The 276,786-nt window shown below is 54.9% G+C and overlaps 1 protein-coding gene across 2 annotated transcripts; it reads right to left on the bottom strand.

The window, feature by feature from the left end:
- Window positions 1-37,508: 37,508 nt before the first annotated feature.
- On the bottom strand, window positions 37,509-275,199 carry CTIF (cap binding complex dependent translation initiation factor; the record flags this gene model as incomplete). 2 transcript variants are annotated; one of them, XM_081096536.1, is made up of 14 exons in its annotated part: window positions 37,509-38,739; window positions 40,350-40,403; window positions 72,260-72,415; window positions 115,567-115,866; window positions 117,306-117,798; window positions 151,249-151,325; window positions 184,655-184,730; window positions 189,765-189,869; window positions 190,730-190,803; window positions 200,462-200,533; window positions 205,029-205,076; window positions 207,752-207,957; window positions 274,505-274,678; window positions 275,108-275,199. In XM_081096536.1, 12 exons carry the CDS (start codon window positions 207,929-207,931, stop codon window positions 38,524-38,526), a joined length of 1,851 nt encoding a protein of 616 aa, XP_080952662.1. In that variant the 3' UTR covers window positions 37,509-38,523. The 2 variants fall into 2 exon arrangements, with proteins under 2 accessions (XP_080952662.1, XP_080952663.1); XM_081096537.1 differs by lacking the exons at window positions 274,505-274,678; window positions 275,108-275,199 and having other exon boundaries at window positions 200,426-200,533; window positions 207,752-207,931.
- Window positions 275,200-276,786: the final 1,587 nt, after the last annotated feature.

Genomic DNA, 276,786 nt, shown 5'->3' with positions numbered 1-276,786 from the left:
CTCTATGTGACACGGCCCCAGAGTTAAGTTAGGGTTTTTCAAAATGCTGACACGCCGAGCTCAAAAGGTTCGCCATCACTGACCCTATTGAGTGCTTTCCTGGGTGCCAGGCAGGGTGCTCCCCGTGGGGGGGAACTATTTCTCAGAGGACCCTCTGCAAAAATGGAGGCTGCTTTGAGAGGTTAAAGACTTGCCCAAGGACGCTCAGGAGGAAATGCTTGGGCAGGCCACGGTCTGACGCTCCGTCCACGCCCTGTAGACATGGTTATTGGTGGAATCGGGGTGGTGCCAGTCCCACAGCTCCTCAAAATCAGGGTAACATGAGCCACCACACTGCCGCCTGGCCCGCTGTTTGGGTGGGGCCTTGGGTTTGGAGGCCAGAGCCTTCAAGCCCTCCTGTTACCTGGATTTGGGATTTGACATTCAGCCTCAAGAGGTCAGAATTGGGGTGCAGGTGTGTGGATCCCGGGGGGTGGCTGGCTGTGGGTGGGCAGGGAAAGAGGACCGTTTAGGAAAAGCCAGGTGTGGCTGGAGGCCGACACGCCTCACCTGGCCAGAGGGACTTCACCTGAACGCCTTCCATGTGCCAGGACTGCGCTGCGGGGCAGCCTGCCCTCGGTGGCCTGGAGGACAGGACGCCCACACCCAGGATGGTCCCCAGCAGCACAGGGAGAGGGGGTGTGCCCAGGCGTCACGGAGGAGGCGGCCCCCAGCCCAGGTGGAGTTTGGATTAGTGAGGGGAGAGAAGGTGCCCAGAGTTTTCCTGCCACCTGGCTCTCCCCCTTCGTATTTCAGCTCACCCTTTTATTTGGGGGTGTCCCTGGGCAGCCGGCATCACTCAGGTGGCTGATCTCCCCTCACCTGGGGGTGTCTCAGCTGCCCCAACAAGAAACTTGGATTCTCCCATCTCTGCCTCACCCCCAGTCATAACATAGAAAACCAAATCCTGGCCACCCTGCCTCGTTTGGTCCCCAGTTATGACATTGCAATATCGCCTCCATGTTTCCTTTCTCCATCCCACTAGGATGATTTCTTCCAGGGACTTCTAGCATCTCCTTGACTCTCCTCTACTCCCAGTGGCCTTTCAGCCCCTGCCTCTGCCAACCTCACCCTTTAACTCCACCCCCCCCCCCTCCGCCCACCTTGCACATGCAGACCCTCGGTCCCAGGCACGTAGGGTGACTTCACTTCCCCGCCCTGAGCACGCCTTGATCACGTGCTTCCAAGCAAGTGCTTTCTGGCTCCTTTAATCGGCTGTCTCCTTACCCTTCAGGTGGCAACTTGGGCCACACCTCCGCCAGGGAGCCTCCCAGCTTTAAAAAAATGCCTGCCCTGTAGAGATATCAATGGTGTAGGACTCTGCCTCCCCTACTGAATTCTAAGTTCTTGGTACTCTGGGGTCTCAGCTGGGGCCCCAGGTAGGATCTGCTGGCACAGTGCTCACTCAGACAGGGCTTGTCCCATAAAGGAGTGGGGTGGGCAGCCCTGTGGGCTTAGATTAGGCTGGGAATAATAATAATGACCAGCACTGGTTGTTTTATGACTTTGTGCTGGGAAGGGTCCCAAGCCCTTTGCCGTGGGCTGGTCCATTTAAACCTTACAACCACCCTAAAGCAAATAGCATTGTCCTTAGCCCCATTCTACAGATAAAGAAACTGAGGTGAAAAGAGTTGCCGGAGGTCCCCCAGCCGGTAGCATCAGATTTCATCACCTCTGTGCAATCTCATCTCCATGGGCGGGCCTGGGTCACGGGCTGACTTTGTTGGGCACATGTTTTCTCTAAAACAAGTTCTGGTTAGGAAAGACCAAGCTGGTCTGATTGCTGAACCGCTGAAGCAACGCCCGACATCTGTGCAGTCTGGGCACCAAGGGCCTCCCAAGGGTTTGCAGCCCGGGGCCCCCGCTGCAGCAGGAAGCAGGCAGGACGAAGCAGGCCCTCCGATAGGTGAGGGACTGACCCAGGACAGCCGCACCCAGTCTGCGCACCAGGCCCAAGTTGCACCCAAGTCCACAGCAAACACAGACGCCCCGAAGGGTCGGTCAGACCCCTCACCCAGCCCGCTTGTGTCAGTCTGTGTGTCGGTGCCACAGTGTCACAACAGCCAGGGACTGACCAGTGTTGGGCAGGGGGCCGAGGGTCTGACATGACAGAGGACATGAGACGGACACTGTGTGGGTTTTGCAGTCACACAGACCAGGGTTTGAGCACTGTAGTCTCCTGGGGAAGTCAACTAACCTCTCTGAACCTCAATTTCTGCAACATAAAATGGGCATTACACCTGCCTCATGGGACCAAGAGAGGGTTTAGTGAGAAAATACATCTGGAGAGCTGGCCGGAGGAGAATGGGGTAGGACTGCTAACGCCGGACCACCCTGACTACAAAGATGGCCTGTCACTGTTTAATCTTCTAGAGCAGTGGTTCTCAACCTGCCTAATGCCGCGACCCTTTAATACAGTTCCTCATGTTGTGGTGACTCCCAACCATAAAATTATTTTCGTTGCTACTTCATAACTGTAATTTTTGCTACTGTTATGAATCGTCATATAAATATCTGATACGCAGGATGTATTTTCATTGTTATAAATTGAACATAACTAAAGCATAGTGATTAATCACAAAAACAATATGTAATTATATATGTGTTTTCTGATGGTCTTAGGTGCCCCCTGTGAAAGGGTCGTTTGACCCCTGAAGGGGTCGCGACCCACAGGTTGAGAACCGCTGTTCTAGAGGCTCATTCAGGCATGGGGGGGTTAGGGATCTCCCACTTTCTTTCCCCTTATAGGGCAGTCAGGAGCACACAGTGTCTCCCCCCCTCACCCCCGCCCCCGTGTTGGTAAGTGAGCTACAAGAAGAGTCAATGAAGCCAATTGGCAGTGGGGGGAGATCTATATTGGGGTGACCCTTTCCTGCTCAGAATGCCAAAAAATCACTGAGACCAGACCAGAGAGGAAGTTGAGGCCACCAGTGTTGTAAGAACCAGGAGTCTGACCCAAGGGGTCAGACCAAACCTGGGTTCAGCAACCTTGGTATTTGGGTTCTGGCTCGGAAAGAATTCAGAGCCAAGACCCAAATGTAAGAGAACATTTATGTGGTAAGTTACAGAGGTAGAAGAAGTAATTCCTAGAAGAAATGGGCTTTGCAAACAAGTTCTGTAAAGGAAGGCCTTGGAGCTGGGGAGTGAGGAGCTGATGGGAAGGTTCCTGGGGAGGAGGAGGGAGAAGGGAAAGGCACGGGCGTGCCCCCGAAGGGAGAGCCCCTGGGTCCTCTGTCCTAAGGGCTTTAAGGGGGAGAGTTTAGGGTGGTCCCAGGGGGAGATCTCAGGAGACGATGCTGCTGCCGTTGTCCAGGTGTGTCCTTTCGGGGTTGGGTCTCCACTGATTGACTGGCAGGCGCCAGGGCAGGGGGTCATGATTCCACTCAGCTGGCCCTGACATCAGCGGTGGCTGGTTTTGTTGCTGATCTGGGCCTGGAGCTGAAATACAACCGAGGCCTGGATGTTATCTCTAGGGAGGAAAGGTCCGGGGTCCAAACCACATGACTGGCAATAGCTCGGGGGGATCAGTCACCCCGGGGGCGAGGTCCCACCCTACAGCTGAGTGTCCACTAGGCCCCTGGGGCTGTCCACCTGGTGACCTTCCGTACCTGGCCCATCGTCCTTGCTCCGCTCACGTCTGTCTCACTGCCTGCAGCAGCAGTAACCAGGACAGGAGGACTGGGGAACCCGGGCCAGGGAGGACGGGGCGTGCCACTGCGCGGGGAGCAGCCTGCAGAGCCTGGGGTTCCTGGCGCTGGAGCAGCAGGCCCGAGCTGCCAACTCAGCAGTTTTTCCGACCAGAAGTGCCCCCTCTCTTTCTGAAAGTAATGATTTTCTAAAAATGGATTCCTTCCCCTCCCCCAGCTGCAATTAATCTCCTAGAACACAAAGTGGCTGCTGGAGGAGGCCCTTGTGAATTTGGACCTGTGCAAGCCTTTGATTAATTCAGGGACGATTTACTGGCTTTGGGGCGAGGGGGGGGCGGCGGTGGGCGAGGGCACACGGCCTGCACACAGGGCCAGGCTCACCGCTGGGTCTGCTTGGTGCCCATCAGAGCCTCAGGGACCAGGAGAGCTGGGAGCCTCCTTCCAGGGAGCCTGTCTGATGAGCCCTCCTCAGGATGGAGAGTGCAGGGTCTCAGACCCCAGCGCCACGGTCACCCCGTGGACATGTGTGTCCTGGGCCTTTATTTACACTCTGGGAACTGCCCTTTTAGTAGAAGCCGCGGGGGAGAAAGAATATGATTGCTTTATCCTGAGACAAGCCTATGTCGATGTTAGGTAGTAGATGCAAACTGGAATTGTCCCCTTGGAGGCTGTGTCCTGGCGCCCAGCGCTGCTCTCGGCGTGGTCCCAGGCCATGTGGGCACTCTGGTGGAAAAGTCTGAGATGCAATCTGTGCCTTGGTTTACAGGTGGGACACAGAGGCATGGAGGTAGACATAGAGGGTCTCTTAAGGCTGCATTGAACCAGAAAGAAATATGGCTCATTGGTAGCTAACAGTGTTACATCAGATCCCAGCGCCGCAGAGAGTCCGTTCACACACACTTTCCTATTGAGTCTGGATGGAGCTCTGATGATCCCATTCTAGAAGAAACTCCTCAAAGAGGTCCAAGACTTACTTGAGTACCTAGCCAAGCAGTGGCCAAGCCACACCTGGCAGCCCTCCTTAAGCCTGCACCGGGGTTTTTAAACCCAAAGCATGGCTCCTCTGCTCTGTCCAATGACGCTTTCAAACCCCTCTTCCTCCACGTGGAATTTCAGATCCTGGCAACACTGTCTGTGGCAGAGGCATTTCAGCCTCAGGGAGTTGCCACGTGTGCCTGCCATTCCCCAGCCTCCATTGCGTTTTGTTCAGGGTTATATGACTAGTTCTGGCCAATGGGCTTTGAGTCGAGGTTGCACCTGGCCCCTCTGGGCTAACGCGTTGAAGAACGGGTGAGCACAGTGACCCAGCTCCCTCTCCCTCTGCCACAGGGACCTGGGAGATGTGTTGAAATGATGAAAGCAGCCTGGATCCCGCATCACCGCCCTGGAAAGCTGCTGGGTCCGCAGCAGACTTTGTGTGAACGTCCACCTTGTGTGTTACCAGGCTGAGATGTGGTGGCTCGTCCCTCCAGCTGCATCCCTGGCCCATTCCACACACTCGGGTGCTTGACCCGATCTGCCTTGCTTTCTCCTTTTTATGGAGCTTGGTCTGGTATCTCCAGCAGGACTGGAGCTCCCTGCGGTCAGCCACCAGCTCTCATACCTGCGTCTTTCACAGCACAGAGCCCAGCTCTGGCTCAGAGCAGGTGCCTAGTAAACACCTGCTGGAATGGCCAGAAACCAAATGCAGCCCCGGGAGGCTTGCTGGGTGCCCTCCAAGGGCACAGCCTCCCCTCTCTCACCTCCTACGAGGCACTAGCAGCCCCTCCCCAAACTCCTTCTCCAACCACCCGTCTCCACAGCAGCAAGTCACAGCCACAGCCCAGCAGTGTCAGCTGAGACCCAGCCAAGGCCAGTGTCCCCCAGGCTTCTCCCTCGGCCAAGGAGAGATGTCCAGGGCACAGCTCTGGCTCTGCTGAACACGTCCGTGCCCGTCATCAGATGACATTCCCAGAACATCTCTCCTCTTATCCTGCTGGGTTTCCCTGTAGCACTGTTTGACTTTATATGAATTATATTATATACACATTTTTAAAAAACGATTTTTTTGTATTGATTTCAGAGAGGAAAAGAGACGGAGAGATTGAAACGTCAATGATGAGAGAGAATCATTGATCGGCTGCCTCCTGCACGCTCCTACACTGGGGATTGAGCCCACAATCTGGGCACGTGCCGTGACCAGGAATCTAACCACAACCTCCTGGTTCATAGGTCGATGCTCAACCACTGAGACATGCTGGCCGGGCGTATTGTATACACATTTAACATTTTATTGTACACTAGAGGCCCAGTGCATGAAAATTCATGCACACGGGGCGGGGGGGGGGGGGTCCCCTCACAGTCTGGGACCCTTGGGGGATGCCCACCTGCTGGCTTAGGCCTGCTCCCTGAGAACAGATGATCTAAAAGAAATAAGCATATCCTTTAGTAAGGATTTTTAAAAAAGGTAATGGTTGCATGAAAATTCACTGCCGGCGGGGCTGAGGGGACTGGGCACCACCATCTTGTGGCTGTGGGTGCCACCATCTTGTGAGGGTGTGATGGTCAATTAGCATATTATCTCTTTATTATATGGGACTAGAGGCCCAATGCACGAAATTTGTGCAAGAGTAGACCTTCCTTCCCCCAGCTACCGGCACCGGCTTCCCTCCAGCCACTGGGACCCAGGCTTTCCTCACTGAGGGAGGCCCCGCCCACCTGTCACAGCCCACCAACAGTCGGTGGCCTGGGCCTCCCTCTGCGGTGCGATCATGGAGTGATGGCCAGGCCCCCGACCAATCGCATCGCACCTGCCTTGGCTGGCCTGCCGCAAGTGGGTGTCAAAGCATGGCCCTGGATGGTCATCCGGATGGTCGTCTGGATGGTCGTCCCACTGTTTGGCTGTTCAGTCAATTTGCATATTACGCCTTTATTATACAGGATCTCCTTGGTCGTTCAATTTGCATATTACGCCTTTATTATACAGGATCTCCTTGGTCATTCAATTTGCATATTACGCCTTTATTATACAGGATCTCCTTGGTTGTTCAGTCAATTTGCATATTACGCCTTTATTATACAGGATCTCCTTGGTCATTCAATTTGCATATTACACCTTTATTATACAGGATCTCCTTGGTTGTTCAGTCAATTTGCATATTACGCCTTTATTATACAGGATCTCCTTGGTTGTTCAGTCAATTTGCATATTACGCCTTTATTATACAGGATCTCCTTGGTTGTTCAGTCAATTTGCATATTACGCCTTTATTATATAGGACCTCTTTGTTAGTCTGGCTATTGCCTGACTCCTCCAGCACAGGGCGAGCGTTGATAGCAGGGACTCCGCTCCGGTCACTGCTGTATCCCAGGATCTAGAATAGTCCCCAGCACATAGCAGACACTGGACAAATATTTCTGGGATGAATCCATGTTGAATGATTACTTAGCTTTCCAACTGAAATATACGCATTCAAGTTCCAAGTGAATTCATGTTTCCCCAAGAAAAGTGAGTCTGTACTTTCTTTGTAATATTTGTGAAAAGACAGAGTGCATTCTTACCTTTCAACCCCAGAAGGTGAATTTAAAATCTTGTCTCTCAGGTGATAGCAGCAACAAAACCACCACCACAGTCATAACAATTCAATGCCTGCGTGTACTGCAGACGAAGTAAGCCAGGCACTCTGCAAGGCCTTTGGTGTTGTCTCTAAGGTCAGGGTTGCCATTAGCCCATTTTACAGGTGGGGAAGCGGAGGCCCAGAAAGGGGGGCAGAGCGGGAGCCAGGTCTGCCTAACGCTGCAGCTCTGGCTCAGACCCGTGAGCCCCCGTGGGCAGCTTCATAGGAACAGATTCTGTTCCAGGGTTGAGATGTAGCCCAGGGCCCAGGACCCACTAAGGCCAAGTTGTCTTTGCCCGGAGACTGGCTCTGTGCCAGGCTGTCCTTTCCTTTGGGGTCTGGAATCTGTGCTACGTCTGAGCCTTGTGTCACCAGCATCAGATCTTCCACTGACACCCGGCAGCCCGGGAAACGACAGTGCCCGGGAGACCTGTCCGGGAGGCTTGTCCCGGAGGCCCTGCTCGGGGTAATTCCAGAGCTGGAAAGAATTCTGGGAATAAAAACAAAGACAGGAGCAGGATGCCAGCCCGAGGGAATGGAATGGTGTGGGGTGAGAGTGGGGCATTCAGGACGGAGAATTGTATTTTATTTATACAGGGTTTTTTCTTTTCAAATTAAAAAAAAAATACTGAAAGTAAAAATCAAAAGTAAAAGTTATCCTTCATATCATTGTTGTAGGCGGGGAGAAGGGCACCAGGAGTCTGACCCACGGGGTCAGGCCAAACCTGGGTTCAGCCACCTCGGACCTGGGGTTCTGGCTCGAAAAAATTCGGGCCAGAGCCGAATGCCGTGCCCTAAGCATTTTATTGACATAATACAATGACGTGCCGAACCCAAAGCCCCTCTGTGCCCGTGCTCACGTGTGGTAGTCCGAGCAGGGATTGGGATAAACAAGGACCTGGAGGCGGCAGAATGCCATCAACAGGACGTCTGTTGATGCTGACTTGCCTGTGTGTCGCCTGGACTCTACCTGACTCGGGGAATTCTTTTTACTTAACTCTGCCGAGAGGTGGGCTGAAGAGCGAGAGGCCTGCTCCCCGAGCCTCCCTCGTGACCAGGTACAGGCGTGCGACCCGGGGCTGGCCCGTCGATGCCCTCGCTCTGGTCTTACAGGCAGGAGGTGGCAACAGAAGGCCAGGGATGCAGGAGCTCCTTCTGGGGGTGGGCAGTGGCCACACCCCATGTCTGCGGAGCCGCGGAGCCCAGGGTTTGGTGTCCAGGCCTGATGTCCGTGGGGGTGAGGGGGAGAGCCATGGGGGCTGGTGGGTTCGCAAGAGGCCAGCTCTGGGGAGTGGCTCTGGCAGCCACCCTGCCACAGAGCTCTCTGGCTCGCTGCTGACTCTGACTTGCCCAGGACCCCGTCAGGACACTTCTCCTGTGCTTAACTCAGCCAGAATAATTTTCTGTAGTCACAGCTATGGAGACTGACCATGGGTGAGAGAGGCCAGGAGGGGCAGAGGGTATGGATGCTGCTAAGCCAGCCCACTGGGGCCTGGGAGTCTCTGTCCCTGTCGATGGTGATGATGGCCATGGGATCACCCCCACCTCATGGTCACTCGGGTCCTAAGCAGGTGGAGGCCACCCAGCAGGGGCAGAGTGCTACTTACAGAAGCCCTTGGGGATGCCGAGGGAGGACCCAGGAATGCAGGAGGCAGTCACGAGATGTCCCTCCGTCCTGAGAGGATGCAGGTTTTTAAAAAATAATTCTTTATTGTTTAAAGTATTACAGAAGTACCCCCCCCCCCCATTGACCCCCTCCAGTACGCCCCCCTCCGCCTCCCCCCCACCCTGCCCTAGGCCTTCAGCCATGCATATCTGCATACAAGGTCTTTGGTTGATTACCTCCCCCCCTCCCCCCCCTTCCCTCTGAGATTCGCACTCTGTTCCATGCTTCCATGTCTCTGGATCCACTCCGTTCACCAGTTTATTTTGTTACTTAGATTCCACATAGCAATGCGATCATGTGATACTTGTCTTCCTCTGACTGGCTTATTTCACTTAGCATGATGCCTGAGAGCATGCAGTTTTAAAGCCAGGCCGCCTTTTGGGGCAGCCGGGGTCTGGTCCACGGTGGGGAGGATGAGTTCTTACTTGGAGGCAAACAAGGATCTGTGTGGCTTGGGCAAGTCATTCCTCTTTTCGGGGCCTCAGCATCCTCGCCTGGTTCTCTGGGGTGTGGCCAGACACACTGAAAGGCCTGCTCCTGTCCTAGGACTTCCTGTATGACAGCAGGTCCTTGCCCGACGCGTAGTAGGTGCTCAGAAAGTGTGGTTGACATCGCCAGGGAATGGCTGGCCCAGTGGAGGGTGTGGCTGGGGTCTGGGGAGCTTCTCCCGGGGACTCAAGGTCTTCCTCTCCTTGGTCTCCACAGGGGGGTGGGGGAGGCCCAGCAGTGCCCTGAGGCGCGCAGCAGGCGCTTTCTGGGAAGCCATCCCGAGCCTCGCGCCTCGCCCCAGCTGGCTAGAGGAGGCCCCATCTCCAGCCCCTGTCCCTTGAACTGGAGCCAGGAGGTCCTCACGCATTACTCACTGGCGGGGCAGCCCTGGCCCAGGGCCAAGGCAAACAGGCCTCCAGCCGGCCCGGGGGGCTGGTCTGCCAGGCTTGGGAGCGGGAGGCACCCATCCATGCCCAGCCCCTGCTTGGGCCAGCCTGCTCTGCCCCCTGCCAGCCCAGCACCAGCCCAGCCCAGCCAAGAGGTCAGGCCTTGGCCCAGCCTCCGCCAGCGTTGGGTCCGGCAGTCCCTGTGGGGCTGGAGCTGCCGAGGGCCTCGCTCTCTGCCGGGGAGAAGCCACCAGTGCTTCCCCTGTGGCCACTGCAGTGGCTTCACCTGCCCCGACCAGCCCCCGGGACAGCAGAGGAGGAGGAGGGAGCTAAGGCCCCCAGACCTGCATCTCAGGGCAGCCCCAGCGACAGAAAGTGACTGGTGATCGATAATGTGTTACGTCCAGCAAATGTGGTGCATTAGAAGGAGTGCAGGGAAGGGGCAGGCCACAGGGGCCAGGGAGACTTGCTGGAGGAAGTGGGGCCTGACAAGGCCTTGTACAGCCTTGATGGAGGCTTGTACAGTGGGTGTGGGTCTCAGAATGTGATGGGCCTGAGGACGGTGTGTGTGTGTGTGTGTGTGTGTGTGTGTGTGTGTGTGTGTGTGGAGCATGCGAGTGTGGGGGGGGGGGGTAGCTAGGTTAGGGGGATGTGGGCAGGTGCTAGTGGTCCTGGGCAGGCCACCTTGTCTAGAAGCCACCTTTCCACCTGTCCCTCCTTCTTTCCTTCCATCCAAAGTGCGAAGATCTATTATTGAACACCCACTATGAGCCAAGACCTCTAAGAGATACTTTCCCTGACTCTCACACATGGGCCTGGCTTATAGAAGCAGGCTCAATAAATATTTGTTTAAATACAGAAATGGCAACCACAAGAGGCATATTCTTGCCCTCAAGGAGCTTATCTTCTTGTGGAACAAAAAATATAAAATTACAAATTGTGAGAAGTGCTATAAAGGAAAACACCAGAGCGCCAAGAGGAGGGGCGGGGGTGGTGAAAAGTGTGGGCTTGTAGACTGCTGGTCCTGGGCAAGTCATCTGACATCTCCACGCCTCCCTTTCTGCCTTTGTAAGATGGGAGTGAAGATACTGCCTACTTTACAGAGTCGCCCATTAATGTTTTCCAATGGTCAAAATTAGAAAGTTTTAATATTGACACAATTTTCTAATCCGCAATCTATATTTAGTTTCAACAGTCTTAGTAATGTTTTTTTTTAAAAAAAAACACAAAAAAAAAACCCCAGCTTTGAGATATAGTTCATATACTCTACAGGCCATCCATTTAGAGTGTGCAGCTCCATGGTGTCTAATATCGTCACCGATGTGTGACTGTCCCCACTGTCGATTTTAGAACATTTTCATCTCCCGAAAAAGAAACCCTGTGTACACTTTGGCTATCGCCCACTTACTTCCCACCCCAGCCCTAGGGAACCAGCAATCTGTTTTTTTGTCTATAGATTTCCTTGTTCTGGATATTTCATAGAAGTGGAATCATAATATAGGCTTTTGTAACTGGCTCCTTTCACTTAACATAATATTTTCAAGGCTCATCCCTGTTGATGCATCAACACGTCTTTTTTAAGAAAACTTTTCAAAAAGAGCAGTTGTAAACTCACAGCAGAAGTGAATGGAAAGTACAGAGTTCCTCCACACTCCTTCCCCTCAACCACAGCCGGAGTCCCCCCCAGACCCCGACACCCGCTGCCAGGAAGGTAGGTACAGTGTGACACCAGACTGTTCCAGCCCAACACGGACACATCAGCCACGGTCCATAGTTTACCGTCAGGTTCACACACACTGGCCAGAGAATGGCCCACGATATGGATATGCCACATTTCGTTTATCGTATTAAGACTCCGTAGGGGGCCTGCAGGGGCCTGGCGGAGGGCCCAGGGGAGCCTGTCTTCCCAAAAGGGGTGCCTGCAGGGAGCAGCCTCGCTCCCACCCTGGCTGGGCTTCCTTCTCCATGGGATTTCTGCTTTCACCTGCGGCTTCCCTCGTTTTCACATCCCTTTGACGATCTCCTTTGGCTCTGGCCTGTGTCTCCTTGGCCACGGTTGCTTCCCTCCCCCGCCTTGCAGGGGTGGGCAGCAGGGGATCTTGGGGACCCTTGGATTGTGCCAGGCCCTGCTCATCAGACCGGGTGGGGAGAGGGAAGGGTGCCTCCCTCCCTGTGACCTTTCCCCCAGAACAACGGGCCATCCAGTGGGGAGCTTTCTCGCTGCCCCCGCGGGCTTCCTCTGCGCCTGGTTCCAGCCTGGGGCCTCCCCTGGCCAACTGTCGCACAGGCGGTAGCGCGGCTGGAGGCCTGGCCAAGCGGCCTGGTCCAGAGACAGCCAGTGCCAGCCCTGGCCTCTCCCTCCTCTGCGCAGGGCCTCTTCCTCCTGCCTGCTGTCTGGAGGGCCCCTGCAGGTTCCTCATTTCCACCTCCGCTCCCTCTCCAGCGCGGGCCCCATGGCGCCTAGAGGCAAAGCCTCAGCTCTGATCATCCCCATCTTCATCGCTACCAGAACCTCTGTACCCACTCCTTTGTCAGAGGGCAGACTGCACAGGGATGAGTAAGGCTCACCTGCGGGTTCAGGGCCCTGGGCCTGGTGAGATGGAGATGTAGGAGGAGGTATGGCCCCTGCCCCTCCCACCTTCCTACCCTCCGCACAGGTCCCTGCATGTGAGATGGACAGGCATCAGGCATGGGCTGTGGCCCCGTTCAGAGAAGGGAGGTCAGCGTGGGCTGCAAGGCTGGGGCAGGCGTGGACTCGGATGGACCAGGTTCTCCGAGGTGGTGGATGTGGCTACACGCTCTGGGATCTCAGCTGAGGGTCCCAGAGTGTGTAGCCACATCCTCCCTCGGACTGAGGGGGGACTTCCGTGCTGTGGTGGGCAGAGAGCTCCCCACAAGGAAGGGGATCCTGGCCGCAGGGTTAAGTGAGATGCCACAAACTGAGGCCAAAAGCATGGGCTGGGGCCCAGGCTGCTTGGGTTAAAAACGCCTGCTGTGTGACCTTGGGAAAGTTACTTAACTTCTCTGGGCCCCAGTTTTTCGGTGGTGCAATAGATGGTGATCGCAGACAGTGTCTTAGACTCAGGCTTAGAGCAAGGCTTTCCACACTCCACACTATTGATATTTGGGGCCGGATGCGGCTCTGTTGTGAGGAGCTGTCCTGTGTGCACTGTAGTCTCTCTCCTCATGAGACCCCATTAGCACAGCCTGACCCTAGTGTGACAACCAAAAGCATCTCAGACGTGGCCCAGTGTCCCCTGGGGCAAACCCGGCCCGACTGAGGGCGCCTGGCTCAGAGGCTCACACAGGACGTCGGGGAGCTGAAGTCTGCACGGCACTTAGAACAGGGCGTGGCCCAGAGGAAGCGCGGATCCTGCTTATCTGCTGTTATTATTTCAACCAGGCAGCAGAGGCAAAACCAAAATAGAACACGGAGCCAAAGACAGAAGAGCATGTCTAACCCACGGTGACTGCCGAGGAGAGCCGGAGACTAAGGCGGGGAAAGGCTGTGCATTAAAAAAATTCAATTATTGGCTTGACCAAACCTTCCCATTATTGGATCTGTTAACCAGAATGCACATGCAGAGGCCCTATGGGTGCTCTCGGGGTGCTGGGTTCCCCTGTGACAGAGGGGGAGGGAGACAGACCCCCTCCCCCCCTCAGCTTGACTCAGAGACAAGCTCCGAAACGTAAACTTTCTCCACCAGGGCCCAGAGGACAGAGCCACCAGCGACAGCGATGGCAGGGCCCGTCGGCCGGGCGTTTGTAGGCGCAGCCACTCACCTGTCCATGGGCAATGCTCACCGATGCCCCGCGTGCCAGACATTCGTGTCAGGAGGCAGGAGTGTGAGTGGCGCTGTGACCAGTGGCCAAGCTTCAGAGAGAGGAGGAGGAGGAGGAATGGCGATGACCACGGCCGGGAGATGGTGGTGGGGACTGGGAAGGCGAAGGCCCTGAGAAGGTGAATTCCGGGGAAGGGCGGTGTGGTTCTGTGGTCGGCGGCAGGACGGGCAGCAGGCGTCTGACCCGTGGGGTCGGACCAAACCGGGGTTCAGCAACCTCGGTACTTGGGTTCTGGCTGGGAAAGAATTCAGAGCAAGACCCAAACTGTAGGCGCCTGCAAGAAATGGGCTTAGGAAACAAGTTGTAGAGGCCAGGAGAGCGCCCTGGGAGCTGGGAGTGAGGAAGGTGAAGGTGACACGCCTGGGGCCTCGCAGGAGGGGAAGGGAAAGGCGTGCTGCTGGGAGGGAGCGCCACTGGGCCCTCCTTCCTAAGGGTTTTAAGAGGGAGTTGGGGGGGGGGGTCCCACAGGGAAAATCTCAATAGATTATTCAGCAGTTGTCCAGGTGGGTCCTTTCAGGCTCTAGGCCTCCACTGACTGATTCCTTGGTGCCAGGCAGGGGGTCATTATTCCACCCAGCTGATTCTGAGGTCAGCTGGGGCTGCTTTGGTGGCTTATCTGGGCCTGGAGCTGAAATACAACTGAAGTGCAGATGTTATCTCCAGGGAGGAAAGGTCAGGGGTCCAACCCCACTGGGAACAGAGCCATCTGGGCGTGCTGGCGGGGAAGCGTCACCCCGGGTGCACCTGGGGCTGTCACCCTGGCGACCTTCTGTACCTGGCCCGTCGCCCCTGCTGTGCTCGTGTCTAACTGCCTACCGCGGTGAGAGGGTGGATCGGGGTCCGCTTGTGCACGAGGGGCCTAGAGCTGGAGGGTAAAGGCAGAGCAGCCCTCTACTCTGGAGCCTGAGGATTTGAACGGAGGTTGGGGGAACCCAGGTCCGCAGCGAGGAGAGAAGGGGCTTGGTTTTGTCTCAGCCCCACCGGCCTCCCCAGGCAGGGGGTCTGGGGCGGACCCCTCAGGCAGGGATGGGGCTTGGGCTCCAACTCCTGCCTGTGGCCCCGGGAGGCAGACAGAGGCTCCACGGGACTGCCCAGGCTGGGCCCTGGCCTGAGTCATTGCTTGCCTCTGAGTAACGCTCCACCTCTGTCTCCCCAGCTGAGAAATGGGACCGTCCATCTGCCTCCCAGGGCCCTCCCCCCACTTGGGCATAATTGAATGTTGCCTCCAATTGCTTTGAACTCCATGGCAGTCCGACAGCTCAGCAGGAGGAACAGTTTAGAGGCCCCTCTGCCCGTGGAGCAAACCCCAGGCCTGACCTTCAGGGTGCAAGGTCACTGGGAGACCCAAGGGAGAACCCCCACGGGCTGGGCAGGGCTGGGCAGCAGGAGGCCAGCCCAGTGTGAGCACCTCCTCTTCGCTGCCATCTCAGCCCCCTCTGGTGCTCTTTGCTCTTGCCTGGGGCGCCAGGAGGCAGCCGCCTGGGCAGGACCACGCCCTCAGGGTTGTTAAAGCACCTGGGCCAGGCGTGGCCCCGGGGAATGAGCTCACCAAGTCATTGTCCTGTGAGGGGCCAGGTTCAGGCAGCATAAACATGACTGGCCTGCCACGAAGTTCAGGTGCAGAGCCAGGCACAGAGAGGCTGGCCCGGGGCGAGCCCAAGGTTGCCCTTGGGACCTCAGACTTCTCGTCATCCCTGCAGGCACTGTGTCTCTTTGGCTCAAAAGGGAATTTGGAAAATGTGAACCAGGTTTCGGAACCCTGCCTGCCTCTTGGCCCCGGGCACAGGTTGGCCTGGAGGGGGTGAGGGTCCCATGGAGGCTGGGAGGAGGCCCAGGCAGAGGACCAGGATTCCATCCAAGGCTGTCACTCACCCGTGTCACCTGCGCAGGCCCCCTCTCCATGAGCCGTTTCCACTGGGGCTAGTGGGAGTCGGAGGTTTGCCCTCCCTCCCTTCAGGGCGGTTGTGAGGATCAAATGAGATCACAGAGATAAAAGAGAATAGAAAAGAAGAAGCTCACACACATAAATGGTTGTTATTGTCACGGCTGTTATTATTAGCTCCTCGCCAACCCCACTCGGAACAGAGCCCTCTGGGCAGGTTCAGTCCTCCCTGGGAGTCCCAGGGGGTGCAGGGCTGACCTGGGCCCTGCCGAGCCCCAAAGCTCTCTTGAGGGGCACCTTGGGGATCCAGAGCCTACCCTGGCCCTCTGTCTCTCAGCGCAGCCCCCTGGGGGTGGAGGAGGGAGAGGAGAGGGCCGCAGCCTCTCGCGGGGGCGTTGGTCCCTCTGGGCACTGCTGATGTTACATGGAAACCACACACTCCAGTGTACACACGTGCTCACATGCGGAGACATCGAACACGCACAAACCAGCCCCTGTAAGCACCCCCAGATCTACACTGGCACACACACACACACACACACACACACACACACCCCTCCTGCGGCCGGAGGCCCCTGGGTCTGGCAGGGGTATGATTACCTGGGAGCTGCTGTTGTTAGATGGTCTTTAGGAAAGTCTCAGCTCGGCAGAAAACATCAAACAGCGGCCAGCGCCTCAGATAGCAGAGGCGACAGGCCCTTTGGGGCCCTTTCCAGTGCAGACCTGCCTCCTCGTTTGCAAAAACGACTTATTATTAATCTGCGATTGAAACTGTAATTATGCCATCGCCGTGTCAACAAGCTGGAACATGGCGAGGATGGCAGTGCCGTCTGGAAACGTGCTCCTACCTCCACCGTGACCATGCTGGCATCCTCCCGTCCCCTGGCTGGGCCAGCACCACCTGCCAAAGCCAGGCCCACCTCTCTCAGGGTTCCCGGCAGTGTGTGTGAGTGTGTGTGTGTGTGTGAGTGTGAGTGAGTGTGTGAGTGTGTGTGTCAGGGTGTGTGTGTGAGTGTGTGAGTGAGTGTGTGTGTGAGTGTGTGTGTGTCAGTGTGTGCCAGTGTGTGTGTGTGTCAGGGTGTGTGTGTCAGTGTGTGAGTGTGTGTGTCAGTGTGTGAGTGTGTGTGTGTCAGGGTGTGTGTGTGTCAGTGTGTGTGTGTATGTGAGTGTGTGTGAGCATGTTTGTGTGTGTGTGCATGTGTGTGCGTGTGTGTGAGTGTATGTGTGTGAGAGAGTATGTGTATGTGTGTGTGAGTGTGTGTGAATGTGTGCGTGCGTGTGTGTGTGCATGTGTGTGTGAGTGAGTCTGGCCAGCTGTGGTCCAGGTGGGCTCCTGAGGTGAGAGCAGCCCCAAGAGAGCCCAGGGAGCTCCAGGGCCCCAGCTGGTGGACGCAGTGGGGACTGGGAGGTGTGCTTAGCAGATTAGGGGGGCGGCAGGCCCCCCAGCTGTGGCTTTCTCAGCGTGCCCGCCTGGTGGGCCTGTCCTCAGAGCACTTCTCAGACAGGTGCTTCCAGCCCTGCCCCTGCGCCTGATGGGCCTGGGGTGTGGCCAGGCAAAGGCGGCTCCTCAGCCGTGTTCACCTGCTAATGACCAGCCTTCCCTGACCACTCACTGCGCACCTGTCTGGTGCAAAATGCTTCATGTTCAATATCTCATTTAACCTTCTGAAGCCATTTAAGCCCAGAATGCAGTAAATACAAGGATTGGCTTCACAGATGAGAAAAATGGAGTTAGGTGGCCACCAAGTCCTGCAGAGCGGGGCTCAGAGCCAGGGGCTCTGACTGCCAGCCCCTCCCCGGCCTCTGATGCAGCCAGCCCACGCCCTCCACCGGATCCCCAGGCACCGCCCTGCCTGCGCTGCTCTGCCCACAGCCTGCAGCCTGGCACCCAGCAGGAAGGAATGAGGTAAAGGTCAATGTTCAACACGGGCTATTCAGGACGGGCCTGGAGACGGGACGTTTCCAGAACCTCCGGTCCTCCCTGGGGGCGCTCCGCGTGCTGGCACAGGCTGAGCCTTCTGGTCTCGGGGGCTCCTCTTTGGTCACATTGTGGGCCCCAGGTGGGCAACGAAAGAAACAACAACCCCAACTAGCCCAGAGGGAAAGGTGTGTGTGTGTGCACGTGTGTGAGTGTGTGTGCATGTGTGTGTGCGCGCACGTGTGTGAGTGTGTGCATGTGTGTGCACATGTGTGTGTGTGTGTGTGTGTGTGTGTGCACGTGTGTGAGTGGGCCAGCATGGTCACTTGTGTGATTTCAAGAGACAGCTGAGACGTGACCTCAGGGCTCCCAGCTTCTACCCAGGGATCTTCTAAGCATCAGCCTGGGAGGGTCACGGGCCTGTGGCCACATACACGCGCCTCTCACTACCTCCAGGGCCATAGGTAGGAACCACAAGTAAATGGACGATACTTGAGGCAAAGGGCAAGGCTGGCCAGAGGAAGGGAGCGGGGGCTTTGGCGTGAGATGGGGTCTGGGTTCAAATCCTGGCTCACCCTGAGTGCTTGTGGTTGGTCAATTTCCTGAGCCTGTAAATTTTCTTCGTCTGTAAAATGGGGCTGGTCAGGCCGGCCTCACCCGGTTCTGGTGGGATAAAATGAAGCCATCCATTTATTTTGATGAACAAAATAGATCCAGAGACATAGAAGCATGCAACAGACAGACATATTTCAGAGGGGGGTGGGGAGGCAGTGAGAAGAGATTAACTAAATAACATATGCATATATGCACAGCCCATGGACACAGACAATAGTGTGGTGAAGGCCTGAGGGTGGGGGTGCGGGGAGTGCAGGGTGGAGGGGGCCAATGGGGGAAAAAGGGGACATCTGAAATACTTTCAACAACAAAGATACCTTTATTTTTATTTATTGTTTTAAAATATATTTTATTGGTTTTTTCAGAGAGAGGAAGGGAGAGGGAGAGAGAGTTAGAAACATTGATGGGAGAGAAACATCGATCAGCTGCCTCCTGCACACCTCCCACTGGGGATGTGCTCACAACCAAGGTACATGCCCTTGACCAGAATCAAACCTGGGACCTCTCGGTCTGCAGGCCGACGCTCTATCCACTGAGCCAAACCGGTTAGGGCCAAAGATACCTTTAAAAGAAGAAATCATATAATATGAGATGCTGGAAGGGACCTACCCTCCCAGGGTCCTGCATGAAGACAGGTGCACTGCCACTGTGGCTGTTTGGGGCCACACTCCACATAGACTCAGAACTTCTGAAGCTTAAGCTGGGTGCTCAACTGCAAGGTGGCTTTTGGTCTGGGCGCCGAGTACCTGGGCACTGATGCCCACTCCCCCAGAAGACCACTGCTCCCCACTGCATGCCTCACAAGTGTCTCGGGCATACGCCGTCCCCACCCCCACCCCAATTCCTTGGTGTTTCATTATTTGACTTAAGACTTAATGCAGTCCCTAGGCAGTGTGCCAAAACTTTGTAGATGTAAATGTCTCCATACATTCATTTACTCATTCATTCATTCAATGGGCCTCAGGCAGACCCTGGGGAAACGGAGATCAGCTGGGTGTCTGGGGTCTGATAGAGGGTGGAGAGGGGAGGCCCACAGCAGAGGGACTGGAGGTGGCTGGGAGGGAGGGGCAGGAAAGGGGCAGGGGAGCACCCTGAAAGCAGCCTTCACTGGGCTGGCTTGACCCCCTGTTAACGCGGCTGCAGTGGTCGGGGGTGAGCAGAAGGAAGCAGCCAGGCTGCTGAGGTGTTTCCGAGGGAACAAAGCCATCTTTGGGGGCATTTAAAAATACAACAGGGAGAACCACGGAAAGTCCAGGGGTGAAACCACCGTGGCTGTTGAAGGCCCACATTTTCTGCGTGGGGTGAAGGGGGTGGGCATGACCCTGGTGGCCCAGGAAATAGGCAGCGAGGGCTCCCTCTGTGGGGTGGGCCAGCTGGAGCAGAGCTCCCGGTGAGGCGCATCTGGGACTCAGGGCAGGCCGGAGGGGGCGTGCCCTCCCCGCCTGTGAGTTCATGGAGGGCGAGAGAGGGGAGGGGAGGCCTGGAGATGGATGGACCAGCCCCGCTGGCCTGAGAACCGACCTGGGGTTGTGTCCACGTGGGCCCAGGGAGCCCGGGTCAGTGGGGAAAGGCAAGAGGGGAGGTTCTCAGCTCCTCTCGTCCAGCCCCTCCCTCGCCTGCACGTGGGCAAACATTTTGGAGAGATGGGGCCACTCTTCCCCAGCCCCGGGCCCTGGGGCGTCAGGGGGACGGCCCCTGCCCAGTGTGCTGCTTCCCCCGCGGTGCCCAGGCCTCAGATCGCCGCCCAGCCCTGCTCACCTGCTCTGCGTGAACGTGCGTGCAGAGAGCAGCCGGGAGCACTTACGCAGGCTCACGAGGCAGAGCAGACGGGCGATAAGCTTAATTAATAGAATCAGGACACACAAATAGTCTCTCCCCGCCCCCACACAGCAGGCTGTGCGGAGGGCCGCTTGCATTCTGGGGAATTGCTCACCAATCCAGGGACGCCTGCGTGCTCAGCCTGTGCAGACGGCGGCAGGCGGGGGCAGGACGGCCTCTCGGGAGCTCCGCGAGGAGACCTTGAAGCCATTCAGGTCTTTCTGGGCGGTGGGAGTCTGAGAGGCGAGGGAATTCCAAGGAGGAGGGAGAGGGCTGGGTGGTTGGATGCCAGGAAGGCTCAGGGAGGCTCTGATAGGACGTGGCGAGGATGGGGGGAGAGGAAGGGGAGAGAGTGAGGGGAGTCTGTGTGTCTGTTGCCAGCAGGAGTGGGCCCTGGGTGGGCTGGCTTCTTTCCCTGGCTGCGAACCCCTGTGGCAGCCTCCGGGGTGGGGGTACCCCCGCGCTCACGACCAGGCCCGGCTAGTTGCTGCCCAGGAGTAACACTCGCACCGCTTTCCCGAGGTGGGGGCTCCACAAACAAGGACACGCAGGTACAGAGAAGCCGCGCATGCCTGTGGCCCCTCAGGAAAGAGGAGGGGGTTCGGGGTGGATGAGGGCCTCTGACTCTAGGCCTCGGACCACGGGAGCCGGGCCGACCCAGGCACTGGGGGCTGCTCCCAGCCAGGCAGGGACCCCGAGGCAGGCCAGTTGCTGGGAGATGTGTGACCCCCAGGGGTGGCTTTGGCTCTGGGACCCTGGGCGGCCTGGCTGACCTTGACGTGGACGCTGCCACCCAACCCTTCCTACGCATCTCCCTGGCGTCTGCGCTCGAGCACCTGACCCATGGGCTCCCACACGGCCCGCTTTCTTCCCCTTTTTGGCTTATGCACAAGCCTGTGGTGGGACCGGACACCCAGGACAGTGACTCACCGCTGGGGAGATGGGGCCCGGCCCTCTGGCTCTCTCTCCAGCCACTGAAAGACACGCCTGGCCACCCTGTTGGTAGCAGCACATTCCGCCCACTTTACAGACGAGGCCAGAGAGGAGCAGAGGGCTGTCCCCGTGCAGATGCACAGGTGGTGGGACCTGGGAAGGGGCCCTCTCACCTGTCCCCTCTCCCTCACCTCCCTGCCCTCAGCTCTCACATCGGAGGAGTGGAAGGGTGAGAGGTGGTGGCAGCTGAGGGAGGGTCCAGAAGGCTGGGGTTTCCATGGAGCCCAGCCCCACCTCAGCCTCCCTGACCAAGCCCGGCTGCTTCTCCTTATAAAAGCTAAATTTACTCTTTTAACAAGTCCAACACTGCAGTAAAGTACGAGGAATGCTGGGGAAGGGGGTGTGGCCGGGGCCAGTGAGTCAGGACCGCCATGCGCAGTCTCCTTGGGGCCAACCGGCCTCCTGGAGAGAGGGGAGGCCCCCCCTGCCTCCTCCTCTGGGGAGGTGGGCCCTGCCCTGCTTCCAGGCCCTGGGCTATGTCTGCTCCCAGGGGCTGCTGCAGGCCTCACGTCTTTCCCGCTCCTGGTGCCCGGAGGACTCCGTGGCCTGGAAGTGGTGCCCGAAGGAGCCAGTGGTGATGACTCAGGCTGCCCACCCCCAGGCAGCCGACCCTCATGAGCCCCTGCCTGCGCTGGACCTGGACTCAGGTTGGGATTTTGGGACATGAATTGAGGCTCCTTCCCTCCCGTTTCCTCGCACCCCTCTCTCTCCATCCTGAAAGCAGGCCAGCCCTCCAGGACCACGCCTGTCCACCAGACTCTTGCTCTGCTGTCACCCCTGACCTGACAGCCCCTGCGACTCGAAGCCTCTGTGCACACACTTAGGTCTCCCGAGCCTCCGTCATGTGACTGTCCCGGCTCCCTGGGACTCTGCTTCCCAGAGCGGGGCTCGCTGGGCGCCTCACAGACCCCCAGGGGCTCAGCTTCTCTCTCCTCCGCATCCGTCTCAGAGGTGCCGGGTTCGCCCCCATCTCTCCTTCCTCCTCCTCCTCCTGAAACCCAGCTCTTTCTGACGCTCACCTCCTGGGTCACCACTCTCTCTGCCACCTCCTGGCTGTGCCCTGTGGACTGCGGGTCCTGGGCACTCCCTTTCATTCCTTGGGATTCTGGCTCCGTCACCAGCCTCTGGGGCGTTCCACGTGGGTGACCATTGCCCAAGTCTCAGTTCCACGAGTTACTCGCCGTCAGTCCTCATCCGCCCTGATGGGCACGGGCCGGCCCTTGTCACCACCAAAGACCAAAGACGGAGGCCCGATCCTAAGGATCGCTCTCTCTATGACCCCTCCCATCCCCTGGGTCTGTGCCTACCCACGGACCCTCATTCCTTCACCATCATTTCTAGCTTCTCTCTCCCTTTCTCCTGTCTGTTTGGAGAATCCCAGCCTTAGCTGAACCCACTGTTTCCACAAGAGTTGAACTTGGCTGGGAAGAGGCTAGAGCCGGGCTCTCTGGCTCACAGACCTCCAGGGGACTCATTGCGGCCTGGAAAGCCCGGGGCGCTTCCCGGGAAATTTGCTGTCCCCCAAGACTTCGTACTTCCCTCAGACCTCCCACCCCTGCCCACTCTGGTGGATGACTGGGCCTCACCCTCACGGGGGAAAGAGAAGCAGAACCTTCTCGCCTCCACCACCTCCTCAGAAGCCCCAGTTTCTGTCTTCCCACCCTGAGGCCAGTGGATGCCGACGGCTCCTTTCACCCTCCATGCGCCCTCCTGGCACTCACCACAGTACGGGACCCGTGTCGCTGACTTGTTATCTATTCGTCCATTACTGCTAGGAACCTACCCTCAGAGTGCCTGGCACAGAGTGGGCGTCAGTGCCCACCGAGGCACAAATAAATATGTATTTGGGAGAGTTAGGTGGACCTAATACCATTTTCAAATGACAAAATTAGTATGGAATGCACTCGATGCAACCAAACTCGAGGCAGCAGGAAAGTAAAAGGAAGAAAAAACAACCATCAGCCATGATTCTCATTCATTAATAAATGCTGTCAATATTTTGGTACTTAGGCCTCTGAAGGTTTCTATACAGTGGGGCCTTGACTTACAAGTTTAATTCGTTTCGTGACGGAGCTCGTAACTCAAATTACTCGTATGTCAAATCATTAAAGTGAACAAGCTAGGCTGATGTTGTGGCGTTCACTGTGACGTTCGCTGCGCCAACTAGCGGTGGGGTATCTGAACCCGAATTTTAGCTCCCAACTCAAAGCAAAAAATCGGCCAAGAGACGGCTCATATCTTGAAAAACTCGTTAGTTGGGACACTCGTAAGTCAAGGCCCCACCGAACTTGTTTTTCTTCACAACATGGCCCTCGAATAGCTGTAGATGATGAGTCAACACATGGTGATGAACGTCTCCTACATCTCCCCATGCCCTTCTGAGTATTTTAGTAACCGCAGTGTTCCAAAGTATAGATGGCCTCAATTTACTTCCCCACTCCCCCGGCTTGAACACTCATATTGCTTCCATATTTCTTCTTTTCCCTAGTCAGTATCCTTGTACATAAATATATGTGTTCATTCTTTTTCCTGTGGCTGAATTCCTAAGTGGACTTGTGGGTCAGAGGGTTTGCATAGTTTAAGGCTTTTGATTTATATTATTAACTCACAAGAGACAATTTGCTTTGGAAACCAAGTAAGCACAAACACAGCCTCCTACTTAGCCAAGCATAACAACCCTTCTCTGGAGTTCTGGAGGCTCATCCCCACCCGCCGCGGCCGGTGCCGTCTTCCTTCAGCGTTTCGCTGGATGCCACCTTGCCAGAAAGGTCTGGGTGCCTTCCTCAGACACAATGGCATCTCCCCTTCGCTTTCTGCATTCCCTTCGTCTTGTCCTCACCTCCACTCGGCACCCCCACAGGGTCTGCGTTGGTTTGTGTCTGTGTCTTCCCAGATCCATGAAGGCAGGGACTTTGTCTTATGTTGCTCATCCTGTACCTCTGTGCCCAGCACCGGGTAGGTGCTCATTAAACATTCTGTGAGTGAATGAATGAAGGTTGACCCTTCTAGTCTGAGACGAATCGTGAGGATAAGATTCGGGGCTCCTTAAGAACTGTGTTAAGCCATAGACTCAGTTTGTAGACAAGAGATAAGAACATAGACAAGTGAAGTGGCTTCTAAATATAGTCATTGTTCTGAAGGGGGACCTGAGTACGACAGGACCCTCAGGGAAGGCCCCTGTGAGAGGTGATACTTGGTCTGAAGGATGAGCAGGAGTAGGATGTGAGAAGGGTGTGTATGAGCACATCCGGCACCGGACCAGCGTGTACAAAGACCATGAGGTGGGGAAGAGGTCGGTAGGGTACAGAACTGAAAGAAGACTGGTGACTGCTCAGAGTGGGAGGTGGGGTGAGAGCCACACATGGGGGTGGGGAGATCGCCCACGTGCTGTGAGTCAAGGACCATGAGGACAGGTCCCCTCCCTGCACTGCTCCTTCTGCAAGCAAACACTCCATCATGGCCTTGCAAGGTGTAAATGAATACAGCAGATGCCTCTGGGGGGCGGGGGGAGCTGAGAGTTTTTGTTTTTGTTTTGACTGCGCTGGGGTGGGGACGTGAAGTCCAGCGCCAGCTCCTGTGCTGGGGAGAGATCCAAGAGACGTCAGCTCCTGACCGTTAGGCAAAGCCCTTTGTCAGTCTCTCACGTCTGAAGTGCTTGCTGGGTGCCATGCACAATGCTGTCTTCTTTAATCCTCACGGCAGCCCAGCACCATTTTCATGGATGACAAAGCCTCAGAGCGGTTGGGTGCTTGTGGCTGGGGCCTGCACGTTAGAAAGAGACAGAGGCGGGGTCCAGGCAGCAGCCCCCAAGCCCAGGCTCTGCCCAGGCCGACCCACCAGGGGGTCTCTTCAAGGTCATGTTTAACGCACGGCACTTCCAGCTTCTTGTCTTACATGCAATTAAATGTCGTAACTGACTTCTACATGTGCACTCTTTACGACATGCTGCCCATTAGCATATGTTACCCACACACATGAATACTACGCTACAGGACAGTGATTTTCAACCTTTTTCATCTCAGGGCACACAGAAACTAATATATATATATATATATATATATATATATATACACACATACATACATACTAATACAAGGGTAATATGCTAATTAGACTGGGAGACCTTCTAGGGGACCTTGCGGACGTTCTTCTGGACAAAGCCACGGTGGCGGGGCCAAGGTAGGGGTGGTTAGGGGCCAAGAGGGGAGGGCAGTTGGGGGCGATCAGGCCAGCGGGGGACCAGTTGGGGGTGAGCAGGCCATCAGTGAGGGTCAGTTGGGGGCGATCAGGCTGGTGAGGGGGGGCAGTTGGAGGTGATCAGGCAGGCAGGCAGGTGAGCGGTTAGGAGCCAGCAGTCCCGGATTGCGAGAGGGATCCCAGATTGGAGAAAGTGCAGGCTGGGCTGAGGGACACCCCCCCCCCCCCCGCACGAATTTCGTGCACCGGACCACTAATATATATATATATATATATATATATATATATATATATATATATATATATATAAAATGAGAAAATAGGTATAATTTGATTCATTCACACTGGACGAGTATTGTTGTGTTGGCTGCTGTCACCTTTTCACTTGACAGTCAGAAGGAAAAGAGGTCATGGCCCTGACTGATGGTCAGGCGTCACATGTTTTAGAAATTCCTGTGGCCCCCGTTGAAGATCGCTGCTCATACACGCCGTGTGGGCTCTCCATGGGGCTTGACTGCTGCCTCACGATGCTCACGACCACAGGCTGCCTCCAGGCTGGCTGCCGGGGCTGCCAGGAGGGTACCGGTCTGGTCCCTGCAGAGCTCTGTCCCCACAGGAGGCACGCCTGCTGCTCTCTGCTGACCAGCGCCACCCACAAGTCTCCACCGACGAGAGCGAGCCTCGCGTGCCAGGCTCGGCGTTCAGTGTGTAGCACTGGCTCTTACTTCTTCCCCTGGGCAACACCAGCGAGAAGCTAGAGCTGCCTCCGTTCCACCGACAAGGAGGCGAAGCTCCAGAGGACTCGCCAGAACCCGTGCCCACCTCCTAAGAGCACATGTTTATCTCTGTGCCCAGCTGTTAACGTTCTCGTGCCCCGCGGACTCGAAGCCACATGAGGGTGGGGAGCCTGCCGTATGTCGGTGCTATTCCACACTGAGGCTCCTGCTTGCACAGAGTGGGGAGGCGACGGCAAACCTGAAGGAGGAAACAAAGCCTCAGGTGCCTAAGCTGTTCATGGTGGAGGCCAGAGCTCCAGGCCCTGACCCCAGTCCCCCAGGCCCTGACCCCAGTCCCCCAGGCCCTGACCCCAGTCCCCCATGCCCCTGACCCCAGTCCCCCAGGCCCTGACCCCAGGCCCCATGCCTGCCAACCCTCACAGCCAGGTGGGGCGCGTGCTCCCCATCGCCGGGCTATCCATCGGCCGTCTCTGGGTTCAGATGCTAGTTGATTCCCTGCCATATGAGACCATGGGGGCTGCCTGGATGCCAGGGGCTCCGGTGCCCTCAACCAGGGCCCGGGGACCCATAGGGCACTGAGGCATGGGCTTGAAGGACTTGTGAAATGAGAGTAGAAATCTACAAGCATGTGATTGTTTTTCTAGAAAAAGACATTCCGGGTATCCCTCGGATTCTCAGAGAGGTCTGGGGCCCCCAAAAGGTCAAAAGATCTTGGGCACGGAGGTTGGTGCCTTGTCTGTCCCCCAACATTTCTACCCCTTGCCAGGGAGAGGCTTCCTGAAGCCACCTACAGATGGTTGGGGCGACTGGAGAAGTGGCCAGGATATGAAGCTGAACAGGTGGACGGAGCAGTGCCCAGCGGGCCTCCTCAAACCCCCCAGGGTTGGGGGGGTCACTTGCCAAAGGACTGTGAATAATGGAGGTGTCTCCTTCTGCCAGGAAAGCAGTCCCACCGGCTGAGCGGCATATTTGAGCTCCTGGTTCTGAGGCACCCGCCCTGTGAGGCTGGGGGTGCGGGGGTGGGTGTGTGGGAATTCCCAGGCCCAGCTCACCACTTTGAAGTCTGTGGGAGGAGAAGGAGGAGGAGGAAGAGGAGGAGGAGGAGGAGGAGGGGGAGACCTGACTCCCTGATGGAGTCGGGACAGGATGGAGTCGCAGGCACCTTCCTGGCTCAGCTTGGCTGGGCCTCCCAGGCCTGGGGTCCAGAGGGCCTTCTGCTTGGATGGAACAAACGAGGAGTAAGAGCGTTTGGGCCTCTTTGGGGCCTCAGGAGAGGGGTTTCGGACGAGGTCGCCTCAGAGCCGGGCTCTGAGGAGGAGGACTTGGGTGCACGACCACGTGGTGGGATGACGAGGAGCCGCCTGCTCCCGGCCCCTCTGCGATGATCACAAGGGTAAACAGTAAAACCCGAAACGATGAATACTGACAGGAGGGCAGTAATAACTGTATTTTACATTCAGCTGGTGGGTGAGGGCTGTAAATCTCTCTCGGAGACCGAATCGATACCGCCGGGAGCCTGACCCAACTCCCCGGCCCGGGAGGTGCGTGTGGGCGGCGTGGCTGGGACTCCGGAGGCCGCTCTGGCACTGGAGACCAGCCCTCAGCGGAGCCCTGCCGGGGCTGCCTGCCGCCCTCTCTGGCTCCTTCTGCTCACTGTGAAGCAGCAGGCTCCAGTGTGCTCGGACCCCAAACCCCCCCCACCCCACCAGATTCTCAGGATCCCTAGGTTCCTGCCCCTTTAGGAGGAGGCGGCCTCCACTGGCCTTGGAGGAGGCCCGGAGTGGGGTGAACGAGGGTCCTGCCAAGGCCCCTGCCCAGCCAGTGACAGGAAGGCAGCGGCTCACGGCACAGGGAGCGATTTTACTGGAAAGATGAAAGGAAATTGCATCTTTAATAATTCACCGCGCCGGTTTGGAGGGAGGCAGGTTGGCGGCCGCGGAGCCGCTGGGCGATCCCAGCCTGTGTTCCTGGAAGCCCACTGGCTCCGGAGCCTGCCCGAGAGACCGGCCTCCATCTCCTCCGGCCCAGGACAGCGGGAGCCGCTGGAGTCTAGACCAGGGTGAGAGGTTAAAAGGCAGCCATCCCGGGAACCTGCTGAATTGATATCCCCAGCAAAAAGGGAGTCGAAATAATCGATACGGCAGCCCAGGAAAGCAGCCAAGCCCAGGCCCAGTGTGGCACAGGGGCTGCAGGCACGGAGGCTGGGGCTCTGCACATCGTGTGTGTGTGTGTGTGTGTGGGGGGGGGGGGCGCTCCAGCAAGCAGCCGGCCTCTGCCTGCTCCTGCCCAGCTGGGGAGGGGCCCGCAAGCAGGGGCCACCGGAGCCCGGCAGCCTGGCAGCTGTGGGGATGCGGGGACACGCAGCCTGGTGTCAGCAGCCATCGCGTCGCCCTCCGTCCGGGTCCCTCCGAAGTGGGAATGCTTTCTTCGGGTTCACAGGGACAGGCAGGACCCACCTCCGCTTCCCTTCCCGGGACCATCCTGGGCTCCTGGGAGCCTCCAGTGCCGGACGGGAGAGAAGTGGATGGAAGCCAGAGGAGCTGGCCCAGGGCATAAGGTGCCAAAGACAAAAGCAGCGAAAGAATCATTGATTCTGGAGCCCAGCGACGCTGGGTTCACTCCCAGCCCAGTCCCTCGGGCGAGCCCCTCCCGCGAATGGGGCGATAACCCGGTGGCAGGGCCTTGCTCCCGGAGAGCTTGGCAGCCGAGGCTGTCAGTAGCGGCAGGCCTTTCCCCGAGGCCTGGAGAGTCCTCGTTGACTAATCGGAAATTTAAAAGCTCTCCCAGTGGGTCAGCTTCTGTATAAACTAGATTGGGGAGAGGGTGCATCATAAGGGAGATGAAACCAGGGGATGGGGGCCTCTGGGGGGCCCCGGCGGGGCCCAGGCAGAGACGCTGCTGGTTAGCAAAGACAACTCAAGAATCATAGAGAGGCCACTTTAAGAACAAATGTACTCATCCTTCTCTTACAGATGGGGAAACTGAGGCCCGAGAGAGAAACGCCTCCACGGACACCCAGCTGACGAGTGTGGGATCAGGATTCGAATTCAGACCTGCTGACGCCCTTGGTGCTGCTTTTCCCAGGAGTCCAGGGGCCTCTGCTTCTCCTCCACACGCAGAGGGTGGCAGGGCTGCGTGCCCTGGGGGCCAGGTGCCCAAGCCAGGGGCCGCGGGACTCATCCTGACTCACTGATTTGGGGTCACCCCAGCCCTCAGGCTCAGCTTTCCTCCCGGAAAACAAGGGTCAGACCCACCCCCTCAGCCTCGTGGGGGTGTCACGTGATCTAACACAACTTTCACTCTAGGTTGGCAAAACCTTACTTACCCGGGGATGCACCACTTTGGAAGCCATCGGGGGACAGAAAGTCCGCAAAAATGGTTTCGGAGTGGGTGGGACGGTTGCTGTCAGCATCCACCATGCAGTAGAGCTTATGCTCTTTGCTTATAAAAATGCCCGGGGCCCTCACGCAGGGCCTACTGGCTCCTAGGTGACCAACAGCTCTGACCATCGGTGGTCTGATTGCTCCGCCACCTCAGGCCTGCTGACGTAGGGAGAAGAGTTCACGATAAGAGAGGGGCAGACAGCCTGTAAAAGGCACAGGCGGTAATTAGAAAGCCAAGGGGACTGGATCTACCTGCATAATCCCCGAGGGTAACCCAGAATTACAGTCCTGCCTCCTCATTAGTGGGTCGAAATGAGCGAGTCATCAGGAAGGGGCGAGACACCTTGCCCTCTGCCCGAGAACTCAGGATGCGTAGGAGCCCCTGTAGGAAGATTTCTATCGAAAACTGTTTAAAAGGATTTTTCTGTTAAAGGAGGTAAGTTACAGCCACAGAAAATGGATGCTCCTGACGCTGCTGCCGGGGCCTGGGAGGGGGAGGGCTGGCCTTGTGTGGAAATCAGACCCTGGGTTTTAGATCCTGGTTAGTCCCCTCCCCCACTGAGGTGTCTCCCACCTGCATAATTCACTGGTTTTCTTGCAAGGCCTTTGGAGGCAGAGGGGACCCTGTTAGATTGCTGTCCCGCCACCCCCCCCCCCCCCATCCTTCTAGGGATGTGACCTGGGGCAAATCAGCCTCTCTCAGTCCCTGAAATGGAGATGGTGCCCTCAGGTGCACTGAGAGGCCGGGAAGTGCTCAGTTGGGGGCCTGGTTTAACATAGCCCCTAAGTGCCAGTTACCACTGTGACTTTGGGCAAGTCCCTTTCCTGTGAGGGCCTCAGTATCCTCATCTGTAAAATGGGAGGGTGGGCTCTCAATGCCCCCACGCCCTGGTAGCCTGGAGCATTTGGAGCCGGGAAAAGGACAGTGGTTTCCAGGGATTGAGGGCAATGCGTTTCCTGGAAGGGAGGCCCCCAGGAGGCCCTGCTTCCCCTGCAGACCTCCGAGCTGAAGGGGTCTGTGGGGGTTTCTGGCCCACGCGTGCACCACACGGATTCCTCAGACACCCCTGCGGGGGCCCCCGGCTTCTGCTGGGATTGTCCTGTGTGTGTATGGTGGGGTCTCTCTCCCTTATGTGGCCCCTCAGCCACCCGGTGGCACACCATCTGCTGGCCCCACATTGTCCTGCAGTTCACGCTCGATGCTCAGCCCCATCCTTTCTTCTCTGTGACGGCACATCAGGCCCCTGAAGACAGATGTGCCCCTGGCGTTCTCAGGCGGGAAGCTGTGGCTCCTCGCTGTGGGCGCCAGCGCCCTCCGGCCTGCTCATGGCCCTTGCCGGGTGCCTCATAAATCTGAGTCCCAAGGGAATGCAATATTCCTGGTGCAGCAAGAGCTCCCCGCTGGGTGTTTTTGGAGGAGCCCTTCCTCCCTAACCAGTGTCAGTTAGGGACCCAGCTCAGCCGGGGTGTCCAGAGCCTAGCCGGCCACGGGCGAGGGCAGAGCCTGTCGGGAAGGCCCCCTGAACCCTGTGGCCAGGCCTTGGACTCACTGGGAGAGACAAGACACAGCCTTGCAGTTCCTTCTCTGAGGCCTCAGTTTCCGGAGATGTTTGCCTCCGAGCCTCTGACTGGGCAGGAGGGGGTGGTCGTGGCTGGTGAAGGGAGGAGGGGGTGGGGGTGGTCGCGGCTGGTGAAGGGAGGAGGGGGTGGGGGTGGGGGTGGTCGCGGCTGGTGAAGGGAGGAGGGGGTGGGGGTGGTCGCGGCTGGTGAAGGGAGGCCTGCTGCCCAGGGGCTGAGCCAGGTTCACAGAGACCATGGGGGTGGAGTTCTTGCTTTGGTGGCCCTCTTGTCACCCCTTGCTGTCCTGCTACTGAGGGTGCCCCTCCCTCAGACAAATCAGGCCTCTCTGAGGCTGTACCTCCTACTCCGTGGCCAGAGGCCCTGGTCTCCCCACAGGCTCCAACAGCCGTGCCCGGACACCGTGGGACCCGCATCAGCCTTGTGACCTCCTCTGAGAGACACCCTGTGTTTCTGACTCTGGGGTGCGGGACCTTCACACCTCTGCTCCCACCCCTCATTGCTCAGAGCCCAGCCAGCAGGGAGATTTAGAAGCTGTAGCACAAATTCACACACATCATATACACCCATACCCCCCTCTACCCCCCCCCCCCGCCCCCGCCATGCACACAACCCCATACACCCGAGAACACACACAAGGAACCCAGCTGAGGGGTCCTGGCCAGGGTGGGGGTTCCGGAGAGGGGAAGTGGCAGTAAGTGAAGGTGCTTGTCTGAATCTCCAACCATGGTCCAGAGACTGGGCTTGGGTCCCCTGCCAGCCAGCCAAGATCGCCAAACCCCCACCCATCAGCACACCCCTAAACAAGGGAGGATTTGTCGCTGTTTCTCTAAGCCTGTTTCCTCCATCTTTGCAATGGAGTAAGAAATGTCTGTCACCTGGCAGGGCTGTTGTGAGGGTCCAACAAGATCATATATTTGGAAGTTAGAGAGTTCCACTCAAGCAGGTGGCATGGTTCTCTAAGCCTCAGTCTCCCCAGACATTAAATGGGTCTGAGAACGTTCTTTACTTCCTTCCCAGGGCTCTGGTGAGACGAACCAGATACTGTGTGTGTGAGCTGTGGAGAGGAGCCCTCTGGGCGGAGCGTGCCTGGCCAGGCAGACACAGCTGCTCGCCACACTCCCGCTGCCTGGCCTGCAGCCAGTGTCAGGCAGAAGTTGCTACTGCATTTGTTTGCAGAGTGGGCCAACTGCTTCTCGGAAGACGGCAGCATGAGCTGCCCCTCGGATCTCCCACCCTGGGTCGCCCAGAGATCAGGTGGGCAGCAGGGAAGGCAGGCCTCCTTCCTGGCCCAGGTACCGTGCCCATGCCGGCCGACGTCCCCACCAGCCTAGCACCCAGGGCACAACATACTTCCAGGGCCCACGAAATGGATTCATCTCTTTTAAAATCAGAACCAAGAAATGAACTTCTATGTTGAAAAGGTGCTTTAATTAGCAATATCAATATATTTGCCTTTATACCGATGTAGTCATACAATTTTTATATTATTTGAAGGAGAAAGGGCCTACAAAGGCCTAAATGACCATGGCCCATGAAAGTCATAACATTGCCTTGAGTTCATGGTATAGATATCACCCAAGGGTATTTTCCCATTGACTTTTGGAGAGAGTGGAAGGATGGGGGAGAGACAGAGAGAGAGAGAAACATCGATGTGAGGGAAACACATTGACTGGTTGCCTCCCGCACGTGCCCCACCAGGCCCCGGGAATTGAACCTGCAACCGAGGCATGCGTTCTTGACCAGAATCGAACCTGGAACCCTTCAGTCCACAGGCTGGCCCTCTATCCACTGAGCCAAACCCGTCAGGGCCATGGTACAGGTTTTGTCCCACCCTCAAGCAACTTACCAGAACCCTCCCCGCTCAGTGCAGCCGGGACAACAAATCCCAGCATCACCCCAACGTCGCACACACAAGAGCAGACGCAGCAACCGGCCGCTGTTTCCAGACATCAGCTCCGTGTCTCTGTAGCAGCCCTTCGCGCTATGTTCTTGAGGTGGTGGGTGGCGGCCTCCACCATCTTTTCTCCCATGGCCCACAGGGAGCACGCACACGGGTACCCACCAGGAAGAGGGCTCCCTAAGGCCCGGATGCTGAACACGTTGGTGCCTTGTGTGTCCTCTTCCGGCATGTCGTCAGGAGCGGTTCCCGTGCAGTTTGCATGTTGATGCCACCTTTGATATGCCTCTAGGAGGTCTCCCTCACCTCCCGCCCACCCGAGCACAGTTGCACATTCAGCAACGGGTCCTTTTACAGACCAGCGTGGAACTTTGCAACTTCGCTCCTCCTCCTCACCCCACCGAAATCCCTCGATTGGGGTATTTCATCACGCTCCTACTTTCACTGACTCGGGGGAGCACCAAGCAGCCGGCCATGGCGGTCTCAGGGGGCAGCTGGCTGCTCGGTCCGTCTGGTTGGCAGGACTGGCCGGCTCCCTGGGGAGCGGCCGGAGGGGAGAGGCTGAGGACACGCTCACCTTCTGGGCTGGGGGAAGGGGCACTTGGCTGTCCGGCCGGACGCTTCCAGGGACCGGCCTTCGGCTCTGGGTCGGTCGTGTCTGTTTTCTCATTTGTGAAACGGGAATCAAAGGTACGCATCTGCCTCCATTGAACCGGCAGCGTCTAGACGGCCCGAGGCCACGGGGGAGCTGAGGGGAGGAGGCCGTTCATTCTCGCCAGGAGCTCTCTCCCTTCACTTTCTCAACCCCTCCTTTTTCTGCTGTGTCTGCCGTGGGACGAAGGCCCTTACAAGGCGTGTGTTTGAGCACACGTGTGTGTACTTCCTAGTTTATTCATTCAAAACACGCTTCCCCTCCCTCCGACAGACCCCCGTGCAAATCTAACCCGTCCTCAGAAGGACAGGCAACTCGTGTCAGCAGAGGTGGCAGTGAAAGGAAGGAGAGAAACATTGTCCTTTGGATGGTATAGTTCGTTTTCAGTACTTTAGAACCTTCTGGAACCAGGACTAAGCCACCCAGAAAAACCTCCTCTCTCCTTTGGTGAGTACTGTTTGGTAAGATTTCCCCCTCCCCACCTTCTCGCTTACCTTTAAACACCTTTCATTTTCACCGCTGCTTTCTGCTCCTCCTCTGCATTTTGTAAAAAACTGTCTTGACAAAATATCTCAAATGTTTAATTTAAATGTCTATCAACCTGTGCATTCTTTTTTTTTAAAAAAAAATTGATTTTTTTAGAGAGGGAGAGAGAGAGAAACATGGATGAGAGAAATATCTATCGTCTACTTCCTGCATGATCCTGGGAATCGAAGCCACGACTTGGGTATGTGCCCTGACCGGCAATCAAACCAGAGACCTGGGTTCACAGATGATGCCCAACGCGCTGGGCCACACCAGCCAGGGCCTAACCGGTGGTCTCTGCTCAGTGTCATGGGACTCAGTGCTGTGACCAATCTCAAGGTGCCCTCGCCAGCTCCTGGGCTGACCTGGCTGCCACCTGGGCCAGGTAACTGTAAAGGGGAGAGGCTCTGGTTGCCACCTGAGGAGGGAAAGCCTGGCACCTTCTAGCCAGAACGAACCCCCGAGGGGGATGTGTTCCCAGGCGGCAGTGTCCCGTGTCTCACCCTGGGAGGGATGGTGCAAAACAAGGGACATGTCATCACAGGGAAATGAACCACTGGGCCCCTTCGGTGGAAGACTGATTGAGCCCCCGGGACAGGACAGCCACTTGCTGCTGACTTTCAGACGCCACTGGCCCCGTCTTAACGAGTCACTGCCAAATGCACGGTGACATTCCAAGGAAGGGAGGTGTTGGGGGGGCTGGTTAAAGAGGCAGCAAACCAGATCGCTGTTTTCTGCAGGACTGGCCTCAGCCTGCCCCTTAGACAGGCCACAGTTCCCAGTATGGGAGCCCTTGTCTCCTCCCCCATGTTCTCCGCGGTCCCTCCTTCACAGCCTTCCCCAGGCCCCAGACCCCGCCCCTGCTCCCCAAGGAGGCCAAACGGGGAACCGTCCTATTAGCTCACCACCCAGGTAGAGGCTCCCTTGGAGAGGCACCATCGCCTCTGGGAGAGATTTCCTTTGCCCAACTCACAAAGAACACGGACTCCGGGCATTCTTGTTTTTCGGTGCCGTTTATTTGTTAAACCCACTCGTAGTTTGGGTTCAGCTGGAAAGCAAGGCGACCGAGGGAGGGGAGGTGTTGCGTGAGCAGGATCCGCCGCAGCGTTGGCGGAAGCCCAGGCCCCACCCAGGGCGGCAGGTCCCACCGCCCAGGCTCCCGCCGGCTCCCACGAGGCGGGCAGCCCTCTGCGCACCCGTCCCCAGTGGAGGAAGGCCGTCTCCTCTCGGGTCTGCACCCTCACAGGCCCTGCCAGAGGTTGCCCAGCAGCTGGGAGCCAGGCCTCCACGGGGCCCCGAACCTGCCATCCGAGGAGCCTGGGCTGGTGTCTGAGGCCAGAGGAGACGGGGGGCTTGGTGTCCGGGGCGGCCTCCAGGGGCGACTCCTCTGGCGGCCTGGCCCTCTGGGCCCGCCCCCTGCAGCTGCCCAGGGCGTGATCAGTGGTACATTTCCCACACCCCCTCCCCATGCCCCCGGAGAAAAATAAAATAAAAATTAGAATAAATACCGATTCGGCCAACATTTACATTTACATGGATGGACAGGACGATCCCCAGACCTTGAAGGTTTACAGACGAACAGACGGAACTGGGTTTGGAGGTGCACTCCTCACCGAGGATGGTGGGTCCAGGGCGGGGGGTGAGGAGCCGTCTCCGGGCAGCGGTCCCAGAGCTCAGCAAAGCCACACGGCCTAGGGGAGCAAGGCTGCGGCGAGCAGGCTGGCTGCCCGAGAGGCAACAATGACAGCCTCGCCTTGATGGCAGGGGAGACGGACAGAATCCACACCGGACGGCCAGACTCTGCCTCTGAGTCCCAAGAAAGCCACGGGCCCATGGGGAGAACCGCGCAAGCCCTAGAAATGCAATACCCAGTGTTGCCCCTTCAAATACATTCAGAGGTCAACTTGGATATGGCCTTCTCACTCAGCAGAGGGGGGGCCTGGCCTGGGGAGGGGCGTCTGTGGGGTGCCCACGTGGCCCCCCAGTTCCCGTCTGAATTGTCTCTCCTGGGAAGCTGCTTCGGAGCCTCAGGTTTTAGCCTTTAATGTTATTTCCTTAAAAAAATGATTCCTTTTTTAAACGTTTTCCTTCCACGTCTGAAAAAAGTAGCAGCAACCTGTTTTTGAAAAAACAGCTGAAACTGTTTCTCGGATTGGCCAGGAAGCGCTTTCGAGCAATGGGATAAACTAGGCAAACCACGCCTGGAGCCACCGTGACACGACACGTAATTAAAAATATATTTATATATGTATACATATTTATATCTCACTTCACACTCTGGTCCTAACAGTCAGGGAGGGGTTGGCCCTCGGGCAAGACCACCAGGAGGGCCCCTAGGAGGAAGGGCAGGAGGCCCGCAGTGCCCAGGATGCCACCTGTCCCGGCTTTCCCCGGAACAGCAGCCGCTGCACGCACGGTATCTGGGGCCCTGCATGAAGCTTGCTCTCTGAGCTGGGGAGCAGGTGGGGGACCCCACTCTCCTGCCTTCTAGACTTGCACCCCCACTCCTAGGCCTCTCCCTTCCTCCTGTTTTCTTTTCAGCAGATGCACCCACACCCATACCCATGTGCACACACACGTCTGCACACACACACCCACCCACACACCCACACACACACACATGCACATACACTTCAAGGAAGCAAGACCCATGTCAGCACAGGTGTGTCTGAGGCCTGGCGGGAGCGGCTGCTGGCCAGGCGGGGCCGCCTGACTCCTCCAGATCCCGATTTTCCCCGTGTCCTCTCTGAGCCTGACATCAGCCCCCCCTCTTCCCTCGAGGCCTCCTGGGGGCCTCCGGCGTCCCGGCCCAGGCTGGGCTAAAGGCGCAGGCTGAGGAGGAAAGGCGGGAGGAGGTGTGAGGAAGCCTGGGAAGCAGGAGAAGGCAAAGGCTGGGCCACGAGGGTGCGGGCTCCGACAGAGGCGCCCGGCCGGCTGCAGGTAACCCTCTGCCCCCCACAGGCGCTTTTTGGGGGACTGGCACAAGCTCCCATCCCGGCCGGAAGGCAGGTTGCAGCTGGTGGGAAAGCCAGGGAGTACTGGGGAACCTGCCTCCCGCCCCCTCCCCGCTTGCCTGCTTTCCCAGACTCGGGGTCAGCAAGGGGAAGGCTCCTCCAGCCCTCACCTCGTGCCAGCCTGACCGGACCGGGCAGCCAGGCCGCCTCCAGGGACCCAGAGTGACTGGCCTTGGCAAAGGAGGAGATAAGGAAGCTGCTGGGCCGAGGTCATTTTCTGGGGCTCATCACAGTGTGAGCTCCGGACCCGGAGGTGTGTGTGTGGGGTGCTGTGCGGGTGCCGGTGACAACAGCCCAGAGCCCGATCCCATCTCCCTCCACAGAGAAAGCTCCGAGGAACCAACTCCTGCAGGAGCCCTGCCTTGCTCGCAGCCTGGCACCCCTGCCCGGTCACCTGACTGTCCTGCTCATGACTCAGTGAGCAGCCCAGGGGCGGCAGTGCCCGAGCCCCCTGGGCATGGGGACCTGGGCTGTGGGAGGGCTGGGTCCTGGGTCTTGCTTGGGTTGAGATTAGGCCCATGTAGTTACATTCTGAGCAGCCCCCCTCCCCGCCCCACCCCCACCCCCCACCCCGAGGTTGGGACAGGACCTGTGTGTGGAGCAGAAAACATCCCCTAGCGTTTTGGTTTTCGTTTGCCAGCCTGTGCTGTGCCTGGTTCACCGCCAGGCCCAGGGCCTTGCACCCCAGTGTGAGGTGTCAGCCCTTTGAGAGCATCGAGAAGAGCAGGGAGGTGCCCAGGTTCCGGAGAGACCCCCACGGGCAGACGTTTCCAATGACCCTAACTGGCTACTGGCAAGCTGTCTGTGGCTGGGGGCCTTCAGCCACAGGGGGTGGTGTGATGTCCCTCATCGTGTCGCCTGTGGGATCCCATCACGGCTCTTTCATTGAGAGAGGAGACTTCAAAGCAGCTGACTTTTGAAAAACATAACACAATGAAACAAAAGAGCGCAAGGAGAGCTACAATCCCCAGCTCCCCGCCTGCTCCCAGCCCAGGCCCCAGGCGTGGGGTCTGGGAGAAGGACTTGGAAGTTGGGGTGGGGGTGGGGGGGCGGACAGAGCGCGAAGGTTGGAAGAGAAGGGATGCCTCTGTCCCCAGCTCAACCCCGTGGACAAAGGCCGTCCATGACGGGCGGCTGGTGGGGACCGTGCCTGCCTTTGTCCTCCCGGACATCTGCTACACGTCGCCTGCTGCCAGTTGGCGACTGCGGCTGACAGCATGCGGGAACAATGCACCCTCTCCGACCCACTTTCCAGCCTCTGAGGTCCTTTCCGACCCACGCGGTGCCCGGGTGCGCCGGCTGCCCGCCGGAGGAGGAGTCAGGGGATGAAACCCCTGCACAAAGGCCTGCGGGCTCCTTGCTGGGAGGGGCAGGAGGAGCAGGAGTGAAGGGGGAGGGCCGGGCCACCGTGAAAAAGCAACATGCTCCCCTGACCGTGCCGCTGCCGCACGCCGGGGCTGGGGCTCGGATGGGGGGCATCCTGGGATTCGATCCCTTCCCGCCAGGCTCCAGACGGGCCTCCGGCTCTGCCTGCCTTCCTCCCGTTTGTTTCTTTCTCCAGGGCCACCCCTGTCTGCCTGCCTGTCCATCTGGCCCGTGCACCGGGGCCCAGCTGCCTGCGGGCCGCCCGCCAGGCCCCTGGCTGTCAGGCTGTCAGTTTCTGGATGGTTCTGTTGTAGTACTGCGTGATGGGGGGCGTCAGGGGGTTCCAGCTGTTGGCGTGGAGCTCGATGACCTCCAGGAGCAGCGACCGGGTCAGCATCGACTCCGAGGGGCACAGCATCTTGTCTCGGGCGCTGGCCAGGAGCTCGGTCATCATCTCGGGCAGCTGCTCCTCCAGCAGCCGGCCCGTGCTCTGCAGCTGTGGGCAGAGAAGGGGGCGCGGTTAGGACAGGACGTGGGCCTGGCAGCGGTCCCGACCCACCTTGGGTGGGTGAACTGGGGCAGGGACAAGAACCAGCTGGATCATCTCAGGAAGGTGCAGGCCCAGGCCTCTGGGACACAGGGAGGGCGGAGTGCGGCAACGGCCAGCTGCGAGAGCCCACATTTAACCACCAATCTGTTGGCAGACGTACGAGGGATCGGAATATTGCCTGCTGCCCAGGAGCACACACATCTCCCTGTCACCCCAGAGCTTTCCTCCTACAGGAAGCCTGCCCTGACTGCCGCCCACACCCTCACTGGCTGTGTGACCTGCTCCCTTCACAGGCGACCAGGCTGCACCCGGTTAATTTTCACTTGCTGGGCGGCGTCTCTGGAAACGAGCTTAGTCACTGTTACCTGTGTGTGTCCATGTGGAACCTGAGAGCGGAGAGCAGGATGTCTCCTATTTCCCTCCTCCCTCCTCGCTGCCCCAGCCCCACCTCCCCACCCGCAGCACTGACCTCTGCCCACACCAGTGACACGAGGGAAGAGAAACACGAACCGGGGAGAAGGCCAGCCAGAGGGCTTCCCCTCCAGGGAGGCCCCCAAGCACCTAGAAAAGCCCCTATTGGGAAGGCGCCCCAACCTTCTGAGCTGTGCACCCCTGGCCAGCAGCCCCTGCCGTTCTCTCCATATAACCTCACCCCCAGCCTCATCCCACCCAGTGTGCAGGCCTCTACCTTCTTCACAAAAGCTTTCTTCACCTCGTGGGCCCACCCTGACCTCTCTCCTGGGACTCTTCCAGGAGGCGTGCTCTGTACCCACACCTTTTCCCCCCACTGCCCATCCAGTGGGGTGTGTGCGTGCGTGTGCATGTGTGTGTGTGTGTGATCTAGTCTCGCCAGTCTTGCCGGAGCAGAAGCTGTCTGAGGGCAGGGAACATGCCTTCTCCTTCTCCCCGCTCTCCCTGCAGTCACGCAGCCGGAGCCCGACCGTGACCGGAGTGACTGTCCCTTACACCTAAGCTGTGGTCCGGGCTCCCGCACTCTAGCCTCCGAGATTCTCGGGAGCAGCCTTGGCAGCGGGCAGCGGCCGCCTGAGAGGTGAGCTCAGCCCGCCTGGCGCGTCCTCGGTGCCCAGGATGGACGCCCCTCCCTCACTGTGCTCCACTCGGAATGGCTCTGGGCTGTCTTCCGAGGGCAAAGGTCTGTCCCCGTGACTAGGCCAGAGCCCAGTGCCTGCGGGCAGATCCCAGAGGGAGAGTTTCCACGAGCAGCGGCCACACTTGGGGGACAGGCCTGGCACCTCCCGAGGGCTGTTCTGTGACACTGGGATGCAAGCCTCAGGCGCCTTCCCCAAGCTCCACAGCACCAAGGCCCAGGTTGATAACGGGGGACGGGATCACCCAGAATCTCTTACGTCACTTAGGTGTGTGCCTGGTGCGAGGAGAGGGCGGCCCTGGGGACAGGGAGGGTGACGATGCCAGCCCTCGTGTGACCCTCTCCAGGGCCAGCAGTCCTCCGCCCCTCCGGCCCGCGGCGGGCAGTCTCCCTGTGAACATCCACATTCCACAGGAAGCCGCTCCCCACCAGCCCGCGCGCTGCTTACCTCCATGGAGCAGCACAGCACGGCGTCTTCCTTCACGTCCTGGGACTGCAGGAGCTGTGGGGGCGAGACCATCTCAGTGCCGGGCTGCCGAAGCGAGCACCAGGGACCACGGCTCAGGGCGCCCGCTCCAGTCCCCCGCAGCCGGGCCCCCGCCCAGCCCCGGGGCAGCCTGGAGTGAGCATCTCCAAGGGTCAGAGGGTACCAGGAAGCCGGGCCTTCTCGGGCGGGAGCTGAGCCCCTGGAGGACTGCTGTGGACACAGCCTGGGCGCCCCGGCCAGGTCAGAGGCCACGGCAAAGCAAGGTACAGGTGGGCTTGAAGAGGCAGCAAGGATGCCGGGATCACTGGCGGTTACAACTGGCCAGCGAAAATCCTTAGAGAAATTAGCTTAAAGACTTCCTGATTGGTGAGCGGGGGCTTGGCTGTGGTCTTGGGTGCTCCTGGGCCCTGGCTATGGGAGGACTCTGGACACCAAAGTGCTCTGCTGCCAAACCACAGGCCTACCGGCTTCCCCAAGGCTGGACCCGCTTCCCGGCCAAGGCCCCGGCCGGCAGCCCAGCACTGGACCTGGCCACACCCCAACCCAGGCTTCCTTCTACTGCCTCGTCTCTTCTCTCAATCTCTCTTTTGCTTTTCTAATTGATGTGGAATTCAGGTAACACCAAATTCACCATTTTTAAGTATACAAGCCAGTGACTTAGCATATTCATAAAGTCCCGCAGCCATCCCCACTAAGTCCAGAATATCTTCATCGCCCCCAAAAGAAACCCGTGCCCATTAGCAGTTAGTCCCGACCCCCATCCCCTGGCAACCGCTCAGCTCCTTGGTCTCTGTGGATCCGCCTGTTCTGGACATTCCAGGTAAACGGAATCACACGATAGAGCAGTCTCTGTGGGTGGCTTCCACTCGACGTAACGCTGTGGAAGTTCATCCATGCTGGGTGAACCTTGCGGACATTGTGCTCCGTGAAACAAGCCAGTCACAGAAGAACAACTACCGGAGAACAGTATGGAGTTTCCTCAAAAAAACTAAAAATGGAACTCCCATTTGGCCCAGTGATCCCACTTCTGGGAATATATCCCAAGAAACCAGAAACACCCATCAGAAAGGACATATGCACCCCCATGGTCATAGCAGCACAACTTACAATAGCTAACATTTGGAAACAGCCTAAGTGCCCATCAGCAGATGAGTGGGTTAAAAACTGTGATACATCTACACAATGGAATACTACGCTGCGGTAAAAAAGAAGGAATTCTTACCATTTGCCACAGCATGGATGGAACTGGAGAGCATTATGCTAAGTGAAATAAGCCAGTCGGAGAAAGATAAATATCCCACGATCTCACTCATTTGTGGAATGTAACGAACAACATAAACTGATAAACAAAAACAGACCCAGAGACAGAGAAGCATCGATCAGATCGTCAAACCTCAGAGGGAATGTAGGGGAGGGTGGGGGTAAGGGGGAGAGATCAACCAAAGGACTTGTATGCAAGCATAGAGACCTAACCAATGGATACAGACACCAGGGGGGTGAGGGCATGAGTGTGTGTGTGGGGTAATGTGAGGATAAGGACACATATGTAATATCTTAATCAATAAAGAAATTAAAAAAAAGAACAACTACCACCATAGGGTCCCACCTCCAGGAGGTGTCGTGTTCATGGGGACAGAAGTAGACTGGTGGGTGGCCGGGGCTGGCGGGAGGAGTCCTGGGAGCTGTTGTGCGATGGCCCAGGGTTTCAGGTTGGGGAGATGGAAAGCCCTGGGGATGGGTGGTGGGGATGGTTGCCTGACAACAGTAACGTACTTCATGCCCTGAACGGTACACGCAAGAACGGCTGAAACAACCCATCTTACGTTATGTACAGTTTACGACAAGAAAGTGTTTTAAAAAGGCGGTGGCAGGCGCGGGCACTCTGGGTGGGCAGCCGCCCCGTCTCTGCCACCGCTCTCGGGAAGAAAAGCCTTCCGTCCGCTGGGGACGGCAGGGTTGCCGGCCCTGGGGGCTGAGGACCCTGGGGTGGGGGAAGGAGCAGCCTGCTTGTCGAAGTCTCTGGCGCAGAGAGGGGAGTGGGCGGGCTGGGGCAGGCCAGCCACCCTCGCCCTCGAACAGCGAACTGTGTTTCTTGGACGGGAATCCAAGGCAATTGTGCGAGCCCACACAGTGTTTGTTCGGAAGCTAGTGCATTCCTGTCCTATTGTCTCTGCCGGAGACTTGTTGTGGGCACACCCATCACATCCTCCCGCGGGGAGAGGCCAAGGTGCTCGGAGTCAGGCTGTGGGAGGCCCGACAGCGACTGGGGAGAAGGGCGGCCTGGTGGGAGCGTCCCAGCGTCCCCGACGGAAGGTCCACAGGGCATGGGCATGCTGCCCAAGGCATGCCCAGGATGGAGCCGGGCTGGTTGCTTGGGATGCCACCCCGTGGAGAGGGAAAGAGGGTGCTGACGGAAGGGCCCACGGGGCTGCCTTCGTGTGTGGGAGGCAAGGGAGCGCTGGAGACGACAGCTTCTTCTCTTCCCAGTGAGGAGTGAGGGCTGACCTGAGGCAGGTGGGGTAGCCCACCCTGACCACGCAGCTCACCAACAGCATGATTTCAGCCTCGCAGAACCAGTCCAGCAGCCTAGCATGGCCGCCGTAAAAGCACGGCTCGGGGGTAGCCCAGGGTGGGCTGGGGCAGCAACCAAGGAGCAAAAGTGAGGAGATTTCAGAGTGCATGTCATGGGCTGGTGTCTGGGGAACAATCCAGAGCTCTGATCGCCTGGCTGAGCCTGCAGAAGGGCCAAGGCCGAGGCAGGACCAGCTGAGTGTGGGAGAAGTCGCAGGAAGAGGAGAGGGAAGGAAGAGACGGGAGTGGGAGGCGGAGGACTGCACTGGCCCAGGAGGCCACAGCGATGGGCAGCAAGGCTGATGGAGAGCAAGAGGAGGGAGGATAGCGCGGCGGAGGCACAGGAGATGCCCGATGCACGGCACGCGGTTTGGCACGGGGCTGGGGTGGGAGCTGCACAGGGCCACCTGCCTCTCAGGAGCGCCCTCACGTATGAGCCTGGGCCCCTCCCCGCTGCTCCCCTGCGGCACCTGGATCGGCGTCTACAGCTACATCTAGAGGAACCGAACCGACACCGGGCTTGAGTCGGCAAGAAGAGGGCCAGGAGTGCCCGGGGCTCTTCAGGAGGCAGAGAAGCGGGGAGTCTATCTGAAATAGGCTGCCAGCCAAGCGTGCAGCAGGCTCCGAGCCAGCAGGCCCGCTGCTCACCGACGGGAACCCGGTCACTTCGTCACCCTGCACCTCAGTCTCCTCGCTTGAGAATGGGGACAACACCTGCCCAGAACTGTTTTGAGAGCCTATTGAGATAACGTACGTGAAAGAGCTTTGAAGAGTACAAAGCCTGATTCAAATACAAGGTGTGATTATTGTTATTAAATGTGCATCTTCATAAGCACGGACCTTCCCCGAAGGCCTTGCCACGCTTTGTATGCACCGTCCCGCCCGCCCCCCCCCCCCCCCCCCCCGTGACTCTCGCAGAGATAGCGAAAGGCCACAGGCACTGCTATCTCTACTTAATCACGTAGAGAATCCGAGGCTCAGCAGTTCCGTGTCTTGAACAAGCCAGACAGACAGCAAGTCTGAGGAGATCTAAAAGGTGCACAGAAGTCCTGGGTCAGCATCCTCTTTCTTGGGGAATTATTTCCCATTCCTCCCACATTAGCTAACTCCTGTTTTCCTGGTCGGAGCTCGTAAGTCTTACTTTTGTTGACTGGTGACAATAATCAACCGGGGTCTTCACAAAAGTGAAATGAGTTTTACCTATTTTGTGGCTGCATTGGCCACTATCTATCCATTCACCCATTTATCCACCTACCCATCTGTACACCCACTTACGCACCCACCAAGTTATTCATCCATCTTTTCACCCACCCATGCAACCATTTGTCCACCAATGCATCCACTTATCTGCCCATCCTTCTGTCTACCCACACATCATAGATCCAACCTTCCATCCCCCATCCATTCTTTTTTCAAAAACATTTTATTTACCGATTTATTTTAGAAAGAGAGAGGGAGGAGAGACATCGATTTGTTGTTCCACTTATTTACGCATTCACTGGTTGATTCTTGTATGTGCCCTGACTGGGGACCGAACCTGCAGCTTTGGTGTATCAGGACGATGCTCAAACCAACAGAGCGACCCAGCCAGGGCTCATTGTCCATTCTTTCATTCATCTAGCTATCCATCCATCCATCCACATACTTCATCCATCCATCCATCGCTCCATCCTTCCAACAACATTTATGCAACACCTACTATGTGCTAAATACTGTATAAGTATAGGGATTAACAAGACTATAAGACTTGCAACGTACAGTCTAGTAGGGGGAAATCAAGAGAGTGTGCTAGGCATGTGGCGTTGGAACACAGGAGGGCTGCTGGTGGTGGAGAACACGCCAGGCATAAGGCATAAGAAGCAACATATGGCATATGCACAAAAGCTAAAAATGTGGACTAGCAGAGTGCACTGGTGAATAACAAGTACTTCAAGATGCTGAAATACATGGTGCTGGGGGGGAGAGAGAGAACATGATGGTAAAGAGTGCAAGGGCCACACCCTAAAAGGCTCTAGATGCCGTGCTACTAGTTTGAATTTTATCCTAAGGGACTAGAGAGCCACTGAGAGATTTTAAACCGGAGAGTAGGAAGATAATTGCATTCTCAAAACATCCTTTCCTGCACAGCGTGGAGAATGGACTGGAGCTGGTAGGGTGGAGGTGGGACTGGCAGCAAGGAGACCAGGAAGGCTGCTGCAATGAGAAATTATGAATTGATGCTTGAATTGAGGAGGTGTGTTTAGGGGGCAAAAGTGAGGGTGAGGACAAGGACGATCTTGAAGATGGACAGCCCCCAGGTTTAGGGCTTGGTCAACTGGATAAATGGCAATATCACCAAGGATACTAGGAAGGCAGGAGGCGTTGGTTTGGAGGAGGGCAAATAAGTTCAGTGTCAGAAATACTGAGTCTACGGTCCCCGAGGATATCAGGGAAGATGACTAGTGGGGGGCTGGCTATTTGTGATCACCAGTGCCCAGGCGTTAGTCAAGGCCATGGGTGTGAGTGAGATGTCCTGGGGGAAGACAGAATAGATGAGAAGGGAAGAGGATAAAGGCTCCAAACTGGGAAAGGGGGGAGAGGAGGAGGAACCCCCAGAGGTGAAGGAGAATGGTCAGAAAGCCCAGAGCAACAGGAAGAAGCGATGTCACAGAAACCAAGAAAGTTCTAAGAAGGACAAGGTCAATGGTGTCAAGTTCTCCGCGAGGTCAAGGAAGATGGACGATGACCAGGGCTCTCTGGATATGGTGATTAGGAGACCACGGGTGACCTTTACCATGAGGACATCAGTGCAGGGGGAGGGGCAGGTGGAACCCTGGGTGAGGTGGGGTTGGAGGGTGAGGGTGGTCAGGAAATGGAGACTGAAAGAATCCACCATTTCTTTCTTTTTCTTTGGGGTTTCTGTTCTTCTCTGTTTCTCCCTCTCTTTTTCTTTCTTTTTTGGGAACTTGCCTATGGAAGAGAAGAGGGTAAGATGCTAGGAGAAAGACTGGCAAAGGGTCAAGGTGAGTGGTGGTTAACGTGGGAGACACCTGAGCATGTTTGAAGGCTAGAGGCAGAGATGAGTGGGCAGAATGCAGGAGAGAGGGGGTTACTCAGAGAGGGGAGGCCAAGTCTGGAATGGCCAGGAGGGGCGGTGAACACAGTACATGTGTGATGCTCAGGCTACGCAGCCTGCAGCTGAACAACAGAATTAGTGTTGCTTTACGTTCATTATTACCATCACTCCGTGCCAGGAGAGGAAAATCTGCCCCAAATGTCACTTTTCCACTAGCCTAATAGGCCCCAGTGCGGTGGCCATGGTCAGATGTCAAGGAAATTCATGGCTGTGACCTGGACTTCGGTCCAAGCTGTGCCCTGTGGCCTGGCTGCCAGCCCATCTCACTAGGGCGGGCAGGCGGGCAGGCACCCTAACTGCGGACCAGGCGCCCCGGCGGCAATAATTAGCCTCCTTCCTGCCGAGCTTGCAAACCGCCGCGGACAAAGTGGCCACAGTAAATGTCACATGGGGGAATGCTTCAGCCCACAGCTGGCCCTGGGGGCGGGGGGTGGTGGTGGTGGAAACGTAATCCGGGGATCAGAGAAGACACTGAATCCTGCAGATACTGGAGCCAGAGGACCCCGGCTCCAGTGGCTCTTCTTCGGGGCCAAGCCCTGGCCAGGAGCCTGGACAGGAGGCCAGTTCCGTTCACAGAGTCCCTACAGCCATGAGCTCCCAGGACCTTGGGTTGAGTTTGAAACCCTGGGGCCGTTGTCCGTGACACAGTCAACACCTCCCGGCCTCCCTGAGGGAAATCTTCCTGTCGGCTCGCTCTGTGCCCACTGCCCCCATCTGCTCGAACCTCTCCCAAAGGGCAAGCAGAACACTCCCGAGGTAGCCCCTAGGCCTTACCTGGCACTCAGAGTCTCCTGCCCAGCTGGTGTGGCTCAGTGGTTGAGTGTCAACCTATGGACCAGGAGGTTATGGTTCGATTCCCAGTCAGGGCACATGCCCGGGTTGCATGCTGGATCCCCAGTAGGGGCTGTGTAGGAGGCAGCCAATCAATGATCCTCTCCCATCATTGACATTTCTATCTCTCTCTCCCTCTCCCTTTCTCTCTGAAATCCATAAAAATACATTATTTTTTTAAAAAGCGGGGCCTCCTGAGGACTGACATTCTGAGTGTTTGCTCTAGCTCGTGTGCTGAGCTGTATGCGCACGTCCAGATCCGTGTCACCTTCTACCAGTGCACCTGAGTCCCACGCCACGGTAGGGTCTTCATGCCACAGCTGCAGGCATGAGGCGCGGCGGGACATGACTTCCCCACGGACACACGGGAAAGGAAAACCAGGAGTGGAACCCAGGTCTCATCTGCCTCCACAGTCAGGTGGCAGGACCGCTGCCTCATGAGGGAGGCCCACATGATCAAGGCCAGTGGGGAGAGGAGAGAGAAAGGCAGTGACCACACCCCCACCCCGGGTTGCCTGGGATGATTCTGGTTGTCACCCCGCATCCCAAAGTGACTAGGACTAGGGTTCCTCGTGCTCCCCAAAGTGGTGTTTATGTAGTCACCTCGACAAGGGAAGGGGCGGTGAGGAGTTGGGAGATCTTACCCCAGGTACCATCTGACGGCTCGGGAGACCTCCAGCCCGGTCCCTCTCCCCTCCTCCTGCCGCAGGGCCCCCATGTATGCGGGGGGTCAGGGCTCTTGCCTCTCTGCGGGTTTCGCAGGTGGGGTGGCAGGGCTCTGAAGGTGACAAAGCAGCCCTACAGATCCTGGCGAGAGGTGGTCAACATGGCAGGAGACCGTGCCACCTGCCGCTAAGCCTGGCGTGAGCCTGAGCGTTAACTGCTCCCCAGGGACGGGAGCCAGGAACAGGACGGTTACGGTACCGGGCACACTGTCCGTTGCTCTCGGCTGCAGCAGCGGGGCCCGGGGGAGAGCAGTTATTTTCTACGCTTCCCTGGGGAGCTCGGCCAGCAGTGCCCAGCCCGGAGGTACTGGGTGTCCGGTGGCACCTGGGACCAGCAGCCCCCTCACAGTACCCTCTGGACACCCCTCTGAAGGAATGACTGCCTTCTGTGTCTGACTCAGCACAAAACAGCTCCCCGAGACAGGGGAGGGCTTTGGGCTGGCTGGGAGCCAGACCTGGGGCGCAGGTGGTGGGCAGATGGCCCACAACAGGCAGTTTCTGAACTCACAGGTCACTGGGCTGGGACCCTCGGCTGGCACCAGGAGAGGGCAGGGCAGGGGAGGGGGCCCCAGGCTGCCATCTGCTCTTACATGTGCCGCCCCCCACCCCTGGTCCCTGGTCCCACCCCCTGGCTCCCCACCTCCGCCCACTGAGTCCTGGACTTGACCTTGCTGGTGTGGGGGAGGGCGTGATAAGCGTCTTGGTGGAGGGAGCGAGCTGCCTGCAAAGGCATTTTCCGCTCTCTAAAGTAAACAATCAAACAGGAAATTAATCTAGAAACCCACATCAACGGAAGGTTCAGGCTGTGATTTTCACAGCCCCAGAGCCAGGAAATTCAAAGTTATAGTCCCCATAGCAACTGGCCCCGTAGAAGTCAGCCACAGGGGGCTTGGATGAGCCCTTGAGGGGTCAACGGGGCCAGCCTTCTGCCTCCGGGAAGCACAGCCCCCAGAGCAAGCCTGCGTGCCTGAGGCAGACGGCTCTCCTCGCCCGAGGAGGACACCAAGCCTCGGACAGAGTCAGGCGTCGCAAGGCTGGGGTCTGCTTTCAGTTCTCACAGCGATGAGCCCCGGAAGCCGGGCCACCAGTTGACACTCCAGGGCTTCAGTTGTCCACATTCCCACCTCCCCACGACTACCCCCCAGGTCCCATGTTCCATGAAATGGCAATTCTCAGGCCTGCAAGACGCTCAGGGGTGGGGCCGTGCCTGCGCTCACTCTTATTCCCACCCCACTCCTCTTAGCCCCCGAAGGGCCCCCCTCTCTATCCCAGTTGCCCTTGAACCTAGCGATTGGCCTTTGGCCCACCCCCTGCTTGTGTTTCCTCCAAGAAATATCTCAATTGATTGACAGGTCCAAGAGCTTTCACAGCAGACACCAAGGCGACTCCGATTTTTGGACGCCCTTCTCAACCTGCCCCCTTCTGGATCAAATTTATAATATTATCTCAATGCGCACTTCCTGCTCCCCCCGACCGATAGGTTGAATGGAGCCAGGGGCCAGCCCTCCCCCTGCAAGGATGTGGAGCTGTCTGTCTGGGGTCCGGGGTAGGGTTTTCATTTATGTGCGACTAGTGAGGGGTCCCCGCCTGGCAGGAAAGGAGATAAGGACAGTGACGCTCAACCCAGAAGGAAGTCGTCTGGAATCCTTCCCCGAGGGTCTGGGAGATGGCCACCGCGCCGGCTGGTCTTATCAGCATGAGTCTGCAGTCTCGGCCGGGGCGCTTGTGACAACACGAGCCGAGGCAAGAGCAGGCGCTCCCAGGCACCAGGCCTGTGGCAGAGGATGCCCGCCTGCCCGCCCACCGCCAGCCTGGCCCCGGAGCCAGGCCGTGAGTTGAGCAAAGCAGTGGAAAAAGAAGTGGCGCCTGCTGGAAAGCAGACAGAGCGGCTCCTTGATTTCCTAACAGGCCCTGCGCATGCCAGGGGCCTGCGGGCCAGCTCCGAGCGCCCAGCTCGCTTGCGCAACAGCCCTTTCCTCCTCTGGGTAAGCTTTCCCGGGCAGCCGAGCCGCTGTCCAGCCACCCGAGTCCCTGGACGAGGCCTCCCCTCCCCACCGCCTCCCTGCCTTCTCCTGTGGTTGCGTTCATCAGAGCAGGGTGGGCAGCTCAGGGAAGACGGGACGCCTCCCGGGGGTGCAAGATGTTTCCTTTCATGGAGCAGACCCAGAAGCGTCCTTAGGAGGAAGAAGGCTGGTGGGGAGGTCACTGCGGACAGATGACGGGCTTCTCTGCAGTCTCGGGGGGCACTTGAGGAGGGCAGAGCCCAGAGGGTGAGCCACCGGCTTCAGAGGAAGGACCTGATCCGAGAGCCCGGGGCGCCCCCTGCTCACTCATCAGGGCACGTGGTTATCTGCAGGGCTGTGCCAGCCACCCTCCTCGAGCCTGGGAAGAAACTTCTTAGGCTCCTCATGGTATGCCAAGTCTGTGTGTGTGTGTGAGCGGGGAGGGCTCAGTAACCACAAAGGGCTGTGAGGGGCGGGAGAAGGGGCACACCGGCTCCTTGCTGTGCTACCGAGCATGGCATGCTGAAGAAGCTTTTGCTTAAACCGTGTCCTCTTCAACACGGTCGTCTTGGCACGCCCGACTGAAGACGATTCAATGCCTGCACCACCCGGGGACGCGACACAGGTGCCAGTCTCCGGGGTGGGGGGTGGCGTGTGAGGCCACACCGCAGAAGCTGGGCTGGACGTCTGTCCCTTGGCCGAGGGAGCGCTGCTGGTTCTGCGGTGAGTCTGGGTGGAAAGCAGTGACCAAGGGCCATCTGGGCAGGGGCCGCGGGGCCGGGGACAGTGAAGCAGAGAACACCAGGGCTGTGCTGAAGGCATCATTAGCATCTGTCCTCAGAGCAGCAGCCACCAGCAGAGGGGCAGGCAGGCCTGGGCGGAGAAAAGGGCCTGGGCGGCGGGGGGGCGGGCAGAAGGGATTTGGTTAAGTGCTGTCTGCCGAGGCGAAGGCGGAGATAAGAGTATTTAGCTGGCACCTGGAAGTGTGTTTGGCCCGAGAGCCATTCCTTAGCAGAACACATCTTTCCATAACGCGGCGTCCCTTTATCTAAGTTGAGAGGATCTTCTCGAATGAGTGAGCGTGTGAGTCAGTATTCTGTGGTCCCCATGCACGTGGACCACCAGGATGCAAGAGGAGAAAGGGCTTAGCCTGCACTCAGGCGCTCGCTGGCCCACTTCCCGCCTGGGGCCCCACATCCCTCCCCCTCCCGGCCACAGATCTCCAGTCCAGCCACATTCATCCGCTCCCATCTACCTCCAGCTTTTGCTCCTCGTTGTCTCCCACCTTGGCTCCATTTACTGGCTCACTCAAGACTGACTGCAAAGCCCTCCTCCTCCGAGAAGCCTTCCCTGACCTCCTCCTCTAAACTTTGTGGCCAGAAGTTCTCTATTCACAGCCCCGTTTGGTTTTACTAAGTTCTAAGTGGAATGGAGGGTCTCCTTCGACTAGCTTTTCCTCACACAGGACCTTGTGCCCAGCTGTCTCTCTCAGAAGACCTGTGGATGGACTGGGAGGAAAGTGTGTGCTGGGACACAGTCACTTAGAAGGGCCTCTCTGTCCCCTGGGATGCAGCCTCCCCAGTGACAAATAGACCTGCAGTACGGCAGGCCCTGCACCCCCTCTCCTCACCCCCTGCCAGGGAGTCAGAAGGGATGGAAATAATTTCATTCATTCATTCATGCATTCATTCATTCATGCATTCAACAAGGAGGCATGGATCCTGTCCTCCTAGATCAGTGATTCTCAACCTTCCTAATGCCGCGACCCTTTAATACAGTTCCTCATGTTGTGGTGACCCCCAATTTCATTGTTATAAATTGAACATAATTAAAGCATAGTGACTAATCACAAAACAATATGTAATTATATATGTGTTTTCCGATGGTCTTAGGCGACCCCTGTGAAAGGGTTGTTCGACTCCCAAAGGGGTCGCGACCCACAGGTTGAGAACCGCTGTCCTAGATCCACTAGTCTGTTGGGGACACGGACATTGCACAAGCAGGTCAGTGACGGAAACTGACCAGTGAAACTGCCTGGACTCTCATCCGACTCAGTCACCCACCAATCTCACTGCACAGCTACCCATTCTGTCTAGGTTTCCTGAGAGAGACAGCGTGTGGGGTGACAATTCTTGTGAAAACACTGGCTGTACATTATTCACAACAGCCAAGACCTGGAAACAAGCTAAGGGTCTTTCACTAAATAACTGGGGGACATAACGGAGTTCTCTGAAAAAATTAAAAATGGAACTGCCATTTGGCCCAGTGATCCCACTTCTAGGAATATATCTACAAAACCCGAAGCACCCATCAGAAAGAATGTGTGCACCCCTGTGTTCACAGCAGCACAATTTACAATAGCGAAGATCTGGAAACAGCCCAAGTGCCCATCGGTAGATGAGTGGATAAAAAGCGGTGATACATTTACACCATGGAATGCTATGCAGCAGCAAAAAAGAAGAACCCCTTACCCCTTGAGACAACATGGAGGGACCTGGAGAGCATCATGCTAAGTGAAATAAGTCAGAGAAAGACAAGCATCACGTGAAATAAGTCAGAGAAAGACAAGCATCACATGATCTCATATGCGGAATCTAAGTAACAAAATAAACTGATGAACAGAGTGGATCCAGAGACATGGAAGCATGGAACAGAGTGCAGAACCTCAGAGGGAAGGCAGGGGAGGGTGGGTGGATGGGTGGGTGGGAGGTAATCAAACAAAGACCTTGTATGCAGATATGCATGACCCATGGACACAGACAACAGGGTGGTGAGGGCCTGGGGTGGGAGGTGGGGGTGGCCTGGTGAGGTCAATGGGGGGAGAAGGGGACATATGTAATACTTTCAACAATAAAGAAGTATTTAAAAAAATAAATAAAACCACTTTGCTTAAAAAAAAAAGATGTAGTACATAGAGGGTGGGGCAAAAGTAGTTTACAGTTGTATGTGAAAAACAGAGTTTATCCTTGTATTATTATCTATTAACTAGAGGCCTAGTGCACGAATGTGTGCACAGGTGGGGTTTAGCCGGCCTGCCCAGATCAGGGGCGATTGGGGTCGGGCTAGCTGGGGGGAGGGGACGCGGGAGGTTGGCCGGCCGGCCATCCCCGTCCCTGATTGGGCCGGCTAGCCAGCTGCAGTGAGTGTCATAGCAACCCGTTGTTCTGGTCGTTCCAGTCACTTGCCTTTTATATATATAGATTATTGCATTATTTTCCATATGAACAACTGCAACCCCACTTTTCGTCCCACACCGGATACACAATGGAATACTACTCAGCCATAGAAAGGACAAAATACTGCCTTTTGCAACAACATGGATGGATCTTGAGACTACCACGCTAAGTGAAATAAGTCAGATGGAAAAGAACAAGAACTGTATGATTTCACTCATGTCGGGTATAAAACAGAAAATAACAAAAGAACATACAAAACAAACTCATAGACATAGATAACAGTGTGGTGGTTACCAGAGGGGAAGGGGGTTGGGGGGGAGGATGAAGAAGATAAAGGGGGTCAAATATATGGTAATGGAAGGAGGCTAGAGTTTGGGTGGTGAGCATACAATGGCATACACAGATATTGCATCGTAAATTTGTACACCTGAAACTTACATAATGATATTAACCAATGTTACCCAATAAATTGAATTAAACTTTAAAAAGAAAAAGAAAAGAAAAAGAAAACACTGCCTCTAAAGGGAAGAAAAAAAAAAAAAAAAAAAAGCTCGGCCGGTCTGGCTTAGTGGTTGAGCATTGACCTAAGAACCAGGAGGTCATGGTTCGATTCTGGGTCAGGGCACATGCCCGGGTTGTGGGCTTGATCCCCAGTGTGGGACATGTAGGAGGCAGCTGATCAATGATTGAAATCAATAAAAAAATATTTTAATAAAAAAGGGGCAGAGAGAAATGGGATGGTTCCTGGAGGGGACTGTGGGGTCAAGGGAAGTTTAGGATGGTGTGTTTGCGGGGCTGATGAGAAGAAACCTCAGGACAGTGGGACGCCTGTGAAGCGGGAAGGAAGCCTCGCAGGAGAGGGGATGGGACGCAGCACTCCGGGCTCAGGGGTGTGCTGAGCAGAGCCACCGCCCTGGCGGATGGGCTACCCAAAATAGGCCAGACCCAGGCAGGTCCCTCACGGCTGTGCAGAGGCCCGAGACAGCCTGTGGGCCCTGGGAGATAATTAAAGAAAGCCAACGTTATGTAAGTAGACTGAGACAGCAGTTTGGGTTAAGAAGAAAGATACTTAAATCTGGCCTTTGGATTATTTTAAAATCTTACTCTGTTATTTGTGTTTATATATAAATTACTCTTTCTTCAAGCTGTGTGCTAACTTCACTGCAAAATTATATAGAAAAATCCCCAACGAGCTGATTTTACCTCATTTTCCCACTTTCCTCAGCTGAAGGTGTTTTGAGGAAACTTCCTGTTGGAGCATCATATGCGCAAACCCCCAGCATCCAGTGAGATGTTTTCACAAAGGGGATAGGCTCGTGCTGCCAGCTCCCTGCCAAGACCTGGAACTTGGGCTGCACCTCCACAGACACCTTTGATCATGACTCTCCCCGCGGGGCACCACGGTCCTGCTCATCACCACAGCTTAATCTCACCCATTTTATTTATTTTTTACTTATATATTTTAAAAATATATTTTTATTGATTTCAGAGAGGAAGGGAGAGGGAGAGAGACACAGAAACATCAATGATGAGAGAGAATCACTGGCTGCCTCCTGCATGCCCCACACTGGGGATCAAGCCTGCACAACCCGGCACGTGCCTTGACTGGGACTCGAACCATGACTTCCTGGTTCATAGGTCGACGCTCAACCACTGAGCCAGGCCGGCCAGGCAATGTCATGCACTTTAAACCCCCATGTATTTAAACTGGAAGCAAACACACTGACCCTGCAGGGTGGTCCCTGCAAGGCCCTTTGCTGGCCTGGTGGCCGTTTTGAGAGCCCCGCCCATCCTTGGCTGCCCTACTCCGGGCTTCCTCCATAGGATGTTGACTCCGGACTGGTGGGCGAGGCATGCCACAGTTCTCATCAGTGAAGAATGGAAGGCCAGATCTGAATCAGATGCTGTGCAATGTGCCCAATACATCAGGATCAGGGAGCTGATCCCCAAACCCAGGACTCTGTCCCAAAGTTTGGTGCTTCCTTATGCCTTGGCTTTAGGGATACGCGTCCTTCAGTTTTTGGAACACTGAACCCTTTGATTTGAGGAAAACCCTGGTGTCTTTCCCAGAAAAATGCACATCTGCATTTTCAGATGCTGGCGTACGATTTCAGTGGGTTCCCAGGTCCTGAGGGCCACCCAAGGGTCCCAGGTACAGGCTCTGACATGGCCTTCCACACTCCAACCTAAACCGATGGGAATGTCATAGGAGCAAAGGACAGTGACTACCTTTGTAAGGACAACACGACAGCCAGGATCTCATGTGTCACCAGGAGGATCATGGAGCCTGCGCTGTGGCTGCCCAGGCTGTGGCTGGGTATCTGTGGTTACGTCAGAATGCCCGGGTGGCTAATAAAGATACCACAGAAGTTCTGTACTCTGTGCCGGGCACTGGACAAAGGTGATCACTAATCCTTATGGCAACTCTGCAGAGGTAAGAGTGGTTTCCCATTTTTCTGATGAATAAACTGAGGCTCAAAGAGGTTAAGTAACTCGCCTCTGGTCCCAGCTAGTCCCAATAGTGATATTCGAAATGATGGAAGTCTGCCATCCAAGCCCCCCTTCTTCCCCTTCCCCTTCTCACGACGGGGCTTTCAGCTTCCCTCTCGCCTTGCTGTACGGATCCTGAAGCCAGGCAGGGAGTTTCTCTAGAGCACAGCGGGGAGGTTGGGGGGGGAGGGGGATCTGGGTGACAGCACAGGGTTGCCTCAGTGCACACGTCTGCACTCCTGGGAAATGACTCACTGGAGCCCTGCCGCTCTGGCCTCCAGGGGACACACGCACATTTCCTGTGTCTGGGCGAGAGGCTCGGTGGGTGTGGGCTGGCAGATCTCCGAAAGCAGCCAGAGACACAAAACCACCCTGCTCTGTATCCTAGGACGAAGCAGCCTCTCCCTGGGTTCAGATGACAGAGCTATGGCACCTCTGGGACTCAGTTTTGTCAGCTGTAAAATGGGGGTAAAGGTCAGACTCGATCAGTGCTACTTAGTGTGTGGTCCTCCTACCGGCAGCAGCACCACCTGGGAAACTGCAGGTCCCTCTATGACAGGGTTTCTCAAATTTAACGCGCATCCACATGGCCTGGGTGTTAATTTCCCGGCTGAGAACCAGAGATCTAGTACAGGGCGCAGTACACGACAGCCCACTAGCCAGATCTGGTCCACAGCCTGCTTTTTACAGGCCCATGAGCCAGGAATAGTTTTTACATTTTTAAATAGCGGGGGGGGGGGGGGGGGAAATCAAAATAATAATATTAGGTGGCACATAAAAAAGCTATAAAATTCAAATGTCAGTGCCCATAAATAAGGCTGTGCTGGAACACAACCGCTCTCGTCATTTGCATCTTGCCTGTGCTCTCCCACCACGAGGCAGAGTGGGGTAGTTTCCACAGAAACTGCTCTGGGCGCTGCCCACTGCTGCCCGGTGCTGCACAAGTCACAGGGATGTGGTTACACTTGATTCTGCCTTCTGGCCTGCAGAGCGAAAATACTGATTATCTGGCCTTTATAGAAGTTTGCTGAAGAGGGTGGAGGGGAGCAGAGGAGAGGGGAGGGCTGGGGGCACAAAGTGAGCTGCCAGGGGCGTTTGGGATCCGTGGGAGTCTAATCTGGCCCGGTCAGCCACGAAAGCCTTTACACAATTGCTTTGAGGGTGGCCTGGTTGGCAGCGCTGACCATTTCCCTGTATGGGGACCCCAAAGTCCACCCCAGAGCAGGGGCTCCTAACTGGGAAGCTCCCCAGACAGAGCACTGGCTCCAGGGACCCTGCCAGCTTTACCTGTGGGCGTTGTCGGGGGAGAGGGTTCCCCGCGGCGGTCAGTCATGTCTCCAACCTCCCAAACCCCGCACCTTGTACCCTTTGGGGAAATGTGAAAGTCTCTGGCAGGGTAACACCCGCATACATGCCACTCACCCAGGCAAGGGGAGGTTATCTGAGGGCACAGGCAGGCCTTAGGAAGGTCCTAGGAGACAGGAAATGGTCATCCATCGGGCACGGGGCCTCTTTCCTAGAGGGCTGCCCCCCAACTCCCCCCTGAGTCCCCCCACACTCTAGAATCCACTTCTCCCCATCATTCAGAGGCAAAAAGGCTTGCGGCCCAGTGGGCCAGGGGCAGCCACCCTCACCAGTGGGGGCCTCCTCTCCCCAGAGCCTCTTGCCTGTGGCATCACCCAAGCAAGTCTCAACCCTGGCCCTGGGATTCCAGGTATTTTCCCAGCCTGCCCCACCTCATCTAATTGCTTTCCAGTCAGCTAATCCTTGGCCCACGCCCTCAGCTCCAGCCGGGCAAGCCACCTCAGTGTGGCCAGCAGTAGCTTCGGAGACTTCCCATGGCCTGCGTCCAAGCCTGGGGCAGCCTCTCGACTCCCCTTGCCCAAACCACATCCGCCTAGCTCTTCCCCACACCTCAGACGCTCCTCTGACTAACACTTCCAAACCCTGCAGGGCACGGTCCAGTCCAGGCCCAAAGCAGCCCACGGATTCCTCCCCTGCTGTCCCCCTGGGCCCCCGACTGGCCACATCCCGCCTATCGGGGAAGAACAATTAGCAAAAAGTGGAGTCGTACCTACTGTTCAATTCCCAGAGCTAATTGTTTGAAGCAGGGCTTTGGCCTTAATTAAAGGACAATTAGTTAGTGAATGTGTGTTTGCACTTCCTCGGTCTGGCTTTTAACCCTGGGAAACCAGATTCAGCAAATACGTTCATGTTTCAGTACCTCTGAGTAAGGGACAAAGTCTTCATTACAGAAATGGCAGTCCTGACAACAACAGTGCAATCAAAGGGTCATGAGAGAATGAGCTAATTGTGCCTTCCAGGCCTGAGCCATGATCTCTGCTCAGCCGTGGTGAGGAGCTGGGAGCTGCCTGTGTGCCCCCCCTCGGTGTGTGGGTTCTGTTCTTAGCTCTGTCATGCAGCCTGTCACCCCTGCCCCCCACAGCCCCCCTCCTACATTTTTCTTCTCTCTTACCTTTTCTGGCCCCTCCTTTTCCATCTCCCCACCTTTCTCCATTCTGGGGTCAAAAGGATTGCCTTTTTCAGACCCTGCCAGGGGGCTCCAAGCAACCAGCCAGCACCAGCACACGGGCCATGGACTTGAGTGTGTCAGCTCACACCGCTTTCCTTTGCTTCTGGGTGCTCCGAAAGAAGCTATGAAAAATTCTTTTGGGGAAAAAAAAATTCTTTTGAGACTCTGAGGATGCAGATACTTTTGGGATCCAGAACTGTTCCAGCAGCCGAAGCCTAAGGATTCCAGAAGCTAGCCTCCAGACCTCCACTGTCCAGGCAGCAGCCACCAGCCACGTGTGGTTTTGAGCAGTCCAAACACGCCGTCAGAATGGAGAGGTGCTTTAAGTGTAAAATACATACTGGATTTCAAAACCGAGGGGGCGAGGTGGAATATATCCTATATAATAAAAGCCTAATATGCAAACTGTCCCCTCAACCGGGAGTTCGACCGGGAGTTCGGCTGCTTGCTATGACGTGTGCTGACTACCAGGGGGTGGTGCGGAACATGGCGGGTGTCAGCGACGTGGTGCTGGCAGCAGGCGGCAGTGGAGGCACTGCCGGCTCCCATAAGCCCTGATGAGAGCAGGACCACAGCAGGATGGTGGAGCAGGTAAGCGGGAGGTGCCAGGCTAAGGCAGATGCGAGCGGGGCCCAATTGCCCCACCGGTCGCCCCATAGACGGCAACCAGCGTCCATTACAGAGAAAGGGAAAATAGCAATATTAAAATATTTCTTCTAATTATTTTCCTTTCCTTTCAACGAATCCATGCACCGGGCCACTAGTACAGTGGTCGGCAAACCACGGCTCGCGAGCCACATGCAGCTCTTCGGCCCCGTGGCATGGGCCACGAAGTTTCAATTGTACTGTACATGCGCGCCCACATGTGGTATTCTGTGGAAGAGCCACACTCAAGGGGCCAGTTTGCCGACCACGGCACTAGTATATATCTAACAAGCTCATTGCCTTGGCCGGTGTGTCTCAGTTGGTTGGGCATTGTCCTGAGCACTAAAAGGTTGCCAGTTCGATTCTGGTCAAGGGCACGTGCCCCGGTTGCGGGCTCAATCCCCGGTGGGGGGGCGTGCAGGAGGCAACTGATCAATGTTTCACTCTCCCATTGATGTTTCTCTCTCTCTCTCCCTCTCCCTTCCTCTCTCTCGAAATCAATAAAAATATTCTTAAAAATCTCATTGATCTTTTTAGTGTTGATTACATGTTGAAATAATGCTTTGGATATATTGGATAACATAAAAGATACTAAAATTATTTTCGCCTGTTCTCTTTTAACAAAATGCAGCTAATAGAAAATATACGACACAGTGGCTCCCCAGCTGGAATTGTGCTGAGATTGTTCAGGGCTAAGAGGTTTCCATTGTCCTCAATGTTTGTCCTCCCCCGCCTGCTCCACTCTCCCACCTCCTGTGCCAGGCTGTCACCTACTTCCCCACCCTCACAGCACCTCGTGTGTCCTGCGCATCCTCCTGCCGCCTCCCTCCTCATGGGAGAGGCAGGAGAGGAAGGCCCTGCTACTCCGCCTGCATCTCCAGGCCGACATGGAACACAGCAGGTGCGCACTCGGCAGCCCCCTCAGGAACCCCCTCCACGCGGCTCTCCATCCAGCTGTGCCAGAAGCCCACCTTGAGCCTGATTGTGGCTCATGGGGTTCGGACCGTGGGCAGACTAACATCATACGAAGCTGGCAAACCAAAGTCGAGAAAAGACTCCTCAGCCAGAGTGAAATGCGGGGATAGAACACAGGCAGCTTCGCTGGCTGACAGCAATTCTGCACGGGTTCACTGGGCCTGTGAGCAGATTACTTCTTTTGAGTTTGATTTGGGAGTGTCTCTCTTCTCTCTTCCATTCTAGCTCATCTCCAAAGACCACTACCAGCCAGCCCCAACCTGCTCACACACCTTGCCTCTTTAAGGATTCTGGATTTATCTCCTAAGACAGTGGTTGGCAAACTGCGGCTTGCAAGCCACCTGCGGCTCTTTGGCCCCTTGAGTGTGGCTCTTCCACAAAACACCGACTTCTGCGCATGGGCCACGAAGTTTCGATCACACTGTATGTGCGCGCCCGCACGTGGTATTCTGTGGAAGAGCCACACTCAAGGGGCCAGAGAGCCGCATTTGGCTCGCGAGCCGCCGTTTGCCGACCACGGTCCTAAGAGAAGTCTGCCCGGACTAACTCTAGAGGGGCAGCTATTGTTTCTGCTCTGTTCAATCTAGACATTCTATTTCATTGAGCTATTCAACACGTGTTTATTGAGCACCTACTCCATGTCAGGCACTGTTCAAGGCACTGGGGACGTAGCTAAGAGAACAGACATAGCCCCAGCCTTTCCATGCTAACTGGGGAGACAGAAAACAAGCAGATTAACAACAAAAAGACACCTGTATGGTAAAGCCAGACCCTGGGGTGGGGGTGTAGGGTCAGGGAGCACCCTCCGAGGAACTGGCATCGGCAGAGACCTGGAGGGGTACCTGGAAGTGCACCCTCCCTGAAGAAACATCGAGGGCACAGGCCTGAGACTGGTTTTACTGTGTCCCTTCACGTTTTCTCAGTAAGAAGCACGACATTTGGCACGATAAAAAGATGCTCCCGACGGATCCTTTATCCCACCATCCTTTGTTTCTCACGTCTTTGTTCTGCGTGTCCTGTTACAGGGACGGGAGGAAGTCAGTTTGTAATTAGCAAATAGACTGAAGTACATTTAATCCTCATCCAGAGAAGGAGCTGAGGGCCAGGGAGGGTGAACCGCTTGCGTGTCTGGCTCTGGAGTCTGGCTCCCTACCCCAGCACCCCACCCTTCCCACCACAAGAAAGGTGGTTCCTGGTGGTTTCTTCTCACAGGGCCTGGCCCAGGCCACCTGTTGCCTCCCGGTCACTGCTGGCCGCAGTGAGAATGGAGCCACGAGTGAGGAGCTGGGTTCTAGCTCGGTCTAGAGGTGGACAGAAGGGAAAAGGTGGTTCCTCACTGGGTCTGGCCCAGACGCACAGGTGCTGCCTCAATGGTATTTGTTACCCGCAGCTGCAGGCGGGGACAGCAGAGGTGGGCATCGTCACGTGCTGAATGCAGAGGGTGGGTGCTGAGAGCTGGAGCAGGGTAAAGCAGAAGGCAAAGTGTGGGCCCCCGGAGCTGTGTGTGAGGTACGCACCAGCTCCCAGCACAGGGCACTTCATGATTTTGCTTCTCCTCCCCGGCTGATGGGCGCGCAGGGACCACAGCCTGCTCGTGCCCCGGGCCCAGCAGCCGGCCCAGCACTGAGCACCCAGATTGTTGGGTGGAGGTTACTTGAGAGAGGACAGAAGGCGGGGCAGGGCGGGATGGGGGATGGGCAAGCCACCGGGAGGCATGGCAATTAGAGGGGCGCTGAGGGGTCCAGGCCTGGAGTCAGTGGGGCTATTCACACCCTCCCTGAGGGTGGGAAACAGACAAACTTTATTTTCCTGACTTCTGGGTTATCTGAAGTGCCTGATGGCCATTTTTCAGCCCCACAGCGTCTGCTTTCTTATCTCCTAAATGTAGGTTCCCCCACGGGACCTAACGCGCAGAGAGCGCCCAGCCTGCCTCCCTGTGCTCCCACGCTGGCGGAGCAGACTGTGACGTCACCCTACTGGGAAACCGTGGGGGTGCGGTAGGGGTGTCTTCTTATTTTTTAAAACCCAAAGGATTAAAAAACCTACACCAGTGGTTTTCAAACGATGTGCCGCAGAATTCTTAAAACATGCAATACCTGACTATTGAGTCGGGGCACTGACCTCGTTTCCCTTAGATCCTCAAATGAAAAATAAAAAAAATGGCAACAGCCAACACAATAGCTGTCTGGTGTGAATTAACAAAAATTATATCTATATTTTTTTGGCAGATTGGAAAAATATATATTTTTTGGTGTGCAGCAGAATTTTAGTAATTAGTTCATGGGCGCCAGGAGATGAAAAAGGTTGCAAACCACTGATCTAAACAGATGCATGTGCATGCGGCTACGTGGACGTGTGTATCTTGTACACACAACTCCAGCAAGAAACAGTTTATCCTCTACCGTCCCTTCGCCAGTTTAGAAAAACCCGCCCGCCCCTCCCTGCCAAGGTCTCCAGCTCCCCCCCCTCCCCCGCCGCCTTCAGCGCGACTCTGCACAAAGCAGGGCCTCTTGAAGTTCAGACATTAATTACTGAGGTAGAATATTTTTCAAAATTACAAGGCATGGCCCCAGGAGATAAGAGGAAGGAGGAGGAGAGTGAGGAGGAGGAGGCGGGGGAGGCAGGGAGGGCTCTGCCCCCGGGCTGCGGAGGCCAGGCGGGTCTGCAGTCTGGGGCGGGGGAGGCCCCACGCCTCGGGAAGGACCCCCACCCCAACTCTCCACTCCCACCCCACGGGCCAGGCGCCCCCTGCAGGCGGCGCTGAGCTCAGGTGGGCAAGTGAACCCGTCCTGGCCATGTCTAAGGGGCATCCGTGGGGGGCGGGAAGAGCTGGGTTTTCCTTTTTAGCCCTGAGCAGGAACGTTTAGCCACCTCTACCGGAGGCCTTAAACGTACAGTTACTATTGGAAAACGGTGAGGTTAATTACAACTACTTTCAATCACTCCCCATCTGTGTCACTGGGAAGGGCTGGTGGCGCTGAAGACCCCTGGGTGGCAACTCTAACTCCCGGGCTGGAGGCAATCCCATCTAACTTTTAAAAAATGCCCAAGACTTGATGTTTAAGAAAACCTGCTCCCACCCATATACCCTGCATGCGGCGACCTAGTTCTCAGAGAGCCACGTCCTCTCTGAATCTCCAGGTTTTGGAGAACCTCCCCAACCCTGGCAGCCGCCCCCTCCCGGGGGGGTGGGGATGCCCTCCCAGAGCCCATGGAGACAGGCTGGGAGATCTCGTGGGTTTTAAAACCGTTTAAAACCGGTTCTGGTGTGGAGACTGGGTTCCCTGTGGAACCAGTGCCTGGTGGAAGCTGGTATTTTTATAACTCCAGGCTCTCTATCAGATCCTGTGTTACCATGGTTGCTAGGGGGAACACTGGCTTCAGATTTCACATTTCAGTTCGCAGAGTCTGGCTGAGGAAGTGGAACAGTTAAAGGGTGGGGGGTGGGGGCGACCCGGATTTTATCTGGAGGAGGTCAAGAACTCCACCTTAGATGGGGACGCGGCCGTGTGTGGGTGTGGGGGTGGGGGGAGGTTGGGGAGGGTGCCTGAGCAGGTCGGGGGCTCCGCACGGAGTGCCCTGGCTGCTGAGTGGGAGGGGGACAGCATCTCCGGAGGGGGCACAGCCGCGGGGAGTTATTTCTGCGCAGGTTACAGGAATGGCTGCTTACGCTGGGGTATTCATAGCCGCAGCTGCTGGACCTGGAGCACTCTGTGGCCACACCAGCGCCCAGGGGCCGGGTACCTGCCTCGGGAAGGCTGCTTTCTTTCTCCCACATTCCTGCTCCCCCCTCACCCTGTTTTGAACACTGTTCTTTCCACTGCGCCCTGGCCAGGGAGAGCCCAGACTTGGCTTTATCTAAATCCATTCCTAGTACAAAATGTGTCTAGGAGACGGTTCCGTTCAATAAAGAAGTGGCACTTTCCTCGGTGTTTGCTGAATGAATACACGAACTCTCCTGTACGCTTGCCATGGGGTTGCTCTCCGGCCGAGAACCTGTCAGAGGTTCCAGTATCATCTTGCGTCCACCCAAATGCACCTGCTGGGAGCCAGCCCCTGCCCACAACTCCGCTCAGACCCTCTCTTTATCACAGAGACACAAACAGGCACCCAGGCTCACTCTGGCCCCAAGCCTCCACTCAAAGCTTTCTTCCCAGAGCCCTTTCTCCCTCCCCACCAAAACCTGTGCAAAGCCCACTGCCCCTGAAGCTTCGCCTCCTCTTCCCCTCTGCCCCTAAGCAGCTGCCCAGACCCCTAAACTCCCCTTCTTCTATATGCATGTGCACAACCCATCATAAATGTTCACGGCTGCTAAATGTTGGGGATGCGGTAGCCAAGCGGATTGTAAACCGTTTGGAGAAGCGTCACCATTTATATTGCCCTCTTCCAATACAGCTGGGAACCTCTGCAGTTCAATGAGAAAGGAGCATCGTCGCAAACCAAATCACTGCTTACTGAGCGAACGCAGGAGCCTGAGCCGAATGCTGTTGGGTTACGTGACAGACAAGGCCCAGGTACCCATGAAAGACTGAAATGATTTAAAAGGCCAAGAAGAGGTCAAAGGGCATCGTACAACCACCAGGCAAAGGTCAAGTCCAGAGAGCAAGGGCCCTGTGTGGGTGCTAGTTCTACAGGGTCACGGAGGAGTGAATCAGGGCAGGGTGGGGACCAGGTGGGGAGTGAGTTTGGCCTGGAAGGTGGACGAGAGTCAGGCAGGAAGAAGAGGAAGAGCAAGCTCCAGGCGGGAGGAATGCAAGAAGCCTTCTGTGGAGATGCAATGGGAACAGCGTGGCTGCAGCCATACAGGACTCAGCAGAGATTCCCCAGGAAAGGGGAGTATGTGTGTGATTGTGGGGGGGCCTTGGTGCCCGGTTAGGAGAATGGACCTGACTTTCCGGGGCAGCGTGTGATGGGGCACTTCTCAGCAGACATGCCTGGAACACGGGCTGCTTTCCACAGCAACCTGTGGCACGCCAGCTCATTGTCACTTGCTTGACGTGACCATTGCAGGCCCTTTAAGCCTTAAAACAAGCCTGCAGGGTGAGTATCCTTTCCCTGCTACAGGTAGAAAGCTGAGGTGCAGAAAGGTTGAAGAATTAGAGCCAGGCCCCACAGCTAGTGAGGGGCAGTGCTGGGACGCAAACTCAGTCTCTCTGGCTCTCCCAGCTCCCTTCCCCCAGCTCTGCTCCCCAGTGGCCGCTCACTAAACGCACCTCAGATGCAGCTACTCCTATTTTCCAGTGTTGGCTGCACACTGGAGTCACACGGAGAGCGTCTAGCTACCTCCCTCCAAACCCATCCCCACCAAGTTTGGTTTAATTGGCTGAAGGAGAGGTCTGAGAATTTGTCAGTTTGTCCGAGCTTCTCAAGGTGGTGCAGCCTTGTGTGACTGTGCTGTGTGGAGGATGATTTCAAATCTCCACTCCCCGGGAGGGGGCACAGCTGCCCTGGGCGACCTGGGCCCCTTCTGGCCACAGAGGGCCCTGCCGGCTAATAACCGCTGACTGCGGCTCCGTCCCCTGCTCTGGGGCGGGAAGGAGGAGTCCCCTTGGAAGGAAAGGTGCCTGGAAGACTGTGCTGCTAGACTCAGCCTGTGAAACGGCAGAGGATCTCCACCCACACCCACTTCATCTGGGCCTTTTCCGATGTCAGATTTCCCCTGGAGCCAAAACAATGTGAGCAATTGAACGCATGCTCATGCGAAAAGCTAAAAAAGTGGCTCTCATTGTTGCACGGAGCAATTTCATTTCCTGAGAAGCCCGACTTGCTGCCCTCTGTTCTCCCCCGCCTGCGCCGACCGACCGGCCTCCTCCAGGAGCCCCGCCAGTTGCATCCCTGGGGGGGTGCCCCTTGCAGACACCCCCCAGAGGTGCCTGCCCCCTCCCTGCCCTTCCTCTGGGAAGGGCAGGGTGGGGTGGATGGGGTTTCTGGGGCCTGGAGGGGAGGAGAGTAAGGGAGCCAACCAGAGGGAGAGGCTGGTGGGGTCAGAGGGGGGTGCAGAGGGACGAGAGATTCCTGACAGAGGCACCCCCTCCCTTCCTCCTTTTCTCTACTCCTGACCTCTGGCAACGGCTGCCGGACTCGGAAGAGGGCAGGAAGGTGGGAATCACGAGTAGAGTGGACTGCGGAGATTGGAAGACAGAGAGAAAGAATGAGAGGGGGTGTATGCAGGCAGGTCCACCAGGCACGGGCCAAGGCTGTTCAAAGGAAACAGGTGTAAGGGGTTAAAAGCCACACCGGCACCCCTGCCAGAGGAATTTTCAGCAAAGCTCTTAAAGTAAGGGGCCCAGGGAAAAGCACTCAATGATAACGGGAAGGAGGCTAGTGGAATCCCCACGGGGTCACAGAGGTGACGGAGGAGTGGAGGGGGCTGAGAGCATTGCAGGGTCAGGAAAGGGGGGGTGGGAGAGGATGGTGCTGGGGGAACCAGACCTAAACCCTGGCCGGTCGGCTCCTGCTGACATGGGAAATGATGAAACCATTAGCTTGGGCAAGAAATCCTGATCACAGCGGCCACAGTTTGGTTGAGGACTCCGGCTGGATGAAGGGGTCCTTAGAAAGCTATTAAAAACGACCTTATTTGTTTGTATCTTCTTTAATTTTTTTCAACAACAGTTTGTAGTTTTCAGTGTACAAGACTCTCACTTCTGTAGTTAAGTTTATTCCTAAGTATTTTCTTTTTTTTGATGCTATTGTAAATGGGATCATTTTTTCAAAACAATTTTTTTTTTCTTTCAGATAGTCTGTTACTAGTGGGTAGAAATGCGATTGACTTTGTATGTTGATTTTTGCATCCTGCAATTTCACTAAATTCATTTAATAGTTCTAACAGTTTTTTGGGGGGACTTTAGTTTTCTCTATATAAGGTCCTATAATCAGAGATAATTTTACTTCTTTTTTTCTAATATGCTGAGTAGGAGTGGTGAGAGTGGGTACTCTTGTCTTGTTTCTGATCATGGGTTGAAAGAGTTGATATTATTAAAATGTCCATCCTAGCCAAAGTGATCTACAGATTCAATGCAATCCCTATCAAAATTCCAATGGAATTTTTTTTTACAGAAGTAGACAAATAATTCTTAAATTCATATGACATCACAAAAGACTTCACACAGCCAAATAACCATGAAATAATTTTAAAAAAAGAACAACTCAGGAGGAATTATACTTCCTGATTTCAAAATCCTGTATAATAAAAGGGTAATATGCAAATTGACCCTAGTGGCGGAACAACCAGCCGCTATGACGTGCACTGACCACCAGGGGGCAGATGCTCAACACAGGAGCTGCCCCCTGGTGGTCAGTGCGTTTCCACAAGGGGAGTGCCGCTTAGCCAGAAGCCGGCTCATGGCTGGCCAGCGCAGCGGGTGGTGGGAGCCTCTCCCACCTCTGTGGCAGCACTAAGGATGTCTGGCTAACGGCTTAGGCCCACTCCCCAGGGGGAGCTAAACCGTTAGTCGGATATCCCCTGAGGGCTCCCAGGCTGCCAGAGGAATGTCTGTCTGACTGCCAGCTTAGGCCTGATTCCCCGGGGAGCGGGCCTAAGCCATTAGTCGGACATCCCCCGAGGGCTCTCAGACTGTAAGAGGGCGCAGGCCAGGCTGAGGGACCCCCCTCCCCTCTGCCCCGAGTGCATGAATTTTCATGCACCAGGCCTCTAGTATATTATAAAGCTACAATAATCAAAATGGATATATAGATCAATCGGACAGAGTTGAGAATCCAGAAATAAATCTATGCATATGGCCAACTGATCTTTGACAACGGTGCCAAAAAACACAACGGGGAGAGGAAAGACTCTTCAACAAATGGTGTTGGGAAGACTGGATATGCAAAAGAATGAAATTGGACTCTTGTAACACACAACAAAATGGATTAAAGAGTTAACACAAGACCTGAAACTGTAACTCCTCAAAGAACACGAAGGGGAAAAGCTTTATGACACTGGTCTTGACAGTGACTTTATGGATATGACACCAAAAGCACAAAAGCAAAACTAGACAAACGAGACTTCCTCAAACCAGAAAGCTGTCCAACAAAGGAAACAATCAACAGAGTGGAATCGCAACTTACAGAATGGGGGAAATACTTACAAACCATGTGTCTGACAAGGGGTCAGTTCTCAAAATATATAAGAAATGCCTACAACCCAACAGCAAAAGAACTAATAACCAGATTTAAAAAATGGACGAAGCACTTGAATCGACATTTTCCCAAAGAAGAGACACACATAGCCAACAGAGAGGGAAAGATGTTCAATGTCACTAATCATCAGAGGAATGCAAAACACAAAGCTATGAGATATCACCTCATACCTGTTAGGATGGCATATGTATATATGACAACACGTGTTAGAAAGGAGGCGAAGAAATGAGAACTCTTATACATTGTTAGCGGCAATGCAAAATGGTGCACCTGCTATGAAAAACAGTATGGCGGTTCCTCAAACCAGTCAAAATAGAACCACCATATGATCCGGCAATGCCACTGCTGTGTATTTATTCAGAAGAATCGAAATCAAGATCTTGAAGAGGTATTAGCAGTCCCATGTTCATCGCAGCATGACTCACAGTAGCCAAGATCTAGAAACGAGCTAAGTGTTGAAATAAGCCAGTCACAGGACCAACACTGCCTATTTCCACTTCCATGAAGTATCTAAACAGTCACGCTCACAGCAGCAAAGAACAGAATGGTGGTTGCCAGAGGTCTGGGAGGAGGGGGAAGTAGGGAATTGCTCACCCCTGGGTTCAAAGTTTCAGTTATGCAAGATGAGTTAAGTTCTAGAGATCTGCACAACATTGCGCCTATAGATAACAATACTGTTTTGTACACTTAACCATCTGTTCAGAGGGTGGATTGCATGCTAAGGGTTCTTACCACCATAAAAATTTAAAAACATTATAAAAATTAAAAAGGGCTCATGAGGCGAATACGAGTTGTAAGCAGGAGGACAGGAGATGCCTGCAGCTTTGGGTCGTCAACAACACTCTTCAATCACTTTGAAAACCATCTTGGCAGAAACCACTGGCTCTTAAACAATAAAAGGACTCATTGAAAAGTATTCCTCTCTGCCCCTCAAAGAAGCATCTCTGATTGGCAAATGCTATTTATGGCAAAACCAGAATCGATTCCACGGAGATCGATTCGGCCTCCGCCACGCAGCAGGCGCTGGGCTGTGGACTGAGCATAGAAGGAGGGCAGCTGCTCTGCTCACCAGGCCGGGAAGCGGGGCCGGTAGGAGGAGGGGCTCGGCTGGCGCTCAGACCTGGATTCCAACGTGGACGTGGCTGCCTGCTGGCCGTGTGGCCCCGACGAGCTGCCTGACCTTTGTTCTCTAGAAAATGGGGATGATAATGCTCGGTGTCGTCTGAGTTCAAAGGGAAAAGAATGCACGCCATGCTCTGGACCGAGCTGCGGACTGTGCTGTTATCGGCACTAACTACCACCTGCTCCAAGGCCACGTGGAAGGAGGGAGCTGTGAGGATGTGCCAGGAGTGCCCTGGCGCAGGGAGGCAGGAGGTGGGTCTGGGCCCACGCCAAGAGGACCTGGACTGAGCAGGACTTTGGGGTGCAGCCATGGGCACGTCTGGTTGGGGGGCTTGGAGCATGGCCAGGATGCTCCTTAGTGGGAAGTTGGAACTGTGAGCCTGGGGATGGTTCTGGAGTCAGGAGGCCCCCAGGGCAGGCTGGGCCGGATGATTTGGGGCCAGCTGCCTGCAGGGCCCAGGGGAAAAGCCTAAAATGTTCCAGCAAGGAGAAAGGCAGCAGCAGCGCCTTTGGCTTCCAGAAACTTCTTAGAGCCGGCTTAACCTGCTGTGGGGGAGGACTGGGGATGAGTATGTGTGTGATAAGGTAGGGGAGGCAGCAGGTGACTAAGAATTCAGGTGTCTGTCTCCTGAATTCTGGGAAGGGCACGGGCTCTCCCGAGGGGCTGATAAGATCCCCAGGGCGCACCTTTCTTTCCCAATCTTCTCTTTCAGGGACGCTGCGTTCTCTATTGGAAAGAGCCCTGGATTGGGAGCTCCGGAGCTCTGGGTGAGGTGGAGCCTAGACTGGCTGTGTGTCCCTCAAAGGGCATTCAGCCCTTGTGCCCCTTTAAGATGGGGTGTGTGCCCAGGCCCCAAGTCAGACTGGAGGACCCCAGATTCTGGGGCAGTGATGGCGAACCTATGACACACGTGTCAGAGGTGACACGCGAACTCATTTTTTTGGTTGATTTTTCTTTGTTAAATGGCATTTAAATATATCAAATAAATATCAAAAATATGTCTTTGTTTTCCTATGGTTGCAAATATCAAAACATTTCTATATGTGACACAGCACCAGAGTTAAGTTAGGGTTTTTCAAAATGCTGACACGCTGAGCTCAAAAGGTTCGCCATCACTGCTCTAGGGAGCCGTCCTGCCCTAGAGCAAGTCCCTGGGGCATTTCTTCCACATTCCAGCCTAGTTGCCCCAGGGCACTTAGCACCTTCTCCATCTCCGCCTTCCTCCCCAAACCTGTAGGTAGATCAGCGTGACCCCTCTCCACAAATGAGGAACAGGCTTAGAGCAGGTGAGTTCTCCCTCACGATGGCACAGCTAAGCAATGGAAGAGGCAGGACTGGAACCCAGGGCTAAGCTCCTGAACCGCCTCACTACGGGGCCCCGAGTGGTGGCGTGGAACATGGGGCTCTGGTTTCCTCTTTGACAGAATGGTGGGAGCCACAGATGATTTATTTACTCCTCGCATTTACCACGGAGCATGGCAGAGGTCGGGGATCATGACACCTTCCCACGGAGTTCAGTGCATCAAACCAGTGGGCGCTAGGGGAGGGTCCTTGTTTCTTGTTGGTGCAGCCTTCCTGGCACCTTCCGGACCTCACACCAGCGTGTGTGCACTGCCACAGGCTGTGTCAGAGTGTCCCGGCAGCCAGGGCAGTGCTCAGCCCTGCTTCCTGCTAGGGGGGTGGAGGGGGGGGGGGGCGCAGGTGACGGCGACGCCAAGAGGTGCCTGGATCACACAGAGGGAATGTGTTGGGACAATCCAGGTCACTGCCCTAGAAAGTGCTGCCTTCTGCCTTCAGATGGGTTGTCAGGGGCTTGGGGCAACTCAGGCCACTCGAGGCCACCTGGGCCAGCCTCCTGCCTTCACATCATCCCCAAAGGGGTACGGGACGCAGAGCTGCATTCTGAGCTTCGCACACTTTGGGAGTGAAATACAGTCGGAGAGACCATCGTGTGAGCCTGAGAAACCATCTGAATCCGAGAGCGTGTGTTAGGAGGAGGCCTGGCTCTGTGGGCAGGTGGAGGCTTGTGGGCTTACGAAGCGCCCAGGAGGGCCTGCGCTCTGCTTCCCCGGCAGCCACGCAGCCTGGAAAAGCACCATTTCCCAGAAACGATGCTTCAGGAACATTTGCAGGTACCCCCGCCCCCCCCCCCCCGCCCTCTGGCAATGGCTCTACTATCCTTCCTTCAAAAACACAGACCTGACCATTTCCCAGAAACAATGCTTCAGGAACATTTGCAGGCCCCCCCCTCCCCCTCCCCCCCGCCCCTTCCCCTCAATGGCTCTACTATCCTTCCTTCAAAAACACAGACCTGTCCCTTGGCCCCACACGTCCCTTCCACAGAAACACTTCTCCAAAGACTAGTCCACACTCAGGCCCCACACGCCACCGACTCCTGAGCGGGGCCCCATGTGGCTCCCGTGCTCACCCCACTGATACCGCGGCCCCCTGACCTGCTTGTTGCTAAACTCAGGCCACTTCTCTGGGGTTTTATCGGTTCCCCAGAGGCCATTCCTCCTTGGGCCCTGGGACCTGCTGCTGGGGGGTACGGCACATGTGAGGTAGGCTGCCCCGCTCCCAGGAAGGAGTGCTGTGATGATCCTCACGCTCTCCTGGAACCTTCTCTGCCTCGGGTCACGCCCCCCCCCCTCCTTGCTGGCTCCCGTCCTCCCCTCCACCTGCACCCTCTCCCTGGGTGACCCCATCGAGTCTCCAGCCCTAAGCACCAGGTACACATCAACATGACGCTCAATCCGTGTCCCCAGGTGACCTTCTCCTTATCTTCAGACACTTCCACCTGAGCAACCCCATGACGGTGCCCTGGGGACGACCAACAGGTCACCCAAACATAAAAACCGGCTCCTGGTGTCCACCCCTCCTCCCCCCGCTTCTCTTCCGGACTCCCCATCCTGACCACGGAGCCCCCAGCACTTTCTCCCTTCTCTGTAGCTCGTGTCTGCAGGTTCTGTTGGCACTCACTCAAAAATACAACTGGGCCGCAAACCGTCCTTCCATCCTCACGTTCTCAGCGGTGCTCCCAGCCCCCAACCTCTCCCTGGAGATCCAGCAGCCCCCTCGGCCCCCAGCCCACATGTGCCACTGCCAATTCTGTGCGGACAGCAGCTAGGGCGACCTTCGAAAGGGGCAGTTGTGCCTGGTCCAGAAAGTGCCCCACTGACCTCTTGCTTCTCAAAAGTTCTGGCTTGTTCTTATTTCTTTTTCAGAAGCAAATCTTTTTTTTTTAAAAAAAATAAGTAGTTCAATGGGAACCGACCGAGGCCCAAGATCCATTCATTCAAATAATAATACTCACTGCAGGCAGCGTCCTCAGTGAGGAGTTCCTGCAGCCTGAGTCAGCCATGCTTTCTTTGGGGGCCATTTACCTTTATATGTAAACGCAATCAATAAAGAGCTGGCTTTAGTCAACAGCGGGGGGCGGGGACGGTTCTCCTTACCAAGGATCATCGCTTTATAACTGGTCCCCCCGTGGCTCCCCTGGTGCCCCAGGCGGAGTTTCCATCACAGACATGGCGGGGCCTTACCTCCCGGAGGCAGGTGTAGATGGGGCAGACCAGCACGCGGAAGGGCTCGCCCGTGCTGCTGCGCATGGTGCCGAACACCTCGCACAGGAAGGTGATGAAGCCGAGCCAGCGCTCCACGTCCTGCTGCTGCAGCGCCTCCCGCACCGTGAAGTCCTTCTGCAGAGGAACGAGAGACCGAGTCAGCCTTGGGGGGCCGGGTACCACCCCCTCTGCTGCCTGCTCTGCTGCGGTCCTCGTTTTCAAGGACGGGAATGGGCGAGCAAGCCAGCACCTGTTCTTCAGGGTCCCCAGGTCCGCCATTCAACTCCCTGTGCCTAAGCGCTCTCCCTCTGCTAACCCCCAAATCATGCCCCGCACGCGAGGGAGGGCAATTAGAACACTGCACGCGAGGGAGGGCAATTAGAACACTGCCCGGTGCATGCCAGCAGGGGTCTACGGAGGCCCAGCACTGGGGCGGAGATGCAGCTACAGCCCCTGCCTGCAAGGGGCCTAGAGGATAATGAAAGAATTAGTCATTCATTCACTCTTTTCTTTTTTAAAAAATATATTTTTATTGATTTCAGAGAGGAAGGGAGAGGGAGATAGAAACATCAATGGGGAGAGAGAATCATTGATTGGCTGCCTCCTGTATGCCCCCCACTGGGGCTCGAGCCCACAACCTGGGCATGTGCCTTTGACCAGAATCAAACCCGGGACCCTTCAGTCCGTAGGCCGATGCTCTATCCACTGAGCCAAACCACTAGGGCCATTCATTCATTCTTAAAAGTATTACTGCCCGACTGAGTGCCAGCCATTGCATTAAGGCTAAGATAAGACATGTTAACTCGTAGCTACGATACAAGAAAAGGTCTTAAAAGCCACTGGGGATTCCAGGTAGAGGGATGTTGGGAGCTCACATTTACTTAGCAAGAGAATTTTCATTTTAATTTCAAAGAGAAAAAAAAATTCTACAAATAGCTGTGAAGGAAAAAAAATAACCCCTAGATTTCTCACAAAGGCACAACAACATTGCTGACCTTTTACTTGTACATTTAATGTTAAAATTCAGAGACACTGAGGCAACATCTTCATATGCTTGAGGATAAAAGAACACACCCAGCTATGAGTGAAAGCAGGAGAAAGAATCTTGCATAGCAGATGTTTGAGAAAAAAAAAAAATCCCACTCATGTGCTTGTCTTAAAAAAAATCCCAAAAAACCTAAAGGATACAGCTGCCATGGAAAACAGTATGGCAATCCTCAAAAATTAAAAACATCATCACAATACGACCCCACAATTCCACTTCTGGGTGTATATATATATAAAAAACCCCCTGAAAGCAGGATATTTGCATACCCATGTTCACAGCAGCACTTTCAACAGGAGCCAAGAGGTGGAAGCAACCAAGTGTCTATCAATGGGTGAGTGACAGAAAGTGGTCTATGCAGACAATGGAATATTTCTCAGCCTCGAAAAGGAAGGAAAGGCTGACACATGCGACAACACGGTGAACCATGAGGACACTAGGCTCAGTGAGTAAGCCAGTCACAGAACATTGTAAGTTCCAGAAGGTACCGAGTAGAAACAGGAAGAATGGTGGTTGCCAGGGCTGGGGGCAGGGGGCTCCGGGGAGTTGTTTAAAGGGTTAAGGTTTCCGTTTTGGGCAAGTTGAAAAAGTGTTGCAGATGAGTTGCATAACAATGTGACTTATACTTACCATGAATGAACTGTACACTTGTAAATGGTTGAGATGTGGTATGTTTTATGTTATGTGTTTTTTCTTTTTACCACAATGAAAAATAAATACACAAACTGAGACGTGCTGTAAGGTATAAAATTGACACTAGTTTTTGAAGACTTGGTATAAAAAAAAGAATGTAAAATGCCTCATATTTTAAAATATTTATTACACGCTGAAATTTGGATATATGGAGGAAAGTAAAATATACTATTGAATTTAGCACATACTACTAATAAAGCCAGAAATTATATATAAAATCAAGAACTAGAAATAAATTTAGAAATATCAACAGAATTGAAAATAGATATGGAGTAGATAAAAAGAGAAATAAAAGCTATTTATAACTCTATGCTGATGATTTTGGAAAAAATGATGAAATAGGTGATTTAAAAAATAAATATACCAAACTTTACTAAAAAAATAGAAATTAAAAGTTGGAGAAGACTAAAGGCCATAAAACAAAATGAAAAGTTCTGAAAGAATTAAGAGGTGTCTACATTTATGATATTTTAGGTAAGTTATTCAAACTTTAAAACAATTAGATAACTACTCTGCTATGCAAATTGATCCAGAACATAGAAAAAGATAAGCGTTTCCAGTTCCCTATTACCCAAATCTCATAATGATAGTAAATTTCAAACAAGGAAGTCTATGGCTAATTTCTCTAATGTGAATAGATGTGAAAGTACTAAATGAAATACCAGCAAATAGATCCACAATAACCAAGTAGATTTTATCCCAGAAAGGCAAAGATGAGTTAGTATCAGGAAACCTGCCAACATAATATAGTACATCAATGGGCCTGATTAAAAAACAGCAGAAACATCCATGACCCTTAGAAGGAAGAAGATAAAATGACTTACTAGTAACATGATTACATATATGCAAAACCCAAGAGAATCCTACATATTAAAGAGCTAATATGCTAATTAGACCGGACTGCGGACCAACCATCCAGATGACCTTCTGGATGAAGCTGGGGCTTCGAGAGCTGAGCTCCTTGCACGAATTTCGTGCATTGGGCCTCTAGTTCTCTAATAAAGATTAGAATTAATAAGAGAGTTTATGAACAAACTAATGAACTACTGCTGTATTTAAATGCAAATTTAATAAACAGAAGCCTACAGTTTTTCTATGATAGGATTAATCAATGAGATAATTTAATGCACAAAAGCTCATTAAGTAAAACAATATAAATTCTTAAGTGACATTAAGGAATGTACAAGATTTCTATGAAGAAAACTGCAAATTGAACTGAGATTTAAGAGAAAGTCTGAAAACAAGGGAAGATACACATAGTGTTCCTTAGTGGGTGGACAGCATTGCAAAGACGGTAATTCTCCGTGAAGTGGTTCACGGGTTCAGCACCAATTTGTACTCTATATTGCAATGGGAACGCTGGAGGGTAAGGGGGAATGGAGACTTGAAAAAAATTATCCTGAAAGTACTTCGAGAGAATAACAGGGGAGATAGCTAAAAACAAAGCAAAACAAAACAAAACTGGAAGGAGCTGCATTTCACCTATCTGAAACCTGAATAATTAAAAGGGTGTGGAACTGACGTAAGAATGGACAGCTACATCGGACAGCCTAGAAACAAATTCGGCACCCATAGGGGTCATCACATGGTCCCCGGAGAACCACCAATCAGTGGCAAAGGAAGCGTTATTCACTGAAGCCACAGCGCAGAGACAGCGGTCTACATGTGAGAGGGTGGGGGGAGAGGATAATTTAGAGTCTCCCTTCACACTGGGCCCTAAGATGAATTCCAGATGGAATAAAGAGGTAAATGTGTGTGTGTGTGTGTGTGTGTGTGTGTGTGTGTGTTTAAAGGAAAAACCATAAGAACTTGAAGAAAATGAAATTGAGTATTTGTCAAATTTCTGGATAAAGAAGGGCTTTCTATATATTAACACAACAGAGGAATGCAACAAAATAGTATAAACACTCTTAGAAGGCAATAATATTCTGGGGAAAATATCTGCAATAAATGTGACAAAGGGTAAGGGTAAAGGGCATGAAAAGATAATTCGAATGTCAAAAAATTAATTAAATCTCAGTAGCAACTGATTGAAAGTCAACGCCCCCCCGCCCCCCCCCTCCCCCCCCCCCCCCCCCCCCCGCACCGGCCCCTTGTAAATTAGCAAAGCTGAAAACTGATCATGGCCAATGCTGGAAGGATGCAGCGAGACAGGAACTCTTGTGGATGGGGAGTGTCAATCAGTAGCACTTCCACAAAAAATCTTCAAATAAGCTTTAAAGGCGTTCTTATTGTTTGACCCAGTAATTGCACTTCTGGGTAATTAACACAAGGAAATAATTAAAAATACTAGGAAAAATAAGCTTAATGCACACAAGAATTCAACCACGTAAGTATCCAACAATAGAGGAGTGATAAAGTAAATGATGATTCATGCACCCATCAAACATTATGTTTATGGCCCTGGCTAGTGTGGCTCAGTTGACTGGAGCATCATCCTGTACAACAAAAGGTAGGGTTCGGTTCCTGGCACATATCCAGGTTACAGGTTTGATCCCCAGTTGGGGGCCTATGCAGGGGGGGGGGCAACTGATCGATGTTTCTCTCTCACATCAATGTCTCTCTCTCTCCCCCTTCCTCTCTTTAAAAATCAATAAAAAATATTAAAAATTATGTTTCTGAAAAGTTTATAACAGCATGGGAAATGGCTATCGAATGAATGACAAGTAAAAAAGAGAAAGCAAAGGCAAAATGGCATGTACTATATAATCTTACCCATGAATACATTTTTGAAAAAAGAGGAGGAATATCAAGTGTTAACAGTAGTGGTTTCTCAATCGTGGAATTGCGAATGATCCTTCTTTTTTAACTTTCATTATTTCCTGCATTTCTTTGCTCTTCTGTGAATGTATCTTTTTATGGCCAGAAAAACAGGCTAGTGAAGAAGAAATTGGCAGGGTTGTGACCCTTCTCCTTCGTTTTTTAAATGAGGGCAGCGGGACGCTTCGAGTGTGATCGGCCAAGCGGTGGCGATTCTCACTAACGGGGTGGCGAAATGGGTTGCGAACATGCCAGCCAAGAGGCCACCAAAACCAGCCTGGGTGTCTCCTCTGGGCACATACAGCGCAGGCTGCCAGCTTTTCCTCTGGAACGGGGAGCTTTCTGCCAACCCAAACCAGCCGTCCCCTGGGTCCCAGCTCCGCTCCAAACTCAGCCTCTTGCATCCAGAACCAGCAAGGGGCCTCAGACTGGTGGCAGCCATTTCAAAGTCTGGTACTTGGCCCCAGCTTCTCATCAGACTGGCAGGCTCCCTCCCAGCAACCCCTAGTGCCGTTCCCCAAACTTTAAGGCTACCATTTAAGCCCCGTTTCCTGCCTAAAACTATTTATTGACGTATTGCTATTTCCTGCACTGGCCACATCAATAAGCCCTGAAAGCCATTCAGTGTCTCAGGTTTCTCAAGGCATTCTGGGAAATTCTTCCTGCTCTGGATAACCACATGAACTCTGGCATGATAGAGTCCTGTGGTCAAGCCAAAAACAGCTGCAACCCAGGCAGAGGGGAAAACACCCCCAGCCCAGCGGGGCCAGCAGCCACGCGGGAGATGCTGCCCGAGAGGAGGGAGGGGGAAGGCACAAGGATCAGTGTGTTCCTCCGAAACCTCCTGAAGTAGATGCACAGTGCAGCCAATCCCTGCAAACTCGCCATCATTCCCTCCTCTTCTCTTTGAGACAAATGACCAGGGGAACTTTGCCCATCCACACTCCACATCCCTGGGGACGCTGGTTGGTTTCTGTGTAGAGAGGTGGCCGCTGCCATGGCCCCGGTGGGAGGAGAAACTGCAAGAAGTTTCTTTTTCCCTGAGAAGTAGGGATGGGGTGGTAGAGGGGTGGGTATTGGGGAGCTGGTCATGGCCCAGCTGCAATGAGTTGGTCCCAGTCTTTCTTCTCCCAGATCACGGGCTGGAGAGCTTAAAAAGCATATTCGACAGAATTTTTTACAACTTTCAAATAGAAGGTGCTCTACTTACTTGGCTCAAATGCTCCCTTCCTTTGGGTTTCCGCTCCAACGCCAGCTCCTCAGGGAGGCCACCCCTCACCGCCCCTCTGGGAGAGCAGCCCCACCTCACGACCCAGACCCTCTGCCTTTCCCTCCCAGCCCTCAGCACCTGCATCAGGTCCCATATTTGTTGCTGCTCTGACTCTTCCCTAGAAAGGAAGTTCAGGCCCCCTAGAATGGCACCCGGTTCCCACGAGGTGGCCAGTACCATGCAGGACTGGATGGGTAAGCGGTCCGCCATAAGCAGTCAGACATCTCTGCTCAAGAGGCCGCCCTGTTCAAAGGAAACAGGCTGCGGCCACGCTTTTCTTCATCGAAGACTTGAGCGCAGAGGGTCCGTAGGCTTGTCGGCCTCACCTTTTCTTTCATTTGTGGCCCCCGTTTCACTCCCCAGGTATATTCTTCCCGCCTATCCTGTGCATCCTTGTGCATTTGTTTTATTTTGGTGGGTGACATTTTTGTCAGAGGGTGAGCTTCCTTTGCTTACTTGGGACTAGTTTTCCCTTTCAAGGTGGAGTCAAGGAAGGCCTGGAGGCCCTCGAGCCGGTGAGTCTCCTTGCCTGAGAGAGGACCCGACTGTGCCAGTTCCTGTCCCTTCCTGGGGCCTTTGGGCTCCAGGGGACGCCTGTGAATCCTTATGAAGAAGGATCAGTGATGCTAAGCCACCTCAAGTCGGGTTCTGTGACTTGGGACCAAAGAGAACTGACCAGTGCGGCAGCAGGCCTCTCTTCTGTTGACCTGATGGGTCCCTGGGCCCCACGGGAGGACGGAGGGGGCTGAGAGCCGGGGATTCGACTTCTAGCTGAGCGGAGCCGGAGGCGGGAGAGGAAAGAAGGGCGACAGGGCTCAGCATCTGCGTCCTGGGCAGTGCTCCTCGGGCAGCAGCCCACGGGCCTGCCTCTCACACACCCACTCGGGCCGCATCATGGAAGGATGACCCAGGGAGTGGGGAGGGCTGAAGACCCAGGTCTTGGCGTCACTCTGAGTGGGTCAGACAGACATCCTTGGCTTTAAGGAGTGACAGGTGTGGTGTACCTGGCGCATAGTAGGTGATTAGCAAGTGACAGAGAGACCTGGTCATTGTATCCTGTGTCAATCTGGCCACCAAGCCAGCCTCAGACCTGGCCACCCCCTCCTCCTGGCAGGCTGTGTGTGTGCAGCCCCAGCCAAGGGGCACGCCCACCAGGCTGGACTCACAGCTGGCCATCATGCCACACTGTGGCCACAGCTGCCAGGCTTGGCTCAGTCCAGCTGGGCCCTGAGGCCTGGTCCTGGGGTTCAGCCACACCTTGGTTCTGGAATAGCGGGAGTCTGACCTAGAGGCCACTCCAGCCCTGGCAACCGTTTGCTGTGGCTCCCTGTTGTGTGTGGAAGAAGAAGGCATCTCAGAGGCTGGTGTGAGCATGAGACTGGCTGCTTGCCTTGAGTTCTGATGTCCCCTGGGCCCTGCACTGCTCCTTGCTGTTGGGCGCGTTCTTTTCCACTCCAGTATCCCTGAGTAACCCTGAGTATCCCTGCCCTGCCCCCCATGGCCCAGACACCTGCCACATAATGCCAAAGCCCTCCCCACTCCATTGCTTCACTCTGCTCTGCCCCCTCCCCCAACATGTTTGGATTCGGCTGTGACAGAATCCCTCTCAAACTAGCTTAAGCACAAAGGGCCTGAGGTGCCTTATGTGAGGAAGGGGTGGGCCCATGGACACAGCTGGTCCACGGGCTCTTGGCTTTGTGCATGCTGACCACTTTCTCTCCTGCCAAAGGCTGTCAGCAGCTCCCAGTCTCCACCATAATTGCTCATGAGCCCAAGGAAGGCAGATCCCCTCTTTCCTCGCGTCCAACCCACAAATCTCGGGGAAGAATTCTAATTCGTCTTGCTCAGCAAATGACCATCCCTCAGACCAATCACTGTGGACCCGGAGATGGGCTTCCCATATGATTTACCAGACCCAAGTGGGCCCTCTGACATCCCCAGACCACAGACAGAGAGAAGAGCTGCCCACTGCAAACTCAGGCCCTCCAGTGTGGCTTTCACACACGCCTCATGCTCCCCTGAGCTTCATGTCCAATTCCCTACGTGCTGGTGGTGAGTCCTGCTCTTTGAGTCCCACCAAAAAGAATAAAGAGTGACATTATGGTGATGATCTTGAATCTGCTGTAATCAATAGCCATGAAAATCATGCCCCAAATGCCAACCCTTTAACTATTATTAATAAAAAAAAATCACTGGGGATATTCTCAGCGACTAATGGTTCACGGCACTGTGGCTGAGAACGCCTTCTCCCTGACCCTGGCTCCAGGTCAAGGGGACACACCATAGCTGGAAACCCCCATCAGCCGCTTCCAGTTGAATCTAGACTATTCTGGAGACATTTTCCAAGCTTCCCAGGATGTGAGCACGCAGAACATTTCTGAGATGGCAAATTCAGGTCAGGTAAGCTCAGCTCTGCTGATCCGTGTGTGGAAGGGAAGGGGGGAGGGCAGGCACTGGGACGCAGTGGGGCGAAGCCGCGAAGTCAGTGGGAATTCTGTCTCACACTCACGCAGGCGTGAAGCTTCCTTCTCAGCACGGGGAGCTGGCACCCGCTGTGGCTGTGGCCTTGAAAAGCCCTCAGAAGAGGCTGAACTTTACCTTTTAGCCTGAGCAGGAAGAAAGGACTGGGCTGCCCAATTCATCTAGCCTCAGGAAGACCCTGCAGGTACCACTTGCCAGGGACAGGTGAGTGGGGAGCACTGAAGTCCACAGACCTGGGGCAGCTCTCAGTAACCAGACAGAAGACTGTTGGGTGTGGCACCATGGCCTCACCTGCTGCTTGCCTGCTTTGGGTGATATGATACCACCTACATTTACACAGCACCTCACCCCCCGCCCCCCACCCCGGCATTCCCACCAGCGTTACTGATCTATCCCACAGGGTGTCCCACACTGCAGGACAAGGTCGTCTGGGGATCTGACCAGCCTTCCGAAGCTGTTCGAGCTCAAACCCAGATCTCTGATTCTGCGTCTGATGCCCTTTCTCCCAGCAAAAGGTCTGTTACACAGGCGTCCTGTGTGAAAAGGCCCACCTGCAGACAGGATAGCTGCCTGCCTCCTCCCTGCAGGTCCCCCAGGCGAGTGAGCCCGGCTGTCAGCTCTGCACAATTGGAATTCCTCCCTGCCTGGTGGCCGTCCGCCCAGAGTGGCTGTGGGCGTGGAGGCAGGTATTCACCAGGGTCTGGCCCCACACAGGTAGGTGTAATCCATTATACAGAGCTCTCTGTGCGGAGGGGAGTGTGGTCACTATGGCCTCAGCTCAAGGAGCAAGAAGAAAGGGCCGGTGGCTGTCTGTGACTCTGTGTCCTCATCTGTAAAATGGGAAGAGACTATTTGACCTGCACAGGGCCAACGAGGCGATCGAGTGATGAAACAGAGGCGAGCACCCTCCGAAACAGAAAAGGGTGACTATGGCCCCGTTCTGCAATTTGACAAACGAAGTATACAGTGGACAAGTGTTCTGCCCAGGCTTTCCCATGTGAGTAAGAGGGAGCTGAGGCCAGAATCCAGCTTGTCCAGCTTCCTGGAGTCTGCTCTCAGAGTTACTGCCTGGTCAGGTTCCACCAAGAGGGTCAGGGCACCTTCTCCAGGCAGCAAGTCTGTCTGGGATCCCACAGCTCGGGGGCCGGCCCACAGGCCGTGCTCTGGAAGCCATCGGAAACTGAAGGCTGTGAAATCCCGCTCTCAATGAGTAGCCCCGTTACTTCTGAAACCGTCTGGAAAGCTGGCGGTAAAAATAGATGATTACACAGGCGTTATTAAACTATTTATAGAATTTGAGAAAACCCCTTGAAATGCTCACGAAAAGATTTGGCCTATAATGGGGATTCCAGAATGACTCAGCCTGAAGCCCAAGTCTATACCCGTGGCTTTGAACCTTGCTAGAGACGAAGTCTTCAAAAGTCACACTAGCATTTATAGGTCATTATTCCTCAGGGAAGCCGTAACGGGGGAGCGCACATCTTTTATCAAGCTGTATCCCAGACCGTGTTCTGAACGACAGTCAAGAAACAGCCCTGGGCGGTGCACGTGGACGGGGGCTGGGAGAGAGGAGGACATTCCGCAAGGCCCAGTGGGCGTGGGGAAGGCCACAATGCGCATCTGTGAAATGGGGATCCTGCCTCCTGCCCTGCCTCTGGGAAACACATGTGGATACAGACATAAAAGCCAAGGTCACGCCTGTTCTTTCCTCCAAAGACATGCATGGAAGCTGTTTGCATGTCTCCGTCTGGATGGGCCCGCGATTACAACATGCCATTCCGTTTGGTCCTCCCCATCTGGACTTGACATCGGCGCTGTGCCCGGTGCCTCAGGGGAGGGGTGGCTCTGAAAGAAGCACTCAGGCCCTCTCGGTGAGCGGTGAGCTCCAGGCCGCAGACCAGATGGCCCTCATTGTTGCTCCAAGGAGCCTCAGGTCACCTGTGGGGGTGGCTGACGGGCAGTGGGTAGGCAGAGGCTTAGCGGGCCTTAATTCTGGGCAGAGCCCCTCTGCTGGGTCAGTTTCACATGGCTGAGGACATGACCGAAGTCGAGTTTAGGAAAAATAGCTCTGCTGCTAAAATTGATGTTTGGAAGCCACTGGTGTGTCGTGAGCACACACAGTGGGCTCAGAAGCCAGACAGGGCTGGATGATCTGACTCCCACCCAGCCTCGGAACCAGGCCATCCCCAAGATCTCCCGCAGTCTTCCATTCTCCATGTAGGAAAGGGTGGCAGGGCTGTTCACCATGAGAATGACAGTCGCCAGGGCAGGGGAGACACCCTGCTTCCCTGGCCTTCCCAAGTCGGGGACCAAGGACATCCATGCCAGGTGTGATGGGGCAGTCTGTCTGACCTCCCCCACTTTGCCAGTGTGTGGCGGGAATCAGAGCCAGGCAAGGGTGATGGTGCCCCTGAAGAGAGAAGGGAGAAACGTGGGTGGTACTGATGACAGGTGACTGAACCAGAGCTGGCGACAGGGGTGGGGGGCCCTCTACCAGGAGCTGATAGCAACAATCTCACAAGATACTTCATTTCCTGGCTAGACTGGAAGCCCTTTGATGTCTTTCTCTGTTCTTTGCCTCCCTCATGTATCTGGCAGGAAGTAGAGCTGGGTATAAAACAGCAGTGTGGGACTCTTGTTGACTTGATTTGAGAGGAGGCCTTCAAGGTATTTCTGATGCTGGGAGTGCTCACTGAACCACTGGAAGATTGGGGAAAAAAGTCCACCTTGTTTCCAGGCAAACCAACGGGCGCCACCGCACTGAGCTTTGCTCACCAGGCCTTGGGGGCACCCTTCCTCTGGGCCTTGAGAAGCTGGCTCACATGCTCATCCTTCAAGCTCCTGAACCTGTCTTCCCTCCCAGAGGCCTCCACTCTTGTTCCTGTCCACCACGGTATCTCGTTCACTCTTCGTCACGGCACGCACCAGATCTGGAAGGACACACGTGTTGGTGTGTGTGCTCAGGGATGGCCTCTCCCACTTGGGCCGGCGACTAGGACACAGTGAGTTCCCAGCAAGTATTTGCTGGGTTGACCGAATAAATAAAGGGTGGGGGGACGGGACTCTGAGGTGAGGGCAGTCCTAGGGAGGAAATACTGTTAAGGCTCAGGGTCAGGCGTCTTCTGGTCCCTCTCCTCAGAGGTGACCTCCCTGCTAGACCCAAGCTTGGCCTCGGAATACGGTCAGAGAGGGCATGAGCAGGGATGATTCTGGACTAGGCTGTAAAAGGCAGTTTTGTTTTGTTTTTTAAGGAAAAAGGGTGGATGCTAGGATGCGAATGGTTCCTCATCAACACGGAATCTGACACAAGCCAAGAGAGGAGAGGGAGCTCTGAGATCGGAAAGGGTGTGTTGTCCTTAGTTAGACATGATCTCGTGAACAGACAAGAAGACCGGCCATGTTGGGGATGTGACCTTGGGCACACTGCTCACCTCACCGGGCCTCAGTTTGGTCATCCACAAAATGGGGCCAATGACACGTGTCCCATCAGGCCCAGGATGGTGGTGAAGACTGAACGAGGCGATGGATATGGAATCACCTGTTCTCCAAGACCAGGTGCCTGGTCTTGATAGGTGGATACCATCCCTTGTTCATCAGCCCCGTAAAATCCAGCTCGATCCTGACATTGCACAAGATAGACGATCCAACAGACACTTCCTACTGATCCCTGTGACTGAGGGCTGCCAGCCAGCACAGTCACTGCCCCTGCATTGCCCAGCGCCTCCTAGGAAGCCACAGGCCGGTGGGTGGGAGAAGGAGACAGCGGCTAGAACAGGTTTGTCTAGTCTCCGCATTATGGGCATTTTGGGCTGCATTATTCTTTCTTGGGGGGGCGGGCTGCCTGGTGCACTAAAGGTCTCAACCCTCTCGACGCCAGTTGCAGCCCCCGACTCTCACCCCCAGTTGTGGAAACCGAAAGTATCTCCTGTCCTTTCCAAATATCTGTGGGGGACAAAGTCACCGCCAGGGGAGGGTCACTGCCCAGAGCGACACGCTCACACTCCTGTCCCGGGGGAGCACTTCTTAGAACACAGCAAGACGCGGGCACTTGAATAACACCGGGGCCAGGGCAGTGAGGGGCTCTACTGCAGGCCTATGAGGGGCGCCCCCGAAACGGCCTTTAGAAACCAGAGGGCCTCGTAGGCCACACACCTGCACACCAAGCAGCTGCTTCCCGGACGCGGCATGGAGCTGGCCCTCACCCAGCACACAGCTGGTCGGTGTCCGCCACCTGTGCCTCCGTCCGACCCGGATGGTGGCCATCTTCCCTCCTGTGGATTTCAGGCACGAGAATGATGGCTTTTAACAACAGTGTGAGGCCTTCTGTCTGATGATCCCCAAACCCAACGGGTAAAAATCCATCGTGGGCTCTGGAACTGACAGCTCTGTGCCTAAGCTGTGATGTCAGCACCAGGAACAAATTATCTTCCACCAGCCTGACTGTATTTTTAAATGTGACCAGCTTAGCACACTTAACACTACTTATTTGGGGGTACCGTGGACAACAGATAATTCAGCTGCATTTACCAGATGACCCTGACACATGCCGCCCACATCAGTGTCCCCAGATAAAAATAACGGCCAGCCTGCTCACAGGTCTGCAGAGAGGAAGGGCAGGAAAGCGGAGGGAGGGGCCCGCGGTGTCTGGCACCTTCTCACCCCCCTGCTGGCCCCTGGGGCGCTGGCTGTGCCGGGGGCAGAGGAAGTGTTACCCGGGTGACCTGCGATGTTCTGACTGTGAGAGGAACGGGAACGGAGAGGCCCGAATGGTCTGCCTTCGCGTGCCACGGGCTCTGCCCACCACCGAAGGCCCTGCTGCCTTGGAAAACACCCAAAGAGGGCACAGAGGGCACCATGCGGGTGTGGGCAGCCCTCTGGCCTGCTGACCCCCATCTAGAGGATGGTTCATATGACGTACCCTACAGCCTCTCACAGGGACAATGAGATCCGAGTGCCTGATTCCCATCCCATAGGGGCGAGGCCTGGAAGCTTCCACAAGCCTGGAGGCCAGAGCCTCAGGGGAGTGATCCCAAAGGCCCCCTCTGCCTCTGAGCACCCTCCCCCAGCATGCCCCAGGGTCGGGCTCGCCCCACTGGCATCACACCTGTCATAAGGCTCTGCTTCTCCAGCGACTCCCCAGGTAACCACAGGGTGAAACATCAACTACAAATCGACTACAACCGTTCAAGTGACCAGAAACTTCCCTTCTATGAGAAAAACAGGCCTGACCGTCCCTCTCTCCCTCCCTCTCTCCCTCCCTGACTCCCTCCCTCCATCATCCATCCCTTCCTCCCTCCATACGTAGATGTTTGTAGGTGCACTTCTCTGTCGGGTGCTGGTTCTAATACGATACACAGAGAATCCGTGCCTCTCTCCCTTTCTCGCCCCCTCAATCCCTCCACCCACAGGCGTTGGTGGGTCCACTCTCTGTCAGACACTGACTCTAATGCGGCATCCAGGGGCCCGGGGGAAGGAACATCCAGCCTGCGTCCTGAGCCCTGCTGAACAGTCAGGAAGACCTACTGGGTCCGACAGACTCCGGGTCTGACAGGCACCCCCAGAGGGCATCGGCTTCCATTCCGCCTGCTTTCAATCAGCCTGGGTGGACGGTAAGGCTGTCCTAGTTTGACAGCTATTCTAGGAAGAACGTCCCAAACTTCTCTCCCTCTGCTTCCAAGTTTTCTCTCTACCACCACCCTTAGCAGTTGGCTACTGAAAGGTCACCCCAGGCTCAGCCAGAGCCCCTTCGCAGGGACCACGAGCCAATGCCCACCTCCTCCTGGCCTGAGACCCTCCCCACCTTGGGGGGCCTCCTGGGGTCAGGGGCTGCTGGCTGGGAGCGGAGCCATGGACGTGAGCTCTGGAGTCTCGGTGTCCTTGCACCCGGTTCTTCCCTTCACCCTGTCTTTCTATCACGGCTGTGCTAGGATGCTGGCTGATTCCTTGTCTGACACGACTTAAGACTGAGTGTTTGAAAGCTTTCTGCCTGGCTGGGAGGATTACATCTGTTGAAAGGGCAGCAACAATTGTGAGAAGTCCTCTCTGTATGTCTCTAAGACAGGGGTCCTCAAACTTTTTAAACAGGGGGCCAGTTCACTGTCCCTCAGACCGTTGGAGGGCCAGACTATAGTTAAAAAAAAACACTATGAACAAATTCCTATGCACACTGCACATATCTTATTTTGAAGTAAAAAAACAAATGTTTTCGGCGGGCTGCATGTGGCCCGCGGGCCGTAGTTTGAGGACCCCTGTGGAGGAAGGAGCTGGGAGCAGGGACCGAACTGGGGATGAGAGCAGGGAAAATGGGGTAGGGCGCCTGGGGCACTTCTGTGGGGGCTGAAAGCCACCCTTGGGCCACTAGTCAGCAGGCCCAAAGGATCCTGAGGGTACAGGTGCCACCCTCTCTACTTGGTGATGGAGCAGGAGAGGAGGTAGCAGGGGCAGAGAAGACCCCCAACTCAAGTCTGCTCAATGGCTAACGCCCATGTGGCCAGTACTGTGCAGGCGTGGGTGGTGGGAGCCCGAGGCTTCTGCTCTGCAAGGCTGGGCGGGGTCGGCCATGGCCAACTGGGGGTCAGGCCCTTCTCACAAGCCCTTCCTCGTTTTCGTGAGGGCGTGGCTGGGCCCCATGGCACTCGAACCTACGACCAGCGGGGCCGGCTGGCCCTGAACTTCTCCACGGTTCCTGCTTGGGCCTTTCTAGTGACCTCAGAGAAGTCTTTGGGAGCAGTTTTTAGGGGAAGTAGATAAATGAGGAGGAACTTCAGCCACGCTAAGTGTTAAAAAGAAAAGGGAGGGGCAGGGGGTCCGAGAGCTGCCGCGGGAGCCTGTGGCCGCACTGGGCATGCCAACCTTCTCCAAGGCATTCTGTTTACTGGGAGATCGTCATGGAGGCAGGAAACATTTTGTCAGAAATACCGAGCACAACATATAGTGGGCGCTAAATACTTAATCTTACTGGCACCACCCCCAGAAGCCCGGGTTGGAAATGGCTGGGGGGAAAAGGTCTGGGTTATATAAAGAAGCATGGAGCGGAGAGAGCCCCAGGCGCCCATCCCAGGCGCTCTGTCAGTTTTCCGGAAGCTGAAATCCAAGCCTCACCAAGGAATGAAATGATAAAATGACACCATTCGCCCATGAAACGTCCAGAGGGCGGGAGGCGATGGGGCTGTGGCCCGCCCCTCCCTGTTTCTCTACAGTGGAAGTCTCCGCGTTTGTAAGCATCATTCATTGCCTCCGTGGGGCCACCCCTGTGCTGGCCTGGAGCAGGACCCTGGGGAGGCGCTGGGGGGCCCGCGGGCTGTGCCCTCCGCTTGGCCTGCAGTGACATGGGGGCTAGGGCACCGGGCACCGGTCACCCGGGCACCGGTCACCCAGCCACGGCTCTGAACAACTGAGAACACAGGGTCTGCTCTAAAGCAAGCGGCCCTCTCACCATCTACCCTCCTTCCCTGCGAGCGCCTCAGTCTCTTGGCTTTAAATGTCACCTAACGGTGCTCAGTGGTTTATTTCTATCCACATGGCCCTCCTATCACCAGACTCCACCGCCCCATCAACACGTCCACTTTCTATTATGCCCGATGGAGAGCTCTTGGTCCTACCTCCACACGTGCTGCTCCCACACTGTCCGCCCCAACTCTGTAGGGGGCAACCCCTTTTCCAGCTGTCCAGGCCCCAAACCTGGGGTCATCCTGGACTCCAACAGTCTCTCTTGCACCCACATCCCATCCTTCTGCAAACCCTGTTAGTTCTTCCATCGAAGCTGATTCAGACTCAGATCTGTCTCTCCACCTTAATCGATTCGCCGCCAGCCCTCACTCAGACTCCCCTACAGGCTTCAGGCTGGCTTCCTGCATCGACCCCACCCTTTCAGACTCCTCAGCCTGTGTGATCCTATGAAAACAATCCCTTCCTGCTCAATACCCTCTGAAAGCAGATGCAACCTCCTCACAATGCCTGCAGGTCCCTGCATAAGGTGGGCCCTGCCGTGGCTCTGAACTGACATCCCCTCATAATCCCCCGACTCCCTCCCCTTGTACCCCTGGCCTCCCTGCTCTTCCTCCATGAGGCAGGCACACTCCTGCCTCAGGGCCTTTGCACTGCTGTTTCCCTTTGCCTGGGATGTGCCCCCAGAGTTGCAAAACTCACTCCTTCATGTCAATCCAAAGGTCACCTTGGTGAGCGCTTTCCCAATCCTCCTATTTAACACTGGGCTCTGACATGGCCTGCTTCAATGCCCCCACAGTCTTTACATAATTTACTTACTGACTCATCTATTGCTTGATGTTCATCATCCTTCCTCGGTAGAATGGAAGGTTGAGGGGAGTAAGCTGTTTAGTCTGTTTTGGTCACTGCTGAGTCCCACCTGCGCCCAGGGCCCAGCCCAGTGCCTGGCACACAGTAGGCCCTTAATAAGTAATTGTTGGATTTTGAATGAATGAAGTTGCCTAAATTTTATTAGGGAGACAGGAATAGCTCTGTGCAATGAAGCTCAGAACACCCGGGAGCAAAAGCCAAGTGCCTAGTGAGGGCACGGATGGACCACAGCCACGCAGGAGAGAGACCAGAGAGGCTCCAAGGAGAGAGGATTCTGGGGAAATGGATGGGACACAAACAGGATCAGCTGGACCCAGAGAAGACACTCAGTAGATAAGTCGGAGGAAGACAAAGCCACAACAACAAAAGCTACAAGGAAGACAGCGATGGGCTGCTGGGAGGACCTGGGAGAGGCTGAAATCAGTCTTCATCTTAGACGATCTGGACAAGCCACCAGCACATTCCTGTCTGCAAATGCTTGCTTTACAGAAGAGAGGAGATCCCCAGGCTGGGCTGGGCAGCAGGGGGGCGGGGGGGGGGGAGGGGGTAGTTTCCAACCCACAGGGGGGTGGGGTGGGAGGGAGTCTGACCGGCATGGCCTCTCTCCTCTTTGCTCTGGGCCATAGTGGCCCTGCCAGTGGCCCTGCCTGTCTGTTCCAGAACTTGCCTTTCTCCTACAGAATGAAGAAAAGGAGCAAGTAAGGAAATGGAGTAAAGCCAGAAACCAGCCGGAAAGATCACTGGGCTGAGGAGATCCGTCTTAGGTTTCAATGGGATCACTTGGGCTGTCGCGTTGAGAATATTCTGGAAGGGTGGGGCAGACGCAGGGAGGCCAGCCTGAGGCCCGTGGGGGAGTCTACGTGAGGGCTGGTGGGGAACCAGTAGGGGGGATGGGCAGGTCCGAGTCGGGATGGCCTTAGAGGGAGAGCTAACAGGGCTTGCGGAAGGATAGGATGCGGGTGCGGGAGAGAAAGCTGGAGCCGGGAAGGCCTGTCTTACTGTAGGCCCTTGGGGAAAGCCCGATTTCTCTCGGGCCTTGGTTTTTCCATGGGTCCCGAGTGTGGCCCTCACAGTCTGGCGAGCCGGGATGCAGACGGCCCGCGGAGCTGCCTGTGGACAGGTGTCCGTACGCGTCAGACAGCGCCCCCTCTCCTGGCTGTGCCATTGCGTAAGGCTTGTACGGCGCCTTCCCCTTTGCCCCCAGGTCGGCTCAGACCTCAAAGACCAAGATGTGACATTCCTGGGAAGTTTGTTCCAGGAGCCGAGACTCTCCTGGGCAGATGGCGTGTGGAGAGGACAGGTGCAGGGCCGGAGGGGGACAGGGACGGGGGAAGCTGGTTGGAGGAGAGCCCAAGGCCCTCCAGAAGGAGAAGGTATATTTGGGAACACCAGGAGGTGGGCCAGCTCGCAGCCACCGGGAGGACGTGTTTCCCCGCACAGGCCAGGCCTGTGACGTGCCTCTCCGATTTCCAGGGTGGCGGCTGGAGGCGCCCCTGGCTCCAGCCGGGCGGGGTCTGAAGTGGGAACTTCAGAACTGGACTTGGCTGCATTCCTCTGAAATCCCCGGCCTCTGAGAATGAAAGCTGCCGGTCACGTCCTCCCCTCGCACGTCTGCTCCTCCGTGAGACCTGGCCCTGAGCCCCAGGAGCAGAGGCAGGCCTCCTGCTCCCGGCGCGTTCTCAGCCTTTCAGGAAATGTCTCCAGGCCCGGTGGGTACGTGTATCCGGGAGGTGGGGAGGAGGTGGCTGAGCTGGGCCCGGGCCAAAGGGCTCTGTGGGGTGTCCTGTTAGACTTGGCAGCCTGCCCTATGGTGACTCAAGCTTGCTAGTTGTCCCCTACCCACAATGCCCCTCTCGAGACACAGCCTTCGTTTCCCAAGGCCCCAAGCTGCACCTTCGAAGGTCCTTGCCACCAGAGCTTCACCCATTCACCCGCCCCATCTGCTGAACTTCCTCTATAGCTAACCTTAGGCTAAGCGGCCGGTGGGCCAGCGACTTCCTCCTCCTGGGTCTCGGAAAAGGAGGGACTGGACTCAAGCCCCTGGGTCCTCGGCCACACACTTCTTCCTTCGGGAGAGGCAGCTATCCTTCAAGGCTCACCTCTCCCGCCGGGACCATGGGACCCTGGGAGCAGGAACTGTCCTCATTGCATTTATTTCCCCTCCTGTGACGTGTAGTAGGCAGCCCTGGGCACTGTAAACAGCCTCACATGTGAATTATACCCGGCCCTGTTTTCTCATTGCAGTTTGCTGCCCAGCCAGCTGAAAAGACTTTCTTGCCCTGAACCCCTTTGAGCATGTCCCGGTCACACGGCCCTCACCAGATAGGGCCACGTGACTACATGTCGTATTTTCCCCACCAAATTAGGAATTCTGACTCAAACCAAGCCACAGGACTGATCCGGGTGGAATGCACCTTATCAGCTTTTGACCTCATTTAATGCTTACAACAGCCCCAGGTAGTGGCACTGCCATCAAGCCCCTTTTACAGAGGAGGAGCGTGGGCCAGAGAGCTTGAAAGTATCCTGCCCAAGGCCAAGCTTGCACGTGCAAAGCTTGTCTGTCATGCGGCAGAGCTGACACTCACAGCCTGGGGGTCAGGTCAGGCTCCGGCATCCATCCTCTTCACCACAGCCGCACATTCCCGTGGGCCTCTCTCTCATGATAAATGTCCAGTCTTCCCAACAGAGTTGTAAGCTTCCTGACAGCAAAACTAGCCCCTGATTTACACTCCCAACTTTGTCCTTTTTTCAAGACCCTAATTTTAGATACTCAAGGTCCTTTGTGATTCCAGATATATTTTAGGATCAGCTTGCCAGTTTCTACCCAGAAAGCCTACTGGGATTTTGAGACCGTGTTGAACCTAGAGATCAATTTGGGAAGAACTGACATCTTAACAGTATGCAGTCTTTTGATCCACGAACATGGTATGTCCCTGATTTATACTTGATTGTATCTCCCCAGAACTTCACATTAGTGCCCATGAGATGAATGGAATCAAAACACAATTCCTTTCACTATTCTCCCAAATGAAGTCCAGCTGAGTCACTGTCAGTGTTACGAGAGCAAACGGAAGGCTTGTACCCAGCCCTTTACCTACATTTATCACATCATATAATCCTCCCAGCAACCTTATGGAATATTATCATTCCCACGATACCAACAAAGAAACTGAGGCTTAGAGAGATTCAGAAACTCATTCAAGATCCACAACTAAATGGCATTCTCCTGGGTCTACCCAGCGTCTCCCCGTTAAAGGGCCTGCTGTGGGAAGGTGGGCAGAGGGCTCTTTTGCTCATCACCACTCAGGCTCCGTCCCGGTCCACCCTCAAGTCATCACGCCTGCGTTCCTCTCAGCCTCCCTGGCACTGGTTGTCCACATCGGCCTGTGCCTCCAGGAAAATGGAGAGTTCACCCCACCCTGCGCCGCAGTAAAGGGCTCCCTTTTACTTGTCCTATAGGGACCTGTCCATGGGGGACGACATTCACTGCTCGGGGATTTATGGTGACGGCGATGAGTCCTGTCCCCAGGGTGGTGACATTTCTGTCTCTCCACGCTTGAGAGTCTCATTCACAAAGACTGTGGCTGTACTTTCTGGCTGGCTGTTCCCACGGCTCCCTGAGCTCCTTCAGCCCCCTGAGTTCTTCCTGCCAATGCAGCCACCCAAGGGCAGGTGTGGCGGCAGGTGGGGAGCATGCTCCAGGTGTGGTTCTGGGATGCCCAGGGCAATGGGAGGAATGTCACAGGACCCACTGTCAGCCCTGAGAGCCCCCAGGTGCTCCAGGCCATTTATTTAGGAGTTTCTGCATCTCTCTAAGCCTGTTTCCTTGTTGGTAGCGTGGGGATGACACTACTCCATGGGGTTGTGGGGGGATTCAGGTGCGGAACTGAGGCCAGGGAGGAGAGAGCACTCACCCAGACCCTGCCTACGAACATGGGACCGAGTGTGAGCTGGAACAGCACCCTGAGCACCGCTGGGCCTAGGTGTCTGCCCCTCCCCAGGGGTACACTGTGCTTTACGCAGGAGGTCCTCAGAGTGAGGCTCTGTCCCCAAAGCTGGTGTGCCCTGGTCTATCCTACCCTCCTCCTGAAAAGGGACAAAAACAAGATTCAGGTTTCTCCTCCTCCAGCCTCAAGGTCAGAGGCCAGCCATCCACTTGTCCCGGTGGGAGTTAGCACTTAGAGACCCTGAAAAGGGGGAGCAAGGACTCCAGGTCCTAAGTGCTGCTCCCCCAGAGCAGCATTTCAAAGGCAGAAGTGCCTGGCTCCACCCTCACCTCCTCCTGAGATCCTCCCACCGGGGAGAAGGTGATGGACCAAGAGCTAAAGACACAGGACTGCGAGGCCTCCCAGCCCCAGCCCCCTCCAGGGCACAGGGAGCAGGGCAGGGCGTGGGAGCATTGTGGGGGCGGTTGGGGCGGGGCAGAGAACATCCAGGAGCCCTTAATCTAAACGGCAAACGTCCTTTGCAAGAAAAGCAGACAGTGTGCAGCCAGATGCACGCCGTCTGGGAGGTGGAATGCGGAACGTGGACACACACACACACACACACACACACACACACACACACACACACACCCCGCCCCTTCTTCCTTCCCAGGAAGGAGAACACTCAACCAGGAGAGGAGACCGAGAGATGGGGCTTACTGTGGTCCCTTGTGCGGACACCTGGGTGGGGGGCAGCTGTATTTAAGGCCCCTGCGTGGAGGCAGCTAAGGTCTGGAGTTGGGCTGCACAGCTCTGAGTGCAAAACCAACCTGCCGATAGAGAATAACTCCTGGTTTTTCTCTTCCCCTCCCTTTTCCTTTCCGTACTTCAGGCGTGAACCGATGTCGCCAGCCTGTGCTGAGCCTCTCCTCTGCCACCCTGCACAGTCGGGATCCCAGTCCTCGGTCTCTGGGCTGCACCGTCACAGCTGTTCCCCCAGAGCCAGGCAAAGGCATGACTGCTGTCCAGACTCGGCCCCACCCCTGCCTCCATCGTCTGGCGGCCCCAAGTCCTCTCCGAAAGGCCCCCTCCCAGGCTGCTGGCTGAACCATATGGGCTGGCTGTGGTCCCCAGCAGGACACGGGCTGAGTGACAGGGAGAGGGAGGAGGCTTACTGCAGTGCAGGGCGGGAAGGGGCTCGGAGGTCATCCGGTCCCTCCGCTGCTCCCCAGCAGAAAGAAGGCTTTATGGAGTCAGTGATTGCCTGGGTGGAGGCTGGACGTGGCAGTGGTCCTGGTGGAGAGAGGGGAAGCTCCCTGGGCTGGGGTGTGGGCAAGGAGGAAGGCAGCTGTGTCTGGGTCATTCCTCTCCCTTCAGAGTCCCAGGCCCAGGGATTCCGGTCTCTCGCCAAGAGCAGGTGAGGGCCGAAGAGAAACCCTGACTCAGGACGGCACCTCCACCGATTCGGGCCCATGTCCCTTCTGGTTTCTGCTCAGCCCTGGACTCCGGCATGACACGCGTCATCCTCAGCACACCCGGGGTTTACCAGGTGTTAGCTAGGTGCTAGGCACACGCAGCATCTCATTCAATCCCCATAACAACTCATCGTCATCATCCGCACCGTGCAGATGAGGAAATGGAGGCACGGGCAGATGAGGAAATGGAGGCACGGGCAGATAAGGTCGCTTGTCTGAAGTCGCATGGGGAGGGGGCGCTGGGATCTGAACCTGGGCGGGAAGGTAGCTCCTGAGTCCAGCCAGGCTCTTACACTGCTCACCGCCGTGCCCGGGAGGCCCTAAAAGTGTTGGCGGCCCTGGCCGGTTTGGCTCAGTGGATAGAGCGTCGGCCTGCGGACTGAAGGGTCCCGGGTTCGATTCTGGCCAAGGGCATGTACCTTGGTTGCGGGCACATCCCCAGTGGGAGGTGTGCAAGAGGCAGCCGATCGATGTTTCTCTCTCATCGATGTTTCTAATTCTCTATCCCTCTCTCTTCCTCTCTGTGAAAAATCAATAAAATATATTAAAAAAAATAAAAATAAACATGAAAGTGTTGGGTGACGGATGCTCAGCTTCAAGCAGAACCAAGCAGCCCACCAGTCCCAACATCAGGGGTTAATTCTGCCTGGTAAGGGGGCTGGAAGAGAGACCTTCAGCTTAGATCCCCCTCTCCCCCCAACATCAGGAACGAGTCCCCTGTAGAGGAGGAAGACGAATAGGTTTTGGGACGAGACAGAACCCCAAGGATCCTGGCCTAGTTATTCAAACTCTCTGAGCCTCAGCGTCATTATGCATAAAACCGGCAGGGCTGCTGTGACAATGACCTTAACCCAGGGAATGTCCTAAGGCCGTGGTCGGCAAACTGCGGCTCGCGAGCCACACTCGGCTCTTTGACCCCTTGAGTGTGGCTCTTCCACAAAATACCACATGCAGGCGTGCACATACAGTGCGATTGAAACTTCGTGGCCCATGCGCAGAAGTCAGTTTTCGGCCTGGGTGAGTCTACTTTGAAGAAGTACTGTTGATATTTGGCTCTGTTGACTAATGAGTTTGCCGACCACTGTCCTAAGGGAACGCCTGGGGCCACGGTTCTCAACCTTGACTGCAGGTTGGACTCCCCTGGGGAGCTCTGGACAATGGTGATGCCCGGGTCCCGCCCCCAGAGACGGTGATTCAGTTGGTCTGGAAGTGGCCCGGGCACCGGCATTTCCAGAGTCCCGGGCACGGCAGAGGACACAGGAGAAACCTGGTGAACAGACCACCAAGTCCTCTGCTCGTTCACGGCAAAGCCACGGCCACAGTCAGGTTCTGAGTCTCAGGCAATCTGTTAAGAGGGCCCCCAAAACTCTTTCCTTGGGGCTTGCTCCCCGGGACATCTGACTTCTGAAAGCCTTGTGCTCCCAGTGATGGTCTTGGAATTGGGCCAGGCTCCTCGTCCCCTTCAGAGGAAATGTGAGCTGGCTGCAGGCGAGCAGGTTCCTGAAGGGTGGCAGGTGTGTGCACGGGAGGAAATCCCCCGCCCCCAGCCCCCGCGTGGAGGTGCCAGGAGCCCCCGGAGTGCGGGCATCGGGGGGGGGGGGGGGCTTCATGACGCACCGAGGCTGCCCGGACCTTCATGAAAGGGCACCTCAAGCCAAGGTTCTGCACATTGTTTTTCTGACTGCATCGTCACTTAAGGTCACCAGAGCCGAGTTTAGGTCGGGAGCCTGTAGGAGTGAGACAATCGATAGTCTATGCACTCCTTCTGCTTTTCTGTGCGCTTTTTCCATAAAAGAGAGAGAGGGAGGGAGGGAAAGGAGAGAAGGATGGAAGGAGGGGGAAAAGAAAGGAGGGAGAGAGGGAGGGAGGGAGGAAGCAAGCGAGGAGGAAGGAAGGAAAGAAAAGAGAAATCCACCCCGATGTCTGGATTTGCCAGAACCAAAGGCAAAGCTACCCAGGGTGGACAATCCGATGGTCACACATGCAGCAAATCGCCGAGGGCTGAGAGCTGGCCTCTTTCCAGGAATGACAGGGAGATATGGAAGGTGATCACCTCTGAAAGGTGGCTTTCCCTGATCATGTATGCAAGAGGCGGTTCACATGTACAGGCACGTGCACACATGCTCACTCTCCCCAAGCATCCTACACTCACGGTGCTGACGCATGTTACACACAGGGGTCCCTGCAGGCAACTGAGCTGGACATTTACCAAGTCCCCCTTTCTCACTGACTTTCAACTGATCACTCAGAGTCAACCCTGACATCACTCTGAGGTCACCCCAACCCTGGGGTCCCCCTGCCACTGCCTGAGTGGAGGCTCCAAACCACACCTCCCCACTTACGCAGGAGGCTCCCAAAAGGGGTGCCTCCATCCTCACAAAGTCCTCCTCGTGCACCCCCCTGCCCCCCCAATGCCGCGGTTCAAAATGCCAATCAGGAAACGTCACGTTCTCCTTATGAACCTTCCACGGCGCCCGAAGACCAAAGTGTCTGGCCCCCCACTCTTCGGCAGGATAAACACGTCCGTCCCAAACTGGGTCCAGCCCCCCGCCCTCTCTCTCTGCCCCCAGTGCTCACTTCCCTCCAGGAGCATCACTTCCTTTCTTCTGCTCTTGTCCTTTCCTGCTTCTTGCCTTTGCTCATGCTCATGTTTGCCTGGAAAATGCTCCTCTGCTCACGTCTTCATGGTAGGACCAACCCAGCCACTGAGACTCCTCCCTCGTGTCCCTCTCCCTGAGCCACAGCCTCTGGTATTCCCAAGTGAGGTCTATCTCGGCTGGACTCCCAGCGGTCTGTGTGCGCCTCTATTCCCGCACTCAGCGTGCTGCCGCAGTGATGGGCTGGTCTGCGTGCAGGTGCGTCCCGTTATGAGGAGCCCCATGGCGGCAGAGGGTCCCTTCCATTTTCCCACTAGCAGGCTTCCTGGCACAGGGAAATGAATGAATGTCTATGTGGAAAAGACCGCTGACCAGTGTGCACACAGAGCGATGTAAGGTGGACAGAGGATGCATGAGAGGGTGGGGGGGGGGGGAGAGAGGGAGGGAGAGGGAGAGAGAGAGAGAACGAACTTGTGTGAGCAAGTGGTTGAGGTCAGGCAGCCACGTAAGGCAGGTGGGAGTGTGTGCTGACTGGGTGACTGGGTCAACGTTCAAGAGGGCGGGGTGAACGTGCTGTGTGCCACTGAAGGCAGCCCGTGCGGCTTCTCTGGGCTCCCCCAGGTCTGCAGGGACGCTCCAGCCGAGAGTGCAGAGCAGGTGGGGTGGGCTGGAAACCCGAGGTGGGAAGCCACAAGTCAGTGTCAGGCTGACACACTCAGCCCAGGCCAGGGCGTGCCCTGTCCCAGCTCCCCGGCTTGCACCCCACTCCCTCGTCAATTCCTGTCACCCGGTGCCAGGGACAGCCCGGTGCCCGGGTGAACTGTGCCGGTCTGGCCATCAACCAGGGCACTGGGCCTGGACTCCAGGATTTCTTGGACCTGTAAAATTTGAGGTTTGCCAACGCTTTATTTTGCTAAGGATGTTTTTAAAAAAGCGTTCATCCATCATCTCATGAAAGAAAGGACAATGTAATGCCAAGGTAGTGGGAAGGATGCAGTCGCAGAATAATGGCCAGTCCTTCCCAGACAGGGCAGCTGGCAACCGTTCAAACCAGGCCACAGCCAGCCACACTGTGCAGCTCGCCCTGCAGACCTGCTTTGCTTCGAGGCTAGCGCCCGGCCACCGCTCGGCTCAGACGCCCTCAGCCCGTCCCTGTGGGGGGGCTTCTGGCACTGCCTCCCGCTGCTCTTCGGGCTGAGGCGCTGGCCTTTTGCAGCGAGGAGGGAGGGGAGCACGTGGCAGCGCTCGGTCACGGTTAGGATTCGGGACAGGTACGTGTTAAGTGGGGGTAAAGAGAAAACGCTTTGTAATCTGGGGGATACAGGAAAGGCAGCCGGGGAGGGGCACGGGCCTGTCAGGCCAAGTTCCCCACTTTCCAATCCTGCCCCTTGCTGGCTCTGACTCCCTGAGGCTGGTGGCGTGGTGGCCAGCGGAGGGAGCCGGCAGCAGCTGTCCCACGCAGCAGGCGCTGGGCATTCCGCCTCTAAGTTCCCCACGCAGCCCCGGCCTGTTTATAAGGCGCAGGGAGCCAAAGAGTCTGTGTGGCCCCGCCAACTCAGCCCAGAGGCTCAGAGGAGGGAACCCAAGCCGGAGGGGAGGCCGAGCCACCTCCCATGCCAGCTCCAGGAGCTGCCGGCCTGTCGCCTCCCAGAGCCCCTGGCACTTGACCTGGGGCCCTCTGGGTGCCCTGAGGGCCTGGGAGGTGGGCCAAGAAAGGAAAGCTAACTGCTGAGAGCACTCTGGGGGTGGGTGGCATTCATGCCCCCTGGGCACTGCACACTTTAAATAGCTCAGCTTCTCGGCCTAGCAGTCCTGTCACCCCTGCCAGCTCCTTCCTGCTCTCTCCACACCTGATTTCTAGGTCAGAGAGGGGAGGAGGGGCGGGCGCAGGGCCACCTGACTTCCTCAGGCTGCGGAGGTGAGGGAAGGAAACCAAAGTCCCCCCCTGCCCTTCTGCAATCAGCCGGCCTTGACCTCCAGGCCAGGCGAGGGGCGAGGGGCTTCACCCAGCTCTCCCTGACTCCCTGGGGAAGTGCCCCACCCAAGCCACCTTCTACTGGAGCCAGCAAACCTGTGACCAGCACCCACCGCAGAGAGTCTCTGCCGTCTCCTTACCTGCCCGGGGCCAGGTTCCCACAGGGCCCACTCTGGGTGGGGCCTCGGACCTCCCTCTGCCTGTTACCCCTCTCCCCCACACCCCAGCTTCCTCTAACCCCAGGTCTTCATTCGGCAACTCTTGCAGACCCAAATCATTACAACTCCTTAAGGTTTACGTGGCTCTTTTGTTTACAAACTATTGTCACATCCTTAGTACATAAGATCTTTCCCACCTCCCCGTGTGGTGCGCGGGGCAGATACAAAAAAATCCCCATTTTACAGCCAACGAGACTGAGAGCCAGAAATATTAGGGGATGTATCCAAGTTCTTCAGGCGAATGAGTGATACAATCGAGACTGCAGCCCAGGCCTTCTGGCATTTGCAGGGCACTCAGAATGTTCCCTCTGGCTTGCGCCTTCCGCCTCCTACTCTTGGGTGAGGTGGGGAGGGAGGGAGGAGGAACCCTGAGAGGGACCCAGGCTGAGGGGGCGGGGCGGGCCACATGTCTTCTCTCCCAGGCCCTGAACCCTACTGCTGGCTCCACTTTCACAACCCGGGACAAAAATCTCTCTAGATAGGGCCTCAGACCGCCTGGCTCCAGCCGCCCTCGCCGGCAGACGCAGACGCACACAGACACACAGGGCAGGCCGTTATCTCCCCCGTCCAGCCTGTTTCCTACCCTCTCCAACTGCAGATTTCTTCCAGCCTGGCTGCCTCTCCTGGTCACCACCCACAGCCACTGGCCCCTGGGGCCCGGCCAAGTCCCCTAGACGATGACGCGGAGTCCCTGCTATCAGACAGTCGCCTCTGCCCTCCCAGCCGCCGCCCCCAGAGTTCCCTGGAAATGTCCCTTCTGCAGGCCCGGCCCCCTCGGGGACGCATGGCTTTGTCTGCGCACACAGCTGACTTGTGTTTGCAGGGACAGACAGGGGCTGGCGCTGGGGCCGGAGCCAGGAGGCGCGGGGAGGGTAGAGCGGACGGGGAAACACAAAGTCCAGAGAACAAACTTTTGCAAGCAAGCCCTTTGGGGTCATGTGGGAGGCTGACAACAAGCGGGGGGCTTGCAAAGCCAGCCGCTCCTCCCAGGCGGGGATGGGGGTCTCCGAAAACATACGGGCCGGTCTGAGCACAGGACAGCTGTGCCAGCCAGGAGGGTGAGAGGACAGGGGGGTCTGGGGGAAGGGGAAGAGGCAGATGGGCTCTGAGCGCTCCCCTGCCTCAAGCCCAATCCCGGCACTCCGCCCCCCGCCCCCAGGTACACGGAGGGTGCTCAGTGAAGATGCCTGTTAGACTGAGCTGGCCCCTGGCCATCTGGGCTCTCAGGAATGCTGCCTCCTCTGTCCCCGCCGGGCCGGCCAGAGGAGAGGAAGCTGGAGGAACAGGCAGGCTATGCCAACAACACACTTCCGAGCTTCCCTCCGATAAGGCCCAGGAGCCACGGTGTCTGTGGCCACACCACACTGCACGGCGAGGATGCACGTGAGCCCACACTGCAGAAACGCCCGTGGGAGCGCGTGCTCCGTGGCCCCCGCCTTCCGGCAGACCCCCCCCCCTCTGACCTTTCCCCTTTCCAGCCCGGGGTGACGTCACCTGATTCTGAAATGAAGCCACAGCCACGGAAAGCAGAGGGGACCATGATGCATCAGGCTGTGCAGGGGCTGTGGAGGGGGAGTTAAAAGGAAAAAAGAAGAGCAGGGTGGCAGCACGGAGAAAGCTTTCCCGACGCGGCTCTCTCCGGTGGCTCTCTGGCCGTGTGCCGGGAGCCTTAGAAGGGCTCCTTCGGGATGGAGCGGCCAGAGGCCTCGGCTCACACCCCAGGGTCCTCCCTTCTTAATAATTCAGAGCGTTAGACATGAGACAGCACGCGGGCGCCATCTCCCTCTCTTTCCTTTTCACTTTGCAGTCTGCTGCCCTGGCCTCTCAGGCTCGCTAGGTGGTAAGGAAGGGGCCAGCTCGAGTGCCACCACCCCTCCTTCTGGTCTAGAGAGACCACGGAGGTGTGAAGCCCCATTCGAGAGACAATCTGCTTCCTCCACCTCCGTGGCTGGGCCTGCCTGTCACAGGAGACTCGACCTACCACCCGAGGGGCCCTCACAGACGCCCAAACGCCCCGGCCACCAGCGGCACCCACTCACCAGGACCCACTTTACCCTGGAGCTGCAGCCTCCAGCCCCTGGGGCCCCCGAGTGGGAGCGGCTCAAAGAGAATTGAGACTCCTTTTCTTTGCCTTTTTTCACGAATCATGAGGGTGCTGGGCTGGGAAGCCGCGATGGGACCGCCACAGACAAGCCACCTGGCTTCCTGTCTGCAGCTCGGGGGAGGAGGACACCCTGCTCCCCGCGAGACAGGGAGGGCGCGGCAGACCTCGAGCACCCACCGGGCTCTGGTCTGGAAACTGTCTCCGGATTCTTTCGGTCGCGAGGTGACAGCGGAGAGATCACGGGGACAGTGTTTAGTCTGGGCGGAGGAGGCTCTGATCAGCACTGTCATCTACAAGGCATCTTCTTATCTTGTTTCTGAGCCACCTGCCGTCTACCTTATACCTGGCCCTGCCCCCAGCACTCTGGCCAACAGAGGCACGTGGGTGGCGGCCAGTCCGGGGGAGGCGGGGCATGGGGCTTCGGGATGAGGGTCCGTTCCTGCTGCTGGCACTGACGGCTATGTGACTTCAGGTGTGTTTCCTAAGCTTTCTGGAACTTTCTTTACCCATGGGTAGGAGGTATGAACACTTCCCTCACTAAGTAATGGGTACTTAGAGTACAACGCGTTTGCACACAGCTGGTGCACAATAAATGCCTGTGAGGGACTGCCGCCTGAAAGGGAAGAGGAAATAGTGTTCCTGGCCAGACCCCTGACAGGAACCCCAGACATGGGGGGTGAGGAGGGGGCGGGAGGTGACACTGGCCACCCTGGAGGTCTGCAAAGACCCCTGGCACTGAGGTTTGTGGAGGCAGGGCTGGCTGGGGCCCCGAGGGGCTGGGATCTGTACCGTAGGGTGGCTTTGTGGCTGGAGCTGCCACCGCCTGGCTGCAGTCTTCCCTGTAGGCATCCCCCATGACACCAGGATGTTGGGTTGGCCTGAAAGGGCCTGCAGGCAGGTGAGGCCAGCCTTGAGCGCTGGCGCCCCCTGCAGGCCACTCTGCCCACCAGGTAGGTACGGGACTCCATAGACCTGGCCAGGAGGGTAGGGAGGAACCACCAGGATGGCAGACACCCCCAGGCTGGGACAGGCTTAGCTGAGGCCTGCTTTTCACTGGTCACTCCCGTGACCAACCAGGCAGCAGCAGGTAGTTAACCAGCACCCTGTGCATGCCCGGCCTGTCTGCTTTAGCATAACGGACAATGAGCTAGAAGGGACCATTGAAATCACTTCTTATTTTACGGGCGAGGAAACCAGCAGGAGGAGGAAGGCCTGGCCCAGGTCACCCAGTTAGAGAAAGGCGGGGCTGGGCTAGAAACGCGGCCTCCTGCAACCCTGGTGTCTCCTCCACCTTCAACCCCCAGCCTCCAGCCCCCCTGCTTCTGAGCAGCTCCCTATCGTCTCTTCCTGCCCCCAGATGTGTTCCAGGCTCCCCCCAGCCCTGGAACCCCCCACCCCCACCCCAAACACGACCTTCTCAAGCCCAAGGCGCCTGAGGGGCTGTGAGAGCCGCCTGAGCCCTGCTGCCCGGGGGAGAGTGGCCCCCAGACCCAGTGAGGACACTGAGGCCAGAGTGGGTGGGGCTAGGCAAGATGCAGCCTGGCTTCCGAAGACCTGTCTCCTTCTCTACCAGAAACGTGTGCTGGGGGAGGGGAGGTAAGAGCTTGAGGGCGGCCTCGGGAACCTGCCACCCTGGCATCGTGGGCAGCCCTGCTCCTGGTTTCCTGGGGGCTGCCTGGCTGCTGCAGGAGCAAGGGCAGCTCCACGGCATCAGCGCTGCACGCCTGTGCGTGGGCGCCCACCTCTGGATGGCCCTGGGAAGCAGCAGATCCATAAGGAAGGGCTGAGTGGGCCACAGGAGGTGGGCACCTGGAACCGGATCCTGGCCCCTGAGGGTGCAGACCACAGAGAGGGAGGTGGGGAGGTCTCTCGCGATCTGCCTCAGTGAAACCCCGGCGTCCAGAGCCCCCTGCAGGCTGGCCTGGGCCCAGGCCTAGTGGCTCTCCCGACCTCCTACCCCAGGTGGATGGACCAGGGCTGGCAGGGAGCTCACTACTCTTTTTTAAAAAATATATATGTATTTTATTGATTTTTTTACAGAGAGGAAGGGAGAGGGATAGAGAGTTAGAAACATCGATGAGAGAGAAACATCGATCAGCTGCCTCCTGCACACTCCCCACGGGGGATGTGCCCCCAACCAAGGTACATGCCCTTGACCGGAATTGAACCTGGGACCCTTCAGTCCGCAGGCCGATGCTCTATCCACCAAGCCAAACCAGCTAGGGTGAGCTCACTACTCTTAAGAGAGAAGTTTTCTTTTTGGATGAAAACAGTCTGGGCCTGACAGGGTGTGAAGCAAGAGCCAGCATATGAATGAGCCAGTGTGGTGACCGTGAGCGGGGGTTACTGCGGGCTGGGCAGCCTCACCCCTGCTGCTGCCGGACCCCCTCAGCCAGGTGGGCAGCACATGACCCGCCTCACCCCACGGGCTCTCCTGCACAATCGCATCCTCTGCCTCAGGCTCCTTCCACCTACAGGCCTTTGCTTTGGCTTCTTCCTCCTCTCTTCCTCTGTCTGCCCCAATTCTGCCTCTTCTTTCATGCCACCTCCTCCAGGAAGCCTTCCCAGTTGCCAGCACTTAAAGGGCATGCCCCTTGCTCTGACTTTACTAACTGCACTCTGGTTGAGCTGGCCTTGCCCCACAGGCAGGCCTCTAAGTATCAGATAGAGGCCAGTAGTCCCTGCTCACTGGGGTTCAACAGTGCCGAGCATGGGGCACCCGGGGGTGGGATGGCGGGGAGGGGGCCTCCTCCCAGGGCTCTCCGGAACAGTGCACCCACACTCCAAGTCCTCGCACACACTGGATCTGTGGAAGACGGTCTGTGTGGGGTCTCTCTTAGGAACCTTGCAGAAGGGAACTTATCAAGAGCAAAAGGGAAAACACGCTTTTATGAAATCCAGGAGTTCCTCTTGGAGGAGGAGTCATAAGAGGCACAGACAAAATGAGATGTGCTTCAGTGGATTTTAACAACGACTATGTCTGTGGAGCAGGCAGGTGTAGGAGACAGGCATCATTACTCCATTTAATAAAAGAGTAAGTTGAAGGCAGCCAGCCTTCGAGATCTGTCCAAAGTCACCAGCTGACTGGTGCCAGAACCAGGGCTAGAAGGTAGGTGTCAGCCTCTGGGCTATGTCAGAGATTTTTTATGCCACACGGCACTACGTCCTTAAGAGGCCTGCGGGCTGAATTCCAGGTGACTCGGCTTCCAACCCCGTATGAGAGAAATTATTCCTCTAATCGAACTTGTTTTAACACCCAGAGTAATACAACGGCGGTTGCCTAATGGGGTCAATGGTACGGATGAGTCCACTGTGTGAAGCTCCGAGGTACATGCAGCTGCTCCAGAATGCACTTATTCCACCTACGGACGGATGGTCATAGGCCTGAGCTGGAGCCCTGCCCTCCCTGCATACCCCCGAGGCGACTCCTCCTGGGGCACTGCCTGCGGGAGTGGGGGCACCACACGGTGGCATGGTGGTCCGAGGCCCTCTGCTCAGTGGGCCTGGTGCAAAGGGCCCGGGGGTGCACACACACACAGTGACTCCTCTGAGTACACAGGTCCTAGCTGGGCACTGCCAAGGCAAGCTGAGGTGGGGGCGCCCCAGGAGGGGACTGCTCTGGCCTGAGCATGTCTGTCCCACGTTTCAAAGTGGCCGGAAGCTTTTCTCCCTCTTGAACTGGGATCTGGAAGGCCACCCAAGGGTTCAGGGAGGGTGGTCCCTGCAGGTGGAACTGGGGTTGAGATGGGGCCAGGAGGGGCTGGGACCATTTCTCCCTGAAGATTCGGACCTCGGGCATGAGGCAGTGCGGGAGGGAGTCTTTGTGGGTGCACAGGGAGCCCTGACTCTGAACCTCGGGCTCTGAGGCCAGCTCCCCTACACTGATGATTCTGAGGTTTCTCCAAGAGTTCCTGGGTTGGCAGGTGACCCTAGAGGTCACGCAGCCTAGTCCCTGGGTGCAGAGACGCCAGCAAACAGGGAAGGGAGTGCAGGTAAGAAGAAACTGGCAACCGGGCATGACTCGGGTTTGGAGTGTTCACATGATGCTCACTGACTGGCCAGGAGCTGGGAGGACCTCTGCCCACTGAAAGGGGCCTCTCCTTTATCTAGGGGAGATGGAACCCAGCCGCCCTGAAAGCAGTGAGTTCAAGACAGTGTGGCATTCTTTCTGGGTGTCTAAATAGTCCTGTCATCCTCCTTCCACTCCCCCCAACCCCCTCCACCCTACCCCTCGCCCCCCACTCACTCACTTCCTGATACGTCACCGCCATGCATGCCAGGCATCCAGAAGGCAGCCGATGCAGGTAGGTGTGGGTGAACGAAAGGTCAGGGGGAGGTGTGCCCACTGCAGGTGGGGAGGGCACTGGGGGCAGAGGTGGGGGGGGGGAGGGCATGCAATGAACAGAGTCCTGTTCCTCCTCCCACAGCTGCCCAGCAGGCCATGTGCTTGGTGCCCAATCTGAAACACAGGCCACGTGTCCTCGCCTGGGGAGCCTGCTCATCTCTGAACACAGAATCCAAATTCAAAAATACCTGCTGACCGAGCCTTCTAGAGCAGCAGTTCTCAACCTGTGGGTCGCGACCCCTTTGGCGGTCGAACGACCCTTTCACAGGGGTCGCCTAAGACCATCCTGCATATCAGATATTTACATGACGATTCATAACAGGAGTGACATTACAGTTATGAAGTAGCAACGAAGATAATCTTATGGTTCGGTCACAACATGAGGAACTGTACTTAAAGGGCCAGAAGGTGGAGAACCACTGCTCTAGAAGCTCAGAGCCCATCGTGGCACTTGCGAAAGGAAGGAGAAGAGAGGGACAGGGACAGTCTCCTGCACCGGCCTGCGCCCCCTGTGGCAGCAACCCCAGCTTCCAGCCTCCAGGTCGAGGTTCCATGTACCAATGGGCGGAGCAGGCTCCTGAGAGGAGGGCGGGGCCATGAGGCCTGAGGGCCAGGCTCCCTTTACAAGAGACACCTGTGTTCACCTAAACCCCGATTCTCTCCTGTGAGACATTTCCAAGCACAACATCCTACAACTCCTCCTAAGTGTCTCCCGGAAGCATGGCTTCTGTTAACCCCTCTGGGGTCTCTCATCTCTTATCTACAGCAGGAATGGGTTGGATGGATCATTTGTAGAGCCCCCCTTTAGGTCCAAACTGTTCTAGGATTTTTAATTAATCTCGGGATGCTACAGCTCAAGAACCAACAGTGGCTCCCAGTCCTACTTCATAAAGTCCAAACCCTTTGGCCTCTCAGGTTCCTACCTGCTGCAGCTTATAGACTGTCTCCGACTCTCCACTTACACCCCCGATTCCAGGTAAGGCAGTATCCCCGCTGTTCCTCACTTGCATCACTTCTTTGGGCCTTGGTTCATTATATCCCTTCCCCCTACCCCCCCCACAGAAAAGTTTGGCAGTTCCTAAAAAGTTAAACAATCTCCATAGGATTCAGCAATTCCACTTCTAACTCTGTATCCAAAAGAATTGAAAGCAGGGGCTCAAACAGATACTTGAACTTGAATGTTCATAGCAGCGTTATTCCCAACAGCCAAAAGGTGGACACAACCCAAATAACTACCAACGATGAATGAGCCGGCAAACAAAACGCGGCACAGACATAAAATGAAGCGTCACTCAGCCACGAAAAGGAAGGACATTCTGACACATGGATGAACCTGAGGGCTCTATGCGACGTGAAAGAAGCCAAGCACACAAGGACAACTACTGTACGATTCTACTGATCTGCAGTATGCATGGAGCGTGCAAGTTCACGGAAGGTGGAGCGGAGGTTGTGGAGAGCTGGGAATTATTGTTTGGTGGCTACGGGAGTTGTTTGGGACAATGAGAGGGTGGTGGGGGTATATGGTGGTGGTGGTTGTTCTTGGTGCCACTGAACTAGGCACTTCAAAATGGTTAAAATTACACATTTATGTTGCATATATTTACCACAATTTAAAAAATCACCAAGTAAAAAAAAAACACCAAACGAAACAAACCAACAACAAAACTGCCCTTCACTCTCCTTCTTAACACCTCCCTCTAGGTGCAGCTCCCAGACAAGCCCTTCTCACTCTGTGAGGCCACGAGGCTGGGCAGGCCTCCCGGCCCCGCAAGCGTTTGTAGGGAACACCCTAGACTCCTTGGGGCCTTGAGGGTGTTGGGTCCAGAGGAGGACCTCGGCGATCACTCAAGACTACTTGATTCCCTTTGGAAGAGTGACCTGCTGCTGACCCCTCCCTGGCCAGGGTCCACCACGCTCCCTCTGTGGTGGCTGGGAGCCTCCCTGGGAAGCCAGGGGCAGGGTGGTGAGCAGTTACATAACCCGCAGGGAGATTTTTTCCATCAGCTCAGGCCGTGCCAGCTTTCCAGCGGCGGCCGCGGCAGGTAGAGGCGCCCTGTCTGGGCCGGCCGTGCCCGGGCAGGGCAGCGATGCTGCGATCTGGAGCGGCTTAGCATAGCTCAGATTCCCACCGGCGGCTGGGGGCCGGCCACTCGCTGAGCTGTGGACGGATCTGCCGTCTCCTGCTGGCCTGCTCTGGGGAGGAGGAGGTGCTGGGGGTGAGCTGCCAGCCAGCCAGGGGTGACCCTCTGGGGCCCGGGACACCCGAGCCGGTCTTCTCCGATAACCCACTTATCTGCAGGCCTGCCTCGGCGTGGCAGCTTCAGACAGGGAAGCGCCCAACCAGGTTCTATCAGGGGATTTAGCAGGAAAAATGAAGCCGGGTGGGGGGTGAGGGTGTGCAGGGAAGAGGACACAGCCTGGCAAGGGACCCGGGCGATGGTGAAACCATTCCTGACCTCGGTAAAGCTCCCGGCCCAGAGGCGGGAGGGGGCAGAACGCCGCGCCATCCCCTCTGCTGCCCAGGCTACTGCCCACCTTGGTCCCCCCTGAACTGAGGCGTCTGGAGCCAGCCCCTGGATGCCTGCCGAACACCAACTGGGTGCTGCCACAGTGGGGGGTTGGGGAGACGGGACACAGATGACAGGACACAGTCACTGCCCCAGGACACCTGGGGACACAGTTTTGGAAAAGCCTGACGGGCAGGCTGCTGTCCTGGGCGCCTCTGGGACTGACTGGGGCCCAAATGATCATTTTCTTTCTTCTGCTTATTTTCAGATTAAAAACACAAAACGCTTTCCCCCCCTGATCAAGCCATGAGCTGATTCTGTCCCACTGAACATCCCCTAGTTTCAGAGGGGCTTTCGATTTAGCACCTTCAGGAGCCCCCACGCCCTGTCTCCACTCCCCCACCCCCAAAGTCAGAGAACGCTGGTCTGAATGCTCACTTTGAGACAGTCTGGCCGGGGCCTTGAGTAAGACACCTAGTCTTGGGACTATACGCACCCCGGCACAAGCGGAGAAGACGCAGGGCGGGCAGATGGACAGAGACGACGCCGTACACGGGCTCTGCCGCTGTGTGGTGTACAGCAGAGGCTCAGTAAGTGCTTGCTGAGAGACAGAAATGAGGATTGGGAGAAAGAGGGTAAAATTCACTCATGCCGAAGCAAGTGTGGGCGACAAGCATGGCAAGGAGACACCGGGCTGCCCCCTCTGGGGTTCGGTGAGGTGGGCCAAGAGCCTTGGCACCAGCCAAGCATCGCTCTCCCCATCGGGGCAGCCGTGCCTGCCAAACGCCTGTGACAACCAGTCTCCCGTGACAGGTGAGGCAAGCCTGCCAGGGCCCACCCTGAGGGAGTGTGCGTGCCGGCCCTGCACGGCCCTCTAGGACACGACCTTCAGCACGGGCACTGACCACTCACAGGGTGCTCGGGTGCCAGCCAGCAGGTGGGGGAGCCTGTTTTTTTAAAGAGATCTTTGGTGGGCCCGACGTCACCCTCCTCCACCTGCCCACAGGAAAGCTGCTGCCTGGCGCTGGCCCTTGCCCTCCCCTCCCGACTCCCAGCAGCAGTGGAGGAGCTGGGGTGGGCCCGGCCAGGGCTGCGCTCGGCCTCAGGAATGAGCAGAACAATGCGCTGCTATCCCTGGGTATGCCCGGCGGGGCCAACAGTAAAATTCGTTTACATGCCTGGAGTGCACAGCGGCTCAGCGGTGGGCGTGGGGAGGGAGGGAGGAGGTCCGATCAGGGGGAGAGGGTGCGAGGGGAGAGCGGAACCTTGGGCATAACAGCTTGGGGTTCACCTGGATAAAGCAAGCGGAGACGGGAAGGTATTGCCTCAGACGCCCTCGGCCCTCCAGTGGCCCAGAAAGCTCGGGGGCTCGGAGACCATGGGATGCTGTGCGATTATCCTAGATGGGTGGGTTATGGAATCCCCACTAATAGCTTCCTTCATGAGGCAGATTCCTGATTTTCTCGAGCTTCTGACCCTTAGGAGCTATTTGGGGGGGTGTGGCGGGGGGAGAGGGTATAGTATAGTGTGGAGCCTGGAGCCTGGGTGCTGGGCTGACCACCCCAATCAGCCCATCACTCTGGGTGGGGCTTGCAGGCTTGCGGAGCCACTGAAATGTAAATGTGGGGAAGGATCCCTCCCTGGGGAAGGAAGCGCATGTTCATGAAGGTCCTCAGGAGTGCGGAGAAGCCCACCACACACCAGGGAGCACTGGGTTGAGGGCCCCGCCCGCCCGGCACAGGCACCTATTCTGTACAAGTCGTGCTGCCAGGAGCTGGGGACCCATGAAAACTCAGCCAGGATTCCTGCCCTTAAGTTTGCAACCAGGAGCTGGTTAGCACTCCAGGCACCCAGGTTAGTCCCTTCCTCCTTTCCTCATAGCAGGCGGGGTCAGAACGCCACACTTCACGCTGAGGGAAGGGTTTGGCGTTTCTGGAGACCTTGAGACAAGCAGGAGAGGAAGTCCGCTCTATGACCAGAGTTAGAGGACAGGCCCAGGTTCTCTGCTCAAGCTACAGAGGGGATGGATGTGTCACTCAAGCCCTGAAGATGGATCTTATACTCTGATTTACGGATAGGGGCAGCCGGACCAGAAAATCCCGAGTGCCCCTTCCGGCACGAAAACTTACAGTTACAATCATTCCCAGAGACCCCACAGGGGCCCTATGGAGCCCCTGTCACCCTTCAATAGCGTTTCTGTCTATCAAATGCCCCGAGGTCAATTTTTTAAGAGGGTGCTTCTGGAAGGTGCTGGCAGAGAGCCATTTATTTTTAAGTCTGTTTTTTTAAAAAATTTTTTTATTGATTAAGGTATTACAAACGTGTCTTTATCCCCCCTTTGTCACCTCATCCCCCCAGTCTTGCCCTCACCCTCACCCCCTGTTGTCTGCGTCCATCGCTTATGCTTATATGCATGCATACAAGTCCTTTGGTTGATCTCTGGTCACATTCCAGATTCCGATTTTTGCGTTGTTTTTTCACAACAACCCTGCTGTGTTTGTGACTTGGTGTTTTTTTTCCCCCCCTTCAAAACAAGGTACTGCATCCTTCTGTTAGAGGTGTTGTTGGCAACGGTTGCTAGGGAGAGCTGGGTTCAGTTACAGACACACTGATGCCTGCTCTAATAATACTTTGCTCTGCATAGCTCGGATGCAGACACCTCTTGGCTAAACAGGGCGCATGCATTTCAACAGAGGAGGCTTGAACTTGTACCACCCAAGCATAGCTCGGCGAGGAGCACTCCCCGAGCCCAACTGGACAGCCCGGGGTGGTGACGGGGCAGTGCTGGGCGGAGGGGGCTCGGGCCTCTAATTCCTGTCATTCCGAATGTCCCATAAAAAGAGGCACGCTCATTCTTCCCCTCCCCGTGAAACTGGAGCCCCGGCCCCATTATCGCGCAATTCCCTGGTGAGGATCCAGGCAGCGTTTTGGTGGTTTCTGTAACCCAGGGGCCCTGGGCAGCGCATTCTCCTGGAAGTCAGAAATCACCAAGCCACGTACTCCAGTGGGTGTGGGACTTCACAAATAGGAAGAAGCCGGGAGCCGGGCGGGAAGGGTGGGGAGAGGCGGGCTGGGCAGCGAAGGGGATCACTCCCCAGCTTTCCCTGGGTGGCCTGGCCCCTGGCACAGCCTGGGAATGTGGGTGGAGAGTGAGGCCCTTTTCCTACCACATGTGATAACTGCTCTCACAAATATCTGAGGCCAAGAAAAAGGAACAGGATGGGGGAGAGGAGCTGAGGACAGAGAGAAATGGGGTCACCGAGAGAGGAGAGGCAGCTGGGGGCTCCGCCTGGTTCACTCGGAACCTCAGAATGATGGTGAGGAGCACGAAAAAGGGGCCCTGGGATGGTCCAGACCAGCTTCCTCATTGCACAAAGGGTAAACCGAGGACGGGCAGCGTGAAGGGAAGGTTCAGCTGCTGATGTCTCCCCCTTCGGCGTTCTCCTCCCAGCTCACCCACCTCGCTCAGCGGCGAGTCCAGTCCCTGGCACCCATGTACTGACTCACTTATAGGGAGAGAGGCAGGACCAGCAGGCTCACAAGTGACAACAGTGCACAGTGAGGGCGTCGCTGGGGTATCTTCCTAATAGTGGTGCTCAACCTGTCGCACCATAGATTCACCTGGCGGGGGGGGGGGGGTTCTTTAAAACAGGATGCCCATGTCCTGGCCAGTGTTGCTTGGTAGTTAGAGCGTCAGCCCGTGTACCAAAGGGTTGTGGGTTCAAATCCCAGTCAGGGGCACGTACCTGGGTCACAGGTTTGACCCCCAGCCTAGTTGGGATGCGTGCAGGAGGCAACCAATTGATGTATCTCTCTTACGTGGATGTTTCTCTCTCTCTCCCCCTCCCTCCCTTTTCCACCCTCTCTCTACAAAGCAATGGGGACAATATCCTCGGGGGAGGACTAACAACAGCAACAGAAAGGAGGCCCAGGCCCCGTCCTGGGAGAGTGTAGTCGGTGGTCTGGGGGAGGGGCCCTCCCGCATGTTTTGAAAGCTCCTTCCCACGCGAGTGTAATGGACAGCCAGGCTGAGCCACGGGCCTAAGGAAAGCCCGGTACTGCCAGGCTGGATCCCACTCCCCACAATCGCACCGACAAAGCTGTGCCTCGGTCGGCCCGTCTGCGACACTGAGCCATCACCATGGTCGCCCAGGGCCCCGTCCTCGGCCAGCAGCGCCGGATGAGACGCTCAGGCCCACCAGGCCCACTGGATCAGAACCTGCATTTCAGTAAAACCCCATGTGATTCACACTCACGTTCAAGGCGAGAAACTGATCTAATGTACACGCCTGATTGGCACATGACGGACATTTAAGAAATGTCGGTGTTTGAGGTAGAATTTTACTTATAAGAACACCACCAAGAGAAGAACCACATCTCAGGCAAAAAGACTCGGCTTAGACGTAACAACCGGAGAGCATACTTTGTGCTGTGGGACTGGTGACAGGGGTCCACGGAGACCCCAGGGTGGGTCTCTGGCATCACCCTAGCTCACGAGGGCAGTGCCTCTGGCTTCCTTCAGATGCCAAAGCTAAGTCTGGCTGGGAAGGACTAAAGGTCCTGTGGTCTCCCCCCGCCCCATTTCCCTCTCCACAGGGGCTGCACCCCAGCCCGGCAGGCAGCCCTCACACGCCTGCCAAGTGTCCACTCTATCAGAGCCTGCCCCGCCCTCCCGTGCTGCCAGCTCCCACTGCTGACGCCCAGGCGGCAGACGCGGTTGGCCAAGGAGGGCAACATCCAGAGCCAGCTGCGGGGAGCTGTGCTCCGCGGGCACTTCACACCCTGGGCCCTTTGCAGCCAGCGCCAAGCACTAAGCCGGGTCTCAGAACTGGGACGTGGTGGCAGCAGCCAAACCTGGCCCCATGAGGGGCGTCTCAGAGGCCACCAAACTGAACCGGGGGCTGGCTGGGGGACCCAGTGGCCATGGCCTGGCGTGGAAGAAGCTGAGTGTGAACCTCAGAGGGAGGAAGGGGAGGGAAGGGCTCTGGGGCTGGGCCCAGGGCTGCCAGCAAAGGGATATCAATCAGATTCACCAGAAAATGAAAGCTGGTGAAAAGAGAGATCCCTGTGGGCGTTAAGGAGGGGAAGGGGGCTGGATGAGCCATGCTCTCTCTTCTTGTACTCTGTGAGTCTGGGGTGGTGTGTGGCCAGGAGTTATGCCGCCTGGAAGCCTACACTCACCGGCCACTTCCTGAGCTGCGGAGAGGAGCGGCAGAGCCCAGAGAGGCCCAGCCAGACATGGGTGGTGGCTTCCTGGGGGCCTGGTAAGCGGGGTTTGGGGCGTCTGTAAGGAGCTGGGGTAACCTCACGCCAGCACATCCAGCCTGCCTTGCACAGGAGCCCAAAGGGCCTTGAACGGCGACTCAGGAGGCCCCAGTGCCCGGCTCATGCCCCTGGTTTTGCCCTCCGAGGGGCCCCCTCCTCAAGTGTACATGAAAGCTGGGGTTGGAGGTGGTGAAGAGGGGGAGGGGGAGGATGTTTCCATTTCTAAATACCTGACCCACAAGTGCTCCACGCAGGCAAACGCCGTGGGAGGGACAGCTCTCCTCTGCCCAGAGACAAGGTGGCCTCCGTGGGGTTGACACACCTTGAGCCACGATATGGGGTGGGCCGGTTTCCGAGGACCAGGGGGACCCAGGACTGCTTCATGCCAGGGCCAGGCCGTGGGAGAGTGAGGACGGAAGAGGCCATGTGGTCCCTCGCGTCCTCCCCAGCCCGAGTCATCCCCAGCAGCACAGAATCCTGAGGCCGCTGCTGAGTGCCAAGCGGCTGAGCACGGGCCCAGGGAGAGCGCAGAGCCAAGCTCCGGCTGACGGTGTGAACCCGGTCGAGAAGCCCCGTTTCTCAGCTTTCAGCTTAGTCCTCGCTCTCTGTCCTGGTGTTTGCCAGCCGGTGTCTCTCAGCACAGCAGTTCCGCGAGAAGTCATTAGCGGGGGGCTGTGGAGAGGACTTCGCTGAGCTCAGTGCAGCCTAGCAGGTTCCCTTCCTCTGTCGCGGGCCAGTCCGCTTTGGACTAATGGAGAGGCCCGTGTCGGGCCACGGAGCCCCTTTAGTGGGTGAGCACTTGCAGGATTGATGCCTGTGGGACGCTGAGGGCGAGGCCGCAATAACCAGGGGTCCTTGGAAGAAATGCCTGACCTGGGCAGGATCTTGGGGTGGGGGTCCCTTGGTCAGGGGGTGCGTGGTCAGGTGCATCATCCCATGCCCTGTATGTCTGTCCGTCACTGGCTTTGGCAAGATTACCAGGATCTGGTTGCCACTGTCCAGAAACCTTGCCCTCTCCTGGCCCTTCTCAAGAAAGGACAAAGGCCAAGGCCACAGGCCACAGGCCGATCCCATCCTGGACTCCCTGAGCCTGGTGGTACGTGGCAGACAGGCGGCTCCCCGCTGCCACCCCCCACACGCTCCCGGGACATTCCGGCCCGCAAGGGACATGTCCAATGTGCAAATCCCTCAGGTAATGCGGGAATTCGTCACCAGGGGAGCGTGGGTGATCCAGGAATGGGAACCCGATCGGGGCCCGGAGCTGGAGACGCAGCCCAGGCCGGCCAGCGAGGGCTCAGGTTGCAGTGAGCGGGCTCCTTGGGAAGAGGAGAGGACCGCGGGATGGAGCCCTCTGGAGAGGGCTCCTGCCTCCCTGTTCGTAGGGGAAAGACAGCAGACCGTGGACCAGGTGGTTGAGACCAGGCGGCCATCTGTCCTAGTTCACACTTGGTGTCTGGATAGTCCCAGGCCTCGTGTGGCCACCATGCCCTGCTACCTGCTACCTGTCCCTGACGCCACCAGTTCACCTTCTACCACCTCTGACAGACGAGCTGGCAGCAGCCCCCCAGCTCCGCACTCGAGATGAAACTGTGCTGGGCTCAGTCTAAGTGCCCACGCTCACGCCTCCTACACGCTCACCCCAGTGACACCATCTCGGAGCTCTGCCGCCGTGGAGGAAAGACCGAGGAGCTGGACGAAGCCCCCGGGGGCGGAGGGTTTTGACTGGGAGAGCACCAAGGAACAAGACTAGGAAATCACCACACTCCCCTCTTCCCCACGAGGGTTTCAGGAAGCTCAGGGCATCAGCAGACAGGCCAGACCTTCCCTGCTCAAGGCCCTGTACCTTCTGCTCAGACCCATCTAAGCACCAGCTACAACCAAGGGCACCACCTCCAGGGGTGGGGGCTGGGGGGCTGGTCCTGGAGAGGGGGAGCCAGAAGAGAGAGAAGTCCGCCGCAAGGTCGTATCTACTCAGACGTGGAGAGGTCAAAGCACAGGCTGGCTCAGACCGCGAGCCAGCCCTCTTACAATGGAAATAGAAAGAGGCAGAGGCCGGTTAAACATGACGCACCTATAAAAGTATACTGGGCCGCCGTCACCATGGAGCCCTCACACAAACACACGTAAATCCGGCCACTCAGCCCTTGCCCCTTGAGTGCCTTCTTATTTTCTATAATTAATCGGGCAAGGGTGGAACCTGGGAAAAGTTCAACCGTGGTCAGAATTTGCAGCCTTCTCTCTAGTAATAACCCCAGGGGCGGGGGGCGGGGGGGGGGGCGCGGCCGGACGCAGCTGCCGGTGTCGGTTACCTGGAGCATGTTGAGCAGCAGGCTGCGGAACTTGGTCCCCTCCACCATGAAGAGCGCCATCTTGTCGCAGAGCTTGGCGGCCGTGAAGGCGAAGCTGCGGTCGGACACGGCCTTCTGGTAGATGGTGCGCACGATCTCGCCCAGCATCTCCTCCGAGTTGGTCGAGTTCTGCGCCTCCTCCATGAAGGTGCTGAGCTTGGCGTCCACGTCGCTGCTGTTGTTGCGCATGCTGTTCAGGATCTCGATCAGCTTGTCCATCTTGTTCTGCTGCGGGGTGGGGGGCTCCACGGCCACCTCGTCCTGGGGGCAGGGAGACAAACCGAGGCGGCCTGAGTGGAGCCGAGGTTCTGTGTGTGTGTGTGTGTGTGTGTGTGTGTGTGTGTGTGTGTGTTGGGGGAGTGGCCCGTATGGGAAGTGTGCCGCCCACAGAAAGGACCCAGCCCTACCTTCTAGAACCCCGTCTGGTTCCCCCCAGGAATGCTGACCTGCACCAAGGACCCTCAGCCCCACGCTCTCTGCTGCCCTTGTCCCCGGCCCCTGCGACATCCCTTCTAGCGAGCCCCATCTCTCACCCAGGATTCTCACGTGTATGGGTTCTGTTTGCCTACGTGCCCATCAACTGTCTCAATCCAGAAATGGTTTAATAGGTCTCACAGAAGATGCAATAAGATAACAAATAAAAAACTGGGGCAAAGCCCTGACCGGTTTGGCTCAGTGGATAGAGTATCGGCCTTCAGACTGAAGGGTCCCAGGTTCGATTCCGGTTAAGGGTATGCACCTTGGTTGCAGGCACATCCCCAGTGGCAGCTGATCAATGTTTCTCTCTTATTGATGTTTCTAACTCTCCATCCCTCTCCCTTTCTCTCTGTAAAAAATCAATAAAGTATATTTTTTTAAAAAATCAGGCCAAAGAGAAAACGAGGGCAGGAAGACTAGGTCGGGAAGGAAGGTGGCATCCAGAATGCTTGCTACGCTGGTCAGACGTGCCCATGGAGTAGCTCTAGGCTCCTAGAGCACACGGTGGTTGTGTTCTCTGGGTGTAGGGAACCTGTGGACACGGCCATGGCCACAGCTTTGTGTCCTATGGCGACGGCTGGCCTTCTACCCACACACACTACACACCAAGGAGTCCCCCTACGTGTCACCAAAACGAGGGGCACTTCTAGGAGGGGAATCTCAGGCAGAAGCCTACACCCTCCTGAGGTTTCAATGCCACGGCCCCAGAGGCAGGCGGGAGGAGGGAGAATGGCACCTGACAGTCGCAAAAGTATTTACTCAAACACCACAGGCCGGTGGCCGGGAGTGCGAGGGACTTAACTGCGGGGGTGTGAGGGCAGGTGATGGGCAGGATCAAGGGCAGAAGGAAGGTCTGCACTGGCCGCTCTGTTCTCAACAAGAAGAGCTCTGGGCCGGGGCACGGACGGAGGTTCCGGAACCTGCTCTCTGCTTCCAGTGTGTGGCTGGGGAAGTGGCCGTCACTCCCGCACCTCCCATCGCCCCCAGGCACGGCCTCTTCCTCCCTTCCCCTCCCCTCTTCGGCGGAGGGGTGATACCACGTGCCCACTTGAGGGGCCAGAACGTGCTGGAGGGGTTCATGCAGGTGCCAGGAGTCCCCAAGGCAGTGGCGGCTCCCGCTTCTCTCCACAGGGCGCCCCAGGCCCTCAAACCCGAGCCCGCCTGCCAATGCGCCTACCTCACGCGTCCTCCCTGGTGGAAGAGAACAATGAAAATGCAATTACCGGTCCTTTTTCCTTCAGCCTCCGCCGCAGCCTGTCTTTGGAAGACTGGAGCAGGGTAACTCTGGGCCGCTCCCCGATGCGCTCGGGGGTAACACTGTCTTTACGCTTTGCCTCGGCCTCCGGGGCTCCCGGCTGCTGCGGGGGCAGCCTCTCAGAAGCCGCTGGGGCCGGGCCATCGGGGCTGCAGGGGGGCTCGAGGCCACTGTGCCCGGTGTCCCCCAGGGCGTCCTCCAGCTTGGGGCTGCCCACGGTCACGGTCTCTTTAGCATTGCGGTGGGTGCCTGCCTCTCCCTTGTCGCCCGGTGGGTGCTTCATGTTGCCATGGTGCCAGCGCCGGTTCTGGCTGTAGCCGTGATGGGTGGGCCTCCCTGAGGGGTGGGGCGCCGAGCCCCCCTGGTAGGACTTCTGATGGTCCCTGCTGTGTTTGGCACTGCCTGGCTGGTGGTCGCCGTGCTGCTGAGGCTTGCTCCCTCCTGGAGGTCTCTGCTGCCGTCTGCGAACCACAGGGACAGAGAGAGAGGGTCACGGGGTGGGCTGTGCAGGGGCCCTGCGTCCAAACACGAAGAGAGGAATTTATCGAGTTGCTCATTTAGTCCTTCTTTCAACACCCCTGCTGGGTGCCTCCTGTGTGCCAGGCTCCGTGGCAGGGCCTGGGGATACAGCAGGGAACGAGATGACAGGTCCCTGAGATCACAGAGGAGTTAAGTCAATCCTTGGCTAAAATAAGTATTTTATTCCCCTGGTAGAATATGCATTAGCACATGTGCGGGGAATACAATTAGAATGATACAATAGCTGTGCAGTGAGCCCTCCTAACTGTCTGCAGCCACCCGGTGTCCTCTTGAAGCGACTGTTATCATTTTGTGAATCTTCCAAACGTATTCGATACATGTCCTGGCAAAAATGTATACACAGACCTGCATCTGATAACAACTATCCTGTTAATGACTTAAAAAAAAAAATCCGCAACCAAGGACATGCTGAGAGAGAGGAAGGGAGAAGGAGAAAGAGAGAGAGAAACGTCAATGTGAGAAACATCGATCAGTTACAGGGCTCAAACCCGCAACCCAGGTATGTGCCCTGACAGGGAGTGGAACTAGCAACCTTTCAGTTCACAGGACAATGCTGCTCAACCAACTGAGCCACGCTGGCAGGGCTCCTGGTAATGACTGCATACCATAATGACTCTTGAAAAGCTGTATCATTTGTTAAACAACTTTCTTTTTGATACACTGACATTTTTACCCCCAAACCCAGTAACAAAATCTACACTAGTAAAAGAGAAAGATGCAAACTGACCGTACCATTGTGACACCCATCAGCCAATCAGGAGTATGCAAATTAACCCAACAAAGATGGTAGGTTAATTTGCATATGCAGGTGCTGAGCGGCCAGGGGCGGGGCGGGATGCTTGTGTTGTCGCCATGGTGACGACGCAGGTGTTCCGCACCACCCCAGCCCGTTCCAGGCCTCTGGGCAGCATGGGAAGGTGGAAAGGAGCCTCCAGCCAGCGTGAAGGTGGTGCTGGCAGCCAGGGGAAGGAAGGCCCACTCTTGCACAAATCTTCGTGCATCGGGCCTCTAGTATGCTATCAACAGTTGTTATAAGCTGAATTGTGCTCCTCCTACCTCAATTCATGTGTCAAAGCCCCAATCCCCAGAACATCAGAAAGTGACTACATGTGAAGATAGGGCCTTTTCTAAAGGTGATTCAGTTAAAATGAGGATGTTAGGATGGAGCCCAACCCAATGTGACTATTACCTTTATTTTTAGAATTTTTACTTATTGATTTGAGAGAGAGAGAGAGAGAGGGAGGGAGGGGTGGGGCGCTGAGCCCCCTGGTAGGACTTCTGATGGTCCCCGTTGTGTTTGGCACCGCCCAGCTGGTGGTTGCTGTGCTGTTCCACTTATTTATGCATTCATTAGTTATTCCTGTATGTACTCTAACCGGAGATTGAACCCACAACCTGATAGGAATGCTGCTCTAACCAACTGAGCTACCCGGCCAGGGCATGGCTGTTGTCTTCCTAAGAGACTAGGACAGACGTGCTCATGCACAGAAGAATGACCACATGAGGACACAGCGAGAAGGTGGCCATCTGAAAGCCAAGGAGAGAGGCCTCAGAGGAAACCAAACCTGCTGACACCTTGATCTTGGAGCTCCAGCCCCCGGAACTGTGAGAAAATAAATCCCCGTTTTTTTAGCCACCCAGACTGTGGTATATTGTTATGGCAATCCAAGCTGACGAACATAGAAGTGATATTTAGTATAATGGTCTTATGCAAAGACAGGCTCACCAATTTACTTGACACAACACTTCCTAAGCAGAGCATACCACAGAGGACAAATCTGAGGAGTGTGCCAGGGGGCAAACCAAATATTTTGATTTGTGGATTGAAGGCAAGTGAGTGGGGGGTGCATTTCAGTGATCTCTCAGTCTTGTGCACAGGGATCTTCCGTCCCCGGAAGCCCTGTGCTCCGTCTCATGCTGTGCCATGGCTTCATGTGAGTGCTGTTGGAGAACAAGATAACCCTGGGCCTCTCAAAAGCTGTAAAGTCAGAAAGATGTTACCTTCTAAAAAACAAGTCCCACCCCGTCCTCAGCGACCTTCCCGGCGTTGCATTTTATGAATGGATTCTATTTATTCTCTTTCAAATCATTATCACTGATATAAACTCAACTGGAATGTTCATCTGATAATTCTGTCTCTGTGAAAATTTAGGGGTACCTTGGGCTGGGGTTAAACACCATTTTCCCATTGAAATGAATTAAAAATATATATTTTTGATAACATTTTTTTTTTTAAAAAGCTTTCTCTAAGTGGCAGGGTTTTCAGGGAAAATTAGTTGTTAAGTAAGGGACAGGTGTATGCGTTCATTTTGTTCCCACACAAATGATAACCTGTAATACACTGTGTACAGTAGTCCCCCCCCTATCTGCAGGGGAGATATGCCAAGACCTCCAGGGGCTGCCTGAACCCTCTATACACTGTGTGGCCTTCCCCTCATTACATGCAACATTTTCACTTACAGGAAGCACTTCCCGGCTTCTCCGTGGCATATCCAAACGGCCAGCAGCACGGCTCTTGCACTCTGGGGCCATTGTTAAGTAAAATAAGGGTCGCTTGAACACGAGCACGGAGATGCCGTGCCAGTCGATCTGATAACCGAGGTGGCTACCTGGTGACTCGGTGGTGGTGGGGGGCACCTACGCGTGGAGACACTGAACAAAGGGGCGATTCACGTCCAGGGCGGGACGGAGTGGTGGGGTGGGGTGAGATTTCATCACGCTACTCAGAATGGTGTGCAACTTAACATGTATGAATTGTTTATTTCTGGAATTTCCCATTTATATTTTCAGACCAAGGCTGGCCCCAGGTAACTGAAATTGTGGAAGGGGAGACCGTGGGTAAGCGGGACTGCTGTACTGGAAGCAGACATCCGTATGGCTCTGGATGGAAATGTGACAGTTGGTTACAAAAGCCTCTATGTGACATGCAAACCGCCGGGCCTCGCACTGTCAACTCCACTGGCGGCAATTTACAAAGGAAACAAACCAGGACGTGCATAGGGATGCAGGTACAAGGGTGCTCCCGATGGCCATGCTTGTAGCAGCAAAAAACAATGTGGAGCAATTAAGAACGCGGTGGAGGGGTTCACTCTTGTTGATGGAAGAGAGCAAGTACGGTAATGTGTGCAGCACGAGGCTATATTTTTTAAAGGCAAGTATTTATACGCATAGAAAAATCTGGAAGGATACACGCCAAAATGTTTAACAGTGGCTTTCGAAACGAACATGCATTTATTTTTCTAAACTTTTTATTGTGAGGTAATTATAGATTTCCCACGCAGCTGTAGGAACTATGGCAGAGAGATCTTTTGTATCCCCTACCCAGTTTCTTTCCGTGGTAACATCTTGCAAAACTGTAGTGCGGGGTTTTTTGACATGGACCCAGTCAAGGTACAGCACCTTTCCATCACCACAAAGATCCTTCATATCCCCCTTTAATAGTCACACCTGCTTCCCTCCCACCACCCCTCCTTCGCCCCTGGGAGTAACTAATCTGGTGTCCATTTCTACAATGTTGTCGTCTCCAGAATGTTACATAAATGGAATCAAAAGTCCATTGGGGTTGGCTTCATCCCCTCAGCATAACTTCCGGAGGTTCATCCACGTGGCTGTGTGCATCAACAGTTCATTCCTTTTCACTGGTGACTAGTCTCCCATAGTGTGGATGGACCAGTGAGTTTAACTATTTACCCGTGGACGGACATCTGGCTGTTTCCGGTTATTGGCTCTTATGCACAAAGCTGCTAGGAACACTTGTGTCCAGGTTTTTGGGTGGACATAGTTTTTATTTCTCTGGGATAAAATGGTGCCTGGGAGCACCACTGCTGGGCCCTAGGGTAGCTGCGTATTTAGTTTTTTACGACAAAGCTGAACTGTTTCCCGGAGAGGCTGTACCGTTTGACACGCCCATCAGCAATGCAGAAGTTCCCAGGCACTGCCTCGTTGGATACCTTTTCAGCCCCACCCTTTTCCGCGTCTCCTTTCTGGACTCCAAGGACAGTTTGTTCTTTTTCAGTCCATTTTCTCTCTGTGGCTCAGCCTGGATCGTTCCTATTGCTCTGCCTTCCAGGGCACCAGCTCTTCCCTGTGTTCCCTCTGCGCTGCTGTTGAGCCTATCCATTGTTTTAATTTAACTATTACGTTTTCATTTGGTTCTTTGTTATATCTTCTATTTCTTTGCCAAGATCTATTTTTCACTTTGTTTCGAGTGTGTTCCTCTTTGTGCTTTGCAGCATTTTGACTAGTATGTTGGCTGCCTTAAAATCTTAGGTGATTCTAACATTTCTGTCATCTCAGTATTGATGTGTATTGTCTCCTTTCATTCAGCTGAGATTTTTCTGGGTATGACAAGAGGTTGTCAGTTGAAACCTGGACATCTTGGGTATTTCTGCTACGAGACTCTGGACTTGATTAAACCTTTCATCTGGTCTCCTCTGACCTAGCTCTGGTAGTGGAAAGGGCCATCCCGCCCCAGGGCTGCCAGGAGGGGAGTGGCGGTCAGGCTCTCCCTGGGCTTTCTCTGACACCCCAAGGTAGTCCTCTTTACTGCTGGCAGGCGTGGGAGTTCTGGGTGCCCACAGGGTGTCTGGTCCACCCTCCTGAGGACGGTAGAGTCTCAGCCCCTCACTTGGCCTTTGCTGGCATGGGTGCGGGTGGAGTAAGTATTTTCTGGGGCATTTGCCTGGAGTAGAGCAGCTATTGTCTACATTTCCTGTCTTGTGACGATGCCCCTTCCCTGGTCCTTCGGCTACGAAGGGCAGGCTTCTGTTTGGGCTTTTTGGGTCTGCCTGTGCCTATTGGCATTTTGGGTTGCCGGCTTCTTTAGCTCCAAGTCTAGGATCTATGAGGCCAAGAGAAAAGCTCAAGCAAGTCACCACCGTGTCATTCCTCAGGTGCCGCAGTCCCAGCCAGTCTGCCTTCTCTCCACCTTTTGGAGCCCTCTTACGTTTGTTTTGATAGATAATGTCCAGGGGCTTCGTTGTCTGTATTATTTTAGTAATTTAAGAGTCATTATAGAAACATTTACAGCTGCCTGGTATGCTGAGCTGAGCGTGAGGCCTGCGTGGTATTTTCATCCTTGTCTGGGTTCGACCTCAGTGGGCCTAACGCTTTAAGTTCTGGACGATGGTCAGATTGACAGCAGGGGAGGGATCACCAGCGTGGACACCCAGGGAAGAGATTGGCCCCATCAGCAAAGCCAGTCAATGAGTCATGGTTCCTCCCAGGGATCACCACTGGCCGCCAGAGGAATTCCATGGCCCACTACCTCCCCCAGGCGCCACACGCCTGTGACTTTGGTGAATTCTCCCTACTTAAATTTTTAAATTACTTTTAATTAATTGGCCCTTTCCCCTTCCACTCTCTTTGTTCTTCGAGCGTTAGTAATTTTTAAGCCCAGAGAAGCACTTTGGAAATTCCCTGGCAGATAATGCTTGATTCTTACAACTTTTGTCATCCTTATTTAGAATTTCTGTGGTGCCTGCAGCTATGGCCCAAGGATGCCCCCAGAGAGTGGCTGACCCAGCCCTTCCCAGCATTTGTCTCGAAACTGTCTGGATTCCCAGTTCCCATATCAGGGATTTCCCTCTCTCTTCCTCAAATCCGCCCCCTCCCCCCAATCAAACAAAAAACAAAACTTCCCTCTACCTGGAGGAGGAAGGGGTAATTTTTACATGGCTGGGGGAGGTGGGGTGTTGTCAAAGGCTCAGAAAAAATTCAGCTAGCTCTTTGCAAAGCTTCTGCTGTTTCTTCCTGGAATTTGTTTTTTTTTAGAGGGCGGGGAGGGTGCTAAAATTCCATGTCCTCCTAGTTCAAAAGACCTTGGAGCCAGCCAGCCCTGTCAATACAGCAAAGACCAAGAATGCCCAGTTGCTGGGCAATAGTGGGTCTTCTCAGGCTCACTCTGTCTGGTGGCAGCTCCTTTGCACATGTGGATGATGTCTGTGGCTGGGAGTCCACCCTCCAGGGCCTCCTCCTAGCTGGGCAGGCCAGACTGACGGAGTCAAACGGAGAAAGGCTGATATGGTGCTGGGCGGTACGTAAGGTTAGCTGGGTGGGCCCTAGGAGGGTAGGAAAGAGCCAGATGCCATGGAGGCAAAGGGCACGAAACCTCTTCTCCCCTTTCCTCCTTCCTGCTCCAGGCCCTGCTTTGTTCTCTGTGGGCAGGCGGGTCAAGACCTTCTTCCCATTTTACAGATAAGCCAACTGAGGCTCAGTAAGGTGCAGTCTCACACCAGAGGGCCTTGCAGAGGCTCTCAGAAGCGTGCCCAGCCTGTCAGCGAGCGCATCACAGCACCCAGCGCCCACTTGCTTTCACATCCAGCCCTCTTGGGAGAACAAGACTGAATGACAACTGAGACCTGCTATGGTGACAGCCCTATGAGGCCCACATCCTTGACCTGGAAAAGGGCTGTGAGGGCCCAACCCATAGGAACAGACTTGGGGCTGGGCCTTGGTCCCTGACAATGGAGACCCAGGCTTCCCTGCTCTGGCCATTCACAAATATTTGTCAGCTGCCTGAGCTGCCAAAACCAGCTCCTCTCTCTCCTGTGTTTGCCGGCCTGGGCTTCGGCGATACCTTCCTCCAGGGTCCAGCTGGCCGCTCACCAGGAAACCTGTGGGTTTAGGTTTGGCTGGGCTGGGGAGACGCTGCCTTGGCTCCCAGCAGCTGGGCAAGAAAGGAGCACTTGGTGTCGGATACACGGACATGTGGGTCCGGGTTTTGGAGACACACTAGACATGCAGTCCTCAGCCCTACAAGCAAACGGGGTGGGGATCCAGCTCACCGCCTGCCTATTATGCTCTAATCTCTCCGGGGAGGCTTTCTCTGGTGGCGGTGGGCGGGGGTGGGAGGGGGGACAGCTTAGGAGATAAGATTAATATTCCATTTGTGCTACTGGTAACACCTGCTGTTAGGGAAATAATGCTTTTTATTGAGAATGGAAATTTTCAGTATGCTGCTTCCATCACTCATTTGGTTTATTCTTTCTTCTTGGGGTTCTGAAATCAGATGTCTTGTTTCACTCTTTCTCTCTTTTATTTAAAAAAAATAAATAAATTCTCGGAACACCACAGCTGCATTTTGGGAGGTGGGTGTCGGGAGAACAACTTCAGATTTTGTGTTGAGAAATGGCTTTAACAGCAGTCCAAACGCAGACAAACATCTCTGGTCGTTTTTTATTTCATAATCGTTCCCAACTAGATCTTCCGAGGGCCACCGACTTATTATGGTTCCCTCAATGTCGGACACCTGACCACATAATTTGTAGGTCTGCTTAAAATTTTCTGAAAGCAAAATTCCTAGGGCAAGTGGTTTGAAAACTATTCACGGGTTCATGTTTCTTGCCTCCAGGAAAAGTGATGACTGCTTATTCTGGAGCGCGGGCGCCTCCGCGCCTGCCCACCTACACACCCAGCACCCGCCTTCCCCGCCCCAGCCGCCCAGCAAAGCACGAGCAGAGGTGAGACTCGGGCTCAGGCGTGGGCGGGGGTGGGGGTGGGGGTTGGGGGGTTGCTGAGCTTAGGGGGGCCCAGGAATAAAGGCTGCCCGCCGCCGCGGTTTGCAGAATGACTGTGACGCTCAACGAGGAAAGGCACAGGGGAAAACTACTTCTCTCTTCAGGGAGCCAACCAAGGGGAACACAATGGCTTACAGAAGGGACAAGGACCAGAGCAGCCTAGATGAACTGAGCACCGCCGATGCACTTGGGGCTGAAGCCGCCGACGGAAACCCACGGAGCCTGGGAGGCTGCAGCCCGCTCAGCGCCTGGCTGGGCCGCTCACGGCTGCGAGGCTCAGGCCAGGGGGGGGTGGGGGTGGGGGGGGGTGGGGGGGAATGTGCCTCTGTGTCAGTTCCCAGCTGTGCCGGCCCCACCTCAGGGGTGGCTGTGCGGGTTACAGGAGTGACAGCATGACGGTTTTCCAGATGGGAGAACAAAGGTTCAGAGAGGTTGCTTCGTTCCCCTGGGGCTGCCCAGCTCGTTCGTTCGGCGCGCCTGTCCTAGCGCCCGGTCGGTGCCCGCACACTTGGCGGCCCGAACGCTCTCTGACCGGATTAACGATGACCTGTCTGAGGTCTCGGCGCTCTCGGGAGCACCAAGGGCATCACTGCAAAGCGCTGACAAGGGGAGCACCTGTCTCCGCCGGGGCCATCACCCACATCATGGCTGCACCATACTGGTGAGCCTTCCGGACGCCAGGCCCGCGCCCCCCCCCCTCCCCCCCCCCGCCGCCGGGGTCTCAGGACAGTCCCAGAGGAGAGCGCCCTGTGCTTCAGGAACCCCCTGCTGCCCCGGGCGGTCAGCCCAGCTCTGGCCTCTCCCACCCCAACAGGCTGCGGGCTCTCCTTTCACCCAGAGTCGGGCAGGAAATAATCCAAGACTGCGGTGTCTGCCAGCCAAGGCGAAAGTTCATTCGAGAGTTCGGCATTTCACTTGGGGTCAAAAGCTTTAGAAACCAGATGTTCACCGGGCCACGGGGATGCTCTGGAACGGAAAGAGAGGGTCGCAGCGGCACCCCTGCACCCTGAACGCAAAGGCTTCTCACCAACCATGGAACGACGGAACCAGGGAGGACGAGGGACAGGCAGGCTCGGGGATCGCTTCACTAACCACGCGTGTTCTGGGACTCTGCTCTGCCTGGAGGTTACTCGGGTGGCAACGGGCTTGCCCAAGGCAATGCTCCTGGAACACTGCAAGGGAAGCCGGGGGTGGGGGGCGGGCCACAGAGCTGTGCAGCTGTCCCTAAGGAGTCTTTCAACAGCTCTCCTCATCCCATCTGGGCTTCAAGGCCCAGATCTGCCCAGGAGCCCCCCCAGCCCCTAGGAGCCCCTCACCCCCCACCCCCCCAACTCCTCATGGGACTTCCCTAGTCTCTGCCACAGACGGACAGCCTGGTGTGTTCCTCCCATAGGCCATTACAAGCATCCACTTCCATGGGATGAGGCAGAACCTTCTCTAAATCTCCCTCGGGTCTGGCATGCGTTGGGCATTCCTTCATGCCTCCAGTGAGCCCTGAAACATGCCAGGCCCTGGGGACCCAGCGCTGACTCAGACACAGGGCTGTGCCCTCATGGAGCTTAGAATCCATTTGAAGAGACAGATGCTGATCCATTAATCCCAGAAACTGTATCTGGCTACAACCAGGGATAAAAGTCACGGAGGAAGGGAAGCAGAAAGCAGCAGAGGGGGTCTGTCTTGGTCTGGATCAAGCTACTTTATTTGTGGCATTCGGTGCAAAATAAAACATAGGTCTCTTATTTGAACACCATTAAGAATTCCAGGACAGCCTCGGCAGCACACCCAGGACACCAGCCCCGAGGAATGGGACCGGACCCGAGGTCACGAGGAATAAAAGCAGGCCAACATGTACAAAGCACTAGCCATGCGCCAGGCACCGCTCTCTGAGAGGGAGACTATTGCTCGCCTGCTTTACAGAGAGAGGAGTGGAGCACAGGCCGGGTAGGAACTTGCCCAAGGCCACACAGCTTGCAAGAGGCAGAGCTTGGATTTGAATGAACAGTCCGGTCTTAGCCTGTGTGTCCTTAACGGCCACACTCTCTCGCCTCACAACTGCTGAGGCCTGTTCCAGGGTCCCAGGGCCCGGGGCAGCTTGCACACCCCACGGAGCCACGGCGACCAAATTCAGAGGAGCCCGGGCCTTGGAGAAAGCCCGTGGGGGCAGGGGCTGCAGGCTGGCCGCAGGGGCTGGATCTGCAGAAGCAAAGGCCACAGGCTGGGCTGAGGGCGCGGGCAGCGGGGAGCTGGGCCGTGGGAGGAAAGCCTGGGAGGGCCTGGATGCCGCTCTGCGTCAAGGTTTGGAAATCCGGCCTTGCAGCCTTGGCTCCGCGGCGTCTGGGGAAAACCACAGAACCACGTGTGGCCCTCGGGTTTCCATCGTGCTGGGAACGATCCTTTCCTCCCCACAGCCTGCCAGTTCCTGTGGCGGGCCTGTGGGCAGGGCTGCGGGTGGGGCTGAGTTTTCGGGTGGCCCCCTGGCTCTGGGGCTGCGCGCCGGGCGAGGGGAGCAGGCGCCGCGGGCCCTGGCTACCTCCTTCCGTCTGGCAGCACAGCAGGCCCTGGGGAAACAGCTTTCTTTGGGGAACGAGATGGGCTCAGTCTCACTCCACTGCCGAGGCCTTTCCAAGGCCTTCCTCTCCTCCCCAGAGGCAGAGCCAGGGCTCTCGCCCACCTTGCTCACACCCATTTGCAAACCACCCACCGCCCCAAGGCTCAGTATTCCTACCTGCAGAATGGGAATACCTCGCCCCCACTCAAGGTGTTCCTTTAGCAGGGAGGGTCTCACGTTCTGCCCATTCCTGCCTGGGTCACAAGCTGGTCTGGTTACAACACAATGGAGCCCTGGAGAGCCTTTGGGGAACAAAGGCACATTATGACAACGAGGTATTATTTTTGTTCCAGGGTGAATCAGGCATTCCAAGAATCCTTGGCCGCACGCGTTCGGAGGCAGCGTGATGTCATGGGAAGAGCACGCGGCTGCCCCGGCGACGTGTTTCCAGGGGAAGGCCCTCGCCCTTCCACCTGGCCCGGCCAAGCCTGCGGTCTCGAGGTCCGGCCTGTGGACCCTCAGTGCAGCCTGCTGGCGAGGCCAGGCATCCGCCGAGCTATGTGTCCACCAGGGCACCCTCTCCGAGGCCGTGGCCACAGCCGTGGATGCAGGTCAGTCTCAGCTGGGATGCGGGGATTCCCAGCTCTTACCCGGTCACGTGAATCAACACCAGGAAGCCCAAACCTGGCTATGCCACCCTTCTGGAGTCTTGAGATTCTGCCGGCTCCCACCCACTTTTCCTAAAGAATCTGCCCCACTGTGTGGCCTCCCACCGCCCCTGCCTGGAATACAGGTGGTGCTCAGCACAAACTACCAGGCATTGATCCAGAGGCAACACACTGTCACAGTTCAAGGCTCAGACTTAAGAGCTCGACCACCAGAGTTCAAATCCTGGCCCTGGACTTCTCGCTGAGCAACACTGGGCAAGTTCCTTAACCTCTCTGGGATGCAGCTCCTTCGTCTGTAAAACGGGGACAAATGGAGTACCCACCTCACAGGGCTCTTGCACGTTTTAAAGGAGTTGATGGAAACGTTGTTTCAGTGTTTGGTTGCAGTGATATGACACGGGGGTTTCCAAACAGTATGGGATAAACCCATCGGCGCCCCCGCGGAACTGGCGAGCATCAGCACACCCGCGGCACAGGTCGGGAGCCTGAGCTGTGGGGAGACAGGCTATTTCAAATGCTAGGAACCAAGGAGGAGACCCAGGATGCCCAGCCTGGTTTCTGCTCTCATGTTGGCCTCTCAGGGCTACATTTTGGACGTAGTTTCTCACCATGGAAGTGTTCATTGCCAAGTACTCACGACCATCATCCCAAGGGATTCACTGCCCAAGGGGTCCCTACAGGCGTGAGGGACTTCCTTTACTCCCAGCCTAAAGCCTGGACAGTAGTATCAACCCCAGCTGGCCAGTGGGCGTTGGCTGGTCCCATGTTATCTCGCTGACTCCGAATACTGACTTCAGAGATCCACTCAGGAACTCTGAAGTGTTTGAATCTCACTCTCCATGCAGCGGAAGAGCCCTCAAACTGGGACAGGCAGGACAAAGAGGAAAGGGGATGGAGAGGGAGCCCCGTGAGCGTTTTAGATCCCAGGTGTGACTGACTGCCCAATGGCTGAGCCCTTCGAAACGATGGGGGAAGGAAGGCCAGACAGCCTGAGCTCACTGAATGGAGGCCCTTCCTCAGAGCGGGAACTGCCCCACCATGGATGGGACTGTGTGGGAATGTGCTGAGCTCCCTGCCGCCAGAGGGGTCCAATCGCTGACCAACAGTTACTTCTGGAGACCTCCTATGCCTCATCTGCCCATTTTGCAACCAGCACCTCCTCCAGGAAGCCCTCCTGGGTCTCAGAAGTGCTCCCAGGAGTTCTCACCTGGAGAGGCAGCATGATGCAGTCAGTAACAACTTGGGAACCTGACACACCTAGGTTCAAACCCTGGTTTTGTCCACGTCTAGCTGGATGGTCTTGGTCCAGTTGCCTAACTTCTCTGCTCCTCAGTTGTAGCAATCAAATGGACCTCATGACTGGAAAATAGGTGAGGGGTAGACCTGAAAGGGCTGAGCCCACTTATACCTCTGCCTTGGCTGGCGCTGAGGGACTCTTGGGAAACGGAAGGAAACATGGCTCCATGATGGGAAGCAGAGGGTCCAGGGCCGTCCCTGAGCTGGTTCGGCTCTGTGGGCGGCAAAGCAACGCCGACCTTCCAGGCTCTCTGGGGAAATGCTGTCAGCTCCCCGCCCCTACCAGTCCATCAGCCATCACATCCCCGCCCCCCTCCTGGGACAGCCTCCTCCCTCACAACTTCATTACTGACAGGTCTGCTGTCCCCGAAGGGCCATTTTTCCATCCCGGGAAGGAGAGGAAATGTGAAATGGAGTTAGTTGGAGCAGGGCCTCCCTCGGGTCCCATTTTTCAGCCAGGGCTGGTGGAACTGACAAGCCCATGGCGAGACGTTACGGCAGACGGAGAGCCACTCAACAGCTTCATGCACATCACGGGCCCCGGCCCCGCCCAGCCGTCTCGGGACACGGCTGCCCAGCAGATGGGTTCCTGGGCTGGAATCTTCCGAAGTGCAAGGGGAACTGTGGCAGAGTGCTGCAGCCTTCACATTAAACACCAGCGACGTCGATCTGTTAGGCCTCAGTCTCTATATTCAGGGACGGTCAGACAGGCAACGAGGACCTGCTCTTCCTAGCTCCCCAATCTGGGGTCCCGAGGCTTAGAGCCGTGAGTTTAAAACCAACCAGAGGCCCCTTCTGACAATGGGACGACAACTAGTTACACTGGAAGAAATGGCGGAACTAGAAAATCACTTGGCAGCCATCATCATCATGACTGTTTCAAGCAAGAGACGTCAATGGGAGCCAGTGGGTGAAAGTTGGAGAAAAACAGAAGGTTGGTGCGGTCTCAAAGCATCTCCCCACAAGCTATTTCTTAATGACGGAGGGAAATCTCGTAACTTTACAGTGGAGAACCTTGGCAGGCACTGCCTTCACCAAGTAATCAAAGTCAACACAACCGGTCATGAGACGAAAAAACAGCGTGACGCCCCCGATGGGATGCCCTGAGAAGGGTACGGCATCACCAGCGCATTCACCCTGTCTCACCACGAGGAAGTATCAGAGAAAGCCAAACTGCGGAAACCCCCAAGTAACTGGTCATTCCTTAAGAAAGGCGGTGCCATGAAATACAAAGTCTTGGGAACTGACCCCACAGGAAAGAAACGAAAGACACATAAGGCTGGAGGAAGAGAAGGCCCAAGAGCAGATAACAGTATTGCATCTGTGTTACTGGTTTTGATCACTGTATTGTGACAATGAAAAAAAAAATGTCTTTCTAAAGAAACACACTGTGAAGTCTTTACAGTGAAAAGGCATCGTTTCGGCAGCTGAGGCAAAGAGGAATGTGTATGAGACAGAGAAAGATAAAGCAAGTGTCTGTTAACATTTGAGGAATCTGGGTGAAGGATATATGGGAATTTTTTTGTACTATCCTTGCAGCTTTCCTGTGAGTCTGAAATTTGGTTAAAATAAAGTTTTAAAAAAATGAGTAGGATTTGTTGAGAAGGGGAGAAATGGAGAGGACACTCCAGAGGAAACACCAGACTCAACAAAGGCTTGGGGGCCATTTTTCTCATCATTTTCTTATGTGCCAGGCCAACCAAATAATATGCATAAAACTACTGACCACTGAGCGGCCTGCTTCACGAGCAGCAGGTGAGTCTGCAGAGACCCTTGACCACTGGGGCGGCCCCACCCGGGGTGCACACAGAGCTCACTGAACATTTCTGTCCTCCCGACCCATAGAAAGTCCTTGATGGAACTCAAACATCTGGGCACAACCTGAAGGGCAGCCACACTCCTGCATCCTGGGGACACAGGCCTGGCGGACCCCATGCACCGTCCGTCATACACAAGTTTTCAGATAACACTTGCCAGGTTGAGCTTCCCAAGGCAAGACTCTGTTCTCCGGTGGGAGCCTGTATGGCACCCACCAGGAGACCCAACTCCTCAGTGAGTGGCGTCAAGAACTTTCTTTTATTCCAGACTTATTTTTACACCTGTGGAAACTGAGGCAGTTTCGTGGGCTGGTCACAGCTCTGCTGAACTTTTGTAGACTTGAGAACCCCTGTCACAGTAATATACGGGAGGGGGGGGGGCGTGCAAAAGTAGGTTTACAGTGTGAGTATGCAAAACACAGAACTTATTCTTGTATTATCATTTGTTAAATATCGTACCACTTTCCTTACGAACAATTGTAAACCTACTTTTGCCCTACCCTGTACCATCTTGCAAACACCCTTAGGAACTAAAAACCTATTTTGCCCTTTTCAATGATATACAATAAAGAAGTTATTTTATGTAAAACATGGTTTTTAGATTGACATGTTATTGGGAGCAAATTATAAGGTTCATATTTAATATGATGATCTTTAATAACATCTATGAATAAAGGCAAAATTTACCCCCCTTATCAAGTGATGCCTTCTCCTTAATTTACTGTAAATGAGTTATGAAAGCAAAAGCATGATTTTCTACAAAGACATTTCAAAATGACATATTACCATTACATTGTGGCTTTGGGTCCAGCCACACACTTACATGTAGGCTAGCGTTTGACTATATAAGGCAGAGAAAGAAACAAAAAGCAAAAACGGATTTCGTGGCCCACTGTTGGGAATTCTTGTATTTTATGTTTATTTGCTTTTTAAAAATAAAAATCAACTGGCTTGTTTTTGCAATTTTCTTGCTTTGTTTCTAAATGATGAGGCCCGAGAATTTTCAGGAAGCGCTTGCAATCGCTGCTGCCCAAATAGCAGGGTGTGAGCGTGGAGGGTCTTGACTCCCTGTGAACAGAAGGGGATGCCCCACTCCACCCCAGGCTCACTCTCTCTCCAGCCCGGGGAGTGGGCTCTGCGGGCACCCACAGCTGCCCCCCCTTTCTGCGCCCCCCCTCCCCCCCCACATGCTCCAACCAGATGAATGTTTGCTTGGATCCGGGTGGAGCGCCGAGGCGAATGAGCAGATTTATTACCACTTGTATGTTCCTCATGAGCCAGCCTTTTAATATCATGGCTCCTTAATGCTTCCTGCTTTAACCAACTGTCCATTATGGGTAAAAATTAAACATTTGTCTAAGGATAAAAATAATTCCAAACTGCGTAATGGTCAAAACCACCAGAGTGGCTGAGTGATGGGCTGGCCAAGGGCTGAGTCTTGGGGTGCTCTCTGATCTTGTTAAGTCTTGGCTCACTCCACCCACGTGGTTGGGGTCTACACTATGGGTTTCTAAGGTGAAAAGATACCCGTGGTGGTGGTGGTGGTGGTGGTGGTGGTGGGGGTGGTAAGAGCCTGACTTGGGCCAACCAGGCCTGGGTTCAAATCAGGACCTTGTCACCTCCTCACCGTGTGCCTCAGTTTCCCCTTAGGAAATGATAAGGGATACCGCTAAAGTCCTGGGGGTTAAATGAGCTTCACTTGGCCAGTGCCTGACACAGATCAATCATGCCCACAACTCTGTGGGGCAGACAGCAACATTATTATCCTCATTTTTAAAGCCGACGAAACAGGCATAGGAGGTTAAGGGACTTGCCCAGGTCACACAGCTAGAAAGTGGAAGTTGGGAGAGGCCAGGCTATTCTTCCAGACTTGGCAGAGGTGGGGGCTGGACGGAACGATCGCTCGCTGTCTGTTGAGAGCTCACAGCGTAATATTTCTGTACCTCGTGAGTAATCTTTTAAGGGTCTGTTTTTGGCTGCCCCGGGCTTCCAACTGACCACAGTGGGAGGGAGCGGGTTGCTGAGCCCACTCCTTTCTGAAGCCGGAGAGCGCCGCTCTCCGGGGACACAAACAATCACAGCGAAGGGCAAGGACCCATGTAGCCACGACACCCTAACTGGTGGTGATAAAACCCTTTCCACTCCTGGTCATCCTGCCACAAATGCTATGGGGCCTCCTGGATACCCCGGCTCAGCAGCATGCCTGCCTCCCCAGGCACAGCAAAAAAGTTTGTTTTAATTTCAATTTAACTTTTATTTATAATTATGTGGAATTTTTACATGGTTCCCAAGCCAAATCTGCAAAACAAGGTGTCCAGTGATATCTGCCGTCTCCTCCTCCCCCGCTCTAACCCTCAGAAATAACCATTTTATTGGTTTTATGGTTTATTCATCCATTCATTATCATTTTTAAAAATTTATTTTTTCTTGCCCTAGCCAGTTTGGCTCAGTGGGTAGAGCGTTGGTCTGCAGACCGAAGGGTCCCTGGTTCGATTCTGGTCAAGGGCACATGTTTGGGTTGTGGGCTTGATCCCCACTAGGGGGCGTGCAGGAGGCAGCCGATCAATGATTCTCTCTCATCACTGATGTTTCTATCTCTCTCTCCCTCTCCCTTCCTCTCTAAAATCAATAAAAATATATTTTTTAAAAATTGTTTTTTCTTTAAATATCGTTTGTAAACAATCTTATATTGGTTGTATTAGTTTCAGATTTCTACAATACAGTGATTCAACATGTTTATACCTCACAATGTGATCACCCCACCAATTCTCGTAATCAATTATCTCACTGTGTAAACTTATCACCATGTTATTAATGATACTCCTTTTCCCTTTTCACCCCCACCCCTTTTCTGGTAACCATCCTTTGGTCTCTGTTTCTCATTATCTTTACTATAATACGAATATTGATATCTGTCTTTCTAGGGGGAAATGATAGCATACTACACATGCTTTTTCCACTTTCCTTTTTTCTTTTCCAGTTAGTAGTATCTGAGGTCGTTGGTTTCTCTCTGCTTTTTATTTTTGGTGATGCATTTTCTTTCTTCCCTCCAGGCAGGCGGCAAACAGTCCCTGGAATTCCGTGTGCAGCATCTGACAAGGAATGGATTGTTCCGGGCTTTCTTCCTGTTCCGAACGCCCAGAACTCCCTGATTCCTAGTGATAGGTCAGGGCCTTGCCAAATGCTAGAAGCATCAGGATGGGAGCTGGAGACCCAGATTACAGCCTGGCTCTGCCAAGGTCAAATGTTTAACCTTGGGGAACCCAATCCTGCTGCAAAACGAGAAGCCGTGGAGTGGACGCTGCAGGTCTCCAGGAGGAGCAGGTGTGGAGGCTGTCCTGAGCCTGTTCTTGGCAAAGCCAAGGAAGTAGCCAACCCCCTTCTTTGGGGAAAGTGATAAAGATAAGTTTCGTCATGTGACAGCCTCCCACCCATCCCTGGCTTCTTTGCCCCCGGCACAGGGCTGCTGGGTTCCGGGGAGCCACGTGGTGGGTCATGGAGACAGCAGTGAACAGGAGGCAGCATGCAAGGCAGCAGGGAGCAGCCAGCTGAGCAGGTACAGTCGTAGGGAGTCCCAGAGGCCAGCGGAGTGGAGCAGCAGGAGCAGCGAGCCTCTGAGGCTGGCGATACTCTTCTTGCCCGAGGCTTGACCAAGTCACTTCCCCAGGAGGCCCATCTGGAGCCTGAGGGCCCACGGGGTGGACTGGTGCAGGGCTAGAAGGTTCCTGAGGCGTGAGGGTTGCTTTTATTCCTTTTTCCATGGAGAATATTACGGGTCTGGAGCCACCCATTCTATATGTTTTTCCTTCTCTCCCCAAATCCCCAAACACAAATCACACATGCAGAGGCAAGAGGCCAGGAAAGAAATATGCCGAAAAGAGAAATCACTGGGAGAACAAGAAAGAGCAGCACTCTGAGCCAGCCCAAAGTGGCAGCCTGGGTGGGGCTTGCACTGAGCCGCGCATCCTACATTCCAGCCCAAAGTCCTCCCGGGGCCTCCATCCAGCGCGGCCTTCCCTCGCTGCAGCTGGAGGCAGCGGGCCCGCACCCCGGGGACCTGGTGGGGCCTGCCGAGTGGCCCCGGAGAGTGCCACCAGCAAGGCGGCTGGCTGCAGAGACCAGAGGGGCACAGGCATCCATCTAACCCCCTTCACCTTCCTACCCGGAAGTGAAAGACATCACCACCAGGCTCATGAACCACAGCCCCTCGGGGCCATCCAGGAAGGAACGTGGGAGGGGACTCCGCTTGCTGCACTGACCGGGTCCTGACGCAGTGTATCTTGGAAGGAAGAAGAGGAGGGCTGAACGTTCCCACCCAGGGCTGGCTTGGTAATTGTAGGTTTTCATAAACTCCGGGAGGAACCGTCAATGCCGTGGAGAGAGAAGCTGGGGAAAAGGCTTCGTGGCAATCATTCCCAGGAACAAGGCCATCCTAACCACCAGACCACCCTGGCGTGCCCGCTTCCCTCGACTCCCAGGGTCACAGCCTGGGAGGCCCAGCCTCCCCCCGAGCCTCCATTCTCCCTCCACAAGCGGGCAGAGGTGTTCCTGTCTCTGCCCCACTCGCGGTCGGGCTCCAGTGAGGACCCAGGAGAATGGGAGCATCTACCCCTCTAAGCGCCCGCCCTGGATAGGAGAATGTCTCAAACTCTGATCATGATCTATTTCGATTGGGAAATTTCATCACCAGCAAATGCTCTGCAGACTCTAAGGCTGCCTTGGACACACTGGGAAATACGGAAGAGACGGGGCCTGATGACTCCTCTCACAACCCTGCTCTCACAAAACGAAAAGCCTTGGGCAGTCTGAGAGAATTTCCTTGCTTCTCACCACTCCCAGGTGCTCTGTGGGGGAACGGAGCGGGTGAAAGACAAGCACGTGTCCCCCTGTGGAAAGGAACCTGGACACTCCAACATCCGGTGCTGGGAGCCGGTCCATGCTTGCTGTTTCAAGGGACCTGGCATATACGGCATACTGTTCTTAATGTGTTTGCTCACCTTCTTGGCACTATGTGTTTTAACCAAGGTCACCTCTCTGAGAAAGGTTGTTTCCCCAGGTAGGGATTTTCCCCTGAAGTTAGGGAGGGAATAGGGCCCCTTAACTAAGTGCCAGGCGGGTGATTGATCAGTTTAACTACGAACAATCATGCTTAAGCTGCATAATCTCTACTCCCTGGAATGGAGATAAGAAACGCCCTAACCTTTGGAATCGAGATTGATAGGATTGGAATCAACTGGTATAAATACAGATGTAACAGGACAACAGGACACAGAACCTAGAGACAGAAGAACTTCGCTGGAGAGAACATGGCAAAAGATCCTAGACAGAACCTAGAGACAGAACCTAGCGAGAGAACATGGCAAAAGATCCTGGACAGAAACTGGCCTCAGAACCTAGAGACAGAACCTAGCGAGAGAACATGGCAAAAGATCCTGGACAGAACCTGACTACAGAAATTGGCAAGAGAACCTGACTAGAACCTGGTGACTGAACCTGGCTGGAGAACCTGGACAGAACCTGGCTGGAGAACCTAGCGAGGGAGCATGGCTGCAGAGCCTGGCTGGAGAACCTGGAGAACCTAGCGAGGGAGCATGGCTGCAGAGCCTGGCTGGAGAACCTGGAGAACCTAGCGAGAGAACATGGACACAGAACCTGGCTGGCGATCCTAACCAGAACTTCGCTGGAGATCCTGACCAGAACTTGGCTAGAGATCCTGGCTAGGCTGCTGATCAACTAAACGCTGTCTCCGTGTCATTCCTTCTTCGCCGACTCCGTCCACACCTTGGGGAACCCCTGGACCTGCTGGGGTTTGACTCCAGCAATCCGGGCCAGCAGTGAATCCCGCAGGCTCTTCGCGCCTCACCTGCATCACTCTTACACTGGGCGCACCGGCCTGTGCTCACCTGTCTCCCAGGCCAGCGGAGGGATGCTATGAAAAAGGCTGCGTAAGACATCTTCGTTTATGTTGTTAATATTTGCATTCTTTTCTCTCCTACCCAAGGAAGCCTTCCCTGCAGATGTCTGGCAGATTCAAGTATTTCCATATGCCTCCAATTAAAGCCCAACATTTGATAATCATGGAGAGTATAGAATTGAAGGTAAAATAGGTGTGTGTGTGTGTGTGTGTGTCTTGGAAAGTTCCCTTTTCCTGGAACTACCTGCTGGACCCTCTGGAGGACAGGTATGTTCTGAAGCTCAGGCAGCAGCATCCTTTGGCTTAAAACCTTCCCCAGGGAGGACCATTCTAAATCGGACTCCAATGTAAGAGGCGCCTCAGACAAATAGGATGGACATAGATAGGGAGGACAGGACGAGGAGAGCATCCTTGGAAAGATCTGAGTTGAACCAGAAGATAGGGTGAACACAAAAACCTGAACCCACTCAAAGCTGTTGGTAGTTTTTAGTATTAGATCATTGAAAGTGGAGAAGAAAGAGCAATGATGCAGGGAAGGAACCAGAAACAGATAAAGACGGCCCCCAATGGTCCCCATACCCTGGCATTCACACCCTTGTGCAGTCCTTTCCAACCGGGTTAGTGTGTGTGACCAATCGAATACAACAGAAGGGATGGGATGTCACTTGTGAGATTAGGGTACTAAAGTTGTGGCAGCTTCCACCTCCCCCCCCCACCCCATCTCATTCTGTTATGAGCACCCTACAGAGAGGCCACATTGCAAGGAAATGAAGCCTGTAGCCACCAGCCAGCAAGGAACGAAGGCCTGCCAACAGCCGCATCGGTGAGCCCGGAGGTGAATCTTCCAGTCCACCTGAATCAAATCTTTAGATAGCTGAGATTCCCACCAATGGCTTGACTGCGTCTCACAGCAGACCCTGAACCAGGGCCACTGACTTCAACTACCCCTGGATTCCTGGCCCTCAGAAACTGTGTGCGATAATAAGTGTTTGCTATTTTCAGCAACTAAAAAATTGGGGGGCAATCTGTTACACCGCAAGACTTAACTAATAAAGATTTTGGTACTTGAAATTGGGGTGCTGCCATAACAAAAATCTAAACTGTGTGAGTGGCTTTGGGACTGGGCAGTGGGCAGGAACCGGGAGGATTCCGAGGGAAGGGGAACCTTAAAGTGCCATGAAGAAACTGTTAGCAGAAATAAGGACTTTGAGGAGGTTGCTGGTGAGAGCTTGAAGGGAAGTGGAAGAAAGGGGAGTCTTGTTATGTGGCTGCAGAATGTTTAGCAACACTATCTCCTAGTTATGTGAAAAGTACAAAGGACACCTAATGGCTTGAATGATCTCGCTAAGAGATTTCTGGCCAGAGTGCTGAAGGTGCGGCTTGGTCTCCTCTTTCTGGGCATGGTGAAATGAGAGAAGGGGACACAGAAGCTAAACAAAGACTGTCACAAAAAAGGGGCCAGGACTTACTCGTTTTGAAGATTCCCAGACTTTCCAGGTGGCAAACAATGCTAACATTAGGAAATTACTTCTGAGCAAAGATCAAATCCAGGCACTCTCAGGAAAGCATAGTCCAAAGATGAGGCCAAGGGTGTGTGACTATGAAATCTTTTGTTAAGATTTCAATCCTTTTAAGTTTGAAAGGTGGTGCCTCAGAGAACTGTTCAGTTGGACAAAAAGCTTTAAGATTTTAAATGTGTGACTCAGATCTTTGCAAACAACAGAGCTTCAAAGAAGCTAAAGGGCATTGTTCTTTAGCAAAACCCAAAGTGGAGAAGGGATGATCTTAAAGAGATTTGTGGGTGGGGCTTTATTTACTAATGTAGATCCCAATAGGAGTCACAAAAGATCCATAAACTTTTTCAAAGAATGACATCAGCAGAAACATCGACAACTTGGGTTGGAGTGGACCGAGACTGTATAAAATGAAAATATGCTGTTAGACCTCCAAAGCCTACTGGCAGAGAATTAGCTGAGAACATGACTCAGCTGTAAACACATGCTACCTTTCACAGAAAAGGAAGAAGGATGCTGAGGCAGACCTAAGACCCCAGAGTATTCACTGGGCCAATGACATGGCTGCAATATCATGGGAGACCGTGAGGGTAGAGAGCAGAGCCAAGAGCCATGTAGAACAACTCCTGGGCAGGAGCAGGACTGAGTTCTAATCAAGGAACTTCCAACATTTGCTTGGCTGGATTTCAAAACTGCTATGGACCAATGCCTTCTGCATGTTTCTTGTTTCCCTCCTTCTTGGACAGGGGTGTCTATGACAGTTACCCTATGCTTGTCCCACAACTGTATGTTGATATATGTGAGGGGTGCAGGCCCAGAGATCAAGAAGGAGCTATACTTGAGAAGTTGTATGTAAGGAATTGCACCCGAAGAGCCTCATGCATACCTAAACATGATATAGATGATAACATTCCAGACTCTGAGCTGATGCTATAATCAAATGAGACATTTGCATGTAGGAGGAATGTGCATCATTGGGGGCAAGAGGGTGGGTGATCATAGATAAGCCTCTAAGATGATCCCATTGATCCTGGCCTTCTGAGGTTCACATCTTCCTGTAGTCCCCTCCTACACTGTAATGGGCAGTCTGTGTGACCAACAGAATATGGCAGAAGTGATAGAATGTCACTTCCAAGATTAGGTCATAAAAAATACTGTATCTTCTATCTTGGTGTCTGACTGTCTGCCTGGCTGCCTTCTGTCTCTCTCCCAGATCATCCTCTGGGAGAAGCTAGCTGCTATGTCATAAGTAGCCTTACGAAGAGGTCCACCTGGTAGTGAGGAACGGACATCTGCTAACAACCTTGTGAGTGAGCTTGAAAGCAGATCCTCCAACCCCAGTTGAGCCTTCAGATGACTAGAGCCCCGGCCAACAGCTTGAACGCAATCTTGAGAGAGACCCTGAGCCAGAACCACCCTTTTAAGCTGCTCCTGGATTCCTGACCTTCAGAAACTGTGCAAGATAATAAATGTTTGTTGTTTTAAGCTCTAAGTTTTGAAGTAACTCGTTACACAGCAATAGAGAACCAATACAAACATCCAAGCCAAGCTCCATTTCCAGCGAACTAACATTGGAAATGATACTGGCAGAGTCCCTAAAGCACTCAAACACAACTATAAACAGACACGTGTATACGAACACAAACATAGCTGATAAGTCCTCGTGTTTGTGCGTCCCTTGGCATTTTACCTGCTTTCAGAGCATCATCTCATTTGAACTGCCAAACAGTCTTAGAAGGTAGATGCCCTCTCTTACAGATGAGAGGTGAAGGCATGCCTTCGAGGTCTCGCATCTAGCAAGGAGACCCAAACCAAATCGACATGAGTCAGCCCCCCGCAAAGGGCCACCTACACATTTGGCTGGAACCAGGGCCCTGCAGTGGCTCATATGATGTGACTTCCAGAAAATAAAGGCAAGAGCAAAGAGGATGTCTGCCCACAGTGAGATGGTTTTAGGTTTTTAGGAGCTAAAAATCCTGCCTTCAGAAAATACAATCCACCCGTCCTCCCTCTCTACCCTCGCATGTACTGGCTTCTCGGGGTGCTAGACGCTCACAGCAGTAGCGTCATTCTCTCACCTCTAGGCAGTCACTGAAGGCTCCAGTGAAAATGCAGACAGACCTGCCCAGGGTTCCCGGACTGATCACGGACACCCCAGTTCACACAATGGGATGGAAGGGTGGTGAACCTGGGCACACAAGGAGCTGCTTGAGGGTAGTGAGAGGTGAGATGGACGAGGAGGCAGAGATGGTTTTCCCCAATGTGGGCAGAGTAAGCACCAAAGTAAAAATGTGCCAGCGCTTTGGCTAGAACAGGGTGTTCAAGACTCCCCTGCTATTTGCAGGGCAGTGGGACCGAAACTGTATGGTGGGGGTGTGGGAGGGAGCTGGCCTCCAGGGTCCCTGCCCAGAGAGGCCCTCCTGATCACCTTCCCTACCTGACTCCTGACCAATCGTCTCCTACCTTCTGGAACATGAGGGCAAAGTCAGAATCCTGCCCTCGGCCTGTCCCACCCTGTCCCCGCCCAGCCTCTCCAAGCCATGGCTACAGCTCACAGTTCAAAGGCACTGGGTTTCCTGCTCAGGGTGTCCAGGCCATGCCATCTGCTCCCTGGCACCCAGCCAGTTCGGAACATGTGTTTGCTGTGGCCACGCGGCCACCAGACCAAACATGCACACAGATCCACAGAGTAATTTTTTTTCCTTAAAAATATCTCTCATGTTTTGAGTCCACACGTGTCTTTCCCGAGTTAAGTGCCAGTCCGGGCAAACAGAAAGCCTAAAGTTGGATTCTTTGTCCATGGACTCCTCCCCTTGGAGATCACACAAGGGTAGCCGTACTCCTGAGGGAGGGCTGCACCATGGACAATGCTGGCTCGGGCGGCTGCTTCTGTTCTGGGCTCAGCTGTTCACCTGGAGAGGTGACTCAGGGTATGGGGGCTCCCCGCCCTCCCACACATGAGTGTCCTGCACGCTCTCGGGCCTCCGGCCCATCCCCGAATCCCTCGGCTGCTGCACCTGTTCCAGGTGAGCCGGGGAACTCGAGCGTAGCGGGGAGAGCTCTCTCAGTCCCTGCCAGGCCCGACACACCCAGCAATTGTGGGAAAGTGCAGGGAAGATCAGGGAGGACTAAAGAGCGAGGAGAGTGAAGGGTGGGACAGGCAGAACCTGGAAAGGAGAGGGCGCTCCCAGGGTAAGAGTCAGGTCAGGAAGGCCCTGGGCAGAGGGCCAGCCACGTGCGAACAGGAGTGAGGTTGGCCTGTTCAAGGGGCCGAGAGTTGGGGTCTGGAAGTGCCGTGAGCAAGGGCAGGAGCGAGCTGGGAGAGGCAGGCTGGGTAGGCCTGTCTCGGGGGTGGGTGGGGAAGAGGTGAGGTACGGCTGGCGTCGGTAGGGGGCTCTGAAAGTCTATCTGAAAGGTTATATGCAGTCTAATAATTCCTCCAAAAACCTCTGCAATATTAATGTGCGGGTGACTGTATGTTTTAAGCTCCCATGAATTGCTAGTACTCTGGCTGTCTGTCTATGCCTGTGGTCAGCAAACTGTGGCTCGCGAGCCACATGTGGCTCTTTGGCCCCTTGAGTGTGGCTCTTCCACAAAATACCACGTGTGGGCATGCACATACAGTGTGATTGAAACTTTGTGGCCCATGCGCAGAAGTCGGTATTTTGTGGAAGAACCAGTATTTTGTGGAAGAGCCACACTCAAGGGGCCAAAGAGCCGCATGTGGCTAGAGAGCCGCGGTTTGCCGACCACTGGTCTAGGCCTATTTGGAAAGAACCAGCAAGTCCATCCATTCTGCATTAAAAATTTTTTTAAAAATAGGTTTTTATTGATTTTAGAGAAAGAGGAAGGGAGAGAAAAAGAGAGAGGGAAGGAAAGAGTGAGGAAGAGAGAGAGAAGAACATCAGGAAGAGAGAGAGAGAGGAGCATCATGGGACGATGCTCAACCAACTGAACCACACTGGCCGGGGCCATTCTGCATTCTGAGGGGCACTAAGATGCCCTCGTGTGCTCAGACAGCTGAAGACAATGATATAAGCTGCCACTGGGAGATGGCCACTGGGAGCACCGGGCACACCTTGGTGTTAATGTCCCCCATGGGTGCTAAGCACAGGCGTCACCTCCGGGGACCCTCGGGCCTGCTTCCCCGAGCAATTTTCCTTCAGTGTGCTGATGTCTTCCCTAATTGAGCCCCTGCATCACTTCTGGAAACCTGGGGCTCCCAAAATACTCCAAGCCATAATCGAGGCCACCTTGGCTTCCCCAAAACACACGCATTGGAAGAAATGGCTAAACTTAAATTACTGGGAAGACTCAGAAATAACTTTCAGAGCTCAGGGCAAATGCTGACTCAGGCAGGAAGGCTCCCTGGTATTTTTAAAACCCGTGCTCCCGTCCCTGCTGGGAGCCCTGGGGAGTGAAGGGCACCCTCGTGCGCTGGGCTGTCCTCTGGGACTGGGGAGAGCTGGCAGTTGGAGGAAGTTCTCCTGGCCAGACTGCCCTCCGCTGAGCTGCCCACCGTCCTGGGCCTCACACTGTCCTTCCTCTCACTGGGTGCCCCCCCCCCCAAATCTGGGAAATCTCTGGGCTGCTGCAGAGACTTCCTAAGTATGTCCACGCATGAATCACCTGGATCAGGGATCTCCCGGCATGACCGACCGGGTGCAGGGGTGCAGAAGGCAGAGGGAGGGCCATCCTGTCTCGAGGGTCTTGTCTGAAATCTCACCACTCATCCATGCCTCGAATCATGAGCTAATCTTCTCCTCAATCCACTTGAAAACAGCAGCTCCCATCCTGCCCTCAACACCCTGGCACATGACTTAATCAGGGGGTGTGTGGAGAAGGCCCAGCATGCTGAGGAGGGGACTGAGGAAGTTTCCCAGCAGGAAACTGGGTGGGGGCACAGGCTCTGAAGTCAGACTCAGGCTCAGCTACTTCACTTGTGTGTGCTGAGCCTGAGTTAGTTTCCTCATCTGTGAAATGGGAATAAAAATAGCATCTCCCTGCCAGGGTTGTTGGGAAGATTATATGAGCTGATGTTGGTAAAGGGTTCAGTGCGTCTTGACCACAGAAGTGCTCATTCAATTGCTGAGTGGCTTCTAGTGGGGACTGAGGTGGGCCCGGCTTGCCCAGGGGACTGAGGACCCAGAACTAATGGGATGCACAACCTGCCCTGTGAGTAAGGTGGTCCCAGGCAGCGCCTCATCTCAGGCAGCCAGGGTGCTGGGCATACGGGGGCTCAGCAAGGCATGGCTGGGTGTCCAGGGTGCAGACTGGACCAGATTTGGTCCTGAAAGATATATACAGGAGCAGCAGACAAGGTCTAGCTTTCTAGAACTTTCTGGAGAGGGCGCATGAGCTGGGCTGAAAACACATGGTTATTTACAACAAAAGCCCCAACTGGCCTCTGGATTATTGGAATATTCCTGGGAGGTGTTTGTGGGGTTTTTTTCCGTCTTTAGCCTGCACTCTCCCTAATACCGGTGAGAGCTGGAATCAGGAGCCCTATTTAATATCTGAGAAGACCAGGGGCTACAGAAATAAGGGAAGTACCCTGGGCCACACCACAAGGATGAAGACCCAGATTTACAACTGCTGGTCCAGTGTTCTTTCCTCCCTGCACGCTGCCCGGGGCCCCGGGGTCCCAAGAGCTAACGACAGGAAGAAGAGGGGGCGGGGTCCTGTCTCTGGACTTAGAGCCAGGTGCCAGGATGGGGCTTCTCAGCACCTGCCATGGCATGTCACCTCCGGCATCCCCGCAGGCTGCACACCCATGTCCTCGGGGACAATGAGAAGAATGAGCTTGGTCCTCATTTTCTCAGAATCTGCTGGCTGGTGGGGGATGAGCAAGCCCTGAAGCCCGGTTGGCCTGGCCCAGGCTGGACTGCCCACCATACACACTGCCCCTGGGAGGCTGCGTGGCTTGGTGCAGAGGAGCCCTGAGTCGCCGGTTTCCGCCTGCTCCGGCAAGGGAGGCAGGGTCGGGGTTAACATTTGTGGGCCAACCTCTGAATGCCCAGCATTTCAGAAAAAAGGCACTAAGCCCTCGAGGAGGAGTAATTAAACCATCTCCCGAGGCTGGTTCCTGGGCTCCATTCTACTGCCGGGACCCCAGGAACCAGTGGAGAACCTGAGGATTATGTCTCCACCGTCAATTCCCAGCCAGCACCGCGCCTGCTCTCCTGGCTAACGGGCATGTGCACCCCTGCCTCTGCCTTGTCTGCGTCCCTGCCCCAGTGGGGCCTCCTTTGCCATCTAGGGTTATGGGGTCTGGATGAAATCTAATGGCTGGAAAAACAGGCAGAGAGTGAAAAGAGGAGCAATGCTCCACTTCCCAGCAGTGGGCACAGACTAGGAGATGCCCACTGCAGGATGGGCAGGCCAGGCATCCGAGTATCCTACCAAAATGAACAAAATGACCCCACACAGATGCAGGTGCTGGGCGAGGGACATGCTGGTCCTTCCCTGGGGGACCTTGTCTGCTCTCCTTTGATGTGTAATGCTGAGAGCAGGGCCTGAGCATGAGGCACGTGCCAGGAAAGAGGGGGCAGGAAGGGGTTCACGGTGAGTCACGGGCTGGCCTTGGCGGGGCCCCTGCCACCTGCTCTGCTCTGCCCAGGAGCTGTGGGCAAGGTGGGCATTGTCCAAAGGATGATCTGGCCGTCACAACTTGCACACGGGCTGGGGTCTCCTCCAGGCGGAGCCGTGCCTGTGCGTCAATCACACACAGACCTGGACATCTGGCTTCAAGAAGTGAGCTGCTCTTCTTTCCAAGGGAGCCCGCGCGAGGTGGGCGTGGGGCGGAGGAGAGGAGCCTAAAAATAATCCCGATCTGACTCATTCTGCTTCGAATCTGACAGGGCTGCCTGCCAGGTGGGGGTTTGCCTGTCCCATTTTCTTATCTATCTTTAGCAGGGACTTAATGAGGGCAATTTCCTTGCTGGGATGGATATAAAGGCAAACTGCGGCAGTGGCAGCGCGGACCTGTCTCCCCGTCCCCTGGGCGCCCGATGACAGGATGACGGTGACGGTCACGGCGGGGCCGAGCAGCCTGGAGGGCCTCCGGGACCTGCCGTCGCAGGATGGGGAAAATGAAACCCCAGCCGGGTGACAGCAGGCAGAGAAGGGTCCCCTGCTGACCCCTAGCCCCCCATTTCTGCTACCACCACACAAACAAGACAAATTACTCAGGCCTGACATGCCATCGCCCTCATGTTCCTTGCCCTTCAGCATCTCTCTCCCTGTTTTAAAGAGCGAGCACAGTCAGCCCTGGCTACTGGCGGTAGGTAGGTTCTACACAATCCCGAAAACACTGAAACAACTGGACCATGGCTCCCAGGGGCAGTACAGGGTGCGGTTCCTGTGAGCCGCTGCTCCCTGCGTTTCCTCCACCTGATCAATGCACAGCCTGCTGTATGTGTGCTTCTGTTTAAAGGCCGCTTATTTAATATACATTGTTGATTCACTGTATCAACACTGAACTCCCGGCCAACAGCGCTGCAAGGCAGGCCCGAAGGAAGCTTCTGTAATGCGCGTTTTCTCCGGAAGGCACAGCACAGCCTGCTGGCGCTGAGGAGCACGAGACAGCACTTCAGCTCCGCGCCCGGGTGTCACGTCAAACAGCAAAGTCACCAACAAAAGCACATGAATGCGAAAACCACGGCATCACACAGGTCGCTGAGAGGACCGGTGCACAGTGTGGGAACTGAAACCAGGAGGCAGGGCATCTCCTCGTCCAACCTTGGCTGGGCAGGTGGGTGCTGGGCGACTCGAATGGATCCCCATTCTGCCCACGAGTAACCACGAAAACACTGGGGAGATGGAGGGTTGCAAATGAACTGCAGAGAGCAGGTAAACTCGCAAGTATGCAACCCCTGCAGAGTGCGGACTGACTACTTCCTAAAGGGCTGAACGGCTCCTGTGTAAGAGCCGACAGAGATCCAGGCTCCATCCTGGGTTAACTCCTGCTCAGCGCCTGGTGGGCACGACCCAGGACGCAGTCGTCTTCATGGGATGCGGCACTCCTGGAGACGTGGTCTGAGGTGACAAGGGAGGGGCCAGCTCCAGAGGGCAACTGTGACTTAGAGATGAGGAGAAAGGATCACTGGGCATCATCTCCCAGGGTCCTCCTGGCCCACAGCTCAGACGGAAAGAGGAGGGGAGTAAGGTGGCCTCCAGGATGGAATGAGCATGGGGTCCATGGTCAGGTGTGCCACGGAGTGGGCCTCACAAGGGTTAATGACGATTCTTAAGTTACGTTTTCGGATTTGAGTGCAGAGATCCTGTTTGTCCCTGGAGAAAGAGTCTGGCACCCAAGGGTGGGGGGGTGGCACATGCTGGCAGAGGAAGGGAAGGAGGGATGAGATCTTACTTGGTTCTACAATGAAGAGGACACCAAGCCACAGTCGTGGTCGATTGTAGCTGCTGGAGGACCTGCTCACCCCAGAGCACCCGGCATGTGGCCCTGCAGCACCTCCCGGGGACCAGGGATGGGGGGGGGGGCACTTCTCTGGGGCTCTCTGGGCACCGTGCCCCTAGGGAAACTGCCCTGGGCTAAGAGAACTCCCAGCCCAAGGTCACACCCACCCCTGAGCAGTCCCCATCTGATGACCAGCAGACATGGGGACATAAGGACCTGCCCCTTCACTCTAAAAAGTCACCCTGACTTCAGAACTGCCAGTAGGGTAGAACTTCCGACCCAGACCACACTGCAGCTCAACTCCCGCCTCTGCCCAGGCCTGCCCTTCCCTCCCGGGACGCTATGGATCCATCCCCAGGGCACTCATGGTAAGTGTCCTGCGGTTGATCTCCATCCCGGAGTCAGCTTCCAGGGAACACAGACTCCGGCAGATCCGTTCACAGCCTCAGGCTGTTCATCTCTTCCAATGTGGGTGGGGGGGGTGGGGGGCGGGGCAGGAGTAGAGCAGATCCCCACACCGGGAGGTGAGACCTCACCCCAGGCCAACCCAGGCAGTGGTCCGCGCACGGCTGGCCAGACCCAGCCCTGCTCCGAGCTTGCTCCTCTGCCCTGCATCCTGATGGTGGGGAACTTGAGGCGGGAGACAAGCCCTAGCGGCCCCCCTCCCGGTCAGCAGGTCTCCAACTTGGATGGGACAGATCACCCGAAGGAACCTTGCTTTTTGGGGGATGCGTGAAATACTCATTCAGTACGTTTATGTCACAAAATGCATAATTTTGTCTGGAATCAGCAAACATCTTCGACCAGTGTCCCAGAATAAACAAGTAGTTACCAGCTGTGTAAGTTTTAAGAACAATTCTAAGGAGTAAACCTTTGCACTGTCTCTGAGCTTAACCTTTATCTTATACGTGAGGAAAAGACGTCCCCAGCCCAATTTTCGTCAAAGCAGCCCCTTGCACGTGGGAGCAATCTGCAGAGGCCTCTCTGGCGTGGCCTCCTTCCCACTGGTCCCCACAGAGGGCAGAGCTTAAAAAGTTGATCCAGGAGGAGGAACAACTGGTCCTGGGCACCCCGGAGGGGATGCAAGGCACAGCTCCCTGGGCTCCGGGGCAAACCCTGCACCCCTGAGACCAGGAGATGAGACCCACCCCTCGCTGCAGACATCTACTCCACTCTCACCTCACAGTTTCCCGAGGGCCTCGAACCCCTCTGATGCGAGGAGTGAGCTGGTGCTAAGACCGTTCCAGGTACCTTACAAGGAGTAGCTCGTGTGAGCCTCCCAATTACAGACCCATTTTACAGAATGAAAATAGAGCTTTCGAGGTAGGAAGTAATTTTCCCAAATCAGAGTTAGTGAGCGGAGGAGGGTTCATGTCTAGTGGCTAATTCCACAGCACGTGCCTCAGACTTCAACTCCCCCGAACACCCAGAGTCCAGCCCGAGTTGGGAGATGATGCGGACCTGCGGGAAGACTAGAGCACAGCTTGCAAGTGCCTGCTCCAAGCCGTGAAGAGCTGTCCCTCAAATGTCAGAATCACACGCTCCACCAAGAGGGACTCAGGCGGCCTCTGGTGTTGGCTTCTGAGTCCAGATAACGAGGTTCTTACACTCTCAGGCTGCTGCTCTTCTCCTGAGCGTGCCCCTCCCGGGGACTCTGTGAGGCTGAGTGACAGCCGGGTCCCCATTCTAGACTGAATAAAGGTGGAGCGCCGACCCGCACACACAGCTCGCGCAGTGTGCGACTGCTGCCTGGATGGCAGGGCCTGGTCTCTGACGGTCATGGCGCTTGCTCCCGGAGTGTGTCTTCAGTCCAGCTGAGCGTGCTCTCTCCCTTCCAGCTGGTTTCCTCGGTGTGGGGCCAGCGGCTCCTCGGCCCTCCCTCTGCAGAAATCTCTCATGAGTTTACCGGTGAGAGCTCCCTCCCCTGCAGCCTCCCTGTCTCTGGCCCCGTCCATTAGCCTCTTTCTCGCAGGACGCACTTTCCATCCCTTTAATCATCTTTATTGCCTGGCTTTGGACTCCGTCCCGGGTCCACATCCTTTGCGAGGGGTGCTGACCTAACCCGGGGGTTTGTTAACACAGAGCGGCCCAGCGGAAGGGCAGCTTCCAGTGCCTCATGTCACGCTCCTCTTCCTACATTCCTGGGTCACGCCGCTGCCTTCCGGAGGCCTGCGCGGGCCAGGGGACTCCTGCTGAGCCCGGCGACCTGGCCCGAGTGGAGGTGGGGACCTGGATGCTGAGCCAGGGAAGCAGGTCAGAGGGTGGCTCTCACTCGGAAGCCTGGGGCCGCCCCCACTTCCAGACGGGCTCTCTGGGGACCACGAGGTAGGGGAGGAGGAATGCCAAGCCTCTGCACTCCCCAGCACCACCCGTCCCCTGTGAGCCCCAGTCCCCCTTTAGGGGGGTGCTCCCCACACCTTCCGCCTGCCAGGAACCCAGAAACCAGGCACTCGCCTCTGTGATGCTGCGCAGCAAGGAGGGAGCACACAGCACAATAACCAGGGGCAGGGCTTAATCCAACTGTCCTGGCCCAGCCCCCCTCCTCATGCCACTGCGTAAAGTGCCCAGGGCTTCTCATGGCTACGCCAGGACTGCCCTTCTCCCAGCTCAGACCCGATGACGAGGCATTCGGGCCCTCAGCCCTTCACCTCCCTCCTCCCCGCCTTGTTCAGGGCCGAGTGTGGAGGGAGGACCCGGGACCTCGGTCCGCCCAGCGCTGATCTCAGGAGCTGCTCGAGAACAGGCACTTCTAGTTCTCTGGGCAAGGATGCCGGCTGGGCTGCTTCTTGGCTTTTGCTCCCTGAGTGTGAACATTCTCTGTTCATTCAAGGTAAAACCACAAGCCTCGCCTTTATCTAAGAAGAAATTCCCTCTAGAGGAACACCTCATTTTAATTCCGCAGGCCGGCCTCCTTCCTTCCTCCCCCCTCCCTCCCTTTTTAATATTTCCATTCAGAAGTCACTTATATGCATGTTCAAGCAAAAATTAAATAATAATAATAAAAAAAACCCCAACCCAACACCTCTTTTGCACAAATGGCCACACGCTGCAAAGACTGTTCTGCACCTGGGGTTTTCCATTGGAAACAAACCTGGAAGACCGTTCCCTGTCAGACGCCTCGAAGGAAACAAAGGCAGCCCTCCTTGGCTGCTTGTTCCCACTCGGGGCTGCCTCGGGGCGCTGCTCTGGCCCCTGTATCGCCCGGGCTCTGGGGCTCTGGACTCCAGGGAGGTCCTGGTTCCTGCTGCAGTTCAATGCTCTGCAGGCAGCTGAGAGCAACAGCAGGCACAGCCGCTGAGCTGTGGCTGCCCTTACAGCAGAGCTGAGCATGCGGCGGAGGAAGGACAGACACCCTTGGCATTGTGATCTCCGGAGCCTCCTGGAGGCCATGTCTCAAAGCATCGCCGGCCGGCTACGTCCCGGCCCCTGGGCTGCGGCTGAGGCTGCTGCTGTGAGGTCAGTGGGAAGAGCATTTCTCCTCCTGAACCGCCCGGATGCCTCCTGCACTCGGGAAGCGTCCTTTCCGGGGTCAACTGGGGGGGAGCACAGCTGCCACTGCCCGACGGGATACCAGCCCACGTGAGAGCTCACGGGTGTCAAAGCACGGGCCAGGAGTGACGGAGCTACGGGTGGGCGACGGGAAAATAAAAGCACAAGCTGGAGACGCAGCTCTCCTACCTTCGGTCATTCCTTCTCCTCCGGAACAGCTTCTTCGTGTGCGCAATCTCCACCTCATGGGGCATCGGGTGGTAGCCCTGGGGAGTGGGGAGGAGGGGCAGCGTTAGCAACTTCTGGGACCAAACTAACCATCAGGACGTCTACGACAGGAGGAAACCGAGTGCTTGCAAAGACCAGACTCCGACCACCAAAGCCAGACTGAAATGTGGAAAGTACCAGAGTGAATGAATGTCCCACCAGGCAATGGTGCTGGACTTGCAGAATCAAAAGCAGTAGGGACACACGGGACCTTAGAATTCATCCTATCCAGTCACTCAAATGGCAGATGAGAATGCTCAGGTCCAGAGGTGAGTGAGCGGTCTTAGGTCCTGCAGGGTCGGCCACGGGGCTGGGACCACATCCTGGACTCACAGGCTGTCCCACTGACCCGTCACTTCCCTCACAAGCTCCCCAACACACCAGGAATGTCAGCATCTTCTTCTCTGAGCTGGTGACAGGGCCAAGGAGAGGACCCCCTGCAAACCCTGAGCCTCCTGCAGAGGGGACGTGCTAGAACCCAGGTCCCCTCATCCTCGTCCAGGGCTCCTGTGCAATTTTACCCAAGATCCTCATTCCTTATCCTCCCAAGGAGCAGTGACGGGGGACGTGCAAATAGCTAAGCGCCCAGGGGAAACCTTAAGGATGGTCTTTTATGTATCGTCATCATGACAACCACGTCTGAACATTTACTTCCCGATTGGACACTTTTCTGCTTATGACGTGGGGCTGATCCCAGAAATGCAGGCCCCAGGCGGGATTATGTGCAGAAGCTGGGCTGATGGCCAGCTCTGCTCTTACCACCTCCCTCTCCTCAGCAGAAAAGCATGTTCTGATGGGACATGGGGAGAGCGCTGCTGATCCATTATGGACAACCTGGGGCTGGGGGTGGTGGTGTCTAGGCCTGGGGGTCTGGGAGGAGGGAGGAGGGTGGCTTGGGTCTGGGACACCTGGGGACAGGCTGACCCAGAGTCCACAGGACCTTGGCTGCACTCAGGGTGAGAGGGGGAGTGACAGGGTCCAGTGTTTTGGACATGGTCCACTGCCCCAAACCCTACTCTACAGACAGGGAGACTGAGGCCCAGGGAGCTTATGCAACAAATTAGAGACAGGCAGTTCTGTGGGGCCGGGAGCCCAGGCCCTCGATGGTGAGGGCACATGCAGCACTTCAGATCGGGGCTCCACAGCTGAGGGCCGTGCTGGCCCTGGGGGCTCAGGGTTCAGCACCTGATTAAGGCACTCTGGCTGTGCCAGGACTGGTCAGTCTCGGGGAGCCTCTAAGGGGGGCACTGGAAGGGCAACAGGCTCAGGAGGACACAGGGACCCTGGTCTCAGTCTAAACTCCTATTGAGTCTAGGGAGAGAATGACACCTCTCAAATATATTTTAATAACAGTCTCTCCCATCCTGGCCAGTGTGGCTCAGTTGTTTGAACATCAGCCTGTGCCCGAAAGGCTGTCAGTTCAAATCTTGATCAGGGCATATGCCCAGGTTGCAGGCTTGTTCCCCTGTCAGGGTATGTATGGGAGGCAGGCCACTGATGTCTCTCTCTCTCTCTCTCTCTCTCTCTCTCTCTCTCTCTCTCTCCCTCCCCATCTCTAAAATCAATAAAAACATATTAAAAATAATAACAGTCTCTCCCGCCCACCCTATCTTGCCTTGGACAATGCAGTAAAAAAGGCCTGAATGAATTCCGGGCTCCAGGCAGCCACAATGGGCCTCTGTGGCTTTAGGATATGCTTTGTTTAATGGTTTTCTCAAAGGATATTATTTGCTTTCTTTAATACAAAACACAAACAAGGAAAAACACCAAGTCTTCCCCTCTCATTTCCCCTCTCCCACCCCAGCAGCTCCGGTGGCCCCTTCCCTCCCTCTCTCGCTCCGGCCTCAGGTCACCGCGGGAGCACATGGGTGTGCCGGGCAGAGACAATGGGAGGAAGCGGAGGCTCCCTCTAAGCTGGCGGCCCAGGTCTGTATCTTAGCTTGGGGCCCAGGCAGAGGGAGCTGTCCACAACTCGTGGCCCTCCACGAGCCCAGAAGGTGCCAGCCGCCCCCGTCTGGGGCTCAGAGTCCTGGGCTCTGACCTGCATACCGGCCTCCTCCCTGCCCACAATGGCCAAAGCAGGAGGGAGCTACCCTGGGGCCCAACCTCATGGAGCCCTAACTGGGCGCCAGGAATCCCCGTGGCCCGGTGGGAATGCGGGGCCACTCTCCTAAATAAGCCACAGGGGAGACCTCTGAGTGCACCCCCCATCCCCCAAATTAATATATACATGCATGTGTGTACATAAAGTAGTGTAGCAGCTAAAAGAATGGGTCTGGAGCTGAGCCGTGACATTCAGACTGGCTCTTCCTCTTGATGGCTGTGTGACTTTGCGTAAAGGGCCTAACCTCTATGTGCCTCAGTTTCCACACCTGTAAAATGGAGGAATAATAGATCAGCCTCCTAGGGTCTGTATGAGGATTAAACGAGTTGATAAACATGTAAAGAACATAGAATAGTATTTCTAATGTTGCCCTCCTCCTCCCCCTCCCCGTCCTCCTCCTCCTCTTCCTCCTCCCTCCCAGATCCCGACCCTGCTCAGGCCGATTGTGCCAGGACAAGCGGGGCTGTTGGTCCCTGTCCTCATGGAGCTCCCAGTCTTGGCAGAGAGAGTCCAGCAGAGGTGTGTGCAGGGGGGGGGGGGGAGAGGTTGTGGGAAGCCCAGGTCAGGGAAGGGGGGAGGGAATCAGCCCAGAGCCTGGGGCCCACGTGGTGTGCTGGGGAAGGACAGAGAAGTCTGCTTACACTGCCTTTCTGAGGCTGGCAGACCAGTGGGAGGCCCCAAATCAGCTGAACAAAGTGACACAGGTGATAGACAGAGCCTTGCATCTCTGAGGTCCTCCCTCCCCAGGGACAATCCAGGCCATAGAGCACTGGCCCCACCCACAGGCTGCCTGTGGCCCCAGCCTATTGGTGAATAAGTGAATAAGCCCCGCCTCCTTGGGCACTTACATAGAACGCGGCATATAACGGGGTGCACTGTGTTTACATACGCTTCATTGGAGGACCCTCTCCAGCCAGCGCCTTTGTTCCTCAAACTCAAGCTGGTGGTTGGTACCAAGTGACTCACATACTTTACGATGCTGCCCACACTCCCCCCAAAACAACGGCATCACGGTGTCAACAGGGGTAAGTATGAGGCCCCCAGGAGGAGGGAGGAGGACATCTGTGCTTAGCCGCTTGCCTGCCATCAGACAGCTGCTGACCCAGGCTACCAGGTTTTGAAAGTCGTTAGTGAGAGTAAGACGTGCAGATAAAAGTTCACAGGGGCATTATCTGTAATTGCCCCAAATGAAAACGACCCAAATGTCCATCACCCAGTGGCTGGAGACATGTGGTATGCCCTTACGACGGAATATGACATGGCAATGAAGAGAAAGTTCTGGTGCATGCTACAACATGGCCGAACCTTGAAAACACGCTCAGGGAATGAAGGGAGTCACCAGTACCATGTACTGGCGATTTATTTTAACGAAATGTCTAGAGTAGGCGAATCTGCAGAGACAAAAAGATTAGTAGTTGTCAGGGGCTGAGGAGAGGGAAAATGGGGAGTCACTGCTAATGAATTCTGGAATCAGAGAGTGGTAATGGTGGTGCAACCTTGTGAATTATATTAAAGGCCATTTAACTGTACACTTTAAAAGGGCGAATTTTATGGTATGTAAATCATATCTCAATTGAAAAAGGTGGAAAAAATATCTGTGAGCAGTATATTCTGGGCAGAGGGAATAGCAAGTGTTGGGGGTTGCGGGGGTGGGAGAGGAAGAGCGGGAGGAGGAAGAGCGGGAGGAGGAAGAGCAGGAGGAGGAGGAAGAAAAGAAAGAGGAGGGAGAGACAGGGGAGGAGGAGGAGGAAGATTCAGTCATAGTGAAAGTGTGGCTCTCTCCCTCAATTACTCTCTAAGGAGCAGCTGCCCTAAACACTATCATAAGATGGAGCTGACTGGGTGCCATGCCCCAGGCAAGGAGCACACAATGACAGGAGTGACACAGAATCTAGAAAAAAAAAATTGGTATCTCCAGGCCTGGCCAGGGCGGTGGTGTCCAGCTTTCAGCCAGAGACCCCGCCCTGCTTTTTAGATGGGATAGATCCCTCCAGTGGAGAAGGAGAGAAGGAGCAGGTTGTCAGAATTATCCTTTGAGTGTAAGTGGCCTTCGCTCTAATTCTTTACCCAACAAACCCCTCGCTCCGGCACGCTCTGAGAGCTGCATGCAGACCTCAGTCCAGGTAATGCCAGTCCAGGCAGGAGTCCCCATCCCCATCCGTAAACGACAGCCCGGCCTCCCACTTACCAGCTGGTGTGTGTGTTTCATCAGTGGAGTCAGGTGCCTCTGAGGCCCCACCCTGCCCCACCCAAGGCCTGCCGGGTCCTCCTCCGCCTCTCTACCTGGGAGCCTTCTCCCTTTGGCTCGGAGACCTGGCTGCAGTTTCCCGCCGTCTAACCTCTGACCACTTTCAATAACTAAATGGGCCTGGGAGACAAGTAGATTATATAAACCAAGTCTCTCCAGGGAGGGAGGGAAGATAATACTCCTTCTGCGTGCAGCTCTGGCAGAGTACACACACACACACACACACACACACACACACACTCCCCGAGGTCAGCGCTCTGTAAGATGCTATTGCTCTGGTTGCAGAAACTTCTTATGTAAAACCCCTCCACTGGGGGTGCCAGGGCCTTGCCCTGAGAAGACCCCAGAAACAAACACATCTTGGGTCTGAACGTGAGGGCAGAGGAAGGGAGGGCTAAGCAAGCACACTGAGCCAGGACAGCGTGTGTGCCTGATGGCTCTGAGGCCAGCAGACTCTGTGCTAAGACACTCACGCCCACTGGGCCATAGACAGGACCCCCTCCGCCCATGCATCCACCCACCCACCCACCCACTCAACCACCCACCCACCCACTCAACCACCCTTCCACTCATCCACCCAGCCTATAAATATTGCTGTTTCAGGCACTGCAGACATAGTAGTAAAAAAAATAGGCAAAATGCTTATTCTTACAGGGCATCCATTTTAGTGAAAGGAGAGACACAAATGAGTCGATAATATGATAAATGATGAAAAATGCTACGAAGCAACACGAGGCAGGCATGGGGTGGGGTGGGTCAGGGAAGACTTCTCTGTGACTTGACAGCTACCCATCAATCCATCCACCCATCTGTCCATCCTTGCTTCTTCCTCACCCAACCGGCACTGAAGGCCTACTAGGTCCCACGTGCAGCAGATGGAGAATCCCAGAATAACAGGCGGAGTCGCAGCCCTAGGAACTCAGGGGGCACAAGTGAGTAAGCCGATGTGTGCTGTGCACGACAGAAGCTGGCCAGACGCCTCTGGCAGCCCCGAGGGAGGGACGAGGGCCTCTGCTTGGGAGAAGGTCAGAGAAGCTTTGCTGAGAGGGTGGAACCTGAGCTGAATCTCAAGGGTTTGACAGGGGCTGGAGAGAGAAGGCATGCTACCCCCTAACCTGCTGGCCGATAATGCCCCCGTCACGCAGAGTGTGCGGAGATGGGGCCGGCACTGTGGGAGGCGACAGAGGCACCGGACTCTCGATGGCCAGGGCTGGTCCCCGACCATGTGTCTGGCTGGTGCCGGCTGTACAGTCCTCTGCACCCCATGCAGTGGGTAGAACTGTGTGCCCCCAGAAAGTCAGTTGCGCTCCAACCCTGCGTACCCTTGACCATGATCTTACTTGGAAGCAGGGTGTTTGCAGATGTGATCAAGATGAGGTCAGACTGGGTCAGGGGTAGAACCTAAATCCAAGAACTGGTGTCACTATAAAAAAGGCATCACGTGAAAGGTGGGGTTATGCTGCCATAAGCCAAGAGGCTACCGGAAGCCAGAAGGGAGGCCAGGAACAGGTCCTTCCCTGGCACCTTCAGAGGGACTGTGGCCGGACAACACCTTGATCTTGGGCTTCCAGACTCCGGAACGGTGAGACAATACATTCCTGCTGTTTAAGCGCCCGACTGTGGCACTTCGTCATGGGAGCCCCGAAAACCAAGACGGGTAGGAGAGGGGGCAAAATCGTCCGTGCTTCAAAACGGTCATTTTCCTGACAGTATGTCCTTTGCCAAAACAGAGTTGAATTTGCGTAAGTTATGGGCTCAGTGGACAGTTCCGTTGTGCTGTATTTCCAACCTGCTTTTATGGAGGAAGAAGAGGGTTACTGGTAAGGCCAAGGAAGTGGCCCAAGGCCACCCGACCAGCTGGCAGCAGCCTGTGTCCGCGTCTCCAAGGCTCCCGCTCCCAACTCTGATGTCACTTGGCTGACAATATCAGGGCATAGATGTGGAGGCTGAACCCCTGGGGGCATCAGACAGATCTCTCCCTCTCCCCTGCCCTACCTCTGACCCCACAGTGCCCAGCCATGCACTCTTGGTCCCCAAAAGCGAGGAGGAGAGGCCGAGAGCAAGCCCCGATCTCTGCTGGGGCCACAGCTGGACAGCCCCATTTCTGACCACACCCCCTCCCACTGGCCCGAGGATGGAGAACTGGTGTCACTGGGTACAGCTTCCAATGCCCTCCCCATGTCTCCCTGCACAGCGCTGTGTCCCCTGCGATGCTCATGGCCATGGCCCAACGGGCAGGCCTCTGCTTCTCTTTCTTAGAAGGGGTGCTCATGGCCACCAAGGTCGCTCTGCCCTTCACTCACAGGCGGGATGGGGGCCCCTGGCTGCTGCTGTGCCTCATTCCCTTCCAGTCTGGATGCACCCCACAGAGCTGTGCTATGGCCTGCAGCTTCATGGAACCCCATACCCACTTCCCCCCTCAAGGGAGAGTTTCCTGATATTCCCGTGACCTTGGACCTCTGGCCACGGAACCTGGACCTAACAGAAACCACGCAGGCCTAACTATCTCACAGGTCTGCTACCTTTGTCTCTGACACTCGAGCTCTTGCAAGGGGAGAGAGCATTATACACAAACATGAAAGTTTTACCTATTGTGTGAAGGACCTCCAGCCTTTGGGTTCGGACAAACAGCACCTACCCCATAGCCTTCAGCAGCAGGTGGCACAGCTGTGAAAGGCTCAGCTGGAAAGGCAGGCTGAGCATCCTGGCCCAGGCGAGGCAGCTATGGGAAGTCTCAAATGGGGAGGTGTCTCCCCCCCCTCCCCCCCGCCACCAGCCTCCTGACAGGTAAGTCCTGCTCTCCTCCGTCGTGCCTGGGTAGCGACTCTGTCCTGGCCTCCTGCAAACCAGTCCTCCTCCTCTTGCTCACGCGCTGCCATACGGTCCCCACCAGACTCCCGTCACTCTTAAGAATGCCATTTAAATACATGGAAACTAACGGCTTCCTCTTTCCAGAAAATTCCAGGTGACCCCGAGTGGAGGGCCCCACGCATCGCCTGGCTCAGAAGAACTGGAGCCCCAGGAGACAGGTCAGACCGTGGGACCAAGCCAGCTGGGACTGGTCGGCTCCCCGTCTCCCGAGGGCAAACGGTACAAGGGAACCATAGCAGCGTCCAAGGCCATAAAAACACCAAGTTCAGCTCCTCTGACAATGAACTTGTCTCAGTGGTGGAGCCCTCCTGCTTCTGGGGGTCATGCTTCCTCACCGCTTCTAAGAAGTTATCCTACCACTCACTCCACGGGGGCAGGATGTGTGGGTCACGTCCAAGCCGAAACAAACAGGTAATGGTTCTAGAATTCCTGGAATCCTGAGGCTGTCCATCTACTCAGAGGAGCAGGCCTGCGTCAGAAAGGTGAAGGGTGGGCCGCCTTGCCATGCTTAAATGCAAGGTTTTCTAACTTTTAGTTTATTTTTTTAAATCAGCAGAGACCTTTTTAAAAACAATACCTTCGCTGGAGTCCCAGTATACAAACACAGATCCACATGGACAGGGAGGAAATCCAGGGGCTGCCTCAGAGCCATCGGCAGCCACCCCCTGCTTCTGGCTGCCCCCCACTCGCACCCTGGATCACGAACCTAAACTCTGCTCCAGACACCATACAGGATGCCGGCTCCATAAGAACAGGACATTTTTCTAGAAGAGGAGCTTGCCTTAGGCTCCCTGAACAGATCTCAGTGGTGACTCTGACCTCCTGACCTCCCTGAGTGCGCATGAATACGCTGCCTGAGGCAGAGGTGAGAGCCCATGGATCTGACACCCAGAGGTCTGTCTCTGCAGGGACTGTGGGTACAGAGGCTAGTTCCTGGGCGTCGCTGGCACGTGCAGGCCTTGCTTGGTTGTAGTAAGCCAATAAGGCCACCCTCCTTTTCTCGTTCAAGTTGCGTTTCTCACTGTGACAGCCAAGAGCCTTGACTCATAAGCCTGGCACACACCCTATAGGCAACCTGGGTCCCAGCTCCGCAGCCAATCTCGGAGACCCCCAGGCAGGTATCTCTTCTCGCCCTCTCCTCCTTCATGTGGGAACAAGGAAGAACAATGTGTCCCTCCACCACGGACAGCAAACATGCCCCTCCCTGCCACTCCCATTGGTAGCCACGTCAGGAAGAACCCACTGGGTGAAGTCAAATACAAATGACAGTCACTCGATATTTCTGAATAAACAGAACAAATAGGTGAGGACATTGATGCAAAGGACAGGGGCTCAGACCCAATAGAAATGTGGTAAAAAATTGTTTCACCTCAGCCGGTTTGGCTCAGTGGGTAGAATGTGGGTAGAATGTCGGCCTGTGGATTGAAGGGTCTGGGGTTCGATTCTGGTTAAGGGCACGCACTCCGGTTGCAGGCTCCATCCCCAGCCCTCGTCAACATGCGTGTGGGGGGCAACCAATCGATGTGTTTCTCTCACATCGATGTTTCTCTCTGTCTCTCTCCCTTCCTTCCACTCTCTCTAAAAATAAAAAAATATCCTCCAGTGAGGATTAACAACAACAACAACAACAACATGTTTCTACACTATCTACACTAATAAAAGACAAAGATGCTAATTGATTGTACCTTCGCTACACCCTAAGTCACGCACACCAGCCAATCAGAGCGACTATATGCAAATTAACCCAAACAACATGGCTCCAGCAGCCACAGAGATGGAGCAAGCAGGAGGCTTGGTTGCCCGGGCAATGGAGGAAGCCAAGCTTCCTGCCAGCCCTGAGCCAGCTGTGGCCTCTGCTAAAGGCAACAAAGTTTCAATTATAGAAGCTAAATAAATCCCAGATACCTGCTTCCAGCCAGCCTCCACTGGGAGCTTGGGTGGCTGGGGGCTGTGGCCAGCCTGCAAACAGCCATCAGCCCCTCACCCAGGCTGGCCACACCCTCATGGGGTGAGGGTCCCCACTGGGGGGCTTAGCCAGCCTGAAAATGGCTCTCAGCCCCTCACCCAGACTTGCCAGGCACTCCAGCAGGACCCCCCCACCCTGAAGGGTCTGTGGCCAGCCTGCAAACAGCCATCAGCCCCTCACCCAGGATGGCCAGACACCCCAGTGGGTACCCCCACACTGAAGGGGCTGTGGTGAGCCTGAAAACAGCCATCAGCCTCTTACCCAGGATGGCCAGGCACTCCTATATAATAAAAGGATAATATGCAAATTGACCCTAACAGCAGAACGACTGGGAATGACTGGTCACTATGACACACACTTAACACCAGGGGGCAGATGCTCAATGCAGGAGATGTCCCCTGGTGGTCAGTGCGCTCCCACAGGGGGAACTCTGCTCAGCCACAAGCCAGGCTGACGGCTGCCAGCACAGCGGTGGTGGTGGGAGCCTCTCCCGCCTCCTCAGCAGTGCTAAGGATGTCCGACTACAGCTTAGGTCTGCTCCCCACTGGCAAGTGGACATCCCCTGAGGGCTCCCGGGCTGCCAGAGGGATCTCTGACTGCCAGCTTAGTCCCGATCCCCCGGGGAGCAGGCCTAAGCCAGCAGGTGATCATCCCCCGAGGGGTCCCAGACTGCGAGAGGGCACAGGCCGGGCTGAGGGACCCCCACCCCCCGAGTGCACAAATTTTTGTGCACTGGGCCTCTAGTATGGTATAAAATGTAAAGGAAACAATTACTAATGTGCTGCTTTTCCAACTACTGTTATCAGTTTCTTATTTTGCAACCAGGGCAGTTGGGTGAAGGACATATATGTGTGTGTGCGTGCGTGCGTGTGTGCAGGAAGGGTGTTGGAGGGATGACTATGTGACTATGACTCTTTTTGTGTCAAAGACCAAATGAGACCAAGTGGCTCTTGCCTGTGTCCAGGTGACAGGCCCAGCACCAAGAGCCGAGAAGCAGCCCTGGACGCAGGCCGCGGCTCGGGCTGGTGTCCCTGCTGCTCGCCAACACAGGGACAGCCACATTTCCTATACGTCTGTAGGTCCCAGGTGCCCGGAGTATGGCCACCTTCCTCAGTTGCGTGTTGGATGAAGAGCTAAGCTGACTGACAACCGGATGGACCAGAGCCGGGCCCTCCCCATTCTATCCACTGTGGACCAACAGCACTTGCTGATGAGCCAGGGGCCCAGGACATTGCCTCAGCCAGCTATTGCCTCACCCAGGCAATATCTCCAATGTTGCAAGAAGACAGGAGGCCCCATGGCCTCAGCGGCTCTCAACGTGCAACCATGAGGTCCAGTCTTATGACTGCAACTCTCCTTCAGTTCAATGCAGGAGATGATGAAGACCTGGGTCCCCCGTCCTCCGGGGAAGAATGTGGTTTACAGGGGTCACACAAGTGAGGTGGCCAAGAGGTGAGGCTGAAGTTCCACCTGCCGAGGAAGAGGGGTGGATGGCGTGGACACATGGAAAAGGCTGCCTTGTACACTCCTGAGCTGTTTGCAACAGATTCTACTGGCTACCTGCTAGGCCACCCAAGGGTGGCAGGTGAGGGCACCCTTGAGCTGATCCCATGCCGACGAGCTAGCCCAACGATTGGGGGGTAGGGGGGGAGCTGGCCTGCAAAGTCTCCCCCCCCCCCCCCCCCCCCCCGCCAGGCCTGCCCCGTAAATATGCTCCCTTCCACTGAGTGAGCAATTCTTTTTCCTGGAAGGTATTCAACAAAAGTCTCCTTACCATAGAAGGAACTAAGCTATGTCTGCAAGGATTCTGAGCTATGACAATGGTAACAGCAGCGTCTGCCACTTACTGAGGCAGGCACAGAGCTAGGAGTTTTACTTAAATCACCTAACGTAAACCTCCCAACAACCCTGAGGGAGGCACTTCTATTCTCCATGCTCTGCAGGAGAGGAGGAGGAGGACTGGGGACATTTAATGACAGACCTAAGGAAACGCAGCAAGTGTGTGGTGGGGCTGGGACTCAGAGGCTCAGGGTGCAACCCTAACACAACACCCGCAAGGGCAGGAGATCTGAGGCGTGGCAGCCACTCCAGGCACAATCCAGACGCCAGCAGGAGTGCATTTCTCAGGCAAGAGCGCCCCCCACCCCCCACCACTCTGCTCCCCCAGGTTCTATCACAGTGGGCTCTGCTCTGCGCCATCATGGTGGATACTCAACACGCATTTGTTGTTGGAATGAGAAAATGAATAAATGAATATGAACGGTTTTCCACAAGGTATGAAAAACTCATGGTTTTCGCTGGATTCACTCTGTAGACAATTTAAATTCACAGGGTTGTTGTCACTGGTCTGTGCTGGGGGTACCTGGCTTCTTCCCTCTCCTTCCTTCCAAATCATCACTAATAGCTATGCTGCCAAGCCAGACATTAATACGACCAGTATCACGCCAACAAATGGACCTCCCCGACAGGCGTGTCGTCAGAAGTGAAAAAGGAACAGGGTCTAATGGAGGTTTCCAATTAGGAAGCTAACAAAGCAGCAGAGATGAGGTCCTCACAATTGGCTTGCGTGCAAAAGAATTCCTGCGTGGAATTGTGTTTTAGCTGTTTGCAAGAAGCTGGGAAATTATCAGGGCAACTGCAAACATCTTTGGTAGAAGAAATAATTGCCTCCAACTTATTAATTTTATAAGTGAGTACTGTAAGGACACGGTCCACCTCTCTCTGACTACAGGAAATGTACCATTTCAGAAATTCAATTACTTGTTCCATTCCCAGAAAGCAGGGCCGGCCTTCTGTGGTGTGGATGGAGCCATTACGGGTTCTCTGCCACATGAAAGAGTCTTTATGGGTTGTCTTAAATCGGGCAGCCATTGGTTTTGGCGGCTCACTAGGCCCCAGCAGCTCTGATGACCTAGTTGGTATCTATTTCCCTCCATGTCTCTGTAGCAGACGGTGATCTGACCTACTTTCAGGGGCACAGTGATGGCTCAAGAAGGAACGGAGGTGAATACGAGAGCCCGGACACAGGACTGGGAAGTGCGGGCCGCAGGCATCTCCTGGCCGTCCCAGTCTCTCATCAAGCACAGCTCTCGTCTCCTGCTTCCTCGCTCCATCTCCAAAGCCTCTTCCTCCTGCAGCCCCTCCACCCGACTCACCCTCCTTGGTCAGGAAAGGAGCTTATTCCCAGCCCAGGCTGTCCGACCTCTTAAGTCTATCAGATTTCAACGTGGGGCCTCCCAACCATCCACCTCATAGCCCATAGGGTGGACTGTGACCTCTGTACAGCCCACCGGAGGGACCCAAAGTGGCTGCTTGCGGCCTGAGGGCAGCAGTTCGTAGCACCGGCCACTCCAGGCTGAGTGAGGATAGCCGATCCTGGCCCAGCCAGGACCTATTCTCAGACTCCTATCAGGACAGTCCACTCTGGCTTAATAGCAACTAAAAGATTACAAAGAGCTTAAGAAGTGGTTTTTAAAATTCTGAGCATCTGCGGCTGATGCATAACTGCAGCTAGTAAGGAATGCAGGGCCAACTCTCTAGAGCAGGGGTTGGCAAACGCTTGCTGTAAAAAGCCAGGAAGTAAATAGTTAGACTCTGCAGGCCACATAGTCTCTGTCACGACTGCTCGCCTCTCTGGTTCTATGGCAAAAGCAGCCATAGCAGAGCAGAGCACAGAAGCAGGGCTGCGCTCCAATAAAACTTTATTTATAAAAATTGGTGGGAGGCCCTTTGCTCACTGGGCTCCAGAGGCCAAGTGCATTTTGCAGCATTTTGGCTCCACTCTCTGAGCACCCCCTAGTGGCGACTTTTTGCAGTTGATAGGTGCCAGCATCCTCACATCCCCTCCTCCCTGCTGCCCCCCAATTCGGTTCGAACTTGCTTCCACGGAAGGGCCAGACCAACTCAATCTGCTAAGAGGAGGATAAAAGGATTATGTCTACATTTCAAACAATAAAAACCTTAGTTCTGAGGCCCTCAGTCCAGGCTGCTCATTGACAGCCTCGTGGAGCTTTCTAACATCCCCATGCCCAGGTCCCACCCCACAAGCTCTGATTGGAATGGTCTGGGGCACTCCAGGTGATTCTAAAGGAAGGTCAAGTTGAGAACCTTAGACCAAAAGGGAAAAACAAAATAACTAGTGACAGTGGATTTGGAATAAGTGCGCCAGTGTGGTAGGTTTATTTCCCCCTCTGGGAAGGGGAGGGGAGACAAAACATGTCCAAGACCCTTGAAACCTGCACTCAGACAGTCCCCGTCAGCCAAGGCTGGTCCTGTGCAGACGGCACCATGATCTGGCAAAACCCAAGACCTTCTCATCTGTGTTTTCCTCTTGACATCTAGTGTGGTTTCCTACTGGCTAAATGCATCCTCTATTAAGAATGGTTAATCATCAGAAAGGCTCCTGACGGACTAATACTCAATCATCAGCCAGCCAGCCAATCAATCAATCAATCAATCAATCCTCCAAAATAAAAGTCCTGCCTTCGGGAGGCTCGTAGTCAAGGAAAGCACAGATGAAACAAAAAGCAGGCTTAGCCATATCCACACTACATAAGGCACGGACTCCCACACTTCACTGCAGACTACAACCACCCGGGCAGATTTTAAAAATCCCCATGCCTGGGTGGTACCCCACGCCAATAAAATCAGAAGGTCTGAGGGTGGAAGATGGGCATGGTCTCTTTTAAAACTCCCCAGGGAACCACAGTAATAAGGTCCTGCTACTTAAAGTGTGGTCCAAGGACCAGCAGCGTCAGCATCACCCGGGAGCTGGTCAGGAAAGCGGGGGCTCAGGCCGCACCCCGTCCCACTGCATCAGCATGTGCACGTGAGCGGGATCTGCAGGCAGACAGAGGCAAGCAGGAAACCGGCCTTTACTCGTGGTGAGACAGAAAGAAGTCTAAAACGTGATTTTAACACGAGTAGAAAATTAAATCACTTAGCCACACAATTAACAAGCTCAGGGCTTGGGAAGAGAAAAAATGACAACGGCAGGAAAACAGGGTGGTCCTAGAAGATTGGGGTGACGGGGTGGTGGATGATGAAAATGGATGGGTCCAGAGAGAAGATTCTAGGGCAGTGGTTCTCAACCTTCCTAATGCTGTGACCCTTTAATACAGTTCCTCATGTTGTGGTGACCCCCAACCATAAAATGATTTTCGGTGCTACTTCATAACTGTCATTTTGCTACTGTTACGAATCGTAATGTAAATATCTGATATGCAGGATGTCTTTTCATTGTTACAAGTTGAACATCATTAAAGCATAGTGATGAATCACAAAAACAATATGTAATTATATATGTGTTTTCCGATGATCTTAGGCGACCCCTGTGAAAGGGTCGTTCGACCCCCAAAGGGGTTGCGACCCACAGGTTGAGAACCACTGTTCTAGGGACTGCACACGCTTCAGAGGTTGTCACGTGGGTCAGTGGGGAGCTACGTGTTGCCTCGAGTCACAGAGGGAGGGGACGGGATGGGGACTGGGCCAAGGTGCTGTTTCCTTCAGGAGGAAAGACTAGTACAAGGAGTGGCAGAGGCGGGGAGACCAGAGGAGGGTGTAACCGGGGCATGGGGAGAGGAGTACCTGGGAAGGTTGGAAAAGGGAGCATCAAGGAATGACCTTTCAGCCCGGCTGGTGTGGCTCAGTGCTTGAGCGTCAACCTATGAACCAGGAGGTCACGGTTTGATTCCCGGTCAAGGCACATGCCTGGGTTGTGGGGTCGATCCCCAGTGTGGGCTGTGCAGGAGACAGCCGATCAATGAGTCTCTCTCATCATTGATGTTTCTCTCTCTCTCCCCCTTCCTCTCTGAAATCAATAAAAATATATTATTTAAAAAAAGATCTTTCAAAGGAGGGGACTGATTATATCTGGACGAGAGAGTCACTGACCATTCTGAGCTCTTGAATCTGGGATGGAGGGAAACCAGGGCCTTGAGTATTGCCACATAAATTCCTTTGGTAATGACACCCCCCCGCACCCCCCTCCCCCCAAGCCATCTATGGGAAAACACCATGTCTCCAGCAAACGTGACGCCCAGAGGGAAGTGGGGGGAAGAGCTCAGCCTGCACAGCCCCAGCCTGGGACGCTCCATGGCTCCAGTGGCCGTGCAGGCTCGGCCCTTGAGCACAGCCTTTGTTTCCAGGCCCCTGGAAGTCAGGGCGATTCCCAGTTGAGTTGGAGACGCCGGACTCTTTCCCATGTTGCGATGAACGGGAACAATAACTGCAGAGTGGATGTTACCACAATTGTTTCCACTGAAGTTATTTTGGGGGAGGTTAGGAAGATTGTCTATTCCAAGACGTTTCCTTCACTCGATTCCTTTTATAAAACCATTGAGGGAGAAGCCGGCGTCGCCACCACCGAGCCTGCCCTGCTCACCAGCACGTGCGCAGCGGTGCTCCCTGGCGAGGGGCTCCCCGCGGCCCCCGTGAGCTGCCACATGCGACCCCCATTTGCGGATGCCCTCACAGAAGCCCTGAGATTGACAGGTGCCTCTCTGTTTTCAAAGCACGTCCTCAAGGGTTGTCTTTTTGTTTGTTTGCTTTTAAATTAATATACTTTATTTGGGGGAGCAGTTTTATTTATTTTTTAAAATAATTATTTCTAGGGTTGTCTTGCTTGATTCCCATGACAACCTTCTGAGACGGCGGGCGGCAGGCAGGGGTGAACTTCCTCTCCCCCGTTCTAGAGACGAGGACGTGGAGAAGTAAAGGTATCTGGTCATGGTCATCCGGCTTGGCACGGACAGAGCCTGTGCGGACTCCTAGAGGGCGCCTTTGGGTGTTGAGCGTGTGGTGCTGTGCACCAGGGCTGCCGTGAGGGTCCGCTCCCTGTTCACGGTCTGTCACCACAGCCAACCCCCACGCCAGGCACCGGCTCATGACAGCCCAGCCAAGGGAAGGTTCCCACGTGGCTGCTGCAGAGGGTGCGTGACGGGGGAAATGTGGGCTCCAAGGCTGAAGGAGGGCTGGGCTAGACTCGCAGGCCAGAAGCTTGGTCCTCTGTGTGATGGGGAGGCAGGGAACCCCTACACCTGTTAGTAAAAGAGCTAAATTTGTGGACTTTGTAGATCAGGCTGGAGGTCATGTGGAGGATGGATTTAAGGCAGCGGTTCTCAACCTGTGGGTCGCGACCCCTTTGGGGGTTGAGCGACCCTTTCACAGGGGTCGCCTAAGACCATCCTGCATATCAGATATTTACATGACGATTCATAACAGTAGCAACATTACAGTTATGAAGTAGCAACGAAAATAATTTTATGGTTGGGTCACAACATGAGGAACTGTTTTAAAGGGCCAGAAGGTTGAGAACCACAGATTTAAGGGGATGTAAGCCAAACCCAGGACAGTCTAGTGAGGGCAATAGCCAAGACATGGCTAATGCAGGAATTCAGGAAGTGGCAGAGGGATGGAGGGAGAGCCTAGAAACATTCAGGAAACAGATGGACTGGTTTTGGTAAAGGCTGGAGATGGGGATGGGGGGTAGAACACCATCCGTGAGAAATACCATGGCACGTAGGACACGGTCCCTGTTCTGAATGAATCCTACATCTTTCTTGTTGTTAATCCTCACCCAAGGGTATTTTTTCCATTAAGAGTGGAAGGGAAGGAGAGGGGGAGAGAGAAACATCGATGTGATAGAGACACATTGAGTGGTTGCTTCCTGCATGTGCTCCAACCAGGGCTATGGAGCGAACCCACAACCCAGGTACCTGCCCTTGACCGGGAACTGAACCAGCAACCACTGAGCACACCGGCCAGGGCAGGAATCCTACATCTTTAAAGGGCAGATAGAAATTAAATGAGTATTGGGCAAGGCCGGGTGTAATCACTATCAAGAGGACTGAGGTCTTCGCACTCATGTTTTATAAATTTAGGTTAAGTGCTTGCTAACCCCTTGCTTTTCTTTTTTTAAATATTTTTTTTTTTATTGATTTCAGAGAGGAAGGGAGAGGGAGAGATAGAAACATCAAGGAGGAGAATCTCATGGATCGGCTGCCTCCTGCACGCCCCCACTGGGGATCAAGCCCGCAACCCAAGCACATGCCCTTGACCAGAATTGAACGCAGGACCCTTTAGTCTGCAGGCTGACGCTCTATCCCCTGAGCCAAACCAGCTAGGGCCCCCCTTGCCTTTCTATGATGCAAACACCTTACATGACGGGGTAAATTCTTACTGCCTTAGGGCGGAGGCCGCAGCCCTGGCTGCCCATTCGATCTGCCCGGGAAGCGGTAAAAATAACTAATGGATGCTCAGGGCCCAGCCCCGGGAGGTTCTGATTTGCTTGGGGTGGGGGCCGGGCATGGGTATTTTTTTAAAGAGCTCCCCAACTGACTCTACCATGCAGCAAGGACGGGGGGTGGGGACACAGCACCTCATTTCAGAGACCTTGAAACGGGTCTTCTGAGCTTGCAGGGGAGCCGAGCTGCACACCACACTAATGGTGGGACTGAAGGAAGATGTTCTTCGTCACTCACTTTAGACTTGGGATTGCCGTGAGCTCTGTGGGCCATCTCTCCTTGCGGCATGGAGAGTCCGGCTGCCAGTGCCGTTTCCCCGGTGGCCCAGGAAGGTCGCCCGGCCCTGTCTGCAGGGTTGGCTGGTCTGACCCTCTATCTCCCACCAATCTGGTTTCCTCCCCCAGCCCACGGACATCCTGTGCCGCTGCCCAACCTGAGAGCCAGCCTGACCCACGTGGCCATCCTGGGGCTGCCGCCCGCTCAAGTGTCCCGAGAGGACCTCGTGGAGGGCGTGACGCGTTTCCTTGACCACGCACCAGCCTGCGCCAGCCTCTGAACAATGTGCCTTTTCTTGCTGCCAGGAAAGGCCGCATAAAGGAACATCTTCTCTTTTCTTGCCACACAAATGTTTCTCATTTGACCTGGAGGGTGCACTTTGGAGAACGCTGTGTGTGTGTGTTCACATGTGTGCACACGCATGCTGGGACAGGTGGAAGAGGGAACACCGCCCCTTGGGAGCAGCCCCTGACCAGCCACCATGCCTGGCTTGGCCAGGTGGGGTGAGGGCCGGGCTATGAAGGTTCTGCTGACCGAATGCCTGCTTCTCAGGGCCAACGTTGCTGGGGATCTTTGCAATGAAATCCTCAAAATGCACTGCACACTGCTCACGTGCATTACCAAGCACCACTTACATGTCCACGGGGGCATCTATGTGCTGAGTGGATGGCCTTTGACGGAGCAGGCGAATGAGGTCATGCCCTAAGGCAGCGGTTCTCAACCTTCCTAACGCCGCGACCCTTTAATACAGTTCCTCATGCTGTGGTGACCCCCAACCATAAAATCATTTTCGTTGCTACTTCATAACTGTAATTTTGCTACTGTTATGAATCGTCATGTAAATATCTGATATGCAGGATGTATTTTCATTGTTACAAATTGAACATAATTGAAGCATAGTGATGAATCACAAAAACAATATGTAATTATATATGTGTTTTCCGATGGTCTTAGGTGACCTCTGTGAAAGGATCGTTCGACCCCCAAAGGGGTCACGACCCACAAGTTGAGAACCGGTGCACTAGGGTCTCTGAAGAATTTGGGAATGTAGCGGTAGCTTTTCTCCTCTGCCAACCACCCCCCACCCCCCGGGGCAGCATGCAGCTCTCCCCAGTGTGGGCCTCTGACCACAGCCGCCTGCAGAGTTCAGCTCACCACCTCTGTCCTGGGGCCGAGCAGAGCGCTGTGCCCAGAGCAGGGCCATCTGTCTGAATGAAAGGAGCTGGAGTAGACGACCTTGAGATTCCTGTCAGGACCAACACTCTGGATCGGCCTATCCACTACCGCCTGCGACTCCTTCCTTTCGAAGAAATAGAACTGGGTACCTCGCCTGGTTGGCTGTCAGATATTCCGCTCCGCGGGGGGTGGCGCTCTCTCTCTGGAGATGTTCTAAGCTTCGATCCCCACGGTTGTCATAGACTCGGACCACCCTGACCATGTCGGCCAGGCCACCAAGTGCAGAGGGAGGAGCAGCTTTTTCCTAACTGGCACAAAGTGGCCCCACTGGCCAGTGGCAGGGTGGCCCAGGGACGGGAATGCTTTCTGAAAAGCCTTCTTTAGGGGCCAAGAAAGGACTCACAGGCCTGCCGCACAGCTCAGCCTCAGCATAGAGGCCGACGAGGCTGTGGCGTCGTTGCGGAGAGAGGTGTGCGGAGGACGGGGCAGGAAGCCTCCTCCGTGGCGCGGAAAGGCCCGGCCACCGCCTCTTTCTGGACAGCGGGCGCCCGGCTTGGGGGGGGTGTCTCGGCTGCTGTTCCCCGCGTGGGAGGCGGGGTCCGAGATGGAGAGGCCGCTCTGGCTGTGATTTCTCTTCTTCTCCCCAGTTCTCTGGGTATCTACAGTGTTTTATGTGCAGACACTTTAGTGGCGAAGCCTTTTCAAAGACGCCTCTTGCTGCTGATCCCTAGTGAAATCCCAGAGTAAGTCATTCCAGGACCCCTCCTCAGAATTCTTCACAAATACAGCTGCAGGATGTGTGGGGAGAGCAGCCACCCGGGCATCCTGGGCCCCGACCTTTCCCGTGGGGAGGGGCCTCAGTCGCCCTGCGCACCACGATGTGTTGAGAACGCTTCCCTGGGGGTTTAGGATGTTGGCGAGGTGGTTGCCAAGAGGACCCCTGGGGAGATTTCAGCTCTTGCTCCGCTGTCCGATGCTGGCCATACCTCACCCTTGCCCCAGGCGGAGGCAGCCAAGGGGCGTGTACTCTCTCCAGCTGGTCTAGGTGCCTGGGCCCACCCTCATCTGCCCCTCCCCCCTCCCCAGCACTCCTCAGCTGCATCCTGCACATGGGGTCTGAGCACATTGTGTCAATGGGTGAATCCTTGCCAGTGATCGGCTGGAAACAGGGCACTTCCGGGTAGTAGGCGGTAGCCATGGTCTGTGCCCTTCGGGGCTCTGTGTGCCGGAGACAAGCCGGAGACAGGAGCTGCTGACGGCGCTGCGCGGACTAGCTTCCATCAACCTCCACCGGCTCTGCGGGCCGCCGCCCTTTAGCACGGGGTGTAATGCCCACGCCAGCAACAGTGCCCTGCCCGCCCTTCAGGGCATATTTGCTTCTTGCAACACTTCCAGAAACGCACAGGAACTCCCAGAAAGGGAGAGTAGAGCTACCAGAAGTCCCACACCAACGGTTTTCAGGAACTGCAGAACCTTGGATTGTTGAAATGCAAATTGGCAAAAGGCAGGGACAGCTCGTCCCTTATACGAGGACTTCTGGAGCCAGACTACCACTGGGGTGGGTGGGGCCAGTTTCTCAGGAATGCCCAAGGAGAGAGGCCCGCAAGCCCTGGCAGGGCGCCCTGCAGGTTTTCAGGGGCCACTGTAAGAGGTGCGTGACCCTGCCCTTTGCACATACTGGCTCTCACACTTGCTCTGTCATTTTAGCAGCTACCTATGGGTCTGTGATTTGCTGAGCTCCAACCATGCGCCCAGCCCTGTCCCAGGTATGGTGCTGGACAGCAGCCCGGCTCCCAGCCCCTGGAGGCTTGCTGGGGGAGCCTTCCCACCACAGGGGCTAAGTGCAGAGCGAGGCAGGGTGTGGCTGAGCTAAATGTGGGGCAATAAAGCCTTATCCCCCTGCACATCTTCCTTCATGTGGGAGCAAGCTTCCCTGTAAGGTCTGAATCCAAGCAGATATCCCCTCAGACAGCTGGGGTGTGTGTGTGTGTGTCCCTTACAGTTCTTCGAACAACAGGCAAGACAAGGACCTAATTCTTGGCATTCAGGTACCTCCTGCTGCCCCCTTTGTACAGGAACCCCAGAGACAGCATGTCAGGCCTCAGCCACATGCCTGGACTCAGAAGACAGATCACTTCACCCCTCTATTCCCAGATGCAAACATCTCCTCCCACTGCTACTCCCCGAGAGCACGCTGAGCTCGGGGTCACCTCCACACTCCCCCCGTTTGCCTGTGTACTTAAATCCACCCAAATCAGACGCCCGCCTCTACCTGGTGTGCTTATTTCAACTGCCCCCTCTCATCAATGAAAAAGGTTATGAACCCACAAAAGCACACAGACCAAGACAAGAGATTTCGACAAATTTAAGGAAGACAGGAAGTGAGTGGAACAGCAGGTAACTTAGCAAGGGGTTCTGATGAACAATGTGCCCACGGAGCCTGCAAACCTGCCCGGGGCTCAGAGCTCAGGGGCAACACGCACACCGAGCACCTGGACCTGGGTTTCTGAACACCATCGCTGACAAGTGCCAGGGCTCCCTGGACGCTGGTGGATTCCAGGGTGGCGCAGAGAAAGTCCCCGGAGGCCAGAACAACTTCTGGTGCCAGCAGGCAAGGACGTGCTGAAATAATGAGGGCATTTTGGAAACACACAAACACGATTGGGGGGGCGGGGGGGGAGGCGGGCAGCAGGGATCCACTGGCCAAATGTGGGACAATCTGAGCATCAAAATAAATAGTAACAGTAGTGGGTTACAGCTCTTAGAATGAAATGACCACCGATAAGCCAAGACATAAATAATAAATAGATAAAAGGTAAATAAGCAGGGGGAAAGGAAAGCTCTTTCTCACAACAGAAAGCCAACTAAAAAATGTGCCGTCTGCCAACCAGCTGATGACACTGCAGGCAGAAGCCATCATGAGTGCGAACCTGGAGGCAAGCCCACCACGGGCAGGCGGCAGTCACAGTAGCTCCCTGCAGGATACTTGTAAGTTACCGAGGGAAGCAGGGTGGCTTTGTGGTGGCGGGGCCTGGGAGCCACCACCTGAGCAGGTGGCCGAAGCCGCGTCACCGTCACACCGGGTGCTCCCCGAAGCCATGCACTGAAGACAGGGCGCCTCCTCCGTGGCATTCTTTCTAAAAGTGCGTAAGTTCAATCACGAGGAAACATCAGACAAACCCAAACGGATGGGCATTCTACAGAACAACTGGCCTGCACGGACTCTTCAAAAAAGTCAAGGTCTTGAGAGACCAAGAAAGCCCCAGGGGACTAACGGGACATGACAACTAGAAGCAAAGTTTGGTCATCTCAGTCAGAAAACAAAACAACTCCGGCGCTAAAGGGCATGAGTGGGACAACAGGCAACATGTAAACGAGGCCTATAGGTGATGGAGCGAGAGATAGAAACATCAATGATGACAGAATAAGAGATAGAAAACATCAATGATGAGAGAATCATTGATTGGCTGCCTCCTGCACGGGCCCCCACACTGGGGATCGAGCCCGCAAACTGGGCATGGGTGCCCTTGACCCGAATCGAACCTGGGACCCTTCAGTCTGCAGGACAACACTCTAACCACCGAGCCAAACCGGCTAGGTCAGTGACGGCAAACCTTTTGAGCTTGGCGTGTCAGCATTTTGAAAAACCCTAACTTAACTCTGGTGCCGTGTCACATATAGAAATTTTTTGATATTTGCAACCATAGTAAAACAACGACTTATATTTTTGATATTTATTTTATATATTTAAATGCCACTTAACAAAGAAAAATCAACCAAAAAAATGAGTTCGCGTGTCACCTCTGACACGCGTGTCATAGGTTTGCCATCACTGTGCTAGGGCAACATCCCAATTTTGATCATGAAGCTGGTTATGTCAGAGAATGTCCCTGCTTTTAGGAAAACACACTGAGTTATACAGGGGTAAAGTAGCATTCTTTTCTGCAACTGGTCATTCAACCGATCAAGAAAAAATAATTGTGCAGAGAATGCTGAAGCAAGCATGGTCAACGTTAGCACTGGGGGAATCTGGATGGAGGGTATATAGGGATTCTCTGTATTGTCTTTGCAACTTTTCTGTAAGCTGATTTCTTTTTTCAAAATAGAAGAGTAGGATTCGGTAACGAAGTAATAGTCTGACTAAAACTTTCACATAATTATAGTGAGAAGAGAAAGACAAGAACTAAATTCTTACCTACCATAATAGGAACTCAGCAGACAACATCTAAAATCGATAGAATTTAAAAGAAACAGCTTAAAAGAACAGTATATTAAAAATTAGAAAGAATAGACATTGTATATATTAAAATATGATGGCACACCAAGAAAAAAACATCAAAAAAAAGTGACAGCATTTCCTTTGAGGAATGCAACCAGTTGACTGAGAAGCAATGGGGCAAGGCATTGCTATGTTCTGCTACAGGCCTTTTAGTATTATTTAACTTGTGGTATTTTAAACTATCATTTAATTATTTCGTATTATTTAATTGGTATTACTTAATTTTTGGTATTTTTAAAAAAATATATTTTATTAACTTCTTTACAGAGAGGAAGGGAGAGCAATAGAGAGCTAGAAACATCGATGAGAGAGAAACATCGATTAAGCTGCCTCCTGCACACCTCCTACTGGGGATGTGCCCACAAACAAGGTACATGCCCTTGATGGGAATCGAACCCGGGACCTTTCAGTCTGCAGGCTGATGCTCTAGCCACTGAGCCAAACCGGTCAGGGCTAATTTTTGGTATTTTTAAAGCGTATTTAATTTGTATGAACTCCAGGTAGGTACTCCTGTTGGGAAAACTGGGTAGCAGGTGGACCGAAATCTTTAGGGCCCAGCTCCCCACGGAGGGATGAACCCAGCTGACCTTTGGAAACCCCGTCAGCACCAAGGGCATCTCGCTGTGCCACCAAGTCTGAGTCAACTGTCACTTAGAGCCATGGAACGCACGCGGTGGCAGTGGCTCCGGGACCACTCGCTCTCACGCACTCACTCTGGAGATGAGGACACGGGGCTGTGGGGCAGCAGGTGAAATCCAAGTCCACACAGGGCTGACCGCCCTTGGCCTCGTGGGACTGCATCCCAGAATCCTCAGTGGGGCAGCCACGGCGCCAGGCGCTCGTCCTAGCGGAGTGTGAGGCCACCCTTCCCTTTCCCGGGGTCCCTGCTGTGGACTTCTGGGACCCAAAAGGAACACGCTCCGAGACACAAGCAGCAAAACGCTGAATTAAATTCCCCACCAGCACCGAAAACACTCCTCCCGCTGCGTACGCTGGGGACGAGAGAAGCCTGGCAAGGGAGCGCCGGTGCCTACGCCACCATGTGACTGGGGCACACCGTGTTCCTGAACCCCCGGGGCTGGCGCCGAAAGGAAAGGAAGGCGGGGTCGTTGGAGAACACCAGGATCCTGTGATGCTGTAAGAGCCCAGCAGGGTCTTTCCTCTAGGACGGGGGTGGGAAGGCACTGGGGCGAGTTAATGAAATGTGTGACCCAATGGAGCAGGCTGGTTTTTAAGCTGATATTTCTGTATGGCCCGCGAATGAGGTTACCAATATCCAAATGGCCCTTGGCAGGGAAAAGGTCCCCCCGCCCCCCGCTCTAGAAGCACCCCCAAGAGCAGATGGAGGGCACAGGGCTGGCTGGCAGAGCCCCGGTTCCCATTTCCCTGCGGGAAGGCAAGGCTGCGAGGCAGGACACGGCCGCCTGTCCCCGGGGCAGTCAGCCCCTGTCCGCCTCAGCCCTCTGCTCAGGAGTCGGAGCACTGAACCGCGGAGGGAAGGCCAGCATTGTTGTCTGGTCACAACGGCAATCTCTGCCCTTTGCGTGGTCTGCTTAGCCAGGCCGCCACCACATCGCTGTTATTATTTATAGTCTGTTTAAGGTCAGCTTCTGATGACTCCCTTTGTAGGCAGAAGTTGGTGTTTGTTGTTTCGCCCCAGCTCAGCTTCCTCCTGTCACCACGTGCGCGTCAGGATCGCTGCCTGCTGCGCACAGGAGCGCCGAGCGCAGGGACAAATGCCCTCCCCACCAGTTGCCACCCAATACGAGGACAGTTAAGTTTGCACACAGAAGGGCTACGATCTGCAGGGAAGAGCCAGAATGGTCAGCCCAGGGCTTCCCGTCCGTCTCTGACCAGGGGCTGCCCACATCTCCACCCGGGGGGGTGGCTCTGACCACCTGCAAACACACGGTGTCCCCAGGGCCTCCCCTGAAGTTTCTACCTTTGATGGGCAGGGTGGTAATGAGCTCCCCAAGAACCCTAATCCGCAGGGGCTCACCCAGGGCCGCCAGGGCCAACGGGTCATCTGGGGCTTGGCCAGGGCCAGGAACAGGCACGGAGTCTGCGGGGCCGTGCTGTTCCTGAATCACTCAACCCTCTGCCCATCCACATCCTTGGCTGTCAAATAGGGCACGATTCTTTGTCCTTCATTTGAGCAGAACAATTGTAAGAGAACAAACAACAAAAAATTTTGGCAGCAAACAGAAAGGACTAGGCGCTGTCAATTACTCAAGAAATTATTAAGACAGACAACAGACCTGTCTTATAAACATTACATTTGCTAAGAGACGAGACCTTAACTGTTACCAAGAGCAGAAGAGACGATAACTGTGTGACACAATGGGTCTGAGCTGATGCTACAATGGCAATCGTCCTGCCTTATAAACGTATCGGATCAATAGGCTGTACACTTTAAACGTTCACAGGCTGTTTGTCAAACATGTATCTCCACAAACAACAACAACAAAATAATAAAGAAAAAAGAAAAAAGAGAGAGAGGAATGAAAAATGATTAAGAGCTCTCAGACCTGAGCAGGCAGCAGAATCGCCCGGAGGGCTTGCTGGAGACACCGCTCTCTGCCCCCTTCCCTCCCCGTTTCTGATTCAGTCGGAGTAAAGGTCAGCCGAGCATCTGCATGTCTAACAAGTTCCTGGCTGACCCCGACGCTGCTGGTCTGAGGACAACACGGAGAAACCCTGTCTTAAGGGCTGCAAAGGTGAGTGTGTTCTGCCCTGAGGATTTGGAGTGCGTGTCGCGGGGAAAGGTGCGAATGTGTGGAAGAGACAGACAGACACACGCACCGATGACGTGGAGGGGCAGCTCTTCTATAGATGAATACTAAATGCCGGAGGAGCCCAGATCACTCAACAGGAAGTGGGTTATCAGGGAGGAGGTGATCCTCAGGCAATCTGCAAAGAAGAGGCCTGCGGCAGGCAGGCACATGAAGCAGGGAGGACAGGTAAGGCAGGGGACGGGTGCTGCTGGATCACGGGCTGTTAATCAGTCCCAAGGCGAGAGCCCAGTGGGGAGTCACAGGAGAGAATCCTGGAAGGCGGGCGGGCCTTGGTGGTCAAGGCAAGTTTGGGGATTTCCTCTGGGCCTCGGGAATCAATAAAGACTTTTAAGCACAGCAGTTCGTTTGGTAAAACCTTTACCTTTCTGGGTCTCGGTTTCCTTGTCTGTAAGGGGGTGATGGGCGGAAGGCTGGGGGAGGCCTTTCCAGCCCTGACAGCTATGACTCAGTGGGCCCAGGGGAGGGAGTGGTGTCACCCAGCCAGTGGCCTCACCCTGCTGGCAGGCCCTTGCAACGCACAGGGACCCTATGGCACGCATACAGGCTTGGTCTGCCTGTCCATCTGCTGTCTCCAGAACCCTGGCCCAGCCTGGGAAGTGGAGGCAGACCTGAGGTGTCACACACATTGTAACCTCTCCTGCTCCCCGCCCACCCCCCTCCCTCCCCCCCGCCCTCCCAGGCTGCACAGAGCCCAGCGGCCTGGGATTGTGTGGTGCTCACAATGGAAGGAAGAGGGTGTAGGAGGGAGGTCCCCGGGCTGACCCTGGTATTGTTCTTGGGCCAGAAGAAAGCTTCCTCCCGCCTGGCCGCCACAGTGCCAGAAACAACGGTGTCCAGCCAGTGAGAGTCCGCGCGCCGGGGGGGCCGCCCGCCGACGGCGCGGCCTGGGAGCCGGGGCCCATTCACAAACGCCTGCTGCAGAGCACGTAGGCCTGTCCGCCCCTGCCCCCTCCGCGGCGGCCGCCGGCTGTTCCCAGTGAGAGCCTGGGGTGAACGAAAATAACCGCCTCTCCGCCCCCAACCTCTCCGCCGCCAGGAAGGAGCGCGCCGCCAGAAATGGCATCTGGCTAATAAAGGAATAATGGATGCTTCACACCCTGAGCAACACCTCCCTCTTCCCCTGCCTCGGTGGCTCCTTCCACTGACCACGGACAAAGGGGAAAAGGTGCCGGGCAGGATGCAGCCTTGTTTGAGCAGGCCCGGCCCCGGTGAGCAGGCCCGGGTGTTAACCAGCCCTGGAAGCGGCTCTAGGAACGGGCGGGCGGGCGGACGGACGGATGGACGGACGGCGGGCTCCGGCCTCTCCTGCGGGGGCTGCTCACTCACTGGGGGTGAGCGTGTGCAGGAGGGCGACCTGCCTCTGAGCATCTGTAGATAAGTTCCCGTAGGCCAGGGAGGGCCAGCTCCTAGCACTGCACCCGGGCCCCTCTGCTGACCTCCCCATCCTGAGCCCAGGGCCCTCCCAAGCAGTGAGATGACCTTTGTCCAGCCAAGGTCGAGACAGACGCAGACGTCAGTCTGGCCTCACTTGGGCCTGTTACTCCCCTCCTTCCTCTGACTAATCCAGCCCTTTGGCACAGAGCAAAGGATTCTGGGGATGATCAGGCCCAAAGCAGGGCATGGAGCAGATAACCTCTTTAAGGGGCAAGTCGTGTTTTAAGGGCCTGTCCCTAATGGAGTAAGAGGACTTCCTCCCCGGCCACTGTGGGAAGATGTGTGCATCCTAGGAATTCCCCAGGGGCCCCAGCAGCAGGACAGGACTGTCTGGGCCCGAACCCCCCGGCTGCCTAAGTCCTCCCTCCGTCACGCATTTCCTGGCCCAAGAACACTTGGTCGGGTCCGTATTTGGTCAACTGCTCTCTCTGCTTACGGAAACGTCCCTTCAGGACTCCTGGACCCCCGTTCTCCACAGTCCCCTTTCTTCGGAACCCCTGCTTGCTCACTTCTGCCATCCTTCTGCCAGGCCTTCTCTTTTCTCTCCATAGACCCACCGCCCGGCCACCCCCAAGGCCCAGGGCCAGGTCTGCCCCCTCTGGGAAGCGCAGACACACGCAGAAGCAGGAAACACACAGACAACCTCAAGACTGGCCTGGAATCAAGTCCCCCAAATGCCCCCAATCTCTGGGGACTGAGGTGGTCTGATTCATCCAGGAGGACTTCACGGAGGAGGTAAAACTTGTACAGGGCCACGGGGGTGGGGTGGGGTGGGGTGGGGGGAGATCGGGGTGAGGGCAAGGTCAGGACACGCAGGGCCGAGGCATGTGAGCACGTTAAGGGGCCAAACACAGCGGGGGAGGCAGGTCTTCCCTCGGCAGACGGCTATTTTTTAAGATGTCAGTCGTAGAAGGACCTGGGGAAACTCAACAGAATCTCCGCCCTCTACTCCCCACGCCCCACCACCCCCACCCCACAGGCGGGACCTGCTGGGCGGTTCCCAAGCACATTCCTGTGTGCCAAGCTCACAGCCTTGCGCTCGCTTCCCTGTCACCAGACCACGCGCATCTGCAGTGTTTTCTGGCTTACAAAGAGCTGTCACTGCCGGACCTGGTCTGCGTGGCCCTCAGCACCGCCTAGCGATGTAAGTCAGAGAGACTGGATCCCACTGAAGACCCGGAGCTCGGAGAGAGTGATGACGAGGAACCGCCCCGAGTTCTGTGTGTGGAGCTGCAGGGCTCGCCCAGGGCTCCGGCGAAGGAACCCGAGGGTGCTGCCACCTGTCTTAGCTCTCGGGGCGTTTCTTTGTTTATATTCTCCACCAGCGTTCGGCAAACTTCTCCCGTAAAGGGCCCGAGGGGAGGTGTTTAAGGCGTTGCTGGTGGTTAGGGTCCATGTCATAAATCCCCAGCGCTGCCTGGTAGCACGAATTCGGCCCCGGACAGTGAGCAGATGAGTGAACGGTACGGCTGTGTGCCCCTGACGCGGCTGTGCGCCTCTGTGCCCCCCTAATGGTGTCTGTGCGCCCCCGACATCGCCTGTGCGCCCCCTGATGCTGCCTGTGTGCCCCCAACGCCGCCAGTGCGCCCCAACACTGCCTGTAGAAACAGGCCGCAGAGTGTACGTGGTCTGTGGAGCACGGTCTGCCGAGCCCTGTCTAAGGCCCCGCTGTGTTCTGGATGCGTGAGTCTGCCCTATGAGAAAGGAGGATGTTCTCTGGACCTGGAGCCAGAACGCACCTGCTACCTGCCGTCCAGCTCCTGGCAACCTGCCCGCCCCAGGCCCTGCGACAACCCAGTCCTCACGGCCTGTCGCCTGTTGCCTAGGAACGTTCCTAGTTGTCACCAACAAAGTCTTTACCCCCGCCTCCCCCCCCCCCCCCGGTAATAATGTCTTGTAAAAAGACTCATAAATGACAAAAACACAAACAGGCTGGCTGCACAGAGCACGCTGCCCATTCCCAGGGGGCCTTGCTACCTGGCGGCCTCAGACAGGAAGCCGAGGCTGTGATGAAGAGCTGTCCTTTGTTGCAGGGGTGCCTATTTTTGTCCTGAAGGAGGAAGCATGGGGGGGCGGGGTGGCCACAAAGGCAGAGGGGCTCTCCCAGGTAAGCATGCCTCCTGGAGAGCTGAGGGCGAGTCTTGGGTCACAGGGATTAGAAAGAAGCCACTGGGAACCTTTCCCATTGAAAAGAAAGGAAAAGTCACTTCTCTTCCTCTTTCAAGGGTGGCAGCAGGGGTCTCTCTCTCCATTTCTAGTGCTTTCAAAACAAAAAGAAAAAAAAGGATATCCACGTTCTTGCTCCCGTTCATTAAGGAAATGACATTCCCCACTAACTTGCTGTACGTGACTACGGTCGCCAAGAATGAGAACAGCTTTCTAGCGCCTCTTCCTCCTCCCACCGCAGACACGGAGGAGTCGGGCGGCCTGAATTCCAACCCCCACGCCCCACAGATCAGCCGTGTGGCTTGGGACGAGGTATCTGCTCCCAGTTCCCGCGTCTGTAAGATGTCAACGATAGCCATACCCATGCCTCGCAGGGAGCTACATGCGTTCAGAGATGACGTGCAGACACGCGGCCCAGACAGGACTGGATTCGTGGGAACCAGAGGGAGAGGCATGGGGTGCTGGGGCCAAGTCCCTCTGGGACAGGAGCCAGTCAGGGTGCACTCAGTCACCCAGTAGCTAATGGGCCCCTGTACGCGACCATGCGGAGCTGATTTCCAGGGCAGAATGCAGACCACAACATAAACAGAGCACGTGTGTGAGAGGCGCCACACAGAACAGAGAGGGGTGGGGAGGGACGTTCAAGGCCTTTCTGCGAAGGTGACAGCTGACCAGAGCCTCGCTCTCCGTGAAAGGAGATGGTCGCAGCCTGCGCCCCCCAGGGAAGGCGTGAGGATAAGCGAGATAAGAAAGAGAACGCGGTGACATTCGTCACAGTCCCCGGAGCATGGATGCGATGCAGTCGTTGTTGGGTGCTCAGGAGGGGGCAGTGGGAAGTCCAGTCCTCTGGCAAGCCAGCGGCCCCTGCGCTTTAACTCAGTCCGTCACGGCTAAGCCCAGGCCTGGCTCGCAGAAGGCCGCTCGAGCAGCACTGCAGACCCAGCGCATGAGGTCGGACGGTGCCTCCGAGGGACCAAGAAGGGACATGAAGCGGCACTTTGGGGAGGAGGAGAGGGCCTCGGGGAGCGAGGGCTTTTCACGTGACTTTCACATGATGAACCTATCCCAGCATCTCGGGGTATGTTAACAACCCCATGCCTGCGCGTTAGCTAGCCTGGAAGTTTCCAGAAGACTTGGCTACAGAGCTGGCGTAGCCCCGGGGAACAATAAAGTCACTCCTCCCCATCGGGAAGGCTGGGAACCCAGCTACAGCAGCTTCCATCCAGCGTCCACCAACCCGGTTTCCAAACGGTAACAGCGCCCCCTGCTGGAGAGAGAAGGCGGCTCCTGCATCGGCCCCCACTGTTGGTCTGCCAAGCGCTCTGTGGCAGAGGGGAGTCCTGGCCATCGTTCTGGCCCGCAGTGATTTTCATTCTGAAAGCTTGTTGATCCCTCATCTTGTTGTTATTTGGGGCCAAGCATGGGAACGGGTGCTGAACCCCACGTCTCGCTGTCTCCTCCTCTGGCTGGTCTCCTGTCCTCTCTCTGGGTCCCGTGTGAAGAGTACGCCTGGGGCACACTCTCATGAGGTCAGACACCCCGAGTCGCCTTCCCTGCGTCTTCTGGGCCCCTCCGTCGGGAGTGCCTTGGGCACATCCGTGAGCCCAGAAATGCCACCTGACTCGGGGTGTTTCTGCTCAGCGTGTGTGCCGTGCCCCCCTCACACGGGACTCACGCGTTACACATGACCAACCTGGGCCCGTCACCAGAGATCAGCGTCACGGACCTGACAGGTCAGAGCGAGCTCAGAATTAACTGCAGGCAGACACAGAACTTAGTTTCAAAACTTCCTAACAGGAAGGCAGAAAGGGAAATAAGTGGGACTACGCAGTTCCTATTGTCAGGAAAAAGCAAAACAAAACAAGACGTACTACTTGTCTGACAGAGAAGTCAGAACAGTGGTGAAAAGTCTCCTTTCCCAAAGCGTGGGCCAGACACCGGCAGTTCAGCAGCAAAGGCCTCAGCTGGGGTTTTGTAAAGAGAAGCGCGCGGTGGGGAGGGAAGCCCCGAGGCCTGGGCCCCTGCCCATGGGAACCCAGGAGCCACCGGCCAGAAACTGCTCAGTTTCCAACCTCAGGGGAAGGGCCCGGGGTGGCGTCTATGCTAGAGGTGCGGGGCTGCAAGGTGAGGACAGGACCTATTCAGACTCGATTTCCCACCTTCACAGTGCACTTCGTGGAGCATCCCCGGCTTGGATTACGGAGCTCCATCGCCGCCTCTACTCAGGCTGCCAGTGCCGGTCCATCCCAGGGCAGAAGCCAACACGCTGTGACTCCCAAGACCCACACTGGCGGGACCTTCCCCTGCACGCCCCGGCGAAGCCGTCTGGGTGGGGAATGCCACCAGCACCCCTCACTGGGTGGGCAAGCACCCTCCTTGCCTGTGAAGCTGATAGAGGCTTCACAGGTGTGCCCCCTGGGTGCTGCCACGTGGTCCCGGGGTCTCAGGAGTGAGTGTGGGGAGTCCCCCCACCAGGAATGTCAGGCCTCTGCACAGCCAACAGGTGCTTCCCTACACCTGTGTGGCTGCCTCTCTACGACCTCATCTGCTCCCTTGCTCGGGGCAGGAAGGGTCTGAGTGTTGCTTCCGGTCATTTTGGGGACAATTTACATGTTGAGCACCGAGGCAAGGATACCTCTGGCGGCTGGGGACGAGGGACTTTCCACTGCCAATGTCAGATGGTGGAGCCTCGGGAGCGGCACGCTGGTGCCCTCTAGTGGGAGCTGACTGCGGTGCAGCCGACAGTCCTCAAGGCCTCTGCACCAGGTGCACCGACCCTGGGCCACACTGGGAGCAGGATTACAAATGATGGGGGCTGGGAGGTCCCCATCACTGTCAACACGGCGGGACAGCCGACTCCTTCCACCCCACGTGCTGTTCACAGTAGAGATACCAAAAATACAGGAGGGACCCCTAAAACCCCATTCTAAGCCCAGCTGTATGGGTTTTAGCTTCTACCCAGCCCTACGGCTTCACAGCTGGGAACCATGACTGATGTCCCCCCAGAAACCATGTCACCACACTCAGAGCCTCCAGCTTCCCACCCGAGCCCAGAGCTCCTGGGAGCAGTGCTGGCTGGCCTCAGCGCACCAGAAGCTGCCGACGGGTCGTGGGCGCTAAAATCTAGCTGCTGGCTATCACCTCCCCCAGCTCACCTGACCTTCTCCCTCTGCTGCCATTTACGAGGAAGCAGACCTTGGGGGTGTCACCATCAACATCAGCCCTTACTAACCAACCAGGTGCCGTTCCTGGGTGGAGAACCATGCTGGGAAAATGGGGCACCTGCTGTCTGCCCTGCTGCTGAGCCCCAGCGATGGGGGTCCCTGAGGGACAGCACTGTGTGACTCACCCCCGAGACGCTCTGCCTGCTGTGGAAGTACAGCCGGGGGGACCATCTGGATAGGGGGTCCTTGGCTTTGGCTGGAGCAGGGGTTGGATGGGCACCCAAGTGTCAGCATCTGAGCTCTGACGAGGCCCTCCCACTAGGACCACTCACGGTGAAATGGGCCCCATGTGTGACTCTCAGTGAGTGAGAAGCCAGAGCTCCCTGCAGATCAACAATAGGCATTAATTAAGTCTGAGGGCCACTGGGCCCTCCGCACACACATCCCAGTGGGACACTCTGGACGTGGAGGCAGCCGCCCCTGCACACACATGGTACATCCGGGGATGCTTTGTTGGAGGTAGGGGCCAGCAGGAGTGCCCAGGCCCAGGCCCAGCATCGGGACCTGGGAGAAGGGGAGTGTGCGAGACGTTGCCCCTGTGCCTACCTGCCAGGCTGGGAGGACCTTCTCGATGTCATTCAGGTTGATCCCATCCCCATCTTCCAGCTTCCCTTTTCCACACCTGGAGCAGAAAAGACAAAGACGTTGAAAGGATGGCACCTGCCTGGATCCTGCCCCGCCTGGCAAACAGGAAGAGCTGGGTCCATGGGGTGATACCTCGTCCTGCCCTCCCTCCAGGCCTGCAGAACCAGCCTGCCCGCTAGGAGGAAATGCCCTGGTGACCGGACGCTTTGCCTTCATGTCCTCTGTGGCCAGGTGACCCTTCAGGCTGTCCCCCGCCCCCACTGGCTACACAGGCCTTCATGGAGGACAAAGGACTCATGCAGATGGGATGCTGAGACCAGCCTGAGGGTGGGGCACAGAAGCACCATAAACTCCTTGCTGACAGACCCCCAAACCTGTCACAGCTCTGCAACAGCCTAGCATCCCGACCAGCACACTACAGAGAAATGAATGGAGAGAGAGCAGCTTCCTCCAGGTCACCCAGGCCCCAGTGGGGCTTCCTTCTTCCTTGGCCTCACCCAGGGCCAGCCCACCAGCCCGCCGGCCCAGGCGCCGACCCTGTCTTCCTGTCCTCTGTGGCCAGGTGACCCTTCAGGCCAAAGACACACACCCTGACTCACTGCCAAAGGTCCATGTCTCCCGCACGCTGAAGGTGCAGACTCTGGCACCAGACTCCAGGGGTTGGAACCCCAGCCGCACCGCTTACTAACTGGGTGACCCTGTGCAAGTCACTTAACCTCTGTATCCGTTTCCTCGTTAGAAAAGTTGGGATAATAATGTCTCACATGATAAGGTGAGCGGAGGATTAAATTAATGCATCGAAGTGCTTAGAACCTTGCCAGGCGCATGGGTACACACACTTAATATACCATATTTAACGGTAAATATATTCTCACGGTAAGTATAGGGGGCAGTTAGATAAAATGGTAATAAAATAAATAAGGTAAATACATCGCTGTCAGTAGCACTGCCTCTGCTTCTACTACGATTACTGTTGTCATTGTTACTGGGGAAGAAGAGCAGCACGGTGGCCGAGGACACACATCGATTGTGGGGCCGCCCAGGGTGGGGGCTCGGGCGTGGGCTGGCCCGAGGTAAGCAGTGCACAGGCTGGGCCCTCGGCCACAGCAGTGCTGGGTCAGGGGCAAGAGAGGGCGCGACGGGAACCCAGAAGAGCCGGGTCTACAACAGTCTGAGCAGAGGGAGGGAGATGGGCCGGGAGCTGGCCAAGCAGAGAATCTGGGAGAATGTCCCGGGCAGAGGGCAGCAGGGAGGACGAAGGCCCGGAGCTAAATGCAGCACGATGCCAGCAGGACATCAGCGTTCGCGGGCTGGAGTAGCGGGAGAGGGTGCCAGGGGTGGGTAACGGATGATCAGGAGGGCCAGGCTGGAAGGATATGGGGGTTTGGCAGGCGAAGCTGGGGCAGGAGGGGTGAAGGAGGGAAAAGAGGAGGTTCTTGCCTTTCAGACCCCCACTCTGGCCTTGGGATGTGCTGGGCTGCAGATGAGGTAAAGAAAGGTCTAGACCAGGGGTGGGTAAACTTTTTGACTCGAGGGCCACAGTGGGTTCTTAAACTGGACCGGAGGGCCGGAACCAAAGCATGGATGGAGTGTTTGTGTGAACTAATATAAATTCAAAGTAAACATCATTACATAAAAGGGTACGGTCTTTTTTATTTTTTTTAGTTTTATTCATTTCAAACGGGCCGGATCTGGCCCGAGGGCCGTAGTGTGCCCACGGCTGGTCTAGACACAGCCTGGCCAGGGTGGCTCAATGGCTGAGCATCGACCTATGAATCAGGAGGCCTGGTCAGGACACATGCACTGGCTGTGCGCCCAGCCCCCAGTAGAGGCCATGCAGGAGGCAGCCAATCAATGATTCTCTCTCATCACTGATATTTCTGTCACTCTCCCTCTCTCCCTTCCTCTCTGAAATCAAGAAAGGGCTAGAAACAGCCAACTGCCTTTTCACTAACACATCTGCCTGGTAGAGACAGGCTGGCCTGTCTAGCTACCAACAGCCTGTCGTCATCTCTGTTTCATGTGTGTCAGGGCAGGGGGAAGGAGGGGCGTGCGGACAGGGTCGACTAGAATGGCTGACACCGGCTCCTCTAAGTCACGTGTGCGTACCTCCACTCTGGCTCCAGCACATGCAGGCCCCAGCCTAGCACAGGCCTGGCCGTCCATTCTCCCGTCACGCCCCAGGTGGTGTGTGTGTGAGAGTGTGTGTGTGGTGGTGGTGGGGGGAGGCTGTGTTCCCCTGGCCCTAGACCCACCCTGTCCGGGGCTCACCCCCCTGGATGACTGCAGGCTTGAGGGCAGAAGGTTGGTGGAGACCAGCTGACTCACTGTTGCCAACAGGGTTTCCAAGGCAACAGCTGATTCCAATTCCTGTCCCTCCGTGGATACCTGGGAAGCCTTGGCAACAACGTGGTGCCCTTCTCCTGAGATGCTGCAGTGGCTGGGCACGTGGCGTCCGCCCCAGTGCGGCAGGGCTCTAAGGGGGCACCGCCCTGGCCCAGCCACAGGCGGCCTCAGGACGCTGCACCCGACTCCCTGGGAGCAGGAGGAGACAGAATCTGGCCACAACTAGTGACTATGGGAGCCTGGCCTGCAGCTGGTGAGGGGCTGTGGCCGGTCCCTCGGGCTGCAGAGGGGACATGGTGCTCAGCTCCGGGAACATCTCCTCCCCTGAGTCATCTGTGGCCACTGCCAACCAGTGTTTTGTTCTGTTCACGTGTGGGAACTGGTGCAGACCCTCCGAGAGCCTGACTATGACGCGCATTCCCCATCAGACACCTTCTGTTCTCCGGCCTCAGTTTCCCCTCTGGTTTCACCATCCACGTGCTCCCAGGGGACACGGGAGAGATGGGAGCTTCCCAGGGATAGGCTGTGTCTCTCCCGAAGCCATTCCCAGACAGCTCATCCTCCCCAGCGCTCTCCACTCCGACCTCTTCGCAGTCATGTGACTACGTGCCTGGCAGCTGATTTCACAGTGCGCACTCTGTAAATGTCTACACCACACACCGAGCCCTATTTCCCTGCACAATCTCAGTCATGAATAGGTGTGTGCTTCCTTTTCATAGCAAACAGTCCTGCTGGGCAGGGGGCTTTGTTTTATGCAGAGAGAGAGAGAGAGAGAGAGAGAGAGAGAGAGAGAGAGGGAGAGGGAGAGAGAGAGACACTCACAGTACCCAGCACCATGCGGGCACCTAGGGGGCCTAGCGACTGGGCTTCAGAAATGCAACATGCCGTTCCCATGGCGCACCCCATGCTCAACCTCGCCCACAACAACGCAGATGGGAGCGTCACCTCCGCTGAAAACCCGCTCCTGGCGTGGGAAGGTCAGCTTTCCTAAACTCAGCCGTGTGGGCTCAGCCCTGCTCAGCAGCAGCGCAGGAGGAAAGGGGCAGCGGCTGCGGAATGAGGGGCTGAGCGTGCAGTGAGCAGCGGACAGCGTGAGGCAGGGCCAGGGGAGCCTTGGGCCGGGCTTCTGCTTTGCTCTACCGCCTCTAACAGGGTGCTCCATGCTCCAGGCCATCTTCCTCTCTACGCCCCCCAAAACGACCCCAAACGTTCTGATGGAATCCACACAAACAGGACATTGAAAAAAAAGGACATGGTGAGAGGCTCCGTCCCCTGGGAGAGGCTGACATGCATGACATACCTCTCCCTAGAAATATGCACATGCATACGCTTTTGCATAAAGTTTTGAGGGGGGAAGCCGATTCAGGGTTACACTGGACGGCATCAGAGGCCTTAAATCACGGCTCTGCCACTTGGGCGGGCGACTGGGTGAGGTCCAGCCTCTCTGAGCTGCGTCCCTCTCAGCTCTGAAAGGAGGATGAGCACATCCTGCCAGGTTGCTGCTCATTCCACTGTGGTGAGACCAACGCTGCCAAGAGAAGGGGTGGGTGGGACAGAAAGTGGCAGCAGGAGGCCAGATGAGAGCAGGAAACTTACGTTCAGACCTAACGCGACAGGGAGACAGGAGCGGGCAGGGAAGGCTCGGAAGGAAAAAGAAAGCCACGAGTATAACTTAAAAAAGAAAATTACAAATGTTCACGAGGATGTGGAGAAATCAGAGCCCTTGTATGTTGCGGGTGGGAAGGTGAAATATCCAGTACTTGTGGAAAACACTGGCAGTTCCTCAAAAAGTTAAAACACCGAATTACCACGTGTGATGTTGTAATCTAGAATAATGAAAGCGTAATGTGCTAATTAGACCGGACGTCCTTCTGGACAACCTTCCGGACGAAGCTGGGGCAGCGAGGGAAGCCGGTGCCGGCAGCCGGGGGAAGGCCTACTCTTGCACGAATTTCGTGCATGGGGCCACTAGTTTATAATAGGAGATATTTGCTCTTCCTCCCCAGTCCTGGCACAGAGCTCCCCAAATCCTGGGGGGGTCCTAAAGGATGGAGGGATTTTGTGTTAATGAGGCGACTATAGAAAGTCCCTAGGCAACGTGAGGAAGGGGAGAAGGAGGGTTAGAACTTCTAGTTCCATCCCCTGACCTCTGGAGGGGAGAGGGCATAAGATTGAATTAATCGCCAACAGCCATTGATTTAATCAATCATGACTATGTGATGAAGCCATAAAAACCCAAACAGGGCTCTTTAAAAGGGGAAGGCAACAGTGATGCACGAAATAAGTAGAGGGTGAGACATCCCAGTGAAAAAGCATCCACTACACCAGTGGTTCTCAAAGTGGGGTCCCGGGACCAGCAGCAGCCCTGGGAATCTGTTAGAAACACACACGCTCACACCCCACCCCAGACCTCCAGACTCGGGGGGTGGATGCAGGGATCTGTGTTTTAACAAGCCCCCGGGTGGTTCTGGTCAAGTGTGAGACCCACTGCACTAGGCTACTGACGTGCAGGGTCAGGAAGGGAGTGGGCAGTGTGGCTGAGGGATGCAGGAGGCCAGGGAGCCTGCAGGGCTGAGGCCAGGACTCATCTGTGTGTCCCTCAAGCAGCAGGACCGCCGTCCTGTCCAGGGAGAGGCCCCTCTCAGCTCTGGTGCAGCCACAGCTGTTTTCTCCCCCGCTCCCCCCCTGTAAGAACCCCCTCCACACCCCAGCTGCTGCCCCTTACCCTTCGCGGTCGATGTGTGCCAGGGGCTGCTTGGGCGTGTGTCGGAGCCTCCGGTGGAACTGGGTGAAGTCCAGCTTTTCAGGCTGCAGGTCCCAGGTGGCACCACTAGAGGGCGAGGGAGGGCAAGACATGAGAGGCGAGTGGGAGGAGACAAGCCCAGCCAAGGAATGGAGCCAAATGGAGCCTGTGGTGTCAGCTCTGGGGACTGGCCAGCCGGGTGTGTCTGGAACCTGCTCAGAGCCAGACAGAGAGGAACGAAAGGGCCAGGCCACCCATGGCCTGAGGGGTGGACACCAGGGCAGGAGCCCATTAGCAGCCCGTGAACCCTAGCCAACACCTGTTCTTCCAACCTGGTCCATCAGGAACCTTCTAGATCAGTGGTTCTCAACCCTCTGGCCCTTTAAATACAGCTCCTCATGTTGTGACCCAACCATAGCATTATTTTCGTTGCTACTTCATAACTGTCATGTTGCTACTGTTATGAATCGTCATGTAAATATCTGATATGCAGGATGGTCTTAGGCAACCCCTGTGAAAGGGTCGTTCGACCGCCAAAAGGGTCGCGACCCACAGGTTGAGAACCGCTGCTCTAGAGTCTGAGCCACTGAAAACCCCTCCTTCCTCCAGATTTCCCTGCTGCCAGCCCCACCTGCCTGACCCACCCCAGGCTGCCTGACACCCGGAGCCATCTCCTCTGCTCCTCTCCAGTCCTCCCTCTGCTCCCCTTCCCTCCTCTCACTTTTTCCTTTGGATACTCTCTCCTCCTCCTTCTTCCCTCGGTCTCCTTCTTTCCTCTCAGCCTCCTTCCTCTTCAGCCTCGTGCTGTAAGCTATCTCGCACCCTCTGGTTCTCCCGCATCTTCATCAGTTAACTCTCAACATTTCCCCAAAGGCCCCATGGGGCATCGGACACGTAAGCTGGGGTCCCAGCCAGAGCCACACACCACACAGAAGACTGGAGCTCACCTGAAGGAGTCGAAGGTGTTGGCAGCCCAGATGTCTGTGCCCAGCATGTCCAGAGAGTTATCTTTGCTGCCGTTCTAGGAGGGGGGCAGGGGGGAAAGGAAGGGGCAACGTTATTTGCTTGGCCGGGACACTGAGAAGAAGAGGGGGCTGCAGAGGTCTCCCCGCCCCCTCGGCTGGTCATCCTGGGCAGCTGGGAGGACTCGGGTGGACGCCTAGCCTCCGCCCAGGCACGGCCGTCGCCTGGATGGTGTGTGCCGGAGCTGTGCCATCAGGTACAGAAACGGCTCGGGTCTCGCCGCCCCAGCCCATGGCTCTCTCCTCCAAGCCTCCACATGGACGAGCTGCCCCCAGGCACACTGGAGGGTCCCCGTGGGGGTCAACTTCCTACTCCCTGAAATCAGGCGGCGCTGAGCAGCCCCCACTGACGAAGGCTATGCCAGCAACTGGATTTCTGTCACCCAGCTCCCGTCTCCACACTCAGACAGTTCTTGCGAGGCCCAGCCACAGACGGAAAACACTGCTCGCTCCAGCTTCTGTGATAGGGCTTCTCTGCCCTCCCTCGCTCGTTAGCCCTGCTACCCACTGTCCATCCTCTCACTCTTTAAAGGCAAAACCTCCTCCTCTGCTCATGCTGAATGTGCACATGCCTTGCGACCCAGGTCTGTGCGCCCAGGTGTGAACACACGCGGAATGTGGGCGGACATTCACCAACAGCAGGCGGCACAGAGGAAATCCCCGAACGCCCACCCGCTGACCACACAGATCCATCGTGGTGTGTTCACATCCCGGACTATCACACAGCAGTGAGGATCAACACATTAAAACAGCACAGCACGGCATCAATAAATCCCACGTGGAGTGAAACCAAAGAACCCATGGTTCATCCATGGCCCCAAGTAAATTTTAAGCTCCTCGACTGCCACCTTCTCTTCTGGTGCCCCCCGTGGCCCAGCGAGGCATGCAGTACGTCCACCTCAGCTGCCTGCCAACCGACGGAGCAGATTCTACCCTGTAAGTGGAGCAGGCGCCGGCCAGCTGCCTGTGTGTCTGAAAGACTAACTCACAGGTGAGGATGTCAAGGGCAATTTTCTGTCCGAGGGCTTCAGAGCCAATCAAAGCCCCTGAAACTGGAGAAGTGCCTGGAGAGTCTCCCCTCCTTGAGTTCTGGACATCAACCCTCAAAGTCTACAGCCTCCGACACACATGCACACGCCCACCTACACACCACCTGTTCCCCAAACCCTTGTAGTGCCCAGAAAAAATAAAAAAGCCAGAGGGACAGGAGCCTGGGAACAGATGGACCCACACACAGGCGGACTGCAACCTGATTTCTGGAACTCAGCAGGAGCCAGATCCACCTCACCCTCCAAACCACCCGAGCCCGCTCCCACCGAGGACCCACACACAGGAGAGGACAAGCTGAGGAGAGAAGGTGCCCAGGGCTTGCTTGCTCCCAGGCCCCCCTGCCTCCTCGAACCTTCTGTTTGTGCCTGCAGAGGCCTCGCTTCCTTCTGAGCGCACAGGTGACGCTGTGTCGGTGTGCGACTCGCACGCAGGCCCTTCTGTGAAGGGCGCTAAGGCCACACACAGCTGCCGAAGCCGTGGGGCTACATTCCTCTTTGGGCCACTGTGGCCTTCCCGGACTCAGAGGAAAAAACAAGTTTCTTTCCACCCCCTCCCCCAGGCTTCTGCTACGATCCGGCTAAAGACCCTTCGTTCCTTATTCTGCACTTTCCTCGACGCTTGTGCCCCGTGAACCCACAGCATATACAGCACGTACCCCGATGGCAACCTTCCTGACTGCTCCGCTGCAGAGCTCCCCACTGGTGTCCTAGCAACACTGATCCGCTGGCCCTCACGTGTCAGGGTGCATCCGAGTCACCTGGGGAGGGGAGTGCTGATGGCTTAAATTGTGTGCAGCTCGAGTGGTCCATGGACCATGCTTTTGGAAACACTGGATGTTAAAAAGAGTTTCAAGGGGAGGAAAAAGTTTTTTAAAAAAAGGCTCCCTGGTCGAATGTTTGGGACACAATGAAATCATGAAATAAATTATTTAATAGCAGAACTTCTCAGTGCCTTTATTGGCTTTACATGGATGCTGACTCTTCAAATGGGGTGCAGTATAGTGTGCAGTATTTCCCAAACTCTCTTGGCCAGAAATCTACCCTGCCCTTCCTCTTTACAGTTTTTCAGAGCACTTTGCAGGACTAGGGTTCCATGGAACCCTGCTTAGGAAACAGTCATCTAATGCTCTCTCTGTTAGCTCTCTTCTCCAGTTAGTCTGCCATCTTGCCAAAGGTAGAAACCCTGGCTTGGGCCTAGCTGGAATGGCTCAGTGGTTGTGTGTTGACCTGTGAACCAGGAGGTCACAGTTCGATTTCCGGTTGGGGCACATGAGTGGGTTGTGGGCTTGATCCCCAGTGTGGGGCGTGTAAGAGGCAGCCGATCAGTGATTCTTTCTCATCATTGATGTTTCTGTCTCTCTCTCTCCCTCTGCCTTTCTCTCTGAAATCAATAATATATATAAAAAATAAACCCTGGCTTCGCTTTTTTTATTGTATCTCCCTGCCCACTCCCCTCCCCCGAACCCATCCTAACCTTGGGACCCAGCATCATCAATGACCTATTATTTATCAAGGACTCAGAGGCCAGGCACTGAGAGCTCTCCATAAAGCCCCCCTGGCTTCTTCAAGAACACACTCCAGGCTGCAGTTCCTGGGCTGGCCTGTGAGCACAGCTTACCTCCGAGCCCACCCACCCCGCCGGGCTCCGCGGCCCCCGGCCCTGCTCCCCAGGTTGCTGCAATGCCAAGGCTTCGAGAAGCCCATCAAAAACAAGCACCCTTTTCAGGGGATCGTTGTTAGCACTTAAACGCGGCTGCACACTTCACAACGGCCCGTTACTGGCAATTAGGGGCCCCATGCCAGGGCGAAGCATGCTGCTCTCAGCGCCACCACAGAGGGCTAATGAGCACTTTAAACAGTGTGGAAGGAGAAATGGAAGTGGCCTGCCCACGGGCTGGGACACTGAAGCTGCCCGCGAGAGGCCCCCTGGGAGCACAGCTACCCCAGCTCAGGGGAAGACAGACCCCAGGTGATGACAACAGCAGACGAGGCAGCACTCACGGAGGCCAGGCACCATCGAGCACTTTACCTCTGTTACAGCCCTAGGAAGCCAGTGTGGTCACCCCCATTTCCCTGAAGAAACGGAGACCCGGAGACGTGTCCGTGTTCACAGAGCAAGTCCCAGAGAGGCCCTGAGTTCGTGCTCTTAACCACTGCGGTGTGCAATTATTCAGATAAACTCCGACCCCACTGCAGATTTCCATAATGCAGTCACATACCCATCCCCCACAACTGTTTGGGTCCTCGAGTCTGTCTCTGTCGTGTTTGGGAAGGCAGTGCTGGTGGAGAGGGTACATCTGCTGTCGTGAAGTTGAGAGGGAACATGGGGTGTGTGAGCTGTCTGAGTGATTGAAACAAGGTGGGAGTCAATCCCTGTACAGTAGAAATACATGCCAAGGCAGGTGTAGTGGAGGGAAAAGAACCCTCTTCTATGCTGCTTTCTTTTCTTTATTAACACAACTAAGAATGACTTTTGTGTGTGTGTGTGTGTGTGTGTGTGTGTGCGCACACACACACATGCATGCGCATGCGTTGACAACTCTAGTCTGCAAGGGTTTAGAAACTAGATAGAACCTGGCCAAAACAGACACTTCCTAGGGCTGGGTCTAAAGCTGCTCTCAGACTTTGAGGGTGACTTGGGTTTGCTTCAGCAAAAAGGAAATAAGAAGCCAAGTACAGAGGGCGGTGGGGAAAGGCAGGGCTCAAGGAGAAACAGTTGTGTCCTGTGCATATGCGTGCATGCGCGTGTGAGTGTGCGTGTGCGTGTGCATTCAGCACCAAGGACAGCACCCACATGCAAGTGGGAAAGCCTATGATGGGCCCCCAACAATTTAACCCCCTTACAGTAGGAGGGCCCCTGAGAAGGGAGCATGGCAGAGCAGAGCCAGCAGAGAGGACCTCCTGGGAGGCGCCAGCGCTGAGTTCAGGAGCAGGAAGGCCATTTCTATCACTCTGGAACCTGTCTCTCTCTGTCCATTCTGTCTCTTCCCTCTCTATCCTCACCGTCTTTGAATTAAGACCAGGGAGAGGTGGGAGATCATGACGAAAGCCTATGGCCAAATATATCTCCTCTAAGACAAGGTCACTTCCAGAATACTGACACTGATACAGTCAAGATGCAGAACATGCCCAGCCGAGTGGCTCAGTGGTTGAGAGTCAACCTATGAACCGGGAGGTCACAGTTTGATGACCATATGCCTGGATTTCAGGCTCAATCCTCAGTGGGGGTGGTGTGGGAGGCAGCCGATCAATGATTCTCTCTCATCATTCCCTCTCCCTTCCTCTCTGAAATCAATAAAAATATTTCTTTAAAAAGATGCAAAACATTTCCACCAGCATAAGAATCCCCCTGGCTGCCCTTTTATACCCACACCTACTTTCTTGGCTCCCCTCCTTCCCTAGCCTTTGCAAAGGCTAACCGGTCCCCACTTGAACAATGTCCCATAAATGGAATCAGAGAGTATGTAACTCTGGGGGCTGGCTTTTGTCTTTTTGTTTTTCACTCAGCACCATTCCCTGAGGGTTGTGAGTGGCAGGAGCTGGCTTCTCTATTGCTGAGTGCCACAGCTTGTCCCACAGTCACGTGGCTGAAGGACATGTGGGCTGTTTCCAGTTTGGGCTATTATCACTAAAGCTGCTATAAACATTTGAGTACAGGTTTCTGTGTGAACATAAGTTTTCATTCCTCGGGGATAAACAGCCAGGAATGCAATGGCTGGATCAGATGGTTCTTGCATGTTGAGTTTTTGAAGAATCTACCCAACTGTTTTCCACAACGGCGGTACATCTCCCCCAGCCGTGTATGAGTGACCCAGCAGTGTGTGAGGGGGCACATGCTGCACCCTCACCAGCGCTTGGCGTTGTTCATTACAGATGATCCGATAGGTGTGGGCTGATGTTCCCTTGTGGCTAATGGTGTTGAACGTCTTTTTGGGTGCGTTTGCCATCTGTATATCCTTTTCGGTGAAGTATGTGTCTTCGTGTATTTTGTCCATTTTTAAATTGGGCTGTTTTTAATGTGGATTTTTGGGAGTTCTTTATATATTCTAGATACTAGTCCGATTTCACATCTCAGTGTTGACATCTATGGCTTATCCCCTCTTCATTCAGTAAGAAATCTTCCCAATTCTTGGTAGCTCAGGTGATTTTTGACTGCACTCAGGGCACTTTCGTTATACGTTATGAGATCCTGAATCTCATTTAAATCTGTTGTAACTGGCTGTGGGGATACCACCCTGGCAGGGGAAAGGGGTCACGGCCACAGTATAACCAGTCCAAGGGTGGCTCTGTTGTTACAGCTGGTGGAGGCGAAGTTACAGGTCCCCATATGGTCTCCAATGACCCTGCCATGGAGGTGGCCTTCTTACCACTGGACAACAGAAGTCCCAGTTCTCCATTAGGCCTCCTCTGACACATCCCAGCAGGGAGGGGAGGGTGCCTGACTACTGCCGGGTGGGGTGCAAGTCCAGCTCCCCTACCTGGTCTCCGGTAATACCATGGGGAGGAGCATAAGGGCCCTTTCATAAGCCAGCAGGGAGGCAAGTTGCATCATTCTACTTGGCTTTCTCTGACACCACGCCAATGGGGGAGGTTGAGGCACCTGTCACAGCCGGGAGGGTGGATGTCCAGGCTTCCACTGGGTCTTTGGAGTGGGAGGGGCCGCAGTGTTTCCTGTGCTGTTAGGCTGGAGTAGAGCAGCTATTGTTTAAAAGTTTTCTGTCCTGCTAGGTACCTGCCATCTCCTGGGTCAGAGTCAATGTTGGCACCGAGGGTTTACCCAGCCTGCAGGCTGGCATAGGATTCAGAGGGGGTGGGGGAACAGCAGAGAAATCTGGAAAATCCAGACCTCCTATTGCTCTTGGCAGCTGTTTGGATCCAGTGGCTATTTCATGGAGACAGAGAACGTAAACAACGGAATACGTTGCAGAGAGGCTCGGAGGTCTGTGCAGCCCGATGCCTCGTTTCGCAGAAGGGATGCTGGGCGGCCGGCCTCTGCCCTCCTGACCCCTGGGACACTCTCCTGGTGCTTCGCTTTGCTGCCGGGCATCGTGATGGAACAGGGAAGTGCCCTTCTCTCACGCTCCTGGGAGTGTGGGATCACAGGCTGCCACCAGGACTCGGAGACACCATTTCTGACACGCCCCCACCTTTCCCAGGCTCCGCAGGGACCCGCCTGATAAGGAGGTGTGCTCATTAGGCTCCCGGCACCGTTTCATCACCTTGCTCGGCAGCCAACACGGCCAGCCAAGCCCTTCAGTCAGGAAGTCCTTCCAAGGTCTAATCATAGGCCTCTGTGTGAACATTCATTTTCTCTCCTTGGCTCCTCCGTGCAGACGGAGAAGAGCTGCTCCCTCCTGACCCCACACGACCTTCGTACGCCTGCAGCTTTCTTCCCTGAAATGCTAAACCCCAGGCCGGGACCTTGAAATGTTTTCTCATGCTTTGCTCTAAATCATCTTCATGCAGCCCTAGCTGGTTTGGATCAGTGGATAGCGCATCAGCCCGTGGACTGAAGGGTCCTGGGTTCAATTCCAGTCAAGGGCATGCACCTCGGTTGCAGGCTCGACCCCCCTGGCTGTGGTTGTGGCACGTGTGGGAGGCAACCAATCAATGTATCTCTCTCACGTCGATGTTTCTCTCTCTCTCTATGTCTCTCCCCTTCTCTTCCACTCTCTCTTAAAAAAAAATAAATAAATGGAAAAAAATGCCCTCAGGTGAGGATTAACAACAACAAAAAATAACACATCATCTCCATGCATTTCCCCCAACATGATGGAAAGGTGCAAACTGTATGTATTCCTCCTGGGGTGATGGACAAGTTCTCATGGGAAGAGGCTGCCAGGATGCCAAGAGTCCTCAGTACAGCCGGATCCCAACTGCTGCAGCTGGACAGGCCTTCCTGGGACTGTGTGTGGCCCAGTGTTTGATCTGAGCCTCCTCCTCCCATGTGTGGGACTCGGCCTACTCTAGGCTGCTCCCACTTTGTGCCTCGAAAAGGCTGCAGAGGAGGCAAAGGGATTTTGTTCATTTGTCTTGTTTTATATTAGTTGAAATAAAATAAGCAAGCCCAGAGCATGTCTAATCCCTGGACGGGGCTTGCATCTGGGCCCCACCATGGTCTGTGACCCACTACACAGAGCGTTCTGGGCAGAATGCAGCACCTTAGCATCCTCTGGCCACCACCTTTCCTGGGCACATGGGGCCAAGGAAAGGGAGGCAGGAGCAGTGCCAGAGCAGCCGGCCACCCTGGTCTCAATTCTAGCCTGTTTCCTCTGAAACTAATTCTCCCCCATGGGCAACTGTGGCGAAGTAGAACTGCCCTGTCATCCCAGTGACCTCAGAAAGCTCAGCAAGGTCGATGTGGCCAGAGGCATAGGGCCCACTAGGGGCTGGCTGCATGGACTAGATCTGGGCCAATGCTGGCATCATTATGAGCACCGACTGTGTGCAAGGCCCTGGGCCAGGGGAGTCAGGGAAGCAGAGCCGCCCTAGCTCCCATTTTTGGGTTGACCAGCTGGCTGAGGACACAGGCAGATGCACATGGAACAGCCTGATCACATCATGAATCTGCCTGGATGGGAGGCCAGTGGGTGTGCTTGTGGGGCGGGCGGCTGTCCCTGAGAGCTGGTCCTGTGCTCCGACATCTGGTGGACCAGGTTGAAGGGGGCCCTGAATTATGGATGGGCCAGCAGCATCCCCAGAGCTGCACTCAGCAAACGCCCTCTTCAATGGGCAGCTGTGGTTCTCCCCTCCATCAGGGAGCCGCTCCATGTGGGCAGGGGCAGCTGGTGAAACAAACCCTCACCAGCTAGGATTCCTCCATCAGAGGCCCAGGGTGGTGCTCCCACTGGAACGTGAGCCCTCGTGGACCACGGGGACAAAGGCAGCCCCCTAGATAGCACCGAATGAGAAGCAAGGAACTTGTCCTGACACTACTAGGCTGCACTGCCAGCCCCGAGCACCCACCCAGGTTGTACTGAGAGAGAAAGGAGCTTCTCCCTGGTTTACCTCACTCTGTTGTTGGTACCCTAATTAACTGAGTCACTCACGTATCAATATCAGGCCTTTCATCACTGAACCGAAGTCCTCCTGACCTCAGGAGACCCCATTCCAATCCAGCTCCTGCCTCTCGTGCAGCGTGGTGTGTAGCACACGGGTCCCAACCATAGCCTTCCCCCCAGGGGTCCGACTCAGGCCCCTCCTCCGCTCCGCCTGCCCAGGCTTCCGAACCCTGGGCCGCCTGAGGTCTGGGCCGCCTTCGGAAACTTGCATCTCCTGCCCGCACTGGGCACCCTTTCACACATCATTTTGTCCTTCTAAATGGCAGGGCTCCTGAAGGCAGGGCCATGCGTCAGGCCCACCAGGGCTTAGCACCAGGCCCCTGCACTCCCTGGCTGAGGAGTCTACAGGAAATCCTTCTGCAAACACATCAACTCTTTGGCCTGCTGAGCTGTGCTCGGCTCCGGGCAGCTTCACACAGCACTGGGGGTGTGGCCACACCAAGACTCAGGCCATGTAGCCGTCCCTCCGCCCAGCCAGCTCTCTGAAGGCAGGAGTAAGCTACTGCAGGAGCCCTTCAAGGCTCCCTCATCTCCCTGGACAGAGGCAGTGTGAGGCTGGGCTGGGGGATGGGGGTGGGAGGGGGGATAAATGTGGTTTTTTTCCAGCCTAGGGGTCACCAGGGATGACTCTGGAAGGCTTGCTGCTTCCTTCTCTCCTGGCCACACATAGGGATGGTGTGTCCTGGTCCCAGGACAGCTGGCTGGCCTTGGGGAATGGCCAGGTCTCTGACACCGCACCCCCACAGCCTGCCCCTCCCGGTCTTCCGCAAAACTATAGCAGACTCTCCAAAGTGCCCCACTGGCACCAGCCCCCCAGGAGTCCCCCTGTTTGTGGGACCCATCATCACATGGATGTGTGGGCCTCCAGGTCATTCATTTTACTGCTGAGTCATGTTCCGCGGGGAGCATGCGTCACATACCGCTTTCCATTCTCCCCTCAGTGGACATGTGGTTGTATGCAGATGTTTGTTATAGCACATAATGCTGCTGCTGAAAAGAAATCCTATGAATCTCTGCGTTCTTAGGAGGGGGTGCCTCACTGTGGGCTGGGCATTCAGGGGGAACTTCCCAACGGCAGTCAGCACCCATCCTCTTCCACTTCCTGCGTGCTCCACCCTCCACTCCTCAGGAGAGCCATGCTTTTCTGGCCTCCAATCCACTGTCGCCCGCAGGCAGGGAGGAGGCATCAGAAAGAGCAGCTAGACCAGGGGTGGGCAAACTTTTTGACTCGAGGGCCACAATGGGTTCTTAAACTGGACCGGAGGGCCGGAACAAAAGCATGGAGGGAGTGTTTGTGTGAACTAATATAAATTCAAAGTAAACATTATTACATGAAAGGGTACGGTCTTTTTTTTTTTTTTTAGTTTTATTCATTTCAAACGGGCCGGATCCGGCCCGCGGGCCGTAGTTTGCCCACGGCTGAGCTAGACCACCAGAAGGTGTACGGGGGACCTGCAGGGTCACCAGCGATGACCACCCTGGGCCAGCCCAGCAACCCGGACAGACAAGACACATGGCGACCCCGATGGGGCAGAGCTCTTCCCTACCTGCTGCGGGGGGGCTCGCCCTCGGGAGAAGGGACAGCTGCTGTCCAGCTGCCGGCTGCAGTCCGCTGTCCACTGCGGGGGAGAAAGGAGGGGTCAGTGATAGCAGGACATGCAGGCTCAGCCTCCCTCAGCCCGGGCCCCCCACACATGGCCCTGTCCTCCTGCCGCAGAGACAGGACAGAATCCTGCTCGGTCATCTGAGCAGGATTCCATGGTGGTGTGTTTATTATTGCGTTAAACGTTAGCCGGCCTCGCAGGCTAAGGTTGCTGGACACGGACCTTGATCTACGCCCTGTACAGGGAAAGCACTCTCTCTCTGCCTGACACACTTGGCCAACAGCAGATGCTTCCGACCAGCAGGCCCAGGTTGGCAGCTCTGAGTTCCACGGGGAGGTGACCCTCTGGTACACGTGGGGAAGGCAACCTAGATTCCCTCCACCTAAGCCCACCGAAGTGATGAAGACCCAGCCACACTCCAAAGTCAACCAGACGTGACACAGGGTCACTGTGAGCTTTGAACAACGGGCACCATGTTTGCCCACCTGCCCGCCTTCAGCCACGCTAGCCCTCTACAATGTCAAGGCCAGAGCTGAAGATGAGGCCTGTGTGTGTGTATCTTTCCGAATGCCCAGCTCCAAAGGATGATGGAGCTATGGACCGACAGGACAGCCTGGCCTTGGGGAAGAGCCCCAGACTGGCCAGCAGAGCCCAGACCCACAACGTCCCGCTGACAGCTTAGAGGCCTGATGTGTCCCACGGTGCGCCCCACCTTGACCGTCCCAAAGCCTGCCATACCACACTGGGGTCCCTGGACCCCACTCTCCATCCACTGAATCCAACTCTGTGAGGGCAGGGCCTGGGCACCAGCATTTTGACAAGCTCCCGAGTGATGCACCAGCAGTTTCAGAGCCGCTGATACCCATGTGACCTCCCAGGCTTCACTGCGTCACCTCTACAATGGACAGCCAGGCTGGGCGGCTCTGCAGGCCGCGATGAGGACGTCTGTAACCCATAAAACACTGTGGAGGTACGAGCAGCAGTAACAGTGGGGCCCTGCCTGTGTGCGGTGCTACCGAGCTCCATGGTGGTGCGTTTATTATTGCGTTAAACGTTAGCTGGCCTCGCAGGCTAAGGCTGCTGGACACGGACCTTGATCTACGCCCTGTACAGGGAAAGCACTCTCTCTCCGCCTGACACACTTGGTCAGAACTGGCAGTGAGTGTGGATGGCTCGAGGCCTGGTTTTGTAAACCTTGGCTGGACACACCTTCCTGACTGCGGGCCAAGGGCACGCCCTTTGTGCAGGAAAGATAGGTTATTACCATGCCGACGGCACGCCGGTGCAGTGTACTCTAGAGCAGTGCTGTCCCACAGACACAGCACGGGAGCCACAAACAGAGCCGCAGACGTCGCTGTCAATGACCGGCAGCCATGCTTTAAAAAAGTCAAATTAAGCGCAAGACTCCATTTTATCTCAACATATTTAAAACAGGTGATTAACTTAAAATGTATTGAGATAGTTCATATTCTTCTCTTCACATTAGGTTTTTGAAATCCACTTAGAGCCCACCTCAACTTGGACCCGCCCCATTGGGATGGCTGCCAGATGGGGCAGCCCAGCTGGGGGGAAATGGCAACGGTGGCGTCCCAGTCCCGGGGGAGTCCCAGCCCTCACAGCCACTTCTTGCCCATCCGGGCTCTGCACTGCGGAGGAGCTGATCCCTGCCTACTGTGACTCCTAGCCTCCAGCATCAGCTGGTTCGGCCAATGGGAGACAGGAAGAAGGGAGAAGTCAGTCAGTTGGTTCGGCCAATGGGAGACCGGAAGAAGGGAGTCAGGGCATCAGCTCCCGCCTCCCCCCACCTCAGGTGGCATTGCCAGCAGGGACAGGGTCTCCCTCATGGCTCCAGCCCTCAGCCTTCTGTGCATGACCCTGACCCTGGCTCTGGCAACACCTGTGCCTCAGGTGTAGAGGTGGTAAGGCTTCCTGCAGTTAAATCTCGGGTAATTTTGCTGCTCAGCTTTTTTATCATCCAGACCAACTCCATGGATTAAATTCCCTCTGTCTAGATATTTGCAGTCTCAAAGCATCTCCCCAAGATATTTATTAATTATAGGGGGAAAAGGAAAAACTGAGAAATCCATCAGACAAGTTATCGAGGATAACACTGCCTGTGACAAACTCTATCAACATCCTGGACTCCCCAGTACAATGGATGCACTGAGAAGGGCCATTACTTCTGAAGGGCCATGACTTGCCAAAAATACACAGTCTCAATCTAATCAGGACAAAACATCAGGCAATTCATATTGGGGAACTTTCTACAAAATCAGTGATCAGTGCTCTTCAAAAGCATCAAGGTCACCCGACCGGTGTGGCTCAGTGGTTGAGCACTGACCTATGAACCAGGGAGGGCATGGTTTGATTCCCAGTCAGGGCACATGCCCGGGTTGGGAGCTGGATCCCCAGTGTGGGATGTGCAGACAGACAACTGATTGATGATTCTCTCTCATCACTGACGTTTCTATCTCTCTCTCTCCCTCTCCCTTCCTCTCTGAAATCAATAAAAATGTATGTTTTTTAAACAGTGTCAAGGTCGTGGAAGGTAAGAAAAGACCAAGAGGGTTTCACAGATTGGAGGAGAATAAGGAGATACAATAATTACATGCAAATTTGGATCCTGGAATAGAACAAGGATATTAGTGGAACAACTGGTAAAATCCTGAATAAGGCCTCATTGTACCAATGTTAACTTCCTAGTTCTGATCATTGCCCTGTGGTTATGTAAGACGCTCATATTAGGGGACACTGGGTGACAAACAGGTTCATAGGAACACCCTGCACTGTTTTTGCACCTTTACTATAAGCCTAAAATAATTTCAAAATAAAAAGTATACATATACTAGCATATAATATATACATACAGGGTGGGGCAAAAGTAGTTTAACAGTTGTTCACATGGAAGATAATACAATAATAAATAATAATACGAGAATAATCTGTGTTTCGCACTCACAACTGCAAACCCACTTTTGCCCCACCCTGTAGAGTAAGAATCTGATCATTTCTCGCCCCCTCAGTAGTGACCACGCTGCTCCAAGCCACCATCACCTCTCGCCTGGACACCTCAATGGCTTCCTAGCCTTTCATCAGTCATACCACGTCCTTCCTCTGCTCAAAACCCTCCCGCGTTTTCCTGTCTCGCTAGACAAAAGGCCAGAGTCCTCCCGCAGGCCAACAAGGCCCTGCAGACCTGGCTCTTCAGCGACATTCCACTGGCTCACTCTGCTCCCAGGAGATTGGACCCAAAGCTGTTCCTCACAGCGGGACGTCATCTGTGCCCTTGACAGTCCCTCTGCCTGGAATACTCATTCCCCAGTGGCCGCCCTCTTCTTATCTTCTCCAAATCTTTGCTCAAAAATCCTTTTCTAAGTAAGCCTTAGGGACAGCCCAGGTCTCACACCCCTAACTGCGCCTCCCTCGTGTGTATATAACCTTTTAACAATCCAGTTCTTTGTCTATCATCCGTCTTTCCTCACCAGAAAGTAAGAGCTAGGGGGAGGGGGGTCATGGTCCATTCTGTTAATCACTCTGTCCCAGAGCCTAGAACAGGGCCTGGTAAATAAATGTTAGCTCTAATTACATTTCGCTATTTAGCCAAAAGTAACGAGTAGGAAAAGGGCAGATTTAAACAACTGTGCTTTATGCCAAACACCACCAACCAACGTGTCGGAGCTCATGCTCAATCAACAAGCAAGCTACAAAAGACACGGACGCTAGAACCTCAACTTTGTAAAAGGTATAGAAAGAGTTCTACACAAAACTTATATTAGCTTCTGCCATAAAATCACGCTGAACTTCTTTCTCTGTTTTCCGATTGTCTCTCTTTTTCCAAATGCTGCTTTAAAAGTAAAACAAAAATTTAACCCATTACAAAATAACTGGTAATCATATCAAAAAGAAATCGAGAAAATGCACATTAAATGACGAGAGACAATTTGTCCCAATACACTGGTGGCAGTGTGACTAACGGACAGTCATTTTGGAGGGCAATTCGGCAATGGCTGTTGAATCTGATTCCATTTCTCAGCATCTGCCTGAAGAAACACTTTGCATGTGCAGGCGGAGGCACGTCCAACAGTCTTCCCTGAAGGATCCTGTATTTCCAGAGGAACATTTGGAAGTAACCTGAATGCCCATCAAAGGTGAATGGCTGAGCGATGGGACATCCATACTACGGGCTACGGTGCGGCCATTAAACAGAACACAGCAGATGTACACGCTTGGAAGACTCCCCGGGGCATACAGCTGGGGGAAATGCAAGTTTTTGAACAACATAGATACTGGCTAAAATCTACGATTTTGAAATAATACATTTCTATAAGCCATATTATATAGGAAGTCGCTAAGGGAGATTCTTTTGATAATTGAATTCTCGTGTACCATGAGAATGTATGGCTATAGTACTTATAAATGTAAAGATATATTATTTCTTTTAAATAAGGGGAAAAATAAAATGAGTCCCCCATGCTCAACCACCCCCATGCACAGCTCCCCTCAAACTCACGTCTTCTGTTAAGACTTTCATGGGGGGTCCACCATTGAGTGCTTCCTCCTACGAGCAAAGATGTGGGGGTGGGAGGTCCAAAGGCAAGGTAAAATGATGGGATGGGATAAGAGGGGATGAGGGAACAGTGAACAGGGAAGGCAGAAGGAAATAACACCAACAAAAACATGAAGACAAAGAGAAGAAAAACATTGTGAAAAAGAGACCTCAGGCCAGTCTGAATACTCGGGTCCCAGCCTACCTACGGGCAGCCCCGGGAGTGCAGTTTGGCTGGTTCCTGTTTCTGCGTCTCAGTTGTTTCTTCTGTAGAATGGAACCACAACCCGCTTACCCCCAAGCACAGAGAGAGGACAACGGTCAGGACACGACTTTGGGGACTTGGAATCCAGTGAAGGGTAGGCACTCTTGAAATGGATGTGTGTGGGGTTTTGATTTAAAATAAGGTATCCTGAAAGTGCTGGGAAACTTGGGGGGTATATTCTCTTCGTTACTCATCTAAAGAAATGGAAGCTCACTTTCTCCCCTCCCCTCCCCTCCCCTCCCCTCCCCTCCCCTCCCCTTCCTTCCCCTCCCCTCCCCTCCCCTTCCTTCCCCTCCCCTCCCCTCCTCTTCCTTCCATCCATCCATCTTTCTAGTTGGTGCTGGGGAGGGGCAGGGAGACGAAGCATCATAAGGTATTTTCCTCCTGAGTGTCAGCTGTCATCTCTCAGATCCTAAGAAAATGGCCTCACCAACTGAAGGACAACATTCTTCCCCGTTCCCTCAAGCTTTCTCAAGGTTTCCAAGATTCTTAACAATTTTCCTCTCCCAGAAACATTACAGCACCACCGCAGACAGGCAGACGGGACATTCTCTGGGGTTATTTTTGTTCCTTGTTTTTGGCTTCCATTTAAAACAGTCATCAAATGAAATAAAAACAATCAAACGTGCTTTCGCAGAAAGATTTCCCATAAGGCTGTGTCAACAGCAGCGTGTTATGTAGACACTTCTAAGCCCGGCCTTGTCCACAGTGCACCCTCCTCTGGGGCCTGTACCCCAGCTGTGTCTTGGGGCGCCTGTGGGACGGGGTGGGGTCAAGACGGAAATGCCCTTCCTTGGCCAGCAGCGCACAGGCGGCCTGCCCAGTGCTCACATTCTTCCAGGGAACGTCATAAAATGCAGGAAGTTTAAGGAATGCGTCCAGATGTTACCAGTGGCCGTGTTGTCCACGCTCTGCCTCGCACCCAACATCTATTGTTGTTGTTATTTTTTATTTTTATTATTTCTTTAATCCTCACCTGAGGATTTTTATTTTATACTGACTTTTTAGAGAGAAGAAGGGAGAAAGAGAGAAACACTGATCGGTTGCCTCCCATATGTGCCCCAACCGGGGATTGAACCTGTAACCTAGGTATGTGCCCTGGCCAGGAATCAAACCCACTATCTTTGGTATAGGGGACAGTGCTCCAACCAACTGAGCCACCCGGCCAGGGCAACAAGCATCTGTTTAGAGCCTCTCCAGATGTGGATGCTGGCGCGTGGTCAGGCCCAGGAGCAGGAGCCAGCAGTGCAGGGCCCAGACAGAGGGCACCTCTCCATCTGCTGTCCTCCTGAGACCTCAGCAGTCACCACAGGAAGGTCAGAGTCACTGGCAGGCCCCTCCTTCCAAAATTCTCTCTCCAGGGCCTGCTTTGGAAACAGAAATTCACAAAGCATGCCTCCACGGCAGCGGTTCTCAACCTGTGAGTCGCGACCCCTTTGGCGGTCAAACAACCCTTTCACAGGGGTCACCTAAGACCATCCTGCATATCAGATATTTACATTACGATTCATAACAGTAGCAACATTACAGTTATGAAGTAGCCACGAAAACAATAATTTTATGGTTGGGTCACAACATGAGGAACTGTATTTAAAGGGCCAGAAGGGTGAGAACCACTGCTCTAGGGTGAAGCTCCAGGGCTTCCTTGGACCTTCCTCTTGTAAGAATCCATTTCACCTGGAAGAACCTTTGAAAGATGCCCTGCTGGAGCCATCAGAGCCCAGATGGTGGCGGAGGCAGGCAGCACCCACCAGGCTGGCCCCACCCACCTGTCCATGGGGCCAGCTCCTGGGGGAGACAGCTCCCGGACGCTTATGGGAGGGGGCAAGAGTGCTTCCTCCCCATCCCAATCTTCGCCCACAGTCTACCATCCGAGTCCACCCAAGACCAGGGCTGCCATAGACTACCCAGGAAGGGCCGATACCATCCTGAGATCCTGGTCAGAACGCCTCAAGGGCCTAGATAGGTCTGACACAGAGCCCTGAGGGATTGCCATAGAGACTCAATTCTGTGGCTGCCCAAACCTGCCTGTATTTGAAATCAGAGAAAACATTCACAAGTCACAGCCTTCTCATTGTGTGCATTTTGGATAAGCTGCAACTCCTCCGATCTCTTCCAGAACATAAGAGTATAGAGGACAGGGAATAAATAGGGTAGAACACATAGTAAGTGCTCAATAAATCTGTGTTCTGTTAATCGCACGTTGGCCCAATAGGATAGGACAGAGCAGAGGTGGGTCAGAGGGTCTGAGAGCTTGCTGCAGGGATCCCACGCTCTGTGGGTGGGACCATCCACACCCCAGGGATCTAGGGTCAGGCAACTAGATTTAGGGTCCCCTTATCACACACACCCTTTGAGTTTTCCCAGGCCCGGTACCTGCCCAGGGCCCAGCCCTTCTGCTCCTCCCTGGGGCGATGCTCACCTGGGAGATGTGGGACTGTGTTTTCTCGCTCTCACCGTCACCTTCCGTCTTGTCTGCCAGCAGCCCCTGCACCTGGTACTCGAGCACGTAGCTGTCGATGAACCGCTCGAGCTCCTCGATCTCCTGGGAGCGGCTGCTCCCAGCCTCAGAGGAGGCAGATGCTGCCGAGGAGTTCTCCATCCCTCCAGCGCGGGCCTGGGTCAGGGCTGCGGGAGAGAAGGAGCAAGGCTCCGTGAGACAAAGCTGGAGGCGGAGGCCATGCCCTCGGCAGTGTGAGGTGCATGCTGTTCATTCCCGTGTGGAAAGGGAAACCGAGGCCCACACAAGACAGGCAACTTGCCTAACTGACCACATAGGAACGTGTGCGATGTCTGGTATCAGTCCACACCTAGACCTTGCACCTGGGAGAAAGCAGAAAACAGACCCATCTCCCAACTTGGAGGTAAGGAATGCTGCCATAAAGCAGAAGAAAATAGCCCACAGGCTTTGGTGTCCCTGCCCCAACCATTAGGATATATCGGGGATCCTCAGACACAAACCCGCCAAGGAAATGCCTCCTTCTAAAGAGATGCCTTCTCTTTGGACACCAGACTCTCCCTACATTAGCTGGAGCCTGCAGGCCTGGAGGAAGCACAGTTCCGCAGCCTTGTGATGGTGCGGCTCCGGGGACCCGTGCTGGGCTCAGTCTGCAGGAATGTGACCTGCTTTTAATGACAGAGGTGAAAGGCCTGGTGGGTGGTTTGGGAGGGCGTGGTCTAGCCATGGAGGCTGGCTGGCCACCCTGCATACCCTTGTTAGCCCTTGAGCCTTCTCTCAGCGGTGACCTGGCATAACCTGGGTGGCATTCCAGAGACGCTGCTGAAATCCAACAACAGAACTGCTGTCCCTTCCCGGGCCGACTGGGTGGACCCAGCTGCTTTAGGGGCCCTGGCCTGGTGGGCCACCTCTACTTCCCTCTCCCACCCCCTGCCCACAGCTCCCACCTGACCACCTGGAAGTGGGAAGAGCTAGAACCTTTCTCACCTCCAGATCCCTTCCTACTGGGGACCCTCCCCCTTTCCTGACAGGTTCTAAGCCAGATGGGAAGGGACATCAAAGCTTGTCTGGTGTCCCTTTCATTGTCTGGACATCACTGCTTTCCAAGGGGAGTCCCCTCAGCTAGAGGATGCTGCACATGGTTTCACCAGGAGAATGCCATCTACCAACCTACTGCAATTGGGCACAGAGGACCTGAATGTATGCCCCGAGACCCGAGATTCAGAGAGCGGCCTGCGCCTGCCTAGGCTGTGACTGTTCGTAACAAAGACCAGGTCCTGGTATGTTTCAAGGAACATTTGAATTTCAAAGCCTTGGATTACTGAGGACTTTTTCAGAACGTAGTTATTCGCCAATGATCAAGGTTTGGTTGAGGTTTTAACTCATGGATCCAAAGCAGGACAAGGAACGGCCCACGGGTTCCAGAAATGCCACCAAGTTCACGAATGCTGACTCCCACACCCCTGCTGGCCTGGTCAGAGGTTGGGTTGGCGACAGTTGGACACACATCTCTGACTCCAGTTTTGGGGTTTTGGCTGCTGCAAGGAGCCCAGCCTCCCTTGGACCCCAGGCTGCTGCAGGGGAGTGGGTGATGCTAGAGGGAGCTAGCTCTGGGCTCCTGAGCTCCGTGGCCTTGGGGTTTGGAGCCTGCTCTATTCCAGAGGGAATGGTCTGAGGTTTCAGGCCCAGGAGCCCTCATCAGAGTAGGGATCCCAGTGTGGAGGCTCAGGGGGCAGTGGGTCTGAAGGGAGTCATTTCCGATTGGAATAAGCATGCCTAGTGGTGCAAGGCCACAGGCAGAGGTGTGGTGTGTCCAATGCCCCTCCTTCCACCTGCCATTCAAGGCCTACAGTGGCCTTCCATCCCTCCCACCACCAACACCCACTTATCCCTCCTGCTCCAACCACTGCCCATGACCTCCTCCAGCCCCCTGTCTACTCCGCTGCTTGCCCCACGCATATGCCTGTGTGCTAGGCAGAACCATGAGAGGGTCCTGCGTGTACACCTCCTCCCAGTTACTCAATGAAACACCGAAGGGATCTTGCAAATGCAATTAAACTCCAAATCAGCGGACTTGAATATAGGGAGACTATGCCTAATCCATCACATGAATCTCTTAAATCTGGGACTGGAGCTAGAGACAAAGATTCACAGCACAAGAAAGACAGGACACACCACTGCTGGCGAGGAGGAGGGGGCACCTGCAAGGAACGGAGCAGCCTCTGGGAATCTCTGGTCAATGGCAGGAAGGAGAAGGGCACCTTAGCCCTACAAGCGCAAGGCAGTCAATTCTGCCAAAACCCAATGCGCCTGGGAGCAGGCTTTGCTGCCCCTGTGCCTCCAGACACGAGCCCAGCCCGGCGAGCCTTGATCTCAGCCTCGTGATACACCGAGTGTGACTCTCACTTCCAAACTGGGAGGTAATACACGGCATTGCTGTAAGCCACTGAGTTGGTAGTAATGTGCTGGGCAGCAACAGAAGACCAACATGCAAGGCTCTTTCTGCCTCTGCTTTTGCTCACACCGTGCCCCTCACCCCGAAGCACTTTCCCATTCCCTCCACCCACCGAATCCAGAGGTCCTCTCCTGGCAACGGCCCAATCCCCAGGTTTAGTGGTGGCTAGAGGGCAAAGGATTCACCCGGCTTTGACCTATGGGCATGAGCACGGTGCCTTCTAATAACAGGAATGACTAACATGTACTGAGCCCAGATCATTTGCCAGGCATTCTTCTCAGCACTTGATATGCCTTCACCACTTACCCCTCACAACAACTCTATGAGGTCAGTATAATTAGGCTACTTAGAAAACGGGGGTTCAGAGAGGTTAAGTAACTTGCCCAGGTCAGCACAGCAGAGCTCCAGGTCCGCCTGCACCTCACTGCCTCTTCATCCCCTCCTGGCAACCTGCTCTGGCCCTCAGGACATCTCCCACTTCCCCAGTCCCCACCGTGAATTCAAGTGCTGCAACGGGATTCGGGCTTGGAGGGCTGGGTCCGTGCCCAGCTGCTGGTCCCAGCCAGACGGCATGATAAGATTGATGTCCAGAGAGGGCTGAAAGGAGCCGCCTGCAGGAGAAGGTAGTGCCTAAGGCCATGCCTATTATTCCTCGAAGACTTCAGATCTTATCGAGGGCTTCCTGGCGCCGGCACAGGCACAGGTGCAGGCCTGGCTTTTGCAGACACCGGCTTGGAGGTCTTCCAGGAGGACGGGTGCCTGGCCCTGCCTCCAGCAGTGGCCTCTGTTCTGCTCTGTTGGGCCCGCCCGGACTCACGCGGGCTTCTCCTGGGGCCTCTCCTGGGCCTACCCTCGTCCTGTCCAGTGAGGAGCCCCAACCCCGCGGCTCACCGAGGAAAAGGGCAGGCATTGAGACCCACTCCCACCCCGCAGAACGGTGCTGCCGGAGGGAAAAAGATGATGCCCCCTCACTGGACACTTGTCTGGGACGCCTCCCGAGGCGCATCCTCGCAGCGTCCCTCCCTCCCCCTCCAGTCACAGCTGCTCAACCAGGCGCATGCAGTGTAGCCGACAGCACCTGGCCTCTGCCCCCCGGGCGCCTTCTGCCCGGGCACACCTGCAGGATCCCAGCTGGCACCCTGGAAGCGCCAGGAGCTAACATGCCTGGGCGCACACCCCCTTTTTGGTCTCCCAGATGACATTTCTGAGGTGCTATCACAGTCCCTCCATGTGCCCCAGGGGATGGAGCCCCAGCAGCCCATAGTGGTGACCAGATCCATATACTCCTCTGTCGGGCTCTCCCCACTCCTGTGTCTCTTCCCTCCCATGTCACCCCCCATGTTACCCCCCCTATGTCACCCCCCGTCACTCCCCATGTCACCCCCTCCCATGTCACCCCCATGTTACCCCCTCCTTGTCACTCCCCCTCCCATGTCACCCCCCTCCCATGTCACCCCCCTCCATGTCACTCCCCCTCCCATGTCACCCCCATGTCACACACTCCCATGTCACCTCCCCTCCATGTCAACCCCTTCATGTCATCCCCGTCACCCCCCTCCATGTAACTCCCCCTCCCATGTCACCCCCCTTCATGTCATCCCCGTCACCCCCCTCCATGTAACTCCCCCTCCCATGTCACCCCCCTCCATGTCACCCCCTCTCCATGTCACTCCCCCTCCCATGTCACCCCCCTCCATGTCACCCCCCTCCATGTCACTCCCCCTCCCATGTCACCCCCATGTCACACCCTCCCATGTCACCTCCCCTCCATGTCACCCCCCTTCATGTCATCCCCGTCACCCCCCTCCATGTAACTCCCCCTCCCATGTCACCCCCCTCCATGTCACCTCCCCTCCATGTCACCCCCTCCCATGTCACTCCCTGCACGGACTGCTGCCCTGGGGGGCTTCCAGGAACCCTGCTTTCTGAGGGAAACCAGGCTAACCTGTCACTTGGGCTCCCTCTTCATTTCAGAATGAGTCCCAGCCAGGGAGCCAGAAGCCCTCCTTCAGCATGAAAGCCTAGCTTTGTCTCTGTTCACGGGAAGAGGGAGGAGGAGGGAGAGGGACAGTGTGCTGTCCTCATGGTCCATCTTCTCAGCATGGGGCTGGAAGTTCAGCCACTCACGCCCCATTTCAAAATATATATTTTTTTTATTGATTTCAGAGAGGAAGGGAAAGCGAGAGAGAAACCTCAGTGATGAGAGAGAATCATTGACTGGCTGCCTCCTGCACGCCCCACACTGGGGATGGAGCCTGCAACCCAGGCATGTGCCCTGACCGGGAATCGAACCGTGACCTCCTGGTTTATAGGATGAAGCTCAGCCACTGAGCCACGCCGGCTGGGCTTGTCCCAATTTTGCATCGGTAAATTATACATACCATAAACTTAGTGTTGTAATCATTTCCAAGTGTACAAGTCAGCGGCGTTAAATACATTCACGATGGCTGTATAACCATCATCACCATCCACCCCAGACATGTTCATGTTCCCCAACAGGAACTCTGCCCATTAAACATCACCTCCTCGTCCCCTGCTCCAGCCTCAGCACCCACTGTGCTTCCTTCTTCTCTGTGAACTGGTCTATGTGGGGAACCGCATATAAGTGCAACCATACAGTCTGTGTCCTTCTGTGACGGGCTTATTCACTCATCATCATGTCCTCCAGGTTCATCCATGTTGTAACATGTGTCAGAATGTCACACCTTTTTATGGCTAAATAACACATTGTATACAATAACATACTGTATGTATAGGTCACACTTTGTTCATCCGTCCGTCTGTCCATCCATCCATCCATCCATCCAAGGACAATCAGGTTGTTTCTACCTTTGTCTACGGAGAGTAATGCTGCTATGAACATGGCTGTGCATGTATCTGTTTGCGCCTGTCTCTAATTCTCTGGGTACATAGCCAGAAGGTCTGCCCCGTTTTAAGGCAGGAAGAGTGAGGAGGTACAGAGCAAACGCTCAGGCTGGTGGAGACACAGGGAAACGCAGGGAATGAGGGTTTGCTCCGCTCCCCTCCTTCCTGGGCTTTGAGGTGTCCTCCTGGCTCAGTTTGCCATTCACAGCGAGAACAGGATGGGAAATCCCCACAGCTGGGCTGCTGGCGAAGCTGGGAGCCAGCAAGAGGAGCTTATGTTTTAATGATGAGCGAAAGTGAGAAGGGGGATGGGACCAAAGGAAGAAGGAGAGAAGAGGACGAAAGAGAAGAGACACCTTGGCTGCAGCCATCCAGAAGGCAGAACCCTGTAGCCAACCAATGCACCCCCATCCCAGGAACCCACCCTGCAGGCAACGCCCCCTCCTCCCCCCAGCCCTCCGGACCCAGCCCATTCCCAACCAGGTGATGGATGTGGAGGAACAAAAAGGAAGCAGCAGGAGTGGGGAAAGTGCTGAGGCTGCTCTTTGCTGTAAAGAGCAGGCAGGCGGCCCTGGGCCTGCAGGCAGAAGGGGTGGGCCTGGGTGTGCACAGGTTTAGGAGGAGCCAAGGCTGCAGGAGAAATGGAAGGGTAGGGGGACATCTTGCCCCAGCTCCAGGGGCTCGGGGCACCCCCTGCAACAGCCAATCATGTTCTTTGCTTGTCCCTATAACTCGGTGAGCCTGGCTGACTATTTTTAAGGCCAGAAACAAAAACGCCCGTGTGCTTTGGTGAAAAGGCGCCTTTGTCCACACTCCTGTCCTCCTACCCAGACCCAGGTGAGCCCTCCTCCCCTTGCTGCCTGCCCTCTGCCCAGTGGTGTGGCCTCTTCGGCAAGAACACGCAGCACAGGTGCTTCTGCTGACCGCACGCACGGGCTCCCTGCCTGCGGTCAGGAGTCTCTCCCCCACCCTCTGGCCCTCCGACCTTTGAGTCTGCTACCATCAGCTAGTTAAAGGTCTGGAGGAAAAGGGAGGGCCCAGAGGCAAGAAGCTGGGGCCTTCCCAGCCACTCAGCATCCTTTCCTCTCGCCCAGGGACAAATGGCATCAGTGGCTGTAAATTTAGCCAATCCCTTTAAGAACAGCCAAGGCATTAAGAGGCATTACCTCCTCGCAATCCCCAGGATAAATTCAGTGACCTGCAAACAAGAGACACTTCTGCCTCTCGCCACCGGCCCTGCTCTGGGGAATCCACCCTTCCAGGCCCTGAAAGGAGGCAGCACGCACCCCTCGCCTTCAGCAGAGCCTTTCCCCCAGCCCTCGGCATGCAACTCACCAGGCACCACACCCTCCTGGGGCCTCACAGAGGGGGCCTCAGAGGGAGGGTCTCGATTTCTGCTTTCCTGACTCCTTTCTGCTTTCCTCATGCGGGGCTTTTGTTTACTGATGTTTTGTTGTTCTGTTTTTGCTTCTGGCTGCTGCCAGGGGCTCAGCAGCCTTGGGGCTCATGGGCCTGTCCACCCCACCCGTGCCAGCAGGGCAGCAGCTCTGAGGATGGAGGTAAGCACACTGAGCGGAGGGTGGGCGGCAGGGCCCAGCGTGCCACCACTGCTCATGTCACCACGGCTCACCTCGTGTTGAATCGCGTGCACCTCGCCTTCCCACGGCCCCTTCCACGCCTCCTGCTGCAGCACAGCCTGGCTCCCCTGAGCTCCCCTCCAAAACTGCCTTCTGCTGACCCGTTACACACAAGCCAACCCCTGCCCCATTCCCCACTCCACAGGGTGCTGGCAACTGACACCTTCGCCCAGAGCCTGCAGCAAGGAGGGCAGGGCCAGGCCACGGCCACGCTGCCTGCTGAGAGCGGGAGGCGAGAGGCCTCGCTGCCTGGGAACGGAGCTCGCCCAAAGCTCTCCGGAGGGAGCCACGGGAACCCCCTTCACGAGGCCTGCTGCCAGCCCTCCCCTCCACGTCCAGTCCACGCTCCACCTCCTGCAGAAATGGGACTTTGGGGACAATGCCTTTCCCTGGCCACGGCAGCCCTGTGCTCGGCCATTCCTGTCAGTGTGACCGCAGGAGCCTGGGACACGTCCATGTTCGCCAAAGAAAAGCAGGAGCATCCACCGCCGGACCCTCAGGTCCCCAACCACCGCCAAGTGGGAAAGATCAGACACCTGAGCTGGAGGCAGCCTCCGAAATCGGCAGCAGCCGCTGTCTCAGGAGCCCAGGACACTGGTGTCCTCTCAACCTCTGACACTCGCCCACGGACACACCCGTGTGACCCTTTGTCACTCAAGCCTCAGACAGGCTGTGAGCTGGGCGCGGACTGTTTTTTCAAACTGCAGGTCTCAGCCGGTTCGTGGGCTGGGAAATGAACTTAGTGTAAAATAAACCCACGGTGTCAGCATTAAAAACGTGTGACTACATTGAAACCACCCGTGAGCGACACACGTTGTAAGTGGAACCATTGCTTCATGGAACTTCTGTGTCGCCTACACATGGGAATGCGTTGCTTTCTGGGAGGCTGACTGTCCAGGTCTGCTCTGCCCGGGGGTCCCCCTGCACTGACCCCCCAACCTGCCCCTCAGGGTGGGCACAGGCGGCCTCCTCACCCTCCCCTGTGTTGTTACCCAGCTCCTGCCCTGCTCTTGAATTTTTTACGGCTTTTATCTTATCTTGACAAGACGGCCTGGTCCTTGAGGCCCCGATCCATCCTACACCTCTCACGGTCCCAAGCCCAAGAGGACAGGCTGGCCTGTGCCCACCCCCCTCCCGCCCACCCCAGCACTCCCTTCCCAGAGACTGGGAGGGTGGTGCCCTCATTCCCCCCTTTTGCCACTGGGCCAGGCTCTTCCCCCATCCATCCCGCACAGCTGTGAGGGTGTTAAAGCCAAGGGTGCTGGGGTGGCCCTGTCCAGTACCCCTCCCTACCGGCCATCAGGATTCCAACTTCTTCCCACCACATCCCAGAGCCTCCAAGGCAATTCCCCCCAATAGGTCTTGCCGCATGCCATGCCCTCTAGGCACCGGGGGGCAGGGAAGTCACACGTGAAGCCCCAAAGGGGAGATACAATATCTAAGCTGGAGGGCTATTGGCCAGCCAGTCACACCCCTGGCTGGACTCAGGCGGCTTCCCCACTGCCCCCGGCTCCTAGGGGTGTCCTGAGCCCTCAGGTAACATAACGGTTATGGTTTCTGATGTTTGGTTCTAATGCTGGTTCCAGTCTTTAAAGAGACTGATGATGAAAGGGCCACCTCAGAAGGTGTGAGGATTTAGTGAGAGAATGCACGAGAATGTGTTCAACACAGCCAGGTATACAGCAAGCACTCAATTACCAGCTGTGATTATAATTTGACATCACCACTGCCCCCTGCTATGCCCCACTCTGTCTTGCGCATTCTCTCCCACCTCTCCAAATTGCACCAGATACACGTTCCCCGTGAAGCCCCCTTGGCCACTCTGACTATCACTGGTCACTCCTGGTTCTGAACTCCACTATCCACAGACCCCGCTATTCCCTAATGTCTCTCCACCCTGAACTGCCTGTGCCCCTGCACAAGGCCTCAGTTTGGCCCTTTCCTCTATTCTAATTCCTGGATTAACCTTTGGCTCTGCCAACCTGCATGGACTCATGGGGACTCGTTCTCTCTCCTCTATAAGCCCTGTGAGTAGACAGGGCAGACCCCACCACTGGCCTTTAAAGGCTTCTGGGTTGACAAATAGAGTGAAAACCAGCTCGGAGCATGCCCGGCAGGGAGACCAGCAGTGTCCTGCTCTGAACCCGGCAATGCACCTGTGAGAGCACCGCAGGTTAAGGCCAGACAGCTCCTCCGAGCCTGGTGGCCCAGCACCCGAGGGCTTTCTTCTCAGGTGACACTCTCTCTCCAGTGTCTCTCTCTCTCTCGGGGTAACCAGGGTCCCCATTCAGCTCTTTTTCCTGGCAGCCGCTTTCTGAACTACAGCCCAGCGGGAGCAGTGACCGTACGAGCCGTTTCCAAGAGTCTGATGGGGTCTCAGCACCCTCTTTCCTCTCCCCTCTTCATCCTCCTGAACCACCCTGACACCCCAGCTCACAGTGGTCCCCACCCCTCGGAACACCCCTAATAGCAGCTGCTCATGGGCCCTTCTGACCTCCTCCCCTGCCTTGGATGACAGGAGCAGAACCACAAAGCAGAGACCGCACATGCCCTGCCTGGGCCACAGTGTGTTTTGTTTTGCCTGCTGAGTATTTTAAGAATATTTGAGCTGACATTTTAAAATCAAAAGATTTCATGTAAAAAAATCCACATTTCTGATTTTCTTAAAGAATTCGGAGATCGAGCACCACCGGCCCACCTTCCCACACTGCAGCCATCAGCTAGAGCAGCGCGGTGCTGACCCCCTCAGACGGGCGTGCAATTTCCACTTCTCCACAGACCTCCACACTCCCTAATGTCTCCCCACTGCCACACCCGTCCTTCTCACCTGGCTCCGCCCTCACTCACTTGTTACCTGCCTGGCCCTCACAGGCATCCGAGCTTGTCTACCCCTGCAAGAAAGTAACTGCAGGTGGGTCACAGAACAAAAATGAGAGGCGTCCCTACGAACCTGGAAATCAAGAACAATGACTGTCCCTTGGGAGTTACAATGTGGAACCAATACATGACAGTCCAAAGCAGAAACACGCAGAGTCATTGCAGAGAAAAAGAGGTTTCCAGAAGGACTCCACGCTAGCCTGGCGGAAGACAGCCACGGAGCGATCACAGGAAGACTGTGTCACTCTGAAGGGACTGGGCCGCACTGAAAGCAAGGAAAATAGCCAACCACAGAAGGGGGAGCAGGCCCAGCTCTGTCCAGAGAAAGGGGTGCCCTTTCTGGGTATCTCAAGGGAGGGGGGAAGGGGCCTATAAATGCACAGGCTGCCCCCCTGCTCCCCTTCATGTCCCGATCACACTCCAGCTCAGCCCTGGAGTGGCCTGAGGGGCTGCCTGCTTCCCAACTAAACCATGAGCTCTTAGAGGCCACGGGTGTGTCTGCTCCTTCCCTCATCCCCTGGGAGCCAGACCTGGGCCCACAAGACATTTAGCTAATTAGTGGGTATTTGATGATGGATTCCCTGATGAGAACATGGCCAGCAGGGAACTGACATTCTGCCCCCGTTGGTATCAGCAGACGAGAGCTGCCGGCTGCTGGGCAGAGACGGGTGGCCTATCAGCCGTGGAGCAGCGAGTACAGTGAGGCTGGGGTGGAGCCCTCGTTGGCTGAGTAGCCCCCACGTGTCACACACACATCGCCAGAGGCCCCTAGCAACCACGAGAATCGCGAACTCATCCAGCGCCCAGGGCTCTCAGAGCTCTCCCCAAATTCTCTATGGACCACAGCGAGACACAGAATGAACAGCCAGAGCCCAGGAGTGTAAAGTCCACGGATGACGCGAGGCCAGACCCGGATCCTGGAGTGGCTGTCTCTGCCTTTGCTTGGAGGCCCTTTGACCTTTACTGTAGCAGAAGAGCAAATCATCAATACTGTGGTCCCCACAGACCGTTGGTTTCCAAACCATTTTCCTCTAAAACCTTATATATTTTTCCAATGCAATTCTCAATGGCTCCCACTGATACATAAAAGATAACAACAACTAGCATTTGGTGGGCATTTATATGTGCCAAGCCCTGTGACGTATATATTTGGTGTATATTCATTTCATCCAAGACCATCCTATAATGTAAGCACCATTGTCACCCCCATTGTACAAATTAGGAAACCAAGGCAAAAAGGAGTTGCCCACAACTTTGCCTAGCTACACCTTCGGCCTTCTGGAACACAGAGCCACAACGACGGAGGTCTCAAGAGATGGACGGCCAAGCCAGAGACGAGAGCTGTCGGCCAGGGACATTAACAAGACCAGGTATGGTAGTTCTCTCGGGGTTGGTTTCTCTCTGGGAGATGCTGAGGTCAAATAATTAGGGAAATAGGCAGCCAGAAAGCGTGAGCTCCAAATCACTTCCACTGGAAACCTCTGCAGCAGCGGCAGCCAACCGGTGGTCCGTGGCCCACTGGTGGTCCGGGAGGTCTGAAAGGTTGGCAACCGCTACTCTACAGAATGCATTCTTGCAGATGGGGATCGCTTTGTCTTTCGCATCATACACTTTCAAGACCTGGCACAAAGTGCAGTTCTACAGAAGACGGATGGGAGGCCCATGGGCTACCTGTGGGGGGCCTGTGGCGTCGCCCACCTTGGGCCTCTGTGACCCAGGAGCTCTCTCTCCAGGGCTAGTCTAGGGCAGCTGCAGCCAGGACTCCAGATGCAGCCAGATGCCTTGCAGAGAGACCACCTGGTGGCAGATCCCGACTGGCTGTCCATTATAGTCCTCAGGTGCTGTATTCCCATGATCTCTGAGGGTCATTTCACCCACTAGCGCAGTGACGGCGAACCTTTTGAGCTCGGCGTGTCAGCATTTTGAAAAACCCTAACTTAACTCTGGTGCCGTGTCACATATAGAAATGTTTTGATATTTGCAACCATAGTAAAACACAAAGACTTATATTTTTGATATTTATTTTATATATTTAAAGGCCATTTAACAAAGAAAAATCAACCAAAAAAATGAGTTCGTGTGTCACCTGTGACACGCATGTCATAGGTTCGCCATCACTATACTAGCGTGTGGTGGCGACAGATAACTCCCTTACGTGCACAGCCGGAGCAGCGTGCAGCCAGTTACAACCACAGGGAGCAAGCTGAGTGGTTAACTGGCAGATAATTAACTGAGAAATTCCCCACAGCCCTCTATGCACTCTGCTGAGGCACAGGAGGGAGGAGACATAAAGGGGAAAAGCCCCCCCCCCCCCCCCGCCATTGCAGAAAGGACCTTGCAAATCATTGAGGCCGGTGTAGGTGAGGACATGGACAGATCTGAGCCCTCACACACGGATAATGGGAATAAAAAATGGTGCAGCTGCTTGGAAAACAGTCCAGTAGCTTCTCAAATGATTAAACAGAGTTAACATAAGACCCAACAATTCTATTCCTATGCATACACCCAAGAGAAATAAAAATATATGTCCATGCAAAGCTTGTATATAAATGTTTTAGTAGCATTATTAATAGCCAAAACATGGAAACCCAAATGTCCACAACTGATGAAGGGATAAACAAAATGTGGTAGATATATCCATGCAATGGAATCTTACTTGGCCATAAAACGGAATGCTCAAACATGAAGAACCTTAAAAACACTGTGCTAAATAAAAGCCCATGATTCCATTATGTGATTCCACTAATATAAAATGTCCAGAATATGAAAATTTATAAAAACAGAAAGTAGGTTGGTGGTTGCCTAGTGCTGCGGTAGGGGAAGGGAGAGGTGGGCAGGGCGGTGGTGGCAATAGCTAAAGGTACATGGTTTCTTTTTGAGGTGACAAAGATGTTCTAAAATTGACTATGGGTACCCATATCTATGATTACACTGAAAACCATTTAACAGTACACTTTAAGTAGGTGAACTGTACAGTATGTGAATTATATCTCAGTAAAATTATTTTAAAAATTACTGTATCTACATAAGCTGGCTCCAGTATGGTGGCCTTGGGCTAGAATCTCTGGCTGATTAGCTTGGAGACCTCTCCAGAGAGCACTGTAGCTTTAAGAATAATCTAAAACTGTAAATAAATATACAAAAGGCCTGAAAAACTGTCTAGTTTCCCACTGAATCTGGGAGAAATGTCTGCAACTTTTCTAGGAGGGATTCTGATGCCCCACCAAAGATGGGGATGCATCTCCTGGAGCAGCTCCATCCATCCATCCATTTATCCATCCATCCATCCATCCATCCATCATCCATCCATCCATATATCCTTTCATCTATCCATCCTTCATTCATCCATCTATCCATCCATCATCCATCCATCCATCAATCATCCATCCATCCATCCATCATCCATCCATCCATATATCCTTTCATCTATCCATCCTTCATTCATCCATCTATCCATCCATCATCCATCCATCCATCAATCATCCATTCATCCATCCATCATCCATCCATCCATCCATTTATCCCTCTACCCACCCACTCATTCGTTCATACATTCATTTAAAAAGCACCTACTCACGCTTGGTTAAGTGCTAGAAATACAACAGAAGAAGCCAGAAAGTGACCAGGCAATTGACATCATGAGGCAAGTGCTGTGGGTCTCAGAGGAATGGCACCAACACATGAGAGGAATACTGAAGATATTATTTTTATTAACTTGCCCTAATTGACAGAAAAACACAAATATAACTATTATATATGAAAACCAGGAGACACCTTAGAAAGCAAAGCCATCAATTGCAAGACCCACCACTGTATCATGAGCCACAAAGAAAAAATGCTGCCGCTGGAAGTATGACATAATGCCTTTACAAGGGCCTGCATGCAGACATCGGTCACGCAAGCCTCACGTGGATCTGAGATCCCTTCATCTCTTCGGAGGGAGTGGGACTTCCCTGCCTGTGGAGGTGGCAGTGCTTAGCAGTGAGACTGGCAATTCGTGTGGTTTTACAGGCATGACGTGGCAGTTTTTCTCCCAACAGCGAATATCTGCTTTTCTAACATCAAATCAATGCTCTGCTACTGTTTCCATGCCCTTCCGCGTACGTGATAACTTTTGGTGCAAATAATACATCATAGTGAGACCTTTTATAAGACATCTGAGTGACAATTACACTGAACATGTGGCTACCCAACAATGCATCTAATTCAACTGACCACGCTGCCGCCTGCTCAGGCAATGGCGACTCTGTCACGCCTGCTGTGTGGCTGGCAGCCAGCGACAGTAAAGATGCACCCTGACTTCAGAGCCATTAACGTGAAAAAACAACAACTGTGAAAGGGGCAAGCCAATCCTTTATATCACAGGTGAGGAAACAGGAGTACGGAGCTGAGACGTGACACATCCCAAACCACAGAGCCAGGACGACAACCCTGTGAGCTGAGATTTGTGCCGACGCGTTCTCTTCTACTCCCCCGGGCTCCCTCCATCTCTAAGCTTGTCTTACATTTCCTTGCTTAAAACAAAACGGAGTTTTAGAGCACAGAGGACAGTGAGATTAACCGATCCGAACATGCCAGCAATCTTAGTTCTACCAGCCCCGTGGAAAAGGATGATGGGAAATATCACTCTAATACCATCCAAGGGACCGTTAGTTTACAGCTGCTGGGGGATTGCGTTTCCTCTCCCTGAGGCCGGTCCCCCGGCTGCCACTCAGCAATAAAGGAGGCTGGCCAGGTGTATTCTCAGCCATGCTCTCTCCCTAGGGCGGCCCTGGAGATTCACCATCCCCAGCACATGGCCTACAAGAGTTTGACAGGCCCCGGTGAGCCTGACGCCAGAGCGTTATGCATTCTGCGTGCACACAGTGTCCGGAGTTAGGGGGCTGCTCAATGGATTCTCAGTATCTCACCACGGCGCTCGCATCCTGGCAGCACGCCAGTCTTACCCAGCACTGGATCACCGTGCGGAAAACACCTTTTTCTTTTGTGAGCCTGGGATTGCGGAGCGGGCCCCTTGACATGAACACAGACGAACAGGGTCAGGTCCTCTCTGCTCCAACAAACACGTTAAACGTTTTCCTAAAGCTGGATAAGGAACGGGCCTAAAGCCTTCGGGCTGAGGCCAGGTCCAGTTCAGCTGAGCTGAGATACACTTCACGGAACGCACGGCCAAGGCCCGAGAGCCGAACCAGAAACAGGCCTGCCCCACGTGTGTGCGAACAACAGCTCATGGGAACACCCTCCCTACGCAGCCGAGAGCGAGGAGGGCACGTCTCCGATGACAGCAGAGCCCCGTCTCAGCAGGACACCAGGGTAAGATGTAACCAACAGGAGACGGTTGCACTGGGACTGATGGAACAGGAGGCCGCCCAGGGCTGGTCTGGGCAGTGGGGGAGGAAAGAGCTAGCTGTGCTGCAAAAGGCAATGACGAATTTGTTCATCTCACCCAGCACCATCCAAGGGAGGAAAAATACCCAACATTCCAGTCCGCTGTGGAGTGACAGGCCAAGAACAGAGCTGGGGACGTTGAACTTTCAGGGCAAAGAGAATGTCCCTTCAGTGACCCCTGTGCCCTTCAATCTGGCTCTGCCCTTGACTCAGAGCACAATGGACACAGGTCACTTCCTCAGCGCATGCCAGGCACCGTGCTGGACCCTGGGCCCCGTAACCGAGGTGTGGCCTCTGCCCTGGGTCGGCACAGAGCCACCGAAGGGGACACACACAGCCTTCGGAGTCTGCCGCATGACTACACACACATATTCTAAAACATCTCTCACAGGTGGAATTGGAACTGCTTTTTCTAGATTTTTCTCCTTTTTTCCCCTTCCAAAATGAGCTTGTAGCATTGTTACATAAGCAAGAAAAAAACAAACGAAGGGGAAACTATAGGTTGGCTGTGGGGTCTCTCCGGCTTGCTGGTCGCCTGGTTACAACGCTAGCCCCAGGAGCCTCAGAACTCCCAGACTCGGCAACTGGTCACAGCGAGGGCACAGCCATGCTGCGAGCCCCCGCCACACCGCGGGCAGCAGATCTGCAAGCTCACACCCCTCCTGCACGGACTGCTGTTCTGCAAGGCCTTCCCGCCTGGCCGGCACAGAGCTCATTTTCTGCTCTGGCAACGCACCAGGGCCCCTGCTGGCTGGGCAGCAGCCTGTCCACCCGTCACCCTGTGTGCTACCACTTAATCCAGCACCTGTAGGGCCGGAGGTCGGACATGAGAGTGCCACTGGGATTGCCCCCAGTTTCCTGGAATGAAGGCTGAGATTCCAGGGGGGCCTGAGAAAGGTAAAAGTACTTTAACTCAAGTTGAACATGTCAATATATTCAGTAAGTACCACTGCGGTTGTTACTGGAGCGCTCATCCTTTTTTTTTTTTTTTTTTTAATATGTGTTTATTTGTGGAGAGAGAGGAAGGGGAAAGATAGAGAGATAGAAACATCAATGAGAGAGAAACATCATTGATTGGCTGCCTCTTGCCTGGTCCCTACTGGAGATTGAGCCTGCAACCGAAGCTGTGCTCTTGACCACAATCAAACCTGGGACCCTTCAGTCCACAGGCCGACACTCTATCCAGAGTCAAACCGGCTACGGCTCACCCTCCTTCTTGCTCTGGGTGTTGCTGTAGAATGTTCTCCCCCTTTGCTGCAATGGTGAGGAGCCCACCTGTGTACACTGCAATGCCAGCCAACCGTTTCACACACCTCCCAGCAGGGATTCTCCTGCTGGCAAAACACCAGGGAAATATGCTCCCAAGTTCCAGTCCTAAACTTTTAATGCAGAGATGGCACGTGCCCTGAGCTTCGTCCCAGCTCCCACTGCAAGCCCTGTTGCCCTGGGGGCTCTGTTGTGTCATACTGTGTGCGGTGCTGGAGGGGGCAGGCTTTGGGCATGTCCAAGCATCCTTGGGGGGGGGGGTGTGCCACCTTCGCCCCAGTGCTGAGAGGTGCCCGCCACATCTTCCCTCCTTGCTAATGACACCACACTTCTAACTTCCTTCTCAAATCTTAAATATGAATGAACAGAAGTTTCCAGGCTGTGCTGTGTGTGACTTATAAAGTCAATGACAACTAAGTCAGTCCAGGGGGTGCCTGTGATAGTCCTCAGGTCACCAGTAGGAGAATCTGGAACCCTGGTAAGATCCCAGAACTTGCCCAGCTTCCCTGGTACCCTCAGCGGGGGCTTCCCGCTTACCCAGGCCAACCGGAAGCTTGACGCGTGCCCCCTGGAGGCCTAAGGAATCCGGGAGACAGGATGGGCTGGAAAAGGTGAAGCAGCAATGAAACAGATAGTGCGAGAGGCCCCATCGTGGGCCCTGCGTGAGGTACAGGCCTGACCCTCGCATAGGCCCTGGGTCTCCTCACCTGAAACAGCCCAAGTTCTCAGGTTGGAGAAGAGAGAAGTTCCCAGCAAGGCCCTCCTTGAGAGCCGAGGTGGGATCTGCACACCAGCACATGGGTTGTTTCCTTGACCTGTTCCTGTCCAGCCAACTCCTATCCACCCTTCAAGACCCAGCCTGCATGCCCCTCTTCCTCGCTGGTGTTCTGGGGAGTTATCTGTTGAGTGCATTTATCCACTCACACGTCTGTTTCCCCTTGGATGCTGTGGGCCCCTCAAGTCTTTTTCTTCTTCCTTTCCTGCTGCCCCTTGGAGAATAGATAACCAGCAAAGGTATGATCAATGAATGGACGGAGCAAATGAAATCAGTTGGTCGACATTATACTTCTTCACTCAATGTTTCATCCTTCAATGCTTGACCCTTTATTTGACCCATAGATCTCCCTCAGGAGACCAGGAACTGGGAGAAGACCCACATGATGCAGTGGGACTCCAAACCTGGCTTTCCCACCTGCAGTTTGTGGAGCCACGAGAGTGGCAGACACTTCTGGTGGAATCTGTAATACCTTGTCTCTCCTCTTCCTTACTAGCAAAACCTCATAACATTGGGAGAGATAAAAACTATTTCCCAGCTTCCCTCACAGATAGTAGTGGCCAGTAAGATACAAAAGGAAGATAGTGAACAGGAAACTCTTTAAATAGACCGCCTGGACAGGCGCTTGCCTTTTAGCCTTCCCACTTTCTCCTTCCTGCCTGGAATGTGAATGTGATGCCTGGAGCTCCAGCAGCTCTCTTGGACTGTGAGGCAACTCTGAGGACAGTAGACACTCATTGCATGGGGCAAAGCAGAAAATACTAGTAAAGAGCCTGTGCCTCTGATGACAACAGAGCCCCCACACCAGCCCTGGGCGGCCTGCCTCTGTATTTCTTTCACATGAGAGAAAAATAAATTCTATTGTCTACACCACTCTTATTTGGGTTTCCTATTACATGCTGCTGCGGTACACAGTTCTCTAGGATGGCCCTCATGGCTCCTGCCTTCTTCTTTCCTTGCCTTTGTTTAATCACCTCCCTTGAGTATAGGCTGGACCTGGTGACTTGCTTCTAACAATCAGGATACGGCAAAACTGATAGGACTCACTTCTGTGATTAGGTTACAAAAGACTGACTTCCGTCTTGCAGACCCTCTTTGGCCTTCTCGTCTTCAGTGCTTGGATGAAGCAAACTGTCATGTTGGAGAGGCCAGGCAGTAAGGAGCTGTGGGTGACCTCTGACCTACAGCCAGTGAGGTGCTGAATCCCATCACCAGCCACAGGAGTGAGCTCAAAATCAGGTCCTCCCACAGCCAATTACAGCCTCAGCCCACACCTTGACCGCAGCCTCGGGTGAGACCCTGGAAGCAGAGGACCCGGAGAGGCTGAGCCCAGATGCCTGACCAGCAAAAAGTGTAAGAAATTAGGTATGTTGTTTGGGGGTAATTTGTTACGCAGCAATGGAATAGCTGACGCAGCCACTGATCCCGATCCTCACTGAAACCCTGAGCAAGATTCTCCTCTCCTCTGACTTCATTCCCCCTGTCAGTAAAGTAAGAGGGTTGGACTGGATGGTCTCAAAGGTGCCTGCCAACTTTAAAATCCCAGAATCCAGCGACCTCCTCGGGCTCCTGCCACAAGAGGCTCCTGGCCTCCATCACCGGACGGGCTGGACTGAGCAGTCCTGCCCCTCGTGACTACTTAGTGCTCCAGTTCTGACTCACTATGACTCAATGTGTCCAGACAGGGACAGAGGCAGGACCCAGAGCACCCTTTTATACCTGCACGCAGGGCCCTGCACCCCTGATGCAGGATTCTCCTCCTCTTAGCAGACTGGAGGCCTCAGAGCCTGGCAAACCCTGGCAGCAGCTCTCGCCATTCATCGGGACTACATCATTGACCAGGGTCCACTGATGTGGAGACGGCTGGGCTAGCACACAGTCAAGGTTAGCTGACCACGGGGCGCCAACGGCTTAGCTAAGCCAGTGGTTTTCCAGCTGTTTCACTGCGTATACCATCTGTTCTGGGTTGGATTATGTCCCCCAAAGTCCATACACTGACGTCCTCACCCCAATGCCTGAGAATGTGCTCTTATTGGGAAATAGGGTCATTGCTGATATGATTAGTTAAGATGAGGTCATACTGGAGTAAGACGGGCCCCTGATCCAATATGACTGGTTTCATCATAAAAAGGGGAATTTGCACACAGACACAGGGAGAACGCCATGGGAAGATGAAGGTGGAGATCGAGCTGATGCATCTACAAGCCAAGAAATGCCAAAGATGGCCAGCAAGTCATCAAAGCGAGGGGACAGCATGGAGCAGTTTCTCCCTCACAGGCCCCAGAAGGACACCTTGACCTTGGAATTGTAGTGTCCAGAACTATGAGCGAGAATAAATTTCTATTGCCACCCAGTTTGTGGTACTTTTGTTACAGAAGCCCTAGAAAACTAATACACCTACACACACACACACACACACACACACACACACACACACACTGAAGCAACATACACACATGCTCACTCTGGTAATACATTTTGTGCATTATAGAAAAGACCTGGAATAGAATTTAAAAGATAAAATAATAAATATACATAGGAGTTCTAACATTTTCTTTGGATGGGGGGGCTTGTGCACCCCACTTTGGAGACCATTAGTTTGGCAAAGTTGGAGCTAACCACCAATTTCCCTTCTCTGGGGTCCCACGGCGCTTGCCACTGGAGTCCGTAATTCTGATCTCACTCCTCGGCTGTTTTCCTCCTGAACTTGATGCCCGGGCAAGGACTGTGCTCTGGCAGGGTTTGGGGGTGGGTATGGGGTGGTTCTGCCTCCCCAAGGACCTGCTGTGGCCTGAGGAAGCCCTCATTCCTTGGATAGTTCTCGTCTTCATCCATCAAAAATAACTCTAGGGGGAGCACGGATGGAGTTAACTTCAGGGCAGGGTTGGGGGACGCCTGCCTGCTGCAGTGGAGGATTTCTGTCCCCTTGCCCTTCACCATGAAGGTCACATGGTGTTTCCAGGTAAAGAGGGAAGGGGAGTAGGGACGGAGGGAGGGCGGGGTGGGGAGTGGCAGCCAGAGAATGTGTGCGCTCATTCCAGAAATCCCATCTGGCCTTGCTCAGCTGCCTGGCTTCCCCGTGCAGCTGCCATAAATGCCAGCCCACAAACTGGGGCCTGCAGCCTCTGTGGGCCCCTCCCTGGCAGCTAGGTCAGCTGACAGGCCCCAAAGACTGCAGGCATGTTGGTGAGGAATGCGGGCCTCACGCCCCCGGCAGCTGGGAGACCTTGAGCACATAGAATCCGCTACAATACTCACAGGGCCCAGCGCAAACTGAAAATTCAGCGCCTCTTGTTTCAAATAAGAATTTAAAAACACTGACCGCTGAGCATTCACCAAGCATTAACCCTTCTGAGCACAGGGCCCTGTGCACCCATGGAGCCGGTCAATGAGCAGGCATCTCCCGGGCCACCCAGAGGAAGAGGAGAGGCAAATGCATTCGCCTCTTTGGTCTGTTATCTGGTGGACAGATGTGTCCCCTGCACACTTTTTCAGGAGCGTCTACCCTGTGGGATATGACTGAATGCCAGACACTGAGACCGAAGAGTCTGAATGAGTTCCCAGCACCACCTGGCCTGGCCCCAGCCCCACACGAGGCTGCGTGCCATGGGTGTCAGTCGCCTGCGTGTTTGGGCCCCTGGTCTACACCTATAGACGAGAACAGTACCCTTTCTTCCCTCTTCACTTGTTTCACTCTCCCAGGGCTGTTAAGAACGTAAATATCAGGTCTAAAATGCAAAAGAACCTGAACACATGTGATTAATACTGACAATGCTGACAGTAATGATGATCATTAAGAGGTTTTGCTGTGATTCAGCCGAGTCCTCTCACGGCATTACAACTCGTTCTTTGAGGCCAAGTCTTCTGGGAAGAATCCTCAGGCCCTAAAAGCCGCTGTCAGGGGAGCACCCACCAGAGGGGTTTTCTTCCCGTTCCTGCCAAGGGCACACTGACTGGAGGGAGCCCCTCAGGGCCCCCCCCCCCCAGCCCTGAGAGGTGACACACCCTGGCCGGATGCACAGTGCCCCATTCTTCCTGGCCACTGAGGGTTGCCAGGGTTGGAGGGACAAGAGAAAACTTTCTAGGGCTCATTTAAAAATGTGCTGGCTCAACTGGGGGCAAGCAGCGGGCTCTGGGCACAGGGGAGTCAGCCAGCCTGGCTGCGCCCCCCGTCTCTGGGCTCCCGGGCTCCCTCCCGAGGCAGCCAGCCCCTCCAGAATGAGAAGAAGCCTCCGGAGTTTTGCAGCGACTCCCTTTGTTCCTCTTTCCCCAGGGCCACGGAGCCAAGCGTGGCCTGTGAACGGCAGGCTTGGCTTCTGCTCGGCTGATCAGAGCGATTAGTACCAGCCACTCCCTGCTAATTGCTGTCCTCAGCAGTGCCAGGCCCTCCCGGCCACTCCTCCCGGAGCCCTCTGCCGGCACACAGCCTCCGACTGTGCACAGTGACAGAAGTGGCGTGTCATGGGGACGGCAGCGACCGCGCTCCGAGGCAGGCTCGTGCCCGTTATCAGTCCGCTTGCTGCGTGTGAGCAGCTGAGACAAGCCAGGCACCCGCTGCTCGCCCCATTTGGGGGGACGCCCGGGGGAGCTAAGCCATCCCTGGGAAGGAAGGGGCCTCGCAGGTGACAGCCTGATGATTTACTCACCGGTATCGAGGTGAACGGAGGCAGGGCAGAGAGCCACTCCGTGGACGGTGCCGGGAGTTTCAGAGCAAAGAACACAGCGCCAGGAGCCCAAAGGACTGGTGGGTACCTCTCCTGCCTCACCGTGAATTCTGAATCTGTGAAGCGGGTTGACGGGACCGGCCCCGCCCATCTCCCAGGGCTGCTGTGAGGGTGAATGGAGGCACCAAGCATCATCATAATTATATGAGTGGCTTTTGCGAGCGAGGCCTTTAAACATACTCTCTTCCAATCCTCCCAAGTCTAGAAGATGAACTCCATCTTAGAGATGAGGAAACAGGTCAGCGAGGTCCAGACACAATGGCCACACGGCAGGGAAGGACATGGGACCTGCTGTTCCGGTGCTGCGCTCTTCCGGTCGCTGGAACTGTCGCCTCCCAAGTGTCCTGCTCAGAGATCAGCCCGGCTGTTCCGTGCTGACACCACAACCGAGGGTGCACCGCCTACAGCCCGCTGGGACCCAGGAGGTGGCTTCGTGGGAGGACCTGCGAGGGTTATTAGTGAGGCCATCAGACTGGCTCTGGAGCAGGTCTGGCCTGTAGGACATGGGGTGAGGCGTCAGTCCGTGGACAAGGGAGACCTTGGCAGGAACCAGAGAGGAGCGGAGATGCTCTGAGCACGTGAGGAGATAGAGCTGGACCCACAGCTACCTCCATGGCTGAGGCCCGCCTGTCTCCATCTACACGCACCTTACAAGTCTCACTCTGTGATGCTGGTCCAAGCCCCCCTGGGAGAGGCCTGACAGTCATACTAGCGTGTAAATGACTGACAGAGCGGGTTTCAATGGGGGTGGGGGCTGGGAAGGCGTGGCAGAGGCCCATGGGAACTGGAGAGTGGTACCGAGAGGAAGGCAAGAAGACATCTGAAATGGACACTTGTCTCTCCCCAACTGGGTGCTGCCAGGGCCACTGGCCATTCTCTGCCCAGTCTCTGGTAAAGCTGGTGCTTAGAGGGACCTCTAGGCTGATGACAGCCTGGCCTCCTGGGCACGGGAAGGGCTGCTGGGAGCCGGTCCATCCTTGCTGTTTCAAAGGACCTGGCATATATGGCATACTGTTCTTAATGTGTTTGCTCACCTTCTTGGCACTATGTGTTTTAACCAAGGTTTCCTCTCTGAGAAAGGTTGTTTCCCCAGGTAGGGATTTTCCCCTGAAGTTAGGGAGGGAATAAAACCCCTTAACTAAGTGCCAGGCGGGTAATTAATCACTTTAACTATGAACAATCATGCTTAAGCTAAATAATCTTTACTCCCTGGAATGGAGATAACGCCCTAACCTTTGTAATAGAGATTGATAGGATTGAATCAACTGGTATAAATACAGATGTAACAAGACAGCAAGAGACAGAACTTAGAATACAGAACCAAGAGGCACAGAACTTAGACACAGAACCTAAAGAAGAACCTAGAGACAGAACATGGCAAAAGATCCTGGACAGAAACTGGCCTCAGAACCTAGAGACAGAATCTAGTGAGAGAACATGGCAAAAGATCCTGGACTGAACCTGACTACAGAAATTGGCAAGAGAACCTGACTAGAACCTGGTGACTGAACCTGGCTGGAGAACCTGGACAGAACCTGGCTGGAGAACCTAGCGAGGGAACATGGCTACAGAACCTGGCTGGAGAACCTGGAGAACCTGGCAAGAGAACATAGACACAGAACCTGGCTGGAGATCCGAACCAGAACTTCGCTGGAGATCCAGACCAGAACTTGGCTGGAGATCCTGGCTAGAGATCCTGGCTAGGCTGCTGATCAACTGAACGCTGCCTCCATGTCATTCCTTCTTCGCCGACTCCGTCCACACCTTTGGGGACCCCTGGACCTGCTGGGGCTGGACCCCGGCAAAGGGCAAAGGACTTGTAGTCCAGAAACCCAAATCTATTGGTTCTGGCCTTAACTAACTCTATGACTTTGGGCAAGTCTGCTCTGGGCAGCCCAGTCTCATGTGTAGAGAAAAGGGGCCCTGGATCATTCTACCTTGGGGGCGTCTTCCAGTTCTAATCCGTTTAATTCTGAGATATTTGTTCACTTCCCTCACTGTTGCTTTCCCGGGAACCCCTGTTCATGTAGAGGCAGAAAAGGGGCAGCCGGCTCTGGACAGGCCTGGCACAGGTGGGCGGCCACTCCGTCCGCAGCTGCGCTGCACAGCAGGCCTCGCTGCCCTGGCTCTGGCCGGCGCTCCGCCCTTCCTGGCATCCACTGTGGCCTCCGCACAGCAGCTGGGACCGGATTCCAGGCTAAATATGGAGCCCCAGCCCCAGGCTTCTCCCACCTGCAGGCCCAGGGCCCAGACCTCTGCAGCCACGCTGCCCGCCCTCCAGCCCACCCGCAACGCTGACGACGAAACTCTGCACACGGGCAAAGGCCAGACAGGCCGGAGGGCCACGCAACCAACACAGCACAGCACAGGCAGGGGCTGCAGGAAACACAGGAGCCAGATGCCCGTTTAAATAATGGAGAAGAATGTCAAGCATCAAGTCCCAGAGCTGCACCTTATTTTCCAGGTGGAACAGGACAAAAAGTTAAAATGCCTCTCCCAACGTTTCTCCCTCCCCTTAGGCTGAAATATGGCCACATCTTAAAAGAAGGCCCATCTGACATTAGCCCTCCGTATCTCCCTCCCTCTCTCTCTCTCTCTCTCTCTCTCACACACACACACACACACACACACACACACACCCTCTGACACTAGCAAACTGCTTATAAAAATACAAGTCCACCTGACCGGTGTGGCTCAGTGGTTGAATGTCAACCTATAAACCAGGAGGTCATGGCCCAAGTCCCAGTCAGGGCACATGCCTGGGTTGCGGACTCGATCCCCAGTGTGGGGTGTGCAGGAGATAGCCGATCAATGATTCTCATCATTGATGTTTCTGTCTCTCTCTCCCTCTCCCTTCCTCTCTGAAATCAATAAAAAGAAAAATTAAAATAAATAAAAATACAGGTCCGACAAGCAGAGCACTGAGTTTACAACCTAAATACCAGGCAGAATCCTACCCGAGGGTGGCCCGGCGTGAACCACTTCTCACACCCACCTCTCCAGCACCACAGAATTGTGTGACACCTGCGAATTACTGGTGTCCTTGTAAAAAAAAAGGGAAATTCAGACACAGAGACACACACAGAGAGAAGCCCATATGAGAACAAAGGCTGAGACTGGAGTGATGTGTCTACTAGCCACTCAGAAGATGGGAAGAGCTAGGGAAGGGTCCTGCCCTAGGAACCTCGGAAGGATCCTGGCCCTGCTGACACCCTGACTTCAGCCTCCAGCCCCCGGAATCGTGACAGAATCCATTTCTGTTGTTCCAAGCCACCGAGACTGTCACTTGTTACAGCAGCCACAGAAAACTCATACACACGTGTGAGAGGATCCACCACAGGCCCCCAGCTGTGTACCCCTTCCCTGGTCCGTGGTTTTCTTTTCTGTAACATTTTAGAGGTTGGGGCAGAGAGCTCCTTCCAGACCTGACGTCCAACTGCCGGCTCTCTTACCGACTATGCATCTGGAGGCTGTGGGAGGTGCGGTGGGAGGGGGTACACTCAGGGAGGATGGGGACAGGCACAGGGGGGTCCCCCGCTGCCCAGGCGGTGCTGAGGACTGGTGTAGACACAGTCTGGGGAAAGGCCACCCTGATAAAAAGTAGGTCAAGCTCCTCTGGGCAAGCTTGCATCCTACCCCACTCAGGACAGGGTGCAGGAAACAGAGCAAAGAATCCTGGGGAGATTCTCTCACAAGACTGAGGTTTTCCGTGTTTTAGATTTGCACCCAAAATAACAAGAAAGCCTGGAGGGGGAGAGGCTGGAGGCAGAAGGCACAGCAGAGAGAGAACTGTAAGAGGCCAGACCCGAGATTACGTGGGCTTACACCCAGTGGAGGCAGAGGGACCAAGACAAGGGGATGTGCGAGAGCTGGGCAGGCAGCAGGAGGACACGTCAGCAAGTGTGCCGTGGGAGGGGCAGAGGGTGCTGGACTGGCACAGGTGGCGGGTGGACAGGAGAGAGGCACAGTGCGAGGCCCAGGTTTGGGCTTGCGGGACTAGTAAGGTGATGGAAAGGTGAACCACAGCAGGGGGCTTGTGGGACTAGTCAGGTGATGGAAAGGTGAACCACAGCAGGGGGTGTGAAAAGGGATCATGGGCTGGGTCAGGAGTGCCTGAGGTCAAGGTGAGCTGGACTAGGACTCGTGTGGAGAATAGATGGGACAGTCGGCGACACTCAAACGGTGGCCAGGGCCACTGGAGGAGGTGACAGAGCCCAGGAAGAGGGCCAGCAGAGAAGGGCTAGGGCTGGGACCCTGGGGAACCCCCGCCTTTGACAGGCCACAGAGAACAGGACCTGTGGGAAGATGTGGGGAGCAAGAAAAGCATGGCAGAGAGAGGCAAGTGGTTGTGGGAGCCAGAGGTTGGGGTGAGGGCGGGGGGAGCATTTGTGGGAGAGGCCACCAAGAGCACAAAAGCAGAACGTCTAGGAGTCGGCACACAAGGTCTTGGTAAGTTTAGGATCATGTCATTGCTCCCCCAAAGGCAGTGAGGTCTTTGAAGCCTTGCTCACTTCTGAGCTCACCAAGGAGACACACAAATGGTGAGTAAGGATGGACAGAGGGAAGATATGGAATGGCCCAATATTTAATCTTCGTTTCCCACTGTCAAGTGCAGCCATGCCTCCTCACTGACCACTTCGCAGATACTGGGGACACCCCCTCAGGAAAACATTGAAGAGGAGATTGTTTACATTGAAGTATTACTTTTTTGGGACACAATTAGAGAGAGTAACTTAGGTAGGTATTTGGTGAAATACAAAAAAATATGTATCAACCTCTGAAATGCTTTATTTTTATTTAACCCAGATGCTAAAAAAAATTTAAAGCTATGTTGTCTTAAATATGTCATATTTCCTGTGAATAAAAAGAAAAATAGGGCTAGAACTGGGCTCAGAGATATTTGGAGGTGAGAACGACATACAAGTTTATCTAGTTGCAGCCTCTTATTCTACTGGTGAGAAAAGTCCCTGAAAAGTGAGCGGGCTTGCCCAAAGTCACATCATGAATTAGTAGCAAAGGCAGGACTGAAGCCCGGGCCTCCCCTTGGGCCTTTTCCTGCAGCACAAGCCAAGTCCAGGCTAACCTAACTCAGATTCTACTCAAAACACGGTGATGCCCCGTAGTGCGGGGGGTCCGATTACAGTAAAAATTGGTACCACCCGGTGGAGTTTTTTATATTGTTTTTAAAACTGGCTCGATTCAGTTTTATGTCACTCAGAGCAGCACGCAGTGTGTTGCAGGCGGTGTGGACGGTGTAGGTTGTGCAGTTATGCTCTGGATGGGGGTGGGGGTGGGGGTGTACCTGGACGAGGGGCCCCGGAAGGGCTGAAGCCCACCTGTGTGCCACTCAACAGGTGCTGCACTTGGGAAAGAGCTGTGTCTGCGAGGGAAGGGGCGCCTCTCCGAGCTCTCCCGCAGGCCACGCTGGAGACGGACCACGGGTGGGTGAGTGCCACTCCGGAACTAATTTAATTTGTTTCAAGCCTCCAAGGCCACGTAGGGATATTTTATTTTTAACTGGAAAATTAAGGCCTTAACCTATAAAGTTTGGCTTAACTAAAATGAAAGAAGATGATAAATACATCAATAGAAAAATGGGCAAAGCAAAGAGCATGAGAAGTACATTTCTAAAGGAAGGCATGTAACAGTTATAAATTCCTCCCAAATCTTCAAGTTCACCAGTAATCAAAGAATCGTAAAGGAAAATGAGATATAACTTTATACGCATCAAAATCTGGAAGAGTGGAAAGGGTATGACAACTATCTTCTCTAGGACGATGTGTCTCAAGTACCAAAAAAATTCCTTGAATGCATACATAATTTAGAAATCAAGAAAATAACTAAAGATGTCTTTGGCATTCACCTACAAGTGTGTCTAAAGGAAAAATAAGAGCAGCCCTAGCCAGTTTGGCTCAGTGGATAGTGTTGGCCCACAGACTGAAGGGTCCCGGGTTCGATTCTGATCAAGGGCACGTACCTAGGTTGCATGCTCGATTCCCAGCCCCAGTTGGGGCGCGTGGGGGAGGCAACCAATCGAGATGTCTCTCTCACACAGATGTTTCCTTCTCTCTCTCTCCCCCTTCCTTCCACTCCCTCTAAACATCAATGGAAAAATATCCCAGGTGAGGGTTCACCACCACCACCAAAAAACTAAGAGCGGAGGCCACACCCCACAGCCCTTAGCTCTTGGAGTCAACATAAGTAACAAATACTTTAACACAAACAAGGGTTAACCCAAAGGCAAAAACACTGGCAAGTTGTTACGTAGTGTTCTTTTTTTCCCAACTCAGCTCTAAAGAGGCATGAAGTTGACGCAGGAAAAGAAGCAGGAAAAAGGAGCGTGCATCATGGAGCAGCAGGAACGCTCAGCGACGGCTCTGTCCCTTGGAAATGGGAACAACTGGCAATGCCCCTTAGCAAAGGCTCGGGGAGCCTCTCAGAGCTGAAGCAGATCCTATCTCCTGCATGCTCCCCTCTCCAAGGAACAGGATGAAAATCCCACAGCTTCATGTCTGAGAAGTGTGGACTCTTCAAAGGGAGCCTTTGAGGGCTGGCTGGCCGCCAAGTCTGCAGGGGAGCCAGTGTTGGCATCCTTGGGGGTGCGGGTGGGGGTGTCCAGGCTCTGTTCCCAGGCCCCACCCCAACCTCACATATGGGCTCCAACAAGGCTACCCACTGGCACTCCTCAATCTCTCCCCAAGATTGCGTTACCCTGGATTTCTGTTCTGCTTCCTATGCACCCCTTTATTTCAACAAGATCCATTTTCCTGTACTAATGTAGCCTTCAAATGCTGTTGCCACTCCAGATAGATGAGCCGCTATCATCCGGCATCTTGGTCTGGCCCTGGCAGAGGGAGATGTTCTGGGTTGGATACATCTGGCAACAAGTCATTCCTGCTGCTCCACCAGCCCTGCCTCAGGCACAGACCCCACGCTTCCCAGGGAACGGCGGAGACTATAGGACGAGCACACGGCACAAACAGGGGAGGTGGTCTTCGTCCCCCGAACAGGTGCCGCTGTCCTTCCTGTCCTTTCTAACTCACTTTCGGAACCACTGGTGACCTTGTGGGGTGATGGGAACGAGCATGGTTTTGATCTTGGCAAAATCCCTCAGTCTGTGGAGGTAAGACTCATGCCTTATCATGTATATAAATTATACTTCAGTAAAGTACTGTTACTATAAAGATGGAGAAGACATTGATGGCTACAGGAAGCCTGGGCTGCAAACCAAATGGCACAGAGCCAAGTCCCTGACCTTGGCGATTTCCAGAGATGGGGGAGCGGGGAGAGAGCGGGGGAGGCAGCACGGTCAAAGGTCTGCGGCGGATAACGCAAGAGCAGGGTCAGGACTCGCCCCCCTCTGGAGGCAGCTGGGCATCTGAGCCACTGGGCATTCTTACCACCACCAGCACTGGTCCTCCAGTGATGACACTGTTACCGCCACCAGCACTGGGCCACCAGCGATGACACTGTTACCGCCACCAGCACTGGTCCTCCAGTGATGACACTGTTACCGCCACCAGCACTGGGCCGCCAGTGATGACACTGTTACCGCCACCAGCACTGGTCCTCCAGTGATGACACTGTTACCGCCACCAGCACTGGTCCTCCAGTGATGACACTGTTACCGCCACCAGCACTGGTCCTCCAGTGATGACACTGTTACCGCCACCAGCACTGGGCCGCCAGCGATGACACTGTTACCGCCACCAGCACTGGGCCGCCAGCGATGACACTGTTACCGCCACCGGCACTGGGCCGCCAGCGATGACACTGTTACCACCACCAGCACTGGTCCTCCAGCGATGACACTGTTACCACCACCAGCACTGGGCCGCCAGTGATGACACTGTTACCGCCACCAGCACTGGTCCGCCAGTGATGACACCGTTACCGCCACCAGCACTGGTCCACCAGCGATGACACTGTTACCGCCACCGGCACTGGTCCACCAGTGATGACACTGTTACCGCCACCAGCACTGGTCCTCCAGTGATGACACTGTTACCTCCACCAGCACTGGTCCACCAGCGATGACACTGTTACCGCCACCGGCACTGGTCCACCAGCGATGACACTGTTACCGCCACCGGCACTGGGCCGCCAGCGATGACACTGTTACCACCACCAGCACTGGTCCTCCAGTGATGACACTGTTACCGCCACCAGCACTGGTCCACCAGCGATGACACTGTTACCGCCACCGGCACTGGGCGGCCAGCGATGACACTGTTACCGCCACCAGCACTGGTCCTCCAGTGATGACACTGTTACCGCCACCAGCACTGGTCCTCCAGTGATGACACTGTTACCGCCACCGGCACTGGTCCGCCAGCGATGACACTGTTACCGCCACCAGCACTGGTCCTCCAGCGATGACACTGTTACCGCCACCAGCACTGGTCCTCCAGCGATGACACTGTTACCGCCACCAGCACTGGTCCTCCAGTGATGACACTGTTACCGCCACCAGCACTGGTCCTCCAGTGATGACACTGTTACCGCCACCAGCACTGGGCCGCCAGTGAGACACTGTTACCGCCACCAGCACTGGGCCGCCAGTGATGACACTGTTACCGCCACCAGCACTGGTCCTCGAGCGATGACACTGTTACCGCCACCGGCACTGGTCCTCCAGCGATGACACTGTTACCGCCACTGGCACTGGTCCTCCAGTGATGACACTGTTACCGCCACCGGCACTGGGCCGCCAGTGATGACACTGTTACCGCCACCAGCACTGGGCCGCCAGTGATGACACTGTTACCGCCACCGGCACTGGGCCGCCAGCGATGACACTGTTACCGCCACCGGCACTGGGCCGCCAGCGATGACACTGTTACCGCCACCGGCACTGGGCCGCCAGCGATGACACTGTTACCGCCACCGGCACTGGGCCGCCAGCGATGACACTGTTACCGCCACCGGCACTGGGCCGCCAGCGATGACACTGTTACCGCCACCGGCACTGGGCCGCCAGCGATGACACTGTTACCGCCACCGGCACTGGGCCGCCAGCGATGACACTGTTACCGCCACCGGCACTGGGCCGCCAGCGATGACACTGTTACCGCCACCGGCACTGGTCCTCCAGTGATGACACTGTTACCGCCACCGGCACTGGTCCACCAGCGATGACACTGTTACCGCCACCGGCACTGGGCCGCCAGCGATGACACTGTTACCGCCACCGGCACTGGTCCTCCAGCGATGACACTGTTACCGCCACCGGCACTGGTCCTCCAGTGATGACACTGTTACCGCCACCGGCACTGGTCCTCCAGTGATGACACTGTTACCGCCACCAGCACTGGTCCTCCAGTGATGACACTGTTACCGCCACCAGCACTGGGCCACCAGCGATGACACTGTTACCGCCACCAGCACTGGTCCGCCAGCGATGACACTGTTACCGCCACCGGCACTGGGCCGCCAGCGATGACACTGTTACCGCCACCGGCACTGGTCCTCCAGCGATGACACTGTTACCACCACCGGCACTGGGCCGCCAGCGATGACACTGTTACCACCACCAGCACTGGTCCTCCAGCGATGACACTGTTACCGCCACCAGCACTGGGCCGCCAGCGATGACACTGTTACCGCCACCGGCACTGGGCCGCCAGCGATGACACTGTTACCGCCACCGGCACTGGGCCGCCAGCGATGACACTGTTACCGCCACCGGCACTGGGCCGCCAGCGATGACACTGTTACCGCCACCGGCACTGGGCCGCCAGCGATGACACTGTTACCGCCACCGGCACTGGGCCGCCAGCGATGACACTGTTACCGCCACCGGCACTGGGCCGCCAGCGATGACACTGTTACCGCCACCGGCACTGGGCCGCCAGCGATGACACTGTTACCGCCACCGGCACTGGGCCGCCAGCGATGACACTGTTACCGCCACCGGCACTGGGCCGCCAGCGATGACACTGTTACCGCCACCGGCACTGGGCCGCCAGCGATGACACTGTTACCGCCACCGGCACTGGGCCGCCAGCGATGACACTGTTACCGCCACCGGCACTGGGCCGCCAGCGATGACACTGTTACCGCCACCGGCACTGGGCCGCCAGCGATGACACTGTTACCGCCACCGGCACTGGTCCTCCAGTGATGACACTGTTACCGCCACCAGCACTGGTCCTCCAGTGATGACACTGTTACCGCCACCAGCACTGGGCCACCAGCGATGACACTGTTACCGCCACCAGCACTGGTCCGCCAGTGATGACACCGTTACCGCCACCAGCACTGGGCCGCCAGTGATGACACCGTTACCGCCACCAGCACTGGTCCTCCAGTGATGACACTGTTACCGCCACCGGCACTGGGCCGCCAGTGATGACACTGTTACCACCACCAGCACTGGGCCGCCAGTGATGACACTGTTACAACCACGGGCACCCGTACTCCCACCCTCACCATCATTATCACTGCTTCTGCTCACTGACCTGCTAGCCAGACGCCATGCGGTAAACAGTGTCCCTGTGGGAGAGCACCCAGCACACGGCAGCACCCAGCACCCAGCAGCACCCAGCACGCGCAGGCAGGTCAATGTCACTGAATGGGGCTCAGAGAGGAGCCTGAGGCAGGAGAGCAGGCAGGTGTGGCGGGAGGCCTTCCTGCTGGAGGCCCCCAGTGGACTGCACAGAATCAACACCATCCCCCCAGCGGCTTCCTTTACACCCCAAGCCAGGCATTAGTCCCCGAGGGGTCGTCCCCTAAAGGTTTTTCAAGCCCCACCCCCTTCCTTTTTGTTCCTATAGATGTGTTACACCATCCACATTACATCTCCAGCTGTCCTGGACCCCCAAGGCCAGCTCCTGATGGGCCCCCAAGCCTCACCCAGCCTCCGCCCTGGGGTCTCCGGACCCAGCCCCACACAGCCTCATGAAGCCATCAGTTTGTCTTTGTAAAGTTTTGTCATGTGGTTCCCCGTTGGGCAGAGGGTGCAGGCTCCACCTCACAATCGGGTCCCAGCGCTGCCTCCTGCTTCCTGGAACCCACACTTCATTCTGGTACCTCTCTCCTCATGGCCTCGCAGATGCCAGATCACACAGGAGGTCACCTGGGAGAACAGTGATACTCTCTCCCTCCTAAAAACGGCCCTCTCCGCCCAACTCCAAAACACCCCATCCTGCAGGGCCCACCGCGCCCACCTCACACACAGGCCTCCCCTTTCCCTAAATGTCACCAGCATTGCCAAAGCTCGGCCTCTGCCATCTGTCAGACCTTCCCCTGCAAGGAGTCTTAACCCCTTCCTGTCTGCCACCTTGCCTCCCAGAGACAGGTGCTGACTCCTTCCTGGCACCAGGCGCACATCTAGGGCTCAATGAACACTGTAGGGTGGATACGCACTCTGGCTTTCAAGCTCCCCCGTGAGCAGCAATAAGAAATGAGGTCAAGTTGTTGCTGGCTGCCTGACCCCAGGGAGCAAACCAGCCACTTGCTCGGCTCCACTTTTGCCAACACAGAAAGCATTCCCGCCCCTGGCCACCCCTCTCCGACCCTCTGATCCGCTTCCCTCAGGGGAAGTGCCAGTGGCCACAGAAATGCCAGAGAGTCTGCAGGCACCAGCGAGGAGAGGGGCGCCTGCAGGTCCAGCCCAGGCCTGGCAGCAGCAAAGAAAAGAAATGGGAAGAAAAGCTCTTGGAAGGTGGGGAATAGAGAGGGCAGGGCCAAAATAAAACCCCCAGACGTAAGGTGTTGGCAGGAATTATTCGTGCAAATACAAAGATCGAAGTGTAATTTTGGACATAGGGCTGATACGTTACACAATTCATACTCCATGTGGTAGATCTCAGGATCTTTACAAAAAACCCCACAACACCTAACTCAGTGATCTGCCTCCGTACTGTGAAAACAGATTACTGCCACCTCACCGTCTCTTGCTGTGAAATGGGAAATTTATGAAAATACACATTAGAAAAAAAAAAAAGGAAAAAAAAAGAAAATACACATTAGAGAGCTGGCGCTGGCATGATGCTGAAGAGGGAAGGCGGAGGGACCTGGCCAAGGCACACAGCGCGCTGGTAAATGCAAAGAAGTCAGCTCTGACGCAGGACTGCCGAAGAATCGCCTTTCTGGGGCAGTTCAAGAGGGCATCTTAGATGGAAGAGGCTCTGATGCTTCCAGCAAGTGGGTTACTTGCTATCCAATTCCTCCATGAATCCATGTACCACTGAGGGCCTCCTGGGGGGCCTGTTGTCCACTGAGGGTCAGGCCACACCTCTGATACCCAGGGGGTAGGGTGGGGGGTGGCGCAGGAAACAGTGAACAGAGAGACCACCTGCAGGGCAGGAGAGCAGAAACCCTGAGGAAGAAACCCCCATGATGGGAGAAGCAGCCTGGCACTGGGACAGACAGGACCTGAGGATCCAGGCAAACCACAGCCAGTTCCTGGGAATAAAATCCCCAGTCAGAGAGGCTCCCCAAAATGTATGTCAAGGTCAAAAACCCGACTTTCCAGATAGTAGTGACGTCCTTGCACCAGCGGGTCAGAGAGTCAAACGTTGCCCAGTTTGGGCCCAATTTCAGAACTCACAGAAGGTAATGCATGTAAAGTGAGCTGGAACAGCAGGCCCAAGGATGCCATTCCTCAAGGCTGCTGGTCTGCACAGGGCACCTAAGAGTGAGAATTTCTCAGTGGCCTCCATCTCCATCCTGTGACACAAAATTCTCACGAGCAGAAATCACAATTTTGACAGAAATACCCTGGAGTGGGGGAAATGGGCCCAAGACCACCCTGCCCCTCTGTTGTAACTCTTGTTCATCAGGTAGACTTGTGTCTTGGCATCTAGAGGAGATGCCCCCACCCACATGCCCCACAGGGCCCCTGAGCAAGCATCCTGCCAGAGACAATAGCCAGGTAACCTCACACTCTGGCTTTCTGGTAAACTGGCTACCTCTTCTATTTTTTAAGATATATTTTTTAAAATCAGCCCTTTAATCGGTTTGTGTGGTTTTTGTTTGTTTGTTTTGTTTTGTTAATCCTCACCCAAGGATATTTTTCCATTGATTTTTAGAGAGAGTGGAACGGAGGAGGAGAGACACAGAGACAGCAACATCGATATGAGAGAGACACTTCAATTGGTTGCCTCCTGCAAGCGCCCTGTGGTCGGGGATCTGGCCTGCAACCGAGGTACATGCCCTTGACCGGAACTGAACCCAGGACCCTTCAGTCCATGGGCTGATGCTCTATCCACTGAGCCAAACCAGCTAGGGCCTGGCTACCTCTGAATGATTGGATAAATGTAACCTTGTGCTATAACCTGTAGCACAACTCTGACCCAGCCAGCAGACAGGAGACAAGTAACCAGCCCTCTTCTTTCTCAGTAGATAGCTGGAGAGATGGACGGATGGATGGATAGACGGACGGGTAGATCAGTGGATGGGTGGACTAATGGATGGACTGCCACTTTAGTGTGCAAATCATTTGCCAGCCAGATACCTTGTAGAAGCCTGCACTTAGTTATTCATTCAGTAAACACTGCTCAGAAGGATGAGGGGCTCAAAGATGATCATGCCCAGGAAAACTTACAACTGGCTCAGCAGCCAGAAATGCAGGTGGGAAAAGTAACAAGTTCGCGTGGGGTTTCTTGAGCCACATGCAGCTCTTCCCCTGAAGGAGCTGAAGACACCCATCTAGGGAGGCAAATGAACACATAAGAAGGCCTGAGTAGGCAGAGGTCCATGCGGGAAGGAATCCTGGGAGTTAGGGACAAGGGCCTGGGCTGCAGCACGGAGGCCTCTGTCAAGCAGCAGAAATGCCCATTACTTCAGGGCAGGCTGGCAGGGGTCTGTGTGTGTGTGTGTGTGTGTGTGTGTGTGTGTGTGTGTGAGAGAGAGAGAGAGAGAGAGAGAGAGAAAGAGGCCGAGAGAGAGGCAGAGAGAGAGTGAGAGAGAGATGCTAGAGGGAGGGAGGAGGAAGTCAAAAGTTATTTTTCAGTAGGAAAGATACATGATTTTTTAAATATATAATTTAATTAATTTCAGAGAGGAAGGGAGAGGGAGGGAGAGCTAGAAACATCAATAATGAGAGAGAATCATTGATTGGCTGCCTCCTGCATGTCACCCACTGGGGATAGAGCCCGCAACCCAGGCATGTGCCCTGACCGGGAATCGAACCATGACCTCCTGGTTCATAGGTCAAAGCTCAACCACCGAGCCACACCAGCCGGGCAAAGAGACATGATTTTTAAAAAGGACAATTTGCTGGGGAAGATCAGTCTTTTCAAGGAGCCGCACTGCGACAGCTGGCTGTCCGCATGGGGCCCCTACGAGACTGTTTCTTCCGGATGCGGCTTTGACACCACCTGCTCAAAAACCCGAGCCCTGTCAGCACCCGGTCCTGAGGCAGGGCCACATATCAGATTCCACTTCGCCCGAACTCCCTGCCTCAGGATGAGGCAGCATTTTTCTAGCCACAGCTGCTGGTGTTTCCGCTCACGTCTCTAACCTCAAGAGGGTCGGTCCGAGCCCCGCAGGCCAGTCTGCCATGGTCAGCACCACACCAGGCGACAGGGCCTGGGCAGGCCTGTCCCCCCAGGGTCAAAGCGGGGTGTAGCGGCCAAGGAGGGGGCCAATGCTGTGCCTGCATCTGACCTCTGCCTCACAGACGCCCCTCTGCTCTGATGAGCCCTGCGATGGCGTCCCCTGAGCAGGTGCCACCCTTCCCCTCCAGCGGTTCCCCTCCATCAGCCTCCTGGAGGCTCCGTACGCAGGCTCACTCCGTGGTCCGTGACACAACGTGCTCTAAGGTCACAGGCTCCACCAGAGCGGTTCTCAAGGTTCCAAGAATAATTAGCAATTTCAACCTTTTAGAATCTTAGCCCCTCGATGGAGACCAAAGACAAGCCTTCAAATCCCCAAACCGTACGCTTACAAAGTACAGCAGGAAATTAGAGTCTAAATACAAGGATTTTCAAAGGTGAATGTGAGACCGAATCCTCCCCCGCCCCCCCCATGTCCTTCTCTTGCTTTTGTTTGTTTGTGTCGCACACAAATCCTGCACTTGGGTCTCCACAGGACCAGGCCTCTTTTTTTGTTTTTAAATATATTTTTTATTGATGTCAGAGAGGAAGGGAGAGGAAGAGACATCAATGATGAAAGAGAACCATTGATTGGCTGACTCCTGCACACCCCCCACTGGGGATCCAGCCCACAACTTGGGCATGTACCCTGACCAGGAATCAACCCATGACCTCCTGGTTCATAGGCCCACGCTCAACCATTGAGGCATGCCGGCCAGACATCACTGGGTTTTATTGGAGAGTCAGGGCCAGCAATTATATGGTGACGCCTCATCTGGGATGGTGAACCTGGAGAAGAGGACATTCTTCATTCAGAGGTGACTTTACCTGCTTATCCTAGTGTTTGTGTTGGCTGAAGTAGAGATCGTATAGAAAGGGGACTTGGAAAGGGAGAGGAGAGGAGAGGCGAGTGAGGCCCCGGGATGAGGATGTAGGCCAGATGGGGTGGGGTGGGGGGCAGAGGTCCTCAGATGAACAGAAAGGCCCACCTCATAAAAGGGCCCCCAGGTGCCACTAGGCCCAGCCCCCACAATGACTGCACAATGCTGTGTCCTTTGGGTTGCCCGGTAAAAGTGGCCGGGCCGGAGGAGAGGGAAGACACACTCCGCAGTAAATGCTTCCCTCCCGGGCTGGCAGCTGGCCGGCCAAGCCCCAAAGGCCACATGTTTGTCCTTCCAAAAGCCAGCGCCGCCTGAGCAGCCTGGGCACAAGGGACAGCACACCCAACGCTGCCAGAGGCGGGCCCGCCAGCGCTCTCTCCACCCGGGCAACCCGCAGCCCTGGGTGCCGGCGTGCAGGTGCTGCCAGCCACAAGCCGAACCGATGGGCAATCCACCAGTTCCCTCAGAGGCCGGCTGTTCCACAGGGCACCTTTCTCCTGCCCGGGGCCCACCTGGCACGCCCTGAGCCTTCCGCAAATATTTGTTGTTGGCTCCCCAGGGTGAAAAAGCAAGATTGGGCCTGGGCAAAGCACCCTCATTCACAAGCCCCGACTTCCACCGTTTACCTTGGAAAGAAAAGAGGCCTGATCAGTAAGTGGCCGCTGTCCTTCACTGACTCCAGACTACCAGGGCTTGGGGCTGTGGCCACGACCCAGTGCAGACATGTGCAAACAGCCCTTCTAAACATGCAATAAAAATCTGGGCAGGAGCTCCTGTGACCGTCCTGGACTGGGGCAGAGAATGTCCCTAGAGAGTGGAGCCTGACCTAGAGGCTGGGCCTCCAGGCACCCTCCTGCCCTCGGTGGGGTGAGGGGGTGTCTGGGGAGGGGGTGCATGGATAAATCCAACGTGCCTCTGACGGCTGCTTGGTGGGGGCTCTCACACCAGAACTCTCTGTTCCGCTCAGAGGGCCTCGCTGCCATCCTACGGCATCATTTTTAACCCCCCTGCCTCAAAGGCAAAAGTGAAAATTAATCTAATTAAAGCTGACAGTGTTCACAGTGAGGAAAATTCTGGTATTTTGCCAAACGCCTCTCCCCTGCCAGCTTTGTGGGTAAAGGGCACTGGGTTTGGAGCCTGGCGGGCCCGAGCTGGAGTTCTGGCTCCGTCACTCAGCTGCGTCACCATGGGGACATCTGCCAAAGGGGCAAGAGTGTCACTTGCCTTACAGAACTGCCACAGGGATCTGAGAGAAGATGGAGAGGCTGCGAGTCCCTGGTGGACACCGAACGCTCAGCCAGCTAGCCCCTCATGCCTCGCAGGCTCCAGCCCTACCTGCCAACCCAACTGGGGGCCTGCAGAGGCACCTCAGGAAGAGCCGGCCTTCCTCCTGCACCTCCAGATCCCGCCCCCAAGAGCCCTGGCAGCTGTGTCTGGGGGGGCAGGTGGGGGCTCCAGGGAGGGAGAATCCAAAACCCTGCCCCTCCCAACTGCCAGCCCGTTTCACAGCTATTACTGCCCTCTCTCATGTGGACCCGGCAGCCGCTCTGCGAGGCAGGTAGGTGACGGGCTGGTATTTCTAGTATCCTCGATGCAGAGATTCGGAGAGGGAGTGTGTGGGGGCTAGGTCACCCAGGAAGTTACCCCAAGAGCTGGGCCTCAGCCAGCCCAGTGATCTGTCTAGTAAGACAGCTAATGTTTACCGAGTACCTGGGTCTCCTACCATTCTCCACGGGGATGGGACAGTGTTCATACTTCCCAGTGTGTGGCTGGGTGTTCAATGGGCAGCAGGAGAACTTTATGCTGTTCCAGGTCTAAGCCTGAGGAAGTCCTGGTAGCATTAGCTTTTGTGTTGTGAGGAAAGCCAGCCACCTTGCAATAAGGCCAACTACACTGAGACCATCATGTCGGAAAGAAGCCCAAGCTACCCACATAGAGAACAGAGCCCCCAGGAGGATCCCCTCTGCCTTTCTCCGCTCCCCCACCGCCCCCCGCCTCTCTCTACTGGTTCTGTGGCTCTGAAGAACCTACCTAATCCAGGCTCCTTCAGGCCAGGAGCCAAATACGATTTGCTTTTGACCCCTCAGTCTGCTCAGACTATCAGCACCAAACGTCCAGAAACAGAGAATGGGTGAGTAAACTAGTACACAGCCATACGGCAGAATATTCTATCCTCAGAAGAAAACAAGGGGCTCACTATGTGCTGATGCAGAGGAGAGCTACAGAATGCCCTGCCCGGGAAAGGAGGAGGCTAGAGCATTAGCCCTTCAACGTGCTCCCTTCGATGCAAGGAACGGGAAACCGATCTCAGCTCCTCCTCCAGAATGAGGGCGTGATGGCTGGTACTCCAGCAGCCACACTGGGCCATGCAGTGTCCTTGAGGCTCCTGGCATAGGGTGGCCACAAGCAGAAGATGGTGGAGCAACAGAAAAGATGGAAGTGGACTAGGCTCCATGGAACCAGCACACCAGCTCTGGCCACCCTACACCCAGGCCTCTTATGCATGAAAGAAATAATCTGTCTAAATCACTTCTGGTCCCTGTGACCAACCAATACACATGGGTTGTTCCTTGGACTTGGCTGATATCCCTTAAAGAGCAAAGGCTGCCAAGCTCTGAAGAGATCTGCATTGGCATGAAGGGGCACAGAGGCAACCACAGCCCAGGAAACCACCGGGCAGCTTCGTGTGCAGGGCAAGGCCGGCCAAACCTCACAGCAGAGTCAGGGAACAAGACCTCCTGCCTGGAGGCCAACGAGGGGTCTGCATGAGCTCTCTCAGAACCATGTACGGGGGGTGGGGGGGTGGGGGGAGTCCACCCAGCACTCTGGTCCCACCAGCTCTAACAAACTGCACCTCAAAATCCTGGGACAAGGTCTGCTGACGCACCTCCACCTGTGTGGCCTTCACACTCTGGCCCCTGCTCAACTCTCCAGCTCCATTCCTCACCTCCCTCCACTCTCCTCCAAGTCTGTGTCCTCAGAGGTACCTGAGTGGCCCCTACCCATTTGCATTCTCACCACCAGGATTCTGCATACAATGTTCCTTCTGCCTTAGACACTCCTTTCCCTCCTCTTGGCCAGACTGAGTCCCCTACATCCTTTGGTTCAGCCCTCAACTTCGTCAACACTTCCAGGAGGAGCCTTCCTGACTCCTCGAGCTGGACCAGCCCCTCAGGGACTCCCCCGGTGCCCTGGGCTTCTCCCTTCCCTCGGCGTGAGAGTGTCTGTCTCCTCCACTAGTCTGTGCGGCCCTCGGAACAGGGACTTTAGAACTGCACGTGGAGGCCTTCTTCCCCAAGGAGACTGCGTGTGGCCCGCAGGACACAGCACAGTTCCCAACGCACAGTAGGTTCTTAGCGTTGCCAGTGGGAAGACAGGACTCAGACTCTACAGCCCAACCAGCAACAGGCTTAATTAAACCCCCCTTTCCTCTGCCCTGCAGGACAGGTGCTCCTCCTCCCAATAACTGCTGTCTTTACGCTGAGAATCATGCCATTCTGCCCTGCAAACGGATCAGTCACACGTGCTTTTCCCGGTTACACGCCCGCTCCCCTCGTCGGGGTGGGCCAGGGCCTCCCTCTGTCCCCCCTTCCTCCCCACTTACAGGGAGGACCAGATGTTAGTCAATCAACTTGGCCCCGTCTGCAGCTCTGGTAGGAGTCATCGGCTTGCAGGCTGAAATCGCTAACATGAGGTTTGGACAACGCTCACTATTCTTCTGCCGATGCCTCCTTGACCTCTAAACTGATAGGGGACCACATGACTGCCCCCAGGGGATCCTGGAGGTCAAGAAGACTAGGTTGGTTTGCTGCTGGGTCCAACGCTGGCTCCCAGGACAGCAGGAAAGCTGCCGCAGCCCCAGGCAGGGCCAGGCGGCCAGGGGCTTCCCTCCCCCAAGAGTGGTCGGATCCTGGCACACAATTACTTGGAGCAGAGGTGCTGGAGACCCACGGGTGCCTCGGCTGTTTAATTGTCAACTGTGGTCGTGTGAACTGAACTCTGGAGGAGGCAGGTTCAGCAAAACTTTAATTACAGGCTGCGTCTCCTGCTCGTAATGGCTAGACTCCGAGAACGCAGTACTTTAATCACATGGTGTTAAATCAGATCGCTTTGTAAGTCTACTGGTAAGGTTAGGTATTTAGAGGAAACCTGCCATGAAGTCTTTTAAAAGGCAAGTTAATTGAACTTTTTGGGAGTTCAGGGTTTTTGTTTGTTTGTTTATGAAGTTTATATCGAAGTGAATCTAACCGGGGTTTGCCGGGTGCACTAACTACATCATTCCCTCGGCTACGTTCTCCTTGCCACGTTTCTTAGAGGTGCCCATTTCCCATGTCAAGTCAGTGACAGCTCCCGGGCATTTTACAGCCCTCATCCCCCTTTCCTCCAGGAAAAGTGCCTTTCCACTCAAAATTGTGCCTCACTGGAAGTTCTGAAAGAATGGGTTAGGGGTTAATTGTGCACGCCCCTCCCCAGTTCATGCGTTGAAGTCCTGACTCCCAGTACCACTGCATTTCAAGACAGCACCTTTAAAGAGGTGACTAAGGAAACATGAGGTCACCAGGTGGGCCCTCATCCAATAAGACTGGTCTCCTTACAAGAAGAGGCGATTAGAGCACAGATACACTCAGAAAAAAGACCGTGTGAGGACACAGGGAGAAGACGGCCATCGACAAGTCGAGGAGGGAGGCCTCAGGAGAAACCAAACCTGCCGACACCTTGATCTTGGCGATGTCTGAACTCCAGAACCGTGAGAAAATGAACCTGCTGTTAAGTCCCCCAGTCTGAGGCACTCTGTCATGGCCGCCTGAGCAGACTAACACCGCCAGCCAGCTGGCCAGTGCCCTGGTGAGCTGTGTGACTGGGGCCAGGGCTCTGGCTCTAGCTGGGGGTCCCACAGCTTCCTTTCTGGGGGGCTGGTGTAAGGATTAAGTGCACATGAGGAGCAGCATGTCTGTGGGCTCACCTTCCCCCCTCCTTGGTTCTCGCTCGTGTGGACGATGTCATTTACCCACAAGGGAAGGAGACGTCTCTCCCGCGTCTCGCTGTCTCCCAGGTCCAGAAAGCCAGCGTGAGGAGGGATCCTGACACCAACAGCCTGGTTGTCTTCTCAACACGCTACCTTTTCTTTTTCTTTAACGCACTGTCATGGCCCCACCCGTGTGGCTCAGAGGTTGAGCGTCAACCTATGAACCAGGAGGTCATGGTTCAATTTCCGGTCAGGGCACATGCCCAGGCTCGATCCCCAGTAGGAGGCTTGCAGGAGGCAGCCGATCAATGATTCTTATCATTGATGTTTCTCTCTCTCCTACTCCCTTCCTCTCTGAAATCAATAAAAACATATTTAAAGCACTGCCATGTATATTCTTAAAGTTAAGACTCACAACTAATCTGTGAAATAGCCAGGATTGGAAATCTTATTTTCATCTTAGAGATGAGATAAACTGAGGCTCAGAAAGAGTGAGTGATTTCTTTGTGACCCGTGACTTTTTAGAGAGGACCCAGGTTCTGTGAGCTCACATTCATTCATCTGCTCCCAGCTCCCCGCTCCCACCCCCCCTCACTGACACCCCAAACACGCAGAAGCACCACCTTTACCAGGCTACTCCTCTGCTGCAAAACTTTCAACGGCTCCCAGGTGGAGACCACATCAAGCCCCCACTGGCCTGCACTCGCCCCTGCCCTTCTAACCTCTTGCCCCCCATCTTCAACTCCATTGTGAAAGACCAGTCACCCAGCTCGATGGACACACACCATGCTCACTGAGAACACCTTCTCCACTTCTTTCTGACTAGCCTAGGAGCCACCCCCTCCAGGAAGCCTTCTCTGACTGATCTGAGTTCTGTCCACAGTGCTCTTAGGCCCAGTCACATGAGATGACTCTACACAGACTTGCCCTCATTTTGTTTGCAGATTCTTAACCAGGTTAGTCCCCAGGACAGGGAGCACATCTTCCTGCCAGCCCCGTGTACCCAGGGCACAAAGAAAATACTCAGTAACACTTGTTGTTCTGTCAGAAAACCAGTCGTGGACGAGTTACCCCCGCAATGTAAACATGTTCAGAAATAGCTATTTACAAGCTCAACTCTGCAAACAGAATCTCATTCTTCTCTGACTTCTGCCACGTTCCAAGAGGGCTGGGTGTCCACCCTGGCTGGCTGGCCTCAGGTGACACTGCTTCAGCTTCCCTCTGTCCTTGGACACCCAGACTGCCCCTACCATCTCTGCCTCTCCTCACCAGCTTCGTGACCCTGAAACAAGGCCTCCGTGGACTCCAGGAGTTACCATTTAAAGAGCGTGGGTCTTCCTTTAAGGATGTTCTTTTGTTCTAAGACTAGCCATCCAGGACGAGAATTTGTCTCTTTTATTCACTTGCCGTATTCCAAACTCCTAGAGAAAAGGTTGGTATACAGAAGCTACTCAAAAATATCTGTTGAATAACTTTGTGGACTAAATGAGACTACAAGCTTTCAGCCAGGCCCTGGCAGTGTGGGTGTGGTAAGCCAGAGGAGGGCCCGGAAGTGCTGTCCTTCAGGCCTAATTCCAGCATTACTTATCACTCCAAAATCCCTCTCCTGTCATCCCCCGAGAGACTTCCTCCATCTTTCCAAAGCTATCATGTCCTTCTGAGGCAACTAAGAACTGGAACTCCGACCCCAAAGGGAACCGCCTCTCGAAGAGGCGCTGGAGGAAGAGGCTGGCGCCAGAAGCCACGGCTGCTGTCCCCTCCAAAACCGAGCAGCGGGATGGGGTGCTGCCCACACAGCATGGGAAGGAGGTCCCTGCTGCATCGTGCTGGACTCCCCTCTGCAGCACTTAAAGCCTTCTGAAGGCAGATCCTCACATACAGGGCGCCCACCTTGGCCATGAAACCATCAACCCCCGCTCTAAGCGCCTCCCTGGAGGTGCTGGCCAGTCCCGAGGCTCACAGCTGCACCCCCAGCAGCTAGACCGGGGCTTGGCATATTGTAGTACATACTGGCTGAGTGAATGAACGCACTCCCCCTTCCTTTACTCACCCCATACTTCCCCTGCTGACTGTTTTATTCCTTGGTGTGTGTGTCTATACTTGGTGGTGCTGAGAGGGGAGTGAGGCAGGGCTGGGGGCCAGCCTGTCCTGGGGCTGTAGCCTTGGTCTGTGAAATGGGCTGGCGACACTGGCTGTGAGTTAAAAAGCCCGCAGAGCACACCAAGGTCCCCGACGGAAGGTTCAGCTCTATCAGCGGCCTCATGTCCGCCCTCGACCTCCTGGCCAGCCGGCCCTGGTAAGGAGAGGGCACGGCTTCAGGAGGCTGGATTGGACCAGGAGACGCACAGTGCAGGACAGCCACGAGGTCACACACTCGGGCCAGCCTTCCCACCAGGTACGATGTTTACCTGGGCACAGGTTTTATCTGCATTTCTGGATAGTGTACCAGAGCCACGTGATCTGCCTGTACCCCACAGTGTCCAGCACATCCTGGGGGAGGGACCATCTATGAAGACCCCTCCTAAGAGTTCACATGGACTGTCTCCAGACACTGTCCTAACCACATGCAACAACTCACTTCAGCCTCACAGTGGCCCTATGAGCCAGGCACTGTTGTTACCCCATTTTACAGAGCTGAAGCACAAGGCAGGTCCCTGGTGTCTGGGCTGGTTCTGTGTGGTGGCAGAAAGGACACAAGAGGGTGAGGGAGAGGATGTGCCCTGTGGTCCCAGTGTCAGCTGTGACGTCCTGCGTGAGACTTAATCTCCCGGAGTATCTTTGTGAAGCGGCCATAACATCCAGACCTGCCTCCCCCCATTTGAGGCATGAGAGCACGTGGCTAACTCATAAAACACGACACCTGTGAGTGGCAGCTGGTGTTATTTAAGGACAGGACAATCCTGGCGATTTCTCAGCTGTTTCCTTTAGGAGAAGGGGAGGAAGAGTGCGGGAGAGCTAGGACACACCAACTAAAACCAGACACTCGGCTGGGAAGTGTCGCTGATGAAGGCAGGGACGCAACAGAGCTGCGAGCTTGGTGTTCACGGAAAACAGACGTGATACTGGCAATAAACAGAACTTGAAACTAATAAAAACCAAGTTAAGCACAGCTGGTGTGGCTCAGCAGTTGAGCATCGACCCAGGAACCAAGAGGTCACCAGGTGGATTGCCGGTCAGCGCACATGAACGTGGTCAATATTCCTCTAGGACAGCGGTTCTCAACCCTTTGGGGGTCGAACGACCCTTTCACAGGGGTCGCCTAAGACCATCCTGCATATCAGATATTTACATTACGATTCATAACAGTAGCAACATTACAGTTATGAAGTAGCAACGAAAATAATTTTATGGTTGGGGGTCACCACAACACGAGGAACTGAATTAAAGGGTCGCGGCATTAGGAAGGTTGAGAACCACTGCTCTAGGACGAGCTAGAGGGGAGCCAGGCTTTGGGGACCTCCATTGAGGCCAATGGAAGGGGCCAAACGTACCCACTGCCCCACCCAGCAGGACCTCCAACCCCACATGGACAGTCTCACGCCCAGGCCTGAAAGTCCTCCCCCCACCCCCATCCACTTGCCTTCCAGGTGGCAGGCAAAGCATTTGGGGAAAGAAAGGATACCTCCCACTCCCACAAAATCCCATTTCCCTTGGGGACCTTCTGGCCTCTGGAACACCTGACGATCACCTCTGGTCATGCATCAAACAGGCAGGACCGCAGGGAGAGTGGACAACAGGAGGGAGCCCGTCAGAAAAGCTGGCTCCTGAGAAAAAGGGGGACCCCAATTTGGATATAGGGAGAACCAAGAGTGCTCTGAAAGCAGCCAAGAAGAAATGGGAGGTTTTAAAAGCCCACCTGGACAGTGTGGCTCAATGGTTGAGTGTTGACCTGTGAACCAGGAGGTCATGGTTCCATTCCCGGTCAGGGCACATGCCTGGGTTGCGGGCTCGATCCCCACTGTGGGCATGCAGGAGGCAGCCAATCAATGATTCTCTCTCATCACTGATACAGTGGGGCCTTGACTTACGAGTGTCCTGACTAACGAGTTTTTTGAGATACCAGCTGTCTCTCCTCCGATTTTTTGGTTTGAGTTGACAGAGTAATTTGAGTTAACGAGCTCCTTAACGAGCTCAGTCTCAGAATGAATTAAACTCGTAAGTCAAGGCCCACTGTACTTCTCTCTCTCCCCCTCGCCCTTCCTCTCTGAAATCAACAAAATATTTTTTTGAATAGCCTTCCCCCGCCCGACCACCCCAACTGAAAAATCTCCTGAATTCCTGGTTGTCAAGAAAATTCTTTCACTACTTTAGGGGTGAGGAGGGGGGAGGCTGGGGAGCAGTGAGCTGCTGGCTGGGAGAAGGGGTAGGGCCTGGGAACCCAGGCAGGAGGGGACCCCTGGAGGTGGAGGGGTCCCAAGCCCCACTGAGGCAGGCAGGACATAGACCTAGAAAAGCAGAGACAGCACAAACCTCAGAACAGGAGACCCTTCTGCACCTGCAGGCAGAGGACCCCAGGCCAGAAGGGAGGGGTGCTCCTAGGAATCAGGAATCCTCTTAAAGCACTAATGTGAATAGGTACCAGGTGGACAGCAGCCAGAACACCAGGGAATAAACTCCCCCAAGGTCCCAGTCACCTTCAAACCACCACCAAGATCAAGGTCAGCTTTCTACTGGCGGTAAAAATGAGTCACGCTCCCCTCCCTGCTCCTAGGAGTGGTTCAGCCCCAAGGGGAGGGGAAGGCGGTAGCTCATCCCCTAAGACTCCCCCTTATGAGAAAGACAGCTCATCTGTATACAGGGAAGACCCTAGAGCCCCTCTTTGCAGCCCCAGGCACCCACCTCAACAAATGCTGCCTACTCTCTGGACTCCAGGGGCTGATTTAGGGTTATTGGTAGGAGGGAGCGGGGAAGGTGACAAGGTGACATTGAGTGTGGGACGTCAGCCCTTGCTGAATTTTATGGCTCGATTCTGAGATAAATCACTCTGGCCCAGGGAACTGGCTCCAAATAGATTTACAGGTTTTAATATTTGTTTGGGGCATTACAATTAATTGAAAGGCGCCTCTGCCAGTTACTGTTCTGAAATGTGGACCTTGGACTCCGAGCACTCACTTTTATTGGCATAATTATGACCGTTTAGAAATGGCATTTGCCTGGAGTCCTCATTCCCCGGGAACAGTGCTCTCTCTCTAATTCCAGGCCTGCTTGAGTTCCCAACAGCCAGGACCAAAATTAAACAAGCTCAAGTCCCCTCTACAAGCGTGGGACCCTGCTCATTTGCTAACCTTACATCCTCCACAGTTTGTTAGTTAATGGCCCTGAAGGCCCTGGGGGCCAGGAGATGAGGGGAAGATGCTGACCACCCCAGATCAGTTCCAGTCAGCCCCCCGCCCTCCCCCCCGTCGTCCACCCAATTTCACCTCAGGCCACCAGTGAGTGGCAGCATGGATGGAGCAATGGGTAAGAACTCAGGAGCCAGACTGCTGAATTCAAATGTTGCCTTTCCCACTTAGGAGCTGTGTGACCTTAGGCAAGTTACTTAACCTCTCTGTTTACTATCTCAATTTTCTCTTCTCCAAAATAAGGATGATAAAATAATGTCCATCTTACTCTGCTAAGTGAAATAAGTCAGACAGAGAAAGACAAATACCATATGATCACGTATATGTGATATCTAAAGAACAAAATAAACAAAACAGAAACAGACTCATAGATACAGAGAACTAATGGCTGTCAGAGGGGAGTGGGGTTACAAGAATTGATGAAAAACATGAAAGGATTAAGAAGTACAAATTGGTAGTTATAAAATAGTCATGGGGATATAAAGTACAGCTTAGGGAACATCCTACATAATAAAGTGCTAATATGCTAATTAGAACAGCAGGGCGACTGTCTGAGGCTTCGAGGGCCACAGAGGCTGTGAGAGGCTACTCGGGCCGACCAAGGCACCGGGGCTGTGAGGGCCGAGCCCCTTGCACAAATTTCGTGCACCGGGCCTCTAATAGTCAATAATATTGTAATAACTATGTGTGGTGACAAGCAGGTACTGGAACTATCAGGGACCATTTTGTCAAGTATATAATTGTCTAACCACCAGAAACTAATACAAAATAATATTGACTGTATACTGTAATTGAAAAATTTAAAAAATAATGTCCATCTCACAAGGTTTTTATAAGGATTAAATCAGTGAATAAGTTTAAAGCACTTAGTACAGTGCCTGGCACGTGGTTAAGTGTTAAAAGAACTGATTTATTGGTGAACCAAAATTTTCAAGTGATTTGAGGGAGAGCTTTGTGGCTAAAATGAAGCTTCTAGAGTAGGGGTTCATAAGCTTCCCGTAAAGTGCCAGAGAGTAAATATGTTAGGCTTTGTGGGCCACACATTCTCTGCTGAGATCAGCCAAAGGCAACCGTGGAAATACACAAAACAATAGGCAGGCTGTGTTCCAGTAAAAGTCATTCAGGAAAGCGCGCTTGGGTCTGGGGACCACAGTTTGCAGACCCCTAGACGAGACCTAATTTCCTATTTTATAGATGAAGAAACAGAGCAGGGAGTTATCTGACATCACTGGAACCCAGGTCCCTGCCCTCCTAGGCCAGGGCACGTTCTCCAATCAGGAGCCCCAGAAAGGGAAAGAGACATAGTGGCACTGCCAGCACACGTGCTCCCACCGCGCTCCGCCAGTGGAAGACACCCTGAAAAACAGTGACACTGAGGCCAGAGCTTTCCATCTACAGGACAGACCCTCCACTCCCTGGCACAGGGCACAGGGGTCTCCTGACTCCTCTCTGTAGCGCCCCCAGCAGCCAGCACAGGGCCTTGCCACCGTGGAGCTGCTCTGAGAAGGCCAGTAACTGTGGATGCCCTGCAGGGGGGAAGATGCTCGGGAGGAAGGCCAAGGGCCAGGCTTGTGTATCTCAGCCAACTCTGGGAGGGGCTGGTGAGATGAAGCCCCCATCCTCATGCCAAGGGGAAGCCACTTGTCAAACAATTAAAGTGACATCACACAACGCATTTACTGTGGCTGAGTTCCCATGACACCAATGGAGTTCTAGACATTTTCCACCCCTCCACAAAAGACGGCAAGTAGAAAATAAAATGTGAGCCTCAGCGAAGGTCTGTGAGAAGGTACGATACTCCCTTTCTGTGACACTAGTTCTCACGGCCCTACAATAGCTGACACTCCTCCCACAGGAAGCAGGGTCTCCCTCCCTTCCCCTTGAATCTGGACTCGGTACACGGACATGACACTGAGCCAGTTTCCAGGACAAGCCTTTAAGGAATCGGCAGCTTCTCCTTCCTGTGTCTTGAGACATTCACGTTCAGAACCCAGCCACCATGCTTTGAGGAAGCCCAAGCAGCCCCGTGGAGGAACCCACAAGGAGAACCCAGGATCTGTGTTCTTCAAGTTCAATCATTTGCACAGGTCACAAAGCTCTCTGCTTCCACAGGTAACACGGAAAAATATTCTTTTGTTAGAAATGTGGCAGATGGGGTGAGGATGTAGGCTCCAGATCTAACATTCTGTTATATAAATAAAGGACTGTAATATTGTCATTTATAGTAAGAAATTTATCTTTGTTCCTGGCACTGAGCTCCTAAAACCCTTGGAATTTATAAGAACGATAAAGGTGTCTTGATATTCATAACAAACCCCTTCCCACCAGGGTTTATGTTAATAAGATGACTTTTGGAAAGCACCTAAGGATGCTGTAGCTGGTTGCCAGGGGAACCAGCCATGTGATGGAAGGGTTGGAACTTTCAGTCCCACCCCTTGACCTCCATCTGGAGAGGAGGGAGAGACTGGAGATTGAATTCACTCACCAATGGCCAATGATTTAATCACTCATGCCTATGCAATGAAGTCTCCATACAACCCAAAAGGATGGGGGTTCAGAGAGCTTCCAGTTGGTGAACACGCGAAGGTATGGGGTGAATGGCATGTCTGATGCCCTTCCCCACACTCTGCCCTATAAAGCTCTTCCATCTGGCTGTTCCCGAGTTATATATTTTATAACAAACTAGTAATCTGGTAAGTAAAATGTTTCTCTGCGTCCCGGGAGCCATTCTAGCAAATTAATTGAACCTGAGGAAGGTGTCATTAGCATCTCCAATCCATAGCCAGTTAGAAGCACAGGTGACCGCCCTGGACTTGTAAGTGGCACCTGAAGTGGGGGTGGGAGGCGGCAATCTTGTAAGACTGAGCCCTTAACCCAGTGGTTCTCCACCTTGGCTGCACGTTAGAATCACCCGGGAATCTTTTTAAAATCCTGATTTCTGGGCCTCATCCTCCGGAAATTCTGTTCCTTTGTGATGGGGTGGGGCCACAACATTAGTAACAAAGAAACAGAATTTCCGGAGGATGAGGCCCAGAAATCAGGATTTTAAAAAGATTCCCAGGTGATTCTAATGTGCAGCCAAGGTTGAGAACCACTGCCTTAACCTGTGGGATCTGCCGCTATCTCCAGGTAGGTAGTATCAGAATGGAGTCGAATTGTAGGACACCCAGCTGGTGTCAGAGAATTGCTTGGTTGTGGAAAACCAACACACACGTCATATTAAGGGCAGAATCGAAAGCAGCAAAGATATTGGTGGGGGTTGGGGGGGGTGGGGAGACTAGAAAGAAAAATCAGGTCTCAGGAGGACCTGAAGACAGGGCCAATATTTTTACCATAAAATATTTTTGTCTTGAATATCATATGAGCACATCCACGGATTTGAAACTGAGATCCAGAGTCCCAACCTAGATGTAAGATGACAGCTGGGAGACGTCCTGATTTCAAATACTCAAACGCACATCCTAATTTGGGTGCAGAACATATGGCCGCCGTCGCTCACAATACGGAAGAGAAAATCTGGCTTAAAATGCTGAGTTACAAGTAGTTGTCTCAACTTCAACATAACTCTTCTAGATTATCTGAATTTGAGTAGCAAAACTATCCGTTTGCTAGAGTGAGTTAGCTCTCCAATGCACCCGTCAGTCATTAACTTTAAACAAGGGTGCTTGCCACCGGTTGGAGAATTGGAGGTCAAATAGAACACTCTATCGTAACACATTTGTTGCCAAGATGATCTTTCTCACAAATACATTGAAGTTTCTGGTTATCAAAATTCTGGATAACAGAAGTTCGTTTCAAAGTCTCAATTTGCCAAACAGGTGATTTAGAAAAACAAAACAAAACTGCAGACTATGTAAAAGGAATCTTTGCTTTACAAATATATTTACTAAGCCTGTCCTTAGGTAATGACCACCTTTTGTGAATTCAAACTCCAATCATACACATAAAAGTTTGATGTATTTGAATATTTAGGAACCTGCATTTGTTACATGAAAAGAGGTAGCCTTGGGCTGAAACTGGACATGTATTATTCAAAACGTCCCCAGTACCAAGTGACATAAGCCCAACCCAAACCTGCCTATGCTGCATTTCCCAACATTCGGCACTTTGTTTGGTGTTGTCTGTCATGTCTGTCATACCCGTGTATATAATATTGTACTTGACCTTGTATTGACTTTTTATTAAACTTAGTTTCCTCTACGAAATAATGAAATAAGACGTCTTTTCTTTGATGCACATTTGCATAGATACATAGCTTTAAATTTTTTATAAGTTCATAGACTTTCAACTGGAAGTCAGCATGTGCCCCATAGGTAGTATGATGCCATACTTTAAGGCAGGGGTGGGGAACCTTCTCCTGCCAAGGGCCACTTGGATATTTACACCAGCATTCGAGGGCCATACAAAATCATCAACTTAAACATTAGCCTGCTCTGCTTGGTCAAACATTTAATTAACTCACCCTTGATGCCTTGGCAGGGGCAGACCACATGATTTTTCGGGCTTTAAGGCACAGCAGGGGTGGGGAGTAACTGAATAGAGTACCAGCCTTTAATTTGTTTTCTCGCTGGCAGATATGGTATGTGTGACCTTGGCCAACTCACCTTCTTTTTCTTGCCTCAATGTCCCCACTGGAAGCGTCACATTGACCCAGCCAGCTCTCCAGTCACCTCACAAGAATGCCAGGAGTCATAACCCCGGGTGTGGCCGACAAAAGCATGAAAGCCCGCTCACAGCAACTAGGGGTGCTCAGTGTCTACTCACCCACGTGAGCAGAAGCATTCGGCTGGCCTTTCCTCCCGCCCGGCGAACGCTGAGCCCAGGGAGCTGGGGATTCGAGCTAGGGAGGTCGTCAGCAGGCGGCTGGGGAACTGGAATCTCGGTACTCTAGAGCCTTTCTGGCTCTCAAACCTATTACTGACACATTAAGTAAACCTGGCCCTAATGAGGTAACTAAAGTCACTGCAGCCCTGTGGGGACACACCAGGAGCTAGCCTGCTGGAGGTTTAAAACTAGGTCCCCGAGAGTGTCCACAGGAGCTCAGGCAACCTCCTCCTTGTCCTTACTGCCTGTGTTCAGTCCGTGGACTCCTGGAACCACCCGCCACCCTCTCCTCACCCTCACCCTCACCCTCACCCGCCAGCCACCTGGGTCTCATGGGAAATGGAAACGAGATGGCCAAAGACGCAGAGGTCTGCGGCTCACTCGGGTCTCCCAATGGCCGTTGCCCACGTGGCTGGTTTCTCCCTCACAGGAATGAGGCTGCAGTGAACCACGTGTGTTTTATCCAGAGGAAGGAAACACATTACATCACTCACCAGCAACCCTTTCCCCACACCCTTCTGCAGACGTAACCGGAAGCCGACATCCTTAAGAGACCTGGAACAAGGCCTGGCACAGGGTGGGGATAATGTCTACCTTACTGAAAAGGAATCAATTTTATCAGGAAGAACAAACTGCCAAACCATAGGTTCAACTGGCCAAATCCGGGAGATCTAGAGCTGCTATGTTAGACGCTGGGAGGTGTTGAAAATGACATCACAGGGGTTCTTCCTCGCTATGCCTCAGAGGCCTGGCACTGGGAACCTCAGGGAGAGGCGAATGGAGATCTTTGATATTCACTCATCCAATCCCTGAGGTCGTTGAGGAGAAAACATCCAGGTGTGCAGTGACTGCCAAAGACCACCCAGGTGGCATTAGTGGCAGACCTAAGACCAGTGACCTTTCCAGAACATCACAAGGAGACCTCAGCATAACTTGTCAGTCCCGGTGTGTGATGGTTAAGATGCAAAACTGGAGCAAAATGGGCTAGGTCACTTCTCAGCTGTGTGACCTCAGGGAAATTGCTTAGCCTCTCTGTTTCCTCATTTTCTCATCTATAAAATAGGAGCTATGAAGGCTAATAAAGATAACACATGTAAAGTGCTCGCTAAGCACGTTAATACTGTAATACTTAACAAATGTTAGGGCTTTATTTTTGGATTGCCTGGGGTTTCTGGAGAAATCCCACCGGTTCAATCCCTGAGTTGACCCCCATCTCCCACAATGCCTAAACACAGCAGCTCACAGGGCAGAGTTCAGGATGTTAGAGTCACACAGGCCAGGATCCATAGCCTGGCCCAACGAAACAGCACAGACTGGCGGCCGAAGCAACAGAAACGTGCTGTCTCACAGCTCTGGAGGCTAGAAATAGCGATTAAGGTGTGGCAGGTTGGTTTTTTCTAAGGCCTCTCTCCTTGGCTTATAGATGGCTGCCTTCTCACTGTGTCCTCCCGCACATGCTCGTCCCTTGGGCTGGGCTGTGTCTACTCGTGTTCTTCTCTTAAGGACAGCAGTCATATTGGATTAGGGCCCACCACAGGACCTCATAATCACCTCTTTAAGGGTCTCATCTTAAATACAGTCACATTCTGAGGTCCTTGGGGTGGCGGGTGGGGGCGGTTAGGACTTCAACAGGCTGAGGTGGGAGGGGATAATAAAATTCAACCCATAATAGCATGGTAGGTTACCTTTATTCCTCAAGGAAAGAAATAGAGTGGGGCAAAAGTAGGTTTACAGTTGTTGGTATGGAAATAAATGTAAATAATTATTAAATGATAATACAAGAATGGCCCTAGTTGGTTTGGCTTAGTGGCTAGAGCAGGGGTGGGCAAACTTTTTGACTGGAGGGCCAGAATGGGTTCTTAAACTGGACCGGAGGGCCGGAACAAAAGCATGGATGGAGTGTTTGTGTGAACTAATATAAATTCAAAGTAAACATCATTACATAAAAAGGCACAGTCTTTTTTTTTTTTTAGTTTTATTCATTTCAAACGGGCCGGATGCGGCCCACGGGCCGTAGTTTGCCCACGGCTGGGCTAGAGCATCAGCCTCTGGTCTGAAGGGTCCCAGGTTCAATTCCAGTCAGGGACACATGCCCGGATTGCAGGCTCGACTCCCAGTAGGGGGCATGCAGAAGGCAGCCAATCAATGATTCTGTCTCATCACTGATGTTTCTCTCTCTCCCTTCCTCTCTGAAATCAATAAAAAAAATATTTTTTAAAAATGATAATACTAGAATAAACTGTGTTTTGCATACTTACAACTGTTAACCAACCCCCCCCCCCCCCCCCCCCATGTAGAAATCCATGAATCCTTATCCAGAGCACTGTGCTGGGCCACAATGAACTGATTCTGAATCTGGAGAGATGTCCAAAAATAAGGAAGTGCCCTTCATCATTCTATAAATATGCATTTTGCTTTTAAAAAAAACTTGGTTTCATGAGCATGGATCTTACGGCCGGCACTGCCCTCGCCCTACGGGAATCCACAGAGGGCTCAGACGAGGATAGTGTCTTCAAGGTGCTTATGATCTCAGAGAACAGACCAAGCAAGGATCCAAGGGCTGATGGGAGCAATGGAAAGTGCTGAGTGCCCTAAAGATTTATACACAAAATGCCGGAGTGGAAGAGGAAGATAAAAGTGACCATATGAGAGGAGTATAGAAGAGCCCAGAGGGGAAGGATTTGCCCCAGGGGGTTGTTGGGTGGTCGCCAGAGACCTGGGCTATTTGCATGAATGAAGGGAAGGGTGGTTGGGGGAGGGGAAGGTGGTGACCACCACCATCTTCCCATGGCCTGCATTCCCTAAAATTCCCAATCAGCATGGGCAAGAGACCTGACTCTGCTAGATACAAGGTGTCCAAACCACTCTGAGAAGCAATTTCCTCTTTCAATCCTCAGGGTCACCTGCAAAGGTGACCACTGTCTGCCACTGACCAGCCAGAACCTCAGGCCCTCAGGCATCTCCAGTCCTGCTGTCCAGGCCACCACCCACATACGCTCCTTCCCTCTGGACAATTCTGCCTGCAGGTTCTCTACCTGGCCCCAGTGGCAGGAAAATTGGAGGGGATCCTGGGGGAGGGGACATAGAACCCACTTACTGAAATCACACAAGAGGCCTTCATTGGACAACTGGGGTCCCATGCCCCAATATTTCCTGTGGGTTAAGCAATAATAATAACTAGAAAAGGCAAAACTATAGTGAGAGAAAGCAGATCAGTGGTTGCCAGAGCCAGGGAGTGTAGGTATAAAAAATTTCATTTCTTGCCCGGCCAGCATGGCTCAGTGGTTGAGTGTTGACCTATGAATCAGAAAGTCACGGTTCGATTCCCGGTTGAGGCACATGCCTGGGTGTGGGCTCAATCCCCAGTGTGGGGCATGTAGAAGGCAGCCGATCAATGATTCACTCTCATTGATGTTTCTCTCTCTCTCTCCCCCTCTACCTTCCTCTCTGAAATCAATAAAAATATATTTAAAAAATTTCATTGCAATAAAGGTGACACCTCCCCAAATACATAAATAAAATCATATTAAAATTTGGTGAGGCAAACATTAATTGTTGTTTCCCCAACCATCATTCCCCTTCCCACTTCCCTATAAGCAGACCTCACATCTACAAATGAGGCAGAAAACTTGCTAGTTCAACCCTACTAGATATTAAAACTGATAAGAACAGATACTACACTCGATCTTAGCCAAAAGGCCGAGAAGCGATCTCAACCTCGACTTGAGCTTAGGCATGGGTATTGACCCACTTCTCTTCAACAGACTTGATGAAAATTTTAGTGGGAGGATTCTGGAAAATTCCCCCCCCCCCCCCCCAATACATCAAGACACAAGGAGAAACCAGAAGTTTACCTTCCTGATTGCCTGCTGCCGGGGTCCAGCCCCAGCGGTCCAGGGGTTCCCAAAGGTGTGGACGGAGTCGGGGAAGAATGTTTTACGTGGAGACAGTGTTCAGAACTCTCTAGCTCTCTGTAGTCTCCGTGGATCTTCCTGTGCCTGGCTGAGGCCACAGAGAAAGATCTCCAGGCAAGCTGAGCCTTTATTTTATAGTCAGAGGTAAACAAGGTAGTGGTTTCCATAGTTAACACTGTTCTTGTGAGTTTCACTTGTTTTTGTTCTTGTTCTTGCTGCACTTCCCTCAGCCCATTAGCTTCCCAGGTAAGATCTAGGGAGCCTCATAAGGTCAAGCCTAATTATGCTTAAGAGGACTGTGCCCTCTAAGCTGGGACTTGTTTGTGACTTTGCCAACAGGTCAGTCCGAGGCTTAATCCTACATCGGCTCCCCACAGCCTGCAGATGCAGTTATGAGAATGTCATGTCCGGAGTAGTGGTAGCCATGCTGTGACCATGCGGAGACAGCGCACCAAGGACAAAGGCCAACATGCTGAAATGGTAGCCACTGAAGGAACCAACCCTAGGACCCCATCTTCAGACCTCTGGCTACGTGGGTCTACAAACACCTTGCTTTTCAAGCCACTGTTAGTCCTATGTTCTTTTGTCAATAGCCAACACCCTACAAGTCAGGTGTTTTTCTCTCTCCAACTTCCATCTCCAATCCTAAAAGCGAGGTCATGGAGAGGTCTAAGATAGGGCCTTGTGTCTGGAAAGGGAGCCCCATCAGAAAGCTGAGTCCATGGTCCCCACAGATAATACTTTCCTCTCTTGTTCCGAAACAAAATGAGGAAACAGATGCTGGTTTCTCCTGGGCGCGCCGCTACCCCCATCCCCGCATGTGCATCCTGCAGTGTCAATGATAATAGTGCCAGGTGTGACCCACACGCAAAATACCCTCTCTGGTGGCCATAAGGACAATCCCAGTTGACAGCTGTGCCCCAGCAGGACTGTTAACAGCACCCCTTTTTACTCTCAAAAGTGTGTCCTTTTCCACAAAAAATTAGAGTCACCTCTGGCTGCCTCAGCACACTTTTCTTTCTCCTTATCCAGAGCTTCCCATAAGGCCATTCTGTCTTCCCCGCCGAGATGCAGATGGGAGGCTGGGGCCCTGCCAGTTTCACCAGAATTCATCTCACCTCATTCAGAGCCGGGTGCCCCGCAGGCGTCTGACGCACGTCCTGCTAAACTGAACCAAATGCAACGGGTAAGAGCCTGGAGCTAAAGGATCGAGGCAAACCAGTGCAATGTGAGCATGAGGAACCATTTTTTGGAGGGAGAAGAGGAGAAATTGGGTGCTTTCCAGAATCCCTGGCCCTCCCCACCAAGTGCTGTTAGCACTGGGTCCCGTATGGAACTGGCAGCGCACATCTGGGCGTCCAGCTGACTTGATGCAACCTCGCTGCCAAGGCAGCCGTGCTCCTAGTCACCTGTCATGGCAGCTAGTGAACAGATGAGCCCACAGACACTGACCATCCTGCAGATGCAAAGGGTCAGAAAGCCTCTGCTCCCTGAGAAAGCCCAGGGACCGTACACTGACCTCAAGAGACAGAGACAGAGAGACAGGCAGCATGCTCTCCAAAACACTGTGCTGGTGAGCACCATCCTACTTGGTGACACACCAAGACGTGGATTCCCCAGGAGGCCACTTTCTTGATCTCAGGGCTCACAACCCTAAGTATCTCAGCAAATGCCCCACAAATGTGGCCAAGACCTGTGGTGAGACCAGGACATCGCTACCCCAGCGGGTAGGCCCTACAAGGGAACAGCTAGGGGAGGGTCAGCTCCACCCAGCCCGGATGGAACCACACACATTCTTTCTGAATAACTTCAGGCTCAACTGCCACAGCCACAGTTAGGCATTTCCCTGTCTGCCTCTCCGTCTCTCTCCCTCATGGAAGTTGCTTTGATGCAGCGAGGCAAACAGAGAATGCTTAGCACTGTGCCGGGCACATAACAGACACTCAATGAACCCCGATTCCTGAGTCACTTGCTTATGAGCACAGATGCTTTCTGGGTGTTGGAGGAAAGAACATGCAGTGCATGCTGTTGCTTCTCTCGTGGTAATCTGGAAAGCACTGGACCAGAGCTTCTCTAACTTCTGCTTACATCACAGGCTGCATCTACGCAGCCGGCTCAGCTAAGCTTACTCTGATCTTCAAAGCGCCTTCTGTGCTAAAGTTAGGCTAGAAGTTGGCTGGATTGTCACAGAATCTTAGCTTGACAAATTAAAGCCATCAGAAGAAGTGGGACAGTGAAGACATCTCTCCGGACAGCCATGGGGCGAGGGGTGGAGAGGGCTGGGCAGTGGCTGAGGCTCACAGAAGACCTTTGCAGCGGCAACAGCCTCTGGTAAGGGAAGGCATGGCCCCACAGGCCATACACTCCAGCGTGTACTTGCTCAGCCGTGGGAAGCATCTGAGCAAGTGCTGATGTGCTCAGGACTGCCACACAGTGGGGATGGGCGGTGACCTCCAAGATGTCTCCCCAGTTTGAAATTCTAGGAACTCAAGACTCCGGGCTTGGGGGAGCCAGTGTGACGCACAACCTGGGGCATGAGTAGCAACTGGAATCTGCATAGGGCACCTTTAGGGGGAACCTGGACAGAGCCTCATCTGTAAGCTCCTGGCCGAGTGAACGGCAGGCAGGGGAGAACATTCTGGCCTTCCTGGACGACTTGTCTGCAGGCTTCTGCTAAGAGGTGAAGCCCGGGGCAGGAACGGCCCCTCACGCAGCCCTGCACACGCCCCACGGGGGTGCAGCTGTCCTGAGGCCCTTTTCAAAGGTTTCAAGCCCTGCTCAGTATGGGTCAGTGGTTGAGTGTCAACCCATGCACCAAAAGGACGCCAGTTCAATTCCCAGTCCTGCACAGGCCTGGGGATGCGGGAGGCAGCCAATCAATGTTTCTCTCTCTCCCTTCCCCTCTCTCTAAAAATCAACAAAAACTTTTTTTAAAGGTTTCGAACAAGGCCTCTCTCTCCTCCTCCTCACTCACTCACTGGGGCCACCCAGGTCCTGCAGCATCTCTCCAAGGTTGAGACCCAAGTCAGCGAAGGGTGAAGAGCCCCAGGACCTTCCTGGCATCCCCGAGGGCCTAGACCACAGGCTGGAGGACCCTGCTCCCCAGGGCCTTCTATGCCAATTCCTCCTCTCGGGACCTCCAGATCACATCCAAAAGCAGAGTTTCCAGGGAAGATTTTTTCTCCCACCCCAGATCCAGGCCAAGACTGACAAGCTCCCCCAACCCCCCTCCACCCGCCCACCCCCTGTCCTTCCTCCAAGCACGCAAACCTTAACAGGGCCCCTTTAAGGCAGGTCTCTCTCTGCTCCAACTCCCAGTCTCACCCCTGGTCCTGGAGATGTTATCAGGACTCAACCCCCTTTCGTTCTGAGACCAGAAACCACCCCTCAACACCCCCCCCCTCCCCCGGCCCCCGGCACCTCCCCTCCACAGGACTGGCCTAGCATATGCGCAAGCTTCCTGTCCACACTCACTTTTGAGTCCTCTGGCTTTTCTTTACATCTTATGAGCTCAGCTCTTCTTTGAAAGGATGCTAGTTTATACAGCATTTCTAGGTACTTAGGAGTTGGAAGGTTTTCAAGATTTTTACTCCACTGTGGTACTAAAAATATTCTCCATCGGTGTTGGAATACCCTCTTTGGTCTTGTCCATGGAAACTTTCCTTGGCTGACCTCTCACCCCCAAACAACTGACTGGCCACATCCCTGCAGATCCACAGACATAGGCTGAGCACCTACTATGCGCCAGGCACTGTCTTAGGCCCCAAGGATTAAAAACTGAAAAGGCTGAAGCTCTGCCTAAAATGCGCAGCTCCAGGGCGGCAGGAAGAGAAGTAGCCACTCTTCTGTTCGATGTGCACGCGACTCTTTGCCCAGGTGGTTACAGCTTTTACATGGTCTCTTAAGTCCACATCCCGTCTCCCAACTGGACTGCCTGCTCCACATCTTCCCTGCCCTTTACTCATGGCCCCAGGGCCTGGGACAGCACCTGCTCACCATGGGCCTTAAAAATTCACACGGCAGTCCCCTAACGCCCTCCAATGCTTCCAGCTGAAGCTCATTCTTGGCTGTCGCTGGATTCTGCCAGCTGGGCCTCCAGCATGACACAGCATCCCCGCCTGGCTTCCCTGACGACAGCGGCAAGCTGCATGACAAAGGATCCTCTGACAATGGGAGGAAGAGGTCTCCTTATTGTCTCCAGCAGCCCCACCTCGGTCCACCTGCAGCAGGCCCTTCCCCACTCCCGGGTCTGTGGCCCCTGCCCACACTGCTTCCTCAGGCTTCCACCCTGCGCACCGTGCCGTGTGTAAGACAGTTGCCCCCGGATTACCCTCTCGGCAATCCCAATTCAACGCGTGTAACGATGACTCCCCACAACCCTCCCCCGCCCCAACCCTAGCTGACCTGCTCCAGCACCCAGATCACACCTGGGTAACGGCCGCCACCCACCAAGTCAGTGAGCCAGGAACCTGGGAGGCACTGGGCTCTTTCCTTGTCCCCCAAAGCTAAGCAGTCACTTAAGACTTTCTTCCCTAAATATAAATATATATGTATATATGTATGTATGTGTGTATATATATGTATATATATATATATGACCTTCCTCCATCTCCATATGCACGGCCCTGGCTCCAGGCCTCATCCCCTGTGACCGGGACCGAATGGAGCCTGTCATTCCCTCATCCGCTCTGCAGCTGCCCAGCTCCCAGTCCCACCCCCTTCTGTTCCACGGTGGCACACCTCGACTCTGCTTAATGGCCCGTCCTCCAGGCTCTACCTGCGGGCTAACAGCCAAGGTCCCAGCCAGGCTCACAAAGCTCCTCACTCCTGAGCCTTGTCTGCCTTTCTGCCCTTGTACTCCGACCTCATAGCTTCCGTCCCTCCTTGTCCCCAGACAGCCTCAGACCTCTACACCTTTGCACATGCTGTTCCTACCCCTGAATGCCCTTCTCCCATCTCCTCTCCTGGTTAATTCTCTTTCAGCTGCAGCACCTATGTGATCTCCCGCAGGAAGCACTCCCTGATCTTGAGACAAGGGCAGGGGCCCCTTGTCCGTGCTACTGTAAGGCCCTCGGGACTTTCTCTACCCCTGCATTTACTGCCCCATGCAGAATTTAACTGTCTGCACTCACCGCACCACACTGAAGGTACTGTTTAAGTGTCTCTTGGGCAATAGAGTAGGCCTCTTGCAGGAAGTGGGGGCTGTGCCCACTCACTGTTGTAGCCCCAGGTTCTGGCAGAGTCAGTCGGGCACAGAAACAGAGCCTTCTGACTTCAGGATGACCACCGAACCTTCTTAGTTGGCTCCACTCCCAGTCCCTATTCCACAATTTCCCCTTGAGCACTTTTGTGCCATTGCCCCAGCTGAAAACCTCCTCTAGGTCCTCCACAACCCCAGATCGATTCCCAAATTCACCCCTTTCCGTGAATTCACCCCAAACTAGCCCCAGACCACTGCTATAATCACTGCCTCCCATCCTTTATCCAACCCACCCCCTGGGTAACTAACTTAGCATTTGGGTCTGGTTCCCTGGCTGAATGTGAGCCAACAGTGGACATAAAAAAGTTCAAGGCCCTCTGCTCACAAAACTGCAATGTGAGGTGACACGGTGGGCCACCTCAGCCCCAGGCAGTGGACTTGAAGTCTGAGGACCAGGGTTCAGATCCCTGCTCTACTACAGTGGCTCAATCTCCTCATCTGCAAAATGGGAATAATGATAATAGCCGCACAGGACTGCTATGAAGAGCAGATGGGATCAGTTGTGTGAAATGCTCTGCAAAGGGTAAAGCCAAATCAAGTGTCGGGTATTAGAATAGTTTCCAGTGCCAACCAATCCCCTGCCCAGCCCCATGACCTTCCCACTGGCAGTTTTTCTCCTCACTTGAGTCGGGTGAGAATCAAATGAAATCTGTGGGTCCTCTTCACTGTCGGGAGGTTCCTAAAGACCCTGCCATGGGAAGGGACCTTGCCATGGGTCCAGGTCACAGGGGATGAAAGCAAAAGGCCAAACTTACGAGTACAGGAAGGCCCAAGGCCCACCACCTCTCCCAGATTCCTGCATGCCCAAGGTGAGAGAGAGGGCAGGGAAGGCCGGGCCAGTCTCGAAGAAACGCAATCTCAAGACTGTAAGATGAACTCCAGAGCCTTTCCTGGAATCAGAGGAGAGGCGAGAAGATGTAGAATTCTCCCTCCTTGGGGACTAAGAACCCCACTTCCACTCCCCCCCCCCCCCCCAGAAAACACCATAGTATACAGAAAGTGGATTGGATGAGGCATCAAAATCCAGGATTTCGTGTGCCACTCTCCAGGGCTCCCAGCCACTTTGTGCAAGCCATCTCATCCCTCTGGGCCTCAGGTCTGCACGTGGAGACCAGCTCATCAACAAGGCCTTCCCAGCTCTGGGTGCCTAGGATCTGAGGATGGGTCTGTTCTCACCCTGTTCTGAAGCACAGCTCTGGCCTGGGTGTAACTGAGAAATAAGAGGCACATGCCGATAAGTCATCATGGTGACAACTTACGAAGCCCACCATCGCAGCATTTCATTGTAAATGAAAGTGTGTGCAGGGGGAGGCAGGAGGACAGAAAAGCAAAGCCTGGATGTGAGCAGTTGAGCTCAGGTGACCAGTGAGTCAGTGGTGAGACCCAGAGGTAGAGGAGCGCTCTCCCCGCCCCCCAAAAGAACATCAAAGGGGGCTGCCACATTATTGGGTAAGCGATGCAGAAATACCATCCTCTTTGGAGAATTCCCCAAAACTGCAATTTGCCCGTCTGCTTGTGCCTATGTTCTCTATGCGGGCTCAGGATTCTTTCTCCATCCTAACCACCACTGCCTGCTTCCTCCTTCATGATCTGAACTGCAAACAACAGAACCTTAAAAACAAGAGCAGTGGACTCTGCAACTCAGAGGAAATTGGAGGACAGTGTCAGGGACCCCAGAAGTGAGTTTGGGAATGAATAGATGCAAAGAGACCCATATTAAAACACCTACACAGACCTGTAAGACAGACGCTAAACTCAGGCTCTGGGTGAGACCTCGACCAAAGCCTGAGCCTATCACAGAAGACAGCAGCCGATCGCTGCCCATCACAGCCCAGCAGAGCCCAGCAGAGCTGGGGCAGGACCATGGAGAACAACCTGTGAGCTCCTCATGGCTCAGCCCAGTGAGCTGCGGGCTGGCTTCGGGGTTATTTCCCACCAGCTGCTTAACTTCCACAGAAGGACACACAGTACCTCTGGACCCACCTGGGAAGTTCCAAACAGTCTGCAGTCCAAAATCACAAGGGACATGAGGCTCTTCTTCCTCTGTTACTTCCTCCTGTATTCGCTCTAGGATAGGAACCCGCCTTTTGAGTCCCTTGCAACACACGTATGTGAAACTGATGAAGTCCCAGGGTGCTTGCTCTAAAATATTTATGATTTATTCCCTCCTACGGTGTCTGAATCATCCGTGCTATTGCCCTGTAACAACGTAGCTGTTTCTGCTCTTATCTTTGTGTGCCCCAATCACAGCAGCATATCTAGCTTACGGTAGGTGTTCAATAAACATCTGTTGGACTTAAAAATCTTACATTCATCTCCAGTTAGAGTCGGTTTTTGGCAAGCAGGAGCCATATGTTACATTTTCTTTGTATACACTTTAAGCTCTATAAACAGGTAGGTACTCAATACATATTTGGGAATAAATGGTTGATTACTTGGCTAACCTTAATAACCCTTCTTCAGGCTGTGTCTGAGAACCCTCATGTACATGAACTCTGAGAAATATGTATACATATATACATATTGGAGTTCTTTGCTTTTTTTTGGGGGGGGGGTCCTGTCCCTGGAGATGGAGGGGACAGGGGGTATAACCTGAGATGGTTTCTCAGGGGTCTACACTCTAAATTCGATGGTTTTGAAACCAGAAACTAAAGAATAAACCTTGGATCCAATAACAACTCCATTAACACACCCCTGTGAACACAGGCATGTGTCACATAAATACGTGTACCATGTGCATTTATTACATGCAGGTATGATTCTGGAATATATTCGAGGTATAAAAACAGATAACCGTTCACCGACAGGAAATTTTCATGCGTGATAATAACAGCAATGCAGACTTCTATTCTTTAGTGGCTATTGTCATTAGGACTGGTAGCCAATCACAAGTGTCTTGACAAGAGTGATTACCAGCATTAATTTACCCCCTTTCTCAGATTCAGTACTTCCTGGGGTGGCAAGACCTACTGGAGGGCGGTGGGCGCCACTATTTCAACTAAAAGCCATAGGCTGAGAAGAGAAATCACAAAGAGGGGAAAGTAGCCCTTCTCCCACTGAGAGTCCTGCCGCACAGGACCATCTTAATCAATGCAATGTACACAAGGCAGGGTCATCCTGAAAAGTCAAACATTACTCCAGCAATCTGCTAACCACTGATGGCACTGTCCCCCAGAAGGCGGCACAAAATTACTGCCTCCAAGCGCACACAATCCAGGACAGACACTGGACAGCAGATGGGGTGATCTGTGTGTAAACCTAGTCCTGTTCCAAACACTCAAAGGGAGCTTCCTCCCGCAACCTGAGTGCATCCTGTGAGGGGCTTGTTCCGTGCATTCTGTTCTCATGTAACTGGGTTTTCTTGAAAGCCAGGCACTTTTCTCCTGAGGTCCCAGCATGCTCGCAAGCGGGATTCCTGAGGTTTTGGGCACGGACCCAGCGCTAGGCCAGAGGGCCTGCCGGACAGCCTGCAGCCCCTCTCCGCCCTCTGGGCGGCACCTTCTCTCTCCTCTGGCTCGGGCGGCAGCGGCTCCTGCTGTGTCACCTTCGCCGGCCTGAGCCTCCAGCCGCCTAGAAGCCCGCAGCTCCAGCGGCTTCCTTCCTCAGCTCTCGGGCCTCCAGCCTGGGAGATAATACCCGGCCACGAGCCTGAGCCCGGTGGGCGGAGCCGACAGAGGCACGGTCTGGGCATCCAGCAGCAGCAAGGCGGCAGCGCCGGGCGGGCCTGGGCCGGACCGGGACTGCAGGCCAGCCTTTGGCCCACACGGCCTCTAGGACGCAGAATTGGGAGGGGGGCGCAGGGCGCACCGATTCCCTCCAGGGTCTGCTGGGGCATGCGTACCCACAGAGCGCCTCGGTACAGGGGTCAGCCCAAGCGTGGGGGCGGCGAAGGAGGCGGGGAGAGAGCACTCGAGCTCCCCAAGGCTTCTCCGGGTTCAGCCAGACCACCCCTCCCCAGCGCTGCAGCCAGTCAGGTCTAGGGGTGTGAGATGCGGAGATAGGAACTGCGGGTCTCCCGCCGCCCTCGGGCCTCCCGCCGCCCTCGGGCCTGGGACTCCCTTATGAACCCGGCACACACCCAAGCACGACCCCCTCTCTAAGTAACACGGGCGCGCACGGACACACAAGACTGGGAACCCAGCTGGGACCACCAGGGGGCTGACGGGACCCATCTCCACCGAGATCAAGACCCGGGCGCGTCCCCACTCTGCAGCGGTCTGCGGTCCCCCGCCCCCCACTCCCCACGCCGGAGCGGTGTGTACTCACAGACAGCTGGGCGGGGGAAGCGACGCCTCACTCCCGGGTGTGCGACCCACCCCGCGCCGCCAGCCATCCCTCCCCTTTACACGCCGCACCCCCTTCCAGCTCACGGCTGCCCCCCAATCCCAACCCTGCAAACTCCACCAAACCGCACTGCCAACGCCGCCCAGAGGAGGGGCTCGGACCCTCGCTCCTCTTTTAACGCCAAAGGAGAGACTTACACTCAAATCGGCGACGCGCGGTCCCTGGGACACCCCCTCCAAGACGCACCCGGCTCCCCCGCGCGGCCCTCGGGAGCCCAGACCTCCACCGCGGACCGAGCCACCGCCCCCTGCCCGCCCTCCGCCAAGACCGGCGTCCGGGACAAGTCACCTGCTCTCCGTCCCGAAAACGCCGAGCCGGAGCCCACCCCGCGGCCGCTCGAGCCACTCGCCAGCGCGAGCCTCGTTGGCCAGAGCCTGTCAACCTAAGCCCCGCTCCGCCGGCGGAACGATTCCCCAGGCCCGATGACGCCGCGGCGACGGTATAATAATTTAAAGAGCCAACAGAACCACCACGGTGGGGAGTGTCCAAGTCTGCAACCGCAATGGAGTCCCTCCTCTGCTCCCACGCCCTGCGCCCCCCGCGGCCCGCGGGCTCACCGGGGACAGAGGGAGGGTGCAGACTGTCTAGACGACAGCCAGCCCCGAGCCCGCGGGGACGGGCGCGCACACACGGCCGCTGCCACAGACACAATCACTCACCGGCGGAGGGAGGGGCGGCGTGGAGACTCTCTCCGGGTCCCCCTGCGGCCGCGAGGGCAGCAGCCTCCGGCGAGAGCGGCTGTGGGCGCCGCGCTCCTACCTCGGCGGAGCCCGGTCGGAACAGCTGCAAGTTCGGCCGCCACTCCACCAACTGCTGGCTGCAGCCAATGCGGGCTTCAAAACAAAAGGGAGAGGAATCACGCTCGCTCTCTGCCTCCCCCCGCTCGGAACCGGCACATGACAGCGGCTACACCGCGCGGGTCCAACGCCAGTCGGGCTCCAGCCGCGCGCCCCTGGGGACCCCTCACCACCCGCGCTCCAGGGCCAGGGATCCCTGCGGGGCGGGGCACCCGGAGGGAAGGGGCAAACCTCGGGAGTGGCGAGCCCGAAGAGTGTGACCCTCGACAGAGAGGAGGACCACGGCTGAGCGCGGACGCCCGGCTGCCCCGGGCGCAGGGAGGGGGAAGGGGCTAATTGTTTCGGGCGGTTTTCCCGGATTTACCTATAAGCACGCGCACGACACGCAGCCCTCCTCCCAGGCCCCCGAATCCGTCCGCCAGCTGCGATGACTACAAGAGGGGGGCTGACGGAGGGGATGCTCACCTCGGGGTTCCTCTGGCCGCCGCTCCGAGCAGGATCGGGGGTGGGGGAAGGGGGCAGGGAAGGGGAAGGGAGGGAGGAGGCTCCCGAGAGCCGACTCCTGCCGCGAGTTCCGCGCGTCCGGGCAGCGGAGGGGGTTCGGGCTCCCGGGCGCGGACACCCAGCCAAGAAGGGAGGGAGGGAGGGAGGGAGGGAAGGGAACGAGGGAGGGAGGGGCAGGTGGGGGGGAGGAGGGAGTAGAGGAAGGAAAAAAATATATCCCTGCTCTGACACAAGGAAAGAGAATGCTGGAGAGTGACGTCCAGGCTCCGCCCTCCCCTCCGGCCACGTGCAAAGACTTGAAAGGAAAGAGGGCGGCGCGAGGCCTGCTGGGTAATGTAGTTCGCCTTTCTTTCCCGGGATGGCGGGCACTGGAGAACCCGGCGCCGCGATGCGCGTGAGCATCCGAGGCATCCCAGTGCAGCGACGCCGAAACCCGCGCCCAACGCCCTTGGACGCTGGCGCGGCCCTGGGTGCGGACCTCTGCGTAGGGAAAGCTGAGGGCTTAGGCGCGGTCCAGGCTTTCGGGGAAAGGTTTGGTTTTGGGGACAGGAGTGCTTTATGGATGAGGACTTAGGCGCTTAAAGTGCAAAGTCTGTCCTAATGGCAGATAAAAGGGAGCTTTGTGTATGTATTGGCCGGCCCAAGTGGCGTTATTAATGCTGCATTAAATGCTGCTGTCTGTTATTGAGATGCATGTTATAATTAACATTTGAACATCTCTGTGGCAGGGGCAGGATGTTGTAATTGGATATGCACTTTACAACCAATTAATTTTCCATTGGCCATGCTGTGGGCTGGGACAGGGGACGTGGTGGCTGGGAGAATTCCATACAATGGAACATTCCGTAATCGCTTAACCAAATCACCAATGTTTTCTGGGTACCTACTAGGTGCCTGGCATTGAGCTTGGCACAGAGAGGCCTTCAGGAGAAGGATGGTTCACATCCCTCCAAAGCAAGGGATTACCAACTCTTTGGAGGAATTGGGTGACACGGTGTAATTGCCATAGAAATCCATTTATTAATTCAGAGAACATTTGGTGATCACTTCTACAAACAGGACATGTCTGGAAATGCTAAGACAAGTAAGACCCTCAGTCCCTGCCCTCAAGCTCAACGTCTGGTGTAAGGATTATAGTCAATGCAAGTATAGGGGTAAGTCAACACTTAACATAGGCATAAGCACAAAGTGCTAGGGAACCCTCAGGTGAAGCAGCCAACCAGGATGGAAGGTGGATGGAGGTGAGAGAGGAGAGGATCAGGGAAGGCTTCCTGGAGGAGGTTTTTAAACAAAGGCAAAGGCTACAGAGTACAAATGCCCCAGATGAGAGAGAAGACAGTAAATTCTGAAAGTCCCAGCAATTTGGCAGGGCAGAGGGCCAAATTGGGGGTGGAGGATGAGCTTAGAGAGCAGAAGGAGCCTGGGACAGCTCCTCACTGGAGGTGGGGCTTGAAGTGGCCTTGAGGGATGAGTGGGATTTCATTTGGTGTGCAGAGCTTGTGTTCCAGTCTTGAGGCTCAGCAGGAGCCAAACCTTGGACAGAAAGCAAAGCAGAATCCAGGATGGTATGGTGTGCTTTGTAGTCAGATAGTACTTTATAGTTAGATAGAGCTGAGCCTTAGCCCACTTTTGTCACTTGA

Source organism: Myotis nattereri (genome assembly GCF_964212035.1).
Source record: "Myotis nattereri genome assembly, chromosome: 8".
Classification (NCBI taxonomy): Eukaryota; Metazoa; Chordata; class Mammalia; order Chiroptera; family Vespertilionidae; genus Myotis; species Myotis nattereri.
This window is presented reverse-complemented; position numbering and strand designations above follow the sequence as displayed.